This window comes from Phoxinus phoxinus, assembly GCF_949152265.1.
Source record: "Phoxinus phoxinus genome assembly, chromosome: 19".
In the NCBI taxonomy this organism is placed as follows: domain Eukaryota; kingdom Metazoa; phylum Chordata; class Actinopteri; order Cypriniformes; family Leuciscidae; genus Phoxinus; species Phoxinus phoxinus.
In genome coordinates this window covers 12,754,353-13,042,120 of record NC_136894.1, presented here as the reverse complement: position 1 = coordinate 13,042,120, position 287,768 = coordinate 12,754,353, and the positions used below count along the sequence as shown (strand labels likewise).

Sequence of the window (287,768 nt, the reverse complement as noted above, 5' to 3'; positions counted from 1 at the left end):
AATTTAATGTATTGAAAAATATATTGAGAGTGTAAACCATAATCATTAACAGTGCTGTTCAGATCAGTCCATAGTGAAAAATAAAATTAGGATAAGGTATATTTTCACAAGATATAATAAAGGCTATAGAAGTAGTGGAGGCGACCACACTCAAAGAAACATCAGTGTCACATTTCAGTGTCTTGTTCTTCCATTTACAACTGAGGTGGACAATGACATCACTGTTTTCTCCAGCTACATATATAAATTACCTATTAACAACTTTTTTACAAAAAAAAATTAACTTACTCACTGAACTTAAGCTGGACTATGACAGCTTAAGTACTCTAGATCAATATCTAGTCTAGTATTCTAGACTTCTAGATCTGCTATACAGATGAAATCAACTTTGTTGCACCATTTTCCTGTTGCCACTCTAAAGCTGCTTTGAAACTATCTGTATTGTAAAAATTGCTATATGAAGGTGACTTGACCCTGAGTCCCAGGGGGCTCTTGGACAGTTTCACCAAATCTTAAAATCTGTGCTTTGTGCATACCGTCTTGATGCATGTAAAGACTGGGTAGAGGTATAGCCATTGCTCATGTTTGTAATCAGAGAGACAGTTCAAGAATCACTGGTTTTCTGCCCTGAGGAACTTTGGTCATACACTTCAGGGACTTGGGAAGACCATTCACAAATATCTTTTTGGGAACGTCTGCACTGGGCATGCGAGGTTGCAAAAGCACATCTAGAATCCAGCCTAAAATGAAATTGCATTAACTTTCAGCAGGTGATAAGGTGCTTGCCCTCCTTCATGTTCATGGCTCAGCTTTACACATTTTCGAGTGGGCTCTAGCTCGTTACATTACTAAGCTCGATTTCTTATAGGGATATTGGCAGGTGCCTTTGAAATTACGGGCCTCTGAGATCTTTGCATTCATCACCCCTGACAACTTCCTGCAATATTCTGAGATGAGAAATGCACCTGCAACTTTCCAACATCTCATGCAGAGGGTTTTGTCAGGACTCAGGAGTGACCAATTGTGAGGTATATTTGGATGACTATGTCATGGCAGGATCACTTAAGTAGCTTGGAACTAGTTTTCAAAAGATTGGCTGAGTCATCATTGACTTAAAACTTAGCAAAGTGTGAATTTGCTAAAGCTATGGTCAGATACTCATTTGTAAATCACCAGTGCTGTCTGCTCTTAACTTTTCACTTCCTTTCAAGATACAAGTGGACGCCAGTGCTTGAGGAGCTGGATGGCTCTGGTGTTGAACACACCCTGTAGGGTTACTTTTCTAAAAAGTTTACAAAGAGTCAAAGACAATATAAAGATATACACATTGAAGTATATGTGGGGCAAAGCTGTAATCCTATTGCGGTGTATACAGACCACAATATTTATTTATTTTTTTGTCTCTGATGTCTTACTCAAACCAATGCTTGATGAGGTGGTCGCTCATTATGCAGGAGTTCAATCTAGACACATTCATTATAAGAAAGGTGCTGAGAATGTTATTGCAGACACCCTGTCTTGTTTATGATGGTGAAGTATTGGAGTACTGTGTTGTTTTGTATTGTATGGTATACCAACCTCTGGTTTGTAATTTAAGGTTGGGGTGTTACGTCCTAAAATGTAGTTTGTTTTTATTTTAAATTGTTGAAAGCGTCATGTCGTGTGCCAGTCCACTAGGTGGCAGTATTAACTTTAATGTTGCTTCCCCTAGACTGGTTGGAACGTAACACTTATGATATACAATAGGGTGTTCTGTGTTTACAGTGCTTTATTAGGATGTTTTGAGTGGTTTACAGTGCTTTATTAGGATGTTTTGAGTGGTTTACAGTGCTTTATTATGATGTTTTGAGTGGTTTACAGGGCTTTGTTAGGGAGTTTTGAGTGGTTTACAGTGCAATGCTTATGGGTGTTCTGGGTGATTAGCCTACAGTGTTTTGCACTCTAAAAAATGCTGGGTTTCAACCCTAATTTGAGTCAAAGATGGACAAACCCAGCCGTTGGGTTACATTTTTTATTATTATTTTTTAACCCAATGTTTGGTTTGTCCATATTTTGCCCCAATTTTTTTTTTAGAGTGAGGGTGTTTTGAGTGGTTTACAGTGCATTACAGGGTGTTCTGAGTGGTTTATAGTGTGTTGCTAGGAGTGCTCGTGAATGAATTGTTTACAATACCGCTAAAGAGCACATGGCATTGTTTACTGCTTGCTAACTTTAACGAAACAATTAATACTGTACGTATAATAAACCCTCACTAGGAGTCGACCAGAGATAGCTTTTTGCTGGCTTTGATATCGGGGGTAATTTTGTTCTTGAAATCTTATACTGTTTTTATCCACTCCATGCTGGGGCTTTTGTATTCCTTACCTACATTGCACACATTTAGGCTTACTCATTTTTAATTAGCCTACTTGTCAGGGTTCTGTCACTTCTGTCTAGTTTATTTCTTGGTTTTGTGACAGAACCCTGACACTCCTGTCTTGTCTTTGTCTGAGCGCACAGTTCAAGTGTTCCCGAGCCATGCGCTCTTGTCTGTGTGAGTGGAATTAGTGGCATTGCGCATGCGTTAAATTTAAACCATCATTTCAGCATACCAGATTACAAGCGGTAAGTGTTGGTGTATTATATCGCATATTATATACACATTACCTAATTGCATTTGTATTAAACCAGGGGCCATCAAAACAGCATACCCCTTTATAAACTGTATTTTTTATTAATATACCCCTTTATAAACTGTATTTGTATTAAGCCAGGGGCCATCAAAACAGCATACCCCTTTATAAACTGTATTTTTATTAATATACCCCTTTATAAACTGTATTATTATTAAACCAGGGGCCATCAAAGAAGCATACCCTTCACAAACACTGGTATGCAGTTTTGACAAAGTAGGCTAAATTGACAGACCCCGCTATAAAACTCAACTTCCGGTATGCTATGCTGACAAAGTATGCTACATTGACAGAACACCGGCATTTTGGTCTAGTTTGGCTTCAGTTCTGTGTCGGGATTCGGACATTCATGCTCCGTGTGTTTGTATTCTGTTGTGAGCGCACAGGATGAGCTTTCGCTCATTCTTGTGCGCTCTGTCTTCTCGTGTGAACGTGTTCGTTTTGTGTAATACGCTGTTCGTGTTTACATCGGCCGTGTGCTTTCACGAGCACAGTTTATGCTATCTGGATACTCAATTTTGATCGGGGGAATACAAGTTTTTAACAGTTTTTGTACAAGGAATTTGCTAAACTAACAAATTAAGGAAAGGTCTAAACTAACGCGCTTGTAGCTTAAACATATACAAACAGTTTTAACCCCATTTTATGTATATCGCACACACAGTCACTGTCCATAAGTATGGAAAAAAGAAAACTAAAATGAAGACAAATAAAAGGGGGAAAAAAGAACTTCTAAAAATGTTTTTATCATAAAACGTCTTTTCATGGCAAAAGTTTAGTGATCCTTTAGTGATTGTCGTACACAATTGAATAAATTCAGGTTGCACATTTTTACTATGCAAAGCTCTTTGTCTTTTAATAGTTATCTGGCTTGCCTTGTTCCTCATATTTGGTTGATATATAATCAAGAATATTGGAATGAAGTCCATGACAGCCTCATGTGTGCTGCCTGATTGAACTGACAGTGGTTCAGTTGTGGAATAGCTAGTTTACTGTTCCAACATGCTATAGCTTGTACACAAAACACATAATTATAGTAAGTCCAGTTATGCATATCATATATAATATATAATTTATTTGTATGTCACCATTACTGTTTTTTTCTGCTGGGCCCAATGAAAAGAGATCTACTGGATGCCTGGCGGATCACTGCCCTCAAATCTCTCTTGCTCGTACAGTCAAGGTACGAATTACTAAAGTATACTCCAGCACAACCAAAATACTTTCAATGAATTTAAGGTATGGACTAATTGGCATTTAATGGTGCCTATGAAGGTGCCAATTTATGTCTGAAAATTCTTCATCTTGCTCTCTCCCAACCATTCTTTCACAATTTGATTCTGATGAATCTTGACATTGTCATCCTGGAATATGGCCAGGATGTGTCTTCTTACATGATTGTTTAAGAAATGAAAACCTGCACAGTTCACACTCCATCAAGGTTAGAAGAACTGTTACCAAACATATAACATGCTAGAAACATAATAATCACTCCAACAATGATCCAATCATGGACTCTTAAGCATTTGTCTATTTAAATCCAAACAGCAAAGTTTTTTTTATTATTTTTTTTAAGAAAAATGTGTGGCTGTGTGGTGTATATTCATTGATTTGAATTGAGAAACACATTGAGAATCGAATAGAATTGAATTGAGATCTTGTGAATTGGAATCAAATTGAATCGGGATGTCTGTACCGATACCCATCCCTACTGCATCTGTCTCTGTTCACAGAGCATGCATGATTTACAGGAAATCATCAGATCCGTCTATTAAACACTGTGAAGTGCTAGAGCAACATGCTAAACAGGTTTCTCAGTGCGGATCTGTTGGCTTAAATGTAGTGTACACGCTAACATTGGCTAATTGTTCAGTTGTTTGTTCACAGGGGCAGATGTATGAATATTCTGGTCACCACCTCTCAGCTAGTTCCTGCTTTAGCTAAAGGGCTTCTCTATGGCCTGGGTGACGTCTTTCCCATCGAGAACTGCCATTAAAATAGGTAACAGGTTTGGTTTACCAAAATATTTGTATACAGACCCTCATGTAATTCCAAAGTAGGATTGCAAAGGGGCTGAACATTTCCAGTAAATTTCCAGAAACTTTCCAAAAGTATTTCCACATTTTCCATTTGACAAAAACCAACAAACAAAAAAAAAAATTCCCTGGAAAACATGGGTTTCAGCAATAATACATCACCGTCGACCATAAGATATCATATGTCCTCAGAAGACTTGGAATGTAGCACTTGGAATGAAGGCTTTCATTATTATATAGAAGAGTAGTCACAATATTCTTTGAAAATTCACCTTTTGTTTAAGGGTATTAAAAGTTATATGGTTGTGTACAAATGTGAGGCTTAATAAATGATTCCAGTATGTTCATTTTAAACATACTTTCCTTTTAAGACCATTGGTATCAAACTGAAACTGAACACAAGGGTAAATTTACACATAGTATATCGAACCTTTGTTAGAGTAACGCTGAATGCGTTTAAGTATATGCAGCCCATATTTAAGTATATGCTTATGTTAAATAACGCTATCATCAATATTAAACAGCATTTAACACAGGTCACTGCTAAACTCAGTTAGAGCCACTGCTAACTCTAAACTACAGTCTCTGAATATCAGAAGACAAATTTCACAACAGAGTTCAATCTAGAGCAGGGGTGAGGTGCGTCTCACTCTGCAAACACTGGACTGCACCCTAACTCTCTGTCTCAGGCACACTCACAAACGATTACAGGTGCTGATGATTAGGCCTGAGAGCGAGTAGAGAGAGAGAGAGAGAGAGAGAGAGAGAGAAAGAAAGAAAGAAAGAAAGAAAGAGAGACAGCAACCAAACAAAAACACATGCAGGGCACACAACCACGCCCAAACTTTCAGGAAAAAAAGTCAATCAAAGAGGTTCAGGAAAAAAATATATAATAATATAGCCTAATACATTAATTAATACGTCCTTGGACATAACAATAAATAAATAAATAGGCTACGTCCTTGGACGTAAACAACCATACATTTCTAATTTTTTGGTTAATAGTTTGCTCTCCAGTAGTCATCCAGAATCCGTTCAGTTTACCCGTCTTGCTCTAATAAACGTGTATGATTTGATCACATCTACATTTTAAAAGCTAACATGTTGCATGCAGTAATGGGTCAAAAAAAGGAAATCTATTATTCATTATTTATTATTCGTTCAAAGAAATTCTGAAAGATTAAATAAACGGTTTGGCAATTTTTTTTATTTTATTTTTTATTTTTTTACAAAACAAGGTATTCTGTGTATAAATACTTTTTTTTATAAATATCACTTAAATTAGGCTTTAATAATTTAGTTTTAGAAATTTGAACCAAGAACTAGTAGAAATAAGCAGCCATGTTCCTCCCCCTCTTCAGAACACCAGTGACCGGTTGAGCAAGAGTTGCAGCCACATCTTCAGGTGAGGATTCCATGGAGTCAGTCACCATCACCATTTTATAACATGCTGCTGGTTGTCTTATGTTCTGTTGTTCAATGGATTTAGCTATTTTCTGTTCATCACGGTTAGGATGAAACCATCTGTAGTATATAATTTTCAATAGAATTCCAACAACGTGCAAACCTAGTAGAGTCGGGATCACTATGAAAGGATTTAAGGAGCTCCAACAGCCTGTATACTCAAACACCTTCCAGCACCAGAAGCCCAGCAGCATCAATGTGTCCAACCCCATGACACCATAATAGAGAAAAGTCTTTAATTTTATGCTTCCTGTTGACACGTTAAACCAGCTGAAGTACCAGATTAGTCCAACAGTAGCTCTGAAGAGCCATTCCCAACCAGGACTTTCCATGTGATCTGTTTTCTGGCTCCAGACCCCTAAAACCAGCAGCATCCACAAAGACAGGAAGTGGGCTATGATGTAGCACGGCAATACGCTACAAAAGAGTGCCAGAGCGGTTACACGGGGAATGATCAGCAACAAGTTCCACAGAAAGTAGACGCCAGTGGAGATCCAGCTCATCTTGCGTTTTTCTGGAAGAAATGAACGCATGCTGCGGTGGTACAAGGCTACGGTACTGGCTATTGCAGCAGCTGATGAGAGGATTTTTAAACCTGAAATGAAAACCATTGCATATTAATAAACAATATCACACAAGCAAGTGTTCTTCTGAAGATGCAAGTGATGCATATAACCACAGCCATGCTGATGCTGAGACTCTGAGAAACACACATTGGCACTGCTGAATGAATCAATGTTTGGAATTGAATGTTTTTTTTTTTGCATATAATTGATCAGTGCACAGACATGGGTCCTGTCCTAAATGGCACCTTAGGTATTCGTACTCTTTCTACGAGTCGCACTTTCGTGACATAACGCCGCTTTGACATGTCGGGAAGAAGTCTGCTGCAGAGCTCACATCAGTGCGGGCTCGGCAAAAGTGTGCATCGAGGGCGCATATCGACCGCAAAGGGGGCCTTCTGAAATCTAAAATGACAAATGAGACACCCTACAGTCTCATGGACTTAATGGACACGTGCACGCAGTATCAGCCATTGTAAGTCTAGAATGAAAGTGCATATGAATTGTGCCATTTGGGACAGGGCCATAGAGGACATCAAATATGGTAAACATGCTTGACACAAGAACCAATAAGGTTTATTCTCACAGTTCTTAAAAATTAAAGTCACCATTAAATCAAAATTGACAATTCTGATTTGTTTTTTGGAATATTGCAGTGTTTTCTGTAAATTATTTATACGGCACATTATTATTATTATTTTTAATCATGTGCCCTCATAATCTTTAATAAAACAAACAGCAACCTGTCACTCACACAAGATGAAATCGACAATGATCCAACAATCTAATCAATTCCCAATGGACAATATCAAGTGCATTGTTTTGATATTGGTTTGTCTTATTTGAGAAGCCGTTTTACTCAGATATGTATCACAGTGGAGAAGAAAAGACTATCACAATTTCCGTTTCATGCATGCAACTTTAAAGGTACTTTTTGCTTCTTCTTTTTTGGTGCTTGATAGCATCAGTTACTATCCTCTTTCTTTATATAAAAAGAGGTAAAGATTTTAGATAAATATATTTTTTGCTAAAGATCTCCTTTTGTGTTCCATGTAAATAGAAAAAGCTGAACTACGAGGCTGGGTAAATGACAGAATTACATTTTTTGGGTTAATTATCACTACAAAGTCTGCATTAAATGGAAGTTGCAATCGTCTTTTCTTCCCTATTTTGACATATCAGAGTGAAATGGCTTCTCGGGCAAGAAAAAAATAAATAGGGCGGGACTTTATTGAACCGTTGAATCGTTGTGGTTTGCTATTGCTGTGATCTCATGTGATTGACAGGCTGTCCCACCCTTGAGCCAGTAAACGCAAGAAGAAGGGGAAGTGATTTTGATAAAAAATAAGGAGCATTATTATTTATAATAATAATATATTTTCCAAATTATATTAGCAAATTTGATTTGAAATTAGTGACTTTAAGTGGTTCAGAGACACATGAGAACTATTATCTGAAATCTGAAAGCAATAGAGATTCGAAGTGTTCTGGATTTGAGACAGACCTGTAATAAGCTCCAGCTCTCCTCTCTGTAAGATTCTACACATCATAAGTATGAGTTGTGGGGCACTTTCAGAAAATGCCTCAAATAAACGAAGCATCTGAAGGTCATGGTTCAGGTACACAGCCACACCCTCTGTGAAACTATTCGTTTTTTGAAGAAAACGCTTTGTGGAAATCTCTATCACCCCAGCATACCTGTGAACACAAGGTACATGCATTTACTTAAGCAATTCAACAAAACTTTACCACCCTTATGAAAAAGAAGTTTATTCAAGTGTGCTAATTAGTATGCTTCTTTTAAACTAAAAACAAAGTATACTTTCAGTCTACTTTTATGTACCTCTCAGACTTGTCTTGTATTATAATATATATATATTATATATATGTATTATAATATATATATATATATATATATATTATATATATATATATATATATATATATATATATATATATATAGTTTGACTATTGACTTGTGGTTGTGTTTACTCTTTTGATAGAGTAGGCTAATATTTGACATAGTTTTACACACTTAAAACTTACATTGTTTAAAACATATTGATTTATAAAGAAAACAGATATGTTCATAATTCTGAGTATCTGAATTTTTGTGTAGGCTAGTCTACTGTGTACATAGGAATTTACTTCAAATCTACTTCACTAATTCCCCACTACTGACTGAATTTTCCAAGTAGGTATAACTGCAGACCGGAGATCTCCAAAATGGGGCGTGAACTCCAAAAGTGGGCAGAACCTCCAAAATGGGGCGGGGTCTCCATGTGCAGAGACTTTCACCACTTTTAGGCTTTTAGGCTTCAAAAACGCTACTCAGAAACCTATGGGTGACGTCACAGACACTTTTTTTTTTACAGTCTATGGTTCTAACGCTACGGTCCCGGAACTCAAGATTCGCAGGGAAGGAGGGGTAATGACGCTGAGTGCAACCAAAAATGTCCAATTGTCCGGTGGGGTCCGGTTGTGGAGTTACTGATCTGCCTGGCTCTGCGATCTCATATCGCATAATTTTATTAACTGCCATGCAGTCTATTTCACTGGTTGAGGTTAGGGTCAGGTGTAGGGTAGGTTTAGGGGTTAGAATTTGTTGTAGCAAAGCATTGAGTAGGAAATCAGTACTGTAGAATCGATCGGATATGGGGCGGAGTTTCAAAACTGCCTAACGTTACCGATCTACTATCTGTGTTTTGATCATCGTTCTGAATCCGACCTGGATGAAGTCTTTGACAAAATGCGATTCTTTTTGTTTAAAATGTTGCTTTTTTTCAATGAAACTACCCAGATTCAAGTGTTGATAAAAAATTATGCATGATGATAGAATAAAATGTTTTTTTAAATGGAAAGAGTTAAAGTACAAAAATTAAGACCCAAATAGGAACATAGTACTCAAAATGCAAAAATAGCCTAATATATAAATAATAAAGCATGATGTTAAGTTAACTTAAAGACAACTTTCAAGTATACTTGCAGCATAAAACTACAAAACTTGTTAGTATACTTTTATAAACACAAAATGTGCTACATGTATTTGACTAATGAACTATCAGTATACCTATAAGTTCACTTGTAGTATAGTTGCAGTACAACCGCAAAAACTGTAAACTACTTAAAAGTATACTTTTATACACTCAAAAGTGGTCCAATTTAGATTGAAGCAGTACACTTACAAGTTTACTACTAGTACATTCATATATTAGTATACTTTAGAAATATACTTGAATTTGACTAAAGTATTCTTATAATAAAATGAGCTTGAAGTACACTTATTTTTTGTTAAAAAAAGACAAAAAAAATAATAATTATTATATACAAAGATACTGTATATTGCATTAGTCCTACTTAATGGGTCAAAAGACAAACTAATTGCATTTAACTAACTATAATGCATTTTCATTTAATTGCAATTAACATGCAGTGAAGAGTCTAAAAACATTACATTCAGTTCACACTTAAGTATTCTTTTAAAGTATATAAAATAACTATTTTTTAAATGTATGCTAAAGTGTAGGCTACTTTCCCCCCCACAAGACTATTCAAGGAAAATTGAGAAGCAAATCTGTCACTGACCTGAGGTAGACTCCAAGCTGAAGGAAGTGGAGTGGTTTGATCAGTTTATGCCTGTTTAAAAATTCCTCCACCTTAGTCTCAAGCACAGTGTCCTCCACCTTAGTCTCCAGGGAATCCGAGTACCAGAGCCAGCTGAACACCTGTAACAATACTGAAGAGCCCAGCAGCAGAAAGATCATCACCGCCATATACACATAGGCCCCATCCTGATAAAATGACACAACAGTCCAAATGTCCAGCGCTATATCCAGCAGGAAAAAAAACAATCCCACCCAAGTAAACAGATATTCCAGTAAAGAGTACTTGAAAGGGAAGCTTTCCTCCATGATTGCTTCAGTGTGAGAAACCTTTACAGCATGACAAAGTAAATACAACTACCTCATTTTTACGTATATATACACCGTTAAAAAATCTGAAAGAGAAAGCAAACTTTACACCCACACATAAACTCCTCCCATGTCATGTATTTGAATGATTAGTCATGTGTGAGATAGTGAATGAAGTCACTTAAGCATGTGAATCACACCACTAACCACTCGGTGAGTTTAACAGTTTTGTAAACGAACATTATTGGCTGTTTTAATGACATTTTCGGACATGACCATTGACTCCAATGTTAAATGGGTCCATGGCCAATTCTTATATAGTCAAAAACTCGAGAGAGGAACCATTGTCAAAAAAATGTTGTCCACCACTCTTGTTCATCCAAAACAAATTACAATATAGACTCAAGGTGTTAAATACCGGAATTATCCTTTAAGATCATCCAGATTAATTTAGGGGTCATATCTTCATTGATTGGTTGATCAGGGACCAATCAGTGACCAGTCATTACTCATATTATAAAAACATCAAATTTTATTTGAACAAAAAAATCATGTGATGTCCATTCCAATGAATGACCGCAGGGTCTTGAAAAGGTTAATCTTTGTGTGTGTTTTAAGAGGTTTATTTTTTTTATATATTTTTTCTCAATGAAGATATGACCCCTAAATTAATCTGGATGATTTTAAAGGATAATTCCGGTATTAATAATGATTTATTAATAACTGTTCATTGCACTCACAAACTCCCTGCCATTCAGTCACGAAATTCAATCTGGAAAACCCTGACAGTAATATTTTACCCATGTCATGTTGTTGATAAATGGAATATGTTTTCTTTCTTTTTGAATTTTTATACCAAAATGGTACAAGATTATCCTATTCAAATCAGTGATAAGGTCAAAAGTAACCTTAAGTAGTAGTCAGATTACTTAAAATGTCTAATGTAATGGATTACGTTACTAAGTACGATTTTTTTATTTTTTTTTGGAATCAGTAACGGACTACATTTTTACAGTGCATTGCTGGGTGTATTGGGTGGTGTGTTGCTAGGATGTTTTCAGTGGTTTGCAGTGTGTTGCTGAAATGTAACCCGAAAAATGCAACCGAACAAGCTAAGTTAATCGAAAACAAATGAATAAATACACAAGAATGCACAATAACCACGCATGAAAGACAGCCTGAATAGTCTGGCTGAGTTTATTTCATTCATAGACAAAATATTCAATGGAGACCAGTCAAAATAAAATGAAAACAGAACTGAGACATAATATCACAACCCATGACATATTGCATTCCACATGGCATGACAAAGAGAACACATGTTTGAAAGAGCTAACCAATATCTAAGCTTACAGGTTTGTCACGACATCCAATTCCATCGATACTACAGCCATAAAAAACAGGAACTCACAGTAGGGGTTTCACTATTGAATAATGTTACAATACTACAATAACTTCATTATGATATTCTACTGTCAGATATTTTTGCTGACAATAATGAGTAATTTACAGTATTGAAAAATATATTGGAAGTGTAGACCATACTCATTAACAGTGCTGTTCAGATCAGTCCATAGTGAAAAATAAGATATACAAGATATATTTTAACAAAATTTAATAAAATGAGACCAATAATAGAAGCTAGGAGGATTTACGTACCGGTACATTCAGATCCATGTCTCAGAGCATTTACAGTCAAGGTAAATAATTGTGTTTGGGTGTAGTCTTCAACAAGTACCAACATGCTATAACCAACAGCTATTATAATTGGAAATGCTATTAGTTTAGAAAATCAATAAGGGACCAAACCCAAGCCCTTTTAAAGGGGTAAGTTCACCCAAAAATGAAATTCTGACAATCTTCTCACCATAATGTCATTCCAAAACTATACGATAGAACACGAAAGATATGGAGTAGGGGGAGACTGGGGATGGTTGTAACACGTTTGATCTCTCTGTCTATATCTTGGAGTACTTCGTTTTAAGCCAGTGTGTTCAAAATGTGATTCAAACTAGATATAAGTGTCTGCTATCAAATTACATAGCTAATATCTTTGCAACACAAACAGAAAATGTATGGTTTAGTTTCAAACACGAGGAGTGAAATGTTACAATTTACCCCATAGTCTGGGTTAGTTGTAACATACACTCCCTGTAAAACATTTCTAACCTCCCAAACTCAAATTTTTCTACTAGATGTAACTGGTCACATCTAAATTTTTTAATTGGCACAAGTGAGGGTTATCACATGTGGAATAAGGACTAAACTGAGCATGTGTGAAGTGAATCAGGTGTTTTGTAACTAGTTCCTGATTGGACAGATTGGAATTGTTACAACTGACCCGTGTTACAACCATCCCCAGTCTCCCCTATATGCCGAACGTCACGACCAAACCGGAAAATTAAACTGGTCTCTTCACATCCACTTGTCGTAACAGCAGTAGCCTATGAACTGACTGCGATATCTATGGACTTTTAAGCCAAAGGATTCTTGTTTGATCCCATTGATTGATTCTTAATTATGAAAAAAAAAATGCCATTAGCATTCTGTAAACACTTTACAATTTTTGAAAACCTCAATAGATAACAAAACTTATTACAACTGTACACAAATATATACATGTACAAAAGATAGAAATAGTTTTGGCAAGATGACTAAGGATCAGTCTGTGCATATATTTCTATTCTACATCAAAGAAATGAACACATTCACTGAATCATTAGTTGTGCTTTATGTAACAACACTAGTATGTACAGAGAATTTACAAATATAATAAAAAGTGTGACAGTCAAACAAGCTACAAGCCATTCATTTTTACAGTACCAATCCATTATTTGCTTTACGTTCATTTGTTTTAATTGCAGAGGATGTGTTTGTTGTGTAAAAGTTAGCAGCATGTTGGCTCATCCTCTTGTTAAATCTATGAAAAGAAGCACCACTGGCCTGAACAACGCTGTGTGGCTTCACTCCATCGGAAGCACCATCAGCCTGAAGAACGCTGTCTGTCTCCCCTCCATCAGAAGCACAATCGGCCTGAACAAAGATGCGTGGCTCCCTTCCATCTGAACATCTCTCCAAATCCGCTGGCCGCCACAATTTGGGGTGAAAACAGCAATAGTAGATCACTTTTATCATTAAGCCCAAGACATAACAAAGTGGGATGGAGATAATCAGACTAATGGCGTACGACTGGGTCGTCTCTGCATCACGGTAAAACCACCATGTGGCCAACAGGATGCCAGTGTCTGTGATGATAAATGTGTGGTAGATGCTACTCCTACTCCTGGTGCGTCCTTCAGCCACATTAAACCAGCTGAAGTACCAGATGAGACCTATGGTGGCCCGGTAGAGCCATTCCCCGCCTATGCTGTCCATGAAATCGGTGCCCTGCCTCCAGGCCCATATCACAAAGCAAGGCCACAAAAACAGGAAGTGAGCAACAATGTAGCAGGGCAACACAGAGGCAAAGAGAGCAACTGCAGCTACGCGTGGGCCAATTAGAAAGAGGTTCCAGAAGAAGTAGACCAAAGAGGACAACCAACCCTGCTTGTCCTTGTCGGGCAGAAATGAACGAAGCGACCGATGATAGTCCACCACCATCCAGGCTATAGAAGTAGTGGAGGCGACCACACTCACACCTGTGAAACAGAAACATCAGTGTCTTGTTCTTCTGACTGTCTTGTTCTTGTTCTTACTGTAAAGCCGCTTTGAAACTATCTACATTGTTAAAAGCGCTATATAAATGAAGATGACTTGACATTTAATAAAATCGAAGTAATGTAAATGCATAATGTAATGCATAGAAGTTTATTATTATTAACTAAAACTATAAAAAATTATTTTCATTAACTGAACTAAACCTGAAATCAAATAAAAATATTAGATGGAAAAACTTTAACTTAAATGAAATTAGCAAATGCTGCCTTGGGAACTAACTTAACTAAATAGAAATATATATATATATATACAAATAAAGACAAAAGCACATATCAAAATGACTAAAAACCTAAACTAAAATTAAAAACTGAAAATAGAAAAAAATCAACATGCATAAATACTATAATAGTACATAAAAAATAAAAATAAAATAAGACTTGGAAAGAAACATAAATAAGCTCAATTTATTTTTAAGATATGGTATAACCAAGTAAAATGTATTTTATTTTATTATCTTTAATACACAAGTACACTTGAAAAAACAAAAAACAAACATTTAATATATAAATATATATTAAATGATATAATATTATATTATAATATATATCATATCTTAAATTTTAAGTTTTGGGGAGGTGCAATAAATACAATTTTACAACATGAAATAACCTTAACACTGTGTCTACAGCGACAGTTGTGTCGAACCGCACCATAAAACAGGCGTTACACTGGACGTGACAAAGCGACCATTGCAATTCCACTGGTTCTTCCAGTCAGAAGCAGCACGAGCGCTTGGAGTACGTCATAAGTAGAACGGGGTATCAGTTTACTGTCAGGGATTTGTCATTAGGGCTGCAACTAACGACTATTTTAATTTCTATTATCGATTTTTGTCGACAACGTCGACGAATCGTTGCAGCCCTATTTGTCATGTCGCACCGCACCACATCCAGTGTAGACCGCATCACTGATTATAATGGGTTCTATTTGCTTTTGTCGCATCGCGCCGCTCACATCTAGTGTAGACACAGTGTAATATATTAAGAGGTGACAACATACAGCCTTGAGGGTCAACATGAGTCCTCTCTAAGATTTACGGTTTTATGTTTTTTTTTCTGGTCACACCACATGACTGATTTGGTGGACAAAAAAAACCCAGCCCTAGAAACAGCTGACATATTTACCTGTTGTGCCTTATCCACATTGTGTGAACAAAATAGAAGCCGACACAGTCAAAATGCATCTGACAAGCGCTAATGAAACGTCACTGTTTCGGTCAATGATTTCTGCCCTCCAAAACCATTTCAGTCAAAACTAGAACGGAAAAATTGTGCCGAAATTTCAGTGCATCACTAATTAAAATCTTTTTTCTAAAAAATAATAATAAAATAATCTGTTAAACTATTTAATAATAATGTTTTCGTTCCAAAAATGTCATTCTTTTATTGAGGCTTTTTTCATTATGATATTAAGATATATTTTCACTGTGACATTTTTTATATTATGCACTCCCAACCCTACATACATAAGGAAGTTTGGTACTGTATTTAATGTCCATTGTAAAAGCAAAAACCTGTTGGACGATCAGATTTCTGCATTTCCTCTTTTAAGTCAATGCTCAAGAGGAAATTCTTTTTACCGCAAACTGACAAAGAGGAAATCGAGCATAAATTAGACAAAGTGTTGTTTGGAGGTTTTAATGTAAATTACAGTATTAACTAATAATGGATGAATCGGAATCATGCGGATGATCATCCCTCGAGCTGATTGGATGTCACAAGTTTTATAGTGAAGTGGTTAAGCATCAGAGCGGAAGTGAAATGGTTACCCACATTGTACCATCCTTGCGTGGTTGTTGCGTAGCATGATGTACATCATGAGGGTGAGCTGGGGAGCGCTCTCGCAGAACGTCTCAATGAGACGCAGCATGCTGAGGTCATGGGTCAGATAAACTGCAAACTCAGACCCACTGCCCCCTCGCCACCACACACGAAAGCCCTGCCAGATAGCTGATACGTGCCTATTGAAGAAAAAGAGAGCATATGAACTAAACATTATCAAAGTATCCTTAAAAAGGAGATTAACAACTTGTGATGACGGGTGCTAAGATGACGTCATCACTGCCAAAGTCATTACAAACAGCGTTATGAGTATGACACAACTTTTTGTACATGACCATGTTTTTTGGACCATACAGTAGTATTTTGTCTGACAAGTATCCAGCTGTCTATAATAGCTTGTACCTTATTTCCATTACTTCCAAAACACATTACAAAACTCTGAACATAAAGCATCAACTACACTCAAATCCACACACCATCGGGTGCTGAACTACTACCTAAGAAAACTGAATGGAAAACACATGAACAGTGAGTTATTAATCAGCAATTCTGTCACACTGTCTTAAATGAGATGATCTGTCAGTGTGACAGTTGCAACAGAGCAACACATGTATTAGGAAGTCAGAGAAAATGTCAACGTGACTCTGCAATCACTCGGTTCTGGGCGTGCTATGGTAATAGTTGTTTTCTTGTTTTTACACTGTCCGTTTTAATATCATGTGAAGGTTTATGGTTCTAACTATTCAGTTATCATCATGAGTCATGACATTATCATCTAAATACAGGGATTTGCAAACTAGGGTCTGGGGCACAAGGAGTGCAAGGTGTCTATGGAAATGTTTAGTGAAAAACTGTTAAAAAAATTAAATTAAATATGATAAATAAATAAGATTCAAATAAATATAAAACAGATTAGATTAGAAATGTGATATAAATGAATAAAAAAATTGAATAAAATAAATATTATTCATTTATTTATTCATTAATAAAAGAATAAATACACAGTACTATAGTGAGTAGAAAACATAAGCAGCTAAATATTTTCCAAATAATACTTTACACATTTATCTAATTTATTTTGCAGGGTTTATACATTAAAAATTCTACCTTGTTATAAAATTCTAACCCTGATCTAATCACTGGGATTTGGTAATGCCACAATGCTTTTTTTGTTAGCAGATCAAGATCTAAGGGTTTATGTAAGAATGTAAATCTTGGGTTTTTCATGTTTTGAGTAAAAACTGTATTCAAAGGAAAAAGTCGACTCACTGACTAGGTTAAGTTACACCACAAGCTGATGCATGCCGTTATCAAGATAGAAACGATTGCATGTCTACTACATAATCGGAATGTGACCGATTTAGCGATAGAAAATTTCACAAATTGTACATAATTACTTTAAATAAATATTAAATAAACATAAAAGCGTTTGCAAGGTTTTTATTAATAAGTCGATTTTTAAGATGTATTTGTTTTTAATTTACGTTTTATTTATTTTAAAAGACTTGAAATAAATCGAAATGTTGAGCATCTGTAAAAAGAAAATCTGCCATGTCCACACGCTCGTGATTGAAGTTGCAGTCTCACCTGACCAAGTAGCCCAGATGACACAAATGCAGGAGGAGCAACAATTTGACTCTTTTCGCTTCACCGAAGAGAACAGTGTTCCCAGAGGACGCTTGAGACTCAAAGTCCTTCAAATGACGATCATACTGAAGCCAAAACCAGCTAAACAGCTGAACTACGACAGATGACATGAGCATGAAGCCCACCAAGATCCCGAACCACATGAAATCTCCATGTTTGTAGAACTCCTTCGCCACCCACAGATCCGAGCCCACGTCAAACAGAAAAGTGCACACGCCGATCACAGTGAAAACTAAATCCAACCAGGAATACGTCGTGGGGAAAGTCGCGCTCTCCATGATGGGACGAGCTTCAAAACAGAAACAGCTGATTGAAGTTCAGCCACAACATGCATTTAGCCGTGAAGCGTTAGCATGTGTAGGGCTACAGGCAAAACACACAAACGAGCTTAAGAAGTTAAGTCTCATTATTCACGTAAACGAGAAATCGGCGCGCAAAGACGTCTCTTCAGAACTATTTCTGCAGCAGCAGATAGACGATGACATTTTTTAAAATATGAAAGCCAGTCACCCAAACTTGCACTGGCATAACTTAAGTCACGCCCACTTGACGTCACAATGCAACATACCATACGTGGTTAAAATGTCATTACAATGGTAAAATGTTCACATACACTTAGATCAAATGTTTTGGCACAGAATTGGGTTGGCTACATTTTAAGTAAATAAAATGTATGCAATGCTTGGAAATAATTATGTATCAATTTAATTCCATGACAGAAATGGTAAAGAAAAAATATTGAAAATGCAATAATTATTATTATTATAAAATTGAACATTACATTTATTCATTTAGCAGACGCTTTTATCCAAAGAGACTTACAAATGAGAACAATAGAAGCAATTAAACTAACAGTAGGACAACAGTATGTAAGTAAGTGCTAAGACCCAGTTTAATCTAACGCAGTATTTTTTTATTTATTTTTTTAAAGATAGAATAGAGGAGAAAGTGTTATTAAATACAAGTCTGGATGTAGCAATTATTGTAGTATTTACGTGAAACTAGTTTCAAATGTTTTAATTAAATGTATATTTCTTTTTGACCACCAGAGAGCAGTGTTGTACTGTAGCCCTTCATAATTGACTGATCAACAACACAACAATAAATAAGCAAGCGCATCATTAAATATTCATAAGTTAATATATGCGACAAACTTTTTTCAACATAAACATTTTAGGTTGCTATTTATGTTGATATATAAATGAAAGTGCACAGTACCGTCTCACAATTAATAGGAGGCAATACAAACTTTGTAAATTGTTATACTATAATGTATAACAATTTCTTGATATGTCATGTGATATATCATTATTTATACATATGGGTAAATGACAACTAAGATGATACAATTAAGAAATCCTTTAAAAAATCAAGTTTAAAACATCTAAGTAAAAAGTTCGTGTTCATGTTGCTGTCACACTTTTGAAAAATATTTAAACCATTTGCCACAAAATCTTAAAAAGTTTTAGCAATAATCAATTGAAAAGTAGTTTTGAATACAATGTATATATATATATATATATTTTTTTTTTACAGGCCTATCATTAGTGTTTGGGTTATGCATATAGGTTGAACTAATAATTAACACCATTTTTCTTTTGTAATTGATATCAACTTCAAACCGCAGCATTTGGGTGGAACTCTGAAGGTGGAAAACTGAAGGAGATGTGAATCTTTCAAATTTCAAGTAGCCTACAGCTACAAGATACAGTACGTAATTAATATGAGGAATTGAGCAAATGCACTTTTATTCTCATGTGATGAAATAGCCGGGTAAATTTAGACCTCATAAGACCAGAAACAAGCATGATTTTCAAATTCAGTTAAGAAAAAACATTTTACATTTGTAGGTTGTACACTTATTTGGACAAACTTTTTTGTGTATTGAAACAATAAACGGTTACACTTGGATGGTAGAACAAGTTCAGAATATTTTCTGTGGATGATGTCTTCAGGTAAGAAAAAGCAAAAAAAAAAAAAAAAAAACATTATACAGAAATAGCCGTTCCCTTTCGAGACCGGTCACTTCGTATTGCGTAGCTATACACAGTGGGGAAACTAATTTCCTCAGATTTCTTGAAGCTTAAAATGTAAAGCGCATTGCAGCTGCACAGCGAGCACAGTGAGAGACTAGCTCACTAATTGGCTGTGCCGCAGTAACTGCACATCCAATGGCGAAGGCACCTCTAACGTATGTGCCAATCAGCTAACAGCGCGCCGACATACGTCAGAGACCGCCAAATAGGGCGAGGCAGAGACTATAAATGAGCCTGCATTAAAGCAGATTTTCCCAATTTCAGCGACAAACTCCGTCTCTATGTCCTCCGGAAAACTTTGAAGCTATAGCCGTTTAAACAAGCCTTCTCTGCTAGAACGAGCATTTGCACAGCGGACTGCGCCCTTCTCTTCTGAAGCCGCTCTCTCCTGTCACCGTTCTCCAGTGGCCATCCGGCGATCAACTCCTTTCTGTCATATACTGTTACGTTCTACAGTCTGAAAAAGCTGAACGAGCGTTGTTTCAAATGCCTCAAATATACATTTTCGGAGAGGTTCACCGAAGCTCAGAAGTCGTCTCAGGCTATGAGACACTTTCTGCCGAAGCGCTCCAGCTCCGCGTCGAGTAGGCTTCTCCTCAACCCAAGAAGCCAGCGAAGCAGGTCCCTCAGCCCCGCCCTGCGGCTGATACCCACCGCCACTCGCGGCCAGCTAAGCGCTACCTTATCAATACACAGTTCTACCATTCGGCCTGTCCTTAGTACCCCGTACATTTACGAAGTGCATGGACGCGGTGCTTTCTCCCCTGTTTGTCCCTAACAGCATTTCTGTCGGACCTCAAAGGAGGTCTTAGTCCGCACGGGCAACACATCGGTGGTGTCATCAATCGCCAGGACGGTCTCAGGTCGGGCTACCTGTACTCCATGGCGAGAGACCTACTTCTGTGGGCACAAGCCAACTGGAGCTCTCTGAGAGCAGCACATACTGTATCCCGAGCATTCAGAATCTGGGTGCGGATATGCTTTCTCGAGACAACACTCCCCTAGACGAGTGGTCTCAACCCTCAGACGGTTCATCTGATTTGGAGTGTTTTAGGCGAGGCCAAAACACGCGGGTCGTTCCCCGTCCACGCTCAAAGTATATGTGGCAGCCATAGCAGCTCATCATGCTCCGGTGGCTGGCCAATCACTGGGAAGGAACGACTTGGTCATGCAGTTTCTGAAGGGAGCGATGAGGATGAATCCTTCCAGACCTCCTTCTATACCGTCTTGGGACCTCTCCACGGTCCTTAGGGCCCCGAGGGTCCCGCCATTTGAACCGCTTCAGTCGGTTGAGCTCAAACTGCTTTCGCTAAATACTGCTCTCCTGATGGCACTGGCATCTATCAAGCGAGTGGGAGATATGCAGGCGTTGTCTGTGAGCCCCTCTTGTTTGGAGTTTGGTATAGGTGACTCCAAAGTCACTCTGAAACCCAAGCACGGCTATGTGGCCAATGTCCTCTTTCCCCCTGTTTAGAGCACAAGTGATTACACTGTTGGCTCTTCCCCCTTCCGATGAGGATGGGGAGGCTAATTTACTTTCCCTCGTTAGGGCTCTAAAGGTCTATTTGGAGCTCTCCGCGTCCTATAGGCAGTCAGAACAGCTCTTTGTCTGCTTCAGTGGCCGATCCAAAGGGTCTCCTGTCACGAAGCAGAGGCTGTACAGATGGATAGTGGATGCCATCTCACTGGCATATGCCTCTGTGGGCCAGGATTGCCCTATAGGCAGAGCCCATTCTACTAGAGGTAGGGCCTTGTCATGAGTGTGGTCCTATGGGTTTCCCATTCAAGACATTTGTGCGGTGGCCTGTCTTATCAGTATATGTATGCATATATACATATATTTGTATTCTGGCTTGTTTCGTGAACTCAGGGGTCCTGGGTTTCATGTTCGACCAGTTACTTATGGTGCAGCGTTTTAGTGTCCCCACTGCGTATAGCTACACAATACGAAGTGACCGTTCTCGAAAGGAACCTCAGTATATATGTATGTGTATGTATATATATATATATATATATATATATATATATATATATATATATATATATATATATACACACATACATACACACACACATAGAAAAATTTTAATATCGTGCATAAGTTCATTTATTTCAGTAATTCAACTTAAAAATGTGAAATTAATATATTATATAGACTCATTGCATGCAAAGTGAGATATCTTTATTTGTTATAATTTGGATGATTATGGCTTTCAGCAATGAAAACCTTTTCACAATATTCTAATTTTGAATTTTCATAAGTTGTAAGCCATACTCATCAAAATTATAACAAATAAAGGCTTGAAATATCTCACCTTGCATGTAATGAGTCTAGATATAATATATTGATTTCACATTTTTAAGTTGAATTACTGAAATAAATGAACTTATGCACAATATTCAAATTTTTTGAGTTTCACCTATATATATTTGTTTATTTTTCTTCTGCTGAACACAAAAGAAGATATGTTGAAGAATGTTGGTTACCAGATAGTTACTGGCATTCGTCCAAATATCTTCTTTTGTGTTCAGCAGAGGAAAGAAACTCATGCAAGTTTGGAACAACTTGAGGGTGAGTAAATGATGACAGAATTTTCATTTCAGGTGAACTATCTGTGTAAGGTTAGGGGTTAGTATTTGATGTAGCATGCATTAGGCAATCAAGACTGTGACTGACATGACTAATGAAATCTTTAGAATCGGTATACTATAATTAACTTTGCAACTACATGTCTACTACTCTAATGAGAATTAGTTGACTGGTACACTGTTCAGTTAGGTGTTAGGGTTCAGGTTAGAATACGTTGACACGTAGTTGCAAGTTACTTATTGTGACTAGAATGTTGGAGGAGCATCAAAATAAAGTTAACAGATATTAAGCAGACAGTCTACTAATAGTCTGATGAGTTAGTTGACATGTAGTTGGAAAGTTACTCACAGAGTTAGTAGAATGTCCAAAGTGGACAATCAAAATAAAGTGTTACCCATCACTATTTAATCAAGAAGAATCTGAGTCTTTGCCCTGCAGAGGGCAGTATAGTTCTATTTTGACAGGCAGTGAACTTGTTACACATTATGAGGTCACCTCATGACAAAACACTCCCAGTCCTTATTCATGATTGCAACAGCCTTTATTTGTATTATGCAGCTGGAGGTGTGTTCTTAAAAAACAGAGAAAAACAACTTTAAACCACTGTCTTGTCTGGTAATTCATTTATATAGGGCCGTTTTTACCATCTGATCTCTGTTGAACTGAATGGACAAGTATCATAGACAGACCGCTTCCAGGGAGCCCTGAAGTCCTAACACAGTAAAATTACTCCAACAAACACAAGGTTTGATTTTAAGCACATAAACACACATAAGCATTTTCGCAGTTAAATTCATTAACCTTCGCATGTAGCTTTCAGAAACCTTTAAGTGTCTGGCACTGACCCTAATAGAAATCGCAAAGAGCTGCTTTATGAAACAGAAATATCTTTCACATAAGCCCTTCATTAGTCCACTTTAACCGTTGTCTGCTCAAAACAAAAGCATCATGGAAAAGGTCACCAGTAAAAAGATTTGTGCTGAAAACTGAAAGTGTTAAAGGAACCGTAGTCGTCTGAAAATTGGACTTCTGGCAGGGAAGAGAAGGAAAGCTGTAGAAATAATAATTAGTAGAGAGTAAGAAAGCACAAATTTTGTCCATGATTCACATTATCACACCGCCTGGCTCTTTCAGACAGTCACGATCACTTGAGGCATGATTAGGGTGTCAGTCCTGGTGCAGGGTCAAAGGTCAGAGGTTGCCTTTACCATATCTCATTAACCTCAGAGATGCGCAGCCTTTCAGACCTCTGAGGCGTAAGTCTCGGAAAAGCCATGGCAGTATCCACACCACAATCAGAGTGAGGAGGATTTTAGGCACCAGCGGGGTTTTCATCCAGACCGAATCGGTTCATTTTTTTTATAGCAAATCAGCAAAAGTGCATCAGTTGTGGCCCAGTCCATCAGGTTTAGCTCGGTTCAGACCAGTAGGGTGAGGGTGCAGTCACATGATGCAGCACTTGTTCTTGAAAATGTGCGGGTGCTTATAGCGCAGTCTCTGTTTGGGCCGATATTTCTCTAGATACGTCAACTGCTTGCTGTTTATTGCACCTCTGCGCTTCCTGTGAAGGCAAAAAACATCCATTAGCATGTTAATTTACAATTTCATCGCTTTACAATTAAATGACTTCTTTCAAGAAACACGGCAGATAAAAATGGCTTGCAAACTCATGTTTCACTCCAGCCCACATTGGACTGAAAATAGCATTGAAAACACAAGGAACAGTACCTGAGGGAGCGGAGCTTAAAAAAGGATCAATTGCGAATCTTTTGCGTATTGAAAGCTTTAAGCTTGGCCTTGCTATCAAAAGGCACTCTGGCAAGCGTAGCAACTAAGAAGTAGCTTTTATGATCCACTTGTATGTATATAGCAGTTGACGTCAAGAGCTCAAGGTCTGTTGTCCTTGAAAGAAGTCAAGAGAGAGATGTACGTACTGTCTGATGAACTGGATGGCATCTTCATACTTCATCCCACTTTCAATCAGTGCCACAGCCACAAGTACTGGAGCTCTAAAGAAACGCATTGAGAGAGGTGGGACATTGATTACTTTTTTCGCTTTTCAATGTTTACTTAAATACTGCAGAACTTCATGGACTGAATTCTTAATTTGTGTCTTTGTTCTATTGGTTTTATTTGTTATTTGTCTATCACTTGTAATTTGCTAAGCTTTTTGTTCTTTATTATATTACTGACATTTTACTTGAATAATCACTTGAAAACAACATACAACAAAACCTGCATTGTTTCACAGGTAGTAGATTTGAATGCTGAAATGTTGGTGTCGTAACCACTCTAACACACACAACTTTATTGGCTCATTAGAGCAGCTCAATTGTTCCATGAGCTGTTTCTTAGATCGAAACGACTGTAGCTGTACAGTGCAAAACAGATGGAGCAATGCCACATTAAATACAGTGGAAAATAGGCATTACAAGATAATTCATCATACATTAATTAATGTTTCACAATCCTCAAAGTCAAGATTCAGGCAAAGCAAGAAAAAACAACTTCCAGAAAAGGTGAGTGGTGGAAAACAAAGGTTAATGGTGTTGCTAGGTGTTCTGGATGGTTGCTAGGTGGATACCTAATGGCCCAAGTCATATGCAAAGACCAGAATATCATAGAGACTTGGGGGTGGGTTCTTTTTATATCACTCGGGTCCCCTCTTTAATGTCTATGCGATCTTTCCGCTCTCTTTATCGCCTGCCAGGCGGAAAATGTTAAATCTGATCTCTTTCAAAAGTAACAGCACACGCACACCTCTCCTTAACAAGCAGCGACTGGGGTATCATTCATGCCTGCAGGGACATCAAAGAAAAGTGTAATACTTAACCCTCAATGCTTCACTTTCAAACATACACTGTACAGTAAAGACAATTAAATCTTACGCCATAAACCCAAGTTCTAAACAGCGTCGCCATCTGAAAATAAACGAGTCAGGCCAAAAAAACATTGGCACTCTTTCAAGATTCGAGGCCGATTCCCTTTGGAAGTGGATGAAGTGCGTCAGAGATGGAGTTTTACCGCCCAAACGACGAGAGCAGCGAGGCCAGACTACCTCCTCCTCTTCTTTACGTCACTTGCTGTTTTATAGCCGTCGTTGGGGTGTTTTGTTGCACTGTACGTGTACCAACAGAGAGCATAAATACATCATCTATAGGAGATACTTATGAGACACATACTGTTCAATATTTATAATTGCAATAGTTTCACGGTAACAACATAATGCACTATGTACCTACAGTACACATATGTACCCATTAAACTTCTATTGTCAAAAACAGCTAAGGGAGTTCCCATTCATGAACAAAATCCAAAAGGTAACTGGGAGCATCATGTATAGCTAAAAACTCCCAGTCATGTGGGATAGACTGTCTGGCATAAAGGTCATGGACGGAGCACACATTTGAGGAGGACAGTAATAACAAATGGATAAAAAGCAACTTCCTGTTTTGTCTTCGGCCGTAACCCCAATGCCTCTTAAAACAGAGAGGGACTGCAGCAGAGTCAGTGCACTTTGGGGACTGTTGACTTTGGCGGAGCACTCTGTCCACTTTCAAGCCTCCGAAGAGGTACCTCTCACTCGCTATGTACGTAGTATGGTTTCAGTCCATTGGGGACTATCAACTTCATCTAGAGTTAATAGAGGAGACATATCTCCTGGGAGACCAGAGGTGCACAATGTTCTATAGGGCACACAGTACACATTCCTTTCCAGATTAAGGTCTAGAAGAGGGCACACAAGGTGGGCTTACTTATGGGACACCAGACGAGAAATGAACCCATTTGCCCCCAGAGTTCCCAGGCCTGAGCAAAACCCAGCCAGTCAGCAAGTTAAAAGTGTCATGAAGCCTCATTGCGTCGTTCCGTGCAGAAACATACACTTACGGCACGTGTCCAAACGCAAAACTGAACAGGCAGATGAGAATGAACAGAGCTGAAGTGGTCTTTTTTCGTGACATTTGAATTCTTGAATTAATGCGATCTCATGCGTCATAAATACAGCGCAGTGATTGGGTTAAAAGAGTTCATTCTCATGAATAATGTAGAGAAATGCTCAGAAACTGCTGACGTACTTTCGTATTGACCAGCCACAGCAGCCAATCACCACTGATACAAATTATATTCACTTTTTTGTGACGTTGGTTCAACTTTGCTTTTTACGAAATAGCTCAGAAGAACTAAAAAATGACCACTTTTGACTTCATAATAAACATAACGAGTGCTATTGTTGTTTTCAGTAACGTGTAACCTGTACATATTTTAATATAAAGGGTTTCATGACCCTTTAAAGATATGTTTAAATCTTTATTCGATTCTCTATCTGTAAGGACATTTACTGACCTTCCTAAACCGGCCACGCAGTGCACAGCCACGCAGCAACCGGGGTCATCTATGAAGCGTCTCTTCAGGAGACTCAACCAGTCCTCCACAACCTTAGTGGGAGGAGGAGCGCCGTCATCAAATGGCCAGTCCTAAGGAGAGAAGAACAAGCTACCCCTTAACATGAGCACATTATATGTCTGGTCACACTGAAAAACAAGCTTTGACTTTAAAACAATCCATTACTTCGGACTTCACGTGATAAACTATGTTCAAATTTGTTGCATCTAACTGTTGCGTTTAGTCATGTTGCCTCAAGTTGGTGATAATGAATAACATCCAGTCAGTTTGTAGCTCAAAAGGTCAAAAGTCTAAGGAGTCTACTTTTGTATTTTGTATTTGTAATTTGTATTTGAAAAAATGTAGTCCACACTTAAATGGATGGATGTTATTGCATTATACAACTAAATAATCAAACCAAGTGGCATTTATTTGAATAAATAAATCATTTGATAATAAATTTAATAATTATATTTAGCACAAACACTTCTAAAGCAAAATATTTTCCAAAAAGAACTTCAAAATGAAAGTTTTGAAACACTTTGTGGTTGGCCAACGGTAGTGTTTTGTTCAAAGTTAATGTGACGAACTATACCTGTGGTTACTGCGAGTGGACACCTGTGTGAATTGCAAAAATGGTTCAGAATGGCAAATTCTGAGAAGAGCTAGTGCAGCATTTGTTTATAGATGCCACCAGGTTTGCATTTAATGCAAATACTGTTTTTTTTTTATGTGACTTAAGTGTCCAAATAATGGTTGGGGCCACTGCATCAGTTTTCAGCTGCTTTTGCTAAATGTTTCTACACTTGGTTTATCTATGGGTTATCCAAATAGTGAAGGTGCTGGGGGAGGTTAGACCTGCAACAGTACTGGGTTACTGAGGATCATTCAGAAATAAACATCCATGGGTGCATATCCCATACAAAGACGTAACTGGCTGCTGAAGTAATTTAGTCACAACTGTTTTTCTGAAACCATAGTAACTTTTACGCACATCAGTTGTTCAAGCAAATTTGGTTCAATAATATAGAGCTATTTCTAATGATGTCTTTACGCAGGTGGAGTAATAACTTCTGCTAATTAATCGGTTCAAGATCAAATTAATGTCAGATTATTGCTCCGAGGACTACTTCGCTTTTTTGTTCTCTGTTGTTTTGTTGTATTTCCAGATGTTTGACTCAATCATGGGTTCCTTCTTATTTTAAAGGTATTAAAGCACATTCGAGACTTCAAAAATGGTGGTTTCGTGATCTTGACTAACTAAGCATATATAAAATCTAAGTATATGAAATATGCCTATATACAGTATATTTAAGTTTGTGAGACTGTCAGTGCAGATAGCCTCGTGGGCAGCGCACCGACATAGGCCTATAGCGCTGTTGCGCTTCGGGTGACCCAAGTTCGTGTCCCAGCTCGCAAACCATTCCCAATCCCGACCCCTTCTCTCTATCCCACTTCGCTTCCTGTATATCATAATAAAGAAAAAACGCCAAAAATAAATCTTAAAAAAACATTTGTGAAACTATTAGTGCCACAGTTCACTTCGACTTGCCAAAAAAAGTTGTGAGAAATTAAGATGAACAAAGACACAACATGAAATACAATCCATGTACCTTATTCTCTGAGTGAATATATCCATTGTGTTTGTCGTAATAAGAAGTTATCGCATTCACATCTGTCAACTGTTATTCAGACTGTCATTCTGGTGAACTATCCCTTTAAGTCCACATGTTGTTCGAACAAAAAAAAAATGCTTCTAAGTACAAGTCAAGAGCCATCATTTTTTAACCCCACAACATTGTGATGCTGTTTGCAAATGTTCATTTGAACAATATTATAGGAAACACCAAATTGTTTGGAATGTTGGAATATGTGAACAGTTGTCTAGCAATGCTTTTTGAAAACCAATTCCAGAACAAAAAATACAGAGTCTGAGATCACTGTTAAACGCATGTATGAAGCCAAGGAGTCTCCTATCAACTGAGATTGTTGGGTTTTTGGGACATGTACAATATGTTTTGAGACTTTCAGACACTGCAATAAACCCTTCAGCTTACTAACAAATGTGTAAGTTCAGGGGTTGATATAAACATTAGTGATGCCACTAAAGTGGTGATGTACTGTCATCTATCAATCCCTGCTACTGTTCAGGTGGTTTGTAAAAGCAGTGCATGTGTTATTAAGGCAAAGCGCGAGGCCCGAGAGGCATGTGGAACACGACATAAATTTAGCATACGCGTGTATCTTTCCTGTGCTCTTGTGACCTCAAGCTGAGAGGTGAATCACAATCATGCTTCACAGGAGATCGGGAAAATCCCACCCCTCCTCTTCCGTTTTCCCGCCTAAACCACCGCTGGGGGACTTTGATGTGGTTCAGCTGCTGAGGGACGTGGCTCACTTAGACCAGCACGCTAACTGGCATGTCTTCACAGGCGCAGATGCCCACACAAACACGTACTCATGTGATCCAGAGAGGCTTGGCAGGGCAGGCCTTAATTATAAAGAGCTTTCTCACAGTACAGACACATAAGTCGGCATTCAGATGCCTCAAAATATCGCTTATCACATGGGACCGACGAGTGATATGCAGTAACACAACAGCCCCAGGGACAGGACACTCAACACTAGCAGGTGCGAGTATTTTCAAGTAAACAAGTCAGACCAGCAAGGCCTTTAGGAGGCTGGCTTTACAGAAAAGCCTTTGAAGCATGAATGACGTGCGACAAACGCTTCCTCTACTTCCCTCCAGCCCATCCTATTGATTTCCTGGGCAAACACACCTCAGAAACCTTTCGGGAGCGGATGGAAGGCCACTGACGTGATGCAGGTTGGGTAAACAGTCGTGGCCTACTTTGGGAATCCAGAATTAGGTAGCGGGGTCACTTGCTCAAGCCTGCAGTCTCGCAGATCTCTTTACAGTTGTTCTGAGTGGGAAGGGTGCGGAATGGCACGTGTGTGCCTCCCGGGAGAACGCAGTTTACTCCCTTGTTGCAGGTGCTCACACAAATACATGAGGCGAACAACACAGTTGATTGTTCCCACTGGGGTTTTGTGCTTCGCAAAGTTTCTCAGCAACTTGTGCTGCGGACATAAACAACAAACAGACGTCTTAGACTGTGTATGACACCAACGCAAGCCACTAATGTCCAATGCGTCACATTTAGCAGGCTTTTCAATGCGTCTTGAAACAGAAGTCTTATTTCACTGCAGGTGATCAACCCTTTTGAAAGGACAAATTAAAAAAATTCATATTTGTGTGAATTTTCAGGTTTGGCTAATGTCTGCGGAAAGAAAGAGGAGTATCCAGCAGGCAGCATGTCCTTTATATTCACAGAAGTCAGTAAAAACAAGACTTATACAACAGTTTGCCTTGGGCTCTCTTTTCTTTACAGTTTTGCTGTGAGAAAGTCATGAAGAAAAAGTATAAAAGAAAGGTTGGGTGGTGGGGGAAGGTGGGCGGGGACCGATCGGAGGCCACACGGAGAGACCAGGCTCTGCCGCTACCATAGCAACAGTGAAACGTTGACGTCGGTAATAAGAAACACGTGTGGCTGCTTGGAAGAGAACATTCTCTATAATGAATTTAGTGTGTGTGTGTGTTAGAGAGAGCGAGAGCGAACGAGTATACGAGGGTCAAGGGGGTCTGTGGGGAGCTGTTTCACTTTTCACTTCTAACGCAGAACACTTTCAATAACTGCCTACGTGCACCAGAAGCTCTTACCTCTCCATTGTTTTTACCATCTGGCCCTTTAAATGTGAAATAAACTATTTATTTACACAGCTCTAGAATAGTTGTTTCTGATTGGGTGATGGTTGCATTCTGGGGTCAAATATTTTTTATATTGACCACTAAACTATATATCCGAATATTGTCCTGGATAATCCATATTTCGAAATAGCAGTTCTAGTTTCATGTCACTCTGCTGTCTTTTTTTTTTCATATTATAAAATGATTTCAAATTGAACCCATATTTTTTTATATCCATTCATGGACTATCTGGTAAGTAGCATACTCCAAAAATGTCTTCTTCATGAATTTATAATTACTCTATTGTTTATGGTTTTCCAGTTAAAATATCAAAAAAAAATCCTTGAAACAAAACAAATTTACTTGAGAAGCAACACTGCATACGATTTAAAGACAAAACATTTTGCATAATCTTTTTGTGTGTATTTCGCCTTATTGCACAGGCAGATTTGTTTTTTTCTTGTTTTAACCTAAAAAATCTGCCAGTGCAATATAACAAAATATACTTGTATTTAAGATTCTTTAACAAGAATGTCAAGAAGTCTTAATGTCTTATGCAGTTTCTCTTCTCAAGTATATGTATCTTGTTTTAAAGTCCGCGTGAACCGGAAGTTGCAAACGACTTTTCTCCAGTGTCGTGACGTATTTCCGAGTGAAACGGAATATTGAACAGAGGGCAGGGTGTTTAGCACTCCTCCTCTCCATCTCTCGCTCATAGCAGACTAACGGCTTGAGTGGAGTGGTTAAGCGTTTTCAACCCAAGCCGTCAAACTGACGTCATCAGAAAAGGAACGCCATTCCAGACCGGGAGTAACTTTTCAGACTTTGATTAAAGATTACCACGGCAAAAAAATGTTTTCTGTGTGTATTAACTTGCACAGATTAATTGTTCACCACAAGACTAGAAATATGCACATATGCAACAAAGTAAATAGGGTTAATTTTGATTTTAATGCCCACTTTACAGCTACAGTATGTAAGATTTTAAGCCACAAGAGGGCGCTGTTTCCAACAATAACATGAGATGGAGATGTCGTTTTCAAAATCCAGAGACGTATGGAATTAATGAATCATGATCACGGATGAGGTAATTTATTAGTTTTTGTATTACCTGTACATCTGAACGCGAAATTTTTTGTCATGATAATGAATTAACTACAAGGAACGCGAAATGTTATGCTATATTATCCTGTTACAGCTATTTGTCAAATGATTTGTTAGGTTAATGTAGATTGTAGATATAGGATGTTTATAGTTAATGAAGTGTTGTTTTACGTGTTCAAACCAATCGTAGTAAAATTAAATTTGAATGGACATTTGCAAGTAATGGCTTAATATTTTTTAACAACAGATATCCGATTGTATTTAATTGCACTGCCATAATCTCGGTCACGGACTTAAATATATTAAAATAATGACGGAAATCATAATAGGCTATTACGTGCGGGGACGCGGCCGACAATTTTGTATAATTTATCATGTTGATATATCGCATCACGATAGTGTCGTGGGTAAGTGTGCCTTCATATAACGTTGAAAACGCCACACCGATATTTATCCTTGTTTTATTCCTCCGTTTGTCACAAATTCTGCGTGTATCCCCATATGGACGCTTACGTTTTGTTGGCACTTCAATACTCGCCAAAGAGTAATCGTGATCCATGATGTACACAACAGCTATAACCACCACTTCCGCATTTGTCCACGTGATATTGCGGAAACCAAGGATAGAGCGGATATTGCGTCACTGACAGGCGACATTTTTTTCCGGGCAAACAATTATTTAAAATTGGAATTTCTCTGAAATAAAAAAATCTTTGGAGACTTTTGGGATATTGTAAGTACATAACTGCAGGAAATATATCACACTGTCCAAGTGATTTTTGGATCTTTTATTACAAAATTGTTACATATTGTATCTAAGGATTTTTAGATATTATAACAGGAAAATACTTAAGACAACACTTAAAAACACTTTTGCTGTGCATTAAGTGAGATATCCTATAGTCAGACGGTCAACATAGCAAAATAAACCCCTTCAGGATGACACAAGACCTTTCATGTCGGGTTTTTTTTATTTTTTATGTTCAGCTGATAGTACATTATGGTTTACAAGGGCATCAAGAAGATGTGCACTTACCACGACAGTTATCCCATCCTTCTCCAGTGGAGATTTGTCGTAGGTTATCTCACAAACTCTGACCACCGTTGTGGCACCATACTTCTTAAGATCCTAAAGTGTGATGGGAATAGAAATACAGATGATTAAAAAAAAACTAAATTCAGTAAAAAAGAAAGCTAAAAAAAATTACGAAAAAAAATGAATAAATAACCATTTGTTCTGACATAATTTTTCCACATTAAAATACAAACAATCATTTTAATGGCGTGAGAGGTAAGGTAAGCTGTCTATGAACACGCTCTGTTCCTCATCCCTGCCATGTGATGGAGCACTGGGATGGGTTTCCATGGAAACGGAGGCTTTGTGGATGTGCTGTTATCATTAGAGCCTCTATGGTTCATGCACACTTTCCCAGCAAGATAAGAATGAGTGGGCCATGTGACGGTGGAGTTGTCTTAAGATAGACCATGTGAGCCGAAACGGGACGTGTTGCTAAAATCAGTACGTGTTCAAGCGAGGGATAAAAGTAGAAGCGGAGGGTGGGAGGAAACAGACGACAAATACACGCAGAGAGGGGACACACGGGGTAAGACGTGTACAAATGCTCACCTCTATGAAGCTGCTCAGAGTGGAGTTTGTTGGGTTGTGTGTGATTAAGAACCTCATGTTCTTGTAGCACACCTCCACAGGGGCCGGCCGGTTCATCCGAGCCATTGTGCTTCCTCCAACTCAGTGTCCAAACCGTTCACAAGCAAATTCACCGTTTTGTTCAGCCTCTGATCTTTCTTCGTGAATAAAACACTGCAAACCTCCTCGATGTTGAAAGTTCCCAATATCTTGTATTCTCTCTCTAATGGCTTGCCGTAGCCAGAGAGGTAAGATCACCCCATTAGGTTTGAGAGGAGTTTTGGGTTGCAGGACCACAAGTAGTAGAGGGAAGAGCGTCTCAGTGCATCCAGAAATCAGTGAAAATAGCACAACACATTCTCCCCGGGTTTAGACGTGTAGATGTTGAGCGTGGCAGTAGTCTCCAGTCCTCTGCAAGAACGCCATGGACAAAGCCACTACTGAAGGACAGAGCTGTTGGAAAGATAATCGGAAAAAGAGATAAGTGAGTTTTCTTCTGTGACATAACCTAACACGCAGGACCAGGGCAGTCCGTTGAAGACAAACATGACGCACACATGACAGCGCAGCTCACGTTAACTATGAGTGTGTGACCGGAGATTACTTACATACAGTGTCCCCGAACCCACCCACACACAATCCCACTCACACACACACACACACTCAAACATTGCGCAACAGAGGCTGATAGGGACTTGAGGTTTTACAGAAAGCAGATAATAGGAGTAAATACTTTTCCCAGGCTTTTTCCTTTTTTTCCCCCAGACTTTTTTAGGTAGAAAACTTTTTTTGTTTACATTATTCCTTTTTGAAAAAGTGCTGAACTTTATTTTTTAATGCATTTAATGAATGCACTGTCTCTTTAAATGTTATATACATTTTTTATCTTAGTTAGCAACATTTTGTTACAAGCAATCACTCTAATTAGCATTGAAAAGTTTTTTTTAGAGCAGTGAAAGATTTTCACTGAAAAACAAATTTAAGGTATCGTACTTTACAGTGACATCCACAAAAATCACATCTAGCATTTCAGATTAAAAAGTGTTACTTACCTGCGCTATGTCTCTTAATAATATTTTTAGCGTTGATTACAATTCAAACTGGTCAGATGCACAGGTAATCTGTGAGAGATTCTGATGTATGAATGCTGCTCTCTTGCGCTCTACAGTTTTACTGAGCGCTCCCTGCAGACGCTACACGAGTGTCTTCAGCAGTGGCATCCACAGCAGTTAAAGGTACAGGGACAAGATTTGGCTAAAAATGGTTTGAAGTGCCGAAATCACTGACTGTTCAGACTAAAGCGGAAAAACTTCGTTTCTAACACCCATATGTCACAGAGAAAAACATTTAAGAAGTAAAGGCATTTAACAGCAAATCCTTAAATACTTTATTTATTTTGAAACATTTGTTTTCACTAACACCATTTTAGATTTTAGCCTGGACTAATACCAGTCTAGAAAATATATATATATTACGGTTTCTTAGTATATGTGTTGTTTTGCACTTTAATCTATTTTAAATGTTAGTTTATTTCATAACTTTTAAGTCTATCACTTTATTGTATTCAAATGTTTGTTATTTAAAAAGTGATTAAACTTACCATTAAAAGGACAATATTGAATACAATACTGTTATTAGGCTATTTATCTTTTAAACAAATTCAGCAGTGTGATATACTATGAAATTTAAATTGCATACACATGGCTACTTGTCACTGGGAAAAATTGTGAAGACTCAATGTTTCTTATGTGTTTGCGCGTGTGTTGATTTAGGCATTAAAGGATTAGTTCACTTTTAAAATAAAAATTCTGTCATCATATACTCACCCTTAAGTTGTTTCAAACCTGTATGAATTTCTTTCCTCTGCTGAACACAAAGGAAGATATTTAGAAGAATGTCAGTAACCAAACAGTTTTTGGTTCCCATTGACTTCCATAGTATATTTTTTTCCTACTATGGAAGTCAATGGGAACCAAAAACTGTTTGGTTACTGACATTCTTCTAAATATCTTCCTTTGTGTTCAGCAGAGGAAAGAAATTCATACAGGTTTGAACCAACTTAAGGGTGAGTATATGATGACAGAATTTTCACTTTAAAAGTGAACTAATCCTTTAAGCAGTATTCAATATTAAGCCATATCAATAGCAAAATTTTTGAACCTTTACTTAACATTTATTTAAAAGTACAATGGCAAAATTTGAATTAAAAAATAAAAATGATACAGTAAAAGATGGGCATCGGAGTTTTGTGCTCCAGCAGTATTGAGTACATGCTTTAAAATCAGGCACAAAGACTTCATTTGGAAAGTTGTATTAGGCCTATAATTGCAATTCTAATTCGCCGTTTACGGCTGGTAATTAATTAAAACTTTAATACTAAGGCTTAACCTAATTTGCCATTTCCTCTCCTAAAAATAAACACTTTTTCTAAACGTTATCCACACGTCCAAAATTAGTTGCTTAGACCCAAACTAGTCATTTCATTCACTAAGTGAAGCAACAAAAATACCGAAACAATAACAACCAAACAACAATGACCTACAGTATGTGGTTAATAAAAGCCTACTTTTGAACAACTTCACAGAGAAACAAAATGGAGGCTGTGATGGTTAATATACACTGGATTTTTTACTATATTCATTTGTCTTTGCAAAGGCAAGCAAGCGTTACACATTATTTTGCGCTTTTGTTAATATAACTTGTGGGTGGACTCTTTTGACTTTAATTTAGTACATAACTACCTAGCAATGACCCAAAACACCCTAGCAACCACATAGCAAAGACAGAAAACCACAACTCACATTTTTGTCATAAAAAGTACAAAATGCAATTATATATAATAATTGTATATCATAATATAACAATGAAATTATCAAATTGAAACTATAAAATGAATACAATAATTAAATTAAATAAATATTTTAAAAGTAACACCAGGTTACTTTTAACTTTTAAGCTCTCGGGGTCCCCCTAGAGTTGGGAAACAGTATTGTCCTCTACTACTGTCGTAAACCCTGTCATACATGCACGTGCATTTGTTGACAACCATGATATCCCAGAACACAGTAGGAGGAGTTCACATGCAGGTGTTCTGCTTGCGTCGCGTGTGAAATGTCTTCATCCAGGTACAGTGGCATATATTTCAGCATGTCATGATATGAATATAATTTCATGGGTTTTATTTTTTTTCCAACGACAAATGATCGCGATGCTCATGTTTACAAGCCAGCGTCATTATAGTAGCCTAGTCTATTGGTTACCGTTTTACTGAATCTATATGATACTTCAATGCAATGTGTGGAGTGGTAGATAATAACCATATATCGTCAATATTATAATATCAAGCTACCATAGATGAATCTGCAAATTTTACAAATCGATTTGTATTATAGCTTGAGGCAAGACAAATAAACAAATATCACAGACATGTTAGGTATCCTAAAATATGATTTTGTACATCTTATATATTTACTTGCAAGAATGTAGCCCCTACCAAACTTGTACACGCCCTTTAGACATAGGCTTTCATTTGATATTTGAAAGTCCGCATCGGTCGGGCATAGGGTTGCCACCTTTGATTTGTGAAAAACCGGGACACTCAGATTATTATTATTTTTTGGGGTCTGAGTTGTAGGTTGTAAATAGTATTTTCTTTGACACTGGTGGCTCATCCGATTTTGTTGTGTTATCCTCCTCGTCCGTGTCTCCCCTCATTTCACACAATAGTAAATAGACAGTTTTTAAAAAGCTAGCTAGCAACTAAACTCACACTGTATCATCTTGGATCATAGACTGTAAAAAAATAGGATGTGTGTTGATGCGCGCGCGCGACCGACAGCATAGGCAGTTGCTAGGCGATAAGTTGAGCTTCCAATCAAATAAAAGTAAACGCCTGGCATTGGCCAATACACTGTTTTACCCGTAAAACAAAACCTTTGCTTTCTTGCTTTTCTGTGCTGCTTCGGCCATGACTATAACATTTGGCAAACAAACGCTAGTCTGGCTCGCACGTCCGATTTTAAGGAAGTGGGGGTGGTGGTGGAAGTGACGTAAAGCAGTCGAATTTTGTAGTTCTCTTTGTTCGCCGGTTACTACCCGCAACCCGAAGTTTAAAAGTACGATTAAAAACGCTACAGACCCCGTCAGGCTATGGCAGACGTGTCATTCAACCTATTGCAAGTCGATGAACAATCACAAGAGACTTGGAAATATATTATGAAGGTTGAAATGTTACCTAGTGCTGCTTTTATACAAATGTTAATTTAGTTTGGAAAATGTCACTGTCATTATTTCTTGCTTTTAAAAATGTAATTTCATCTAATAAAATATGCTGATAGCCTATATTTTGACTGGTTGGTGTTGCCACGCCAGCTTCCTGGTAGGCTATATTTTAATGACGAGCAACAAATTACCTATATTATATTATATTATATTACAGGTACCTATAGAATCTTCATTTGATATTAAGAACTTTGTGTGTGTGTGTGTGTGTGTGTGTGTGTGTGTGTGTGTGTGTGTAATTCTGGAATGTCCTATTCAGCATAAATTGAAAATAAAGACAACTTTTACCCACAGTAGGGTTCATTTCATACAGTTTGTTGCATGTACACTGATCCTATTTATTTTCCCATTTAAAATTAAAGATTGGTTTCCTGGGATTCCACAGTGTCCAGGTACCCAACACAAATAGATAAAGTTCTGTGTAGTTCCGACCACATGGAAAAGATTTCTCTGAGCTGAATATAAATCTACATCTGTGTGAAGCAATGAGCTATGAACTTCAACTGTTGAACAACGATCAGCATGTAAAACAAACAGAGAGAAGAAAACTCCTGACACCAAGTCCACCGGGGGTCCGACCCTGAGGTACTGTACTCGTTTACTCCATGCAGAGTAAGGTTAATTGGGTGGTTCTGAGCTATGTCAATAGCACACAGGGGTCACACACATCAACCGATACACACAGAGAGAATTGTGAAGAACAGTAAACAATTGCTGTCGAGGTAACAGCACCACCAGCATTTAGTAAACCCGCAGAAGTACCATTAACTTCAGCTCTGAGGGTAACCATGACAGTGTTGTGCTTGTCTTCGCAGACCAATTACCAGCCCTTGTCCCTTAAGACTGCAAATAGTGGTTAAATATTTGTGCTGACAATTTAAAGTGCTGCTGTGGGCGTCTGGGACCTTTGTGTAGTGGCACTAACAAAATAATCTATGGCAAAACAGGACGGGGAAGAAAGGAGAAAGAAACTACACTTATGTTTGACAGCAAAAGAGGAAATTGTCGAGGATGAAAGGCTCCTAAAAGAGGCGACATGGGTTGGAAATAGATCACGGACACACTGGGCCTCTTTACACGTGGTCCTCGGTCACGTTGTTGACCCATAAGAAACAAAACACACAACAACTACTTAGATATTCATTTCTCCACACAAACTGATGTCATGATTCTTATATGTTACCCAAACTGGCCCCTCAGAAGTTTCTTGGACTTGAGTTACTATATGTGGCCTGTGCTGGCAAAATGAGGCGGAATGCGCACAGGCTAATATTTTGGTCTATTTTGAGGTTTCCACAAAAATGTGTTGATTAAGCCCTCTTCTAGCGATCCCAATGCTACAAATAGTGATTAAGCATCTAAAAGTATCTTTATTTGTGCGTTTTCTCACTTTTCTGAGAGGTGTACCTGTCTTTTGTCCATTAAAAATGCTGTTTTCTCTGCTCGCTTCTCGCGCTTCCTCTCAGCACAAGTTTGGTATCGTTGTAAAGCGCAGTATTCCAACTTTGTGAATAATCAGAGCAAATTCTCGATGGCATGAGTATGAACCGTGAAATGTGATTTTCAAACTCATGCTGACGTATGTAAACAAAACGATTTTACTCGCACTGACTGACAGAGCCGAAGCTAAGCGTGCGCACAAAGACGCCTCAGACAGCGTGCAATCCCGATATACACATACAGTACTGTACACATAATTACAGTATTTCAAAATATCTGTCGTGGTGAGTATTCACGCAAACATTATATGTTATGTCTTAAATAAATGGTTAACTTTCGGGGAAAATCATCTGATGTCTAACATTACATCCATGCGGTACAGTAGGTCTAAATATAGGCTGTACCACATTTGTGGTATCATGGGAAAAAAGTTTAATACTGTATATATTTTTCCTATAGATATTTGCCTTTGACTTGGTGTGTGTGCCAAATGGTGTTATTACCAGGGATTTTAAGGTATGGTTGCTAGTTGATTTGTTTTAAAATCTTGGGTTAGGTTTATTTTTCAAAATGTACTTTGCTGACTCTATCAACTTCAAACCGGTGTAGTTCAGTCATTTTTTGTCTGATACATTATTTTGAAGGTTTTAAAAAAAATAGAGAATGTGAAAATAACTAATTTCTTGAAAATTCTTGCTATATTATGGACTATTGCAACAAATTACCTCATAAAAACACAAATACATTGAATAAACAAACGTTTTGGTTAGATTTCGTTTTAAAAATAAAAACGCACATACTACTAGTACTGACTAGATTTTTGGTATAGTGACATCCCTAGTATAGTGTATAGAGTGATATTGGATATGGGTAACTTATAAAAGAAGATGGTCATCGGTCAAGCTGGTCATCGGATATAGTCAACAAATCGTAATTAAACATCAAGACCTCCAGTGTAAATTGGCCCAAAGAGCCAAAGCCTAAGGTCTGAATCTATAGACATGCAAGCCAGGCTAATAGTATCTCACAAACAACTCTGAGTGATGATCAGAGTGACTGGCCCATGTGCTGCATGTCACCTGCATGTTATAAATAGGCCCGGCAGCTGTTTTCTGATGCATTTAGCCCTGACTGGACTGGGCCATTGGATATGAGATAGCAGCAGTAGGGGGTTTATTTCCAACTCAGTCTAGCTTAGTGAACTTTGTTTGAGAGACCAACCTCTATCTTGAGCGATGGAAAATCTGTAATTAATTATGGATTCATTGGGCTGTTGAACTGGAAAAAACGGCATCATAAAGTTGTTGTGGTGGAAAGTACAAGATGAAGTTATCCAGGAAACATGAGACCAGAACAGAAACGCACAAGCTGACTTACTGAGATGTCAATTTTGCTGTGCTAATGAAATTGGTATCAAGAATCGTGAAATTTTCCTGGAATTCCCGGTTGATAAACAAATGAGATTTTGTTTTCAATGTTAAAAAGACATTGCGTACTTGTGTTGCAGCAGGTGATGGGCCCTTGGGGGCAAATCTGCACCTCTATGTACACACAACTGCTTCCCACAGGGATAGTGCAGTTGATCTCCAATAATCTCAGAAGCATTGATCACCATGGCAGGAATTTGTCCAGCTACTGTACGTGCGAGTCATGTTACACGAGTCAATTTCACAATTATCAATACTTAAGCAAAAACTAATGCTAGGTTAACTTAAGAAAAAGGTCCTTAAAATAATTACATAAGACAAGTAAACAGCCAGACATTCAATTAGAACAAAGAAACTAATTACAAACAAAACGGACAAAAAAAAAAACAAAAAACAGAACGAAAATACAAATTAAATAAATAGTGTATTTAAAAAATATATGTTTTACATACATACATTTTAACTGTGGCAATCGATAAACATTTTACAGGTAATGGTGGAGCTTAATTTGTATTGAACCCAGAATATTTCTGTAACCTAGTGACAATTAAAATTCTATTTTATTTAAAAATATATATATTTCAAATAATTGGGTTTATTAATATTAATCATATTTACATCATTCACTAGCGACCCCAGAGACAGGAAAAAAGCACAAAGTACTTCACATTTGAAAGATTTTAAAGGAATCTCAAGTTGTATTAACCCGAAACGGTCCTTTCAGATATCACTCCTGGCATTGTCCTGCTTCAAGGAAATGGACTCATTCAGACGTACCTCGTGGGTCTCGCTGCTAACAGTTTTTAAATGCAGCTGAAGTGTGCTTACAGGAAATCAGGAAGAGGCCAACAACCTCCAGGTGCCTTTGAGCAGAACCGCATGTGTATGAGATGGGTGAGTGGTTTCCTTATGAAAAGATACGTTATTTCAGAAATCAACAAGTTAAGAACAGCAGGTAACATGCTGCAAACACCTGCTGTAAGCAAGCTGGGCCATGTTAAGAAAACAAATTATACCGGATAATTTGAAGTACAAATTATATTATTAGCATAAAAAAACATTATATTTTCCAAACCAATTAGCCTATCTCCTTTAAAAATTTTGATGTTTTAGTAATAGTTCTGATGAAAAAAACATGTTTTTTACATTTACTAAATACAGGTGAAACTCGAAAAAATAGAATATCGTCCAAAAGTTAATTTCAGTAATTCAACTTAAAAGGTAAAACTAATATATTATATAGACTCATTACATGCAAAGTGAGATATTTCAAGCCTTTATTTGTTATAATTTTGATGATTTATGATTATGGCTTACAGCTATGAAAACCTTTTCACAATATTCTAATTATGAATTTGGGGTTTTCATAATCTATATAATATATTAGTTTCACCTTTTAAGTTGAATTACTGAAATAAGTGAAATTTTCCACAATATAAAAAAAAATTCAGCTGTATTTCATCACGTCATTAAGGGTGCTCCGATTGATCGGGCGCCAATTGTTAACGGTCGATAATAGCTTTATAAAGTTTGATCTGTGGTCTGGTCTCTATAAAAGCTGGTCAGAAAAGCCGATCAGATTATGCAAAACTGGCGAGACCATTTTATCCGCAGCTAAAACTTTCACTACAGTCACCAGTCAGGAAGTTCTACCAGGTGACTGAAGAACAATCAATTTTAAACGTATTTGCAGAGAGCAGAGAGATTGAAGCAACAGCAACCCTACAGCAATGACAGCAAGAATTGTGCGATTTTAGTGCATTTCTTTCCTTCATAGCAGTGTGCTATCATTCCTCCATAAAAGCCCAAACTTAACATCCAAATCAGCTAGATCAGTGAGTTAAAAAAAAGAGTTATTAAAACTGCATTAAGCCACAAAAGTGATCCTGTTTCCCAAGCAGCTTTCTGTGTGCGCGCTTCAAGACGGAGTTTGGCACGAACAAGCAAAGTAAACTTTGAGCCTAAGGGTGTATTCACACCAGGAAAGTCCGATAGTTCACTTGCTTTGGTCCGGACCAAATAAATGTTTTTGTTTTTTTGTTTGGTACGGTTCGCTTTCACACTGCTATTTTTGCAAGTGAACCAAAATGTGTCAACAAAACCACACGTGTGCTAAGGTCGTCCATTCATTGGACAAGGATTCTCAAGTAGAGAAATATATATATATAGTATTTTTTTTAAATGAACTAAGTTTACGTTCATTTGTTAAATTCTTTTAACAAAGATGTAGGCTATTATTAATAATAATGTTATTTCAACACAATATCTCGTTATTTCGAAATAATATGTGTGCGTGCATCTGTAAATCCGGTGACGCGTGTATTGATTTTTATTAATAAACAAGTGTTTTCTCTAAAAGTGTCGACTCGGCTGCAAAGATGAAGTTGACGATCGCCATCTCCGTGTGAACGCGCTTATAGAGAGAAATGCACATAAGCCTAATAATGGATTACATAATCAGAGAGTAGCCTTTTTCTTTTTTCGTTTTGAATTATTTCGTTTAAAGACATTTCAAGCTTTGTGTATTTGATGTATTTGTCATGTCTGTGTGAGGCATACACTGCGTTTCGTTAAGTTAGGATGTGCTGTAGTTCACGTGCGCAAGTGAGCGCGCGGGCGCCTCTGTTATATTTGTTTCGTCGGCCTATTCATTAAATACAGGCAATTGGTTGATGAAAAATTGATTAAAATTAAGATACAATTTATACAAAACGAAATTCACTTTAAAGAAAGGCTTTCTATAACAACTTCAACTTCAACGGTCAAAATCATGTCTGACCCGCTCCATGTCTCATATCGCGCATCCTATCTCGGTCGTGCTGTTCACTTTTCATAAATCAACATAAAAAAAACAACAACATTATAATATTTTAACAAATATGAAACGCGCTTTTTTTAATGGCTACAATAGTATAGTAGGCCTACATATCCTACTCTCTATTTGTACATATTTCTGCACATTTATTTATTTCCGAAGTTTGCACACACAAGTTGAAAGGCATTTGTTCAAATCAAGTTCACGGATAATTGTGCATGCATTTATTAGCCTAATTATGATACTAAAATCCTAACAAATAGGCTATGCTATGTACAAAAAATCAGATGAGTTCTCTCGAAAAATCTCTCGTTCACGTTCATTGTATGAAAAGTGATTCGTTCAGTTCAGCGTTCGGCGAAAATATGAACGCGTTCAGTGAACGTTCAGTGAACGCGTTCATGCACAACACTGCCAATGATGCACACACGACGCGCAGAAAGACGCGCAACAGTATCTTGTGGCCAGACAGCGCGCCGGAACGGAATTCTCTTTCGCACTTGAACCAACAATATTGGGTCGATATTGATATTGGGCCGATATTGGGTCGGTTCATGTTCACATCGTAAACGAACCGTACCAGAGTTCGTTTGGAACCGTACCGAGACCACCTCTTCAGCTGGGTCTCGGTTCGGTTGTTTGGTCCGCACCCGAGTTCGATTGCTGTATTCACACCTGCCCAAAAGGTCCGCACCAAGGGGGGAAACGAACTAGAGTTCGATTCAATCGAACCAAACAAGGCAGGTGTGAATACACCCTAAGGTTCGTGCCTAAATGGTTATATACACAGAAATATGCCAAAATGCTTGCCCTGGTGAGTATTCACTTAAACTTTGGAGTATTCGCTTTGGTTATGTCTTTAGTGAACATAAACAGTTGTGAAATAAGTTGTATATTGAATATCAGTATATTGGATCCGCATTACGTTTTCATCAACTTACAGGTTATAAAGTTTATTGTAGCTATGTGGGCGCTCAGTTTTTCTTGTTGTTGAATACATTTGAACAAAATCTCATGATATATAAAAGATGAAGCACTAGGCCTATGCGTTATGCACAGGATATTTAAAACAGCAGATTGGCTAACTAGATGGCAAATACCAGATTAAGACTCTCCACTCTTCAAATACAAAAAGAAAAAACATCCTTTTAGACTAAGTAAAGAGAACGCTGTACTTGTTCAAACATCAGTTCTTTATTTACATTTGCATTGCAAACATGCTGCAATCTCCAAACTGCGTGCAGCACTTTATTCACGATAGAGGTGGGTGGAGCTATGAGGTTTGACTGACAGTTTGAGGATCCAATGGAGTTATAAGGTTTAGTCACAAGTAGGGCTGCAACTAACAATTATTTTATAATCGATTAGTTGGCCGATTATTTATTCGATTAATCGCATAAAAATGTCAAGTTTCTTTATCTTTTTTTTGGTGACAAAACACACTATTCCACAATCTGGCCAATGCTGTCCTTCAAATAAACGTGCCAACTGAATTCTATGCAATATAAGAGCTATAAAGCAAAAGGACAGTTTAAATCCCTACATTAAAATTTATGATAATAATAAAGATAATAAAGAAAAATAAAACCACAAACTCGTTAACAGACGTTAACAGATACGAGGAATGTTCTTTAAAAGGTACACTGTGTAGGAATTTCTCCCATCTAGCGATGAAATTGTATTGTATTGTATTGTATGTTATATTGCTCCGACCATCCCTTTAAGACCTAATCATTAAAATATATATACAAATTTAAACCAAATTCGAATCAACAATTTCACTTCAAAGCTTCACGATCCTCTGGGGTCTTCTTTCCCAAGAAGGTGGACAATTTGGCCTTGAGACCACCAGTGGTCTAGTCTGGAGGTCTGTCTGAATGCAGGAATCCAAATTCTCACAGAACTCTGAAAGGTCAGGACTGCCAAAATTTGCCAGAGCAGGGAAGGAGATCACAACACAGGAAATCCCTCATCCTGTCTCGCAAGTATCAATGAAACAAACACACACACACACATGCATTGCACATTGCACACACACTTTAGTGTGCAATGAACACTAGTCAGCAAGAGGACAGCATGACCAATGTCAGTACATTTAAGCCCCTTTCACACAGCGCGTTGATCCCGGGAAATTGCCGTAAAATTGCTAGAGTGCCTTCTGTATGAACGCAAACATGCCGGGATGGGGACCTAGTAACATTGCTGGGATCAGTCCCGGAACGCGCCGTGTGAACAAAAGCCAGGATCACTGCCGTAAGGGGTGTGTCGTAGTGATGACGCACGTGCCATCGCGCGACTCTGTTGTTCTTAGAAGAAAGTTTGTGTTCGTCATCAACAAAGAAAGAACAAAAAGTCTGCAAACTGGAATGAAGCAGAGACCAGGGAGCTCCTTACTATCCGCACTGAAGCTGAGATCGTTCGCCAGCTTTGTGGAACGGCACACGATGCGTTTGTGTACATGTTTTCGACGTACGTTACACGTCTCATCCTAACGTCACATGTCTTTATGGAATCTTTATGGGACGTGTGTGAACGCACTTACAGATCCCGGAAAATCACTGGCAGTGTGAATGAACCAAAATCAAACCATCACGGGACAAATCCCAGGACACATTATCCGTGTCTTTTCCGAAATCTCTGTGTGAAAGGGGCTTAACACTCATACACATGCATTATCATAGTCTGTTTAACAAAGTTGTCTAGCAGTTTAAAAGCAGCAAGAAACTCAGAACACATCATCTAGTCCAGTGTTTTCCAACCACTGTAACGCAGCACACTAATGTGCCGTCAGAGGTTGTCAAATGACAAAACAATTTTTTAAAATACATAAATGCTACAAATAAGGATATATCGTCGCTGTCAGGCGGACACGTCATATCTCCATATTTCGTCATTTTTGTTTTATTTCATTTTATTATTGGTCACCATTTACACCTGTATGTGGGTTTTACAAATATTTAAAGGGGACCTATTATGCCCCTTTTCACAAGATGTAAAATAAGTCTCTGATGTCCCCAGAGTGTGTATGTGAAGTTTTAGGTCAAAATACCCAACAGATAATTTTTTACAGCATGTTTAAATTTTTTTAATTTTCACTTTTTGGGGCTCAGAAAAACACGTTGTTTTACTGTGTGCCCTTTAAATGCAAATGACCTGCTGCTGCACGGCACAGGGGGCGGAGCCTCACGAGCTCGCGCTCAGTGTCAGAACAATCTCATCTCTCGGAATGATGATAATATCAAGTCAGAAACTCTCAGTAACGGTGTTCATTTCGACCCGGAGTCGGACAATAATGCCTACAGAGTCAGAAAATATATGCTGTATGGAGATGGAACAGGTATAGTTTGGTTTAATTGCGGTTAACGTATTTGTCATCTGCTTGTATGTATCCACTATTAATACAAGGCTGCTGTAGCAGACCCCGTCTGAATGATGGCCAAAAATATACTGATGAGTTTAATAAAATTTATTGTACATCACACAAAATATGAAGCGTCAGTTTTACTCCAGAAAATCACAGTAAGAGCTGAGTAAACAGTATAAGAAGTGAGTAAGTACATAAACGAATTTCGGTAGAGTTAGGGAATTAATCCACATAGGAAATTAATCCACCTAGTCTTCAGCGGCTGGCTCAGATTTCTGGAGTAAATAGAGAGAGCTATGTGGATTAATACATCCAGCCACACAACTCCTACAACGCTTGGGAGACATTCTCGTCAGTGCAGCAATGGCGGATGTGTACAACTCGCTGTGAACTCGATCAGGGCGGGTCTATGTTAACTTAAAACGGCAGTGTCTGTCAACATTCGTGGGCGGGGCCTGTGGCTGTTGTGACATCACACCATGGCTGAAAACAGGTCGTTGGAAGACACTGCTTATGGATTATGGGGATAAAAAAAAAAAAGGAATGAGTGGATTTTTATCACTATTTGGTGGTTGTGTACACACACTGGCACTGCCAACACACATTTATGTCCAAACAGCATGCAAAAGTGAATTTTGCATAATAGGCCCCCTTTAAAAGAGCTTGTGACAAGGGCTGCAACAACTAATGAAAATCATCGACAACAAATGTCATTGTCGATTAGTCACGTCTGCCAACCGTGCACAGAAAACTACCGTTAGTAGCGTCAAATTACAGCAATGAATAACACATTTCTATGGACAAAATACATATAAAAATAGTGGAGAAAACAGAGTGAGCTGCTGCTGGAAAGGTACGTGATCCAAGCTGCCCAAAACATGATAATTCATTATATTAAGCTTCAAGCGAATGCATTAGCGTAATGTTTAACATGGCTTGCCCTGTCAAGCGTTTTGACAGATACGTGTGCCGTTTAATGTGTGACACGTTTCCTCAGCACACAACTTTTGTTTTACGGTTATGTCCTTATCTTTAAGTGTTACAAATCTACTTGAGCATTTCCATTTTGCATGAAGGCTCGTCCTGACAGTCTGCATTAAACTTCAAACTTTACTGAATGAGCGCCGGCGCCCGCATGCAAACAGACATTAGAGAGGGAGACAATTAAAATACAGCGGAACAATATTAATTTTGCTGAAATATCTGTTGTTGCCTTGGGCGTTAGATTTAGGTTTAGAAATGAACATGTAATTCAAGACGTTTCTTAAAGAACATTCCTCTTAGCCTATCTGTTAACAAGGAGTTTGTGGTTTTATTTTTCTTTATTATCTTTATTATTATCTTACATTATAATGTAGAGATTTAAACTTTCCTTTTGCTTTATAGCTCTTATATTGTATAGAATTCAGTTGGCACATTTATTTGAAGGACAGCATTGGCCAGATTGTGGAATAGTGTGTTTTGTCACAAAAAAAAAGATAATTAAAACTGGCCTTTTTATGCGATTAATCGAATAAATAAATAGCCAACTAATCGATTATCAAAATAAGTTAGTTGCAGCCCTACTTGTGACTAAACCTTGTAACTCCATTGGATCCTTAAACTGTCAGGTCAAACCTCATAGCTCCACCCACCTCTATCGTGAATGAAGTGCTGCACGCAGTTTGGAGATTGCAGCATGTTTGCAATGCAAATGTAAATAAAGAACTGATGTTTGAACAAGTACAGCGTTCTCTTTACTTAGTCTATAAAGGATGTTTTTTCTTTTTGTATTTGAAGAGTGGAGTGTCTTAATCTGGTATTTGTCATCTAGTTTTAAATATCCTGTGCATAGTGCATAGGCCTAGTGCTTCATCTTTTATATATATCATGAGATGTTGTTCAAATGTTCAACAACAAGAAAAACTGAGCGCCAAAATAGGTACAATAAACTTTCCAACTAAGTTGATGAAAATGTAATGCTGAGACCGTCACAGATGCGGCTGTTCCAGTGACGGACAAAACACACAACTCTGTCAATCACTGGTCAAAGACCTTAGAACTCCATTTGAGCTCGATTAATGACATGCATGACCATATAGAAAGCCACAATACCAACTTTGATGACATATTTAATTATTTAAAAAACAGATTTCCGCCTGTTTGCCGTTAGATATTTTTACTTATCAAAACTGTGCTGTGGCAAAAAGGTTGGGAAACACTGATCTAGTCAAAGTGGATGCTGATTTTTTTTCATGGGACATTCCCTGTGTCTGCAGCTGTGTGTTTTCAAACAACAGCAGACCTTATGCTGATGTCAGAGGGTTTCCTGTCTGAGAACTGCAGCTGGACCGTCAGTATTGTAAAAAAAAAAAAAAGACGACAAAGACAGGGGAGGCAAACACTTAAACCCTAAATAAAAACAACTTTGGAAACAATTTTGGCACTGCCCTACAAATTTTCACACTGAATATCCTGTTTGACTTGGAAATACGTCACATTACAGATGTAAAATGGGCTGTGAATGCCATTTCATGTTGACTTTAAAGCTGTAACTTTTGGCCCTCTAGCAGTTAATAAACAGAACTGCATGTGTCTTGCGGAAGAACATTGTAGCCAGAGCTACTTCTCTCTGTTTATGTCTATGACAAGTCACGCAGGTACTGAGTTACTCTGCAGGGGTACGACCTGTACCAGTCTAAGATAGTCTGAATATAAAAACGTATCATAGGTGTGTACCGTAGTGATTGAAGAGAAGACAAAAACACAGTTTGGAAAATGGATTCATGATGTAGGCTACTCGCTTATTATATAATTTTTTTACATTTTGAACACACAAAAAAGTTACGGACTGCAGCTTTAAAGACAAAATAACATTTAATTGATCTAAATTTAAATGGAAAATCCCAATGGAAAATTAATAATAATATTTTTTACTAATCTACACTTTCTGCACCTTTAAATGCAATGCAGCATGTGAGCTAGACTCTTCCATCATCCTCCATGAAGTAAAGGGGAAAAGGAAGTCTGTTCAGTTGGCCAAAGCACAAATCCTAAATCTCCTTGAAGGAGACTTATGCATCGCAGACGCATCACACAAATCATATGGTACAGGTCTTACAATTTAGTACCTGAATTTGACATTAACATTCAATTTTTTTCACCCCAAATTTATTTCAGTAGATATGTTTAATCACAAAACAAAACAAATTGATTGTGGACATATTATCGTCAGTCGGGGGAAAATTGAAAGTCTGATCAAAAGTTATGACACACTACCATTCAAAAGTTTAAGAAAAGACAGATGATTTGAGGTCTTATTCGTGTCTGTAGCACCAATGGTGTGGCATCAAACACAACTAAGGTCCAAATATGTTTCCCAAACACACTGCCCATAAAACTGGGATAAGATAAAGTATTTTGCCATTCACTAGTTCACTTCAACTTTAAACATGGGCCTCACATTTTACATTATTATATGGGATTAAATGCCGCCCAACGCCTATTTTATCTCGTAGCATGATGTGAATAGTTTCCTGACTGAACACCAGAAGTTTTGCCACTTTTAACAGCCTGACATGGGAGGAATGAGTTTTCCCTCTTTTCCCACCCCATCTTCTCGTGATTAAATCCCAGTCTTGCGTCACAGCAGGCTCAGGCAGCCACCCATGGCCCTCCACTGGATTAATTAAAAGCATTTCTATTATAACCACTTCATGGGATGAGAACAATAAGCCACTGTAAAAGAGCAATACAACATTGGGAGGTAGATCTGTGCAGAGTGATTGCTTTCACCGGTGTTTCAAGTTAATGGATGTAAGACAATAAAAAAACCACTGGTTACGTTCACTGTTGCATAACTTCCTGTTGAGATCACAGGCTTTTTAAATAATGTGCAAATATATATCACCAATTAAAGGTGATTTCATTTGGCATTTTGTATTCTATACTACTTGCATGTTACACTGTTGGTTAATAGTTTTAACGTGTCTTGCGTAGCCAGACCTTGCAAAAATCTGACTTGCAAAAAGATCAGATCTGACTTGCAAAAAAACAACAATTGACCACTGTTCGCCTTTTATGATTTTGTCTTTCATTTTTGCTTTTTATTTGATGTGATTCAGCGCTCAGGGCTCCAGACACTAGATTTTGTTGGAGCACGTTTCCCAACTGATAGAGCTGCCATTTCTGTTGCATATGAAACAGCATAAAGCAAACTAAATGAAAGCGGAACGAAACTGTGCTTCTTTTTTGAGCCGTGCAGAGTGGACCAATTATTAGCTCGGAGCAATATTAGACATTAGCATCCAAATTCAGCAAAGAATTCTCAGTCACCATAGATAATGTATCAGATCAAACAGCGCTGACGTGGAAACCAAGAGAAACATTGAGCCATGAACGAACAAGTTAAAGAAGGCTCTCCAGTCAGTTGTATAAGCAGTAGATGGCGGCAGAGGAGCACTCATTGGCTTATCAGCCATTTGCACTCCCTAATATATGGAAACATTGGAAAAGTCAAAGTCTTGTGAAAAACAAAAACTTTTCTTCAAATTGTGACTGAATTACACAAAAAACAAGTAAAAGGCCCTCCTTTTATAGCCTAATCCCTGAAGCTGTCGGTCAGTTTAGTGTGGTACATTTAGTAAGAGTAGAATTTGTAAATTTTCCCCAATACAAATGGGATTTTTGCAAGTTCCTGTTGTTAATAACAGTTAATTTTATCTGCACCTTGATTCAAACTCAGTGCTTTACTGTCAAATTTCCAATAAACATGTAATAGTATTAGTAACTGCACTTATTAAAGCAAACCGATTGCTTTAAAATTGCCTTTATGATTAAAAATCCCCCAAGCGCTACCAAGTCAGGTGCTGGTGTGTGCATCATCTGTAGAACTTAGTGCCTTTGATTCACTGTATTTTTGATTCACTGTATTTTTGATTCACTGTATTGATTGACTATATTTCCTGTGTCTTTCTTCCATTAACACTAATAATCAAATATGATTGATTATTATAGGACACAAGAGAGTGTCAATGCATTGATAATCTAGCTTCCCTCTGCTCTCTGGGGCAGAAGTTTCCATACTCATCCCTTCCAATCACCCTACTACCTGTCTGTATGATCATATCCCCCCACCCATCTCCTTTAGGCCATTTCTTCTTTAGTTGTTCATGCACTCACTCATATTATCAACACCTCTCTTCACACTGGTGAATTTCCCACAGCATTTAAGCAGGATTGGATAACCCCACTGCTTAAGAAACCCACTCTGAATCCAACACTTAGAAAACAACAGACCGGTATGCCTTCTTCCATTAATTTAATTAATTATCTACCTTTCTTACACAGAACAACCTGCTAGACAATAACCAGTCTGGCTTCAAGAGTGGCCACTCAACTAAGACTGCCCTGCTCATAGTTACTGAAGCTCTGAGAATGGCAAGAGCAGCTTCCAAATCATCAGTACTCATCTTGCTGGATCTGTCTGCTGTTTTTGACACAGTAAAACACCAGATCCTCCTATCAACCCTCATGACACAGGGCATCTTAGGATCTGCACTCCAGTGGTTCAGGTCTTACCACTCAGGTAGGTCCTTCAGGGTGTCGTGGAGGGGTGAAGTGCCTAAGCCGCAATCTTGCTATTGGGCCGGGGTACCTCAGGGCTCAGTGCTTGGACTAGTACTCTTCTCAATCTACATGTCATCACTGGGATCTGTCATTCGGAAACATGGATTTTCGACGACACATAGCACAGATCCTCTCATTCCGACCGGATGATCCGACGGTAGCCTGCCTGACAGACATTCCTGGCTGGATGAAGGACCACCACCTTCAAGTCAACCTTGCAGAGATGGAACTGCGTGTGGTCTCGACCAACCCAACACTTACAACCTCTCCATTCTGCCAGGACATCTTGGAGTTGTGATTGATGATCAGTTGAACTTCACAGACCATATTGCTCCAACAGCCCAGTCCTGCAGATTTGCCTTATACAACATTAGGAAGATTAGACCCTTCATATCGGAGCATGCTACACAACTCCTTGTCCAAGCTCTTGTTCTATCCAGACTGGACTATTGTAATGTTCTCTTGGCAGGCCGTCCATCATGCACTGTCAAGCCTCTGCAATTTTTTACATTTACATTTATTCATTTAGCAGATGCGGCAGCAATAGTGGTCTTTAACAAGCCAATGAGAGTGCACGTCACACCTCTCTTCATCTATTTACACTGGCTGCCAATCACATCAAATTTAAGGCTCAGGGGTCTCATTTATAAAGCGTGCGTACGCACAAAATGGGGCTGGAAACTAGGGGTGTGCCAAAAAAATCGATTCACAGAAGAATCTAGATTCTCATTTGCAACGATTCAGAATCGATCTGAAATGTCCAAGAATCGATTTAATAAATAAATAGGGGTGTCACGATTCTCCAAATCCTCGATTCGATTAAATTTTCGATTCTAAGGTCACAGTTCGATTCGATTCTCGGTTTAAAAAAAAAATTTTTTTCAAAGCACAGGTAGCTATGCCATTTTTAGACCAAATTTAAATTTAGACCAAATGTCAAATTTAAAACATTTATTAAGAACACAATGTAACAATAACTTATATCTTCAGTCAATTGGAAACTTAAGCAAAATAGCCTGCGATAGTTTCTCCTTTGTAACCCCTTCTTCACAGAAGATGACATTCAAGTTCACAACAAACAAACAAACAGTTTAACAGATAAATCTATGCGTCGCGCAGAGCCACGTCTTTCTAACACTTTATTCTCTGTGTACATACACACACACACACACACACACACACACACACACACATACCGGCGGCGCCATTCAGCGTCTCATAACATGGACATGATCTTAATTCCATAATGTCCATAAACATATTGCAGGTTATAAACTGAGAAAGTGCGCGCGTCTGGTGTGCGATACCTCGAGTTGTCATAGACGCGACGCGGCGCTTCTCGTCCGGTGTGTGCGATGCCTCGTGTTGTCAAAGACGCGGCGCTTCTCTTCCGGTGTGTGCGATGCCTCGAGTTGTCATAGACGCGGCGCTTCTCGTCGGGTGCGGACCCCAGAGGAGGTTGACTCGCAGCATTTCAACACGCGTGTTTTTTTCCGCTTGACAAGCCGACCGAACGTGACATGGGGGCGTGGCAGCATCGACGATTCCATTTTTTAATTCGATGATCGAGATTGTGACTTAATTTCGATCGATTTCGATTAAAAATCGAAATCGTGACACCCTTATAAATAAATAAAATCAGCTGGCTGTTCGCCTCCATTTTTTTAACTAGCCTATACGGGACGTGAGCGGCAAATCACTAAAACAAAAAGAAAGCAAATGGATGAGAGGGAGATCTTTCGTTCCTACCATTTGCATGTGTTTTAAGTCCTGTCAGTTTAACAGGGCGCGCTTGACATGGCATAAGAACGAGCAGAGAGAGAGAGCCGGCCGCGCGCGCGCACTCACCCGAGCGCTGTCTGCTCTCTCTCTCTCTCCGGCCGCGCATATTAATCAAAATCAATTAATACGATGGTGTCGGGAAAAAAACTCTCCAGTGATGAAACGTTTTCTGTGTTGACAAATCTTGTGCGATATCCTAAACTGCCGAATGCATTGCTTGTTTTTTCTGTTTACATTTCATTGTGAATGCTGCTACGTCAGAGCGGCCAAAGCGTCAACAAGATTCCCCGTACTTTTTGACAAGCGTCCTTGACAGGGCGGCTATAGCTTTTTTGCAGCTCAAGTCGGCGGCGGTGTGAACGTACAGTCAGCCGCCAGCTGCAGACCAACGCACACTGCAGTGCTTCACGAAACTCCCTGCCAACTCCGAGAGGGCAAAAAAAAAAAACTCGGTCTATCGCTGCTTCATCGCCAGGTAGCTTAGGGGTAGGACTATTATTCATTTTGAAAGAAGCACTTTATTTTCATAACTTGTTATTCTTTAAGTTACTGTGTCTGACTGAGAAATATAGATGTTTTTTTGTCTTCACCGGTTGTGTTCTACATGATAATCGAATCGAATCGTTTTGAATCAAAAAATCTTTTTGAATCGAAAATCGATTTTGAATCGAATCGTGGCCTCAAGAATCGGAATCGAATTGAATCGTGAGATGGTAAAAGATTCCCACCCCTACTGGAAACGTACGTACGCCAGTTCCCACGCAAAGGTTGTGATCTATAAAAAACTAACTTGACGGGAGAATGTGCGCACCTTTAAGCAAACTTTGAGCGGTGCGTACGCAGATTCTGGAGACAAAGGGAATTGGCGACACTGATGGTGAGCTGGAGTTAAATGTCTTTTTGGTCACTTTTAGACAGAAAATCGAAATAAAATTATACATATACAGAAATATAATTCAAATATAATTTCACTCACCAAGCCTATCACTTGAAGGAAATATCCACACCTTAAATGTCCGCGCCAGTGAGCGCGTTGGGCCGTTTACGCATATCTAACGGCAGATGAAGTAAAACTGTAAATCTTCATTATGAGTCCTAATCATAAATAGGCTACGGTGCATGTTCACAATAACAGTTTAAATAAAATAATGATTTAAACTACGTTTTACTTCTGATTACTAAACTATGTCATATTACATTTAGATTAAATATGACATTCTCATTAATGGAGTTAAACACTTAAACTAGCTACATGAAATTTACTGAAAAGTTAAAATAGCCTATATATATAAATAGCCTATAAATATTTGTTGTGGATGCAATGCTTTTAAACACTTTTCCTTTGGCATGCTGTGTTTTAATGTTTTAACTACAGAGATAATTGCTGCCTATGATAATAGCAGATTGTGCAAATATAATGCACAACAAGGTCGATCTGTTTCCATTAAAAATATAAATCAATTAAAAATACTATTTGGTCAGTGGAAAAGATTGAGAAAAACTTTCTCTGAAATGTATTTTACACTATTTGATTTATTTATTCAAAAACAAGGCAAGGATAGGCTACTAAATGATTTTTATTAATGTAATGTGACGGCACATCCGTATTTCATATTTTCCTAATGTCTTGTACCGTTAAACATGTTATCACGTGGATGAATAATCATATGCAAATGATATGCAGATGAGGATATGCATAGTAAAACTAGGCGTTGTAAGCTCCATATATGGTTATTTCGGGGAGGAGACGCATGTGCGCACAATCTTCCGCTGACTGGGATTTCTAAAGTGAATCCTGCGCAGTTTTTGGCGTACGCACGGTTTTATAAGTCTGAATATTTTTTTGCGTACGCCATTTTGGGCTTTCATTTTGGGCGCACGTACACTTTTAGTAAGGATCCTACGCACAGTTTTATAAATGAGACCCCTGATGTTTGCCAACAAGACAACCACTGCACCAAATCTAAACTCACGACATGAGCCATCCAGAAGCTTGCGTTCTGCAAATGAACGGCGCCTTGTGGTGCCATCCCAAAGAGGCACAACATTATTGGACATTTTCCTCATCTGTTCCCTGCTGGTGAAATGATCTGCCAATCTGAGCAGCTATGGCTAAAGTGTTTTGTGAACACTTGACCCATTAAAGGGGTGGTTTACTGCTTTTTTTCTTTGCATGATTGTATTTATGGGGTGCAATATAACATGTCTTCGTTTTTTTTTTTTTTTTTTTAGCCTTATTTTTCATAAATTTGACCTTTATTGTAAGCCGCTTTCTCCTCTGTCATTTGAACGACCGGTTGACTTCCTGATTCTATGAAACCACTCCCTCAGAAACAGGCATGGGCTCAGATTGGAAAGTTGGGCCGGTGCGTTGTAATTGGCAAAACTGCGCAGTACACGTTGTCCGGAAACTTCACGCCCATCACCTTTACGGGCGAAAGTTGCATGTGTTCTGGTCAAATGTAAATAATGGTGTCAATACTGTCGTCAGTTTGAGCCAGAATCAGACCCAGAAAGCGGCAATGAAGAGTCAAGCAGAACCTCCCCAAACACGGCTCTTACAAAACGTTTCTGAATGGTAAATTTTTTTTATTATTATTATTCTATTCTACTATTATTATATAATAATTTCGATACGCTGTTACTTGAAAATGCCACTGCTGACACTTGTTAGCTTTTGAGATACGGGTTTCTCCTGATTAAACATTTAATATAACTGAATAAATGACTGAGTAATACCGCAGCTGAAGTTTGCTGTTGCGATTACATTTTTTTTTTTTTTTTACTTTATACACGTTTGTCTTATAAAAATAGCATCGAACTACTGGCTACTATAAACAAACAGCTTTGGCATTGGTTTACGTTCATGATCAAATCGAAAAATTACTTCATAAAGTATACATGGAAAATACATTTACAAAATTAGTACATAATTACAAGTTGCAGGTTCAAAATGTTTACGCGTTTGTCATAGACACACGAAATAGCATAACTAAGTGGCTATAACGCGAGCGCTGGCATTTGTTTACGTCCCTGATAAAACTAAAACATTACGTCTGAAATTATACATGCAAACATTTAAAATTATTAAGTCTTACTTACAGGTTGTGGCCCAACAACGGCTGCCTCTGCGTTTAAAGTTGGAACTGCTTCATGTTTTAGAAACAGTTACTTGTTTAATCCGGCATTGAATTCGTGGAGATTCTGGAAGCTGTCTTCCGTAAAATGCGCAGCACAGAGAGCTACGATTGAAATTTTCAGGAACATAATAAAACAGAAATTGTAGCCATTGTTGACGAACTACAGCGTCCATAGGAAGCCCGAACACAGAAGACCTGACAGCTGGGTGAAAATAACACACTTTCGACGGCATGGCTACAGCTCTCCACTATAATTCTTCCTCTTCCACAACGCCGCAGAAATATGGCCACGTCCCCTTTTTTGCATATTCCGGAGGGAGGGTTGATGTAAATGTATGGGTTAGCTACGTATAAAACCCGGGAAGTATCTCGTTGTAGTTCCATTCGAGTCGTTTTTGTAGGCATTAAACTTCCTGATTTTTAAAAGACAATATATCTGCTTACGTTGAACTTTCAGCAATCAGCACAGCAACTTTGCAGATACTGTTCATGCACCAACAGCAACATTACACACTATTTAAAATGAAAAAAGTGAAATCGCAATCAACCACCCCTTTAATATTAGTACTTGTTCTGTTCTATTCTGTTTCTCTAATCATTAAAAAACTTACTACATACTGTTGCCCTCTTGTTGATTTGATTGATTCTATTGTTCTCATTTGTAAGTTGCTTTGGACAAAAGCGTCTGCTAAATGATTAAATGTAAATGATAAACTATTAATTAACTCCATCTCATCATCCTAACAAGCCTGAACCAGAAGAGCCTCTCGAGACATCTGTACAGTAACGCATTTGGTGCGAGTCAGAGGCTGTCATGAGAACTGTCATCTTGGATACTGAATCAAATGTATGGAACAATGCCTTCTGGAAGACTACAGTTTGATATCTAAAGTATGTTACATTTAGTACACCGCAGTCCACAACCAATGTACTGAGCTTAATTAAAAGCAGATACAAAATAAGATGAAAACCATCATTGTTTCCGGAGTCTCTGTTAAGTAAAGCCACTGCGCTTGAATCTGCAACACCAAGGCAATAAATTACATCAGGTTGAATCGGTCAGACAAACTCACTTCAAATTAGACGCTCGCTCACAATACCGCTATTAGTTAGCAACAGGGTTGCACAATATTGAAAATAAATATGATCTGTGATGACATGTTTATTAATGCGACGCGATAATGCTTTCAGTGTGTAAAATCTATTTAAGTGATATTTGAAAAATAAAATATCCAACAAAAATTTTCACAAGAAAGCATCACTGCAACTAGGGATGCACTGAAATAAAAATTCTGTGCCGAAACCGAAAATTCTGGATGCACTTGGCCGAAACCTGAAAATGACTTTGACATGCCACTTTTTCATGAAAGGGAGTCATACTCAAGCGGCAGCCTTACGGTCTGTCTCGTGAAACCAACACGGAAGTGACAAACTGCCTTTTCATCTACTGACCACTAGAGACAGGCTGCAAAAGAGAGTCGATCCTCCATGTTAAAGGGATGGTTTGGAGTAATTTCAACCTAGGGTCCTTTGCACCATGAACTTCCATGATTTGGGAAAAGCCCGTAAAAGTCCTGGCAGAAAGCGATGTGTATGTAGTGTAAACGACGCCCTGGTTTCAGGAATGCAGTAATATTTTGTTGGTAGTACCAGTTTGCAACAATTATAAGTTAACACTGAGTTGTCAACACCTCGGAAAAAAATTTGGATATGCCAAAAAACTTTTTCAGCAACACCGGGTGATCGCACAACTTTTACAGGCTTTTCCCAAATCACGGAAGTGACCTCGACGTCCGGGTTAGCGGTAGCATAAGCCATCAGGCAAGTGTTATTTAAATAAACTCCTGATTACAAACTTTCCAATGCCTTGTTTTATGAGTACAGAACCTATTTGTACTACTGTAGAAGTTTAGTACCATTCCGGGCATTATTAGTGGGGTAATTTACGAGATACAACATTCGGATCCATTAGCGCCTGCACTAATCCATACAGGTGATATCTCTAAATAAGCTCTAACTTTAATAATGTTCGACCAAGGAAAAAAAAAGTGTGGCTCGAGGTCATGGTGCAAAGGACCCTAGGTTGAAATTACTCCGAACCATCCCTTTAAAATGCCAACTTTACTTTATGTGTTTACAGCCTAGTACAAAAAGTGGTTTTGGTCTATATAGCTTATTTTGCCCTTCATGACAACTGTGAGGGGGTGAATTTTTTTTATACCTCATCCGTTTAAATTATATCTCACTCAAGTGGCCACGCCCTTAATTATGCAGAACTTTAAGGCTTAAGCCTTAATGGATTGCCGCTGCTGTCACTACTAGCCGTTTGTCTGCTGTCTGTTAGCGTCACGTTACTCAGCTAATTCTGCCTCTTTGTCTGTTTTCTGTTATTCAGGAGTGATGTGCGGTGACGTGCTACCAAGATGGCGACGGCCAGCTCCGCCCACTTTGGGCTTCAAAAATGCTCTTCAGAAACCTACGGGTGACATACTACATGACAGTTGGTCTTCTGCCGTCAGTCTGAAGGTCTGGCTACACGAGACTATGAATTAAGGAGTCAGCCTGACTCCTGTTTATTTTGAATGTCTACCAAGCTAGTGAAGCTATTTGGTTTATTTACAGTGGCTACACTGGTGCACAATTATTTAATAATAAAAATAATAATTACATAGCCTATGTAATTAAATAAATAAAAATAGATTACAATTTTCAAGTTGGTAAACAAATTAATAAGAGAAAAAGGTAGATCAAGAATCGTTTTTGAATCGGATCGGAACGTGAGGTGCCTAAAGATTCCCACCCCAAGTGAACAGTGTTTTTTTGTTGTCTATTCTCTGCTATTTGCGTCAACCTAAAACTTTGACTTGTTGTAACTTTTTTAAGTATTCATTCTGTTATCGCAAGCCATTGCGATATAAATTAGGGCTGCATAACGATTAATCGCAACTAATCGTTTGCAGAATAAAAGTTTTTGTTTACATCATATATGTGTGTGTACTGAGTCTAATAATTATGTATATATAAATACACAAACATGCATGCATCATTTTAAGAAAAAAATCTATTTATATATTAAGTACCGGTATTTATAATTATATATAATATAAATTTTATTTAAATATAAAAATGTATATAAACATGTACATATTTTTTAAAATATATACATGCATGTGTGTGTATTTATAAATACATAATTATTTTACACAGTACACACATATGATGTAAACAAAAACTTTTATTCTGCAAACGATTAGTTGCGATTAATCGTTATGCAGCCCTAATATTTACTGGCTGGTTAAATTACCGTACATTATGTCATAGAAAACCACATTGTGTTGTTTATTGAAATGGCAATTAAAAGTGTGTTTTATGTTTGTTTGTAAGCCAATTACTGGGGAGGAGGATCGTGTGGGAAACACTGACAAGAGCTACAAGTCACAAAGAGTTCTATTTCTCTGTGCGGACAGAACACAATTAAGGTAGGCAAGGAGTTGTCAGAGCAACACTTAACACTTCTAACACAAGTAAGAGCACATCAGTAGGAGCTCTGGAGCGTACGGCTTAATAACTCCCCTGCTGTGAAAAACGAAACCAAAGTTATGTTTACTTGGCAACAGCTGAAATGTTGTTGGCAGCTGCATGTTTGAGAGTTTATGGTTTAAGATGTTTGTTACGTAAAGGACATGGGAGGTTCTTACAATTGTCTAAGAAGAAACTGAATTGGGTTTGTGCACATTTTCACAATATATGGAAGACAATATAAAACAGGGCTGCATGAGTGGTCAAAAAATGATAATGAGATTTGAACTGCAATATGATCTTATTAAACAATGAATGAATAATTTAATAACTCATATTTCTGCTTTTCTTTAGGTCCTGGTGCTGCAATACTGAAGCCCTAACACAGGGTTCCTAAAATCCGGTCCTGGAGGGCCATTGACCTACAGGGTTTAGTTCCAACCCTAAACAAACACCGGAACAAGCTAATCAGGGTCTTCAGAGTTACTAGATAATTTCAGTTAAAGGGGTGATTGATTATGGTTTCACTTTTCTAACTTTAGTTAGTGCGTTATGTTGCTATTTGAGCATAAACAACATCTGCAAAGTTACAACGCTTAAAGTTCAAAGCAAAGGGACATATTTTCTTTTACAGAAATCGATTTTTAAGGACTACAACAAACGCCAAACTGACTGATAGGCACTACACAAGCTTCTTTTTGGGTTAGTGACATCACAAACCCAAAAATTGACATGAACCACGCCCCGGGAACGCATTTATAGATTATCATGACAGAATATGCTAATCGATGACTAGAAGATAGTTAACTCCATCAGTTACATAAATTCATCAACTAACCATTCAGACATGTCCTGTTGCATTCTACATGTTCACTTCTTCTTGAGTCTCTCCATCATTATCCGACTCCGGTTTGAACATAAAAGGCAGAACAGTTTCTGACATTTCAGTGCGTGTCTGCGTGAGGTAATCAGAACTGCTAACACACAAATTGTAGCTCCGCCCTCTTCTTGAAAGGGAGCAGCAGCTCATTTGCATTTAAATGGACACACAAAAGGACACGTTTTTTTGCTCACCTAAAAAGGGATAATTTTAACATGCTATAAAAATTATCTGTGTGGTATTTTGAGCTAAAACTTCACATACACACTCTGAGGACATCAGAGACTTATTTTACATCTTGTGAAAAGGAGCATTAGGCTATGCCACCCCTTCAGTTAAGCGAGTTTGATCAGGGTTGAGACAAACCAAAGACTCTAGATTTACAAAGACGGTGCACTCATATTACTATGAATGGGAAAGTGCAATGCGAAATATGGCGGAACAAGTCCCATCTTCTAAATAAAAGAGCCAAAGTCACTGCGTCACTGCAGCCGCCTTTAGAAGCTCTGGCAGCTATAGAAACAGTCAGTGTTCTGAGATGCACACACTGACTGGTCTAGCCTGAAAAATGCAGGTTTTTTGTCATGATCTGAGCTTTTAGAAACAAAAATTGATTATACAGTTGTTTTCAGACTTCACTGGTGATTTAATCATGTTGAAAAGCTTTGGAGAATTTGATGTTTCCCCATTCAACGAAATAGGAGCTGTGCTCGTACCTGATTTGAGGAACCCTGCCCTAAAATGTGGTCATTTATTAGAGATGTGCAAGACTAGTCGCCTAAACGGTACATCTGCTACTAGTCGACACTGGAAACAATAGTCGATTACACAGAAAAAAATACACAAGATTTTACTTTCAATTTCATTAAAAAAACTAATACTAAAAAACTCTGAAGCTTACGGAAGACAAATAAACAGTGATAAAGAAAGAGCAAATAAAACCAACTACAATAGAACAAAGACAAATGAAATGGACGTAGCTGAAAAGCCTCAAGCACTAGAAATAGCCTATACATAATATGTATAAAGTAATAATTAAATTATAATTAATCAATGAATGGGATTTACTGTGTAAATTAAATATAGCCTACATTTATTCGTATTAAAGTTACAAAAGCAGTGAGAATGTTTCTCTATTTTTTGTTGTTTACATTAGTACATGACAGCAGTCGGCAATGATAGCCTCGTGGGCAAGTGCGCTGACATGAAGCGCCATTACGCTTCGGGCGAGTCCCGGCTAGTGGACCTTTCCCGATTCTGTCCCCCCTCTCTCTCTCTCCCACCTCACTTCCTGTCTAGCTACTGTCCTATCCTAATAAAACGCAAAAAACGCCAAAAATAAAATCTTTAAAAAACAAATAATAACAGCAGGTAAATTTGGCACTTTAAGACCGACTGCACGGATCCATTATACTCGTCCTTTGTTATTTCTCAACTTCTTACGTTTACTTAAGACATACTTCACTTTGACACATATGTGTATTTAACCGTTCAAGCCCAATTAGGCGCTGAGTTCAGTTCTCACGCGCTCTATGAGCGACGGCTTCATGCCGTGCGTCTCGCGCACATATACTGAAATTAGTTGTCTTTAGCAGCTTATTGTGCTCCATCACAGTGCTTAAAAACGCATGAAAACGATAAGCTTTAGTGACTGTGCAGCACAGCAACGTCACATGAGCGTAACCGCGATAGAGACGATAGTCAAAAATCTCTACAGGTTGATACATTTCTACCGGTTAATCGTGTCTGCTGTATATCGCCCACCCCTATTTCCTGAATGATATTTTCTGAAACGGTTTAAGGAATGTTAGCAGAAATCAATTCACTTCCAATTAGGCACAAATTTTCCTAACTGGTTCTTTCTGGGTGGGCAGATGACCAATAATTCACATTAAGCGCCCAATGGAATTCCATCATTTGACATGATGAATAAGTTCCAGTCGGCTGGAGAGTGTTTTTAAATGATTTGCGTGATGTTATTTGTTTGTGTGAAATTGGATGTATCCACAGCCACAGTTCAATACACTGTGTGTGCTGCACTCATGTGCACCTGCAAGAATACTTGCATCATTGAACCAAGAGACTTCTCACACACAAATGAATAGCAGACAAACCACCTAGACCACCAAACCCACTTCAGCTTTGAGTCAGCAACTAAACCTGAGAAAAACACTGAAAACCTGTCAAATCGTGATCATTTTGAGTTGTGTGCCTAAGCAAATATGTTCTTGTGCACAAGAATGCATGCATGCATGCAATGACAATATGAGTTATTAATAATGAAATATTTCTAGTCTTTCCAATTTAAAAAAATATATTTATTATTATGCACGTTAAATGCTCTGCACTGAAATTCGCCCCACAAAGATGCACACGTCGCATCTAATAAGCACATAAATGAGTAACATCTGGAACATAAATTAGCCTAAATCACCTGCGGCTAAGTTCAAGTTGGCATACTCCCTGGCACACTGTGTGTGGCTAACAACTGTTTATCAAACAGATAATTGCATGACCCATATCCGGTTCGGGTCAAGTGCTGGCTGATCCTCACCAACTTTGGCACATACTTCAAAGCTGGAGATAGGAGCATGTTTATTCATTTTCATTCTGCAGGGGCAGGTAACTATCAAAGTCCTATACCTAGAGAATACACAACGATTTTTCGGATATGATTAGGCTAAAGAGCTCCGTGACCCCTACCATCGACAAACACCACCTCTGGCGCTTTAGGAAGGAGCTCCATGTGATTTTTCTTTCATGTAAGATGTTAGTGCCTGGTCATAGTCATCCAGCTGGGCAGATGAGATCTACATTTCCCTGCTGGCACCCTACAACCTCGCGATCAAGTTTTATAGACCACAGCTCAGGGCAAGTAAAATTCCCAAGGAATTGAACAAAAGAGGAGCTCCATATAGCTAAAACCGCACTGCAAAAAAAGAGCAGTCACTGACATCTCAAGGAATCCTGTACGTCACCGAGAGTGCAGAAACAGCTCTTTCTGGCACACGGACTGAAGGTCATGTGGAAGTATTTATTTGAGGATCGGGACCCTCTTGGGGAAAGCTCTGCAGAATTCTTGGTCCTGAGAATTTGCTGGTCTTTCTCTTACCACATAAGAAGTCCTATGTAGAGAATGAAAAACAATGTGCAAAGCAGACAAAAATACCACGGGCTTGGAGCGTAAATGTGATGCATTTCTGATGAAAACAGCTGACTTGCTCCGCTAAAACATTTTCTTCTGCAGAAAACAGCTTTGCCTCCAGTCTTTAAGCAGACATTAGTTAAAACATGTGAGAATGGGCAGTATGAATGAAAAACAACTCTACAAAAGCCACTTGTAATTGCAACACTATAGCAAACAAAGTTGACAACAAATAGGCCTATCTGAAATGAAAATGTAGCCAAAGTGCAACCATTGCAGTCAAATGTGTAAGATAACTTTAAAAGTCATCTGTAAATGTGAATTGTCAGTCTGAATTGTGAATGACCTGTTGGCTGGGTGAGTGTCTTAATTTCTGCTATTAATCATGACAGGTATACATACAGAACACAAACACAATGGCAATGCATACCACTACAATGTCATCACTCAATAATAGAAGAAATTGCCTTGTTCAGCATCCCTCTAAAGTCAAAAGACTTATGTAAAGTGGCACAAATCCTGACTAAAATATGAATCTGTGATGTGGGTGACCTGGCTGAATTACTCCGGTTTCTAACCAGATGCTGCAATGGTATGGGTAGAAAGACATGTTTACTCTCCTATTGACAATAATGCAAAAATACCTAAGGGTACTTATCATTGGGGGCGGGGGGGAGTTACACGACCAATTTGTTCAATCTTATATAGGCCTAGGTCTTTTTCCCCCTAACAGAAGTAACGTTAGCCTACTTCATACATAGCTTTCAATCTGGAGCTATAACGTTAACGACACAGAGACGTGGACATAAAAATTACAAGATGTCGCCCTAAACCGTTGAAAATGGCCTATAGACTGACAATACAAAATGATTAAACCTCATTTTATAACGAAAATCGTGTAGGCTAGTCTTTGTTATTTTACTAAAATCCTGTAACATTTAGTTTATGCTGGTCCCCCCGGACATTTGTCTGGACATATCCCACAAAACAGCATGTTAAGCACATTAACACAGCTTTTTATGCAACATGTTCTTTACAGCTACTATAATTTAGGAAAAATAACCGAAAACTACACTGATAACTCTGCCGACCATGATTTCCGACAGAAAGCCGGTATTTGGGCAACACCCTCCTCAGCCACACAATCCGCTTAAATGCTCATCATACACGGCGCTCTGGTCGCTCATCAAGTCTATTTTCAACAGTCAGTTTTTAACATCTAATACGCATTTATTAAGAAAGATTGCGAAAGATTGTGCCTTCATTCTACTTACCGAGAGGTTCCAGCAAATAATCTACAATGTCTGAGTGACTCAAGCCTCGCCATGCGATCGTAGTGATGTCCGATTCGCGAGCCAATCGTTCTTGTTGGAAGTTCTTTCTCGTGAATCAGACGAACCGATTCGCAAAACCAAATGGTTCAACCAGATCAATTTGCCGGAGTTCTAACAAGCCTTGATGACGTTATTTTTAAAGAAAAAAATGTTTTGTAAATTAGGACGAAAACAGCTACTGTTACTAATGGACGAACAGCATATACTTTCATTTGCTTGGAAAAATATCCAGACATGTCACTAAAGTTTGCATTTTTTTTTTTCAATTGATTTCATTTGAGACAAAAAAAAAAGACAAGTGAGTTTTCGAATTTGAAATGAATTGGCTGTCATGTGCAATATTAATTAAGCCTACAATTTTAGGTTTAAAAAGTGTTGTGTGTGGCTATAGACAGTGCAAATAAAAAAAACAATAATTATAATAATTATTATTAGAATATCACGTATTATTGTATATCACGTATAACAATCTAATTGGCTACTCCAAATTACCGTAATGGTAAACTGTGAATGTTGCACAATTAGTTTCAACACAAGCCATTGTTGGCCTAAATTACACCGCTAATCAACAGACCTGTGATAAAAAAATAAAAATAAAAATAAAAGCCTACCAGCATATTTTAAATAAATAATAGGCGGAACATTCAAAATACAACTTGTGGGGATTCCCTTTCCCTAACATGGATCAGTGTTCTCAGTGAATCTTGAATCGGTTGTTGGATATGACTTATTAAAATTATGTGTTCAAAGGAATCGATTCTGTAAAATGAATTGAACTACCTAGCACGTTCTCGATTATTTGGTCCTCCCACACTCTCCGTTGATTCTGCGTCACGACTAGCGACATGACGACAGCGCCAGATATAAATCTAAAGCGCAATTTCAAATCTTTATTATAGCCTATAGTCCATGTTTGTTTGGAATTTTTAAATATTCATGAATTTATAGCCGTGCTAGTGGTTTTACTATGCTAGATGTTTTATCTAAAAGTCTGAATTAAGAAAACTGGCCTTATTCCTGTTGGTGAATATGGTCGAAATTCAATTTAATAGCCTACAGCGTTGAGTAGGCTAACCCTTAATATAGCCTTTAAGCTGTTGATAGGCCTAGGCTAGGCTACTAATGGAATGTTGGGAATGCGAAGTTTTGATCCAGATTGAATCAAATTGGTTCAGATTCAAAGATTTTAGCCTCATAATAGGCCTAGGCCTATTAAAACAACCACCTAATTATTTAGTAAAATGTGTATTTGGGTGTGCTACTGTTAGCTATATGCCTATTTGGGAATTTTAAAATTCTCAATGTTCAAACTTAGGCTACGTTCTATACTGCCTATGTTACAATAGCCTACCTATTAAAATATCTACAGCAAATACAGCTGTGATGAGTATAATATAACGTTTCGTTTTTATTGTAGTGCTAGCCTACTTCTCGGCTTTATTTAGCCTAAGAATGTTTGTCCATTCGTATTTGCAAGTGCCTATAAATCCGGAGTTCCCAAATTTAAAGCGCAACTTTTGGAAAGTGGATGATAGTAAAATCACCCCAAAGATACTGCGACGACACTTCCGTGGTTTGTGTGACGTTTTTCCTGACCTTTATGGATGCGACTAAAAACAGGGCAACCTGCAAACGTCCTGAGGCAGAAAAGAAATTGACCAGCCCGTTTCCCATTGAGTCACTTTTGCAGCGGGAAAGCAGCGCCTCCGCGAGGCACAGGCCTGTAGGCTACTTTGTGCAACCACTAACTTAGAAAACGCGGTTCTCCTTATAAAGAACCTTTTCCCCATAAAGGGTTCTTTAAAACTGTCAATTAGCCTACCCTATAGGTTTTCTTGCCAGCATACTAAATTGCCTCTGTTTAGAGTTACAGCACAACATGGGCTTTTACACTCACCTGAATAAACAGACCATCATTCTGTTCTGTTTTACAAGAGAAAGTTGTATATTGTAATAAATGTAATATAAACGTTCTACTACCTACGATATCTATTCATATTAACCAAATAATAACTTTATAAATAAGTTAAGAAAACATTTATTGTATTATCTGTTCATTTGTTTTGCATTTTAAATCAGTTAAATTGACTAATTATTAATTAATAAGGCCACTTAATTATTTCATTTGCACACGAATGTCACGTGTGAATTAATGTCTATAAACATTGGAATGTTGGGAATTCACATTTCGAATTAAATCAATTGTTTACTTCTGTTACCGGTAATAAGCTTGTATTGCTCTGTGCACACAAAGCAACTTTTGATCTTCATTATTATTTAGTAAAAAACCTTGAGATCCAGAAAGGTGCTAAACATGGAACAGAGGAACAGGGCAGTGTGAAAACATACTGAACAACTTAAACAATCCCATCATATAACATTAGGTTTGTTTTTACTTTATTTAATCTAAAACAAATATTACAAATAATGACGTAGGCCTAATTATTTAATAAAATTAATTTGTTATTTTTACCCCAGGTGAATATAGCAGGGAAATTATATATAAACTAATACATATCAGCATGAAACTTCCCCAGTTGATTACTGTATGACATTAAGACAAATATATTTTGTATTACAAGTTTTTAGAATGTTTAAATAGGCTATGTAAATTAGGCATTATCTAATTATCTAAATATGCGCTCGTTTGCATATATTTCCAGAAGAGAAATCTGAACATTGGATAAAGCCAAATTCAAATTCTTGTTTCATTTTGTTGACATATTAGAGTCAATGGTTTTTTACAGAGGGGATTTTGGATATCTTTTTTTATCACTCCTTTAGAAAAAAACTGTCAACAGCCATAACAAAATACATTTTTGCCCCGTTTTTAGGTATAAAATGTTAGCCTATATAAATCAGAATCTAAATTAACAAACCCCTCTGTAAAAACCTTAAGAATATAGATATGAATACAACTGGAAAGTTAGGTGTAGTGCTGCTGAAGTGGAGATTTCTGGCTCAGAGTAGGCTATACGATAAAAACATTTTTTTTAGAAAATGGCCTTTAAAGATTGACATCAGCCAAATAGATTTCGCTTTTAGAGTTAAATGCCCCATTGTAATTTCACGATTGGTTTCTGATAAAAAAAAAGAAAAAAAAAGAAGGAATTGACCATATTTGGATCCGACAACATTGTAGGCTACAGGAGAGAGAGAGCTCTCCAACGGTGATGACAGGGTGCAGACAAGCGATCGCGGAGCAGCGGGATGATTTATAACGCCAACTTTTGTTGAATTTAGGAGACATCTACAGATGCAAATAGACAAAGTGTAGTAAAATAAAGACCTAAATGTGTATTTTGGACTTTTTTTACCCCAAGTCTGAAAGAAGACATGTTATTGAAGACAAATAGCCCAACATCTCAAAATTGACCAGTGGAAAAAAAGAAGATGTTTTTGCCTGCCGTATAGCCTAGGTCTCATAATAGGCTATTACGACAATTATACCCATACAACATAACTTTGAATACAATTTTTGTTTGTTTGATTATTATGATTTTGTCTCTAAATTTGAGTTTATGTTTGACATTAGGCTATATTTTCAAACTCTATTCCAGGTGTGTGCATGCATGTTACAATATTAAAACATAGCCAATAGACTGTGGTGGTCCAGGCATGCCCGCCCACGAATTAACACCTCCATCCATTATGTAAAGAGACATTAATGAGGAATGCACATCTACATTTAGCCGTCGTTCTACATATATATTGGCTGACAAACTCCACGACAGACACTCGTCATCACTAGCAGGTCTCTTCAGATGTTCTCGGACATGCAGCAAGAGCGCGCAGACATGCTGGTGGTCAGAAGAAAATACAAGAGATACTCCAAACAGAAAATGACGTACCTGGGTCTGATCGCTTATGTCATACAAAACGCACCTGAGAAAAGATTAACCTTTTACGAGGTAAGTTGTTGTACATATTCTGCGGCATCAATTAGGCATATGTTCATAAATTAAAAATGAAAAGTAGCCTATCTATTTATGCTTAGCTATTCAACAATGTGTATTTTTTTTGTAGGCCTAATTATAGGCTAATAGGCCTAAGCCACTTAACTTCTATATTTGATTTTACTGTTTCCCCCCATCAGTTAATGAATGCGGTGACGATATTTGTGGATGGGGATAGAAAAGGCATTGAGAATAATATCAGATTCTGTTTATCATCCAACAACTGTTTTGTAAAGGTAGGTATTTTTTTCTTATTAGGCTATTATTAGGCTTATTACTGGACTTTGATTAAGGATGTTTTCCCTTCACATTTTCAGGTGCCTATAAATCCGCAGTTCCCAAATGCAAAGCGCAACTTTTGGAAAGTGGATGATAGTAAAATCACCCCAAAGATACTGCGACGACACTTCCGTGGTTTGTGTGACGTTTTTCCTGACCTTTATGGAAACATAGAAATTCCCTCTAAGAATGCGACGGAAAACAGGGCAACCTGCAAACGTCCTGAGGCAGAAAATACATTTACCAGCCCGTTTTCCATTGAGTCACTTTTGCAGCGGGAAAACAGCGCCTCCGCGAGGCACAGACCTGTACTTTGTGCAACCAGGAACTTAGAAAACATGTTTCTGGTCCCAGCAAACAGAGACCATGGTTTGGCATGCAAGAGGAAGACATGGGACTGGCCCACTCAAACTGCGTATCCCAATTTCAGTGGATCGTATTCACACTTTTGTTTCCCTACTTACAGTTTGGGCCAAATGAATGATGCATGCAGTCCCTCTAGTGGACCCTCAAAGAGGATGCGCTCAGTTTCTGAACTGTCCTATAGTAGCCTACAGCAACTCAACAGTTTTAGACATTTCACTTCACATGCTGTGAGATGGGCCTACATGTAAAACTGCACTTAACAACTTTTAGGCCTACATAATCTTACTGATTTACTTTGTATTGCTGAAAATATCTGCCAGGTTCTCATTTGCCAAATAAAATGACAGTGTGTTTTTAAAATGCTGATGTTTTTTTATTTATTTTTTGCCAAGTAGTAGGCCCATAGTCCTATAGCTCTTTAAAATCAATTTAATGATAAAGACTTCAATTCAGACACACACAAAAATGGATGATTCAAATCAAATTTATTGACCTCCAGCTTCCAGCAGTCAATATGCATGCAGATACAGGCTTCAGTCAAAATTATATTTTTTTTCAAAGTTTCCCATCCTTTTTTTTTTTTTTTTACAAAACTGCGTGCACCTTAAATAATTCTGCAGCGTACAAACCACAAAAATACCAGTTTTACATTATCAAATACTGCACATAGAAAACATTTACAAAGCACAAGTATAAAATTACAGCTTCCCCATACAGCTCTTTACCATTCTGTTATTTCTAAACAGCAGTGCACTGTCAGCTCAAATAATTGTTGGGGTCTACTCGTCTCTGATAAATCTTTGACCGTGCTCTCCCAAAGTGCAAGACTTAAACCGTAGTGGGTTAAATATAGGATATGTATGGATGCAATGGGCATGGATTCCAAAGTAGCTACATTTCTCATGAAAGTTGAAAACCTCGCTCTGCGAAGGTGAGCATGTCCTAACAGCGTCCTGTGCTGTTAACAATCCCATGAATAATATGAATGGCTGGTTTATGGCAACAACAAAAGAGCTGCTAACAGCTTTGCTACATGAATGAGAAAACAGACTACAAATGACCATCTTCGCATTTGTAAAATAAATAAATTGCAAATGACAGTCTTTTAAGTCTGACCCAAGAGTACAATAAATGTAAGGTTGTAATCATATAATATAAATTAAATAATATATATATTTTTAATTCAATGTTTTAGTTAAGTGTGATCACAAACAAAAAGAGCCAATTTTTAAAGACACTGCATGGCTCTTTGAGAGAATACAATGCTCGGCTTTCTTCATTTTATTTTACAAATCTCAAAAAAGTAGGCCTAAATGTAAATGACTAAAAACACACATGCACTGAATGTTTCAACTGATATCTGATATCGATCTTATGTTTTTCCAAAAACCAAATAGGCCACTCAAAACAATTCTGATAGCAAATAGATTGAATTATATACCAGGGGCCTCATTTATATATATACAAGTCAAAGTGATATGAACTTTGGTGGGGATTTTAGTGTACACACACTCCAAGTTCAAATCTGTGCATGTGCTAAAATCCACGGCAATGTTCATATTTATAAAAAATGTATGTGGAAAATTGCTTAGCGCCGTCAGGATCTAAGCAGACATACACAATTTTCCTTGTGGTAGAGAGAAGGAGTAGGCCTACTGCAAGTATTTGGAAATCTTAATTCTTGCCTCTCGCCATTCATCTCAAGTAAAGGATTTGGACGATGACTGGTGCTCTTGTATGTTAATGACATTAATTAGTTGGCGTTTACAAGGTGGAGATCTGAAACCATTCAGCTGCACACAATTTGAAGATCATTTGCGATTTATAAATTTCACATCTGGAAGAGAGGCGTACAAAGTTTTTGGGCGTACAGTAGGCTACGTTCGTTCTCTGGATCACACGTAGGCCTATACGCACATTTTGAGAAATTATCATAAGATCAAATGTAGGATAAAAGAGCATTTTATAAGAGACCCCTGGGTTCTTGTGCTCATGTAAGCCTTTAAACATCAACACATACCGGGAAATGATGTGTCATTGATGTACTGTGTCATTCAGACACTGTAAAAGAAAAAGAAAAAAACCTGCAATACAATGAAATTAAATATATAATAGCCTATGTACATTCAAGTTAGAGATACTTTAGTATAGTGATATCGAAGCAAAACACCCAAGGCTTTCAGTAACACATCTAAGCCTTATAATAATAACTCACAAGTAAGGCAATAAACAAGCCATCACCTTTTATCCAGCAGACCACCCTTTAAAATAATTAATTTTACAAAAATAAGATACATATCGCCTCAATAATCCTTATATTTGTTCACAAACGGACAAAAAACAGGGTTTCATAAAAAGACTTCACAAGGGTTTAAATGGCCCAGATAGTTGTAAAGGGAGATTACATTCCTATTGGAAATGAAAGCAATCTCTCAACATATCACATTTATATAATTTATATACATCATACAGTATACCTGACGAAGCAACATTTCATAAAAATGTTCAAAGTCACACATCATTCTCAGTTTTACAATCTACTGTCCATTTCTGAATGCAAATAAGAAATGTAAGCATGAATACCAGGTAGACCTCTAACTGTATCGGCTTACATAACATAACATAACATAACATAACATAACATAACATAACATAACATAACATAACATAACATAACATAACATAACATAACATAACATAGATCTGTATTCAGTGTATTAAGATCATTCCCCAGTCAGGCTGGTGTCACCTACTTACACACACATATAAACTGTGTATGCCATAAAACTGCCAAAAAAATAATTGCCATGTATATGAACTGAAAAGAATGAAGTGGTCTCGCATAAAAAAAACATCATTCTGATACAACACCAAGCGTTTAAACGAACCAGATGCTAGTGACTTTTCTGGCATCTTATTCCGAAGTTACAACATCATACTCAAATATTTAAATTTAGATTATCAACAAACCACAGAAGCATTGGACAACTGTATCCTTTTACTGTCAGAACAAAACAGATCTGATCGTTCCCATTCCATGTTAAAATATCGAAACGCATCCAAACCACAGTCAATTTGAAGCGGCAAATCTAGATTTTTTTTTGTTTTGTCGATGTTGCATTTTGGTTTAGCTATGGATTGCAACAAACTATATCCATCCACTATACCTGGAAAAATAGAGCAGTACAGTACAAATATGCATGCATTCAGATTCATTTTGCAAAAATGCAAGGTTTGTAACTACTTCATTGTACAGTAAAGGGACACATATAATCCCATATTCCAATGTACGTAAAATCACATAGAAAAAATATCAATATCTAATAGTCATTTCATAGTGTTTACCAAGGACAAACATTCAGCTGTAAATACAATTTGTTTTTAGAACAGTAAAACAATTTAATTTCATCTTTAGTCAGTACCTAATTTAATGTACAGACATTTTGTCTGTTGGAAAAGAGAAATGTGCAACACAATCAAACTTGTGCAAATACATAAGAAGCAAGAAATGCATGTGAGAATTATAGCAGAGACTCATTTTGTATGTACAGGTTAAAGGCAAAACTTTTGATCTTGAAGAACAACGACGGGCTGGAAAGTAAAATATTCTAAAATGTCAAATCAGTCATGACTGGCATGGCTAAAAAAAGTTTCAATTTGAACGTAGCCTACTACATTTACAACTTATGATGATACTAAGAAAGAGCAGATTATTGTATCAAAGTTTCAGTAGAGAGCTGTGCAGCAAAGCAAAATCCTAAAATACTTCAAACGATTCAAAATGATAAATCAGATGAAACGGTTTGCAGATCTCATAATCTGCCTTTAGAAGCAGATCATATCATGATGCAAACCAGAAAATCAAACAACATTTAGACTTTGAACAGACTGAATTATATAAGCGTCTTTAATGATTTGGCTAATGATCCAAATGGGAACTTGGAAATGAATAATTTTTCTGGTTCTTATTCATACTGTCACATATTAATCATACGTGTTACCATCATCTCTACAGAAGATGTGACTGAAAAACTGAAATCTGATGCACTGGTAGAGATCCTATGATATGTAAGGTACCGATCTGATATATTCAGAAGAACTACGAAAACAAATCTAGATGTGCAGAGGAGGCTGACAGGAGTGCGATGAACACTTTGTAATTTACCTAGTGCCTCTTTCCTTCCAAATGTCTCCGTAACACCAACGACTGACTGAAGAAGCCATCTAGAGCCAGCCAGCTAAAGACGACTGCTGATTGGACAGGAATAGCCACAATGGCAAAGTTCATAGAGTAAAACAAAAGTGTCCAGGAGTTTACAGAATTCCGTTTGTTCTGGGCTTCAAGATCCTGTTGAGCGAGCGACTCCATCAACCAGTCCTCATATAGTCGTGTACTTGGTTTTTGTTCAGCGTGACCTCCTGAGTGTAACAGGAAACGGAAAAGACCTTTATCAGTTCAGATCCATATGCTGGTAGAACGAAACCCAAAACTACTTGAGGCGGTAAAGTATAACGCGGCTCCAACTTTCCAGAAATCTTCGCTATACTTGCTACAAGAAAAGTTTTCTCGCTTGCCAGCGGACAACGTTCGGCATATCCCACAATGCAGCAGCTGTGTATGAGGGTTGCTGGTTTAACAGGACAGTTGGTTCTCCTTCAGAGGGTTCGATTCCCTCTGACTGCGTCTGCAGCTCGGTGCAGATCGCGTTGTTCAGACAAAAAGTGAGATTAAAACATTAGCAAAATAAATAACCTACCATCTATAAGTCTACATCATTTTAAAGGCAAGCTTAAATAGCACTTTACATATTTCGCTGAACAAGGGTTGCGAGTTAACGTGCAGAATGCAGTCGATTAATACATAAACACAAATATCGATCTATATATTTATTTATTGAGCTCTCCGTAAAGGAAAAAAGAAGGTACGCTACTTTATGCGACATGACTCGTGTGCATTTCTAATAAATAACCTGACCTGTGGAGTAAAGCCCTGCCCTTTAAAAGTTTAATTGTGTATGTAGTCTAGTGAGTTTTTCTAACACGTCTCAGTTTTTTTTTTTTTGCATCTCATCTAAGTCATTGACTCTGCTACATATCCATACTCTATAATATAACACTACAGATAATAAGAATTGCTTTGGTTTTTAAAAAATAAAACTTCGGGTTTGGCATAGAGAAATGATTGACCCTTGAGGGTCTGGAACTGCTAGAACCCCTTCTGCTCCCTGTGTGACATGACGTCAACACAAATGCTACATTGTCAGGAACATTTCTCAGCAGATTTATTAAAATGCCCCTATTGTTTGACCTGCGAAAAATGGATCTGCATGTAACTAGCCATGACTGATTCCGGACACCCCTACAACCGCATGTTGCTGGTTACATCCATATCCATCTGTGTATGTGTTAAATGTGTCATGCCTGATTTGTATCCAACTCTTAAAATCTGTGTCGGTAAAGAGGAGCGTTACAGCTCCGGGGCGAGTTGGCTGTATCTATCAGAGTGTGTGTTCATGCTTTTTGGGGTCGGTGGCGGGGTATATTGAACGAAGATACACACGTAGAGATAGAGAACACAGGCATATTAAGACGGGACGTGGATGTGTCTAGGTGCACGAGGGGCTGGTGGCGCTCTCGAGCGAGGACTGGGAGAGTCGGCGTGTCAGAGGGCCGATGCTGGGGTCCGCCAGAGAGGAGGTGGGGAAGAGCTTGTACCAGCCGCCCACCATTGATGACAGATCGAGATCATCCAGGAGGATCTGAGCCATTCCCATGAAACACTTGCTGTCCATGCGGCCGTAATCTCCCCACACGATCACCTGGTGAGGATACATGGACACATTTAGTATGCAGCGGCCCCAAATATGGCATTTGCACTTGGGTGTGAAAGTTTCTTATGTAATGATGACATTTATACATTTTTAAGTGTGTCTTATGCTCTGGATGTTTAAGAGACGCTTTAAAATGTGAATGTCTTAATGTACTTTTTGTCTTAATTGTGAAGATATTATATACATAATACAGGTGAAACTCGAAAAATGTGATTATCGTGCCAAAGTTAATTTATTTCAGTAATTCAATAGCCTGGCTAACGCCAGACCCAATTCTCGTTGAGACTGGGGTCACATGTGCATTTTCTCGTATTTGAGGCGTGGTTTACGAATGCGCCGGCGCCGTTTATTGGGTGCTAAGAATGTCTATCAAATGCGCCTGTACGTAGCTCATAGCCAATCGTTTCCATTATACCAGATGACGTATGTAGAGAAATGGTTTAACGCCAAACGCTGCTCTTTTTTCTAAATAAAATTGCGATCTAAACTACTTAGAACAATATCTAAGGCTGCATCAAAAGGTAGCTTCGCGTCTGCTGCCATGTTGACTCCATAGATATAAACAAACTGCTTAGTTGTGTCGCAAAGATGTCGTCATCGTCTTGCTGCTCCCTCCCCTGGCTGCTGAAAAATTCATCTTTTTCCATCACAGGTGTCAAAGAGCAACTAGGGAGACCATCTAGAGTTCTTCAAATCAACACATGGAGGACGTTAAATGCCAGTTTTCAGTTTATTCTCCCAAGCCAGGAAAGTGCAAGGTGCTCACAGGTGCCAAAACATGAAACATCAAAAGGAAAAAATAAATAAATAAAAAGACTTCAATATACAAAAACAATCACCTTGGATCAGGTATCACAATTCAATCAGAGTACTCAGCAGATACTGCACTCACTACCACCAGTCATAGACTTCCTGACCACTTCCTCAGGTGAGCATTTATACACATGGGTACAACCATTTGTCAATCATAAAAATGGGGATGTATTAAATACCATAAACATGTATTAAAGATCAAATAACCCACTTTCCTTCAACACACAAATTTAAATAACACAGCACAAACTTCAGTTCAACAATAATTATAAATATAATTATATCAATAAACAATAATTATACATAAATAACTTCAGAACAATTCCACCCCTTACACACCATACTTGGTATCTCCCACTCCCATGATGCAACACAGCACAGGTACAAAAAGCACAACAGAAGTCCATTCCGGTCTTTTACTAAAATCAAGATGGCCGCCACCATGCATGCGTGCTCAGGTGGCCAGTCTGAGACACAACAGTCTCGTTGTAGGTGCATGTTTGTGTGGGTGTAATCCATCTCTCCCTTCGCTGGTACATCAAGGTAAATAAAGTGTCTTTTAAAAACCCAAGTATGTGTGCATGTGTTTTTAGCAAGGGTTAACAAGGAGAACAGAGGGCAGCTCTGTGACAACAGGAAAAAAATTATAGACAACTATTGTTTAAAATATAATAATATTTACTCTATTTTGATCAAATAAATGCAGCCTTGGTGAGCAAAAAAAAAACTACTTTCAAAAGCATAAAACAATCTTAGTGACCCCAAATATTTGAATTGTGTATGTCTTTAAAATAAATGCCCAAATCTAAGCCTTTTTAATTGCAAATATAAAATAATTTAATCATTTTCTAACCAAACTAAAAACTAAAAAAAAGAATTGATATTAAATAGCAAGGTTTCAACACCAAATCAATTACACTACATTCTGTGTAAATAGTAATTAGACTTAATTAGAATATATCAAATATAAAAATAAAGAATATAATTATGAATTATGACATTGTTATGATTATTAATTGATATATAACATGTTATTCGGTTAGCCACTGATGATATTCAATATTCTAAGATTTCTTAAAGGAGTGTTTAGCATTTAAATAATAATTATACTGCATAGACTGTACATAATATGAACAGTGTAAAAAAACACAAAATAAGCTCATTGAACTTTAAACAGCGCCTCCTGTCTTTCCATCAACAAATTTAAGACTGCAAGATTGTTTAAAAACGTTTTATTCCATTAAATGCTTTTTTTTGGGACCGCTGTATATTTAGATGTTATATGCTGTTTTCTGAAGAATGTGTTTGTGAAGGATAGCTGGAGTGATTTTGGATTTGTAATACCTGTAGCACTTTCCCCTGCGGGCTCTCGTCAAACATCAGGGATTGCTGGAAGGTTGGATCCAGGGTTTTCTTCACCACTTTGGTTTTCTTCTTAGCGAGACACATTCCATTCTCCAGAACATAAACCTTTATATATGTTGCTGAAAGAGAAGGAATCATCCAATTATGAAACTGTGTTCTTACCAAACAAATCATCTGGATAAAATGATTCAACACGGTCATTTTTAATCGTGGGTTACCTGAAATGGTCTTTGAGCCTGGTTTAGGGGTCAGACCTCGGGCCTGCGTGATCTCAACCTCTAACTGACCCCCTCTATCCATCACACCAATGTAAACATCACCTACACAGAGAAAACCATGGCTTGCCTTAAAATTACAATTTTAATTTATGTGCAGAAATCTTGCAATGGGATAATTCAACAGCAGGTGGAGACAAAGAATAACACATAACCTCCATTCCTGAGAGTTTCTGCCTTGATATTTGATTTGAAACGGAAATTAGATACATAGGCTATTATTAAATCTAACAAGCAACTAACTCCAGTCCAGTCAACATGGGCTCCTGCAAAGATTGATATTTATCAGATCTGCGTCAATTTGCAGACAATTAATTGAGCTGAGTTCCACAAAATGCTAAAGGATAGCTTAGTACCATTTCTACTGTATATTCTATGTGTACTATGCTCAGTTTGAAAATCTACTGTACATACAAAACACCCTGGTGACCTACTATACAACAGCACACAGCGTGAAAGACTGTTTTGCGTGAAAGACACATTGCAATATACTCGACTTTACCTTCTTTATCCATTGTGACGAATAAAGCTAACGTTTGCCACAATAACTCTTGACACATTAATTGATTGGACTGCCAAGAGTCAAGACGGTTTAATATGATATTAGCATAAAAATGCACATGAACTCTTTTTATTTACAAATTTGTAATTGCTGTATTCAGTGTATACTACCCAGTATGTAGCTGTCTTACCCATTGGTGGTGTGGCTAATGTCTGACGTCCCACTATCTGTGCGGGACCAAGGCCATCCAGGAAGTCACTGAATTGGCTCTCAGGGCCCAGGCGAGTGGTGGGGAAGATGAACCTGAAATACACCCGTTGAGATGTGTGAAATGTGTGATCTATCGAACTCATCAATACAAAACAAGGTTGTTTCCAAACAATGCAATACGTACTGTAGTACTGACATAGATGTATGAATTATCATATTTAGAGCTATTTTGATAACTGATTGATATGTTGAATTTATTTATTAATCAATTAATCAGATTAATTTTTTTATATTTGGTAATTATTAAAGTAATTAAAAATGTAATCCATTATTAAAAAAAAAAAAAACTTATTATACATTATCTACCAATTTTATAAATTATTGCAGCTCTAATCATATTACACCACATTTGAATTATTTTCATGACAATAAAGCACATTTCATCATCACAATTTCATTAACGTAATGTGAAATAAAAATGTATATTATTAAAATTGTAGAATACTGTTGTACTCCCTCTGCTTATTTTACATAAAATATTTTTTTTCTTTTCATATTGTTTTCATATTGTGAGATTCACTCACATATAAATGCATTCGGATGCAGTCATTTGTGATCTCCAGGTTAAATGTCTGTGATGAGGAGTCAACGGACTGTTGTTTAAATAGTGATTAATTAATAAATAAAAGCAAAATACAAATACAATGAGACACCATGTCACTCACGTTCCATCAGAGCTGTTGCTGTTGGTGCTGCCATCTGTTGAATCCTTACTGCCCTGCCGTGTGACACGGTTCCTCATCTCCACAGCGATACCCGTCTCTGTGCTCCGCCGGATGGTACTGCGTAGCTTCTTTGTTCCACCATCTACACAAAAAACACGCATATGTAACACAGGTCACTTTCAATGAATAGACCGCACGCACGCACACACACACACACACACACACACACACACACACACACGCACATGCACATGCACGCAGGCACGCACACACGCATATATTTATAAACTTATTTTTTCTATAAATAAATTGACAATTTTCCTAAAATAATGTGGGCAAAAGAGCAGGGTTAATATAAACTAGAACCATTTAAAACAATTGTTACTTGAAATAAACTGTAATCACTTAATTACCACATGGCACAAGCTGATTGGCCTCTGCTGATCCTGCAGTCAATGAGATTGCTTGCTCAACTTTACTTTTAAATGGTGTGGTTCATTGTCCACTGTAGGCTAGTCCTCCAGCACGTTATCAGAGTTCCTGTGAACCCCTCCACGTCCCCCAGCTCCACCTGCCTAGATCTGCTATAATATTTATGTATGTCTATTTATGTAGCAGCAGCAGATCTTACATGCTCACAGCAGCATGTCTGTGTATCTATTACCAGTAGCAAGTCCATACTTGCTCTGCAGCAGCAGCAGTGTAGCAGATCTAGTTGGCCAAGACCAAATACATTAGCATTGCCATATTCCATAACATCTCAGACAGCAACAGTGTTGGCCCAGATCCGGCCCACAACTGGGCTGTGTGAAATCCACGTGTACCAGATGTGTGCCGGATAGTGTCAACTATGTTGCTGTCTGGGATGCTAAAACTATTCAGAGTTGTCATGATTGAAATAAAATAAATTGACAAAAAGACACAACAAAATTACTAAAACTTTAACTAAAATGAAAATGAAAACAGAATATATATATATATATATATATATATATATATATATATATATATATATATATATATCTATATATATATATATATAATATATCAAAATATTAAAAAACTATATTTGTATTTGTATCTCAATTATACTAAAACAACAAAACAGTAACATATTATTTAATTTTCTTCATGTAACACTCTAGAAAGGGTCTAAATTATGTTAGATAATTGTGCAACAATTTAAGCAATGTTACATTTTTGGAATGACAGAAATAATATTGTAACCGGGTAGCTTGCAGAATGTGGGACACAAGTTGTTAGTTTAAATAAGTCACTAGCTTAAAATATTTTTTTAATACAACTGATAGAATGTTATTGCAGTCAATTATATCAAAATTATTACATTGCATGATTACAAGACTGTCAGGAAGTTCAAGACCTTTATATCTTTAATAGTTCAAAAAAGTCACAGGACATTGACGTGTAATGGAAAGTGGCACTGATATAAACTCCCCAAATGTAATGCCATGTAAAAACACAGCATGAACCGCTAAAGTGTTTATGAAAAAGAAAGCTGAGCTTATATAGTCCAGTCATATTTCATACCAGGAGTCATTTACTTGTAAACTCATCTGTACCCTTACTCTGCATGACTTCCAGCTGTTTACAACAGCTGCATTTAGCTGACATACTTTTCTGGCAAGCAATCAATCCAGGCATAGCAGAAGAGCTTGACAACTCAAATGCCTTTGCTTTTGTTCTGAAACACCAAATATGGAAATCAGATCAGTAAAACAACAAGAAAGTGGTGGTTTAAATTTGTAACAGGGCTTGAAAACACAGTAGGTTGTAATAAGCAATGCCAAATTATAACTTCCAAACTTGAAACTCTCATGTTTCATGAGCCCTGAGGCTACCGTCTGGAAGTCACCAAGGAGTTATAAAGTGCTACATCCATTAGCAAGTACACAGTGGTAAACCCCATGCTGTTGAGCTCCAAACAAGACAAAAAAGCAAAACCAACTGACCATCTGATGCATATTGCACACAAAACTGGGCAGTGCTTGTGATCACCATCTCCAATTAGCCCACTTAGAAAATCAGAAAATGTTTACAGGGTACCGCCGGGTTGATATTATGAGAGTTCAAGTTCTTGACTTCAAATCTTCCAAAAATATTCAGTTTTATTTGAGCAACTTAGTAACAAGTTTACATGTCAAAGTGGATAGTTCTTGGCCAGAATATAGGGTTACAACGGTGCATTTGATTTTATTAAACCTCTAGATGGCAAAACTCACATTAGCACTTTCCTAAACAGTCGCGTTTCTCTATGCACATAGAGAAGTTAATTCTGCGCTAGTTTGACCTACTGTTGGTGTTAAAGGCATTATTGACATGACAATAAATAGCTGGCTGATTTTTCCTTTTGTTGACATGGTTAGATTTAAATGATCAATATCATTTGTTAAGTTGGGTGTCAACCTTATGGCGGGTACACACTGCATGATTTTCAAAGTCATTGGATCGCTGTTCACCTCACACTGCACGACTGTCTCGGGTGCCATTTAGTTGCTGTTGTGTGCATATTACATGATGGATCGGTGACAGGGGGTCAAACATTACACAACATTTAATTAGAAGAATCGCTGACAACTCTGTCTTGTCTACAAACCACATTTCACACATCCAAACACGTAAGGATTGATAAAGCAAATAACGAACGATCACGAGTGAGTCAGGAGTTCTCACTTGAGACTGTATTTTTTTCTTGTTAACCTGATGCACGCAAGAAGCTTGTGATAAAAGTTGTCTGTGTGCCGATTTGCAGTGAAAAAGAAAAAGAGACAACAATATGAAGGACAGAATAGTTTCTTGCTGTGTTTTGTTGCAGGTCTATGACTCCTCCTCCTGAACTTTCCTTTTCCTGTATCTTGACCTCTCATTGGCTGTAGGTCGTTGCCGATGTAATGTCCAGTCAAAACGCATTTCACACTGCAGCACTCCCAGACATGCTAAATATTTAACGGGGATCTGAGAAACATATGCACTTCTCTCATGGTCTTTCATCCTCATGATTTTTGGTCATACACACTACACGATTTTCACCACGACTCAAATATTTTTGGTGTTACAGGGCTTTAATTTGGTGTGGGATTGCGCGTATTGAGCATAACTTTACTCATTCCCGCAGATTTTGTGCTCATACCCAAAGCGTGCAGCACATAAAGCTGCCTCTCAGTATTAAATAGTTTTTTTTTTGCTGCTTATTGCACTTAAACAGTCAAATACACACAAAATAATGTCAAAATGCCAGTCTTGGCAAGTATTCACATAAACAGTCATGTTTTAAGTGAACGTAAACAGTTGAGAAAAAGAATGCGTGCAACAGTATAATGGATCTCTGCGTCAACTCTTAAAGTGACAGCAGCCTATACTTGATGCCAAATTATGAGATATTAAAATTATGGCTAAATTTGGAAAACCACAAGCCACATTGGCTGGTGAGCAAAAATCAAGCCCTTATTGTCACTCATGTGAATGAGCACCGATTTGTCTCCATGGCGGTAATTTTCACAAAACTGTCGGCGAGTGAAAATTGGGGCTAAAATCGTGTACCAGGCATTAGAGATAATCACCATATTTATATTCAAAAAAACATATTCATAAATATGATATTGATCATATCATAAAATATAATTTATTCTAACCCTAACCCAAAGTACAGCCACATTAAATTATTATGGGAGCTCCTTCAAATCGTTTAAAATATTTGTTCTGTATTTTTAAAAAGACATTTTAATAACAGTATATTTATTATTAAGAAACAAATTATTTTATTTGTCAAAATAAACAGAAAATAATATAAACTTTTTTTTAATTAACTTACGCATTATGCAAAACATTTGTATCAACACTGGGTGATTTTTGCCCCATGCTGGTTAGCCTTTTCCCCCCCGAGTGTATGCCACCTAATACATTTATATAAAAAAAATATATAAAAAAAACCCTTTTATGATTTATTTTCTCACAGAACATGTTGATCCATCAATGTTCACAAAAAAAAAAGAACAAAGATTTCGGCAATCATACACTATGGGAGCAGTGAAAAGCACATTTCCCTTAGGGTGTGCTTATAGCCCTGTTGCACTCATAAATCAAAGTTCTGGCTAGATGAGACTCTGGGGTGTTTTTCTGTCGACTGTGCCTTTAATTCTTTCAGGTGTCCATGAGTTTGTAGAATGATGGCAGGCGACTCACAACCTGGAAGATGCACAAGACAAGTCACCCAGCAATCTGTTACAGCCAAGCATTGATGGCCAACCTGCTGACCTCACCATATAAAGTGAGAGAGGGGAAGGAAGAGAGGAAGAGAGAGAGAGAGAAATAGGCTGCTGCTCAGCTGATGTTGAGAAAGAGATAAAGAGAAAAACATGCCGCTCTATTCTGTGCCAAAAGATGACATCTCAAAGGTGTAGATTAGAACAACAGAGAGTGATGACTTCATAATTACCTCCTGGATCAGATACTATAGGAGTCGTCCCGATAAGACCATGAGCCAAGAACTAACACTCTGATATATGAATACTGTTCGTGTTTAAAGGGATAGTTCAACCAAAATTAAAATGATGTCATGGTAACACTATAATAACTTTCATTAATAAGTCATTAACAAACATTTTATAATGCTTAACGGACCATTAGTTAATATTTATTAAAATAGCTAGAAATATGGGATAATGTGCTTGTTAATGTTAACTAATGAACTTATTAAACATTTCATAATGATTAACAGATCATTATTTAATGTTGATATGCTTACAAATATCATTAATCTTTCAATTCATATGATCATGCAATTCTAAAAAAAATCTACAAATGATTTTAATCATTGTATAATATCTGTAAAAAAAAAAAGAAAAAAAAAAAAGATTAGATCATTAGATTTTTAAGTGCATGGCCATATTAATTGAAAGTTTAATGACATCGGTAAGCATATCAATTTGCATTAAATATCTGTTAATCATTATCTAATGTTTAATAATTTCAGTAGCCTAAACATAGTAAACATCAACAAGCACATATCCTATATTTCTAGCTATGTGAATATATATTAACTAATGGTCTGTTAAGCATAATCTTTGTTAATAATTTATTAATGAAAGTTATGTTACCGAACATGGATAAAAATAATGAATATTTCTAAAGCACCAAATCAGCATAATAGAATGATTTCTGAAGGATCATGTGACACTGACGACAGAAGTAATGAATACAATGGAAGAAAATGTATGTTTGTTATTTAAGATTGATCAAATAAATGCAGCCTTGGTTAGCATAAAGGACTTCTTTCAAAAACATAAAAAAAATAATACTTTGTATTTTAGACAAAATTAGAGCAGCCTCTTATTTGACATGATTAAGGTGTAATGTACAGTCAGCTGGTCATTATTGCCAAATATACTTTTATTGCTTCTAACAGCTTACAAAATAAATAAATATAAAGATGAATTGGAAATATCGATTAGGTGAATGTAAGAAGAGATACACTATGATACAAGAGATATTAATTGATTTGTCTTTTGTTTAGAGTCATTATATATAAATATTTGACTGCAGAATGTCACAATTGAGATCAAAGCCTCAAGAGTTCAAAAAAGTCTGAGAAAAAGAAACAGGGCATGTGTTACAGGTTAAAGAGCCCAGTTAATAATAATAAAAATAAAAATAAACCAATTGCACTGCAAATGACGCAATGACTCTATGTTCTAAACTTTTATGAATCACAATTATGTCGTTTCTGCAGAAGAATATGTACAGACAGGCTGCAGAACTGCAAGTATTGCATTCCCAGCAGACACTTGCTTACTGTCATGGTGCTCATAGTCTTTAAAATAAAAAAATAACTGCAAAAGCGAGTGCGAGACAGAGAGAACGAGAACAGCTTTCTAAAAATACTGACAGAACATGAACAGTGTGGGCCACAGGAACACCGAGCAAGAAGATCGCAGTCAGAAGCACACAATTCACTGAGGTGTTCATTTAAAAATGAACAACATCTGATGTGGATAGACAGTTGATGCTAAAATACCACAGACATAACGGCAAGCAAATGCTTGGGAAATAATATATGTGACATTTCAGAACAGTTACTTAGTTTGTGCAACAGAATAACTACATGTTGTCGTCTTATATACATGTATAAACATTTACAAGAATAACATCAGGCTGGCAGTGAGTGAAAGGGAACTGTACATGCAGTCTGTTTGGCAGGACTGTGACGTGTTGTATCTATGTTTGTAGTAGAATAAAGTGGCCACAGAGAACGGAGACATTTAAAGATGAAGTCATTAATTTCCACTGGTATGTCTAAATAATTTTTTCAGGTTCCCCAAATACTCCTGGTTTTGGTTATAATCTGCCATTGGTTGACCAAACAGTTACACCGTGTCCTAACCAGACAAATAATTTGTCTGTCCACACTAGACGCGACTGCGAGATGCGTACAAATCAATCAAAACTCACAGCCAATCAGAACAGCGTGCGGGTGGGCTCTCACGGCAAGAGTAATCTTGACGGCAATTGCAAGATAATGGATAAGTAGCCTAGGCTATAATCAAATTCACAAATATTACACCATTTAAACATAATTCAAATACACAGGCTATGAGTTACTAAAACAATCTTTGTCAAATAATACACTTGTTTCTTCACAGTTTGAACGTTCATGTTTCCATTTGTTTAATTTCAAGATCTGAGGTGAATTATCCATTGTTGCTTTTACAGCTACAAAGCTGGGAGCACTAAATGATATTCAAAGTCACATTACACGCTTTTAACATTAAATAAAGCACATAAACAGTACATGAGATTATCATTCGCACACTTTGTGTTTGTTGTTCCAGCGCGACGTCGCAGAAAAATAGAAACAGTTTCTAAAATAGAATTGTCACGTGTCGCGGCGGCTGGTTAGGACAGAATGAAACTCTGATTAACATCGAAAAGATACCTTTTGTTGCGGCGGCGCGTGTAGTTAGGACACAGTGTAAGTAACACCCTAAACTCACGCCATTGATTGGTTGCTGTGTCATTCTGCTCAGATTGTGTTTGTTTTATTCCTGCGAAGTAATTTTAGAAAATATAAACATTACAGGGTCTTTTAAAATGACAGATATGTCTCGTCACAGGCCCCTTGGACAGTGTCCAGAGTTCTGTATCTTTGACCTTGCTTAGTACTTAATTGGCCCAAAAAGACACTCGTCCATGAACTGCCTGTGAAATGTCCATTTAATAAGTTGCCAGAGGGACGTCCACAGTACAGGGGTCAAAAGGTTGCAGGGCCTCGAAATTCGGTACAGTCCACCGTCAAGGGCCCTCACGGCTCTAGATGCTTCCTGAGCCAATTAGCCCCTGGGAAAGTAACTCCTGCATGAGACCTTTATAGGCACATGTTCCCATAGAGATCTATGTAAGACATCTCTCGACCTTGCCCTGTCGGTATGTCATCGAGGGCCCTGTGATGCAACTTTCTGTGAAGTCTGGGGCTCCTCACAATCTTATATAAAATCTCACAATTTTGCCTTATATCCCATGACTGTGATTTTAATTTGACTTGCAATTGCAACTCAAAGGTAAGAATGTAATCTCACAATTGTGAATTTAAATCTTGTAATGCAACTTCATATCTCACATTTTAAATTGTATATCCCAATTGGGACTTTGGTTCTTGTAATCGTGACTTTCTATCTCAAAATTAGGATTTTAAATCTCAAAATGTGACTTTATATCTCACTATTTGACTTTGTTTCTTGCAATTGCAACTTTACATCTCACGAGTTAAAACTCATTCTAACAGTCTGATATTATTTTAACTTTTAAACTTGATTTCACATGACTTTTTTAAAATGTTTTACTCTGCGGATCTTCATTCACAATCAAACATACAGACCTCTGACTGAACCAACTAACTGAACCAAATAACATTATTTCGAAACCTTTATGGATATTATTCCTGGTCAATTTTCCTTTGCACTGAAAGCAACATGTTCAGGGGTAAAAGCTTTCTCCAAGATGCTTATAAAAACATTTATATCTTTCTATACAGGCTTTATCTCCAGTCTGTTTCTTCCCTTCTCAGTCCTTGTCATTCGACAGCTATTCCCTTGTATCCAAACGCCTACTCTGCCTGTTTCACCCAGGAGTATCTCGCTACTGATCCACAGTAAATACCAGAACAGCGGGAGAGTCTGTCCTTTGGGACACTTTGATGAAATATTAAACAGTGCAGCTCAGAGAGAGAGAGAGAGAGAGAGAGAGAGTGAGGGAGGGATGGGGTGGATAGAATCGGGGCTAAGGGCAAGAGGTGCTAAAAAGATTCATCCAAGTCCACGTGACACTTTCCCGAGAACAACAGCAAACCCTCACATGCAGCCCGGAGAGCAATCCACCTGTTTCTCAGAGTTAAATCAAAGCGCATGTGCATAGATGCACACAAACACGCCATTTTCACCTTCACACAAAACCTGTTTCCACCTGCGGCTACGCTAAACAGCTCATCAACGTTGTCATGCACGCCACGACTGCGTGTCTAAAAAAGGGAAGTGCCTTGTGTGCTGGAGACGCATCCTTCTGTCTGGTATCTGTGGCAACAGCCTGCTCTCTCCAGACAGATATCATGGGGCACAGACATTTTAGATTAACTCGAGCTAAAAATACTGCCTTATCGCCCAACAGGACACAACTAATCAATGGCTGATATTTCAGGAAGATCTGTGTGTGGGTGGTCTGTGAAGGAGAATCTAATTAGGGGGCTTCCACAAAATAAACAGTTTATTCACAGACTAAATATGTAACAGGAACTATTTGACAGAAGCTTTTTCATAAGGGTAGACTGCTGAGAGAGTTATAGGTAGACTGATGATTTGCTCATCTGAGGTATATTGGGTATGTTCAGAACTGCATATTACCACACTGCTCACACTTTTTTTATAGTGTGCGGTATAGGGGTAGGACTTATGACGTATACCACGGTTAAGCTGCAGTACTGCGTCAACAGGTAGAGATTTTGCTATGCTGTTTTTCGCATGATAGATAGTCGTGGACAGGACTGCTTTATGTGATTTACAAATAGAATGGTTTTAGCATGTAAGAAATGCTGCATGAATAGACATAAAAAAGTAGCAGATCTAGGCAGGTGGAGCTGGGGGAGGTGGAAGGTTCCAGAGTAAATCTGATACCGCGCTGCAGGACTAGCCTGCAACAAAGACTGAACCAGACTATTTTAATGTTGAGCAAGCAATCTCATTGGTTGGAGGATCGGCAGAGGCCAATCAGCTTGCGTCATGTGGTAATGTGACCGCTTGCAGATTGCATGTAAAGGGCCTATCAGCCTGCAGCCTCTAGAGTTTCATGACTGTACTAGATATTTATTTCCAACATTCATTGTTGCATAATGTGTACTGTTTAACATTCTTTATTTGCACTACACTGTATGTTTGTATGTTTGATGTGACAATACATTTTTCAAATAGTAGCTACACTGTCAGAAAACTACTTACTGCATCCTATTTTTTATAAAATAATATATGAAACGGTATACATTTCCACAGCATGCAGTAAGAAGTATATTGGAATTGTAATACAGTACAATTGTGTTCTACTGCGCAGTATGCAGTATGTTGGTTTCTTTTCTAACATCAATGTTTCACACAGTTTGAACGTGTAGCATACCATTTGAAACATTTTTTCATTGTATACCTATTACATAATATTTTGCGAGCTATTTATAAAAAAAAGTAGTAAACAGTATAATATACTTTACAGAATCCAGTAAGCAGTATGCTAGTGTTCCATTCAAACATATCTAAAAAAGATCTTATATTTTTACACAAACTGTACAAAAAAAGTGATAACTATTTGTGAGAAGATAACCGGATGCCACTCACTGAATTAAACATGCAAAAGTAAAGGTGTTATGTGCCAACAATGTAGCATAGGCCTACTATGTCTTGCATACTATAAACTAGCAAGGCAGTATGCGGTTAGCATTAAGCTAATATTCCATTCCATTCCAATCACAGCCATGGTCATTTGTCCATTTAATGACACTGTAGCGTTTTCCATCAGGACTTAATGCATGTTTCTCGACTGGCTTTGTGCCTCGTCGGCTTTCTTGACGCCTGCCTGAGAGACTCATTAGACGTCTCATCACAGAAGGAGGCACCCGTAACACATTATATACTCTTCCTCACATCTCCATGACGATGAGCAGCATCGCTGATGAGGGAGAGTGACTGATAAGAAGTGGATGACAGCGAGGGACAGGGAACAAGAGAGTAAATAGAGAGAACGAGAGATGGGGTGCAGAGGGTGCAAAGGATGAGTGGTAGGGTGGGGGTTCTATTTTTAAGTCTGTAGTCAGGAATATCTCTGCCGAGGGAAAGGGAACTGTGAAGCAGCAGACAACATGCTCAGGCAATAACCCACCACTGCCTCCTTGAAACTCAAAGCCTCACATAAATATCTTCAATCACGCTTAAATCTGATCATGTGAAACGCAAACCATCTCTGCACTTTGCTGTGCAGTTAAAGTTTTATGAATCTCTGATCAAACATCAAGCCTAGAGTATACTTAAGTTTTTATGTGTACACTAGGGAATGCGTAAAGTGCGTATGATGTAAATTTCATCATCAGAATGACATTTTTGTAGCCTGATTTTTCGAACCGTGCAAACTCTGTATCCATGCGGCACGTCATGATTCCAAGTTAGATGCGTTCCTGGATCAACGTATTTTGTTGCTCCTGGAACAACATTCTATCCAAAAATGTTATCATAACCATTTCCCTACCTCTAAACCTAGCCCAGTAATCCCTAAAATCAAATGGTAAATGGACTGCATTTATATAGCGCTTTCACAGACCCAATGGCCACCAAAGCGCTTTACAATATTGCCTCACATTCACCCATTCACTCACTCATTCATACACCGACGGCGGTGATAGCCATGCAAGGCGATCCAGCTCGTCTGGAGCAGCTGGGGTTAGGTGTCTTGCTCAAGGACACCTCGACACTTGGTCAGGTGGAACCGGGGATTGAACCACCAAACTTCCGGTTTGTAGACAATCTACATGAACCACTGAGCCACTGTCGCCCCACAAAGGGAAATGATAGGTGAATAACACTGACGTAGCAGCACCTAACCCTCATTTTAATCCTAAACTTGACATAAACTGTAAACTTGTCCCTTAAATTAAATCTGATTGGTTGAATGGAATGTTGTTCTAGGATCAACAAAGATGTTTATCCAGGAACATGTTGCACTTGGTTAAATCAGGTTTTGCATGTCTGCAGTACTTAGTTTGTCCACAAGGTGCCCAACTATTGTTTAACAGTTGAAAAAGAAACGCAGGAGAATGAACAACAACAAAATAAAAACAAAAACAATAGACGGCCACTTTGATGAGCCCTTGTGTGAGGGTGCTAGAGATTCCAGCTTAAACAAGTACAAAGACATTTGAATTGGTCATAACTTCTGGAGAGAAATAGAGCAGACACTGAAGAAGAATGAAACTATCTAGTGCGCATGTGCCGACTGCCATGTCAAATTTATCTTTACTGGGATTCCTGTGTCTATATTTATTCAGCAAGGAATGTTACATCTGGCTTTATATGTTTGTGACTGCAGTACGAATTAAACAAAATCAGTTACAGGACTTTGTCGCAATCACAACCAGTTTGCTGATTGTTGAGAGTGTTCATAGAGGCAGAGAATTTTCTTTTGGACAGAAGCTGATTTATGTCTGGTATTTAGCTGTGTTTTTTATCTATTACAATAAGGAATTATTGTATTAAAAAAATGGATGGAGCACAATGGAGTTGCCAGAGCTGGTTTTCCAAAGTTGGACTATCTTTAAATTCCCAAAGCATCGTAAAAAAATGCCAGGCCTGGATGCAGAATAAATAACAAGACGCAACGTTATGCAAGAACACAATCAAGTGTTTTCCAATAACAGAGGTCTTAAAGGAACAGTAAAAACAACAACAACGGACATTATTTGACTAGCTTTGCATTAATGCACTTTTTTTGTCCAAAACTATATACATGAAAGGGGATAAGCATGTGTCCAGGTAGAGTTAAAAAAGGGAAAGGTTGTGGTATATCCTCGTTGTGGGAAGTGAAGGTCAGCCTGTGCAGATGGCCGTGGGTCCAGAGGCTCAGGGCCAGGTGGTCATCATCTTGTCACGGACAGGCTACATCTCACCACTTCATCCGTTCACGGCCTATCTGATGCATATTGCACAATAAAAAAAAATCTGGGAGTCAAGTGTTATCAGTTATTCAAGTTTGGCAAAAAAAAAGTTTGACTTGCGAGAAAATTTTGACTGATTGGATGGCTGAGGTAATACAGATTTCAATCTAGAGTGGTATTAGGGCAAAACATATAATTTTTCCTGAACAAACCTATTCCTTTCAGCCTCAACAAGTAAGGTTCTTTGAGGGAGAAAACAGTCATGTACCATCTTTCACTAGGACTCACAGCCAGTTTACTCATTGATTTACACTCTTACTTGTTCTGTTTGTCTTCAGACACAAACATAGTGTATATATACAGTACAAAGGACAGAGAGTGCTAGCCAATTGCCCTCATTGGACGCAACACAAAATTTTGGCAGTGTACATTAGAGCTGATTTTTAACTGCCACTCAAACTGTTTAGTCTGTCCCTGCTGAAAATACCAGCTTAAACCAACCTAAGAAAGTTTGATGGTCTTAGTGGATTTAAGATGTTCTAACTCACCTCCCAGCTCGGTCAAACTGGCTAGCCTACTTAAGTGCCCAAAACCCATTTAAAACAAGCCAACAGACCAGCCTAAGATAAGATAAGATAAGACCAGTTTAGGTTGGTTTGAGTTCTTTTTTAGTTTGGCTAACAGGATCATGTTTAGCAGCTTTATTTTGTACACGGTCTGACGATGCAGCCATACAAATCTCCACCAGGAAGCTCCTCTAGTCTCCAGCTTTATCATATTAACCCCCAGCAGCCCAGTATGTACTAGCTTCACCCACTGCCTTCCTCTTCAAGCCAACACCTTCAGTCCATACACACCCACAACTGAGTACACAGGAAGCCTGGGAGCTCTGCAGTGACCCCATCCCTTCTTTTCTAATCCTCTAGCCTCTGATGCTCTCTTTCTCTCTCTCTCTCTCATACACACACTCTTTCTCTCTCTCTCCCCCACCCCGTTTCCATGGTAATGCTGTCTGCAATGCACCAAGATCCCATTGTGTCGGCCTCTCGCTCAGCTTGTTTGCTTCCGTTTCTACAATGTTCACCCATTAATCAGTTTTTTTTTCTTCTCTAACTCTACCTGACTTGCTGCCGGGATAACGGGATAACATTTATCGTTTATAAAACTTGAAGATGAATCCGTCATTCTTCTATAACTCGATTATACTCTGAATTACAATATCTATCTATTTGTCTATCTATCCATCCATCAAACCATCCATCCATCCATTTCTTTCTTGTTTCACCATCCAACTTGTCAACTTGTTTGGTGTCTCTCCAGTTCTTCTTGTATCTGCCACATAAGCACTTCTTGAATCTAGATTCACCAGAGCTTCTGTAATCTGCTATTTCATAAAGTAAAAGCTCAGAGGCATGCATGCTTTTGCAAAAAAGTAATCATGTAATTTTGAAACACTAAAACTCTTCTCAACTAGGGATTTATTTCTTTATTTTCTGTCCAAGATTTATGATAACTGTAAACTGTTTTATCTGCCAGCAATAATGTTCATTGTCCTTAGAGTTCCTCACAGGAAGTGCATGCGACTCAAAATTGAGAGTTGGATGTTAGCATGTTGCTAAGCTAACACGCTACTCCAATAAGCATCATAATACTGACTACTTTAAATTGATATTTCAAGTAGCCATCTTTGATTATTTTCTCTGAGCTTGTCACTATGTGAAGAGTTCAGATGCAAAAGCCGCTAAGCCGCCAAAATGATATAATGATATTGAGCCGAATGTTCTCCGCACATAGTAAATACCGCACATAACCATTAATTATCTCTTCACTTTGTCAGCAAAATCCTCTAAGTCCACAGAAACCAATCAGACGACACAAATTGAATCATATAACTTCAAGATGAATGACGGTGTGAGTATGAGACGGATTTCAATTGACGAGCTGCACGTTTTTATCACAATTTGTCCAATCGTTACAGTGACAATGACAGGATTTCGCAAATAGCAAGTAAACACAACAATGTTCCTTGTGCTGCTGTAAATGGACGTGACAGTCAATGAAAGCTTTAGCGCCAAGTTCTGCCAGGGAAACTCAATTGTTACGTCACTTATACCTTCACATCTAACCAATCGTGTTCTAATACCTGCAGTATAAAAGATCGGTACTTACACATGTCTGAGTTCGCAGATGCTGACGCCATCAATTACCTCCATCCTCCCCACCACCACCAGGATGGTCCCTGTCCATACCTCCCAGGGGTCGGCTGCGCCCCTGCCTTCGGTTTCTTCATTGTTACATTTTGATTTCTGGTTTCATCATTTGCAATGTTTCCAGCTGCATCTTTAGGGATTTAGCAACTGTATATTATGTATTTTTGTCCAAAGAGGTGGACTTTTGGAGATATACTGGTTTTTGCAGCAAAAGACAGTTAAATTTGTTAAATACCAATGAATTGACTAAAGTGACACTTTTGAAAATAAGGCATTTCCACAACTGACTAATAACCTTTCCATTGCCATTAAAGAGAAATTACTGAACCTAACCATAGGAGCCTGATAAAAAAAATGCAAATTTAAAGGGGTGGTTGATTATGATTTTACTTTTCTAACTTTAGTTAGTGTGTAATGTTGCTGTTTGAGCATAAACAACATCTGCAAAGTTACAACGCTCAAAGTTCAAAGCAAACAGCTGGTAGGGACTACATGAGCTTTCTTACTTTCCGGGTTAGTCTTATCAAGACAGAATATGCTAATCAATGACTAGAAAAAAACTACACAGAAGCTACATAAATTCATCAACTAATCATTCAGAAATGTAGTCTACATGTTGTCACTTCTTCTTGAGTCTCTCCATCTTTGTCTGACTGCTGATTTAAACATAAAAGGCTAAACGATTTAGAAAATTTCAGTGCATGTCTGTGTGAGTGCAAGCTGTTGTAGCTCCACCCTCTGTGCCGGAAGCAGCGTCTCATTTGCATTTAAAGGGACAGACACGAAAACGGTGCGTTTTTGCTCACCCTCAAAAAGTGACAATTTTAACATGCTATATAAAAATATCTGTGGTGTGTTTTGAGCTAAAACTTCACATACACACTCTGGGGACATCAAATACATTTTTTTTTTTTTTACATCTGGTGAAAACGGCATTAGCACACCTTTAAAAGAAAACATGTCAGAGGTTTTTGCATCTGAACTCTTCATGTATCCTTTATCAATATACTTGTACTGCTTTACAATACCTTTACATAATTTATTAATGAATTTTGCATTATAGCTTATGCATTATGTACAAACAAATTAACAATAAACAGTAGTAGATGCTGTAAAAATGGTTGTTCATTCCTTCGGCAAACAATTCATCACCATATGGTAAGACCTGTAAACCCGCATTTGGTTGATTATTATGGTTTTTCTAGACCACTGAATTGACACCATCTCCGTTGAAGCACGCACACAGCGGGGTACTGACTCTATGTTATTACAATCATGAAGTTGTGTGGGTAAAACATCAGTATTATGTAATAGGGATCAGAGAGAGGTGCCATACCAAGCAGTATGAGATAGTGGTTTCTTTTCGATGGCATTTAGAGAGTGTTAATTAAAGCAATCTATCCCTGATGCTCCACTGAGTAATAAAAGCCCTGGAGGACAGCAGAGAGGCTGAACAACGAGATATAGGGAGTGTGTATATTCAAGCCATTGACTCAATGCTGACACTCACTGCACTGGATCATAACACTGTGGGAGATATATCACCAGGATTAAATCCTGTATGCCTTTATATTTGTATGTCTGTGTGTGTAAAAAATACTCAGAGTAAATATGCACATAAATGCACAATAAATGCAATAATACTAACATACATAAGCATTTCTATGAGTGGATGTTCACATGAGAGCATACTGTACATGTGATAAAAATGAGAAAATGTGGTTGTGTTGAAGTATGATTGACTGTCTTTGTGTTCATTTCGTGGCATTGTGCATGCACATGCCTCTGAGAGATCTATACGTCATGGTATGCTGGAGTTATTTCAGGCATTTGCGCTGTTGGCTGGTTACATAAGACTCTGGGAGGTCTGATTCTTTCCACTTAAAATAAAGAATCTGCAAATGGTGAAGAGAGGGACAGAATGCAGACAGATACTGAGAGCGAATGAATGAGCTGGAAATAGAGACGTATAAGTGCATGCGCATTGATAGTGTAACCTTAAAGGTAGTGTAGGCATTTTTTTCATAAAACCTTTTTGTTATTCTAGTTGAAACTCTCTTCACATCCTGATAGGAGTCAAGATGTGGTCTAAATATATATAAAAAAATGTACATTTGTGGCTAAACGCCACCTCTGTCGAAAATGGCAACAATATTTAGGGAATGCTCTCCTCACGTACTGTAGTATACATTCATCATCACCTCAAACCCGCTAAATCCCAGCCTCAGCCCATTCAGAAATTCTGTTTCATTGGAAGAAACCTCTAAACGCCACTTCCCTTTGCCAGCAAAAGCCTCTAAGTTCACAGAACCAATCACAAGATGCAAATATGATGCAAATCATATGATTTGAAGATGAATGACAGTTTTAGAAATTGGCATTTTATGACAATGGATTGTTTAGATTTGACTAATATCAGTTTAATATTTACTGACTTAATGCACTTCTTAATGAACAACTTAGTACACTTTTTATAGCTATTTATTTATTATTTTATTTCTTTTTGATACATCATAACTTTATATAAATTTTTTAATACATATTTATTATTGTATATAGGTTGTATATAGGTATTTATAGGTATATAGGTTATTATATTTTAAGCATTGTCTAGTGTAGTATTTGAGAGTTGTGTATGGTGTAGTTATTGTATAAAGTCTTCTATTTGCCTTCTGTTTGTTGTTGTTATCCAGTAAAGTGTGATTGTGGTTATAATACTATATTTTTGAGCCTTTTCCTTTATTCAGAAAGGACAGTGAAGAGCGAGAGAGATAGGGGTGGGATCGGGAAACGACCGATGTTCACAATTGAACCTGGGTCCCCTGTGAGCATTACATTACATTAAATTACATTACATTAAATTTAAAGGGCCCCTATTATGGATTTTTTTTAAATGACCTTTCCTGTAGTGTGTAAAATAGCTCTAAGTGAATGAAAACATCCTGCAAAGTTTTAAATCTGAAAGTGCACCGTATATAAAGTTATTGTCTTTCAAAAGTAAGAGTCGACTCGGAGTCAATGAAATTAGTTATTTTTCAAACGAGTCATAAGCCGTTTCGTCGTGACGTCAAGACGAGACATTAGCATATTGCCCGCCCACTTATTGCGCACACAGACACCGGGGAAAACTTGAACCCCCAACACTGCAGCTGATTCCTGTGGATACTGGACAGCATCATGTCGAGAAGACGCTGTGCTCTACAATGTGAAGGTAAAGCCAGTTTTTTAACCGCCCAAGGACGAGCATGTGAAGAATCAGTGGTTAAAACGTCTCTTTACCACGATACCACAGCAGTATAATCCTAAAAGTTTGCTGTGTTCCCTTTATTTTCCTGACGACTGCTTCTCAAATCTCAGAGTTAAATGCAGGATTCGCAAACCGCTAGCTCTTGAAAGATTAACATTAAACAGCCCCGTAGTATAAAAATGAAATAAAAATCTGCATAATAGCTAGACCACAAAGCTGAATAAAATGTATTAAAACTAAAACTGAAAAGAAAAATAATAATAAAATAACACTGATATATTTATATAAATCTATAACAAATTTATTTACATATTATATTTAACATATAATATAAATACTTTGCTATATTTTGTGATTATATAGCTCCACATCAAATAAAATTACTCATAGTGTGATGCTATTCACCCATAACGTGTGCTATACATTGCAAAAGAGGTTTAAAATATAAATGTAACAATATAAAGAGCAAATATAGCTATGCTGCATATATAATTACGAGTCAACACAAGCAATATCCTTAAATAAGGCAAGCTTGACATTTGCTGAAGCGCATCTCTGTAGCCTTGGTATAGATTCCGGTTTTTAGAGTGTCTCTCTGACTCCCTTATTGGCTGTAGCTGCAACAGCAACATTGCACTATCCATAGCAACAGTATCCATTAAGTTGTTGATGGAGATCTCTTTACAACACTCACCCAGACTAAATTCAAAGAAAGGTGGAGAGATAAAAACATCTGTCGTTTCTAAGAGACCATTAATTAGAGGCAGTTGGTCTGAGCGGGAACCAGCTGTTATGGTGTGTGTGTGAGTGTATTTGTACGTATGTGTGTGTATGTTCCATGGGTAGCCGGCATATCGATTTATTCCCACTGAGCTTTTCATCATCAAAGATAAAGATGCAGTGAAGGTTTAGCTTTAGAAGGATTGGGTCTTGTGGCCATAAAGAACTAAAAATTCATTGTTTGCATTCTCAAGGGTATCATGCACCTATTTTTTATTTATTTTTTGAAAGAAAGAAAGAAAGAAAGAACAGAGACTAAACATGACTAAATATAAAATGTTTCTTAATTAACCAAAAAAACTGCATTTCCCAGCATGTGATCATCACATATTTGTGTTGAATGGAAAAAAGCAACTTTTTTTATTTTAGCGGGGCACATGCTTCATCAAGAAATGAAGCAAAATATGCAGTTTGTTGTTCCCAGTTCTGCGTGTTTGAAATCGAACAGCATGTTGAACAGTAAGCATCAGGAAACAGTTTCCTTGAACGTTGGGAAATCATCTGAACAAATACTAACACTGGATAAACAACTAATAGTAAGCATGGAGGATGACCTCTCTCTCCTTTCATACATGCTCACATGATACAATCCAAATCCCTTTTTGAATCCAATACACACACCAGGAGTATTCACCATTTGTCTTGGTTTTAACCTGTGAACGTATGTTCTGTACCGAATGCTGTGTTTTGACACCCCTCCAGCCTGGCACTGACCAGTCCACCCACTCAGCACCTCCTGTCCATCCGGGTAACGTAGCAGGGCTATTTTGTGGCAGTGTTGCACCATTACAGTACCATGGCAGGCCAGTTGACACTTGGTATTTTGAGTTAGTGCTGCATTGTCTCATATTTTATGTTTGTTGATTATGTACATGTGGCATTATGGCTCAAACATTTGGGGCCATATTTTCGAATAGCTTGCGCTACTGTCAGATATACTTAAACTCAGTATGTTCTCTGTAAAAGATAAGAGTCATTGCATTAGCAGTGAAAAATTAGCGCTGAAAATGCGTGCAAAGGGTTATTTTTTTGCGGCTGGTCTGCATTCGCATTTGTAGGAATTTCCCTTTCAGGTGCAAAATTCATGGGAGGAGAGTATTTAAATTCATCATGCAAGGTGATTTACTAAGGTTTACGCTCGTCAATTTACGGGTATTTGCGCCATTATTTACCACCCAAAAAAAGCATGCCCTAAACCAGACTCTAATTTGCGTTGCTCTTGGTAGATTGCTTATTAGGCTGCGTCTGTGTAGATCACGCGCAGAACTTTCCTCTCCCATCTGCGCTTTTTTGGATTTGCTCTCCCATGCTAATTTGCCCAGTTTAGTAAATCTGGGTCCAAGTGTTCTGTGATGCTCTGAAGTTATCTTGGGCTGACAGATTAGATTTTCTGGATTTTGCAAGGAAAACTTGTGAAGAATCAGTGGAGAATCAGAATGGGTTACTAATAATGAACAAATCAATCATGCTTTGCACAATTTTCACAACAGTATATAAACTTGCGACAACACCGTCATTACCGATAACACTCTTTTAAATGCACACTCACTTTTCACTTTCGCTTTTAAACTCGTAAGCATGCATACTCTAGTATATAGGCCTATAATTTGAAGGGAACAGGGAGCCACTATCAATATCAGGGTATTTAAATTGCTTTTTAAGTTTGCTCGCTTTCGAATTCGCGATCACATGTAGGCTAATCTGTGTAAAGGGAGCAGTGGTACTGACCATACATTTTATAAGATAAGATATTTGTCTTCTTTCTCAAAAGCAGGGCACAATTTGTTACCCACACCCAGACCTCTGGAACCTCCACGTCTGGCCCCTGGACGGTATCACCGATAAACACTTTCACTCAAGCCAAGGCCCCCTCTACCAGGTGGCTGTATGCTCTGAAGGGACGTCTGTTCACAAACATGATTGCCCACTGGATTACGGATGCCGTTTTCCTGGCACACCAAACCCAGGGTGTGCTATGTCTCCTGGGAGTGTGAGGACACTCCGCCAGGAGTGTTGCATCCTCCTGGGCACTTGCGAACGGCGAATCTCTGACAGACATATGTAGAGCAGTAGTTTGGTCTACACCCAATACCTTCACAAGATTTTACAATCTCTGGGTTGAGCTAGTTTCGTCCCAAGTATTATCAGGTACAAACAGGTAAACTTCGGCCAATTGGTTGGGTATATCGCTAACGTAACCTTCTTTTTTGTCCATGTGAGTTCCCCTTGTCCGTGAACCTTTATATATTATATAGATTTTGGATGAATGAGAGATTTCACTAGCTCTTAACGGATCAATCCTCACAGCTATTGGCCAATACCAATAATCTTAAAATACACCAATATTGGCCAATGTATCGATCTGATCACTAATGTTGACCAGACCTAAATTTAATAAATCAGACCATTAGATGGAATATTCTCTCTAAATAAGAAATATGTGTTGCATAATGTTAATAACTTTCAATCATCAAGCAACGTCCCCATTAGGAGCAACAGCTGATCTGGCATTTGGATAGTGTAAATCTTGTTGTTGCACTGATATAAAATGCACCATTGGGCAACCTTTTGTTGCGCAGTGGTCAGTAGCTAAATGTCAGCCGGTGTTTGGGTAACCTTTCGGGCGTGTGTGATGGAGTGCAGGTTGTGGGCGGGAAAGGGTGGAGATAGGGACTTCACAAGATATGACTGAGAAATAGAGGATAATTACTTTGGGGTTAATTAAAGAAGGGGGAGGGCGAATCATCCATCTGTGCACGTTGTAGAAACTGTAACCACAGCGCTAGTCATTAGTGCTGCGGGCGGTTCAACATTCAGTCATGTTTCTGGGCTACACCATCTCAACATAAGCCCAAGCAACATCCCCTGCCAACATATCTAATCACATCGATGTTTGCTGTAGAAACTAAATAATTCCGCATATCATTTTACCCCAAAGGATTCTTGTTCTGAACATGATACACTCCATGGATGAAAAAAGGTGTAGGATTTCAGGGAGTGAGCAATAATCATGTGAGATTTAGTTGGGAATGAGAAAGAAAGAGAGTGTGATGTGAAATGGATCTTCTTTTTTACAGCGTGATCTCTTGGCACATATGTCAACTGGCCATGGACATATTTGCCAGGATTTAGCATGTGAGCGCGTGTGTTTGTGCTGAAGGGTGTCTCACTATGGGAGTGAGCTGCTGTTCCCATTGTTTTTGAACATGTTCCAGGAGGATGCTTCATTTAAATTCGGCGAGTGTACATGTTGCATCTCTGCAGTGAGGAGTGTGTGCATGTGCCAGGCACATATCAGCCCCACGTGTCCCCTCGCACCAAACACACCACAGAGCTGCTGCTCTCATCAGTTTTATGAAGCTCATGGCATCGTAAGGAATTAGTTTATCAGCGATTCTTTCAGCATTTTAGAGGAAGAATTAAACATATTTGAAAAACAAAACAAAACATTTACCGTTCTCAACAGCCTTTTGTCAAATGATTTCAGATTTCAACAGTGCTAACAAATCAGAAATAAACTGTATTATATAACTAGATGTATATATTCTTTGAAAGAAATGAGAGTGGTGCTTGATCGTGCAAAACTCACCGTCACAGGGGTGTTGTGGTTTTTAGCGTGTTGGGATGTTGTGGGTGATTACTAGCAGTTGCTAAGAAAGATTACTATAATAATAACCATATTACAGACGAGAACTATAATGATAACTATATTAGCGTCCACAGCAATGGACGATAACTATAAATAAATTATATTTATCGATAATTATTTTAGCATACACACCACCAAACAATAATGAAAATTATATTATGTCCACACCAATGGACAATAATGTTAATGATAACTATATTAGTGTCCACACCAATGTATGATAACGATAACTATATTAGCGTACCCACCAAAAGATTATAATGATAAATATATTAGCATCCACACCAGCGGAAAATAACGATAAGCGTCCCTAATACCAAAAGACGATAGTTATAATGATAACTAAATTAGCGTCCCCAACAGTGACTGATAATGATAACTATATTAACATCCCCATCAAAAGACCATAACTATATTAGCATCCACACCAGCGGACGGTAACAATAACTATCAGCGTCCAGACCATCGGATATTACTTATAATGATAATATTAGCGTCCACACCAGTGGGTGATAACTATAATGATAGCTATATGATTCCAACAATGTAGTAAAAGCTGTGGTGTGGATGTTGTTATTCTCATAGAATTACAACAATTATTAAAACTTTGAACTTTAAAAAGTCATAGCTATAAAAGTAATTGTCTTTGGTGTGAACGGGCCTTAAATCAAAGGAATTTTTTTTGTTTTTTTTATCGTCCACCATTACCTGTTCACATTTCATTACATCAAGCAACAAGGCTGTCTTTCATATGTCTTACTACTTCTTCACAGTAGAACACATGTATTACATGTATTATATTTAAAGAAATTTTCACCTTTAGGTCTACATAATGGTGATCATTTCCATGTTTTTCCATCATTTCCAAAACAGGGCAATTGTTAAAAAATAAACTTCTAACTAGGATATGCAGAGCGGCACATGCCACACACAAGCAGAAACAGATCAAACCTTGGCAAACTTTCATCACATTTTATCTTTAGTTCTTCTGGTGTTGGGGAATAAAACTATCCATCTGGCTTTCTGCTCGCTACCTTACAGTGCTAACTCAATGAGGGTGCAGCTATTTTATAACAGTAGCTAATTTCTGCAAAGAATCATAGTGCTGCATCAGCGTTTAGCACTAGATATATCCGTTACTAATAAAGACAGTTATGCTGTCATTATCATTAAGGGCCCCATCTTGCACCCAGCGCAATTGACTTTGGACAACCCATTTTAGATTTGCATCGGGCGCAAGAGTCATTTATCCCACCGGTATAATAGCAACAGCGCCTGGGATCCGCCTACAAAGTTACTTGCGTTTCACGTTTGATTCTTGCGTTTCAGATTGTTAAAATAGACTAAAACAAAGACTAATTTGTTCATTTATTATTTACTTTCTCAGAGTGAAAAGTGAAAGCTGAATTAACCTACTGTAAGCATGAAATATAGAAAAGTTATAAACAAATATCTCTATAAATGTTTTAATTTACTATAAATTATTTTCAGAAACTCGTGAAGATTTGTAATGCAAGATGACTCTACTGGACATATTTCCAAATGTGGTTAGACAAATAGGGTGTTTTAAGAAAATGTCACAAATGGTTCAGCATCGTCTGAGTCACCAGCCTCTTGTGTGTAAAAGCACTGAGTACAGGATGTTATTTTTGAAACGAGGTCAAAGTCAATTTCAGGCGTATTTACATGTACTGTCAGCCGAAGAGATAATAAATAATTTTCTCCAACTCTGTGTCGGTTCATATCTCTGAAATCAATAGCCTATTATAACTCACATTTGTGGCATGACAACCCCTCATTGTGAGCTCAATTTCATCAGATCTTACACAAACCCACTTGTAAAAAAGTACACTTTAGCATACTTTTAAATCAAACACTTATGGAAATAATATACTAAATCACTTAAGTGAGATCTGTTGGGTCCTGTTTATACCTGGTATTAAGATGTGTTTTGGCTAAATACAGGTGCAAAGTCTAAAACGTTTTGAGGTTGTCCACTTTTGACCACTTCCAGAGGTAGTCGAAAATGCATTAGACCGGATTGCCTTCGTAGTGTAAACGCTCATGTGGTCAAATGCGTTCGGACATCCACAAAAGACCACCTATTCTCCGACTACTGACTTAATGCGTGAGCATTATGGGAAGCATACTAGCCAGAAGGGATTTAAACTTTGTCAACTGAAGACTTAAGTTAGGTTTGAAGATGAAAAACGTACCAAGAACAATGCTCTGTCACTATTCCTTATTTTCTATCACACAATCACCGCGGTCTTGCAGCTATGAGGGCAGAAACGAAAGCAGCTGCTCTGTGTGTTTTTCCACCATCTCCGGTCGTGTCCATATGTAAATTACGTGGGATCCTTTTGTCCATTAGAATGAAAGATCTGACATATCTGAAAAATGTATATACTGAACATTTGTATTGATACTCGTAAGCAATTACATGACTTCCTTAATGATGCATTGATGTCAGTGAGTAATATCTCGAGCCAGCAATATGTTTTCATTTGAGACAAAGAGGCGCGTTACACCAGTAGTATGACCGGTGGACCGTGACCAGCCAGTAAACATAAACTACAGCTGGCGACAAGTATGTGCATGATTTTATGATAAACAAGGAAGGTGCATTCACAACAAACTGTCTTCATTTCCTAAATCCAATCCATCAATTATTTTGCACGGTTACCTTGTAGGGGAAAGACAAAATAGGATGAAGGTGTTATTATGAGAGAAGGATGTACTAGATAAATTGATGAGAAATAAAACACAGAGACCATCAGTATTGAAGGAACTTTGGCAAAACAACTTCTACACATGTGTGATGCCTTGAGTATTCACAGATGCTACAATAAATTTGAATCTGGTTAAACAGTTTTCAAGTGCACAAGCTGTCCGGTGTTACCCTTCAATTGCGACAGAGCAAAAGGGCACAGTAGGACAACAAGACAATGGCAACTTGGTACTTGGTACAATGGTACAAAGTATATTTAAAAAAAAAAATGGACTTGCAGTCAGATAATATTATATGCACACCAGTAATTTTTTTGCTAGGTATGTACCAATGTACTAAGACAATATTAAAAGACCAAATTCAGTATACACCGTATTGATGATGCATAACAGGCAAGCAAATGCACCAGAATATGAATGCCGCATGCTAAATTGCACGTTAAGCATTTTCACAGGGATTAATTAAAAAATGTATTCAGTAACTCTTTATTTTAAAGTGACGTAATTACATGTATGTGCTTTACTCTATAGTAATCACAGTAAATTATGCATAATTACAACTAATCCTAAACCAAACCTAACGTAACTTTATAGTAAGTACATGTAGTTATTTACAAGTACATAGTACAGTTAAAATCATAATCTCAGTACTTGACGTTCTTTTGTCTGTTAGTCAACACACCAAGACAAGTGAATTTAAAGCACGGAAAAAGATAATGATTTAAAATGTACTAGTACAACTTTTCATTTGACATTAAAACTGCACTTTTTAAAAGTGTACTTAAGTGTGTTAAAAACAGGCATGAAAGTGTGCTCTCTGGAAGTACACTTAATATTATATTTTCGGCAAAAATAGATATTTGAAAAATATACTACAAGTGCCCATTCAGTACAGTACATCTTGCCTCTTTTTTACGAGGGACTGTTTTCAGATGTTGAGAAGAGTAATTGTGTATGTTGTCTGTGACTTAAAGTAAAAGAGCCCATTCATTTACATGATTGAGTAACACTCACAACGGCACCTACCGTGTTTACATGCCCCCTACAACCCTTGAAGTGAAGGAAAGGGGGTAGTTTAGCCACAACAGCAGCATAAAATGACTGAAAAGCCTGTTATTTTCCCCCATTAGAGCCCTCTCTCTTGCCTCACATATGGTCACTGCTGTACCTCTGAGATGACCAAGCAAAACAGGTAAGCACTGTTATTATTGAGCACACAAAGAGAGTCTCGAAAAATAGAAAACTGGGATTCAATAAAGAACAGCAAATATAATACGCAGTCAACAGGCAACACTGGTGGCATGCTGGGATTGGTCGGTGTATATCGTTTATCAGATAAAAAAAAAAAAAGTTTATACAACCCTCTTCTTCTATCTTTTTTTCTGGCTCTCAGCATTGCACTTTTTTCCAGCCATAGTTTCAATTTCTCATCATTAAAGAAAGAAATGATGCTTATCCTGTTATATTAGTCAGCGCCCTCAGTTGTCATAAGCAGATCTGCTAATGTGATCACAGTCGTATGGAGCCATTCCTGCCCGCCAGACAGACTGCTGGTTTGCAGTGATTCATTCTGTTTGGCGGATCTCTTGCTCGTTGTCACTTGTGTCGCTATATTTAGCACCTGCAAGCGCTTTTGTGTACGGTTGTGGCATTGTTCTTGAGTCAATTCCAGATCTCTGCTCCACTGTGTTAGAGAGCAGACTCAACCAGACACATTTTCTATTGGGCCTGCAATCATTTCTTTTTATTATTCTTAACACTAACACTTACTAGAAGTCGACATTAAATCAAAACGCCACCTTTCAAAAATTTGGGATGGGTAAGATTTTTAAATGCTTTTAAAAGAAGTCTCTTATGCTCACCAAGGCCATTCATTTGATCAAAATTACAATACAACAGTAATATTGTGAAATATTATTTCAAATTAAAATGTGTTATTTAAGGCGAGACACTACAGGTGAATAGGGTAACAATTTTAACTTACAGATATCACCATGAAACTTTACCAGTTGATTACTCACATGAATAGGATAAAAAAATGTATTGCAAGTTTTCTGTAGGCAGGCCGCTGTAGGCCCTCCGCCTGCTCGTCTCATGGAGCAGGCTGCAGGAAGGCGGCTCCACCCTAGAGCTTAGATTCTCTGCCCGAGCCCGAACTTGACCCGACCCGCGATATTTCCCGCCACTATCCTCGGGCCGGGCCCTTGATCAAGCAAGTCACGTGTCATGCGCAGCGTCTCCTCCACTCGCACGCATCACACCGGGACTGCTGTGCTGTATTGTGTAGCTCAAGTGCAACATGGAGCTTGAAGATGTAAAGAAAAATTCATAAAAACAGGAGAATTAACTTTGAGCAGGTTTGGAGGAAAGTCGGAGGTATGGAACCATTTAAACAAGTCGTGGGCAGTGACAACATATGTGTCGGCTTTGTCACGTGCATTGTGCGTGCGCTGCTCGCCTATGACAGCAGCGAGCGGGTGGTCAGCGCAGCTGGCCGAACGAGAGAGAGCAGAGGAGGACCGCTCTGAAACCAGCAACTGTGGACGCAATTTTGTTTAAAAAATATTCTATAATTCTAAAACCTTGTTGAATTATATTAGAGTAGTAGGTCCAAAGTTCATTCTTGTTAATTTTCTGTGTTCATCATTGTTCACGTTTTTTTTTTTACGTTTCTTCATTTGGATCCACTTGCGATCCATTCCATTCTGAATAAACAAACAACGCAGTTTACATGCTTCGTCCTTGTTGCATTATTCATTAAGATAATTCTAAACAGATTTCTGTAACGTTAGTTCAAACATCTCGGAATTGTAGTTGAGAACGTCAGTTATAACTTGAATAAGGTTTAAATCGGGCTCGGGCTCATAATTACAGTTAATGTGTCGGGCCGGGCCAGGCTCGTTTTTTGGGCTCGATCTAAGCTCTTCTCCACCCACCTCAGGCCCCGTCAGACCCTCCATGCGTCAGGCGAAGTGGCGTTCCTGAGACGGGCGACCCAAAGATGTGGAGACCTGGGGCCTCATTTATAAAACTTTGCGTAGGATTTGCGTCAGAAACCTATGAAACATAGGACGTGCATACGCACAGAAATATTCGGACTCATAAAACCGTGCGCACGCACATCCTACGCAGTTTTCCCTTAATAAATCACAATCAATTCTAAATGTAGCGCAGCTTTTGCGGCTTCATGTCACGCCCCTAGTTGCCCATAAATAGTCCGTGAAACGCCCACAAGTTAATATTTATCGATTGCGAAATCATGGCAAACACAGAGAGGAAATAATAAAAAAAGTAACTTCACTCAATGTGAAGTAGAAGTTATCGTTGGTGAGGTGGAAAAGAGGAGAAAATTTTGTTTTGAGGGAACATTAGCCTACTAATGCCAAAAAGGCACTTGAGTGGCAAAAGGTTGTAGACGCCGTTAATGCTGTAGCCTCACAACGGACCGTGGCCGAAACAAAAAAGAAATGGTCGGACAAGATCAGCCATTGTGCGTCATTACGCATTGTGATGGGGCATTTTATTTCCATCCATTTAATTGCATCTGACAAGCTACAGATGTTGGTTATAATCTACGTGGAAATGGGAAATAGTTCAGTGCAAATGTCATTTCTTGCAGCTTTCTGAATGGTTGAGACATACGTCATACGTTATTTTATCAAAAATAAAACAAACTAAAGGCATATGCATGAATAGGCTACTATGATTCCGTAGCAGATTAATTTTTTTTTACTATGAAAACAACTTTCCCCAGTGGACAATTAATAGTCTACATCTATCTATCTATCTATCTATCTATCTATCTATCTATCTATCTATCTATCTATCTATCTATCTATCTATCTATCTATCTATCTATCTATCTATCTATCTATCTATCTATCTATCTATCTATCTATCTATCTATCTATCTATCTATCTATCTATCTATCTGTCTATAATTGCATCTATATCTGCTCCGCCAGACGGACACATTGACGAGAATATCAGTTTTGTACATTATTTCGTTGTGTTTACCATATTATTTATGAGGATGAATTGCATAAAATGCCAATATTATTGCAGAACATATTTCACTTTTCTTTTTGCAAATATGTGTTAATTTGCATTTCTGTTGTAATTTCGTTTGATTTTGTTTGTTTTACACTACAGATCGATCAAACGGGTGTTCGTGTAGGCTGTTAATTGTAGGAATTGTGAAGTCTTCATGTTATTTATGAGAGGCAGCAGTAGGCCTATTCCCATTTCTTTTACACAACGGTCTACAGTTTCACACTTTCACGTGTTTCTTCCATCTGCCGACGGTGTCGCCCTTTCTCATTTCACCCGTTTTTGTGCGTACGCCTGGGTCAGAGCTTGCGTGAAGGACCGCACATTTTCCCGTGAAGTTTGCTTTTTATAAATACCAATTATTGCGTAGGGAGTGGCGTACGCCTTCTTTTGTGCGTACGCAACGTTTATAAATGAGGCCCCTGGTCTTTAAGAGACAGTGAAGGCACTGCTCCCTCCGTCGCCCGTATCTTTAACTTTGGGAGAGTGTGTAAGTGTTGTCTCCACCCTGGCTAGGTTGGATCCTCCCTACGGGCAGCATCTAGCGTCCCTTTCCGGTTGGAATAGGCACGCTTTCCCAGTATTATCCACTATTATTCTCACTGTATGGGTAAGTAGGAACAGCAGTGATCGACTTTCTCTGTGTAAGCCTGGACCAGGCGGCTTACACAGGGCACTGGAAAGTGAAGCGATTGTGGCGTTTTTCTTGGAAGGTGCAGCCTTTTTCATAGGGATCCCAATTCGTCAGTCACTGACATAACGCGTTGTGGATGACTGAATGGGAACGTTTAGGTCACCTATTGTAACCCCCGTTCCCTGAATGAGGGAACGGAGATGTTACGTCCAGTCACCACAATCCCTGGGCTCACCACTGAGCGACCGGGCACTGCTGGGCTCCTCAGCGAAAACTTAGTGAATGTTTCTCTGTACGCTCCTATATACCCGCAGCACGGGGCATGGTTTGTGATGCAAATCTCACTCACCAATGTCCATTGGCTGTTTCTGTTAACACTTGAAGGTGATATGGGCTCTCAGGCGTGATCCCAATTCGTCAGTCACTGACGTCTCCATTCCGTAACCTAGACGTTCTTTATCCTGTTTGCTACCTCAATTCAAATTGGAATTTAAAAGGCATTTTCAATCCAATTCCTACCCAACCCTATTTTGGAAAGAATCGCATCATTAGGTAACATCTAATGAAATCCGACTAGGTATCATCAAAGAAACACCCAGTAGAGTTGTATCTGCATAATCAATGTGTTTTCCAGAGCTTGTACTGTATGCTTGTGAACAAAAGCTTCTTTAGATCAAAGTGTGTATGTGTGTGTTCAGGATTAATGTGCAATGCATCTGCTTACTGTTTGTCAATATTAATTTGAGTGACACTTTTAAATGTACTTCCTGTGGCTAATCTACTCACTCAAGGCCGCCCATGGCACACGCCTTTCCAGGAATAGATGCGGCAAAACAAAAGAAGAGGAGTAAAGAATGCCAGAAGGGAGATGAAACATTACAACATGAGAGGACAAGAAGACCTATCTATAGTTTGGGAAAAGGAGTGCCAAGTACACAGCAAAGGGATAAAAAAGAAAGAGAAATCGATGATAGATGAGAGAGGAAGTGAAAGAGGCAGCGACAGGAAGCAAGAGCAGAACACTAAAGTCCACATCACCCTTGAGAAGATTAAAAAGCTAGAGCCGGACACAGATATTAAGTGTGTCGGGAACTCAGAAATGTATCATCTAGGGATTTCAAAAGCGCCAGTACTTCAGTAGTCGATACTAATATAACAAAAATGTACTGTAATATCAGTCTTCCAACAGTGTTGATAGCACTGTGTACTGACTCAAAATGCTACCGGAAAACACTTCTTGAACACTGTTCCATACGGTGTACTTGATGTGCACTTGTGATGTGGTAACACTTGTGATGTGTTACTTGTGATGTTATAGTACTAACTATACATTTAGCATAATTACATGCAAATGCAACTAACCCTAAACCAAACCCTAATCCTAACCCCGATCCTATAGTAAGTATATGTAGTCAATTATTATTACTCAGTACTTAAATTTATAATTACACTGTATAATACTACAAGGCTACATGACATTGTTCTAGTTTAATATGTTAATATTTAATCTTTTAAATAAAGAAGTGTGTTCATCAGCCTTTTTACTGTGGTGTTGAAGCTGGTATCAAGAAATGTGAAATTCCATTGGTATCAACTTCTGGAAATGCATCATCATGCCAAACCTTGTGTCAACATATATTGGGAACAGTAAAAGATGGAGAGTTAAAAGAGGATGGAGAGGAGAAGAATAATCGCTCCAGGACAGCTTCCAAGATCATCACAGCGATTCTGAGACTGCAGACAGAAAGAGATGCCAGTGAAAACAGCGCTCTCATCACGGGAGCCTCAAAAGGAGAGTGCAACTCATCAAGATGACAACTAAAAATATGTCGCAGAAAGCTAACCAACTTTCAAAGGGGAATGACACACATAATAGGACTGAATTCACCTCTTCAGACTGCAAACACTTCTAACAATGTGTTGAGCCCTGTGTCAAATGAATATGGAACAACGCGTAATGACTCTCTACAACAATAAACAATGATCCATTGATTGAACACGGCATGTTGCAGATGCATTGTGTAATCAGTTTACTGTAACACATTGCTTTTTTTTTTACAGAGCTTAAACTGTATTACAATGATCAATGTATGTAATTATTCTTTACCATTAGGCTAAAATAATACACCAAAGTAATCAAACCTTTGGTTATTGGTCAGCTAAATGTGAGCTTGCAGTTGATTTTAAGAAAGGGGACGGAGTGATTGGAGAAGACAGATAGATAGATAGATAGATAGATAGATAGATAGATAGATAGATAGATAGATAGATAGATAGATAGATAGATAGATAGATAGATAGATAGATAGATAGATAGATAGATAGATAGATAGATAGATAGATAGATAGATAGACAGATAGATAGATAGATACGTTGTTGTCATGTGTGTTTATTTTTTTTCATTGTGACCTTGTTTGTACAGGACTTTGGTTAGCACCAGTTGTTTTTTTAAATATGCTTTATAAATATATTTGAAATTGAATGTATTAATGCATTAGGTGCCATAAACTAACAACACTTGTTAATTTTAGAAAATTGAACCTTATTGGAAAACAACACCAGCAAGTCACACCCCAAGTGTGAACAATAGTAATTCCTGATTACTTGCTGTAGCAGCCACAGGTATAAACAAAATAAATAATAGTAACTTGATTGGTAACCAAACACACACATACACCTGCACAAGCCAGGGATTTGAGAGTGCTGTTTACAAACATATAAACAACCTAGATGTTGCCATTCTGATAAAAAGTACAAGAACCCTCTTTTGAAGAAGATTATTCTCCTGCCTGTGGTCTGCTGTGTTTGTTTGTATTTTCTAAGTGCATGACTTTTTAGTTAATGCACATTCATAGCAGGGCCGAAGACACTCTCCACTGAGTCTGTGTCTTGAGTTGTTTTTGGGAGTGCAGGGCATGCCAGGAGAGCAGGGTTAGAGCTGTGGAAGGATGACTCACAGCTCACCGGGTCGGATACGCTCTTTTCAACTCACTGTGCACACTTGCACCATCTTATACCTGCTAAGAATAGCCGTGAATAAAGGCGAGCTCCAAAAAGGAAATGTTACCCAACACCAATGCACCTGTTGCTGAAGTGGAAATAACAAAGTGCACAGAAATGAAATGAATAGTTAATCCAAAAATGAACCACTGTGCCTGTTTATCACGTCTGTTTTGGGTTTGAGTTTTATTTGAGTTATTCTTGTTTGATTTGCACAGTTTCGGTTGTTCCTTGTCAGATCTCACCATTGAAAAGTGCTTTTGTTCCCTGATATCCTGTGTAGCCTATATTCTGAGTTTAGTTTTTTTTTATTAAAACTGCTTGCCAATACATCCAGCTCTTTTATTTCCATCTTTGTTCAACCCCTTGCTGACACCGTTTTGTGTTCCACAAAAAAGTAATATGGGTTTGGAACAACATGATGGTGAGTAAATGATGACAGGATGACAGGGTGAACTATTATTCTTTGTCTTGCATGATATTCTGTGTCATTGTTATGCATCCCATTGTTAATCTGATGTTCTTGATCAGCCATTTTCAAAAGGAGGAAAGGAGCTATGAGAGCATTAAACATTCAATTCATGCTCCTAATGGATGCAGGCCAAGCACAATTACAAATCCAATGAATGAGAGTCCAAGAGCTGTTTAATGCCATTTTCTTAATGTCACTCTGCTGGCGGGAATGGAGGCTGTTCACCCCTGTGAAGTTGTGTCCTGCTGGGCTCATTGTGAAAGAGATGTCTATCAGGAGAGAAATGTAAGACACCACACGGAAAACAACACCTGCTTTCACCCTCTTGATCAATATATCGATCAGTGTGTCATCTGGAGCGTGCAACAGCAGTCCAAATTGATTTTAATGACACATCTTGACCGAAGGCCACGAAACCGAGCAGAACCGAGTGGGAGTTTTATTGCGCAAACACCTTAAGCCACAGAAATGAAACAAAACATGTTATTTGCTAATTTCAGCTTGATAATATAAAACAAAAAAACTACACGTCCACTGACCTAAAACGCTACGAGCTCTTCTCTAGCTTCCACTGCTGCAGTGAACCAATGCATTAGTTCAATTATGAATAAAACAAGACTGAGATAGAAATGGCGCAGGGCAACACAAGTGTAGGATGCATAAGTAGGGCATGTGAGGTGCAAAGTCTGCATACATTTCTACTGTGCAAACATTTACTTGGAATTAAATGAGCCGGGTGAATCTCAAGAAACCCAGAATGTTACAGCATTCAGAACTCAGAAACATTCAGAAATTCAAAATTATGAAATTATTACAGGACCAAAGGTAATAATTAGAGTACGGATGGACTGAGATTACCGGTATTTAATTCTAGCCAATACAATATTAATCATTATTTTAATGTTATGGCAGATAACTGATAAATGGCCCATATTAAAATGTTATATATTTTGTCTAAATCAATGACAAAAATGAAACGCTAAAAACTAAAATAAATTTTTAAATGCAACAAGTGAATTTAGGCATCACAATATTATAATTTACAGTGTGAAAAAAGGATATTGATTTTAAAATGTGCTATTTACCAGTTTTATTAATTATTCAAATGTAAGTGATTGTTAGATGACAAAATAAGAATACAAAATGGAAAAATTGACCATGTACAAAAACATCCAACATTAGGCGAAAACAGTGATAATAAGTGATAATAAAACTGGCTGATAATTGATATGTACTGATTTATTACAATGTTATAATTTTTTTATTTATTATTTGCTAAGGAAAACTATTTTATGCAGAGTAAATGTAACAATTTTAAATGTAATATCGAATAACACTATACAGTTAAACTATAATCATTTACTTAATCATTCAGCACATCAAAATAAATGTACTTTGAAAAAGATTAGGCCTATTAAAACAATGATTTATAATGTACTTTACAGTAAAACATTTATCTTGACATGATTAAAGTGCACTTTTTAAAATATTTTTTTAAAGAAACTACTCTAAGATCCCTCAATTGACCTTTTATTGTATGAATATTATCTGCAAGTACATTTTTTTTAAATATATGTTTATGATTTGAAGTACACAACAAGTGCACATTCAACACATTTCTTTTTCACAAGGAATGACACAGTCAAGTTTGTTGTTTGTTCTCGAGTTCCATCTGTGATATTTTCTTAATAGCTGGTCCATGTACACATGCAGACTGACCGGCGGAGAAAACCATGTATTTAAAATCCCTTAACTATCTAGGACAGAGTGAACTCTGAAGGCAGAGATCTTTGTATCTTTTCTTTCTCTCAGTGCTATATCTAAATATAGGTCCACTCTATTCATTAGCATGACCCTCAGTTCAAAGGCCCCACAGCAAATAGATTGACAGCTCATTTTGAAACAAGTGTTGTCAGATGTGCTTTAATAAAAACGAGCGCCGGTTGAGTGGCGTGAAGCTGCCTCACTGTCTCCATGGAGATGGAACGGCTGCCAGTGATGTCTGCCTGCCAGAGCCATTCACTACTGCTGGAAAGTGAAGGTGCCATGTTGTACCATGGCAGTAACTCACCCATATGGTCTAAATGAACCGTTTGCAAATACATGTCAGATAGAAATGACATAAGCTGCTCGCTTTCATTTCAAATCAACTCGCCTATGCTGAGGATTAGTATATTCAGCCTTGATCACATTCTTCATTCTTGGCCTACTTGGTTAGCAGGATAAGCTGTAGAATAACTTAATCTGGCATAAATCTATACGCAGTTCACCTATTGTTGCATGCATTTACAGTGCTATGCATAAGTTTAGACACCCATGCTAAAGTTGACTAAAAAGAGGAATAAAAAATCATATTTTGGAAATTGAACTTAATGCCTTAATTTAAAAAAATAGGAAAAATCCAACCTTTAAGGACACCAATTTTCTTTGTGAATGAATAATGTATCGTAAATAAATAAATGTTCTTCCTTAAAATACAGGGTGCATAAGTTTGGACACCCCTATGTTAAATTCCCATAGAGGCAGGCAGATTTTTATTTTTAAAGGCCAGTTACTTCATGGATCCAGGATACTCTGCATCCTGATAAAGTTCCCTTGGCCTTTGGGATTAAAATAGCCCCACATCATCACATAGCCTTCACCATACCTGGAGATTGGCATGGAGTACTTTCCATAAGATCATCTCTCAATGCAAATCAAACCAGCTGTTAGGCTAACTGAAATAAAACCATGCCAATCTCTAGGTATGGTGAAGGCTATGTGATGATGTGGGGCTATTTTAATCCCAAAGGCCAAGGGAACTTTATCAGGATGCAGAGTATCCTGGATCCATGAAGTAACTGGCCTTTAAAAATAAAAATCTGCCTGCCTCTATGGGAATTTAACATAGTGGTGTCCAAACTTATGCACCCTGTATTTTAAGGAAGAACATTTATTTATTTACGATACATTATTCATTCACAAAGAAAATTGGTGTCCTTAAAGGTTGGATTTTTCCTATTTTTTTAAATTAAGGCATTAAGTTTAATTTCCAAAATATGATTTTTTATTCCTCTTTTTAGTCAACTTTAGCATGGGTGTCTAAACTTATGCATAGCACTGTAAGCATGCTAAAGCACAGTATGCTATCAGCATGCTAAAACCTAAAACTGAAATAAATTGAGGAAAAAAGAGGTCTACTTTTAAGTTACTTGTCTAGTCAAACTAGTTTACTTGTTGTTAGATAAACTTACCAATTGACCGTTCGCAAAGACCCGCCCCCCTTAGTTACTGTCGCTATGTCCGACAAGCTACGCCGCTCTCACACACACACCATGTTCTCACGCAGTGAAAAATACATCGCGGAGCAGAGAGGACACCGACAACACACTGACAGACAGGACAGACCAGGTTACTTTTCGGTTACTTTTGATATTAAACATATTAAACAAAGTCTCACCTTTCAAATTTGGTCATTTTTTTAAATAAATTTAAACAATAAATACCGTTTTGTGGCTCTTTAATGTGTTGTGACAGATCGCTGTAGAGCATCAGTTAAAGCTGCTAATGAACCGATCATCTTTTCCTTCTAGTTCATTTATAGTATCAAATAAACATGAATGAACATAAGAAAGAATGTTGTTTTAACCGCGGAAAGACGTCAGTACACTCCGCTTTTCAAATTCAAATCCTCCCATGTTAATCAACTAACTCTCCTGACTGCTTTGTCGGACAAAATGGCGGATGGCGAAGTATGATTGGTCAGATCACCTGTCAATCAAGCTCCCTGCGAAGGGTCAATTGACTTGTTTGTTGGACGACCATAGTTGAACATCCTGATCTATCTCTAATTGCTGTGCTAACAGAGCTAAATACACTTTCAAAGATGTGAGGAATGGGAAATCTTGGTTCATGCCACTGTGAAAAAGTCAATTTTAGCTTATACTTCTAAAAAGAGCATTAGTTAACACTTTATACAGTCTCCTTGTTACATATGTTACATGTACTTACCATAGTAATACACGTAAATGATGCATAATTACATGCAACTAACCCTCAAGCTAATTCTAATCCTATCCTAACCCTATAAGTACGTTGTTAATTAATATCACTCAGTACTTAAAATACATAATTACACAGAAACAGTGACGCCTTTAAATAAAGTGTAACCTAGTAATATTACAGAAATAATTTACTTAAGAAAATACTTAAGTGTGAACAGAATAATGTTTTCAGACTCTTAAATTCATGTTAATTGCGATTAAATGAAAATGTATTAGATTAAATGTATATTAAAAGCAATTAGTATAATTAGAGTGCATTTGACCCACTTAGGAAGTAGGAATTAAGTAAATCTGTATATTTAAATTCATAATTACTTTTAATGTTTTTGAAATGCGGTTAAAGTGTACTGACATGTATTGCCATTAATTTATGGTAAACAAAAATATACTTTAATGTAATTTCTCTCTATATATATAAATTTTAACTGTAGATTATTATTCCATTTTATTTTTAAAGTGAATATATTTTAAATGTACTAAATTGCAACTTCATCATTACAAAAGTGAAATTACACACACACACGCACACACACACGCATGCACGCACACACACATTCACTTTAAATATAATATGCAATAATAAATACAGTTAAAATTATGATAAAGTGCTTTAGTGTGTCAACGCATCAAAATAAGTGCACAAAAGCACGACAAAATATTATTAATACAATTATTTATTATGTACTTTAAATTTAAAAGCTTTATTTTATATTATAAAAGTGCATTTAGAAACAGCCATTAAAGTGTACTTAAGTGGCTTTTAATTTCATTAATACAAATTATCTGCAAGTACCATTTAAAAAATAAATATATTTGACATATGTGCACATTCAATACAATTGCACTTTTTAATATCACAAGGGTAACCACATCTGCAGATCAGGACCCTGGCCTGTACTCGAGTATTGAAAAAAATAAGCACTTACACAGTAGGAATATTATCGTATTGTCTTCCCAGTCAATCACCCATTCGATTCTCCTTTATCACAAAATTTCTCTTTCGTCTCCCTGTGCTTGTGCACTCACATTTATTGCATCACTGACTCAGAGCTGAATGAGACCTACACCACAGTATCGCATGAAATTGCTTAGGGCTGGAATCTATGGTGCGTGGAAGTGGAAATGTGACAGAGCAAAGTAAAGGTGCTATCCAGGATAAGGGCAGACGGGTGCTGAGGTGCTGGCCCTGATGCCCCAGACAGGTGAACCCTGGAGCCAAACAGCCCCTCCCCCTTCAACACTCCCAGCCCTTGAGACTCATCAGCCCTGCTGGGAGAAGACAGCACGCTGAAAAGGTCATCCTTTATAAAGCACACCATACCTACCAACATAAGCTACTGAGAGAATAACAGAGAAAAACTCTTTGCTAAAGCCCCACCTTAAAAACTTTTCTGAACAACCCTATCAACTGTCCATAGTGACACAAAGTGGAACAGTTCACTACAAAATGTCATAATTTACTCCCTCATGTCATTTCAAACATTCACGACTTTTCTGAAGAATGTTGGTAACCAAACCGTTTCAGTGACCATTGACCAAAAAACCCTGAGACATATCTCATAATATTTTCTTTATGTTCCACAGAGTAAATGATGTCAGTGGTGTCAGGTGAGTAAATGATGACAGAATTTTTGGGAGAACAGTTTTTCCTTTTCCAAACATTTAAATTAATCTTGCAAAATATAATTGGTTAAACAGTTTGTCTTTCCGAAGTGACATGTTGAACATCAGTAAGAACACCTACATTTTCTACATTTGTAAAGGTCACTTAATTTATGTGTTGATTCGGGTAATCGTAGTTTCCCAAGGTGTATGCGTTGTAGAAAAGTTACTCTGATGTAATCATTTATACTTGCTTGTAAATGATCCTTTTCCCATTTCAGTGACTTTTTTTTTACTTGATTCTAATTCCATTTTACTGTGTAATTTAACAATTTCAAAAAGAAAAACAGTACTTTGCATTGTTCCAGTTCACATAAGAATAATATCCATTAGATTCTTACTACTTTATGTGCCTTCTTTTTAAGTTAATTTATATAAGATGGTTTTCACAAACTTTAGTTAACTTAAGTTCACTAAGCTTGAGTGCAATAGGGGGACAAACCGAATACTCAAATTCTCAGACATTCTCAAATTCATGTAATTTTTCCAGTTTAGCATTTTGCTTAAATATATATAAATAATTTTGCTGATAATATAATTTGTAATGAAAATGTTTTCACTGTAGACTTTATACATGCCCTGTTTATTTCATTATATGTAATTATATTAATGTAATTTACACTGAATACAATTTATATTAACAACCTATTGTTGCTCATGGTGGATGACAACTTCACTGTCCAGAATGCTCTAATATAGTAAAGGAAGTGTTTTGACAGTCCAGAATTTGGTTTAGGGAAAACATTTATAATCAGTTGTGAAAAATGTATTATTCATTTAAGCACATAACAGACATAATTATATCAATAAAAAAATTGTAATGTAATGTTTTGCATGTCACAAAACTTGTGTTGGACTAATGAAATTCCTCCCTTGTGGGACTGTGTCGTCATTGCAATTTAAATTCCCATTCAACATCCTGTAGTTCATGGCCAGTTCAATTCAAACTTAAACTCATAAATTGAAAATGAGCCAGTTCTTAAAATCAGATTTTTTGTGAACCCTGCAAAAGATGGTGTGCTCATTACAGTCATTACAAACTAGCAGTTTGATTTGTCTGACAGGTTGTTCTTTGTTTGCCAAGACCACTCACATGGCCACACTGCAGCTATCGCTTGTTGGACTGTGTTAACACTTGTGGGCCGCTGTTGACCCTTATAGAGAGAGAGAGTTACATGACAATTCCTCCTGGGCACAGAGTCTGTAATTACCCCACAGGGGTACAATTACACCGGAGGAGAGGAACAATAAGAAGGTATAAAAAGAAAGAAAGAAAGAGCAGTTGGCTGTGGACAACAGAAACAACGATTCTAATCTAGGTTGGTGAAATCCACAGCTTGACTCTTTTTCTAAAAAACAAACAAAACAAAAAAACAGAATTGAGATGAAGGTTTATTCCTGGGAGAAGCCAAGGCTATGCAGTATTACTCAGCCACACATCCAGTCATCTGTGAGTCACACAGGGTGATGGGAAGGTTAGTCTGTTCAGTGCTTGACTAAGAGCAGGGTATGATCTTCACATGCTTTGCTGACTAACACGTACAGTATGCTTTAATATACATCCGCAAATAAACACACACAAAGACCAGTTGAAGCGAAGCAAATGAAAGGGCTTCCCTGTATACCAGCAGCACCTATTAAAACAAATTGATGACTAAATTCATATACTTCCTGAAGAAAATGTGAATGAAGAGCATATACTATGCACTTGCTAGTGTATTCTGGATGTTTACTAGGGTGTTTCTAGTAGGGTTGCACCATTAATAAATAAACCTGAACTGTGATATGGCTTGGTGCGAACGCAATTTAATTAAATAAATGAGAAAGAGAAGCATTAAGTCAGCATGAAATCAAAAAGGACAAATCGTTTTCTTTCTTCTTTTTTTTTACAGAATGTTGCAGTGATTTTTATAGATGATTTATCCTTGCACATCATTATTTTTTATTTAAAAATGCATATGCCCTCGTAATGTTTAATCAAAAATGTTAACCTCCCCTTCCCTCTCCTTCAAAGCGACGTCTATTCTCTTCATGACGCATGTCTCGCCGTAGGCTGGGACTAAATATCCTTGAAAACTTACTTCAAACTGGCATTCAGATCTGCATCCATTTATTTAGCAACACCCAACTTTCTGTTCATCCAGTCAATTCCGAAAGACGAAATCAAATCCCACCCCTACATTTTTCTAATCACAGAAGCCGTTTTACTCGGATATACATCACAATAGAAAGAAAAGACTATCACAACTTCCGCTTAATGCCGACTTTAACTCTGCCCTCGCCATTGTCGGAATTTTCCGTCCTTTATGAAACAACGCTTTCTTGCCATTGACAGATTATTTCCATGTTTTCACTGTTATATGATAACACTGCTATTATGCTTCTTCTGAAAGAATACAGAATCTCTGGATCCAAAAACTATAGCGAAGAAAAAGAAGAGATAGAAGCATTGCTTATGCCCATGTAAGGTTACAACAGCACATAAATCAAAGCTGCCTAATGTTACTGAATGAAATGTAAACTCAGAGATAGAGGACTGGCAAGCTTTGGGGTGTTGATGGACTCGATCTACTCTGGCTATGTTTTGATTATTATATTATACAGCCATGTTGATATATTACCACAACATTTTGACCAAATTGTGCAGCCCTACAAACAAGCACGGGAAACATGGATTTGTTTTAGTCGATTTTTTAAATTATTATTATCATTTTAAATAAAATTTCCCCCAAATCGTACAGCTCTAGTTTCTAGTTGATTGTTTACTGGTTTAAGTCACAAAAGTCCAACCCCAAGTCTATATATTTAATTTTTTGTCTAAATATATTGATCTGGAAACAATTTTTTCCCCCCAAGTATCATTCTATATTATAATTAAATCACTGTGGAACACAATGAAGGTCCACTATGTTGTTAATGAAAATGGACATATGTAACACTGTGTATTAACAAGTCAGTTGAAACACACACAATGTGGCAGAAAGCAAAACCAGGTGACCAACATAACATCTTGCATAAAATAGGTAACATACAACAGAAAGAAGACTCCCACAGAGAAGTTTTGCAAGAACAGTTTGATCCAGCACACGTGAAGTCATGGTGACCAGAACATGAGAAAAGAATAAAAAAATAGGAAGAGATGTGCACAAAGATATATTGAGGACCGCAGGCACTGTTATGAAGGATGCAGAGTATGAAAGGCACATGGGCCCTTCAGGATGCTAAAGTTACCCAAATTACTATCGAAAATAAATTGAAATTTAGGTTTTTTTCTTGCTTTTTCAAAATACACAAACATACTATACACACTGCCTAGAAGTGTAAATGTGAAAAACATAAAAAGTAGGAATGAAGACCAAGTTCTTTTTTTGCCCTCCTGGTCTAGCAAAACACTGGTTAAAATAGCAGCTCTCCATCAATAAGTTTTCCATTTATGCGTTTAGAAGCTTGTTGTGGTGTTCAGTCGCTTTGATATGTTTAATATTTATTTATTTATACTTTATTCCTGAATGTAATGTCTTCCTGAAAATAGGAAGGACATTTTTAAGTACCGGTATACATTTTTTGTAATGGTTGGAACATTTACTTTTAATAAAAAGACAAGGAATGATACTGTTGTGTGCGACTCTCTATTTGCATCAATCCAATATCAAGTAGCCTATTGTTGTATAAGAGCAATGAATCTAATTTCACAAAATATATTATTTATTTTATTTTATTATAAAAATCTACAAATCTGAAAGTTTAGGGCCAGTAATTCCGCATCGCATACCCTTAAAACTATTGAGGACTGTGAGACTGACATGACTTGGTATGGTAACCATGTGAAACTGGAAAGTCAACTAAGGATAAGAAAGTTGTAGCGGATGTGAAGGAAAGCGGAAAGAAAAGAAATGAAGAGAGAAACAAAACTACACTCTATGCCGGAATGACAAACCATACCATGAAATTGCTCAGGCTGTGACATGAGAGCAAACAGAGGCAAAGGAAACAACAAGCATACTATATCTGACAGAGAACAGCAGGGAAGGTGGTGTATTCAAAGCTGCTCACCTTGCTGGTTAAGCTGCTGTGTGCTCTTGCTCCACTGGGACAGACCCACGATAGCTACCATCTTGGCTCCCAGGCTGGAGCGACGCTTCTTGTTTCCGACCAGGCCTGTGGCATCGGGCCCCGTGCTGCTTGGGCTTTTCTCCAAGCTGTACATGGCTCCACTGATGCTGGAACTGCGGATCACGTTCCGGGCCGCCACCGCGCTCATCCCTCCTGGGCTGGGTACATCCACTGAGCTGCTGAGCATCATGATCCCACACAAGCCTCTGGGCACAGGGCTGGACTGAGATCTGGGAGGAAGACAGAGGGAGAAAAGTTATCAGAACAATTCAATTAATAAACATTGTGTAAAAAAAGAAAAAATGGTTTGACATCAGTGACATCAAACATCAAATCTTAATATCAAAAATTACTCTGCCTATTTTCTGTGGCTGTGTACCATTCAAAAGTTTTCAAGTAGAATCTCCAATGCCACAACAACAGACATATTTTACCTGAGTTGTGAATATGAGTTTGTTGTCTGTCTTGAATGTAATTAAATAAATAAAAAGGAAATGTGCCGTTAAATAATGGCAAGAAACGTCTTTCTGTGGAGTTCACCTCATGAGCTGCATGCAAAAACAAACAGTGCAGTGTAGTCTAATTCATGCGTAAAAGTGGCTAGTGTAGCCCAATTCCTAAAACAATTGATTCTTATGAATCCCTTCTTTTCAATGAATCAAAAACAGAATACATTGTTTCCCTATTTCCTCAATAGTTGTTGTTTAGCTAAGTGCCCAAAAATTTAATTAAAATAAAAAAATACTGGCAAACCTTCACAATAAGGTCTCATTTATTACCATTAATGAATGTATTAATTAACATGAACTAACAATGAGCAATAGCCTACATTTGTTACAGTATTTATTAATCTTTGATAACATTAGTTAATAAAAATTGTTTGTTCATGTTAGTTCACAGTGTATATTAACAAATCCAATTTTTGTTTTTAAATATGTACTACAGTTAGCCTGGCTAACACCAGACCCAATTCTCGTTGAGACTTGGGTCTGGGAACCACATGTGCATTTTCTCGTATTTGAGGCGTGGTTTACGAATGCCTGGCGTCGTTTATTGGGTGCTAAGAATGTCTATCAAAAGCGCCTGTACGTAGCTCATAGCCAATCATTTCCATTATACCAGATGACGTATGTAGAGCGACAGAAATTAGACAAGAAAGAAGACGATGGGTATGATATTTTTGTGTAAACAATGACGTTCAGCGACTATTGCCGTTTGTGCAAGATAAACATGAGGGTCGAAGGTATGATATAAACAAACTGCTTAGTTGTGTCGCATTGATGTCGTCATCGTCTTGCTGCTCCCTCCCCGTTCTGTGATTGGTTCCCTAGATGAGGCGAAAATCTGGTCCATGGTATCCAGACTGCCTTTCAGCGTGAATAAAATCGCGCTGCGAAAAGGCAGTATGGGGAAACCCAGGCTATACTACAGTAGTAAATGTTGAAAATTAACATTAAAATGCTGTAGACATGTTGTTCATTCTTAGTTAATGTTAACTAATGTAGTTAACCAATGTTAACTAATGAAACCTTATTGTAAAGTGTTACCAAAATATAGTTCGTAACTACATCATTCTAAAGTGAGTAACTTAATAAATGAGTTTAAATCAACACTAAGATTTGCATTTTAAACAACAGAAATTATTAAAATTGGCACCCATATTTTTCTCATATGGATTGGCTCTTTATATAAGGGCATGGAAAGCTCTGACACACACTAGTAGAATGATGCTGGCCTGATAAATGATTTAGAACAAGGTCTGGGATGACATCTAAAAGAGTGAGTGAGCTGACAAATAAAATCAGTCTACTCAAGGAGAAAAGGCCATTCCCACAATGCAGTGCGACACAGGTTTTGGCCTTAAGTTGGCGAATTAGAGCTGTAAATGGAAAAAAAGTGCAGGCTAATTTATGTGCAATCTTCTCTGTGAACAGCCTGCATGTTTGTTTTCTGTGCTCCCATTCTCTTTCTCTCACTCCCCTTCCCCCTGTTCTCCACTCGCCGCTTTGATCTGTGCTTCCTCATATCAGCTGAAGTGTTTCTGGGTCTGTGGCAGTCGTCCCTCTTGGAAATGAATCAGCCTGCCTCCCTGAGTGATAATAATCATAATTTAGAGCTGGATCTGGACTAACACTCCTTTGAAATGAAAATGAAATGAAAAGAAAGCAGGGTAAGTCTTTATCATAGTAATCAGATTGATTTGGGTGTGTGTACATGGGGTCTGATTGGCTATGGGAGAGATGAGCGAAGAACAATGGTCTGAAATGTGGCAGCACAGCCGATCAAAGAGACCCGTGGTCCTTGTCCGTAATCGTGACCTGAGCTCTAAACTGTGGGCGCTGATAAGTACAGACAGATTAAGAAGGCACCTTTTATCAAACGTCTGACAGTAGCAAAACATCGCCCATGCCGACCTGCGGCCTTGCAGACAATGCATGACTCTTTTGGGGTCAACTAGAGGTGATTGAAGTGGGTCCCATTTATTTATATGTCCTGACAGGGCTTAATAGAGCAGGAACTTGTGGGTCGCTGTACTCTCTCAATCACATGTTTTTTTCAGAGACACACTGCCAATGCTGGTGCCAGACCCAATGGCTAATTTGGCCTAGTTCCATGTGTTGCCAACAAAGAAAAGGCAGAAAATAGCCCTTAAACTTGCTGGTTTTCAAGACGTCAGAGGTAAAAAGTGTTAAGTGTGAAGTCACAAAACAAAACTAGATCGCAAAAAGCTAGATTAATCCCATTAGAATCTACACTAGAAGTGTACAACAACCAGTTTCGATTTTTGTTGCGCTGCAAAGTTAGCTCTAAAGCTACCTTGCAAATAATATATGTATATATCAATTAATGGTAAGGAATTCAGTTGTTACATAGTTTATTTAACAGCCATAAAGTTTCTGGATTAAGACTTTAAAACAGGTTGTCAAAACTAGTAGTAAAACTTGTAAACACAGACCATGATGCACCATGTGTGTATATGTTTGGTAGCAGCCAAATCAATCATGTCATTGTATATGGCTCTCAAACGTGAGTTTAAAAACCTGAATGTAAAAACTGGGGCATCACTCAACCCTTTTTTACTGGGGTAAAAGAACACAGGTCTCATGATGCGCTTTTAAAGTTTAACTTCTTTTAAAGGGACGATATGTAAGATTTTTGCATTAAAATATCCAAAAACCACTAGCACAGTTTTATATATTTTGTTGTAATGTGTACTTAGATTAATATCAATTGTTTCCGACAATGTTTAAATCCAGAGAAATCAGCTTTTTTAACCAGTGTAATCACGTCGCCTGTCAAATACATAATATCCGCCAATGATATCATATCTGTCAAATAAAGCAACCTATATGAGTATTAATTCAGCATTTGGAGCTATTTCATTAGTAAAAAATTAAATAATGTGAATTAAAAGTCCTTATAAAGGCAATAAAAAAAAAAAATCTAAACACATTATAAATGTTAGAAATGTATTGCTAAAACATATTACAAAGACTGTGAACTGTGTGAAGTACTGAATTGTGGAGTTAGACCGTTAAACAGTTTTTCACCATTGCGGTGTTATGGATTATTTTGGCGGGGCTAAAACGGGGGCTCAATGGCGTACTGGAGCTCCTGGACACGCCCCTAATTGATGGCGCACTGGCCCCTCCCCTAACAATATAAATAGAGTACATTCACATCAGTTTGCCGCTCAATCGCAAGTTACTGTCAGTACTAAGAGTTATTACAGCCTACAGTTTGCTAGCTATGACTTCTATTGTGCTATTGTGAAAAGCGCTATACAAATATTCTTGACTTGACTTGACTTGACTTCGTCACGGAAATGCGTACTACCTGGATGCCATCACGTACAAAACAGATCGGTGTCCTTATTTAAGCCTCGGCCTTCATCCTCCCGTCGCGCTGACAACTGGTGCCATCATCGGCAGTGCGTGCCCACCAATGAGTGTAAGTTGCAGCGCAGCCAGCGGACACGCCCCCAACGTTTGAGATTTTAAAGATTTTGATAGCTTATTTGATGTACTTGCCGGCTTTTTTTATCATTCAAATTTGGCTGGGTGGCTAATAACACCTTTTTCTGTAGTGTGACAAACTCAGAACACATAGCCTACTTAATTTTGACTTTACAGGGACTTTAAGTGATCAAACGTTACTGTAACAGAGTTTAAGTTCAGGGAGGAAAGAGGCGGGAACCGGCAAATGTTAAATGTAACTTTAATCGTAATAGGCTTAAACAACAAAACAAGCAGCCAACTGTTGCATATTAGCATGATTAAAACAGCAAGGTAAAATACCCCAGGCCTGGGGTGTATTTCCTAAAAGCATAGTTAGCCAACTATGGACGCACGTTCTGTTAAATTGAGCTTGTAACAACAGAACTTGCGGCCATAGTTGGCTTCGGGAAACGCACCCCTGGTCCTTTCTCACTGTCGTCTTTCCATGGGACACCGGTGTTGTGTATCATGCACTCACAACCTATCACTCACTTCACCGACCTCATTCCGTTCCCACGGCTCTTGGCCCTGCCCTATTTCAGGCTACAGCCACTTTAATAAAACTTAAATACATTAGCTCATCCATGATTTGGTAAATGGTAAATGGTAAATGGACTGCATTTATATAGCGCTTTCATAGACCCATGGCCACCAAAGCGCTTTACAATTTGCCTCTCATTCACCCATTCACTCATACATTCATACACCGACAGCGGTGTCAGCCATGCAAGGCGCCACTCAGCTCGTCGGGAGCAGCTGGGGTTAGGTGTCTTGCTCATGGACACCTCGACACTTGGTCCAGTGGAACCGGGGATCGAACCACCAACCTTTCAGTTTGTAGACAACCTACATGATTTCTGCTGTGAGTCCCAATCGTGATTGCTTTCCATCGGCTGGCTGTGGAGGGGAAGACAACACCTCCCATGATTCCACGCTCATTCACAGCACACCTTTGTTATTGTTTTGAATAAGCAGCCTCTAGTGGTGAAACTTTCATCCTGTGCCTTTAACTTGACAGGGTGTCATGACCGCGGCGCTCAATTGTGTGAAAATGCACTCAGTTGTGATAAAGATGTCCGTCTAGCACAAGTTTGAAAAAGCAGCACAAGTAGAACATAAAAATATGTTCTGTATGAAGTCAGGGAAAATTTGAAATATGCAACAAATGACTCGTATGAACCTTAGTTTTAAAGAGTCAATTTGGAAAGCTTCACGAAACGGCCCCACTCTCTCTCATTTCTTGTGACTTTATCTGGGTGCAAACTGAATATTGACTGTCATACAGTCTGACATTAAAGACAACTGAGATCCCATGCACAGTGTGACGTGGCTTACAGCGGTGATCATGTCCGTACAGTCTGACAAGCAACAATCATAAAGGACTGTTATAAATCTTACAATGTGCACACGGCTTAGCGTGTTGAATCAGATTCAGTGAATTGTTCAGGTTTGTTACTTAACTGACTCCCTCACTGAACTGCTAAGTGATTTTTTGGCAAATTGTGAAGTGTAGACCAACACTAATCTGACACAAACCAACATGGAAATCCATGCCGGTGTCAGAGAATTTTTTCAAAAGAGTGTTTTCACAATTTTGTAGACTTCCGCAGTCCTTTAGAAGATTTAGAAGTAGTTCAAAGGTGAAGCTACTTTGGCTCACAAAAATGACCCTCTCCAGCAAAGCTCAATCATTCTCACCATTCTCACCATGAAGGAACCCAAATCTCAGAAAAGTGAAGAGGTTGTCATTAGTCACCGGGGAAAACGGGCCGGCCCATCCATCACTGGCCCGTTAACCCACTTCTCTATCCAGGAATTTCTTAATTTGGACCTGTGCTCAACACATTATATCCTTACCGTTCTTTTTATGGGTTGGATAGATAAGATGAATTATATGGGGTGACGTTGACACAAATCTCAGCCATCTGGGCTTCTCTTGATTTAAAACCAAGACACTTCTGTCTTCACTGGAGAAGCAAAGATCATGATTTCTTGAGATGTTTTAGCTAAAGCGTTGTTTGGTCATTGAGTCCTTACTGCATTTCACTGAGCCGCCAAGCTAAGCGTGGAACACATTAGTAACCAATTAATCAAATTACAGTTAATAGAGTCAAAATCATAATTGCTTTTGGCCTTGTCAATTTCTGGGCAATGGACACATGTAATTACTGTTATTAACCATTCCACTGGATGAGGGAAAATTTTACTTATTTTATTTAAAACAAAGGATACGTTTTAAGGTTTGACGGCACAGGGAATGGTCTTTGGAGCTGTCACGAAAACATTTCACCATTGATGTACACTAGAGCTGGCCGATATGATGGTATCATATCAAGAGACGGTAGATATGTGTCAATCAAGTTCAAGTTCACTTTATTTAGCACACCGACCAAACAGCCACCGACCAAAGTGCTTTACAGAACAACCAGATTAATAACAACACATAAAAACACAAATAAGAGCAGCAAAGCTAAGCGAAACCTTAAAACAGGAGTAGCAAAGCAGTATTAAAATCAAACATGGAATGTAAAATCAGTAGATTCTGCTATACCATTTATATGACATATATCAATTATAAGTGGGTAGACATTTTTTTCTTTTCAAATTATTTACACACGAGAGCAACAAAGAAAAACGGCGGGGTGTTAAAATACAGAAGCTGCGTCCGAACCCTTAGGCAGAAGACTTGTTGCCACGATGCCCAATTAGGCAATGACTTTGCAGGCAGTGTTTGTACACAAAAGTACCTAATGAAACTGATTTTGGATAGGTGCATGTACATCTGAAGCAGCATACAGGTTTAACAGTACAACTAAACAGAGAGGGCTTTGTTTAATTATTTAATTACTACACAATACAAAATATTTAAAAAAGTGGAAAAAGTTGTATTTACACACAAAAACAACCACAACCCTCAGACGCGATTTATTTTTTAGCTCAACTGTCATGGAATCGGTTGCACAGCCTGGATTGTGGAATATCATTGGCAGTGAAGGATGCTTCTATGCTGCCTTAAAAAAACAATCAGATGAAGGCAGCAAAGTATAGACAGGATGTTGCATGATCATTGGATTCGGACGTGCCTTGTTGCCTTCCTTTCCGCAGAGGCAGCATTTTCTCTGTTCATTATTTGTTCTCGTTTATGTTTATGTGGTTTGCTAGTTTCCTATTTTTTCCCTTATTGCCCCAGAGTGTTAAGAATCTTGAGTTTGCTTTATACATCATATTGTCATGCGTTCTGCAGACCATGCGTTACAATTTAATAATGTTATATAAGTAATAATATAAGTAATAATGTTATTGTACATTATTTTATAATTGTTTATAATGTTATTTCATTTTGTTATTAGTCTTTTGTTTTTGTTATCAAATGTGAGATACACAGAGATCACATTTTGCTTTTTGTCCATCAAGCAAAATGATCCAATATATAAAAATAAAAAAAATTGATAAAGTATTTAATTAATCTGATTATCCAAAAACAGTTTTTACAACATGGTCTTTGTCACACGGTTATTTACTATAATAAATATTGGATTTCATTTCCAGACAAAAATAACGTTATGTCTATAAGTAATGTTGCAACTACATGTCAACTAACTCTCATTAGAGTATTAGTACACTGTTGGGAGGGTTAGGCTTAGTAGATTAAGTTGACATACTTGTAAAGCTACTTACAGTAGAATGTCTGTTGGGGGGCATCATAATAAAGTGTTAGCAGATATTAAGCATACAGTCTAATACTCTTCTACTACTCTAATGAGAGTAAGTTGACATGTAGTTGCAACATTACTTATATTATAGTCAATAGAATGTCAAAAGGGGACCATCAAAATAAAGTGTTACCAAAATCATGCTGTGATTTTGTTTGAATCCACCACTAATGAGAGAGGCAGAGGATGTGTGAACACCAAATTCAAACACACAGTCCTCTACATGCTGTCTGTAGGGTTTATATCATTGCACTAGCTATGCTGTGTCACGGCGCGAGTAATGCTACAGTCATGCTGACTTACACACACACGCAAAGCCTGGACAGCAACAACCCTCAACACACTCCATTAACACACCATTAGTTGTGTGTGTGAGAGAGAATCAAAAAGAGTTATGACTACAAATCTAGATGGATGCTTGCTAATTCTGTACCAACATTTAAACATCTTAAATATAGTCACATAAAATATTACACACTCAGTTAAGGCTTTAATAGAGGACTAAGTCATTTTTCCCTTACTGTAAGTTTAAACTTTAAAGAAATTAATTTCGAAATAAATAATTTATTTTTAAATGGTACTGGTCATTGCATGGAGGCAATATATTGAAATCACGTGACAAGTCAAATATTACTTGCTTTATTTCGTCATCTCTCTGACCACTGAGTTCTTGGACACCTTTTCTCAATAAATTAAATATGATTATGAGCGAATAGTTCAGTGCTTCTTATTCTGTGTTCTATATTCCACTTGAAAAGTTCAAATGTTAAATTTCATACTATGGTCCAAGTGATATGTGAAAATGATGTTCACTTTTTCATAAAAGCATGAAACTTGGTACAACATTGCAAAAACGGCTTGTGGCGGCCATTTTGCTTTCCGCCATAACGGAATTATGTATTTTGTATGATATCTCCTGAACCAAACATGATAACATGTTTTGATTGTCAAGGATTACAACGATACCATATACCAACATCATAAACTGTTCAGGTGAATAGTTAATGATGAATTCAGTGACGTTGTGAGAAGGATTACAATGAATTTACAGTCTCTGAGAAGATGCAGAATGAAATGTCAAGCATATTTTATGTACCTTTTATTTTGCATTTACTCTCTGGGGCCAGAGTTGTCTATTATGATCCCTGTGTGAGGCTGACTTCAGTGTCTATGTGGATAGCATGACAAGGCTTGTCCAATGGTGCTTCAGCCTTGACCACACAAATTATAACCACGCTGGTTATGTTCATGTTAAAGACATGACAGGCCTTTCCAAACCCAATCCAGGTGTGACGAAGGAATTTCTGGCAGGGAAATTCATTGTCACAAAGAGTCAAAAAGTGTTTTCAGCAATGGCTATAGATGAAGCGGATGTGCAAAACAATGCAAGGATGAAAAGTGAAAGGATATGGGGGGAACAGTTGGTCTGATGCAAAAGCAGGATTTCCTCTGTTGCTGGACTAGAAGTGTCTTGTCTAATTGAAGTGTTTGAGAATACCATGGAGTTCAGCAGTAAGGGTGTCTCTGTAAACAGACATCATGAACAGGCCAAGAGTGTCCAGATGAAATTCAAAATACATGTGAGTGCATTGGTTCACGTGTGTGGCGAGCAGGACTAGGCATAGGGCCGTAAGAGAACGGCGCGAGGCCGGTGGTGTGATTACTGATGATTACTGGTCTCGTATCTCTCACAGAGGAGCTTCGGAAGCATAAAAACGACGACAGTGAAGGACGAGAGGACCAGGCCTGGATTTTTTGTTTCGTTTTGTTTATGTTTTGTTATGTGTGTTCGCGGCAGTTGTCCGCGAGGGGCTGGCGCCTTTATTTTCATTTTGTATTTTTTTTATTCAAGTTGTTAAATGTTCGCCGGTTCCCGCCTCCTAACGTTGCTACATTGGTGCCAAAGCCCGGGAGGAAGGAGGGACACGCTGTCCGAGAGCCCTCGCTGCTGAGGGGGATCGCAGTGCTGAGGAGGTCGGGCAGCAAAGGAGCGATGGCTGCCCGAGGCGGTGGGGCTGGAGTGATTGAACAGCAGGAGGGACGGAGAGCTCGCTGCTGAGCTCCTGGGTCAAAGAGGGGTGACTTCCGTCTAAGAGGGAGCGGAGGAGTCGTGATGGGGATGCGGGGGACTCACTGTCGGCTGCCCTCAACCGGAGGAGCCATCGCCATTCGTCAGGCGGAGGAGCGTCGAGCCGTCCCCCAACGGATGTCCAGTACCATCACATGGCACTGCGAGTGAGTCTCTCACCTTGTTGAGGACCAAGCGGCAACCTTCTGAAGCTGGACCTAAGATAATTAGCAGACCAAGCTGTTGTGGATGCTTTTCAGGTAGCAGAGAGGATGGGCCAAGTGCAGTACAAATGGATGACAACTGGATGTTGTATGAGACTCCTATGAAGTTAACAGCTTAAAGTCCCAGACAAGACAGAAGTGGGGAAAGGGAACAATAACTAGAGTGGATGGGAAAAAAACATGTTACCAACCAACTGGAAAGCCATCCCAAGAGTGGATGAAAACAAAACAAAGCTTTTTCACTTTCTGGACAGGAACCTTGTGGAAATGTTGACTACCAAACTATTTTTTTCCACTTACAAAGTTCGATCATGTCACCCACAAGAATCAGATCAGATTGCCCCTTGCACACATGAAGAGGCAGATACAAGGATGCTACTTTTTTAAAAAGGATTTAAAAAGATCACCCTCTGCACTGTGAACACAGATGTTGTGGTTCTAGCCATTGCACATGTGTCAGAGCTGGACATTGAGGAGTTGTGGGTGGCATTGGGACTGGCAAGAACTTCAGATACATACCTATCCATGAGATTGCCAAGTCTCTGGGTCCTGCAACCAGGAGCTAGAAGGCAGCATGGGATACCTGGAATGCAGATGACATGACAACAGAAGCTTTCATGGCTCTGCCAAAGGCTCCAAAAATTATTACAGAGGAGGTTATTTTGTCTAGTTCAACCAAAAATTATTTGTAGAGGCTGAGGGGTGGAGCGGTGTACACCTCATTATACGGTGCCCGCACCACTTCGTTGCCCTCAGGAGGCCGGTCTGCCAACCCTGCCACCCTTGGTGCCTCGGGGCACAGCCATTTCCAGTGAGCGCATGAATCAAGGTCTGCAAGACTTTGCATCAGGCTCGCGCCCTCTGAGGAGGGTAAAAGAGCAGTCAAATCGCATGCTTTCAGCCACCTTGCTTCAGGTCACTGAGGATAAAAGGTCACCCGTTTAGGATAAAAGAATGCCTCATCCCCGGTTAGAACTCAAGTGGAGGATATCTGTAGGAGCCATTTATGTTTATTGTTGGCATAATATTTAATTTTGTTTGGATATATTTATATGATTATTTTGGACACTAGGTGGCAGTGATTAGATGCACATGGTTGTATATAAGGGGCATAGGTTACAGGAAGTGGTAGGCACAGGTAGGGGGAGCACACACAGTTCTCACCAGGCCACAGACCACAGATCACATGCAAACTACTGGAAACAAGTTGGCAAAGGAACTGGTATGTTCATGTACTATTTACTGCAATAAACCACAAACCTCAACTGCAATAATCTCTGGAAAACATTTGTGTGTCTGCGTTGAAACTTCACTCCTACCTGTGTATAATGGCAAAGATAGGAACAAAAGGCTAGAGGTACAGCAAAACAAAGATTGCCATTATAATATCGATAAGGCTTGAAGATCTCCTACTCTTTTAAGAGAAGAAATGGCTAGAAAGGAAAACTGTTTTTAATGTCAGAAACTTCTCTAAAATCATTTTAAGGGGCTCAAAGGGAGCCACAGATAAGCCTTCTAAAACAATAGCCAGGTCCCAAGCCGTAACCCTGGTAAGAATTGCAGGCCTTAGCCTCAGAGTGCCACGAAGCTATCTCTTTTGCTTATGAGGTCTCTTGTCAGCCTTCACCGTTGGCTATTAGAGCTAAATCTATCAGAAGTATGGCGGCCTCCAAGGCCTTCATTTCGTGTGTATCCCTTCAAGAGGTTTGTGACGTGGCGGGTTGGTTTTCTTCACTCACATTTGTATGGCTGGCTGCCCAGGTTCTCAGGTGCTTATGTCTTAGCTGTGCCACAGTTTCACATGGACAGGCACTTGTAAATACGGCGTTTGGGCATTTTCGTTACCAAAGCGTCATCGACGCAGCGTGAGTTCCCTTGAAAGGGAACGTTTCAGGTTACGACTGTAACCATAGTTCCCTGAGAGGGGAACGAGAAGCTGCATCGCACTTTCATACTTCATCCCTGTGATTGATTTGCTTCGGTTAATTGAAGCTAGCGCTGGTCATTCCAGATGTGCTTTTATCCTTTCCTGGTTGTGACGTCACCCGCCCGTGACCTTCTGTCTTGCCATTGGACTTGTCTCCACGAGAGGGCAAGTCCGTTCTTTGCGTTCTAGGGATTGAGAAACAGCCTGTTTCTATTGCCATCTTGTTTGTTTTTTATAGCTACCCTTGTTAATCTCCATGACAACAAATCACCTTCACCTGTCCCTCATTAGCCCATTGGCATCTAGTGTATTTAAACCCTCAGTTATCTTCTGATAATTGTCTTGTGTTAACGTTTCATGATGGTGTTTATCTCTGACGATTCCTGGTGTTTATTAAATGTGAGTTCATTGTTCTTCTGTGTCAAGCCTCTCTGTTTGGATTATCACATTAAGTCAGGGTGTGACAATCACACTGTTTGGATAGTTTGATGGTTATATATGGAACTGTAGACTATATAGATCTGGCTATGTGAGACTACTTTGAATTAATCCCTTTTCTTTGCATGACACATTGACATTAGAGTACAGAATGGCTCTTTTATACTTATTGTATAAGTATTCATTATATGTGTCACTGAACAGAAGAAAGACTCTCGGGAGCGCACATAAACGTCACTCAGATTAGGGCTGCACGATTTTGAGAAACAACCTAATTGCGGTTTTTCTGACAAATATTGCGATTGCGGTGCGATTTTCGATTTTTGCGTTCGATACTTTTAAGTGCATAAAACCTAAAATTATGAATAAAATGTGTTGTTACTTCGAAACAGAGGGTTAAATAAACTACATACATAGTGATTGAGGTAATGAGATTGTTTGATGCTTCGTGATTATTAAATACCTGAACCAAAATACCAAAGAATAAGAAGACATAATGGAAATTAACTTAAACACTTGGTCATTTGTTTTTAAATTCTTTAACACTGAAAAATAGAAAATTAATTCTTATTAGATTTAGATTTACAATTAGAAAAACAAAATAATTCTGTAGTCCACTGCCATTTACTGAACATGAAACTGTTATATTGCACACATTTTAAAATAAGAGTAATAATATAATAAAATAAGTAATAAAATAATAGAATTACGGTGAAAAAACGAGACAACACGGACTCATATCAACAAAAATACTAGGCCATCTTGGTTAATGTTTCAGAAAAGTTAAAATGAGAAGAGTTACAGTGTTTCCTTTAGGATTTTTTTTAGCAGTGGGGAAAGGTCTGTCCAAACAACAAACACCCCTGATGCTGAGCGTAGCCTATGCTTGCTAAATGGTACCCCTGGAGCCTGTTCCTTAAATCTGTTTACACCTATAAAATAATTTTAAAAAATGAGTGATGTGAGGGATTATTGATTGTCAAACAATCTTTTGGGTGCCCGCAGCCCGCTCGCAGTGTGAAGCGCGTGTCTGCGCTATTCTCTGACATACCCGCTCGCAGTGTGAAGCGCGTGTCTGCGATATTTATACCCGCTCGCAGTGTGAAGCGCGTATCCGCGCTATTCTCCGACTCCGACATGCCCGCTCGCGGTGTGTTTTTACGCTTGTCCGCGCTATTCTCCGACATGCCCCCTCGCGGTGTTCTTTATCAATCAACCAAAGCCGGTCGCGGGGGCGCCGCCCTCGCCATCTTTCCATTCACTTCAATTTTGCTATTTAACCGAGATATATCCAGCTGCAGACCCGCAGCACCACCAGTTTCAGAACCCCAGCGCCAGAACCCCAGCGCCAGAACCGGAAGTGAGGGGCGGAGTTATTTACAATGAGACAAGCATGTAAACGATGACAGAATTTTCACTAATTTGAAGAATGTTAACCCTTTCACACGTAAGTTTAAAATATTCTAATTGACCCCCCAGCGTGAGTTTTTCAAGGCGACCGTTATTTCGAATCTGTCACTTTATGGTTTCCAAGGTGACGCGTCACTGCTTGTCACGTGACACAGCGCAACCACAACATAGCGCTGAATGAATGATGATCTGCTTTTATGTAATTTTTCCTTTTTTATTCTAAATATTCATTACTTTAACTTACATATTTGTTGAGTCTCTTTTCTGTCTCTGCTTACTGAAAAAGGTGTATACATTTTATAAGCTACCATTGACTAAGGGGATTAGTCTACAATAAGTACAAATTAATTTAATATATATTCCTTCTGGAGATTCCCGAATGTTTTGTTCAAATATTTGACTTGCTGTATCCACATTATAATATAGGATCTACAGATGTACACTACTCTGTATTGTGAAAAGCCAGTGTCAAGGTCCAGCACACTTCTGAATGATTGGTGACAGTTTTCATAATTACTTTAACAATGGTATGTGTCACTTTACAATTATTTGAAATACCTGATTGGTAAGTGTCAATTTGTGGTGCACAAACAACATAGCCTCCTGCTTGTAGTAGGCTACCACTTTAATAAGAACATTTTACTAAAATAGCTAAATAGTTTCTATATTCTTGTATAGTTACAAATGACAGCTTAACTGTCCTATATACAAATAGAAATAAATGTGTAATCATAACAACTGTATTTACAATGTAGGTAAATACATTGTAAAAATTATTATAAAAAAAGAACCATAGTAAATATAAATGCATACAACGGACCACGATATTAAAAATATGGTGAAGCCCAATGTTTCTGTACCTTAATGTATCATTATAACATACGTATTAAGTATGACGTTTCGTGTGTAATAAAAGTATACCGTTTTGTGTCTAAGCAAATTACGCTCCAAAACGCGTTACCCGGTTTAGAACGTAAGCTCCGCACCTCACTTCCGGTTCTGGCGCTGGTGTTAGAACGTAAGCTCCGCCCCTTACTTCCGGTTCTGGCGCTGGGGTTCTGAAACTGGTGGTGCTGCGGGTCTGCAGCTGGATACTATAGATTTAACCAGAGCGAATGAGACGAGTGCGTCACGTGTGGTGTTTGTCAACGCGCCTTTGGAGAGAAGTGAAAGTGACCGCTCGGCTGGTATCGATACTTCGGGAAATTAGTATTGGTACCGTTCAGATATTTCAGTATTTTTGACAACACTAGTGTTAGCTGCTTTGCTGCTGACAGAAAGCCGGAGCACTGCATACAACCTTGTTTCCATTGCCATTTCTAATTGGCCAGCAAGCCAGGAACGCGAGATTCGACCATTTTGATTGGCTAATAGGTTTGTCACTCAAATGTCAGAGGTGGGGGAAAAAACCTCAGACTCCTGAGGTTAGGTTATTGCGGGAGTTAAAACCTCAATATCGATGCGATAAAGGTTAATCGTGCAGCCCTAACTCAGATACTTTTGATTTTCCTGGCAAAAACTTCCTAAGTCCTTCACATAAAAGTCAGTCAACAGGCTTTCACAGACAACCTAGCAAGCTGTTCACACATAAAAAACGATTCATCTCACATATAGCCCCTTTAATAATGGTAAATGAATACCATAATAATTGATTCACTTTCCTCCCTCATCCTCTTCTTCATCTAATTTTCTTATTTTGCCTGTTTTTGCAGTGAGTGATGAAGTGAATTATCTTGGTGAGTGTGAACTCTTCTTTTGGGTGAGGGAACACTGATTCATGTAAGTGCACAACAGATTTACTCTGATTTACACTTGTCTATCTCTTACATTCTCACTTTCACACTCTCTTCTTGCTCTTCGTGTTTTATATAAGACATTTGTACGTCACTGATGATTAAATCCATCTAAATTCACCCTGAAAATGCATGAGTAAGGAAATGATAGCGGGATAGAGAGGGATGCAGACAAAAAAAAAGTGTGGCAGCACTCAGCATAAGGGTTGCAGTCGACCGCAGAGTAGCTGCATATTTAATGTGCCCTTTGGTTGTGAGTTTAATCCTACCGTTATAATTCTGCAATTATTAGAGAAAGATAGTTTACCTTTTACAGTAAGGAAACAAATACATGATTTGTATTCATTGTGCACCAAAGCCTTCTGCACTCTTAGAAATTAAGATTCTTCTATGGCATCGCTGTGAAAATCATTTTTGATTCCTCAAATAACCTTTCAGTTCTTAACTTCTTAAAAGAACCACTTTTTGTCTTAATGTGAAGAACATTTTTATAATCAAGAAACATTTTGAAATAAAGAACCACTTGTGGAATGAAAAGGTTCCATTGATGTTAACGGTTCTTCATGAAACCATCAATGCCATTAATGAACCTTAACTTTTAATAGCGTATGTCATTTATAAAAGATGTATTGCAATTATATAATCTCTATTCAATTGTCTCTATAACTACACTCATTGTTTAGTAACTAATAGTCTATGTCCAAACTATAGATGCATTGGTCACAATTGTCTATTGCCAAACATAGACAAGTGCACTCACAGAGAAGAGCAGAATTTAAACATCACGGCTCATTGACAAGAACAGAAAGACACTTAACGGGATGGTTACTAAACGCCACAGAAGTAGCCTACAGCCTCAAAAAATACCAAAGAATCTAATCAGCACCTCTTTGAACCAAGCTCAACAAAAACCATAAATCACAGATTTACTGCCATCAGGAAACCGCTTGTTTCCAGGCTCAGCACACAAATAAGTATAACCTGGTAAAGAAGCACGGAATCTGGGCCCAGGAGCACCGAACGAAAAAGAATGGTTTAGTTTTCACTCTATTTCATCCTAGAGGTTCAGAAAAGGCCATGGGTTCCTTCAACACTGAATGCTTTTAGCTAGCTGTTGTACATGATGCATTATTTATGAAGTTATTTTCACCCCCTGCACATAACAAAACATACGAAACATGTGCTCTACTTCAAAATATGGATTAGAATTACAAAAACTAACATCTCTGACTTCACAAAAAAATACCATAACGATTCCCAAATTCTTCACCCCTGGGTTCATACACTGTAAAAAAAATTACATGATCAATAATGACAACATATATTTTTACATTGCTTTAACTCAGGTTAAGCCATTTTCAATTTCTTTATAAGTTATACAAGATTCAAATAATTTTAAATCAGTTCAATGTAATTTAAGTTGAAATGACTTAAACATCCAAGTTGATTGTACTTAATAATTCAAGACAGCAACTTTTTTTTAGTTTACCTGCCTTTACCATAGAATTCGAATGGCACTTCTTAGTGTTTTGATATATTAGAACACCACGTAACCACTTGTTATCCCATTTACTGGGAAATGCCTCGCATTTCTTGATAGAGCCATGATAGAGCCATCCCATTAAACTCAACATCGCCTTTGACCTAACATCAGCATGCAGGCACCAAATAGTCTGGCAGCTGTGAACAAACCTATAAATCGGATACTTTTACTGCCCTCCCGCAGCTCTCTCAAATGGATGATGTACTTAAATCAGTGAAAGGTGTAATCGGCCCTTTTCCTGTCCTTACGGCTTTCAGACACTTTATAGATTTAACAGTATCGACTTAAACATATCTCACAGGGATCAATGCTCCAGTGATATACATATACATATAGATACAGACAGCTTAAACAACAACTTGAACTGATTCGCTGTCTATTGAGTTTTACGATCTGAACAATCAACAGATCCAGCGTAAATCAATCCCATTTATCAGTTATAAGCTGTGAATGATCGACCACTGAGGAAGAGATTTCTGTTGTTAAATGTCAATGCTGGAATTCTGTTGATCTTTCATAAAAGGAAGGTCATATTTGTACTGATTCAGTGTTGTAAATATTTATTTAGAGCATGCAACAATTCCAGTACCTCTTAAACTCTCAAGGATCCTGTCGTCTGTAAGCATCTATATAAACATTGAATTGTCTATTTATTAAATAATGTCTATAAAATATATCAATTTTACTTGCTTAATGAAGAATAAAAGGTTCGTGCAAGGTTTTCAATGCACCATTTTGACTGATATTGGACATATATTATATTTTGAAGGTAACATGCAATGTTTCTTCTATAAAGTATTATTATAAACAGTGGAGGGAAATACACGCATAGCCTCTTATAAAACTTAAATATATCTAATTCAAACTAAAAATATATGTGCTGCTTAATAATACCTTAAAATAAAAAGGCATGCAGCAAAGGCATAATATAAATAATAGACCCATAGTGGCCGGAGTGAAAATAAATGCAGCAAAAGAGGTTTTGCAATATTCATGCAATGCAAAGATTATCTCTGCTTCTCAAATTCAGTTTGCAATACAATTGTTCTAACAAATGCATTCAAACAAAACATAAACGATTCATGCATAATAGCTGCCAATGATGCACTCGTTGCCTTTGCAATGCAGCTTTACCCTTATAATAATAATTCAATGCATCATGGCATCTGCGCTCGCGCGAATATATTCAAACACTTACCGGTAAACAGCGAGCAGAAAGAGGCACGGGATCGTTTCGGGCAGTCAGATAATTATGTGTTTCTGTCGTGTCGTCGCAGATAATGTCATTGTTTAGTTTGTTTTATGTTCGCGTGCCAGTGTCTGGACGGTTCTTGCATCCACAGAAGAGCGTGACAGAGCAACTGACGAGCGAGCGGCGCGCTGCTGATCCAGCCTTCTCACAGCGAGCGCGTCTCCATGGTTACACACCTGATCCGCTGGTCCCTATTGGGGCAGGTGTGTAACCATGGAGACGCGCTAGCGGTGATGAGACTGGATAAAACTCTCATCCCCAGGCGCGAGTTACACAGCATAATCAGAAGCGGTTATTAGAATTTTTTAATGAACTTACTTCTCATCAACATCAGCCCATACATCCTGACCAGACACACACAATTCCAGTAGGCTACTCTAGTTTATCTTACTTATCTTTTTTTTCTGAAAAAGGGAAAAGGGGGGGGGGATTAACGATTTGGCCTGTCTCACCTCAGAGTCTTCTCTATGGCCCTGTCCCAAATGGCACACTTCATGTGTACGGTCGAGTTTTGTGAACTTACCCCGTCCACGTGCAGCCCAATTTTTGTGAGTTTACAACAGCGCATGTGCGAGTGACTTGAGCGCTTAAAAACAAAATAGTGCGCACGCGCCGAATGCGTCTTTCCACGCTCGGCCAAAGGTTTGCGGAAAATGATCACTGTTACCATGACTGTTACCCTCTTATATACTGTCTATGCTGTTACCACAGGCTTTTCCACATTAAAAATGTGACGAAGTGCCGTAATTTAAAAAAATTTATCTACAGCATGATAATGCTAAGACATTAGTCAATCGTATTCCATTTTTTACATTTGTATACAGTTTGTAGTCAAGCCAGGGTTATTATAGCCTAACTAAAACCATTAAAAAATATTTTAATTAAATAAATAGTCAACATTTATAATTTTTGTTTAGTTTAATTTGAAGTACTAAAATAACTAAACTAAAACTTTTAAAAAACTTTAAAAACTAAAACTAAAAACTTTACATATTTAAAATAGAAAACAATAAACCTTGCAAACAAAATTACCAAAACTTTAACTAAAAAACAGAAAATATGTTTTATAGTTAATTATAGGCTATTGAATAGGCTAATTAACAAAAATAATTAAAGATCAGCCATTCAACCATGTTACCCAAATTAGGCCTATTGTACAAATTTACAATGATTTTTCTTTAATTTATGGTATTGTTAATTTATGTGTTTAAGATCACAAGAAAAACACATTATTATTATTTACATTGAGTCCAATTATTATTTGGACTCCATTCTTATATGTACATGGAGTCTCCTTATCTGGAGTGTTCTCTCTGTGCACAATACAGTGTGGGATATGTCATGATGCTGCTACACAATTGGATTAAGAGGTTTATGGATTATAAAGATCTAAATGGGCTGACAAGGCAGTGATATAGTCACCTGGAAAGTGAGTACTATTGGATTAATGGTGGCCCAGACGCTAACCTGTCAGAGAGAATTAAAGCAACAGCCTCTCTGCAGAGGTTCAGCCATGTTTGTCTTTGCTCCTGGACATGAGGAATCGTTGCTGATGCTAGTGTTAACTCGTGGAGAGGGAACAATTCCTAATTTCAATCATGCCACTCATTTTCATTAGCCTATATATTATTTTTGCAAATGTCAGGAAAAACAATAAATCCAAATACCAGAAAGATTGATATAGAGTAAGAATTCCCAGTCCCGCACTTTCAGAGCAACCATCTTCTCAGCACAACTGATATCCAGGAATAAATGTTGCAAAATCCAGGGCAGAAGGGAAGACTTTGTGACCCTGAACATAAGAAATAGTTTAGGCATTAGACTATCAGCCTAATTGTTTTACCAACATTGAGGAACATAAGTATTTTAAAGGACATTAAGATGCATTTTTATGAAGCAGTTTAAGAATATTTTTTTTTTAAATCCACAAGCAAATGTTATGTTCAGTTCAAATAGAGTTCATGGAGATATTCAGATTTATTTTTCATGTTTAATATGAATAGAACATTGAGAATAATAGTTTTTATCGTGACTTTTTGCATGCTGTACTGAATTAATGATCCCCGATGTGGTTTTGCCAGAATACCCGTCGCAGATCTGTTTATGGAAATGGGATTAGGTAGGAAACAGTGGTCGTTTCCTTGTTGCAGGCCCTCTTTAAAAAGGGGCATCTGGTTGTATCATGATGAAATTCATGTTATAATTGTGCAGCTGTGAGGTTTTGCAATGTACTTGTAGTCATATTCATAATGGCTCTGTTTTGTTTTTGATAAATCAGAAAGCTGTGAACAAACGTTTTTGTTTGCTTTGTTTTTTGAGAAATCTGTCATGAAATCAGAATGATGTAAACAAAGTTCTTTGTTTTTGATAAATCAGATTTCTGTGAACAAAAGTTTTTGTTTTGCTTTTGATAAATCAATTGCTGTTGACATTTTTGTTTTGCTTGAATTGGCTTTGTTTTTTGTTTAGTTTTGTTTGTTGTTTTAGAAATCTGTTATGAGAAATCAGAATGATGTAAACAAAAGCATTTTTTGTTTGTTTTGCTTTGCTTTCTTTTGCTTTGATCTACTTTGCTTTTCTCTGCTTGGGTTTCTCTTCATTTTGTTTTTAAAAACTAACCAGAGCTAACTGGCATCAAAATCAGTTATGAGATAATGAAAAAAAAAAAATCCCTTGTGGCCTTGTTAGAGTCATATTTGCTCTTTAATAACAGAATCACAGCACACATGTGACAGCCTAATGTCTCATTAAGGTCATGTTTTTGAATCACAATGTTTTTATTTTTTTGCATGTTGAATGCACTCCATGTCGGATAAAGACTGCAATGCATCAAACAGTCAAATAAAACCTTCCAGGCAAAACTGTTTGGATATCTTGTAACATGATTCAAAATGAGGTCAAATGTCTGCAGTGACTGCATTCTGAAACTGTTTTGCACACTCATTAAATTAATATTAAATGCTATTTTTATACTGATGATTGACTATTCTGGAGGCAAACGCTTTAGAGAGACTTGCAGCGTTTGCTGGTAAGACTTATGACTATGTAGTTTGTTAGTGGTGAATGTTGCTGAATAGACCTGAATGTAGGATCTGCAGCATAAATGTTAGATCAGCTAAATTTCACCCACATTCAGCAGCAGTTCATCTTAAGCTGCTGTACGACAGTGAGAAATCTGAGCCAGACGCCACATATACCTCCTACACACAATCAATATAGCAATTATAAGATGACAGGACCAGATTCAATATACACTAACACAGCATCTTTGTTAACAATCCCCCTGAACTGATTCAGCACCCTGCTCATCACAGCCAAAGCATCTCTTTCATTGTGGTCCATCTGCTTTTCGTGAAATAGCGCCCTCAGCTGTCAATACACCATTATGAGTCAAGTTACCATTTTGTATTCAAATAATTGTTTGAAAAAAAGTTTCAATCGTTGACATTTCTATTATTCTTACAATTTTTTTTTGACATATCATCTCTCACAACCATATTTGGTTCATCCATTCAATTATTTTAATAATTTTGGCCATTCTACCTATATATTCTTACCAGTGTCAGTTTTAGCTTTTTACTTAAAACTCTGCCTAAAAGACCGGCATCTCAGAGTCTTCTCTTCACTGTTGTTGCGGATAAAGTTGTTGTTTATTATGTACTGTTTAATGCAATTAGAGACCCTAATCTTCTTGTCCTCAAGTTGTTTAGCATCTGTGCTGTCCTCTTTGTCTATCTATCCTGATGAGATTCTGTTGGCAGGTTTTTTTTTTTTTTTTTTTTTTTTTTTTTTGCCATTTTGAAACCAAAATGAATAAAATACACTGTAATATTGTACTGCAATTTTAGTAATACTAATACTAATACTACTACTAATAATAATGATGATAATAATAACAAAAGTGTCTTGTTTCAAATGTGCACACCAGAATGATGTCCTATAGTGGAAATGAGTCTCTTATGCTCATCAAAAATACAGTAAAACAGCAACATTGTGAAATATTATAACAATTTCTAAAAAGTTTTCTTAATTTTTTTATTTTATTTAGAAATTTAGAATTTTCAGCATCTATTAATTCATTTTAATATTTTAATTTTAATAATTTATTTATACATTCTTAATTTTTAATTTTAATATTTTTGTGGAAACTTATACTTTTTTAGGATTTTTTGATAAAGACAATGTTCAAAACAACAGCATATACAGTATTTAAAATAGAAGACTTTCGTAACATTATAAATGTCTTTTTTTCTGCTGTGGTGTAAAGTATTTGAGTAAATGTACTGTAACTATCTTTTTGGCTACTTTTTAGTTTTATTGAGTATCAAAGAGTAGCAACTTTTACTCTGTACCTGACTACATTTTTGAATAAGTATATGCACTCTTTAATACATTTGTAATTTACTTTAGTACATTTGTAATGCAATAACTCATTACATTTTTCATGACACCTTTTTCTGTAGCAGTTTATTTCTGCTACAAAAGAAGTGATAAGCCATACAGGGCATTGTCTTCTTGCTCTAAAGCACAAAGCACCCTTCTCCAACAGGTTTTGGACCTCCACTGATATAGCAAGGGCCTGACGAGGGTCCTGGACCATTTTAGGATGAACCTGGTGCTCACTGGGGGTCTTCTCGAGTCTGTCAAGAATCCACTGTCAAGACCCTGAATCCCAAGTGATGGCGTGAAGCGTTTCCATGATCTCTGGTTCTCTGATTTTGCACATCCTGGTTAGATGTGTTCATGGGTAAACATATTTTGTTGACATCCCAAAAATTTAGCCATATCCCTACCCCTAAACTAATCCTATACCCATAAGTTATTCCTAATATCAGAGAGAAATGATAGATGAATAACACTGTTGTAGAGCACCTAACCCTTATTTGTTGTTGACTAATGTTGACATAAACTGTAAACTTGGTTGATTGGAATGCTGTTCAAGGATCAACAAAGATGTTGAACATTTTTCACATTGGGAATCAGGTTCTCCTGTGCAGTCAGTGCAGGGTAGTTCACACTGCTCCCAATATGTTGAGATCGGGATTCTACTGCCCGTGCCCTGCGTTCGAGAGCCTCCTGAGCAGCTGGACCAAAAACCTGACCGAGCACTAGAGGTAATTGATGAAGGTTGTTACGGCATGCAGCTTTGACTCAGCTAGCCGTCTGGCCTACGCAATAATCCCAAGAGCCTTTCCACTGGAGAAAGCAACCGATCCCAAGGCCTGTAGAGAAGCATCAAGTTCTGATGCAGGATTCTTTGATGCTGTTGTAGACATGTAGAATGTAGTGCCAGCAGCTGATGAGCCATTGAGATGATTCAACCCTGACACAGAGTTATAAATATGAACCTATAAAGTCATCAGTACACCTGCATAATGGGGCAGCAGAGCTCCTGTTTCAGGGCTTCATCTGAAGATACTACTAGGGAAGAAATACATGGATCTACAGGAGGCATACTGAGCCCATTCTCCTTGGCTTCAGCCATTGCCGCTAGTGTAACGAAACGTGGAGAAGACCATTTCGCTAAAGTCAGGATATCTAGCAATGGCCATTTTGATTGTGTCCCGCAGTGAGAACACTACTGAAGACCCAGCACATTGAAGACCTGAGCCCTCATCCCTAAGAGTGTTGAGTCTGAGAAAACAAACATGAAGTCTCCTCCAAAGGTGTAAAATGACCCTGCTCACGAGCAATTAATGAATCCGATGTTGCTAGAGACAGCGTGTCCAGTTCCTCCCTGGAACATTCAGTTGCTGGTTCAAACCAGAGGAATGAGGAGGTAGATACGGATCCCCTCATTTCTTCATTTAAGTTCTGAGTGGCAGAAGGAAATTATATTGCCAACAGAGATTGAATGCCCAGCACAGCATTAGATAGTTCCGCCACCTGGTGCGATAGTGTTGTAGAGGTGGTCCGTTTCTTCCTTATAATGTAAAATTATCATTCAATCTCCAACAATGTATCTGATCAGTTTGTTCTCATTACAGACTGTGACCTTCACGCAGTCGGCAAGAGCTTCTGTCATGCGGAGTTATGTCTTTAAGTGTCTTCTAAAGTCAAACAGGCCCAGAAGCTGTGAATAATTTGTCTTGCAGAGAAGGTGAGACGTGTGCCTTTGAAAGCCCTCAGGGCTTGTATACTGAATCCTGACAGCTGAACTTCCTCAACCCTCTTCATAAGTCCTGACATGTGACACCCACAGTTTTACCGTTCAAGACCTGTAAACAGTTCAGAGCTCGATAAAACATAAAGGGATAGTTAACCCAAAAATTAAAGTTCTGTCATCATTTACTGACCCTCATGTCGCTCCAAGCCTCAATATTTATAGAACCTTTCAATCACACAAAACCTTTCCATTGCCCATATTCTTTATAGTGGAACATGTTTTCTTAGATTATTAAAATGTTCTTCACACACACAATGGCAATGCTGTGAAAAGCCCCTGTGTTTCTTTTTAAGAGTGTAGAGTGCACAATTCATATGAACCACCTGTACATTTGCTGCTTTTTTGTGTGTCAATTTTGGTGCTTACAAGCCTCTGGTCACTAACATGCTTTCAGTGCATGGAAAATATTTGCATGAACATTCTTCAAACTTTCTCCTGTTTTGTTTCACAGAAGAAAGTAAGGTTTTGTAATGACATGAAGACATATTCAAATATTGATTTAAAGATTTTTAATATGTATATAGAAACAACATGTTATGTTTATTGCATAATATGCATATATAAACATTTAGAGGGAGACTTACTCTTTTACATGATTTATGATGCTTAATTGGTGTGGGAAATACAGTTATAGCTCCCCGCAACTCTGATTGGCCACAATTTCTTTACAGCATCATGGGTGTAGTTTTTCCACTAGGAATTCTGGTATTAAATTATTATTTTAAAAATTAAGTTTAAATAATGCTCACAACAGGTCTGTCTTTAAAGTGTTAAGTTATTAGTTAAATATCTAATTTCCTTTTTTTTTTTACTTCCAGAACCAACCGGTATTTTTTTTGGATATTTCAAAAGGTCTCAAAAACGATTGTGCTTCATATTAAATGTACTTTTAACCCATGAAAGGAAGAATAAACTAGAAGCATTAACTTATCTAAGGAAAAATAGAGAGGAGACTGGGTTTTAATTCTGATTATTTTATTTAATTAAGACACAAGATTCCTATTATTGAAATAAAGAAATAATTAGCCACTTAAGGCTAAAAGTCGAAGAAAGTGTGGTTTTTGATACTATCATTTGTTTACAGACACAGACAACGGGCATACTGTATAACCTTATGCAAGCTCAGCCGCCTGTGCCAAGCACTTTGGCAAGACCACAGGAAAACAATCAAAAGCTACAAGGCTTTCAAAATCATTTTCTTGACATTAGAATTGGTGATAGGCAAAAAGTAATTGCCATGTGGGTGAAGTGCTTCCAAAACAGTTGTTGAATAGAAACAGTTTTCTTCCTTTGTCCTCAGTCAATATTTCCCCCCTTCAAAACAAATGATGCCCTCCATCCACATCCATTCACACACATATCTGGTTTGTACAGTCACAACAACAAAATAGTTTATTGCCATTGTGTGTAAACAGACAGCAGGTCAGCCTGACATATTGACCTGAAAACACATCTCCCAGGCCAGCAATGTGCTCTTAAACTGCCAGTGCTGGTTTTAATAGCAGTCGATGGCTTTATCAACAGGCTGTGCTAATTTGGCTTCAGATTTAGGGGCCGTTCACACAGAACGCCTTTTTCCATTCCACTGCGCTACCTTTTTCTTTTCTTTTCTTCAATGTGCGCTAGGCGGACGTATTGAACCGTTGCGCTCATGTCTCTTGCATGACACAGCATTCTAAAAACATGGCGCTCAAGTTAAAATAAGTTAAGTTTTTAAAAAACGTGTATTGCACTGTTTCTCGTTCTGCTTTCTGTGTGAACCGGCCCTTAGTCATGTATGGAATCGAGATGAAATGGTGCACTATTCAAGCATTTAAAAACAAAACTGCATTATTGCAAACCCTTCACTTACCAAACTTGAGTTTAATCATTTTATAAACTACTTGGTCTATTGATATAAGGTGCAGCATAAAAGGTTGCATTGATACTTTTAAAGCCTTTTGTATTGATCATGTAATATTATGTGGGCTGTCAATGGTTGGTCTTATGAGTTGGATAAATTAATTTGATTCTATTGATTGCAACCGCACAATACAATATTGTTTGACCTTGGTTCATATCAAAATTCTGCTTTAAGACAAGAAAACTAATTTCTGACAAACCATGCATGTGTTTTTGCCTGTCACTTGTTCCTGGACAAAAAGCTGATTATTATTCACAATCGGTGAAAATCATATGGGCATTTAAAATATTTGCGGCTTGGTATTCTATCACTGAAATCTATCCTGCTTGTATAAAGCCAAGCTTTTAAGTGAATCTCATAAAATCAGTAAATTTCATGAAATCAAAAGAAAAAAAAAATGCTTAAATAAAATTGGTTTTAGGTCCATTATGATATTTTGCAGTGTGACATTTTTTGAGAATTAAGCTCATTTATCTTCAAATTTTCATTACCCTGGTGTGATATATGTTTTTTAAATTTTCATAAAAGTATTAATACATTGTTTAGTTAGTGCATTTGTTGTAATTATTTAAAATTATGCTTATTTTAATTAAATGGGTGAATTTAATAAAATTATGATCATGAAATATTTTTTTTTTCATTAAAAAATGTCACAATGCCAAAAGAAGTCAATGGTCCTAAAGTAGTAATATATGTATTATAGCCAGAATTTTTGTGTGTGAGATTCACCTTTTTATTTTAGACTAATTATCAGCAGCATGTCCTAGTGGCATGTTAAAATTGTAAAAAATTGAGAAGATTTTGAGAATAAAGTTGTAAAAGTTACAAGATGTTATGACCAATGTTGTAATGTTACATTAATAAAGTATAAAAATTCAAAAATGAAGTGTAAGGGTAACAGGTGTAAAGTAACAGGATTTACCAACTAAGAAATTCTTGCTCTTTTGGTGCAATTTAATCTCTTAACTATACAATTTATTCTTGAAATGTATTGTCCTTATTCATGTAAAAGGCTTATTATGATATCCCCCCAATTTTATTATCAAAACCTGTTTTTTTTTCAACGTGCCACTTAAACGGTATTATAATAGACAGAAAAAGTTCTTCTACATCTCAGTAGTTTGTCTTACTAAATGATAATATATGTCATATAGTGACTGTGAGGGTGTGTGAGTCTGATCCATGAGGGGTTGTACGATCTGTCTAATGGTTTTAACACACAGTATGTCCGACCCGATCAAATTCTCTCCGCCGCGTCATCCTGACAGCACCTCCCAACATGGAATGTCATGGAATGCAAAGAATGATGAGACGGATCTGAATGTGAATTTTTACCTGAGTTTAAACAGCAAGTGACGCACCTGAAGCGAGGATGCAGGCGGACACTGTGCAACAAAGTGTGAAAACAAGATCCTTAATTCTGTGTTTTTCTCTTTCTGCAATTTCATCAGAAGGTAGGAAACCTGGATAGTCGTCAACCCGTGGAGTACAGCTCATTTCCCATTATGTACATAACACAGCGATACACGGTTTTAAATTCAAACAAGCTTTTTTCTTTATATATAGATTTTCTCATATATAGATATATTGATAGAGAGAGAGAGCTTATTCATACTGTGGATGTTGAAAGAGAACACGACACATAATTTAATGTTAAACATACGATCAGTTTCAAATGCATGCCCCTGACACTATTAAGACCTTGCTGAAAGCTTCAGTCGTCTTTCTCCTCATAAATCGGTGGTGAATTTGAAGGCGACACCTCGCTGTGCGCTGTCTGATTATAGTGCTCATACAAAAGCCACTTTGCTTAAATTTTAAGCACACACGAAAGCAAAGCTGCGTTTGAAAACAGCTGTGCAGTTGCTCGAGATGAATGCGGAATCAAATCAGATCGACAAGTACCTGTGAACGCATCCACATCCGTATATGACACAAAAAAAAGAAAGAAAGCAAAACGGGAATATCTGGAATGTGATTGAACTAATCAATAAGCTAATTTAATAAATTAGATTTCCGTATGAGACTCTCACTCGTTTATCAAGATTAACAGTGAAGCCATTAGAATTTTTGATTTGCATATTCTAAGGTCCTTTTCCCAAAACGCATCCTTCCGTCCAGCTCTTCAGACGCCGTTCCTGTCCAGACACGAAAGCGTGGCATTGCCACATACTCAAAACCCTTCGGCTGCGTTTACATTTGCGATTCTCGTTCGGGCCACAGTTGCGATGCCATGCAGATAGTAAAGATTCAGCACAAAGGTGGGGTCCATCAGAGAGAGAAGAGGAAGTTTGGGGTGGGGCGAAACGTGTGTGGCGGGGGCGCGACGGAGACCGGCTCTGCGCGCGTTTAGCTGACTTCAAAGTTCTGAGGCTGCGAGGCTGATTCCGAGGGCGCCTCCTGCTGCTGGGAGGGAGGGTCGTCTGTGCTCGTGCTGGTGGACACCTGAGTGGGCATGTGATGGTGTTGGGTGAAGGGGCATGACCCGCTGGGCCCGGCCTGTGTTTCCTCTTTCTCCTCGTCCTCCTGCTGGGAGCTGGAGTGCTGGAGCAGGGATCCCGGGAGCTTGACGGGGCAGAACGCAGAGCCGGTGGAGATGAAGTTGACCTTGTTTTTGTCAGGGCAGGAGAAAAGGGGGACGGTGGCTGACTGTCTGGACCTGAGAAAGAGAGGAAACCGATTTAAGAGAATGTTCCAAATGGAATACTAATGTATCGCCAACTAAATACTACACATGCAAGGTTTTCCCCCCACAATTTCTGTCACCTGATAGGACTTTGGGTTCCTTTGCAACTGTCACCTGTCTTGCTTAGTTCGGGACAGTTAATGTTCAGTAATAATATTGTTTTGACTGCACTGACAGTATTGGATGAGAACAAAACTGAATTGATTTGGATGATGATATCACTGATTTCTGCAGAGCTGCTTTATAACTGATTGAACTTTGTTATTGAACTGAATGGAATCAAAAGAACCGAAGCAAAATTAAAAACGACACTGCTGTCTTCTGTGGAGCTGCTTAGAGCTGAATTGAACTAATTTCATAATTGATGAACTTTACACAGAACTGAACTGAATCAACACTGAACTCAGTTTTTTAGTCCTTCATTGCTGAGTGCTTTTTTTTCCTGCATCATGATTGATTTGTAGATTTAAAAAAATAAATAAAAAATCATTTATTAATTTTCCCATAGCACTAGTGTAACTACCGGTATGTAAAATGTAAATTGTTATGTGTGTGCAGGGGCGGACTGGCCATCGGGAGCACCGGGACATTTCCCGGTGGCCTGACGGTCGTTCTGGCCTGCCGGCTGCCAATAAAAATAAAAAAAAGGCCTGCCGGCTGCCGCTGTGCAGACGATCAGCCCGATCTCATCCCCAGGCGTCATATACTGACGCTTTGACAAATCGTTTACATCCAACGCACATGGCACCCTTTAGCGTCAATATGAGACGCAGATATTTGTCAAAAGTGTCAGTATATGACGCCCTAGGATGAGAATGCGTTGGATAGGCTGGTGTGGAACTATGAATTAATTGACGGAACTCTCAATCGACGAATCATAATGGCGGAGTGAAAATGACAATCCCACCCAACGTCACGAAGCACTGCCTAATATCTGACTAAATAGTTAAAAAATGGAGCGTAAACACAAAGGAGGAGCAGAGAGGGAGCGTTTAAAAAGGGAAAAAGCCCTGGCCACAGACGCAGCAAGCTTCTGCAAAATCTCAGCCATGTTCGCCAGTAAGGGAACAGGTCGGTCAAGATTACATTTACATTATATTTGTAATAATTTGGCAGACAAACGCTTTCATCCAAATAGTGTTAATTTCGTCAGACGAGACGAGACTAAAAATGTTCGTCAACGACCTTTTTTTCCATGACTAAGACGAGACGATGACGAGACTGCACCAATGTCCAAAAACGCTGACTAAGACTAAATTAACATGCATTATTGTTGACGAAAAAAGACGAGAATGTTTTGCATAAAATAAAAACTAAGATAAAATCTCTCTTCATTTTCGTCTCCAATCGTCTCTACTTGCCATCATCAGGAGATAGAATATTCATCTGTTATGAACAGATTAATGTTAAAAACTAGTTGCATTAAAAAAATCTATTACATTTTTTTCAGGTAATTATGACATTAAACCAATATTTGAGATGTGTGAAACACTATTTGACTGAAATGGTTATCAGAAATAATCTCAGAAATAATTTGTTATTTTAAAAAAAAGACTAAAATGTTTTAACTAAAACTTAGAAATATTGAGTTTCTTTTGACTAAAATTAGACGACTAATTAAAATTTGACTAAAATAACGAGACTTTTAGTTGACTAAAACTTGACTAAGATACCTTGAGTTTCTTTTGACTAAAACTAGACTAAAATGACGAGACTTTTAGTTGACTAAAACTAAGACTAACTAAGACATTTGGCACAAGACTAAGACTAAATTAAAAATAGGTGACAAAATTAACACTACATACAAATCACTTAGATAATCACAATAGATAAAATTAAACCAACAAACGAGCAACAATATGTAAGTGGTGCTGTGTCAAGTCTCGTTTCGTCTACATGTAGCATATTTTTTATATAATAAATAAAAATGTATAAAAAGTAGACAGAATAGTGTTAGTGGGTCAAATTGTTTAAATAATAAATAAATCAAGTAGATGGTATGGAAAAGAATACAGTGTTAGTTATTTAGATTTTTCATTTCTAGTCTACAATATGTAGCCTACAATGTTTGTTTGTTTATTTATTTATTTTGCCAATTTAAGGCAATTTTCTATTTGTCATTGGTTTGGTAGTATAAATGGTGTATTCCTAGTGAGTTTGTAAGGGTTATTTTTTTATATATTATTGCATCTGGTAGTCTACCTGTTACATTAATAGGGTTAGCCTACAAGTTTATCAGTCCAGTAGATTACGTGACTGCAGCAGCAGAGGTGGCCTGGCAGTGGAGTCAAATTCCCGGCCTGAATTATTGTCCCAGTCCGCCACTGTGTGTGTGTGTTCACATAGCTACAAAAGTGCCACAAAAGTCACATTTTGCAACATTCCGATAAAGTAAAATCATTAAAAAAAAAAATGTTTTGTCAAAAGTGGCTAAGGAACACCTGATAATATGATTTAAATTGAACATGAATGTAATATGAGTGTATTATGTATGTGTGTGTATGATAACGAAATGCAAAAGCTAGCTGAATCGTTGTCATTTAGGTTGGCAGAGCATGTAAAGAGCTAAACAACTGATGGTGTCAATAAAATAAAATAAATGCATTTTTGTTGAGCCCTGCATGCTATTTCTAAACAAATAGTCTGTGAAACCATATGCAACAATAAACATGCTTCACTAATGTTTTACATTAGCATGTCCAATTTAATTACATTTCAGAAATAAATAAGTTATTATAAAATGGATGATCAAAATGAATGCATTGTATTGTAAGACACTATGTACTATACTCTGGTTGGATGCATAAGGAGCATTTGCATGCTGTGTACATGATACATAATGCATGCTAGTATGCTATTTTAGGCTCACTACAGAAAAAACTCTACTCACGTCATTTCCTCAAACACTTTGATCTTTTCACAGCCCTCTGGAGGCTCCCGTTTGAACATGTAGCTGTTGTTGGGTTTTGGAGACGAAGTGAACTTAGGCAGAGGAGAACTGCTGCCGCTGTCTGCAGGAAGACATTACAAATCTCAAATTACTCTCTGGATTATTATCAGAGCTGAGAAGAATCTGTCCAACTCTTATGATATAATGCTCATCCGCCAGAGGAGAACTGGCCCCCGACTGAGCCTGGGTTCTCCCAAGGTTTTTTTTTCTCCATTAGGTCACCTGATGGAGTTTTTCGTTTCCTTGCCACTGTTGCCTTTGGCTTGCTCAGTTGGGGATATTCAATTTAATGAATCAATCAATATTACTATTGATTAGCATTACCAAACATGGACGTTTTATTATTATTTTAATTAATACTGTGAAGCTGCTTTGATACAATCTGTATTGTGAAAAGCGCTATACAAATATTCTTGACTTGACTTGACTTAATGCAGCAAACTATCAATGTCATATGAACTTGATTTAGCTCATTGACCAACAATCTGGCTTGATCATTAAGTCTGTAGGTTTGACCTTTGTCTCTGTCGTCCAGCATCTCGTCAGTGGAGTATGGGCTGCCGTCATGTGAGCGGGGTGGGCATGCGGGAGAGGGGCAGGGCGACAGGCTAGAGCAGCTACTGGAGCGTCCAGGCCCTGATGACGTCTGAGTGTCTATACCACGACTACTGCTTCTGCGCTGCTGGGGAGGAAACGGAGCCCTCCGTCCATCAGGAACCTCCAGCGCCTGAGTGCCAGTCAAAGAGAGTCTTTTAACAATTGTGATCTGTGATTACTCTACTGTACAACAGTAAAATAAAACAGAGCAGATTTGTCCCATTTGTTAATGTTAGGTCATGGTGCATTAACTAATGTTAACAGATATAACATTTGATTTAAATATATGTATTAGTAAAGGTAGAAATTAACATTAACTAAGATTAATAAAGTAGAATAGAACAGAAGTATTTTTTTTTTAAATAAATACTTTTATTGAGCAGGTACGCATTGTGACTCTAAAGACATTTATAACATTACAAAATATTTATATTCATATTATATATTTTTTACTTTCAAAGAATCCTGAAAAAATGTATCACAGTTTCTGCAAAAATATTAGGCAGCATAACTATTTTCAAAATTTATAATACTATGAAATGTTTCTTGAACACCAAATCAGCATATTAGAATGATTTCTGAAGGATCATGCGACACTGAAGACTTGATGAAACAGCTTCACAAACAGTCTTTTCAAGCACACACTATCATTATTTCTGACTTACAATAATTCAAATTACTGTATCACAGGAGTACTGGAATACAAGTTTATAGTTTGGTTATAAACACTGGTATCTATAGTAGTTATCAAAACAGAGCAAAAACACCTTTTGAAAGTAACTGGAAGCTTAAAATAAAGATTGTATAAATTACATTGTTACACAAGTTAAAAAAAAGTGTCATTGAATCATTAAATTCAAGAAATTTGTTTAATAAAGCTGATTCATCCAGTAATGAAACAAGTCTTTATGAGTGAGTTATTGAATCATTAATTCAATTCGATTAAACAAATTAAATATATAATTCAAATGAATTAAATATGTTTAAAAAGACTGCAGCAATTAACACTTTGTCATAACCTCTAGAAAATTAGGCTACATGTTATGGTTATTGGTTTAGTTGTCTATTTAGAATCATGGGAGAATCGTGAACTCTAAAGAAACCAAATCATGATTCTCAATTTATCCAGAATCATGCAGCTTTATGAGAACGGTCATTCAAAATTGTAATACTATTTCAAAATGTTATAAATTAAAAAAAAAAAAACGTACAGACCCCAAACTGGGTTTGAATGATATTGTATGTTGATTATGATCAAAATATATCATTAAATACTTTAAACAGTTTTTAGACAAAAATACATTTTACAGTTACTGTATACTGTAGGACAACATATTCACACTATTTGATAGTACTCCTCAATGACATACATTTTTATTCATGCTAAACATTTGTTCTTAGTGAGTATGCCTTCAGGAGTATGTGTGTGTGTGTGTGTGTGTACCTTTAGCTCCTCTTTCTCTCCGTTGTCTTTGATGAAGACTTTCTCCAGCTCATGGTTGATGCCTTCCATGCTGCTGGGAACCCTGGAGATGGAGGGCTTTGGCACTGTGATGTTGGCCAGTGGCATTTGTGCTGACTTCGACATGGACGACTGTACAGTGAGATGGTACAAATGTGCATTTCACAAACCATTCAGAAATTGCTGGATGTATAATACACAGTAATATTACAGTATGTGTGTGAGCGTGTGCGGACCGTAGCTAGGCTGGCTGTGCTGATAGTGGTGGTGGTGGTGCTGGTACAGCAGTGGAGGGGGGAAAGACGCTCTTTACTGTCTTTACACTGCCGGCCTCCGCCCGGTTTACTGCGCTGCAGCTGGAGCCTGAGCTTAGCAATCTGAAAGTCACAAAAAAAAGAAATAAATTATAAGGACAGAGGAGACAACAAAGTTATTTTATCATCTACAAGGCTGGTAAATAAAAAAATACATAAAAGCTGGGACTCGAACTCTGGCCACCTGAGGCGCAGTTTTGCTAAATGTGAGAGTGCTGCCCATAAGGCTATGGTTCTGATAAAATACCTTAAATTGACCTGAGTGCTTGCTATAACTCAGCATGGCCACAAGAGGTCAATACAAAACAGGCATTATGTGACAAGGCTCACCCTTTAAATCCTTTACCAAAACACACACACACAAAAAAGGCAAATGTCTTTCCTGGCCTATAAAGAATTGCTACCCGTAGTAGGAAGAACAACAACAAATGAATGATATTGTAGACAATATTCAAGATACGACTGAAAAACTCTTTTGTGAAACCTTAACTGCATCCTACATATTCTCTACTTTTACCATTTCTTAATCCTCCCTGTTCTAGCTCATACTATTCTGAACAATGTCTGACATTTTGTAGGGATAGCACATATTGTGTTATTGCCTCCTTAATATTGCTTGTTATATTACTCATTTGTTACTTTAGATGGAAGCGTCTACTAAATTAATCAATTGTAAATATTGTAAATAATGAATTTACAACAAAAATTGGAAATTTATATTTGACCCTCATGGCCCAGGTCTCGATGTGACCCGCTCCACCTTCTCAAACTGGCGTGATCACTCATATTTACTTTTGAGATTTATCTGCAGTAAATTACAGCTTTTATTGTCTATATGTCCTGAGACAACAGAACAAGTCTAGACTTGTGCGTTCCTACTGAAAATACAATTGGCTTCCTGTACATGGATGTTTGTCTTGATAATGTTACAGAATATTAAAGTCACAATGAAATCAAAATTGACAGCTCTATTTATGGAATATTTCAGTACTTATTTGTGAATGCATGTGCTCTTGTAATCTTTAAATCAAAATAACTTTCCCTTCCTCTTGCAACAACATTCTCTTCTCCGATTACATGTTTACCGGCTTGAGGACGACAGAACCTGTCAATCACATGACATCACAGCCAGAGCAAACCACAATGATTTAAACAATTCCCAATGGACACAAGTCCCACCCTACATTTTTTCTGGTTCGAGAAGCCGTTTCACTAGGATATCTAGGATATATGTCATAATAGGGAAGAAAAAACGATTGTAACTTCCGTTTTGTGCTGACTTTAAACTACAGTCAGTACCACACCTCAACAAAAGGAGGCAGCATTTCAATCCACCTGTTTGTTCTACATTAGAGATGCCAATCTAGAAAATACATGAAAATGTATTACAAATGACATGTACTTCAAAAATGCTGTTTGAAAATGACAGTGAAAAATGTTTACTAGAGGTGCTGGGCATTGCATTACCTGAAATTACACAGTATGTGTTCAGTTGTAACAAGGGGAAATCCTGAATGTGCTCTCTTATAAAGCCCTGCTAAGTATGTCAATATACACAGCCTAAATCCACTTAAGAGGTGTAAGGGGTTATAAGCTACTAAGTGAAAGCACTTGACATGAACCTGGATAGAAATGTGGATAATGAGGACATGAACTTTCCATATGCAGGGAAGGAAAGAAGGCCTAAACAGCCTTTTCTTGGAAAATCTCCCAAATGGGAAACAGTGAGATTATTCAGGCCTTGCAGAACGAGCTCGCTGTGATGAACTCCTAAGAAGCCTCTATTACTTCTGTGTTCATGAATATGAATATGGACACAATCCTGTGGCTGGAAATACAGCAGGAATTGTGTGTAAGCAGCCAAAATGACAGATTCACATACAATTTAGAAAAGAAAGAAAAGACAAGGCTGAAAATACCACAAAATGGTTACTTTGGTGTCTCAAAAATCTAAGTATTAGATGTACAAATCTCATGCTTTTTGTTGTGATACCTATTAAATATGTTTAACGCATATATTTTTTTAACATAAAATTAAGTTATTAAAATCAAAGGTTGTATTTGTTAACATTAGTTAGTTAATGCACTGTGAACTAACATGAACAAACAACGAACAGCTGTATTTGTATTAACTAATGTTGTCAAAGATTAATAAATACTATAAAAAATGCATTGCTCTTTGTTAGTTCATGTTAGTTAATACATTAACTAATGTTAACTAATGAACCTTATTGTAAAGTGTTACCGAGTGTTTCCGCTTGATTACAAAAAAAATGCAACTCCTACATTCCTCAGAATTGTGACAACCACAATACAGAATTATTCGGATGTTTTCTACTGCATGACAGGAAGTAAATGTTCTCATTCTGTTTTCTAAATGTTTATGCAAAATGTAGTTTTGACTGCGTTAATCAAGCTCAATCATTCAACCCTGTCACCCAAGGTATTGTAAGAAAACGATCAAACAAATATCCGTCTTTAATTTATGGGAAATATAAGTTACAAAACCAACCAACAAAGTAACCCAAAAAGAGCCCCTTTTGGGTGACAGCTTAAACTAGGCTAAATTTGCAGCTCTATTACCCATTCTGACATATTAAAAATCATTTTGATGTCTATTCAATGTTTATGGCTATAAAAAGTTTAGGTTGAAAATTTCAAACCATATTTGACAGCTCATAACTTTTGGTAACGGGGTTAAAAAAGAAAAGAAAAAGGCAAAGCCCATAGAAAATGACCTGCGATTAAAGCGGCTCATTTTCTGAGGGTTAAGCCCAGTGTCATCAGTTATTTTTCCCAGCAAAAAAATAACTAATACTAATAATACTAATTCTGAGCAGACACTTGTTTGAGGGTTTGCACAGGAAATGAATTACTTTTGCACCTGCACGTTGCAAGAGAGGAGTATAAGGCCTTTGTAAATTAGACAGGTTTGTGCACATCAACGATTAGGGCTTTTCATCAACACAATGTCTAATTGATAAAAATGTGACTTGAGTGCGAAAGGACACACGACATGACTTATGCACATATTACTTGCTCTAAAACCCACACGCCCGTATTGTTCCAAAAGCTTGGAGGTGATGGGAAAGCCATAAATTGGCAGAAGGGGGATAATGGTTGTTGCAGAGAGGGGAAGTTGATTGTTAAAGGGGAGATAGTCTTATCTCACTGTACCCTGAATCGTCAGGGTGGGGCTGAGCGCTCGTGATAAGGCTGACTTTGCTGCGGCTAGCGCTAGCAATAACACGACGTGCAGCGCCGGAAGTCTGAAGCCACACAGGAAGTTATATATAGCAGCGGGTGCAGGAGGAGACGGATGGGTCGTCGTGACTGGCAGTCTTGTAGAGAGCTGTGTAACGGGGGTTTTATTTCCACCGCCTGGCTGCTTCGCTGGCCACACAGGATGAGATCATCGCAAATGCAGAAGTGCAATGCTCATCAGTTTCAGGACAGTGAGAGCTCTGTTAATAGCTGTTAGTGTGATTGCACTTTCTTGTTCTCCAAACCCAAGGGGAAAAAACTACACAGCTGCGTGTGCAAGACGCACATAGTATTTCACTGTTAAAAGGGAGTGTGTTTTGCGCTACTGGTGTAAGTGCATGTGTGTGTGTACCTCTTTAAGATGGTCAGAGCTGCCCCAGGATGCTGAGCGCTGGTGTGTGCTCTTTTTCTCTTCGGTCTCGTCACTCCAACATCCAGGAGTCTGAAACACAAAATGCACTTTTGACTATGGTGAGGATTTTATATTGTTTTTATCTAAAGCTAGTTCTAATTAATACAGACTAACTTCATATTTTTATAATATATATATATATATATCTTATAAATGCATATTGATATAAATATACACAATCATTCAAAAGTTTGGTGTAAGTATTTATTATTTTTTGAAAGTCTCCTGTGCACCCCAAGGCTGCATTAAAAAAAGAAAATTACCCCATTACTCCAGTGTCACATGATTCTTCAAAAATCATTCTAATATGCTGCTTTGGCTTCTCAAGAAACATTTCTTACTTACTATTATCAATGTTGACAAAACAGTTGTGCTGCTTTAATTTTTTTCAGGGTTCTTTGAAGAACAGAAAGTTCAAAAGAACAGCATTTATTTTAAATAGAAATATTTTGTAAATGTATAAATGTGTTTGATGTCCCCTTTGACCAATTATTAAATGCTGTTTTTGTTTCTTTCAAAACATAAATAAAATCTTGACTTTTGAGCGACAGCGTACACTTTACTTACTTTCTTTATACATAATTTTTACCTTTGGCGGTCCCATAGAGAAGTTTAGAAAGATTTAGTTAACTTCTGGGGACAATTTCCCCCCCAAATTGTAGCCAAGTAAACACACTCGCACACCGATAAATCACATGCCCATGCTTCATCCTCCTGACCCACTATTTCACACCAAAATCACAAAGGCAGCATTGTTCCTGCAAACGGTTCCTCAATAAATGGTCACCTACATTCCTTTCAAAAACAACATTCTCTGTTACTATAGGAAAGTCTGCAGGCACACGTGGTGTGATGTGATGTGTGCACTCAGGTATGTTATTTGTTTAGTCAGCCCACCATGCAGCACACACACTGTAAAATGTGAAGAGCACATAAATGAGACCCTGAAGTGTCAATCCAGTGTGATTAGCAGCATATTATGCAAAAAAAGTATATCATAAGCTGATGTCCACCGATATCTTCCTATTTTATACCTCAAATGGTGACTGTACAATTGAACTTTTTGTTCATCGGCCGTCGGTGAGAGAGGGAACTCTGATTGGCTGTTCAGTTTAGCGAACGAGTCAGTGCATGAGAATAAGAGCAAAAGTGACAAAAGCAAGCACAGAAGTCATGACGGCACAGACAGAAGGCTATTCTAATTTTACTTGAGCATTCCACTGCGCACATATTTTAATAATAACATGAGGGGAGTGGAATAAAGAACGTGATCAGCGTGATTGATATTCAAAACTGTAAGCACGCGCCGCTTTGTTTGTGGTTTGTGTACCTGCAGTCTTAATTTCGCTTTCCCTTTTTGAATGACGAATAAAGACAAATACAGCTGTTTAAATACAGTTATCTCCTTTACACGCTAGCTGACAGTCGCCTATCGTCCTTTCGGTGTGTTCAAGCACCGATTTTTTTCCCCAACGCAAGCAACGGGAGGCGACAACACAGTCGGCTTTCATCAGAGCTAGTTCCTTGGCGTCGGTTTGGTGTGTCCCTACCTTAATGCGCATACTCGACGACTATTCATTTAGTTGCACTTGCACATAGCACTGAATAACTTCCTGTCTTTGTCACTGGAGAAAAAGATAAAGAAACACAAAATTGGCCAACATGTAGATTTTACATGTAGAAAGTAGGCTACTTTATGTGGCCATACCAATGTAAATGTGACTTTCAAACTATTTATAAACAGAGATTTTTCCAGAGGAACTGGAGACAACAATAAATACAAGAGGTAAACACAAACCACAATTTTGAATACACTACTATACACTACTAGTTTTCAAATACACTACTATTCACAATTTTGTGGTCAGCAAGATTTTTTCCATCAAACTTTTAAATGGTAGTATATACAGAATATCAATCACCATTCATTATGCCATGGAGTCATCGCTGTCAGTTACAACATGCTTTAAAAAAAAGAAAAAGAGAAGCTAAACAAGATTAAAAATCTCAATAGCTCAGTTAAACAGCACAACTATCTTCATGATACTTTTGGTTTTTTTTAAGGGCTTCCTGTAGACCAATAGATGTGGTGGAAATGTGTATGTGTACCTTGTGAAAAACAGAGGAAATATATTTTCTAGTGAAAGATGAAAATGGCTCTCTTGAGCATACATTGCCTCTATGGGACTGCCTGGAGCTGCTGCTGTGGAGAGAGGAAGATTCATGCCCAGTAAAACCCCTGCGTTCATCAGCCAAACAGACGTCACACTTCAAAGCCTGGCCTTTGGAAACAGATCGACACTAGAAGGCCTGAAGGAAAAGAGGCTTTGAAAGCCTCGGTTTTTTCTTTCTGTTATTCAAATTCTTTTAAAGGATATACATTAATTATTATTTTTTTCTTTTGTTTGTGAAACACAAAATGGTTTTGTGCACACATAATTTTTTACATACTTTACATTATTGCAGCACCTCTATTCCTAGTCTGTCTGAAATGTTCTGATTGTCCAGCTGACCCTGTGGGATGTGATTGGCCAAACACCTCAAGCGTGTGTCGGAAATGTAACAACCCTTCCCAATATCATGAGTTTCAGATTCCAAGGCTTCTAAAGCAATTGCAAACACAAAAAATATGAGAAAAATGGGAACTGCCCCATTTTTCTCAAGAGTAGTCTTTGTATATAGATGGCATTGTACTCTCCCAGTTTCAGGAAGCTGTTCTCCGTAAAATGCAGTGACAAGCAATTTTTTAGGTTGTATTGATCAGGAACAGCATTATAAAGAAATCTTACCCATGACTCCTAATTTCATCCATTTTTGGAAGGCCAAACAAAGGGGTTTTGCTTTTGCATTGAAACAAATAGCGTCTCCACGACATGGAAACAACAATACAATTCACTGAAGCGTCGCCTTCTTTCTTTGTGTATGCCTTTGGATGGGCATTATGCTAATATTTCTAATTGTGGCATACATGTTTACATGTTTGCAGAAGTAATATCGGGACTTCGATCGAGGAGTTTTAGGCAGAGCAATGATCTCTGTTAGAATAAATCCCTTTTGTGGGAGACTATGGGTTTTGTAACTTTGCAGATCTTATACATGCACAAACCGATATTTAATTGTATGTAACTTTTTAATTGTATGGAAAAGAACCGTGTAAATATGCAACAAAACCTCTCCTTGTTTCATGATAGAAAGAAAGTCATATTTGGAGTAACATGATGGTGATTACATTTTTTGGGGTGAACTATCCCTTTAAGAAAAGGGATGCAGGCTTTTGGTTATTCCGAGAGTAGAACATCCCAAAGTCACCGCTGTTCACCTGATCTGACTGTGTTACTGCAGAGGAAAGCAGCACTGAATCACTGTAACAAAGGGGACGAGGGGTTAAACCCAAGACACGGTTCAATAATGAAGTGGAAAAAAATCTGAATCCCAACAGAGCTGCCGCACTAATCTATAAAGCTTTTGTCATTGCATCAAACTTTAAAGACAAGCTAACATGAGAGTTGTTTGTAGTTCTTTGACACCAGTGAGTAATAAAGGGTGAGACTTGAGATGGCCTGTCCTGGTAACACCCAGGCTTTGGCAAGTGAACATAATTATTGCACGTTTTTAAACCAACTTGTTATACAAAGAATATATAAAGAACTTCTTGCATGAAATTTCACACCAAGGAAATATAGTAAGCACAAAAATAATTCAGTATCTCGGTGTCAGTAAGCAGAGCAGAGCCGCAGAGAGTGTGTGGCCTCCGTTGCCATGCAGCAGTGAAAACAGGATGCGGGGGTCATGTGACGCGCTGCAACTCCTCCGCTGCTCTCACAAGTCCAAATGGACCACAACACCTGACCTCTGACCCTTCATTCACTCACTGCATGTGTAAAAGGGGCCATATTTTGATCTTTTGTAGCATTATAGTGCTCTTATAATGTCACTCAAGGCTTGCACAAGAAAGAGTCGTAATAGTTTACATTACATCATTTTCCACCCTTTGATACTTTTTTAGAGTTAGGAGACTGAAGGCTAAACAAGAAGTTTTTGCTTGTGTATCTTTAAGCTCCTATTTGTAAATGACCTCTGTTATGATTGGCTAACCTCTGTGAAATGAATATCAGCACTCTGTCACTCATGTTGCATTCAAATTGCCAATTCTCATTAAAAATGAATGCATTCTGGTCAATTTGTTGCTGTAAATTGTTATCAGCATGAATGTCCTTTAAAGTTACATCACAGCTGTGTTATTTTAGGATTATTTACATTACTATACTATATTTATAATTAGCTTTTATTTTTATGTTTCCAGCTTTCATTTTAATTTTAGTAATTTTGCTATGTGCTTTTTGTAATTTATTTAATTATTTTTAGATACATTTTTATTTAAGTTTTAGTCATTTATTACTTTAACCTATTTTATTTCAGTTAGTTGCGAAGACAACATTTAAAATATTTAATCTATTTATATTTTATTTTACTTCAGCTTTTTTTTATTAACTAAATATTTGTAATAGTTTTAGTTAACGGTACAATATGTAAGAATTTTGTAATAAAATATCCAAAAATCACTTGCACAGTGTGATATATTTCCTGCAGTTGTGTACTTACAATATCCCAAAAGTTCCCAAAGATTTTTAATTTCAGAGAAATTCCAATTTTAAATAATTGTCCGTCCCAGAATCCCTGTTCACTTGTCGCCTGTCAATGACGTTATATCCGCATTATCTCTGGTTTCAGCTCGTAGTACTGCCATAGTAACCATGGCGACAGAGGTGGACAACTGCGTAGTGCGTAACGTCTAGCTGCACGCTGTTGTTGTTTCGTTCAAACATTATGGACCATGGCAAGCAGACTTTGTGACAAAAGGAGAACTAAAACGAGGATCAATATCAGCGTGGCGTTTTCGAGTTCCCGAGACCTCCACGTCCGTGACATACTTCGACTTGACAGAGCTCTTATAAGTACTTTATTAGACAGGTGAGCAAATGTACATAAAACTAATCAATGTTATATAGTTCTACATGATGAAATGTAATATGATCTGTATGTTATTCTAATATTGATCTAGCTTACTGCTAGTCTCATACAGCCAACAAACTAACACATAGAATAACATTCTAACTTTCAACACATCCAAATGCAGTTTAGTGTGATAGTGTAGAGCAAGTGAAACAGCGCTGCGTCACCTCAAGTTTAATTCGTCTAATAAACTGACCTGTGTGAGTAGTAATTCAGCACTTGCTGGTAGTTCGGTAGAATGACATTTCCTTATTCCTTTATATCCGCGGGATTCGCGTGTGGCGCTGATATCTGTCTCTTATTAGCAATCTTTAACAATAACAACACAGCATCACAGCAATGTCTTAAAGAGATAAAAATTAATTTCTGTCATTTAAATCACCCACATGTTGTTCTTTCCGTCTGCTGGAGATCACAAATCTCATTTGAGCTTGTGTTCAATGTACAAGTGGATGCGCCTTATTTGGCGTCACTGACTGCAAATGCTATTGGTTCTTATGGGTCATGTGACCAACCACAGCATGACATGTTTAAAAATGCAAATACAAATTACATTTGAGAGTTATAGCAAAGTGGAGGTTTGTGAATAATTACTTACATTTTGGTTGGTCACTAACAAAAAAACTATCATGTGACTTCAAAAGAGTCAAAATATTGTGTATGAGACACTTCGTGAACACTATGGTGTTCTTTTTAAAGCTGAGTAGTACATGAGAACTACATGGAACTACATGAGATTGAACGTTCACCCAAAAATGAAATTTACTCAAACCACAAATAAAGTTCCAACAGAATTACAGAATAGCGTCTGGTTTACAAAGAACGTGTGTTTTTTACTTTTAACAAGATGCGGGTAGTGGAATGGATAAAAACTGCATGGTCTCAAGACGCGTTTTTTAAAAGTTGAACTTCTTTTAACTTGAGTTAAAGCTACACTGTGTAACTTTTTTAGTTTATTCTTAGCTAAAAACACTTAGTTCTTTCAAAAATATATGTGCTCATTAATGTATATTTACTTCGTTCAAGTAATAAAGTATTCTCGTGAGTGTATAATATGCCATTGAAAATACATACGGGTGAGGCGTTCGAATGTCGGCCGCCATGTTGCCCCTCCATCTTAAAAGTACATTAGCCAAAGAGGGACATACCCATTAATTCAAGCTTCGCCAAGTTTCGCGTCTCCGCAATTCACTGGCACCGGCCCTGTTTTTATTTTTCCCTTTCCCTCTACCTCTACCTCGCCCCTCCGTCACATCAGCTGCTGATCTCTGCTCACGGAGAAAATGATATAGCCTACAATGTAAATGTTGCCTTACGCTAGTGATGTCGTACAATATACAGAATAACGATAGCACTGATAAAAGTTACTTTACTAAGATTAGCTTGCATTCGTCTGGGAACCTGATAGCTGATGTTAGCAATGAAATGGTAAAACAATAACTAAAACATAAAACTATTATTCATTTTACATAGATGTCATAACTTATATGTTAACTGACAAATTAAATTACTGCAAATTATAATAGTTTTCTAAAGTAACCTCATCACTTGAAGGAATACTCATGGACGAGGTCGAACTGGAAGCCATGTTAATCTTGGACTACATTGGCCACCGTAGGAGTTAAAACTAAATCGGAATTGAGAGGAACAGAAACTAATATTCACTGGATGGTCATATACCTTTTCACCGCTAGATGGGGGTAAAAAAATCACACAGTGTAGCTTTAACTTTAACTTTTAACTTTCTTTTAACTTTAACTTAACTTTTAACTCGCCACGTTTTTAGAATGCTGTGTCACGCACGAGCTTCTGCAAAATACGCGAGACATGAGCGCAATGGATAAAGATGTCCATCTATTGCGTGTTTACATTGAAAATCAGTCAAAAAGTAGTGCAGTGAAAAAAAACTTAAAAACATTCTGTGTGAACATATTGAACAAATGCACACTGTAGTCGTCTTTCAAACACTAGGGGTTAACAGTGGAGGCCGTTAACACGGGGAACGGCATTCTTGTGGCATCTCGTCTTTCTGAGCGGATATATGACACTCGGTGCATGCTGAAGCACACAATAAGAGGCACGGCAGAGTCATTACCTTTAGACACACTGCACTCCTGGAGGTGCCAAATCTCACCTTCAGTGTAGCAGCAGATGGTGGGTGGAACTGTGGGATTGTGGTGATTGTGTTCCGCCTGATACACCTGCTGACATTTGAGGGCAAATCAGCACCTGACCATAGGACAGGTGTGCGTGAGGTACGTTGTGTTCTCTGTAGGGACATGCCATAGTAATCGACTAGTCAAAGAGGCTACTTGCTCTGTAACTAACACCTCAAATTGACTGATTACGCTTGACCTGCAACTAACCTCATCCACGTATGCACACAGGGCTTGACTATAAGGGCTGTATGATGACAGTGTGAAAGACACTCAGGACAGTTGACGAAATGGTTGAACAGTCAACGCTGCTTCGTCACAATTTTTTTTTCATTTGCACGTTTTAGGTCTAGTCAATTTTAAAAAAGTGATTTTAAACCATTAAAGTCCAAGAAGTTACAAGTCAGAATTCAGTTCACTATTCTTTTAGCGCACATGAAACGCTAATACTGAATTGAGTTCTTTGAAAAATTATGTCAAAATGCGTGCCTTAAGTAAATGTAAACAATTGAGAAAGAAAATGTATGTGTCAGTATATTGGATTCATGCATTAGATCTGTGACAGCGGCCTAATATTCCTGCTGCTGACTGTCATTAATGCTAATCAAAGAACAAAAGAAAAAGCGAAATCACTCATTTCTATTGACTGAATAACTTTAATAAATGATTAATCTATATTTCATTTATACAGAATGATGCAGTGCTTTCTTATATTTGATTATTCAAAATCTATACCTGAATGCCACTGATAGACCTACCTGAAAAACTTAAAGCACTGTTTATTTCATTTGTATCACTGTTCTATTTTATTTATTTGTGCTATTGCTTGTAATGTGTTTATTTGTTCTTAATTTATTCTGACTGTTTGCTTATTTGTTAGGCTAGTAGTTTTTGTTGTTGAATCGAGCATTTCTAAATATCTGTTATCATAACCTTATTTATTAGAATACAAGGTTGTACAAATGAAAGCAATAACTGCTTTATTTTACTGCTTTATTTATTTTTAGTGAAAATTTTGACAGGGCGAGTACAAATGTGAACCCCTGGCCTGACCGGGCCAGTCGAAAAAAAATCTTAGCGTTGAGCCCTGGCACATTAGAAAAACGGAGAAGATGTGTTTCCAAACCTAGTAAGTGAACTACTCGGATGTAAAAGCTGATTCTGTCCACTTAAAAAACTTGTTCTAAGGCAGCATTGAATGTATCCTTGCATGCAATCCCAGAATGCATAGTAATGAGCTGGGTGAAAAGGTATCACTAAAAACTACTTAAATTTAGTAAAAAAACTAAAGTTTATTAGATTATCATGTTGTTAGCTTGGCAATAGGGTTGCCCCATGCACCGGTTTCCTGTGGAATCGGGCTGCTTTTAAAGTGTGCCACTGGTAGATTTTTTTTTTCCCCCAGCAGGTTTTTTGACATTGCTCTGACAAAATGCTTGTATCAAATGATTTCACTCTACCTAATTAATCTTCTAATAATTATAGAACTGTGCTAGATAATGAGAGAGAGAGTAAGGAGATTTTTGTGAACGAGGGCACCGGCATGTGTGTCCGGCTATTTTCACTTCCAAGCTAACAGATTGGTGTGCGTTCCTATTCTATGGCACATGATACATCAAAACCTGTCAATCTGAGCGATCAAACCAATCCAAGCTTGCTCCAGCTGTACAACAGTGTCCAATTGGTCTCTACACATCGTCCCTACCCACTAAACCAACCCATCACACCGGAGATCCAGTTTCCATTGGTTGAACTTTCAAATGACGTTGGAAAACACTGCGTCATGACCGCATTCTTTGCCAAGCGATCGGATTCCTAAACTTACAGCTTTAGCCAAGCAGCATGTCATGTCACTGTGATCTACGCATTGACTTATGTTGTGTTTGGGCTCGTTCGAGGCCACCTGCTCTAAATAAAGATATGTGATCTACTATGGTTTACTAATGTATTGCGAAGTTACAAACAACAACGCGCCGCAAAAGCATCATGAGTAGCTATACGGTTTACATGTGGGTCGGTGGTGCTTTTTCATACAAATACTTGGTATAGTTTGGTAGTTGAGACCTTTTCAATGATTTATGACAAGTCTATCTGTAAAATAACTGCTTTTCATGAAAATGAGATCTGTAAAATCATCGAACATATGATGATTTTACAGATCTCATTTTCATGTAAAGCAGTTATTTTTACATAGCTAATGTCATTTTTACATTACTACTGAAACAAATATGCTTGTATTTTGCTAGTTGAGACCTTTTCAACGATTTATGACAAGTCTATCTGTTATGTTTGATGATTTTACAGATCTTATTTTCATGTAAAACAGTTATTTTTTCATGTTATGAAAATAGATCACTTCTAATATGTCAGCAAATTTAAAAGCAATTGTTAAGTGATGGTCATATATCATATATTCACTGTAAAGCCAAGCTTCTAAGCTTTAAAACAACACTTATTTTGTGTTGGTTAAGCAAGTGGTTGTTAAGTAAAGTAATAACTTAGTAGCACTCGCTGTTTCGGATTAATGAGGTTACGGTTGACGATTAATCGATCGTTCATTTAAACAGTGATCGATTATGGGAATTTATGTAAATGAGTCTGACATCCCAAGTAGGTAGTAGATGGCAAGGCAGCCCATGTCCATTAATAAACCACTGAATACTCAAACTCCACTACAGTCACAACTGGCGATCATTACAGCCTCTGATAAAGTATTACAGTCTCTGAGTGATTTCTGCAATTCAGCTGTGGGTCAAATACCAGACCCAATGTGTAAGCTGCGAAAGTCTTGGTTCCCAGTCTGTGGTTAATGGTTTATTTAATGCCAATAACAGTTTCATGCCAAATGCTAAAGATAACTACAGTTTACAACCCTGCAGTTCTTTTAAAGTTTCCACGCATTTTGACCGATGAATGATTTAAAAATAATGTATAGCCTAATGTTAAAATTACGTTAAAAAACAGTTAGTGTTTAAACTTATTGAGAATCATCAGTTGGTTACAGCTCACAGAAATCCCAGAAAATGGTCCAAAGTAACACAGCAAACATGCGAAAACCCAGAATAACGATGTATCTGTAAAAGCGGTCAACCTAACGTTTGCAAACACACCTGAACACACAGGTTTTGAAGCCAGAGTTAGATTTGGAGCACAGTGGGTGAAAGTGCCTACCTGCGTGGACTTGTCTTTCATGCAAGAGGGGTTGTGCAGGTGGGATTCACGTGGCCACTGCCCTATCAGGTAGGGCCCGGTGATAGCACCCAAAGAGGAAGTCCGTCTGATAGAACCTGAGCTCCACACCTGTTGCGACTTTGACCTCTCAACTGCCATAAGGAACAAACAGAAAGAGAAACAGATGGGTGATGAGCAGACGGACTGGGGATGCAGCAGCCCTAAAGTTATTACCCTACAAACTGCTGCCTGTTTACTAGGGCTGCAACTAATGATTATTTTGATAATCGATTAATCTGATGGAGAAAAAAAAAAACAATTTAAAATATTTTACATTAAAAAAATATCTTAATTAAAATGAATTTTTTTTATTAAATATTTGAATTCATTATTTTAAACAATATAATTCCACATCCTACCCAATTCTGTTTTCAAAACTATGTGTAATATTAAGCCTATTAAAACAAATATAGTGAATATATTTATGTAGGCTATGCTGTACATTATAAGCAAAAAAGGGTTAATATACAATCTAAACCTAAAAACAACTGATTGCTTACTATCTTAAATCAGAAAATAAAACAACTACCGGTAAATAAAAAAAACTATAATAAACAAAAACAAAAGTACAAAATGTTAATATACGAGGCAAGAAAAACACATTCATAAATCACTCGTATGAACAGACATAGTATTTATATTACATTAATGGACTATTCCAACAAAAGTGCCATAGAAAAAACATTTTCGGGTGAACTATCCCTTTACAAAGCTGCATAATTGACCATTCGCAGGGAGCTTGATTGACAGGTGATCTGACCAATCATACTTCGCCCGACAAAGCAGTCAGGAGAGTTAGTAGATTACCGGTAACATGGGAGGATTTGAACATGAAAAACGGAGTGTAATGACGCCTTTCCGGGGTTAAAACAACATTCCTTCTTGTGTTCATTCATGTTGATACTATAAATTAACTAGAACTAGAGCTTTAACTGATGCTCTACAGCGATCTGTCAGACACATTAAAGAGCCACAAAACGGTATTTATTGTTTACATTTCTTTTAAAAAATGAACAAATTAGAAAGGTGAGACTTTGTTTAATATCAAAAGTAACCTGGTCTGTCCTGTCTGTCAGTGTCTTGGTCAGTGTCCTCTCTGCTCCGCAATGTATTTTTCACTGCGTGAGAACATGGTGGGGCGTGAGAGTGGCGTAGCTTGTCGGACATAGCAACAGTAACTAAAGGGGGCGGGTCTTTGCGAACGGTCAATTATACTACCTAGATTTCGGAAAAATATCTCATCAGTCCATTCTGCTCATATTCCATCTACCGTAGATGTAGACTGGTGCTCAGAAGCAGGTTAACTTGTTTGCACTTTGCATTTAAGCAGAACATCACTCCTTAATGCATTTGATAAAAAAAAAAACTCATACAAATCCCTCATCCCACAAAGATGGAGGGGAACTGGGTCAAGGGCACATGAACTTTTCTAATCAGCGATAGTCAGAGCGTGACATCTTCCTACAGCAGAGATGACAATATTTACTCCTCTCTGTGGCACTATGAATACATCATCAGATCCATGGATCATCTTTATGGCTTTCAGAAGACTAACTCCGGTATCTGTGTATACAAGGCAGTTGTAGGCAAACTGCTCTCATGTCTTTATGAAAAGCAGAGCCATGGGAAGTAAATGCAATGCCCTGGTGTTGAGTTCAGGTCAAGATTATTAACATTCACCAATAAACTCTACATCTACATTTGTGACCTGTTGATCAGAAACTTCCAGGCTAGTCCTCCATTTTGCAATTTCGAATTTTATCACGTTTATGTGCAACTGTGCAAAGTGTGCACCCTCACCCCGCACATCAAAAGTGACTTTTGACAGAAGTCAAGTTTAAGAGAGAACTCAACACATTAAATGTGAGAAAACACTGTGACCCAAGCCGACGTGTGCTTATTTTACAGCTACAGTATCGGTTCACGCAATAGGCTGTTTTAAGCCTGATGACATCTCACTTGGTTGCAGGTTGCCAAAAGCTGTTCACACCTCCCTCAATTATATTATCATCACTCCTGTGTTTGCACGGTGTGAAGCCCACATCAGACGAGCAAAGCGAGCATCAAGTGAAACCAACAGAGAGAGTAGCGATACAAACTCAAAGGAGATGAGAGATCCATTGTTAGTAGATGAGCGAATGTCAGAGCAAGTTTGCAAAATGTAAACCACGTGTTTTCAGATATGCGGTGTAAATAATTAGATCTAAGGTACTAAGCAGGATTCAGAGAATGGGATTAGGACTTAAAGACAAACGTGTGTGTATACGAGAGACGCTGTGGACACGGATAGTGTACTGTTGCTATGGTGATGAACAGGGTCGTTCAAAGAAAAGCTTATGGATTATACAGTCCATTAGAAGACCATATTTAGACTGGGCCCTTATCTCACTGTGTGCTTTTTAGGAAGTGCCTAAATAGAGACTGACTCACTGTAAAATGTAGGTTAAATCATCTCAAACTACAATATAAAAGGGTTTTATTAAACAGCAATCATACAGAATTTTGTTTTAGTATCATATTTGTAATTGTTGCAAAGTGCACTGCTATAAAGATGACATTCATTGAGAAAAATCATATGGGTTACACTTTTTTACATCTTTAATTAGTAATAGTAACTCACAATATCATGATTTAGCAAATCATATGCATATTATATTGGATTTTCATGACATGCATGTGAATGCACATTAAAGGAAATCAGGTTGCCATGAAGAAATATTAACCTGAATAAACAAAAGAGTGCACTGACAATTATGCATTTACAGTAGGACAAATGTTGATTTTAAATGCACATTTTGTTTGCTTTTAGACTCTTTGGCAATTGACAGCATGTTGACAGCTTAATTTGCCTTTAACTAATGTCATGTAATAATGTTTGTTTGTTCTTAATTTAAGGTATTATAAAGTTGTATCAATCATTTTAGTATTGAATACATATGAAGGGAGGAAAGCTCTCTCTATTCAGATAGATGGGAAAAGCTAAAGAGAGGGAGTGCATGACAAATATCAGGTTAAGTACGATGTTGTAAAACAAGCTTATGCTGAGTTCCAATATCAAAGTTTGGCTCTGACATCTGGACTCAGGCCAGATATACCAGTGCAGTGCATTCACAAGTTCTTTTATAGATATAAAAACAACCTTGCTGAGATCCGTGTTAACAAAGGAACAGACCTGTCACCAGTCCTAAACACTTGATTCATCGAGTTGAAATGACAAAATACTATGATGTTCAAAATATATACAGCAGTACGACATTGATGTTTGAGCACTGAAGACTGAAAGATTCAAAACTACTACGGTGGTTAAAAGTTCTACAACAAACACAGCTTTTATTGAAACAGTAAGTTGGGGTGAGACATATGAAGAGGTTTGTCATTTTGTAGCAATTTTAGTTTGTCATAGCCTGGCAAAACCTTGACTTGCTAGGCTAGTAAGAGGCAGTTGGCACCTTTGTATTTTTGTTATACAAAAAATGCATAGAATTGGTTTTATCTGCATTTAAAATATTATTTTACCAACATTTAGGAGTTTTCTAGTGTTTAAGAAAATGTTCAAGCTTATTTTAAAAGGGATAGTTCACTCAAAAATGAACATTATGTCATGATTTACTCAACCTTATGTCATTCCAAATCGGTGTGATTTTAGATTAGTCCTCAACAACCCAAAAAGGCTCATTCACACACTACATATTAAGCTATGCTTCTTTACAGGTGCCATAGTTCAACATGTTTTAGCATGTGTGCTAACTGTCAGACCACAGCTCCAACCTGAAAGTGTATTTTTAGCCAAACTGTGCAGTGCATTTAGAAATGCACACACTACAAAAACCTAAAGCTTAGTTATGGCCTGGCATTAATTTACTAAAAGAAATGCTTCTCACACATGTGCTTTGTGGCAATAACAGCTATGCTTATTTGCACGTCAAGTTGGTATTGTTAAACATGAGGGGGCCGAGGTTGACTTGGTGCGCAGTTTGACTTGCCCAAATGTTGCTCAGTGAGTGTGGAAGGCATTTGCTCATGGAGCCCTGGCATTGGAATGCTTCCTCTCAGCCTGTTTTGCAGTTTCCTGAGAGCAGATGGAAAGGCAGGGCAGGTTTATGCCAAGAACCGTTTCAGGAGAGCACACTGACACCCCCACAGCAGGGCAGGGCGGACAGATTGAGAGATTGAAAGAGAGATTTCTTCATGTCATCCTTCCCTTTAACCACTTTAGAGCTGCAACTAACAACCATTTTGTTAACCTATGTTAATTATTTATATTATTTATTTGATTAATCAATTAATTAGGTATTTCAGGTGCTGGTCATATAATTAGAATATCATCAAAAAATTGATTTATTTCAAGAATTCTAATATAGAATTCAAATTCTATTAAACTAATATATTAGATAGACTCATTACATGCAAAGTGCTATTTCAAGCCTTTATTTGTTAGAATTTTGATGATTATGGCTTACAGCTTATGAAACCCACAAAATCAAAATCCCAGAAAATTAGAATATTACATGAAATCACACAGTAATTACACAGTAATACCATGGTCATTGAACCAGGTTTTGGTTATGTTGGCAGTGTGGGCAGGTGCAAATCCTGCTGGAAAATGAAGGAAGCATGAAGTGCTCTGAAAATGTCCTGGTAGACGGCTGCGTTGACTCTGGATTTAATAAAGCACAATGGACCAAAGTCCTCTTTTCTGATGAGAGCAAATTGTGCATCTCATTTGGAAATCGCGGTCCCAGAGTCTGGAGGAAGAGAAAGGGGAGGCACAGAATCCACGTTGCTTGAAGTCCAGTGTGAAGTTTCCACAGTCAGTGATGGTTTGGGGTGCCATGTCATCTGCTGGTGTTGGTCCACTGTGTTTTCTGAGGTCCAAGGTCAACGCAGCCATCTACCAGGAAGTTTTAGAGCACTTCATGCTTCCTGCTGCTGACCAACTTTATGGAGATGCAGATTTCATTTTCCAACAGGACTTGGCACCTGCACACAGTGCCAAAGCTACCAGTACCTGGTTTAAGGACCATGGTATCCCTGTTCTTAATTGTCCAGCAAACTCGCCTGACCTTAACCCTATAGAAAATCTATAGGGTATTGTGAAGAGGAAGATGTGATACGCCAGACCCAACAATGCAGAAGAGCTGAAGGCCACTATCAGAGCAACCTGGGCTTTTCACTTGGCCAGCATTTCTAAAAATCCTTTTTTTGTATTGGTCTTAAGTAATATTCTAATTTTCTGAGATACTGAATTTGAGATTTTCATTAGTTTTCAGTTATAATCATCAAAATTAAAATAAATAAACATTTGAAATATATCAGTCTGTGTGTAATGAATGAATATAATATACAAGTTTCATTTTTTGAATGGGAATTACGGTACTGAATTAAATAAACTTTTTCATGATATTCTAATATATTCTAAATATGACCAGCACCTGTATATATATATATATCACCTGTATATCATTATAAATGTTCACATTACAAGAATAAAAAAGTAAAAAGTAAGTAAATGTGTTTTTTTCCTTAGAGTACGAGCGCCATATTCTCACTATATTATACTATAAACCACAAAAGCCTGATAAATCAAATATGATACTCAACAAAAAACACTTGCAAATGCAAACCTTTTAAAAATATAATTCGTCTAAAGTTCCGACTATTAAGTCATGCTTTACAGGGTTAAAATGATGACACAGCACAAAAAAATAACTATCGTGCATACATTTTGTTTTATTATATTTTTATCAATTGTATCTATTAGCCGTGCTGTATGTAAGCTTTGAGCGTGGTAAACGGAGCGGCACTATGTATGAATGCCGTTAGTAAATGCGTGAGAGGTGACATTCAGTAAAATACTGCGCTTGCAAACAGAGAGAGAGTGCGTGGGTGGACGAAACACTGAGACCTTCTGTTGTCATTCACACAATCACATTTTGACAAACATCATCGCAACACCCCGTTTGGCTTCAAGCAGTGAATTAGGTCATATTAGACGAGGGACAGGTGGTTTTGCTTGCTGCACGGTGGGGAAATAAAACAGAGTAATTGCTCCGCTGCAGAATTGCAGCCTGCAGGTTAGGATGTCTTCACATGTTTGGAATTCTTTTATGGCATTAATATGATTTAATTGGAATGGATGATCACTGCTCCTGGCGTTCGTTCTTGATTCAGTTACTGTGGGTAAAGTGGGGTGAGCAAACTTTATTTAGTGGGATATAACGCATTAGTGTGACAGCCAAGGTAAAGGAAGTGCAAGCCAATAACATCATGAACACTGAATATGTGGAAGTTTAAGGCTTTCAGAAGTAAATACAGTCCCTGTTGGGAGTCGATTTGCATTGCAGTAAACACAGGCGCTATTGTACGACATCCATCAGCACAGTCGGAGTGCTGTTGGGCCGAGCGAAGCGTTTCGCGCAAGGAAACAAAAACGAACTGCGAGGCAGGGGGACATGCAAATGTGAACTTTTCCCCTGCAAACGCATCAGTGTTCACCGCTCTTCAACGAACTCAACCGCGCACGTCACATTTTGAATCACAACATCACCACAGTATTCAGACAATCCTCTTTCACTTTTGGACGCCACACATCACATTAAAAAGCTGGGGTCATACATTTAATGGTAGCACTTTACAACAAGAGCTCATTTGTTAACATGAGTTAATGTATTAATAATATGAACTATTCATGAGCAATACATTTGTTACTGTATTTGTTAATCTTTTTTAATGTTAGTTAATAAAAATACAGCTGTTCATTGTTTGTTACTTCACAGTGCATTAACTAATGTTAAAAAATACAACTTTTGATTTTAATAATGTATTAGTAAATGTTGAAATTAATATTAACAAAGATTAATAAATGCTGTAGAAGTGCAGTTCATATTAGTTTATGTTAACTAATGTACTTAACTAATGAAACCTTATAGTAAAGTGTGTTAACCTCTTAAGTGAGTAAGTAATATTTAGGATTCTGCACTATTTCTTGGTGACTAATCAAATTTGTGGCATTGACCATTCAAATTTTTTACAGACAGTCAGATGTTATACTTCCATTGAAGCGTAATGCTCTTTGGATTATCCCAAATCATGCTTGAGAACATGATCATCAGATTTTACACAAACTTGTGGAGTTCGTTCAGCTCAACTGCTGATAACATAATTTGCAATTTAAAAAGTATTTTAAAAAATGTGCATAGTCAAAACTGTGCAATAGAAACATTGCATTTCAAATGTATCGATTTGATTGCAAAATATCACTTTTTTACATTATTATATGATACATATTGTGGGTATTCAGTAACCTCTGAATATGCATAATGTAAGGTCAACAATAAACAGAGGTTTTTGCAATGCTTTTTTGGGTGGATTTGCTATAAAAGCAAAAGAAACCAAATCTGCAATAGTGTTTCCACAACTTTCCAAAGATAGATTGATTACAGCTGTCAGAAGAGAGAAAGATGTCAATTTTGTCACTCCCTTAGCCATAGTATTATAAACAGCAGTATTAATTAGTTTTGTCATTTACTGCCAAGGTAATAACACAAAGCATAGCATTATAAATGTGCATTAAATTTTTTTTTTCATCACAGTCTGTGAAAAGGGTAAATTAAAGCATTGGAACAAATGATGTGTGGTACTGCATATATGCAAAAAACAAGATTAGTCATTAGCAAAACTGGAGTCAATAGTTAATAGCTGTCAAGGTCTATTAATAAAAACAAAACCGAGAATACAAGTTGCAAGTATAAAGAGAAAAACAACTGCAGCTAGGCCTATATCTGTACAACATGGTAGAAATGTGGTTGAAAGCCACTGTAATAGTGTGTGTGCTAAAAGTAGGAACAGTCTTCTCTGATGATGCTGCAAAATTCTCTATGGTGCAAAATCACTTGTATTCCAGAAATAGCCCTTATTTAATAATTAATGCAAATAAGAACTGAAGTCAGGCCAAGAAGCAAGTCAGTCTCCATTTTAATGTTGAAACACCCAAAGCCAGAGATATTTTCATATTGAACTATATATGGCAGATTGAAAAACATAATCAGATATTGATCTACTAGGCCTATCTACAGTATTACCATTAGGCTATATTACTGATCATTGTTTGGTACCTTAACGCTCAAAAATTTAGGCTAAAATAAACACACCAAACCAGCCTGTGTAAAAACATGCATTGGGCGATATTCCTTATAGTAAAATCGTCCTATCATCAACGTGTGAGATCGCTGATACATTAATTTACTCCTTCGTTTAATTATTTACCTACTTTTATTATCGCAAGAAAATGACGTGAACAAAATGTGAATTGTTGTCCATCATTTTGCAAGCCGAGAAGAAGTAGTTGGTGATAGAGAAAAAATGTCACGTCGCAATATTGGAAACATTTCAGTTTCTACACCATGAAGGTGAGTCAGTGTAGCCTGGCTCCGCCCTCCTACGTACTTCCGCTCAATTTTAATTTTCCTTCAGTACTATGTCTGGGATTGTGGTGTATTCTTTGGTTTTCTGAAATCAAAATTTCACCGGTCCAATCAGCGAACAGAGGGAGTGGCTGAGAACGATGACGTTGATGTCGTGTGTTAGTTTGAGTTGTAGTTCAGTAATGGCAGCGGAGAAAGATGGGGGCGATCACTGATCACTACACAGCATTTGCGGCAGATCCGAACCGAGCGCAGCGGCGTATTGTTAATGATTAGACCCAGATTCGACAGTTGACTGAATACATTATCACTGTCCTTAGTGTCAAATATATTTAGAATTTGTAATTGTTCCGTGAATTCTTAAATTCGAAGAACAAAACCTGCAGCTCTCGTTGACAGACATATTACCGGTATTCTAAACACAATCCTCTGATCATTCGGATACGTGTTTACGGCCGGTTCCGGCGCATGACATACGTCACGACCAAACGTTAGCGATTGGTTATGGCAGATCCTGAGTGGCTCTGGGCAGATCCAATAGTTTTAAACTTCAACAGAGTACCCGCCTACAAGGAAGTTAACGCTTGTCAATGGAGAGAGGCCAGACTCTCTGTACAAATGAAATGTACGAGAGTCTGGTAGAACCAGGCTAGAGTCAGTGGATATCACACAAGCAATGTGCAAACTTTGTGTAAGAGATAAGTCGGCGAAGGAGTCCCAAACCCCAATTATTCACTAAAGAAAATGAAATAAAAATAGACAAAGCTTTCTTCATCTGACTCAGAGATGACATATGCTGATAAGATAACGGTATATAATGGTCTTGCGTTATTTTCTTAATATTTCTCTTGTGGCACATACGTTAGTGAAAAAATTAGAAGAGAATTATTTAGTTTTTAACAGTTTGTGTTTGAAATAAAGCTGCTCTTAATTTTCATTGATGACTAATTATTGCAGTGTTCGGACACATTATAATTATAATAATTCTAATTATATAACTAATTGTATAATAGACCTACATGTTTTTAAATCCTTTTCAATGAGGAGTAAGCTCATTTATCTAAGCTTTTATTATCACATAGCATCGGTGTGACTCGCTATGGAATTATGGCGGAGCAAATGAATTGTAATATTAATTAAAAATAAAAGTAGCCTAAAAAAATAATAATCATAATAATAATTTTGGTACATTAATTGGAAATGCCAAAACCTCTTGGTATCGTCGATAGCAGATGCTTTCGACGATATCTCTGGCTTTCTTTGATACAAGATATCAACATCTATCTGCACAACCCGACATTGGTGTTACATTTGTAAACTACTGTGAACAAGTCATGCAGTTCATACAACAATTTCACACCACAACACTCACTATAGAGCAAAACAAAATTGTAAACATCCCTGAATTGCTGTGGGGTTTCTTTTGATTTAATATGTCCTGTCACACTTAAAATAAACAAGAAAACATTGCATTGCATTTTGCTATAAATAATGTTATACATGATTATTAGCCTTTCAGGACATTACAATTACGAGCTAGTTCTTTTTGGTACAGATACATTACAAAGGTCAACATGGGAACTAATAAATAGATAGTATATCCTTCATCTTTTGCTATTTTCATGTACTGTAATCAATTTCAAATAAGTCTATCATATGTTGTTGTAGAGAAGAGAAGTGAGAGAACGTGTGTTTTTTGTGATTATGTCATAATGCTGCTCTCAGGCCTGTTATCACACATCCACCCAGAAGCTGCACTTCAACAGCACTCACATATGAACACAAAGTCACGGCCAAAAATACTGCTGTCTTCGAGAACAAGACAAAAACTTACTAAGAAGTAATGTATTTCTCCGATAAATTAGCCTAACTCCAGTGTTTCCCATTAATTATGTAGATTCTGGCAGCCCGACATAGTCTAATCTGTCCTGCCACATTTCCATAATGAACCAAACATATTTTTAAACTTAATCTAATATCATATAAGGTCTCCAACAATGTGTTTTGTGCCATTGCTTTGGCAAAGTATCTGTTATTCCACATCTAAACAATGTGTAATATAAAGCCTAAAAACAAACATAGTGAATGTATCTACTGGTATGTAGCCTATGCTGTAAAAAAGGGTGAAAATAAAAACATTGCATTAAACCAAAACCAACTGATTGCCTACTATTTTTAAAGCAGAAATTAAAAAGACTAAATGGAAAACTATGAACAAAAACAAAAGCACAAAATGTTGTTAACTTGTACGAGGTATGAAGAACACACACTTACTCGTCTGAACATAATTATATTACATTAATGGACTAATCCAACAATAGTGACTTTACTCTCATAAATATGACTGCTTGTGTTACATGTAGAATTTTAAACTTACACTTAATATCTAAAAATATATTTTAGCAAAATGTGTATTTTAGTCCGAATCATTGTCTGTTTGACGGGCTCGTTCATTTCATGTCGGTGAGGTTTAACAAGACTAACTTGTCAGAATATGCAAAATGGAGGTGCTTGTGGGACTTTTACAGATGAGAATATAACCCTAAAATGTAAGTTATGCGCTGAGGAAAACACTTGTCAGAGGCATTAAAAAGCACATGCATCTGTCAAAGCAGCACGACAGGCCAAAACGCGGTAATAGCTTCCATTTTTGAAGCTCTTATAAATATAAAGCATTCTTATGTTTTGGACAACTTGGATCATGTACCTTTCCCGCAGCTTACTTTGCGTCTTCCGCTATTTTCCATATGCGTTTTGTCCATTCGAAATTTGCAAATGTAAAGCGACGTGACTGGCTTATGGTTTCCGAGCACAGCGCGAAGAAATGATAATCACATTCGTTGTTGATTATCTTCATTATCAATAATAATCTATTTTAGCAATTAGTATTTGCAGCCCTAGTGTGTTGCAATCCGTGTTTAAAGCAAAGCGCACACTTTTCTCACGTGATGAAAACTCAGTTCATCCACTCAGTTGCGAACTACATCTATGCATGTACTGAGAGTTTAACACGCATTTGGGAACAGTTAGGCTAGTTCCAAAAACCAAAAATGAAAATTATCCCACAATTTACTCACCCTCAAGCCATCCTAGGTGTATATGACATTTGTTTTTTCAGCCATACCAATTTAGAGTTATATTAAAAAATATTATTACTTTTATATGGGAGTGAATGGTACCTTCAATTTTGAAGCCCAAAAAGCACATCCATCCATCATAATAAAATTAATCCATATACGACTCCAGGGTGTTCATAAAGGCATTCTGAAGAGAAGCGATGCATTTTAGTAAGAAAAATATCCATATTTATAACTTTATAAACTATAATCACTGGCTTCCGGTAACAGTCATACACCAGTCGAGTTTCACTATTTGTAATTAGAGGCAATTCAATTGTAAACGTGTTTTCACAGAAACTCCAGTTTTTCACTAAAATAAAAGCTAAATAATAATTGATGCATTTAACATTAAAATGTACAAAAATGTCAATGGATGGGGGAAGGGGTCCGTCCCCTATAGTCTCATAAAATCCTGTGGGAAACACTGAACTCAGTCTACACTCGCAGTCCATCATATGAATAGTGCTTAACATGACACTGAATTATGAGAGCTCAGAGAGACAGCATGTCTGAAACAAGAGTTACACTTCTAAAAATATCTGACTTTTCATTTAACTCATGATAAAACGCTCAAGAATTCAAGGCCACAGAATCTTTGATGATTTCTGTAATTACAAGAAACTACTGTAAATTAAAAGCCCATTTCTGTCAGTAGGTAGTTGATATGACATCAGGCAGTGTCAGCAGTGTGACGCGATATACTTCATTACATCTATTTTAACTAAAAAGATTTTGAAATTCTTATTGAACATGCAACTTTAGATCAAGGAATGGGTCCCACTTTTTGACTAGTTGCTTAAAATACTGTGTAATGTCCTGATCTGCAAGAGTGTTTAAGCTTTTAGGGAAATCAATCTGATTATTTGGCTGTATATTAAGCTAGATTATGATACAGTGTTTTAACATTAACAATCACACACGTTTAAATTAAATACACTTTCCTTTAAATATATACAATATTAACTTAAAATCCGGATGCAGAATATTACAAATTAATAATAATATCCATATGATGTCCAACTTTGTGCAGTTATGCACATTACAAATTGCTTACTATAATATATTATATAATAATAATAATAATAATTAAGTTCCTTAATATGTGTAATATTTTTGTTACTTAAAAATATATTTAATAAGCAAATATAGCCTGTGTTTTTTGCACACTGCAGAAAAATACAGTGAGAACTTCAAACTTCAAATGGCAGAAGATATAAGATTTTTTCCAATGCTTGTTCAATGTCTAAACCAAAGGAACTTGAAAGAGAAAGTTGTCTTTCTTGGCTAAAACAAACATTTAAAAAGACTTTAGAGCTCCTTCTAGAGATGGGTCATCCATGAACGATTCGCCCATTGCGTCTGTCACGTGACAAATGAATGAAGGACTTGGAAGGTAGCCTAAAGTAATTGTTTGTTCCTCATAAATGATATTTGGCTGCATTATAATGATTTCCTAATTCGGAATATGATCAAGATTGTGTAGGTGGACGTGTTCAGGGATTTTGTCTGTTGAAAATATAAATGAACAAAATGACTTCAAGAAAGATCCGTTCATTTTGATGAACGAGAGATTCGGTAAAATGATCCGATCCTCCCATTACTAGCTCCTTCCTAAATTTAACATATTTCCATATGATAACAGACAGATAACCTGTCAATCTTTAAGATTCTCCTTACAATATAATAAAAAAAAGGTAGACATTACATTAACATGTATCTCTGATTCAAAGCCTCAGCAGGATTGCCTTACCACAAACACCAACTCATAATCAATGATCAAACTAATGTCAAGGGATTCATGACGATTAATGTCAACACAAATGACTGCATACTTAAACCACAATCTCCATTCATAAACATAAGACTCAGAAAGTATTTTGACTCACTTACTCTCTGAATGTGATATCACTGCAAGCAGAAGTGCCTAAATATGAAGACTGAAAATGCAGTAGGGCCTTACTGGGAATGAATGAACATTTTACATGTTATTTATCCTAAATATACAGGCAACACGTCAAGTCGTTAAATACGGTTTTATGTGCTCAATTTGCAACATTTAGGTTCCATAATAATGTGTTATGAAGCAGAACAGCAGGGTTGAGGTTGTGAGGTTGTGACGAGGCCCCCTGTGTGGCCTACACACACACACACACACCCTCCAATTACCCACGTAATTCTTTCCATCCCTGCCCGATAAACAACAGCGAATTAACTACAACCATGATAAAGACATGCAAGCTCATTCAGGACTGGAGACATAGAAAGAACGCAATATTGGTAGTTATGAGTGTGTTTATGAAGCACCAGATCGCTAGCTTTAGCAGGAGCTGAACCAGCGCGGGCCGTGTCTCAAAAACTAGCGAGCTCACTACTACATAGACGGCTTTTCTGGGCATCACAGGGGGCGTGTACACGGGACGCATTCACACAGAGACAGAATGGAACCGAACGCAAGCGTTTCAAAAAACGTTATGACACAACGGGAAAAACGTTCGTGTTCGGGATATACGCTGACTGTCTAGGCAACTCACTAACGTTAGGTTTTAAAATCACAGCCATGATCATGAACTCATGATGCATAAACACCCTGCTTATGTTCATTAATCATAAGTATATATTAACGCTTTAAACGCATTTGGTTTCGATCTGAAATAAGCAAGCAGATTTAGTTAATAGGGTCAACTGCATTTTAAATAACGTTATGTATTCACTGTAATATATATAACACTCTTATTAAAGCTGTTATATATGTCATGCATATGCGTTTCTGGTTTATAGTGCTATAGTAACAGTTTTATAGAAAGAATGGATGTTGTTTTCATATACAGTAACGTTACATGACAAACACCCTGACCCAATTAAACGACTCCAGCAGCAGCGTATGTTAAGATGCTTAAATGAATGGCAGTAAATGAAGCAGGATTTGGGCCTGTTGTTTACCTCTAAGGACAGGTGAATGAGGGCAGCGCTCGGGTGAGCTCCTGTGGTCCGGAGGAGAGCGCCTCTGCCGCGGGATCAGCCGACCGTCCAGCGAGCCGTTTCCTGCCGGACTGGCGAGCGTCGGGCTGTCGGAACTGGAGCTGCTGTGCTGGGCTGCTGCGGTCGGTTCGGTGTTGCTTCCGACTGAGATGGAGGAGGAGGAGGAGAAGGAGGACGCGGGAGGGCGGGTCGGGCTGTGCTGCTGATTTCCACGCAGGAGCTGGTAGGGCACCGTGGCGCGAATGGGCTGCAACCGGCTCGTGTTGCCGGTGGAGGATGATGATGATGATGCTGCTGAGGAAGAGGAGGAGGAGGTGTTGATGGGGGACCCGTCATTGCCGCGCTTGACCCGAGCCGAGTGCACAGGTGATGCTGACATGACTGAACCTAACTATGTGGTAGTTTTACAAAAAAAAAAAAACGCTATTATATTCCTTCCCAAGCCTTCATTAACTAAACTCACGTCATTAATTAAACTTCTTATTAAACGTCTTTCAACAGTTAAAAAAGCAGAAGCTTATTTTAATGTTGGTGTAATGCGCAGCCTCAGCTTGTCGGTTAGTGTGCTGAAATTGTAGCAATGTAACTTAGCTTCCCTGAACGAAGTTTTTCTCCTTTAGTCATGCAGATGATTGGATGACGCTAACTTGTCCTTAAAATGTGTCAGGGGTTCATCTTAGTCTGGAAACCTAAAAAAAGTTGACGCTGAAGAAATGTTATCCCGACTGTCGTGTGTCTCTGCACCCCTCTTTGCCTTGTGTTACTCCAATGACAGGCACTTCAGCGGCACAGTCACCAAGAAGTGTGGGCGGGAGCGTCCGGCGCTCTTACGACCTCTGATTGGTGCATTGCAAGATCAAAATAAAATATGATTGGTTTGGCGAAAATGATGGACTCAGAAGGAGCCAATGGACTATTGTGATTAAGAACGTTTGGGATACTGTCTTGCTATTGGTTGAGACTGTAAACTGACAGACTAATCTAATGGTACAAAGTACAAACATGAATACTAGATAACACAGATGGTGTAACGGACTTAACGGGTAGCAATGTAAAGAGCATTAGAAGACATACGAGAGACCGGGGCTCTAAATGTCATATATTCAATTTATTAATTACAATTTTAGCTCGAAGGTTGAGCAATATTCTCAGGATAAGTTTTACCCAATAAATGTCAAATTGGGGCAAGTTGACACATTTTATATGTCATTTATTAAATTTGTTCATTTAAAGGTAATTTATTCAATTCAGTAATTTAAAAGGTTTTGGACAAAACAGTGATGTGACTTTTGTTAACATTTAAATGTTTTGCCTTTTCTGATTATATATATATATGTGCTAAATAATATTTGCAAAATATGTACATACAAAACAAATGGCAACAAAACAATGTAATCAAATACGATTTTAATTAAACATCGTCATTACATTCTGCTCATGCTCATAATTTAGCATAAACATCATGTGGGATCAGAATCAATGAGCAATTCTGTTCCAGATATGAATCAATAAGGAATCCATAGTTAAGGTGACATTAAAGTGACAGAGTAGTTTACAAACATTTTAAACAGCAAAGACAGCACAATGCAAACTTTGATAACTTCAGTACAGTGTTTTGAATATGACTGGTCAGTGAATGAGAAATTAGGAGGAACCTTAGATGAAAAACTGCATCTGACTAATCAAAACAAAGACCAATAAAATGTATGTATATATATATATATATATATAATAAACAAAAGTGAGATTTGATGTGATATCAAGCAAATAAACTATCAAGTAAAGTACAGAGGATGTAAAGGAGACACAGCTAAACCTGAGTGCATTGTGTACATAGCAGCACGCACTATAAAACCCCTTCATTAAATGAAATTCAGATGAAAGAGGGAAAAAAACAGAACAACAACCATGTGGCCTGTTCAAACAGAACAGTAAATCCTATTAAAATCCATGTTCATGTTTTTGCAATCAAACAATGTTCAGAATACATATCTACCTCCCAAAATGTAGCATTATCTAAGCAGAACTTAAAATCTTCATGCATTAAAACCAAACAACAACAGTAGACGTATGCAATGTTCACACCAAAAAAAAAAAAAGAAGAAGATATATTTAAGCATACATTTACAAACAAAGAGATCTAATATTGGCCTATTTATGAGCACTGCAATGTCCGTCTCTCAATTTTAAGTGCAATTCTTTCACTTAAGGTGACGTGTGTAATTTTTGTGTTGTAAAAATACTTCATATCCCAACTTAAGTTATTATGCAGACACAACTACAAGTAAGCAAACTTTTAATTATAAAGACAAAATACTCCAAGGCACTCACGTGGTGAAAGTAAAGAGCCAAAACGAGTAGTTCTAGACTTTTATTTGAAGGTTTCTAATGATTAAGCCTAGTTAATTTAAGGGTTTTTACTTTTACCATGTGAGTACCTTGGAGTATTTCATCTTTATAGTTTGATCCAATGAGCACCAGTGGCTACGTAAAGACTACCGTGTAACACTCTCTGTTTTTGTTGTTTTATAAGCTTTATTCTATACCTATTCCCCTGAAAAGTGTAAACGCTATCAAAACATTGTTTGCATCCCGAACAGCCCGGCACAGCAACACTGACTCAACCAATGGCGTCAGTTAACGGCGGGACTGTCTGTCTGGTTGACCAGTAGCAGACAGAGGAGTGTTTTTGCTACAGCTTTAAGGTTTACAGGTAATCACTGTACAGTCACAGCAAATATAGTGGACTAGCCAAAAGGCCATTATGATTGTCATTTTTCATATTTATATATATTTTCTAAAAATAATTTATCTTTGAATTAAATACTTATATCTGTTATCCAATTATTTATTTTAGATATGTTTAAAGAACTGCATTGCTGAGTGACAGGTTACTATAAAATCCTTCTTTCTATGTATCATGACTGGTGAACGATCTGCAAGCAAACTTCTTGAAACCGGTTCCATAAATTACAGTAAGTCTTTGCAGAACTAAGAAAAAACTGAGGAAGGCCAATGCAGACTGCGATGTCTGAAACATCAAACAACTGAATGCAACTACTGAGAAACAGTTTCGAAACAATTTCAGCATATCGTCTTATGCTACAGGACCCCACAGAGTCAAAATGCTAAATTGCACAGAATTTACACCCGTATAAATTTAAACAAACTACATTTGAAAAATGTAAAGCCATAGGTCATCTTATAAATACTCATCTACTGTTCTTAAATGAGGCGGTAACACTCATCTCGCACAATCAAGTGTAAGATCCTGAGAGACTGTAAACCATCTTGATGCGAACTTCACTAACTTATTTAAACTAAATGGACAATATGTTCGTTTGAGCCCTATAGTCAGTGACCGATTTTTGTCAGCTAACTGGAACTAGATCTTCATTTATTTAAGAGGCAAGCGGTTAAGGAGAATCTCGACAACCAAAGGCTAATAGTTCATCACGTGTTAGTGATATGACTGATGGGCTGAGAGTCACGGCTCACAAAGCACAGAGTTCTCCAAGGAGAAGTCATAACGAAAGTTGGCTAGTTTGTCATTTATGTCGTGAGGCAAGGTGATATCTGATACAAAGGGCAGGCCTGCCTGCATGGCAAGGATGTGTGGTGCTAAAGTGAATGGTATATCGCCTAGAAGTTCAGGGAGAGCAGGGGTGGCGTCTACACCGTGCGTTTCTGAGGACATCTTAGCAGATGTGGGCTGAGAGGAAGGCTGAGCAGTCTCTGCAAATCCTCTGTTCCCGGCGCTGGATGGCTGAACAAAAAGAAAGAAAATCCACAGTGAAAACTGATCTGTTGAAGAGCAGTACTGTTATTATGTTCACCACAGCATGTGTGACTCAACTATATAGTACCATTTACCAAACTGTGAGCTGTGCCACTGTGAGCAGGTGTTTAGCTCTTTAAATCCTCATCAATGCTGAATAAGTTTATTCGTTATCATCACCATCAAGGTCAGGTATTATATGTCAGATATCAGTTCCTTTAGCATTTGTTATTAGTAAGACTGACGGCAATGAGTCAAAAAAATTTGCCTCTCATAATCCCCCCCCCCCAAAAGAGAAAGCCTGCAACCACATAGCTGAGAAATCTGGTCTCACATGAGGTGGATGAGGATTCATTACAGCCCTGAAACACGATGAAGGAAGTCACATGTTGTACCACAACTAGAGCTGAACTTCACAGTCTGACACAACTAATGATAAACAGATGTGCAACACAGATGTAAAACTGTTTGTATATAGAAGTGAATTATTTTCATCAAGACAATAAACAATTCTACTACACTACTGTGTAAAAGTTTTGGGCCTGTGCGATTTTTCATTTTATGAAAGAAATTAAAACTGTTATTCAGCAAGGACACATTAAATGAATCAAAACAAGTGCCAGTAAACACTTTTATATTGTTACACAAGATATCAATTTCTAAATGCTAGTCTTTTGAACTTTCTATTCATCAAAGAATCCAAAAAAAAAAAAAATGATGCTGAAAATTCAACTTTGCCATAATAAGACTACATTTGAAAATATATTCAAATACCGGTAGATAACAGATATTTTATATTTTACTGTATTTTTGATCAAATAAATGCAGCCTTGGTGAGCATAAATGACTTCTTTCAAAAACATCAGAAAAATAATATAGACCCAAAACCTTTGTATGGCAAAGAAAATTCAGAAATATATAATAGTTTGGGTGTAGTGGTGTATTATAACATTATTCGCTCTAATACACCAGTAAGAGACACTGTCAATCCTGTGCATTATCAATTAAGGTCAAATGTGAAACTAAATGTGAAACAATATGTTAATTTGTCAGTGATTAAATGAACAAAGCTCTCTTAGGCTGCAGGTGCAAGCTGTTTGTAAATGAGGAGATGTTCTCAAACAGTTTACCTGGATAAATAAAGGTTAAAAGGCTGAAGGTGGTTTCTTACTTTTCCTGTTTGTCTTATATGAGTGCCAAACACATGTCAGACAGAGAATGATGATCTATTAATGTCAGTTCTTTACTGTAACATGAGACTGGAACAAAACAGTGAGGGAGAAGCAAAAACACTGAACAACTAACTGAACTAAATAAGGTGGAAATCTTCACTTCCATACGAATGAAAGTGGATGGTGATCGAAAGCTGTCCAGCCCCAACAAACACTAAAAAGCACAATAAAAGCAGTCCATATGATTCGCACTAAAATCCAAGTCTCCTAAAACCACAGCTCTGCGAGAAACAGACTACAATTAGTTTCACTCAAAATTGAATCTTCTCTTTGGAAATATTGGTCTCTATTCATACTCATTGTAAGAAAAAGAGTAGCTTGGATATTCTTTCAATGAAAAAGAAAAAAGAAAAATCATACCAGTTTTGATAGACAAGGTAAGTAACTGATTAGAATTCTCAGCTTGTCTCAGCTAATCATCTGAATCAGGTTTCTGAATAGCAGCTTTGTGTAGCTCATAACACACGGCTTGTGGTCCGACTGAGTCGCAGAACTGCTAATTCAACTCTCTGGTCATTTCTGAGGATGTGCTTCCGTGGCATTTAACAGCTTTCCTATGAAGTGTCATTCTGTTCCTGTCAATGTTTCGCATGTAGTGTCAATTAATTTCCCCCTAAAAGTCTGCATCAAGCGTGAAAAGCATTCCCTATTGTGGCGTATATCCGAGTGAAAAAAGAATGTAGGGCTGGTCCTTTTGGATTTTGTCCATCGGGAACTGATTGGATCCTTGTTAATTGCTGCGATCTCATGGTAGCAACAGGTTGCTGGAGAAGAGGGATTATTTTCCCAGTGCACACGTCATCCGAGATGAGATGAAGAGGGTTCATGTTTTTATTAAAGATTTTTAAAAAATGATGATGTGCAGTTGTGCACAGATAAATCATTTAAAACAAACACTGATCCATTCCATAAAAAAATAAGAATTTTCTATTTTGATTTCATTGTGACTAAGTTCACCCAAAAAAAAAAAAAAATTCTGTCAACAATTATTACAAACTCTCATGTCATTCCAAACACAATTTAACAAGACTTTCGTTCATCTGCGGTGCACAAATGAAGACATTATGAATGAAATCTGAGAATCTAGAGTCCATTCACCCAAAACTCGGACGGTTCAAATTATTAATTAAAGAGCTTATAAAAGTAATCCATATTTAATTGATCAGCGAACTTTCACAGAGCACTCAAATACAATAAACGGAAGCTCAAGTCTACTTTCTTGACGCATGAGAACACACCTCTGTTCTCTTAAATTTCATTCAAAATATCTTCATTTCAGTCTTATGGGATTGTAACGATATGAGAGTGAGTAAATAATGACAGAATTTTCATCTCTGGGTGAACTAAACCTTTAAAGCAGGGGTCCTGGAGGGCCACTGTCCCGCAGAGTTTGCCTGGAAGTTTCTAGCATGCCTAGTAAGACCTTGATTATCAGGTTCAGGTGTGTTTAATTGGGGTTGGGGAAGAACTAAACTCTACTTTAAATCATTGTGCTGTTTTTGTGATCATGTGACCTCTTTGGAACTTATGCAAATAATTCTTTGGAAACTCACGGCTGATGTTTTTCCCATTATTTTGTCCACGTGACTCTAAAACGCACTTATCCTGTCCAAAAGTCAACTCCAATAACTGACTCTAGGCTTTGGGATTTTGTGAAAGCCTCTCATATTCATTGAGAAAGAGTGAGACTGAGCGTCTTTCATTAGCCACATGTCTCCAGGTGGCGCTGGAACAGATTGCTGAATGGCAGCGGCACATGTTGGCGCTGTTCAGTCCTGCCACCTGGCACCTGTCACACACCCGCTCGGCCAGCGCAGCTCAAGGGGCTCTTTCTCTCTTCAGTGCTGTTGCGCGCCCAGCACACAGCATATGGAAAATCACGCCGGCCCACTAACACAGACGACTCTATGAGTGATCCTTAAGATTCAATTAGGATCATACTGAAAACGTAGCATACTCTGTGTTTACTGATACTCAGCTCTAAGCAAAGAATGTTTTGATGTTTCATCATCCGCCAGGTCTAAACTCGTAAGTTTTATTGCTTAAAAAAAAAAAAGTAACAGCACACCTTTCCTCGACAAGCATGTACATCGAGTCTTTATACAGCTGTTTTCCAAATAATCACATTTATTGAAATTTTGCCAGCAAAGAAGTCCAATGTGTATCGATCGAAGTGACACAGAAGTCACTTTAAAAATGAGCAGCTTTCTGTTGTTTAACTAAATTAAACCTGTTGCAAATCGTTCTGTGGAAATTCCAGGATTCCTAATGAAATGACTCAATTTTGTCCATGTAAATAACGATAAATGTGACTGCACCTTGAATGTTGTCTATATGATTCTGACTTGTGCGCTAAATTTACAGTCTTCTGCTATGTGATAAATTTGAGTCCATTCTTCTCATAAATCTAACTGTACGTTCACACTGCCGGCGGCGAGAGCGTCAAATTGGCCGGAAGCCATTCATTTTCAATGAGAGCCGGCGGCGAGCTCTGGCGAGGGCGGCGCGGCGCGTCTTGGACGGCGAGAAGAGTTGAAATTTGTCAACTTTATGATAATAAGCTATGACGCGGTTCGGCGGCAACCAATCGGAATGTAGAAGTCCTCCGCCTGAGAGGATACCAGAGAACACAATCCTGTAAACTTTGGTTCCGACCACATTAGTTCCTAAGCAAAATGGAGGAAAAGTTAATTATTTCTGTTGCGGGTTTCCCGTTATTGTACGACGTGTCCCTGTTTACATACAGGGACATTAATAAAAAGAACGACGAATGGAAAAAGGTGTCTGAAATTGTTGGTGTTTTGTTACTTTCACATTTAAAATATTTTAATAGGTTAACTTATACCCTACGTTTGGCCAGTATACACAAAATATGATACTGATTTATGTTCAGTTCTTATTTGCTTTGCGGCTCCTTTAAATAAAGTTTTTAAAAAATCACGTCAGAGCGCCAGAGAGTCCCCGAATCTCACGGCGTCGATGGCAGGGCGGTGTGAACGTACAGTAAGTTGTTAAATCACTGATAATCTTGCCCTCCAGTGACCTCTTAACCAGTGAACCTCTGGGACTGGACCAATGAGTCAGTGAGTAGTTAAATCTTTTGAGCCTATACTTTCAATGGACCCGCTGATCCAGTTCATATCAGTTTTTAACACACTTACAACAGCAATTTGTAACTGTTTTGTTTTGGAAAATTGGTGGGTTATTCAAATTGATTTCTACATGTTTGTATTATCTACTTACGGCCTACTAATGGTTAGGTTCAGGGGTGGACCTTCATGCTTTTCCATACGAATCACATCGTACAAATTCATACAAAGTTTCAGTCTCACATTAACAGCTCACTGGATGGGAAGATAATAAGTGAATGATGACTTACATTTTGTTTGAAGTTTGTTGCCATACCATCATTAAGTATTTGTAATTATGGATTACTCTACTAAGTGAAACAAAACACACCTTAGATGGTTGTACTATTACATTTGTCGCAGGATGCTCAATGTTCATGGATTGAATCTTCCGTCGCTGGTCCTCGACAGTTTCACCTGAAAGGCAAAGAATAAAAACAATGAATACTTTTAAAATCAATCAGAGAAGAAAGGCATATCATTTCCCAATGCCAGTCATAGACGGTTTACGGCAACGGCTTGATTTTCAAAAATAATAATAACTTTTCCCTCCACGGCCAGGATAATAATGTGGATTAACTACATTTAACAAGGTAGATTACTTTCTTAGATTACTATCGTAGAAATATTATATTACAAAGCATTCCTTCTACGTACTTACAGCCACAATCAACGGTGTTACTTAAGAGTAACCTGCAACACCTTGAAACCATAACTAGACCGAATGCTGTGTATCATAAAATGGCATTCTCCATGCAAGACCCGTTCGCATCATTACATCTTTTTACTGTCTGAAGTTGCAGATGGTGTAATTCCTGCTTGAAAATGAAACCCAGCCTTTTCCTGTTGCTCCTGAAAATCACACAGCTGAATGTCTTGGTGATCGTCTGCTCACCTCTGGGGCCTTCACACACACCACAGCTCCTCCCTGTGTTATTAACACCTTCACAACACCTCCACAAATAACTCCCTCTGAGATGGTGTCCATTGTTTATGTTCAGGGAAAAGGCTTGTATGACTTGCGTTTAAAGGGGCGTTCACACTGACAGCAATATAATCACCAGAGGTCACCAGGTCTGGGTGTTAGTTTGCAAGTCACTGTTCCTCCTGGACTGCAGTTTCCAACTGCATTATGATGTGGGTCACATTCTCTGCTTTCATTTTTTTTTTGCATGGGCAATGCTCTCTGTTCCTCATGTAGTCTCAAACTGCCATCTCCAAATGACAATTAATTATTTGCTGCAAAACACTGTAAGAGTGAATTTCTTATAAGACCTTCCCAATACCAACGATGAGTATTGCACCGAAATATATATATTTTTTAACCAAAACCACAATTCAAGTTTCATTTCCCTAATGTTTTAGCTGAAAATCAAAACTGAAAGTAAAGTTTTGTAAATTGAACTCTGGTTTGATTGATGTTATGGTGTTCTGAACATTCTGTTGTGTTCTCAGATAATAAATTATGATGTAGAAAAGGTTTTCCACAGTGAGCTGATTCTTGATATTTCAGCCAGAGACATTTTACATATTGCAACCTGACGCTGAAGACTGAAAGAGTCAAAACATAAATTGTCTATCACTGTATTAAAATAGAGTTTGAGAGCATTGTGACAGTCTGCTTTCCTTTTGTTCTTTTTTTTAAATGGTAAATGGACTGCATTTATATAGCGCTTTCACAGACCCAATGGCCACCAAAGCGCTTTACAATATTGCCTCACATTCACCCATTCACTCACTCATTCATACACCGACGGCGGTGTCAGCCATGCAAGGCGATCCAGCTCGTCGGGAGCAGCTGGGGTTAGGTGTCTTGCTCAAGGACACCTCGACACTTGGTCAGGTGGAACCGGGGATTGAACCACCAACCTTTCAGTTTGTAGACAATCTACATGAACCACTGAGCCACTGTCACCACTGTCTTTAAGGCCTTCTTGTGTGTTTTTGGTCATGCACCTGCTCTAAAGTTTTTTCTTGTTTTTTTTCAATGCTTGAAACAGCATTGTTTCAATAAATTATTTTGTCCGAAACCGAAAAAGTGCATATTTTTGGTTGGCAAAATTTTGGTGCGTCACTAACAGACCTGATCGGACAAAATGGCTCTTTATGTTGGCCAAATTTGGCATATGTTAAACACATGCTCTTCTGGAATGTATAAAGTCCCAAATCAATTTTATTCAGCTTTAAAAGCTAGGAAAAACTAAATTTAGCACAAGGACACATTTAGTGTGAAAGAGCACAATTATTTCATTCATTCATTCACTGGAAGCCTTTACATTACACAAGCATCTACATTTTTTTTAAATAAAATAAATAAAAATTAAGAAAAGTAGAAAACTATTGGCTGGATAACTTCAACTGTAATATGCTACAAGTCAGTCGCTTACAGCAGTGAATCAATATTAACACGCCACACCAATAGCACAAATAGCACTCACACCACAACTGTAACAATAACAACGATCTCGTTGGAATCACTTTCAGATCTATTTTTTTTCAGGCTGGTCACCAATAAAAACATTGACAGCCAATCAAATCCATTTGACTTTAAAGCGTGTGTTCTGGGTGTAGCGTTCTCAGGTGCTTAGAATAAACAGAATGTTATTGTCTCTTGGTGTGGATTGTGGAGGCCAAGATGTTTATCGCATTTGTTCTTGCTGTGAATGAGCATTTAATATTATATTAAATAATTCAGTGGGAAACAATTACAAAACTCAACATTTTGCTTGTACTGTCCTTGTTCCAAAAATCAAGGCGACAGACGGATATAGGTTTACGTTTCACGCAGCCACCGCACTACTAGCCATTAATTTTAAACGAAGGAGACGTAGGCATGTTATCCAAGCATTAATGGCAAGGAAAACCCCTTATACTGAGAGCGGCCACATATGAGGTGTTTCTGGGAGGTTATAGTACGCGTAATTCTTTTGTCTTTTATGAGTTTAATAAAGAACTTGTCTTTTGTCCAAACATACCGCGCCATCTTTAAAGAATGATGTGACTTTTACGGACGCCAGGTGACCTGTAAATGCATATATATATATATATATATATATATATATATATATATATATATATATATATATATATATATATATATATATATATATATATGTTTCCATTGCAGTTTTGCAAAATATTCCTTTTTCGAATTGCCTGAAAAACCACCTCATACGAACACAAAAACGTTTTTTTTTTTTTGCAATATATGGGAGTTTTTGCGAAATTTTGCAGCCAAAGCGGATTTGAAACAATCTGAATTGTATAAAGCACTATATAAATAAAGGCAAGTTGGAACATAAACTGATCCTTTGCTAAGCTCCTACTATTTGCCATTTTACAAATCATATATGGCCTCGTTTGCACTTAAGTCAAAGCAAGGAATTTCTTTCCCCAAGAGAAGTGGATCTGTGGCACAGATAAATAATGCAATGTAAAGTAAGCCTATATCGTGTCCCTTATGTGCTGTAGCATGTTACCGCAGCCGCAGCCGCATACGCAAGTTCCTTGAGTCTGTTCTAGTGTGCTGGAGGTGAACCGAATGAGAGGCTGCTCACTGCAGAGCCAATGAATGGAGCATGACGTACAGATCCCCTTCCATGTAATCTGGGCGTAATGAGTGGAGCTAGAAGGTCCAACCACACCCTAACCCTACCCATAACTATATCCCTTCATCCATTAGCTCCTCCCATGACATCCAGAGAGGGGGAGCTGGACGTCATTTGGCTCTGCAGTGAGCACTACTTCATAACCGCTCACACTCAGCAGGAGTTATGTGCAGTGCTACATATATCAATGACATGATAGACTGACTGTCAATTGCGATTCCATTCATACAGGAAAAATTATCCGAAATTTCAGGTAGTCAATTTGCAATGTGAACAGAACTGTATTTAGCGCTCCAAACCAAATCGACAAGTGTGCCCTGCTGCTGTGTGAAGGTAGCGGTCATGTGTTTGTCCCGTCAGCCTGGAGAACCCCTTTGGTCTAGTTCCAGGTTGAGCCAGAGCACTTTAATGTAGTCCAGGAATCATGCTTGAGTTGAGTTAATCTACAGTTCTACCGTAAAGTACTAAGACTGGGTCACATGAAGCAAGCTGCACTCTGGACTGGTTTAATTTCATAATGTTACATCACGTAACGTTTGGGTTCCAGTTGCCAAGCACACTCCTTAAACCCATATGCTAACGAAGAGTGAATAAAACAGGTTTCAAAAATCAAAATAGACATTGGGTAATGCACTTTGTTTCAAATTTAACCTAAAATGCTGCTGAGACAGTCCTGCTGAAGATTATGACTCAGAAATCAATAGAACAATAATAGATTTATAATCAGTTTGTAATAAACAGAGACTTTGCATTAAACATTATAATAATTTATACATCCCAGAACCAAATACGGTCAATACGAAATCAAAAACTGAGCCTATTTACTTTTATTTTTCTGTAGGCCATGCGGCCTTGCCAATAGTGCACATTGTATAATTTAATGCCAGTTAACATTATTTTCAAAAGAGTTAAGCGACAGGCTTCATATAAATGTTAACTTCAAATAGCATCAAAGCATCACTCTCCTATAGTGAAATTATCTGTTTATTTCCAAAACATTCTCACAGCATGGTTAGCCTAAAATTGGAGAACAAGCATAGTTTGCCAAACATCCATCTTATCTATCCTCAAATATTCAGCAGTAATGTTGTTCCATTCCCTGGTTACCAATGTTTCCTCAAACTACATGAGCATGTGGTGTGAGCTATTCAAATCTGGCTCAAGCCCTCAGTAAACATATCCTGCTTTTTATGAAGCAAGGGATCTCTCTTTCCCTTTGACCTACATTCCCTCTAATATAGTCAAATGTAGGCTGGGAGGCATAAAAACATAAAACCTTATTACTGCAACTAGCACAACAAAAGGTAGGCTATGTAATATCATTGTATAAACTGTCAAGGTTGTGGCATTTAACCAACACTGACCCATAGGCCATCTGTATCCACTCCACATACAGGAAATGGGGGTCCACACAGAGGTACAGAGAACCCCAAATACATGTCCTGATTGATTGCTACTTCATATTAAGGAAAGAGACGTCCATGAGACTAGATAAAATTGTATTAACTCTAACTATTACTATTAATGAACTACATTCACACTGAATGTGTGAGGATTGAACTATACTGCCCTCTTGTGGTGGATAGGAATTAACCAAACAATGTTTGGATTTATAGTTTACTATTAACATTATTAATTTGGATGGATGGTCACACGAAAAGGCAGATAGATAGATAAACAGACAGAAAGATAGATAGACCGATATGCCTAGATAGATAGGTTTCACTTTCTTATTCCACTAAAAAAAAAAAAATAATAATCTAGACAATGGGGAAGGTGCTTCTAAAATAAAATGATCAAATTGCTTACCAATGATGACAAATCCATCAGTTTCTCTCTCAGAAGATTTTTTGGCTCCGTCATTCTTGAATCCGAAAAACTTGAACATCTTGTAAGTCTGTGTTGAAAATCAGTCACTCCTCAACACACGTGATGATATGCTGATATGAAGCAGATTTCGAAATCAATCGAGTGTAACAAGTGTAATTTTCTTTTTCTGTATGCATCAAAATCAATGTGATCTATATAAAGTCATAACATGAAGTCAATGAAAACTGTGCTGTTGCTTTGTTTTTTTCCTAGATAGCTTAAGAAACAAGCAAGTTAGCACACGTTGCTATATAACATTTCTGCTGAAATACAGTGAACAATAAAAATAACAATATTTTTGAGATTTGAGTGAAATAATGTCTTACTTAAAATCATAGGAGTATAATATTTCAGTTTTGTTGTGGTAAAAGCGAGATACTCGACTGAAGTTTTGTTTACGAGTCGAGTCCTTCCCACGTCATGTCCATCTGCTTTTTCACTCCGTGTGAAAACCAAAAGAAGCTTTTGCCTTTCACTCTTACAATGCCTTTCCAATAAACATAAAAAAAAAAATCCGACAGTACTTCAAACTCACGTAGTAAAGCATCAACAATATATCTGTAAATATTTACTTGCATGTCCCCTACTAACAACTGTGATTATACGCGTATGATGTACATGTGCTAATGAACCCCCCCCCCCCCCTTTTTTTTTTTTTCTTCTTGTTTTTCCTCAAACTGTTACACTGTATTTTGATATGTAAATTATTATTGTCATGTTTATTGAGGTAATTTGACCGGCAATAAATAAATAATAATAATCGGAAATTATTCGGATTTACCACAACTAGGAACTATAGTTAACAGGCCATTTGTTTCGAGCGTTTTTCTCTGACGCACTGGACACGTGGTTCCCGGGGGAAAAAATACGTCACTTGCTCCGAGTTTTCCCGCGATTCTGTTTGACTCGACTGTCATTTTTGGGTTTTATTTCTTGTGTGGTTTGTCGTAAACATTCGCAATGTCAGGCGTTTATGAGTCCCCGAAGCACAGAATCAATACGTCGATGTTATCTCAATACATCAATCGACCAGTCTGCTTCATTGGACGCTTGGAAAAGGTATTGACCGATTAACTTATTCACTTCTATTCATGTTCTGAATAATGAACATTTGTTCATTTATTTACTCCGTAATGAGCCATCTAACGTTAGCTGTTTAATGGAAATCAAGTGCGAATGATCAATGATGAGTGTTATGAATTATGATACGGTTTAATGTATTTGAGTAGTTTTCAGTATCACAACTGCAAGACGAGCCTATTAGGGCGAATTATTATACGCAATGCGAAATAAAAACGTACTGGGAGAATGTGAGTTCTGTCTGGCGTGTGAACATGACAGTATGGTTGTGTATTGACAGGTCCATCCATCAGGAAAGACTCTTACGCTTACAGATGGAGAAGGAAAGACAGCATCAGTGGAGCTCAATGATCCTGTGAGTGATCAGTTCAGCAGCATATGATGCACTTCTGTGTATGGTGTTGGTATTTATTAAAAAAGTAATATTTCCCCCTGTCCTGTTTAGCTGGATGAAGAGCTGAGTGGGATTGTAGAGGTTATTGGAATGGTGTCTAACAAAGGAACAATCATGGCTGTTTCACATACCCAGTATCGCGAGGACAAAGCCTCTTTTGGTATTATTTGTTATATTGATTATGATAGTTTTATTGTCAGTGTCATTTGGACTGGGATGTAAAAGTTTTCCCGTTTGCTTTGCAGATATGGAGCTGTACAACGAAAGCCTGAAAGTTCTTCATGACTTCCCCCAGTATTACCCGTTTGAGGTGTCATTAAGCGGTTAAACAGCACTTTTATTTTCATTTTACATTTTTTTGTATAATTGGATATTTACTGTTTGTCCAGTTTTTGTTACTTAAAATAAAACTTATATAAAACTTTTGTTCATATTATTTAATTAATGAAGTACTATGGATATCTACGGAAGAGGATTAGGGCCAGGCAATAATAAAAAAATAAAACCATCTCGAGATTAAAGTCATTATAATGCGAGATTAAACTCGTTAAATTTCGAGAAAAAAAGTCGAAATACAATCTCGAGAATAAACTCATTAAATATCGAGAATTAAGTCGTTGTGTTGCGAGAAAAAACTCGTTAAATTTCGAGAAAAAAACTCGAAATACAATCTTAAGAATAAACTCATTAAATTTCGAGAATAGTCATTGTTTTTCGAAAAAAAAAGTCGAAATGAAATGTAGAGAATAACGCATTCAATCAGTGTTCATTGCATACTGATATCAACCTCATCGAGGTTTCGTGGTTTCCCAGGATACCATAAGACGCATTATTAATCGTTGTTGGTTGTGTACGCCTCCATCCACAGAATGTAACGACTGTAACCATATACAGCTAATAGCAATGCTGTACGGTTTTCTGTCCATATGCCAGAGTGCATTTGGGCCAGCGCAAGTGGCGTCTTCTCAAGCGTCTCCTTCGTCGTAATTCCACACCTTGAGCATCAACAAATAATGCGTCTTATGGTATCCTGGGAAACCACGAAACCTCGATGAATTTCATGTTGGACAAAAGCGAGTACATCGCGCAAATTGGACTGATTTTTTTCTTCTAAAAACACCTAGCCGACCTAGACCATGTTCTGTACGGAAGAGGATTAGGGCCAGGCAATAATAAAAATAATAAAACCATCTCGAGATTAAAGTCATTATAATGCGAGATTAAACTCGTTAAATTTCGAGAAAAAAAGTCTAAATACAATCTCGAGAATAAACTCATTAAATATTTTTATTATGGCCTGGCCCTAATCCTCTTCCGTAGATATCAATGGTGTCCCACAACTGATATTCTTCAAAATATCTTCTTTTGTGTTTAGCAAGAGAAAGGTACTCATTCAGGTTTGGACAGCGTGAGGGTGAGTAAATGATGATAGAATTTTCATTTTTGGGTGAACTCTCCCTTCAAGGTGAATTACTATGCACATTGCAAGTAAAAACATACTGGTAAAGACTGGTCAACACTTGATGAATGAGGGGATATGTGAGGCTGGTCTACACTCTACATTCAAAAGATAATGAATTATTAATCTTTTCAGGTTATTTTCTTCAATGCTTGTCTCCCAGCAATTCCTAAAAGTGGACACCAAGATTATTAATTTTGGCCTTTTTTTAAAATACAATACTGGGTTCAATAAACTTGTTTTTATTCTACCACTAGATGGCAATGAAGTGAAAAACTAAACAGGAAGGCCATGAGTTGGAATCTGACTAAAAATCAAAAATCACTTTTTTCTCTCAAATTAATTTTTATTGTTATTCTTTTATTGTTAACATAAGACCTAAAATGCAAGAAGTGAGTAAACTTTTATAGTATAAAGAAAAAAGACTGGTTTTGGTTTAATTGTATGAATTTTGATTATGTAGTTAACTAACATTATTTTTAATATAATATAAGACTATAATATAATAAGACTATGGTATTATATTTACTATGTATACTTATATTCACTATGTACTCCAGACCAGTGAGCAGAGGAGACTGACACTCTTTGGAAATTAAAACCAGAATATTGGAATTTTCTTCTTTAATCATGCGAGGGAGGCTAGTATTTCTATGGAAAAAACTTGTACCATTACAAAATTCATCAATCAGTAAATGACAACGTGTCAGGAGGGGGCGAATGAGCCAAATACCTTGAGCAATCACTTCAATATAGCTGTCATGTTGAGTAACTCCCCTATTTTTGACAGGACAAACCTTCATCAGGATAAAAGGCATTAGGTTAATAGATGCATTCTGCATGTAGTATTTAATACAATGAGCAATAGGTGGCCTGCCTCTGTAGTGCTCAATGGTGTGGTGAGGAGTTGCCCGAGGTCAAGCAGCTGCCATATTGTTGCAAGTTCTGACAAAGTGCTGTTTGTACCACTTGCACGGGAGTGTGGAAAAAAGTTATGTACATAAAAATTCACATTTTATTATTGGAAAAGACTACAACACTCTCTTTTTAAAATATTGAAAATGTAAATAAAACAGCAGGAACCAAAAGACAAATTAGATTTTATTTGTATTTTGAAATTAGTAACATCCTCTTCTCATTTACTACAACACATCTATACCAGCTTTAAGAAACATTTACCTGTACGTATAATTATATATATATATATATATATTTTTTTTTTATACAAGCGTGTATCGAAAGCCTGGCGTGTAAAAGTGAAATAAATGATCCTAATCAAATAAATGATCAACGAGTTAGGTCAAAAATGAATGTAAAAGTAATTCAAAATAGTCTGATTATATTCCCTAAAATGTGTAATGTACTATATTATTGCTAACTTTATTGTCTTCAAGTAATTAGTATCAATGGACTACAATTTGTAAGTATCTACTCGGTGATAATTAACTTTCTAAATGGGTTTAGCTTCTAGGTCAGAAATGGAATGCCGATTTTATCAGATGTAAAATATAGAGTCAAGCTTTTCACCTCTGACTGCTAGGAGAACAGCTAGGCTACTTTAAGAATATATAAATAAATACATTAAATATTATTATAATAGACAGCCTATAGCCTTTTTAGAAAAATCAATTTATTAGCTGAAGTGGAACCATGTGGTCACCCAAGTGCTATGATCAAATCATTATTCTGTTTCTAAAGATTAAACATTCAGTCATAATTTAAAAAAAAAGTATTATTTCAGTAGCCTATAACAAATGCCCCGACCAAATGTGCAAACCAACCTGATCTCTAGGGGTGTGTCACTGTCGCACGACACTTGGCAGATCAGCTTCCAAGCGAACTCTGGTGCGGTTCAAGAACGCAACACGGACCAAAGTCATGTACATTAACCAAAATGGGACAAGGTGCAACCCTAAAAATGACAAAATGTCAAACATAATCGCGATGTCCATCACAGTTCCGTTCAAATTAGAACCGCGTCTCCTCGCAGCAGATCCTCACTTGTGTGTGTGTGACGGAGGGATTCCGACACATTTTATAATCTCTTCACGAGTTCTCAGCTGGTCAAAATACCACCGTATGCAGGTTACCCACATACAACGAGCGCATTTAGCCCAGCACACAGCATTGTTTTGGATGTTCGGTAAGTTCCGTCAAAAGCTGACTAATCAGGTTGTCAACGTGTCTTTAGGTTCCATTTGTGCCATTGTGAACGCTTATTGGAACAGGGCTATTTTTATTTATTTTTGTCCGGAGCAAACGAACCGACCTACAAAATGTGAACACAACACACCCAAGTAAAAAAGGAACTATTTTACGAGGTGCCGATTTTGTATAAATTCCTCAAATGTGAATCATTCAAACAAAGAGCGTGAAGGTCCACGCTAAACATAGGCCTACCCGTGACTGGGGTGTAAACCAATTCTAAAATGTTGGCTATGGTTGATACAAATTCATAGATATTAGCCACCAATTTGCCAAAATAGTTACAAATGGCATTTGCCATTAGATTGTTGGCAAACCCCTAGAAGTTCATGACGACAAGAAGTAACCCACTGCCATGCCATTAAGTTGACATCACCTTGACCTTTCCTCTCAACTAAAGGGTAACTGTTGCCAAAATTGAACCTAGGCTCTTTTTTTGAATACCCGAGTTAAACTTTCGTGTAAAAGCATAATTAGAATTTTAAGATTGACCGTATTTTTGGTTTAGGTCAAAATGCCTTTTGAATGGGAGTGCATGGGGGCACTTCTATGATAGCATCAAAATGCATCGCTGTTTTTAAAACACTAAGAAGGCTCAACACAACATAAAACTGTGCTCGAAGTATCACCAGAGCCTCTACACATGAACTTGAGCATTGAATTCATTGTTTTTGTACACAAAGTTTACTAAAAAGAAAGGTTTTGTACAACTCACTTATCAGTTAGTGTTTCCGGTGGCTGGAATTTTGTCAGTCAAAAGTAGTCGATCTCTGAATGCAACGTAATAGGGAGGAGAGTGAAGATGGAAAGCTCCTAAAGCTTAGCTCCATATAAATTCACGGTTCATTTGTTGTTTTGTTGTTAGTGAAAATCAATATTGACCTTGTATTTGAAAAAGGATCCTTATATAATAATGAAATGATTCAATGATACAGATCGACTATTTTTGACTGACAAAATGCCGGCGGCCGGGAAGAACAACAGCTACAGTGAGTTGTTCAAAACCTTTCTTTTTTAGTAAACTTTGTGTACACAAAAAATGTTGTCAATGCTCGAGTTCATGTAGAGCCCCTGGTGATACTTCGAGCACAGTTTTATGTTGTGTCGAGGCTTATTAGTGTTTTAAAAATAGCGATTTTGATGCTATCATAGAAGTGCCCCATGCACTCCCATTCAAAAGGCATTTGACCTAAAACGAAAATACGGTCAATCTTAAAAGTGGCGTTTCCATTCTAACTAATCAATTTTGGTAACAGTTTAAGATGATACAACTTTATACTGTATTTTTCTACTAAAACAGCCTTTTCTGATTCATCTGCGTTTAGGGTTTGCACTAAGAGATTTCCCGCAGCATCAGATCTACAGTATCTGCTCCACGGATGTGCTCACTGCCTCAGGAAGGTTTCTCCATATCATCTTCTGACATGTTTAACAAATCACCCAAGCACAAGTGGTTCAAGAAAACGTTCGTACCCTGTGGTCATGCATGTAAGTTCCCAGGGCCGTTAAACTGTCTTTTAGTGCCATGCAACAGCAAATCTCTGCAGCACTTTAAATTTGCATCTATTCGTTTATATCTACTATATCTATTCTAGCAATTTATCCAACGAAAGGGTAAGAACAGAAGCACATATTATACATATTTTGGCCATACTGAACACCTAAAGTTCACAAGTTAAGTCAAAGCTCATTCTGCAGTTGGTTCTGCAAATGCTTAAAGGCACAGAATGATTAAAACATCAGTTTTTCCTTGTCATGACTCCCTTTGATGCGCCCCGGGCAGCAGATTTGGAATTTACTTCAATTTGGTGACTTCATAAAAGTACTAAAATCATTAAAAAAGAAAAGTGGGATTTAAAGTGGAGCTGCAGAGAGGAAATCAACTTGACAAACTCCACCAGAAACAATTTTTCATACTGTCGATAGAAACCGCAAAAATTGGCATATCACATAATATTTGGTGGAAATCTGTAAATGGCTGTCAGTTCTGGATAGCAACTGACAATATGTAATGTGGATCACCTAGTTTCTTCCTGAAGCCTACTTCGGGAAATCCTGGCATAATATGTTTTATGCACTTCATGTTGTTGATAACAAAAGAGTAATTTTTTTTTAAATCAATTTGGTACAAGATTATCATATTCAAATCACTGTGATAAACAAGTTATCTCAAACGTAATCTAAAAGTAAACTACAATGTTCATCGTGTAATGGACTATAATTTAATTTGTAAGGTCTCAGGTCAGAAGAAAGGGGATATACTGTAGGGATATCAGATGTAAAAATACATTGTTTCAGAGTCAAACTTTTCACCTTTGACTCAAAAATTTAATGTAGAACAGCCACTTTAAAATATTGAGGATGTAAATATAGCAGACATGCTTCATATCTCTTGCATAAAGTGTCAACTTTTCTCTTATGACTTGTTGCTGCAAGTGACATATTAAGTGCTGTTGAAAAATATGGCTCATGATGACATCACCTTGTCATAATATGTGTACTCTGTGATCTGAGCTTTTACATCTGTGGCATGGCTTACTTGTAATTACTGTACAACAGCTCAGCAAGCATTTCTAAACAGATTTATGATTTTTACATTAGATGAAGCATATTTGACTTTCAGAGGCAGACAAATTAAATCCTACCATTAGTATCAGTAATAACTTATTGACGGCTGTTGCTGTATTTGCTGTGGTTCTCCACTGATGTTCTCCGACGACGACTTCCTGCAAGTTATTTTGAGTGCCTCGTTGTCCTGTCACATTTTTAGTAGCTTGTCAAGTGGAGAGGTATTTCATTCACATCAAGAGGGTTTGATCGTTTCAACATTTTTCAAAGAAAGACAAGGTTGGGAAATAGGGTATGTGATGCGACCCTTGTCTGAACTACCGGTATGTAGTTCAAGGAAACATTCAGGAAAACAAGTAGATGTGATCAAAAGTTTCAACACACTTACTTTTTTTTTTTTTTACATGATTATTTCTACATTGGAGAATATACATGCAATATACAAACTAGTAATGGAATGGTGTAGTGACCAAACAATTCCCAAATGATTTTATATTTGATGTTCTTCAAAGTCGACAGCCTATTCCAATCCTGTTCATTCTGGACCTGCTTAATGAGGTGCATTCTGGGAAGCTGTAATAGTTTTTCCTGCACTCACTGGTCCAACCCATCCATTGAAAAAAATGCATATACAGTATATATATATATTAGTATATGTAGGCTAAAACAATTTTATCTACTAAATAAATTTCAAGCATTTCAGCACAAGTCAATATTTACTGATATGATAGATATTTGCTGGACAAAGTTTTTTCTCCACTATTTCTTGTATTGAAATAATATACAATTTGAAACCTTTCACTAGCAGTTTATACATCATGCCTTCTATTTGTAAAACCCAACCTAAAAATTCCTTTAGAAATAATACAAATCTTTTTTTTAAAAAATCGTAGAAATCGGTGACGTCCTTGTGTGTGTATATGAATACAGATTAAATGAAATAAATTACATTAAAAGTGTATGTTTTTTGTGGTGAGACAGGGTTTCAGTTCCTAAAAGAGACATTTTTTTAGCTTGAGGATACTGATAGAAATCCAGTTTAGACCTGCATAGTTCTCAAAGGATTTTCCTCTGCCATCTGCCCATGATCTAGTTGTATTAAAGTTAGAGCGCAAGCAATTGTCATATTACTATAATATAATTTATCTAAAGACAGTGTTTATTTTTCCAGTGACTTTTTACACTACGTCTGTGAGCTAATGGCTAATAAAGACATGCATAAAAAATCCAGGAATCAAGCCTGCAGAATAATCGCCCTCCCAATCCACTGACAAAAGGGGGTTTAACTCTATGAGTCCCAGAGCAGTGAGCCAGTTACTGTTAGGATACTGGCACACTGAGCACAGAGTGAGTACAGAGAGGGTATTACTGCATTATCCACAGAATATATGCAACTTTGCCTGTTCTGCCTCTAGCTCTTTCATACGGAGATCACACACGATGAGGATGTAACTGGACATGAATGATTAACTGGATTATTAAGGAAACAGTAAATATTTAGGTAAGGAACCACCGTAATTGATTCCTACTGTACATTTTCATACTATATTTGTTATTTTGTTGGACACAAGAAAGTAGAGAGTCTACATATTTCCTTTTATGTGTTACGGCAATTGATATGAAGAAGTACAGATCTTCATGATACAGAGTAAAATAATGTACGTGTTAAATGTTATATTATTTTTAATATTATATGTATTATTTGTAGCAGCACAGAAGGGATTTAAAAAAAAAATCACCTAAAAAAGGGATAAAACGTGCATTTACTTGTGAAAAAAAGAACATCGTCATCAAATCAAATAAAATTGAAAGTTTTCTCAGTAAACACTCAGCAGCTTGTGTCACACTGTACCGCAGTGAAGTGATTTTGTAGCACCTTCAGGGCTAAAATGGACAGGCCACGTGCATGACTGCCATAGGGTAGTTCATAGGATATTGCTCTTCCTGACCCTCATAATTTCTTGTCAAGATTCAGACGCAGAACGTTGGGCCAGGTGTAAAAGTGTTGTAATGATCAGTTTAATTGTTTGACTTAAAATATAATTACACTGCAGTAAACTGCTTAAATTGGAGTGGAGATGGCTTGAAAACATGCAGGAATAAAGAAACATTGATTATTAAAGCAAAAATCTAATTAGTGCTATTCATTACAGGGATTTTTACCACAGATAAAGATTGCTCATTGCCTAAAAAAAACTTTACTGTGGTAAAAAATAAATAAATACTGTAATGCACAGCCTGAACCGGGTAACTGTTTTTATGAAAGTTTTATTTTTCATTTATTACTTAATGGATATACTGCTCTCCCACAGTTGGTTGCCAAACACAATTGTATTAACATAATGTTTTTACAATGTTTCTGCAATGCTGTTTTTAAGGATCTGTTAGGATGTACTTAGGATGTCAAAAATGAATGCATTATTTTATAGGCATGTTTTCAAAACTGAATATGAAATGTATAATATGATTCATTTGTAGTGTGACGGCGTGAATAAGCAGGAAGGATGCAGTGTGTTGTGATGTTGTGTCTCCTGCTGCTGATACTGTCCTGTAGTGCTAGTAGCAAGAACAGAAGAAAGAACAGACAGAAGCCTGACAACACTGTCATCCAAAATGAAGTCAAAAGTAAGTGATCTGTCTGCCTGTCTGTCTGTCTACCCAAACCTCTCTAATGTTTTTCAGTTTTTTTGTTTGTTTGTTTTTTTTACAATTACTTGAACCAATTTCTCAATACTTTGGTTACTTTTTTCAAAACTCTTCACACCGTGAGCACAACAGAAGTCTATGTGGGCTAAACTGGATCATTTTCCGTTGCTTTGGCACAAAAGGCATTCAATGACTACATCTTTCAAATCACATTCATTCTTTTCTCACTTTCTTACTCAGAGACACCACCGCCAAAATGTACCTACAGGCCAATTTGCACATTTACATATTTTTTCAAAACTGTTAAAGGTATGATGAAAACCTAGCACAATACAAAACTGAATAAAAGAATAAAATGAAAATACTATCAAAATAATTAGATGTAGTTGAACACAGTTATTACCATATACAAAAGGGGATAGGAATAATTTGTACTGTAATGTAAACATGGACCATGTAACATAGACTGGAGTGAATTTTAAACAGCAGAGAGCTGTTATTCTTGTTTTGAAAAACATTGCACAAGGCTACCTGTTTTTACAGTTTATCTCAGTCGGTTTGGTGCATATCTCAAATCATGCAAACCATCATTTGCAAACCAGTCAGTACATTTCTCGAAATAATTTGTACAAACAGCTCTACAGTACTGCAGTTCATCTCTCAAAAGTAAGTATTATGCCAATGAATGTATCAGTGCCATCAGAATGACAAGTCCTTGTGTCATTGTTCACAAACGTCAAAATGCTTAGCCATGCTGTCAATAAAATGTAGATGGTCTTTGGGGGCGTTTTTGTGAATACATTGAGTGGGTGTTATTCCACTCTGGTTCCTCCTGGACAGTGGTTGAGGAGGGAGTAGTAAACGCTCCAGATCCCATTCACCCCCTTGTCAAGCCTAACACTGACCCTGAGCCAGAGCCTGGTGCCACTTCCATCCCGGCGCTGGAGCCTGGCCTAAAGTCTGACCAGGGGCGAGAGAAGGCACCAAAATCCATCACAGAAGGTGTTTTAGTGGAGTTCGAGGGCATGTACTTGAGCCCTGCCCATACTTCTGCCACTGAGGGTGATCTGAGCCCAGACCTTCCTAAATGGTATGGTGATCTGGATGATGTCTGTGTCCCCTAATCCTATCCAGTTTCCAGTCTCCTTTGTCACTGCTGGTCCTGCCCAGCTCCAAGTCTTTTTTGTCACCACTGGTTCTGCCCAGCTCCAAATCTCCTTCGTCGCAGCTAGTTAGACCCAGCTCCAAGTCTCCTCTTTAGATCCTGCCTCAACTTCTCTTCATTTCTGCAACCAGCTGTGACAGAAGGTTGCACTTTTTTGTATGACAAATATTACTTTCAACAGTACAAATGCATTACTGTATGTGGTACAGTGACAGTATGCAGTTACTATTTTCAGTTGATCTGACAACAAATTATCGTCTCCAAACCCTTTCACCATGCATCCTTACTCATGTTCTTCCTGGCTGTTGACTCTGTTCGTTTCCTTTTTGTTGTTGTTGGTTTATTATTTTCATTGTCAGAAATTGTAACACTGTTGTGCTTTATAATATTCTTGCCAATGGAAGGTTCATGCACCTCTGAGCTGTTGATCATTGGTTGATTTAATGCTTTACATTCCCCATTTATAGTGAGATTTAAGATTTACCTGCACAATTTATCAATACAGGACACGTTTACAGAGAAGTGTAATAGAAATGTAGAAAATAGAAAATATGCTTGACAGATTATGACAAGTTCAACCAATTGGCTTTTTATGATTTATGCAGTGAACTAATGCCTAGAGGTTTTGGGGGTAAAACTATGCAACAGAGAGCCAGAATAGTATATTCTGATCAACATGAGCAATTGATAATGAAAACAGCAGTACATGATCAATTGCATGAATGTACTAAAGCATTTACAACTTGATCAAAAGAATGAAAAATTGCTTTTATGATTTGCAAAAGTGACTAGATGATGTGGGGGTTGAACAGGTGTGATCTGAGAAATGCACCAAAGCATCTCAGAAAAAAACTACTGTGTTTTTAAGGTCATTGTGTTTTTTTTTTTTTTTTGACAAAGTGTGTTTGTTGCGTGAAAACTACTTGCTATGAGTTGATTTAAGACATGTATGAAGTGTTTTGGAAGTTTTGGTGCATTTTGGATGTAAAACTAACTGCTTTACAAAACTAAAAGTTGGTTAGGAGAACTGTGTGATTCATTTTGAAAGTGTAATTTTGAGAAAGACCTAGATATTGAGAAATATGTCCTAGCAATTGCACACAAAAAAAACCCTGTTGTTTAATTTTTTTTTGCAGCTCTGTTCTGTCCAGTGGAGTTGGCTTTTTTGGTGGACAGTTCAGAGAAAGCTACAATGCTTCTGTTTGAGAGGCAGAGGGATTTGGTGTTGCGCTTCAGCACCAGGCTGATGCAGATGCAGGTGCCCGGCTGGCATATGCGGGTGAGAATCGCCGTCCTGCAGTACAGCAGCAACGTCTCAGTGGAGCACAACTTCCGGGACTGGCAGGACATTGATGTGCTCCAAAGCCGAGTAGATGCTATGACCTACATCGGCCAAGGCACCTTCTCAGCTTATGCCATCTCAAACGCCACTCAGCTCTTCGTCCGAGAGACAGCGGCCAGCAGCTTAAGAGCAATACTTCTGTTGACGAATGGGATTGACCACCCGCGCAGCCCCAGTGCTGTGACTGCAGCTGGAGATGCAAAGAGCAACAACATCCGTATGTTTGTCATTGGGCTGTCGGGATCCACACGAGACGAGCAAGACAACGGTAGACTGAGGTCCATCGCCAGCGCGCCGCCTCAGCAGCACCTCTTCAGCCTCACTGACCCACAGCTAGATGAAAATCTCTTCAGGGAACTGGTGAGTGTTTGGAGTAGGATATGTTTTCACTTCGAAGGCATAAGAGATGGTTATGCATTTCCTCCCAGCTAACAGGAAATATTCTCAGAACTTTGACTGACAACATTCTGGCAAGGTTCTTTCAAAGTTATTAACAAACGTTCTTCCAGTAACATTGATAGAACATTCATTCAGCGTATTTTGGTCTTCTATAATGTTCTCAGACATTAGTAGAAACCATTATTGGTCCTAACCACTCATTTTGAAACAAAATTTCATATATAACCAATAACTCAAGTCCATCAAGATATGTATGTATCTGTCAATGTTTTTGTGTATCAGTCTTTAATGCTCTCTTTTCTCTTTTACAGAGTGAACTTGCAAACACAGTTGTAAGTACAGTTATCTCATAAAAATAATTAAATACTCAAAGTTTTTCAACAGTTTCTCTGTTTTTCAAAATGAATATGAGCAGCTATAACTGTACTATATCTGACCAGCTAACTGTACATTATCTTACTTATTACATAAATGTTGTGGATAAATGAAAGTATTTATAAATGTCTGCAAAATTACAAAGCACAAAGTCCACTTCAAAGGGAGTTTTTTCTTTCTAGAATGTACACTTTTGTTTTATTTACACAATTTTCCTCATTTTAAATAATTCCTGCCAAAGGCGTAAAATAGGGCAATTCCGAAAAAATGTTCGAAGAATATGTTTCGGAAAATAATGTTTTCACGTATTTTACATTCTGCTCTATGAAGCCCCTTCTTTTTTGAACATTATACCATGAAATCCTATTCGAGACCCCAAAAACAAAACCAGGACCTTGTAAAAGGACATAAAATGCCCTATTTAAAATAAAATTAAATAGTTATGGTTATGTTTGGTTCTATGGACTCTTATTTTGATATTCTGTTTTGTTTCACTTGGTTTCTGTTTCCCTGCTGTGTTTAGTTTCAATTTCCTAGGCTTCTGATTAAATCCTTGTTTGTTTCTATAGTTACGTATCCCCAGCCTTGTTATATTCCCTGTTTGGTTATACCCTTAGTCGTGTAGCCTATATTTCGTGTTCATTAAAGACTTTGTTATTTCTGTGTCAGTGTTTGGATCACGACAATCATACACATGACAAAAATAAAAAGTAGTAAATGGCAATTCCACATAATATGGCATGCTGACTGTATAATTGATCTCTAATGGCTTATTTCTCTGTTACAGTGTCCTCAGCCCAAATCCTGTCTGTGTGAGAAAGGCGAGAGAGGTCCTCCTGGAAAACCAGTGAGTTCATATCTAAATCAGTTTGATAGCCCAGTCAATTCTCATCATATCCAGCTTTCTCTGCAGATTGATAAAATAGGATATCATTGTAGATGTTCATAATCACAAAAGTATCAACATGATTAATCTGTCATTGGCTCTTAAACAGTACAGACAAAACCATAAAAAATGTTTGTTCTTGAAATAAAGGTTACACTTTATTTTGATGGTCTCTTTTGAAAATTCTGTCAACTAAGTAACTTTGCAACTACATGTCAACTAACTCTCATTAGAGTATTATTAGACTGTATGCTTAATATCTGCTAACACTTTATTGTGATGGTCCTCTCCAACAGATATTCTACTAACTATAAGAAACTTTGCAACTACATGTCAACTTATTCTAACCCTAACCCGACCAGTCTACAAATAATCTAATGAGAGTTATTAGACATGTACAGTAGGTGCAGCGTTACTTGTAGTCACACGAATGTCTTAAAGTGACCATCAAAATAAAGTAAAACCGAAATAAATACTGAAATAAACTGAAATCAAATAAAATATCAAAACTATTTTATTTCAGCTAGTTGCAACTACAGAATTTCTCATTTCCATTTCGTTTTTCTTGAAGTACAAAAAACTAAAAATGTATAAAAACTGTATAGACATACTTTAAAAAAAGAACAAAAACATAACAAAATGACTAAAAAAGTAACTAAAATTCAAGTGAAAGCAGGAAGAAAAAAACTAGTTAATAATATTAACATCAATTACAACAGCCTCTCCATACTACTAAAATATATATTTTTTTTTTTGTCTAATCAGTCTCTGAATACTCTGAATGGAGACATCAGACCTATGATGTGGAAGACGGTTTCAAACACTACAGTAGATCCTGGCTTGATCTGTGCACATGAACAAACAAAGTTAGAATTGTTTGAGGAAGAATTGTTAAACAGCAGTAATCCTCTCTCTGAGCTGTGTTTGATCTAACAATGTGAAGCGGTTAACTCCATCGCTCTGAGTCTGAAAGCCCTGGTTTACAGCCAGAGCAGAGCAGGTGGATTCAGGGCGATCAGAGTGGCGGTACATGAAAGCGTAGGAAGTGTTTCCCACACTGCAAGTGTAGCAGGTGCTGGAGCATTCAAGAGGACCCCTCTGTGCTTTCAAATATGTGTACGCTTCACAGGGGGGGGTTAGGATCAAGACCAGGGACCAGTTGTCCAAAGGTAATCTAATCAGATTTCGGCTATTGGATTGGATCAAACCTTGAAAATGGGTCGTTCAAAAGAAAAAAGGATTCTGAAATTGGATTCGATCACATAATCAATCTTGGTTTTGATCTGGAGAAAATTGTCAGTTTGTGTTGTTTAAAACTTTTTAATAAGATTGTGTTAAGAAAAATGTTTTGCTTTTCCCCAAGACACTTTGCATTCACTTCACTCTCAAAACTTGAGTTCTTTGCGAATTAACACAAAGTTTATTGGAAGAGTGCAAAACTCAAATGCATTAAAATATATAATTTTTCACCCATTGTACATTTTTTTTCCCATCACCGTGTCCCTTAAGTGCCACAGTAAAGGTCTTATTGTTTAAAGGAAATCGAAAATGAAAGGGGATGATTGTTTGTTGATTACTTTCTCTTCGAATAAAACACTTTAAGTGACCCGACATCGACTCTTCTACCTTTTGATTTCCAAATCTAGATACATCTGATCTGAGAAATTTTGAACGACAGCGCCCATGGGATTATGCAGAGATAAACAAACAAAAAGTTTTGCACCAACACTTGACACACTTCCACCTGTGTATATTTTCTACGGGGGTTAATTCATGTGTTACATGTGCAGCAGCAGCAGCATGTCTTACATGCTCACAGCAATGTCTGTGAACGGATTGGTAGTAGCCAGTCTCGGTACTTGCTCTGCAGAAGCAGCGTAGCAGATCTATTCCGCCAAGACCAAATACAGTAGCCTTGCCATATCCATTACCATGCCAATCTCTATTACCACACCACTCTCCCGAGAGTTGTCATGACAGAAATATTGTTCAATTACACAAAGGAAATTTTATCCAACCATGTTATTTAAAATGTATGATTTGAAGTTATTTTTCCTGCTCATTCTATAACTTCTTGTAAATTTTAGGGTAAACCAGGCGATCCAGGAGTTGATGGGCCTCCTGGTCCTAAAGGATTTAGAGTAAGTCTCATTTTATTTTTTGTTTGCTAAGATGATCAGAGTTGTGATTTTTGATTGGAAAATGATTTTATATATAAATGTATTACATTAAAAGATAGAGCTGACACGTACAGTATGTACAGACCAGAATCAAGTATGGTCTGAGCTAGTAAACTACCGCCTAGCAACCAGCCAGAACATAGCAACACCCTGGCGACCACCCACTACACCCTAGAATTGTAGAAGCGAGTTGTGCACAGGCAAAAAACACTTGTATTTTCTTCAGAACATGTAAAGAATTGTTCCCAAATCTGATTTTAAGGTTTTCTCTTTTTATTCATAGGGAGAAGGAGGTTTAAATGGACGTCCAGGATTAGAGGGTATAAGGGTACTATATCCTCATATATTATTATGTATATATTTGTATTATTATATTATTATTATTTTTTTTTTGCATGTTCATTGGTTGGTTTCTAAGAGCGATCAAGTCTCTTCTTTTGTTACAGGGAAGACCAGGACCAAGAGGAGAAAAGGCTAGTATATTTGACTTAATGACAGTGAATTTTACTGTACAACATGAAGCTATTCTGCTTGTCAGGAAATGATTAAAGCTGTTTAATCCTGACTGATGCTTTCAAAACATCAGGAGACTACGTCACAGAAGACAGCCTGAGGATGAAGCGTTATAGATGATATTAGACACAGGACAATGAAATTAACTTTCACTCTCTCTCCGTATAGGGGGGTAAAGGAGAATGTGGCACTCCAGGGGTGAAAGGAGATCAAGTACGTTTTAGTAAATGATTCTCTTGATCTGTGGTCTGCGCCCCACAATCAGTCATGATGATCCTGTCATTCATCCCCACAGGGCCAGGACGGACCTCCTGGACCACGTGGACAAAGAGGAGATCAGGTTGCCTTTTTTATCCTCTTTTTTTATAGTGTTAAAAATGTTGGAATTTGTAAGATTTAACTTTTTTTTTTTTTTAAATAAGTCATTTATTGCATTTTTTAAATAAAAAATGCAGTCAAATCTGAAATATTATTACTGTTCAACTGTATTACTGTTTTCTATTTGAACACCTTATAAAATGTATTCCTGTGATGGCAAAAGTTCAGCATCATTAATCCAATCTTCAGTGTCACATGATCCTTCAGAAATCATTCTAGTATGCTGAAGAAACATTTATTATTAGTATTATCAATGTTGAAAACAGTTGTGTACAATCCTCTTTCAGGATTCTTTGATAAATTAAAAGTTCAAAAGAACAGCATTTATCTGAAATAGAAATATTTGTAAAATAATCATTGTTTGTACTTTTTTTAAAAATCAATTTAAATGCATCCTTGCTGAATAAAAGTATTAATTTCTTTTAAAAAAATAAAATAATTCTAACTAACCCCAAACTTTTGAATGGTACTGTATAATGTTACAAAAAGCTTTCTATTTCAGATAAATGCTGTTATTTTAAACTTACTATTAATCAAAGAATCCAGAAAAATTTGTACACAACTGTTTTCAACATTGATAATAATAATAATAATAATAATACATGTTTCTTGTAAATCAGAATATTAGAATGTTTTCTAAATGATCATGTGAAGATTGGAGTAATGATGCTGAAAATCAATCAGCTTTGACATCACAGGAATAAATTACATTTGAAAATATATTCAAATAGAAAATTAAATTGTAATATTTTTTCACACTATTCCTGTTTTTACTGTAGTTTTGATTAAATAAACTCAGCCTTGGTGAGCCTAAGAGACTTCTTTTAGAACTGTTAGAAAATCTTACGTGTGTGCGTGTGCGTGTGTGCGTGTGTACGTGTGTGTGTGTGTCCATGTATGCATGGATTTACCCTGATTTATTATTAAAATGTGTTGCATTTTACATTTTCATAAAACGTAATTCTACTGTGCCTAATGCAAAAAAGGTACCATTTGCTACTTTATCAAATATTTAAAAAAATAAATACAGCATTAATGCATAAATAAACAGCACAAATATTACCACATTTTTCTTTGATTCAAATATGCTGTTTTTATTGAATTTAATTATTATTATTATTCAATTAAATTATTAAATTAAATTATTAATTATTAATTATTGTATTTAATTACAGTAATGAATGAAGAGTAACATACCTCCCAAGTTCAGTGAGGAAATGATCCCGCTCACACAGCCAGATAGCCTCTCCTCTCCCTGCACTTATGGAATGTGATTGAGGGATTAAGTGCTGTTCTTACACTAATGTAACATAGCTAAAGCAGTGAATCCAGGCCTACATGCCATTGTTCCTCCCTGACGGCTTTCTTTGTTCTTCTGGATTAGCATGGGGACAGGGGTTACTATCTCCTGCCCTCCTACTTCAATCTCTGTCCTTGTGGTTTTGGTTTGATGACAGTAGCCTCCGTTTTTTGACCCGATTCAGATTTAGAGAGCTTCATTTTCCCACACAGTCTATTCTCTGGTGTGTCTGGCTGTCATGTGTCCAGTTAAAACACATTATAATTGATGGCATAGCTTTGGTAGAGGTCCAGTACACTGTAAACGTCCTTCCATATTTAAATAGACACACTCTTTTAGTACAACTATAGCTCATAGATCATAGATGTGATTGTGTGAAGTAAAATATATAATAATAGACTAATAAATGAATGTCTACCTGTTTCAGGGACTGAGCGGCAACCCTGGTGACTCGGGTCCTGAGGGCCCTATCGGACCTAAAGTAAGAATATTGCATCCCACCATTATGATGTGATATTATGAATGATAACATGAAAATGGAATGACAGTGCCATCTTTCCCAGGGTGAGCGAGGCCCTAGCGGACCCACCGGACCTCCAGGGGACCCAGGGGTCGGGTTTCCTGGTGCAAAGGTAATGGCTTCAGATTAGTTCATTAGTTTTGATTTCAAGATAATGCCAAACCTATTTTAATATCTGGCTAGACAACAGTTGTTTCACAACATTTCAAGCAGTGTTCTGCAGTGACATGCTACATTTTTATTTATAATTGTCATGCATGCAGTTTATGTATTTTATGAATAATTGAGATAACAAGACAATAGTCACACCACAGAAATGTTTTCTTTTATATACACTTCCATTCATAAGTTTTGTTTCAGTACTTTTTTTTTTTCCAGCAAGGATGCATTCATTTTATCAAATGTGACAGCAAATAGTTTTACGTGGTCACAAAAATATAAAATTTCAAATAAATTATATTCTTTGAACTTTCTATTTGTCAAATAATCCTAAAAAAAATGTATCATGGCTTCCACAAAAAAAAATTTAAGCAGCACAACTGATGTCTTGATAATAATAAGAAATGTTTCTTGAGTTTTAAACCAGCATATTAAAATGATTTCTGAAGGATCATGTGATGCTGAAGACTGATGCTGAAAATTATATATAGTTATTTTATATTTTAATAATATTTACAATATTACTGTTTTTACTGTACAGCTATGGTGAGCTTTAGAGACTTTAACATTAAAGAAGCGTACGGAACTCACATTTTTGAACAGTAGTGTATCAGTATGCAGTTTTTATTATACTAATAATGGAATCATATCCATGTAAACTCTTTGTGTTTTGTAAGGGGGAGAAAGGTGGCCAAGGCAGACCTGGGCCCACCGGGCCTGTTGGTATAGGGGAGCCAGGAATGCCTGTAAGTGAAGTGATTCGGCAGTAACACCACTAGAGGGAGATATGTAACGGGCAACTATCGGGCATCTTATCCACTGGGTATGTATAGTATGATGTACTAATATTTAATATCTGTTTGTTAGGGCCAATCAGGACCTCAAGGAGTTCAAGGCAACCAAGGGTTTCCAGGAGAAGGTTTACAAGGGCCAAAGGCAAGAGTTAACAATGAAAACCTCCATCTTCCTCCCCTTGTGAAAAAGAAGTGTGCTTAATTGTTTTTTAATGTGCACTTGTAGTGTACTTTAAATCTTAAAATTACATTTATAAAAAAAACTGGCAAGCCATTTAAGTGTACTAAAGAGAGTATACACTTTCATGACTGTTTCTTAAAACATTTAAGTGCACTTTTTAAAAATGGATTAAAAAGTGAATAATGTAAAAAACTATTTTTAAGTTTAATTTTAAATTAGAATTTTGTGCTTTAAAGAAGTACACTTATTTTGAAGTGTTGACTAACATATTAAAGCACATGTGAAGTATTTGATAATAATTTAGTTAAGTTTGTTATTTGATATTTCGTTTAAAGTTAAGACTAAATTGCAACTTCATTTATACTTACATTTAAAGTATGTACTAAACATTATAAGTGTGTAATTAAGAATATATTTTAGTTTACCATAATATTTTAGCATATTTAATTAGCTTGTCAGTACATTCCGTACACCATATTTCAATAACAATAGAAATAAATATGAAATTACATTTAAATATGAATTTAAGTCATACTTAAGTGGGTCAAAAAAGCAGCCTAAAGTTCTGCTAATTGCATTTATTAAAAATATAAACTACCGATAATATAATTCATGTTCATTTAATTTTAAAATAACATGTAATTAATGTCTGAAAACATTACATACATTAACACACTTAAAGTGTATAATTTCCTTAGTACTCTTTTAGCTATGTAAAAATGCTAGTATGCTAAAGTGCACTGCTCATGTGATTGACATCTAATTATGTACTGAATAATGTTATGATGCTTTCAGGGTGACCGGGGATTTGAGGGTCCTAAAGGTGTACGTGGACCTCCTGGGTTTAGCATCAAGGGTGATAAGGTAGAATACATTATCAAAAATAAAAATGAAATGACATGCTGTTGTGGAGTGTAATCAGATCCAACAGTAAGGCGTTGCTCTAAGTACTTATTTCTCTCTTCTGTAGGGTAACACAGGGGAACTGGGTTTACCTGGACTGATGGGATTTCCAGGAGTAGGGATCCAGGGTGAAAAGGTAAAGAAAAGTTATTATCTATCCATAGGCTGCACTCAAATGCTTACAATGTTTTATAGGAAATCATAGTACAGCATTAAATTTGAAAATACTTTTTGATGTGGCATCTCTGGCTGCAGGGAGACCTGGGACCCATTGGACCAACTGGACCAAGAGGCCCCACTGGAGTGGGCATGGTTGGCCCTAAGGTGCTGTGTGTGTGTGTGTGTGTGTGTGTGTGTGTGTGTGTGTCTGTGTGTGTGTGTGTGTGTGTGTGTGTGTGTGTGTGTGTGTGTGTGTGTGTGTGTGTGTGTGTGTGTGTGTGTGTGTGTGTGTGTGTGTGTGTGTGTGTGTGTGTGTGTGTGTGTGTGTGTGTGTGTGTGTGTGTGTGTGTGTGTCTGTGTGTCTGTGTGTCTGTGTGTCTGTGTCTGTGTGTCTGTGTCTGTCTGTGTGTGTATGTGGTTCCGGTAAACCCTACATTATGGGGACAAAACTATGGAAATCCTTGTCCGTGTGGGGTAATTTTTTGGTCCCCGTGAGGAAAACAGCTTATAAATCATAGAAAATAGTGTTTTTTGAAAGTTAGTTTTTCAGATTGTTTTCTGTGATGCGAAGGTTTAGGGATATAATATACAGTTTGTACAGTATAAAGTTATTATGTCTATGGAAAGTCCCCACAAAACATGAAAACGCAATGCGTGCACGCTGTTATTGAATGCAAGACATCTTTAGATTTCTATGATCATAAATATTGCATAGACTTTTAAAGGGATAGTTCACTCTCAAAAAAAACTCACCGTCATATGTTTTCAAATCAGTGTATTTATTGTTAAATAAAACAAATACAAATCATTTTAATAATTTAAATAAATATGAAATAAAACAAAATATTAAAATATTAAATAAATATTAGATATAAAAACAAACTTAAAAATAGGAAGTTATAAATGTCACTTTGGCAACTAACTGAAATACTGTACATTTGTTGTAAATACGTTACTGTAAATATGTCACTGTAAATACTAAAATGACTAAAGCTGAAATGAGTATTCAATAAAGCTATATAGAAGTATAAAAAATTATATTCAAATAAAACAATAGTATATAAATAATACTAAAATAACACTGTTTAAAACATTTGGGATTCCATTAATGGTTTGTGTGATTATCAGTGTTTGTGATTTGTATAAATTTGTTCTCAGGGAGATCAAGGCTTTCCAGGAGAATCTGGGCCACAAGGTGAGAGAGGAATAGGAGAACCAGGACCAAAAGTTTGTACAATTTTAAAGTCCTCACAAACCAAATTAAATATGATCTCCATGACCATATATTTCATATACTATATGTTTTATGTAATAGTGATCTAGTTGTTTCATGATTTTAGGGTGAACTAGGACCAGATGGAGCTTCTGGTATTCCCGGCATCCCAGGTGAAGATGGCTCTGTGGGTCCAAAGGTACAGTGAAACACAACATCCTGGGTCACAGGTTTCTTGTGGTTACTATTTAATTTAAAAATGAACCAATGGATCGTCACTTAAGCTACCCTTAACAATTAATGAATGTCATATAAAGTCATAAGTTTTAAGGTGTGGCTTAAATGTCTACATATTTCTGGGGCCACTTTGACTATAACACATTCTTATTTTTTTGATAGCAAATACAGGAAAGCTTCAATAAAGCACACATGCATTGCTTTCCTATATTGTTTCCTCACCCGGGCATTTCTGTCTTTTCTTTATTATGTTAGGGTGAGATGGGTTTGCCTGGTGTACGAGGTCCAGAGGGATCACCTGGGAAAGGAATTCCCGGTGAGAAGGTACAATGACGTTTCTTTCTTAAAATGTTTCTTACTTGCCACAATTATACGGATTAAGTTATATCTGAAAAGCATCTCTCATGGTTAAACAGTGAGTTATACATTCAGTGAGTCCAGGAGTCAATATTTGCCCTTTTAGGAGACAATGTAATATATGTTCTGCCATTTGCAAACATTGTCTCATTCTCTGCGAACAATAAAGTAGTTTAACACAGGTTGTAACCATTTCAAATGGTGGAAAGATATCCGTCACCGGATGTTTTATATAATTTAGATTAGGGCCGAACCCAGATTGAATATCACATTGTTATCAAAATAAAGTACTCTACTATTCAAAAGTTTGGGGTTAGTAAGATTTTTCTTTTTCTTTTTTTCTTGTCCTTGTTAAATGTAACTACACATTTAAACTTTTTTAAGCATTAAATCATATTAATTAACGACATGCACTTACTTTTTAATAAGGGCTAGAAATAAGGTTTGGTTTAAGGTTAGTTGCATGTAATTATGCATATTTTTACTACAGTAAGTACATGACTGTAAAATAAAGTGTTAATGAAATTTATACTTTTATTCAGAAGGAATGTATTCAATAGATCAAAAGTGAGAGTAAAAACATTTATAATGCTATAAAATATTTTTGTTTCAAATTAATGCTGTTCTTTTGACACTTCTATTAATCAAAGAATCATGATTTTTTTTTATCACAGTTTCCACAAAAATATTAAAAACCACAACTTTTTTCAATATTGATTAGGCCTATTATAATAAATGTTTCTGGAGCAGCAAATCAGCATATTCAGATGATTTCTGAAGGATCATGTGACACTGAAGATTGAAGTAATGATGCTGAACTTATTTCAGAATATGACAGTTTTTGCTGTATTTTGGATCAAATAAATACAACATTTGTGAGCATAAGTCATCTTTCAAAAACATAATTTTTTTTATTTTATTTTACATTTTCCTTAATTTTTTAGTATGGTAATATTTGTTCTACTGCATTTTTGCATATTTTAATAAAAAACACTGTATTCAATTTTTCTTTTTTTACTGTCACAGCAATAATGATGCGAATCAACATTGTCTTAACATCAACCTTGAATAATGAGAATTACAAAAAAAACAAAAAAGTAAATGTCTTAAAATATGCTGCAGTCCTAAAAATAGCCTTCATTTTCTTGCAAAATATAACATCTTAATATCTTACATGTGTATTCATGAGGCTTGAGTCTGAAATAAAATACTGCATAACATCATGCCACTTAACTCCATTTCAAAGTTAGTCCATGATCAAAAAGTTGAATAATCTCAAATACTGTCTTTGAATGTACTGAAGTGGAAACTGTCACATAATCACACTAAATAGTGTTTATGAATCTCTCCACAGGGTGACAGAGGTGACAGAGGATCTCGAGGTCTCCCAGGAAGCTCTGGAGCAGTGGGACCCCCAGGGGCCAAGGTGGGTGGGACAGTGGCAGCACTTACACACAAAATCTTTTTTTTTTTTTGCAATGTGGAGGTTAATGTCCAGGTTGTTATGTTTCGAGGTCTGGAATGTCATATTTCATGATCAGATGACTTTTAAGGAGTTCATAAACGGTCTTTAGGGTTTAGTTGTACACTTTTATGGTTGCTCATAATCAATCCTTTAACAGTCGGCCATGGATAAAATACATTGCAAATCTAAAATGTATTTCCTGGACTTGTTGTTGGAAATAGGCACAAAGCAACAACTCTCATATAGGACATGCTGGATTCAATATATTATCTTATCAGTCTAAATTCATTTATTATTTCAAAACCTACGTAATATATTTTTACAATCATAAGGACATATTTCTCAAAACTTAGGTCACCTTTTCAAAACTCTTCACACAGTGAGCACAACAGCAGTCTATGCGGGAAAAGCATTCAATGTCTACTAGTGTTATGGAAGAATTGGTTGATTTGAGACATGAATAAAGTGTTTTTGTAGTTTTAGTGCATTTTGAATGTCAAATTAGCTGCTGTGACATGTTGAAAGTTGAGTTTTGCAAAGAGTTTTGAAAAAGTATTGAGAAATTTGTCCTAGCTATTGTTAATACAACTCTTTTTTTCTTCGTCAAAAGTATCTATATTAATTTAAACTATAATTATATTCCATCAATGCTTTCTTGATATTCTTGATATTCAATATTGCAGTAACACTACAGCTCTTTATAAATTATACACAACTAATATGATCACTCACTGATCACATTGCCTTATATACAGTACACTATTACCATTTTTAAAAATGATCGCTATTAATCAAATATTTTCTTTCATTTATAGGGAGAACCAGGGAGTTTAGGTATGATGGGGTTACCTGGACCTCCGGGTCGAGGATTGCCTGGTTCAAAGGTACGTATATGTCTCACAAAGTGCAAATAGAGAGATGCTATTCACACAAGGTGTAAAAAGAAGTAATATCCTGTTTGTACTAAAGGTAAATAGCTGAGAAATGGTGGGCGGAGCTAGTGAAAATAGCTTTTGCCAACAAGGTTGGCTATTTGCATTCTTTCCTAATGTTATACATTATTGTATGTACTGTACATGCTCTTCATCATTATGTTGGTTGCATGTGTATTGTCAGGGTGAGCCAGGATCTGCAGGCCCCTCCGGTCCTGTTGGAGAGCCAGGTGTTGGGACTACAGGCCCTAAGGTTATAGACACAAATACATATTACATATGTAGTAGTAGTTTACATGTTTACGTAGTATAATAGGAGTTTTTTTTTTTTACTCTAATAAAATATGCATTGGGGTGTTTCAGGGTGACAGAGGAAGTCCAGGACCAGTGGGGCCACTAGGAATGAAGGGGGAGGGTTACCCCGGACCACGGGTGCGTAAAGGAGACAAAGACTTGATACGAACAACACAGTAACAAAATACTTTGATACGAACAACACAAAAAACAAAAGCAGTAATATCTATACATGTGATATATTCTCAGGGGTTTCCAGGGTTGCCTGGGCTGCCGGGTGAAGTTGGACCTGAAGGACAAGGAATTCCTGGCCCAAAGGTATTGGTCATTGTTAAATTTGAAAATAAACTGACTTTCTATCTTTCAGAAAGTGAGGAAAGTAAGCATTTTTGCTCAATTGATGTTGTTTTCAGGGAGACAGGGGCTCACCCGGAGCTAATGGCCCTTCAGGGCCTCCAGGAATTGGACTGCTTGGATCAAAGGTTCAACATCACTACTTAGAACATACTGTATGTAGAGCCAGCACACATTTTATGTTGATTAATTCTTATGAGATCTTTATAGGGTGCAGTTGGCCAGCCTGGCGCTCCAGGTCTTCCAGGCCCTCCGGGAGAGGGAATTCAGGGTCCCAAGGTAAGGCTCCAAGGCCTGCAGGCCTCATTATGGTAGCTCTATCAACTAGGACATAAAGCAAAACATAACTTTATCATACAAAAGCTTAGAACTCTAAATGAACATTTTGCCATCACAGGGAAACTCAGGGTTTCAAGGGCTCCCTGGTCCAAGAGGGCCTCCAGGTGATGGCCTGCCAGGAGAGAAGGTACTAGAAAGGCAAACACTGACTGATTGTGTTATATGTCAGTACTGTTCAAAAGACAATGTAACAAAGTCTGATGGTTTTAGGGTGACAGAGGCCTAGTGGGTGAGCGTGGGAGAAAAGGAGAGAGAGGAGAACATGGAGTGCCTGGACAATCAGGAACCAAGGTAATATCCAGGTATCAGTTAGCAAAGGCTCATATCTTGGTTTTCTGGGCAGCCTTGTAGTTGAGACCGGCTAATTTGAGACCTGTGAAGGTTGAGTCAGAATCAAGGTTGAGGCCTGAACAGACCACAAAACATATCTATAGTGTTGTAGTATTCAAGACTGGACTTGGGCTCGAGTCAAGAACATGTCCAAATGCTCCCAAGTCCATAACAAGACCATACAGAGTCTAGTCGAGTTCTACAACACTGTTTCAAAATTTCAATTCTAGTCCTGGAGGCATTACAAGTACAAAAAACAGTGATCAACTAATCAAGACAGTTTGTCTTCGGCTTGCAGCTATATTTCATCTCTTAGTTATTCACTATCATGACTTAAAGTGCAGTCACATTAGCAAAAAAGTCCATATTGTAGCGATGTATTAAGCACTACTCACACAGATGTCACTTTCAAACCAAGAAGCTTTTTGTTGCGAATCTGCGTGAAGAACTTGAATCCGTTGCCAAGTTTGCATGGGGAATTATTTTACCATCACATAAAATTTAATCCGTTAAAATTCGCCAAACAACTTTAAACGTGACCGAACATTTACTCTAATGTAACCGCAACAGATTGTAGGCCACCTTTAATTCAGTTCCTATTTACCTAAAGCAGATGTTTCAAGATAATGTAGGATATACGTAAATGACCCTGTTACTAATAAAATTCAACTTAAATTGTATAGGGAAAACCAGGAGAGAAGGGAGATCCTGGCCTATCTGTGAGTCAAAACATTTTTCATTTAAAACGTTCTCATCAGATACTCACAAATATTGTATAAATAACATGCATTGAACTTCACCCCGCAGAGAGAAGAGGTGATCAGAATAATCCGGGAAATATGTGGTAAATAACCATCCCTACCACTTATACTGCAGAACTATATATAGGTTGTTTAATCTGTGTTAGGTGGAGGCTCTAACTTTTTTTGCGTTTGCTCTCAGGATGTGGTGTGAAATGCCGGAAGAGTCCTCTGGAGCTGGTCTTTGTCATCGACAGCTCAGAGAGTGTGGGTCCGGAGAACTTTGAGGTCGTGAAGGACTTTGTGAACGCTCTGATCGATCGCGTGTCAGTGAGCCGAGAAGCTACACGCGTTGGGGTGGTGCAGTACAGTCATGTTGACGTGGTGGTGGCGAGCCTACAACAGCTGCCTGACCAGGCTGGCATCAAAACCGCTGTGCGCAGGATGCTGTACCTAGGCGAGGGCACCTTCACGGGCAGCGCCATCCACCGGGCCACTCAGCTCTTTCAAGCAGCTCGGCCCGGCGTTAGAAAGGTTGCAGTCGTGTTGACGGACGGTAGGGCCGACAAGCGTGATGCAGTGAGGCTGAAAGACGCTGCAGAAGAGGCTCACGATGCTGGGATTGAAATCCTCGTGATTGGTATAGTGAACGGAAAGGACTCCCAGTATGCAGAGTTTAAGAAGGAGATGAACATTTTGGCATCTGATCCTGATGAAGAGCATGTCTACTTAATTGATGACTTCATGAGACTGCACAGTACGTACTCCTATATCTGTTTTAAATATGGTGTACTTAGCTAAAAACATTTATGCTGACGTTTTGCGATTTTTCAGCACTGGAGATTAAACTGCTAAATCAGATCTGCGAGCGTGAAGATGGAACGCCAAACGGCAAAACATTCCTTCCATTTGGACCTGATCAACTTCCAGACGGAACTGAAGCTTCCACCAGTGATTATTTCATCACAGTGGGCAAAGAGGTCATTTTTCATACTACAGAAATACACAGTAATAAATTAAAAAGAAGACACCTTTCAGTAAAATTAAAATGGTAGAGCCCATTGTGGAGAATTTTTTTTTTTAAACTAATGAAAGATTTCCCATATTTTAGGTAAATCATGGCCACGATTTCCATGATTCCATGAAGAAATCAAATGTGGCCATGAATTAAGTCATGGTAACAACTTCTATGTTCATGGCCATGGTATCTTTTTTTTTTTTTTCATGATGTGTGGGCTTTGTAAAAAATAGAGTTAAAATATGTACTTTAAAAAAAAGAAAAATGTCACGTTGATTTCGTGGTGTAACCATCAAGTAAAAAAGTAATAACATAATTTTCTTACACTTAATCATTATTTTCAAACACGTTTATAAATTGATTTTTCAAAATAAAAAAGGAACAACTTTTTTTTTCAAATATCTAATCAGTGTGAATATGAATATTAAGAAATTAAAACCCTGCTTATCACTAAAGTCATTTATAAAATGTCATTATATTTATATGCATTTCTGAATAAATGAATGGTCTGGACACAAAATTCTGTTAATATCATAAAATATGAACAGAAATTACATAAACATTAATATGGAGAAAAAGTAGCACATAAAATGATCAATAATCATAATGTAAACACCAACTGAAGGTGATATTTTGCTTCTGTTTGTGCCACGTGCCATACAGTCTGAAAAATTCTCTTTATCACAGGCTGAACTTCCAACAGAGTTTGAGACCACCCTTTCTCCTGAACAACCAGATGAATATTATGACACGAATATTGACACAAACTGGAATACCTTTGACGAATCTGTCAATGAGCTCCCTAAGTTGACCGAGGCCGCAGCTGGAGATAAGATGAGTGACCAGTCCTCCATCTCAGTAGTAGGACCCCAGACGCCTATAAACTGGCGGCATGTTCCAGAAATCAGCCCTCCTCCACGAAATCTACCTGCACCGCCCCCTCAGCCTGATGCCTTCGTGAAAGGTAAATGCACTGGCTTACACCACAATTATCTATCATCTCGGGTCACTTCTTGAGCATTCACATTTAAATTACATTTAGTTTGAATCCAGATTTTGTTCAAGTACCTCAGATCTATGTTGTTGTTGTTTTTCAGATGTAGACTGTAGGCAGGGATTGGACCCTGGGCCATGTAGAGAGTACAGGGTGATGTGGTACTATGACCCGGAGGCCAACGCGTGCGCACAATTCTGGTATGGTGGTTGCCAAGGCAACAACAACCGCTTTGAGACAGAAGACATTTGTATAAGTGATTGTGTGCAGACATAACACACCTTCACAATAAAGCACAGGGCTTCATTCATTCAGTTTTTTTTTTTTTTTTTTTTTGTATAAGCGGTCAAGTTTGCAGTCATGCACTATGCATTTTCATTGTAGTACATGTTTTTATGAGAACAGTAAGGAATCCTACACTGACTGTAGATCAGATTGTGGACCAACACTACTTTAATTATTTTTTACTAGACTTACTGTAGTGCAGTGCTGCTCCATTTCCATTATATTCTTCCTAGTCGCACTGAAAGTATCATTCATTTCTTCATTTTAAATAATCCTTTTCTGTATGTTGCATCCTTAAAAATACAGCATTGTAAATATTTCTGTTAATTGTGATTTCCGTCAACTTACTAGTGAATTACAACTTTTTTCCACAAAGTGGGAAAAAAAAGAGGTGCTGGTAATCCCCTTTGTTTGAAAAAAATGACTAAATATGCTTTTATACATAATTTGGGGTCATCATATGTGGTCATCACCGGGCAATGCTGCAGAAAGTCCGCCAATTATTGTTTAACTGCAAAGTATTTTTGTAAAAAAAAAAAAAAAACCCATTAAATAATACATTACGCTAACTTCAAATCTAATTTCAAGAAGCTAAAGTTCTGCTAAAGTGACCCTCCCTCATTAAACTGTATAAAATAAAATTTAAATGTATTGTACAAGTGTATGCCACTCTAAATCCATGATTATTTTAATGGTTTTGCAATGTAAGCATCATAAAGTATGTACATACACTAAGATGATTCTATAGGCCAATATATTATGCAACAGAAAAGCATTGCACAAAATTACTAATACTATGTACCGGGAAGTACTTGTATTATATTAAAGTTGTAGTTGTATTATATTGTGTGATTAACAGCATTTGCATTTCAAGGATGTTTAACCATATATCCGTTTTCATGTTTCCTTAGCAGTGAGCATGACTCATAATAAATTAAAATCAAACATCCAGAAGTCCTTTCCGATATAAATGAATGACATTTAAAATTAGGATTAACTTGTTTTACATTTGACAGATTTTAACAAATATTCTCAACTTGAATTTTTTTACGTTCGGTCTGTGATGAAGCGAATCATTGTGTTTCCGAAGCTAATGTTATTAATGTTTTGGACAAAAAACTTCTTAGTCTGTAACTGTGTAAAACCTGTTTTAATATGTATTATAGAACAATAAATATAACATTATTTACATGTAATGGTCTTACTGTGAAGTAATGTAAACATGTATTAATAAATTTCACGTTAAAAGATGACATTTTGAATGCTGTCTTATTTTTAGATTTGCTGATGTTTCTATTATTTGTTATCTGGGTTAAATCTGTACTTATATCCATATGGGCGTAAGTGGTAGGTGTAGTACTCTAGTGTGTGCATTCCCACTGCGTCTATGTAGTGGAAAGAGATGGCTAAATCCGAACAGCATCCAGGGCCCTAAAAACACAAGAACAGAACAATATTAACATAAAGAACATATTTTTTTTTACTGTAGTCATACATCTTGCTTCTCTCGTTAAGGCCTACCTAAATCATCCCTGAATATAAATTGAATTTTTATTTACTATGTCCTAGTTATATCTGCATATGACTGATTGATCATAAGCCAGGAAATGTGAAAAAGGCCTAGAGGTATTTTATTTTCATTCCAAGGGGGTTTAACAGTGAAATCATCAATATCATCATTATTATTATCATCATAATAATTATTATTATATTGTTATGGATGTAGCTCTCATGCAAAAGATGCCATTGTAGAATTACCCTATGTCACTAATGAAATGTTCCTGGATCAACATCCTGAACACACCTCTTAACTGGAAACTTCTCAATCAAATATAATTACAGAGTTGTTCCTGGACTAACAAGGATGCAGAAATTGTCTGACTTGATGGTTCCGTTTTCATCTGCCACGACTGGGTAGGAATACGGTTAGAGCAATACTTTTGGATAGTAATGTAATGTTGTTCCAGGATCAACAAAAGATGTCTATCCAAGATTATGTCTAACTTGTAAAACTCACAGCCACCAGTATTTAGCTGGAACTCTATTTAGCTGGAATAAAGGGGCACTACATATTCATGTAACAGTGATCCGGTGGCATAGTTCTCGAGTCAACAGGACACGGACTCTGTGATGACAGTTCTCGAATCTAGAGCTGGTTACTAGAACACTAAACTGAGACCAGTTTTGGACTTGGACGTGTCCATGTTGCTGAGAGCCAATGGGCTGCTGACAGTATGAGCGTGTGAACCAAGGAATTGAATGAGGGGAGGGGGTGAATTTTATATTTTTAAGATTTCCAATAAACTCCAATAAACTTAAGATTTATTGAGTCCACATGTCATGCAAACAAGAAACTATGCTTCTAACCACAGGTCGAGAGCTGTCATTCCAAACACACAACTTTGTGATGCTGTTTGCGAATGTTCGTTAGAACCGTGAAGAACCATGTTTTCGGGAAACACAGACTCGTTGAACTATGCTGAAAACGACGGAACTTGCGACCATAGTTGGCTAACGATGTTTTCGGGAAACCCACCCCTGGTTGTTGCTGTGGGCCCCAGCTATGGCACTGGACACAGGACAACTGAAAACAAAACGTTCTAAAATCGGCTCAAAATATCAAACATGTTTAATCTCCTTTGACTGGAAAGAATTACAGTCTTGAAGATAAAAAAAATCTGAATCTGTGCCCATCATACTCTACATCAGGGATAGGCAACTCCGGTCCTGGAGGGCCACTGTGCTGCAGAGTTTAGCTCCAACCCTAATTAAACACACCTGAACAAGGCAATCAATGTTTTCAGGATTACTAGATAGATACAGGCAGGTGAGTTGTTATCAGGGCTGAAGCTAAACTCTGCAGGACAGTGGCCCTCCAGGACCGGAGTTGCCTATCCCTGCTCTACATGATTTTCTGTGAAATCTGTCAACTGCCCAAACTCTTTAACTTTCTGACTTTTGACTCCTCCGGACTGTAAATTGGGGCAAAAATCAGGGCAAAAGTTGTGTAGTGTATTCCAGCCTTGATTCACCCTAAAACAAGGGTTCCCAATCCTGCTCCTGCCGATCGACTGTTCTGCACAGATCATCTCCAACCCCAATCAAACACAGCTGCCTTTAATTTTCAAGTGATCCTATAGACCTTAATTGGTTGCTTCAGGTGTGTTTGATTAGGGTTGGAGATGAACTGTGCAGGACAGTCAATCGGCAGGAGCAGGATTGGGCACCCCTGCCCTAAAACATCTCCTTCTTACCTCAACAGGGTCATAATGCTCATAGAGGAGGTACCAGGGTCGTGGTCTGGGTAGCTGTCTGGGCAGGTAATAGTATGGAGGGTAAGGGTGAAAGGTTTGTCTCCTCAACACGTCTCTGGAATCACCTGTCCTAACTCTCATTGTCTCCATGCATTGTCCCAATCCAGTATCCTCAAGTTCTGTGTTGTGTGTGCAAAGTCCATCAGCAAAACCTTTCACGAATCTCCTCAACGCTTCCTTACTGAGGACGTAACCAGCCCCTCCGCTCATGTAGCCCTGTTTAACGAATGGTGTGAACCTACGTCCAAAATACAGCGGCTCCTCTGTGTTGTGCTTGGACAGGCCGTAGCGCAAATTCTCAAGGACAACAAACGTGTCGTCATCTGCTTTGAGGAACCAATCAGCATCGTCCAGATGGTGCTTGTGAATGTGCTGGAAGGCCCGTATGGTCTTCCAGTAGAGTTGACTGCGTCCTTCTGACACGTTGAGCCCTACCGTGGGGAAGTCGGACTCCTTCGAGCTCATGTACAGAATGATGTTGCAGCGTTTGCCCCATGTGTCACGCACATGTTGGGTTCTAGATTCCAGGTGTGGAGGCTGCGTCATTACCCAGCATAACACTCTGACCTTCTGGCTAAGGTCTAGTGCGGCTCTTCTGCTCTCGGCTATAAGAATATAGAGTTTAGCTTAGTTTGGTTCCTTTTACATGTATTAATTTAGCAGATTACAATATTACAATCGAGGAATACAACAAGTTATTCATCTTAAAGAGGCAATAGACATGAGAAGCTAGTAAAGTTTCAGCCATTGTTAAGGATAGTACAAGCCAAGTTTACAACAAGGACGGTATCTACAACAATAAAGTCATTCTAAGAAAAGCAGTCCACACCACAACTAAAGCGATAACAATGACATCATTGGAATCAATTAAAAAATATATATTTTTGTTTGTTTTCAGCTGATGAACGATAAAAACATTGATAAAAACAGCCAATCAGAATCCTCCCCACTTTAAAATTTAAAAGTGTGCACTTATAACAAACAGGATGTTATCGTGCATTGCTGTGGATACTAATAATAGTTTTACCGTTATAGTTAACGTTTTTGTTGTGAACAGGCCTATAGCTAGGTTTAGCTTATAGAAACAGAAAGAGACTGAGAATCAGTGGCTATGTAGTAGAGAATGTACTGTACCATACTACTCTCAATTTGTTTTGCAGTATGTATACTGAGCTTAGTATGCAAATGTTATGCAGGCAAGGAAAACAAGGGGGATCTATTACATTTGTCAAAGTGTGCACTATACATAACTACATTATATATACAAATTGGATCAAAAATGCTAATTAATAATGGCAATAGCCCTTGTGAAAAAGAAGTGCACTTAATTGTATTGAATGTACACTTGTAGTGTAATTCAAATCTTAAAAGTATATATTTTAAACAAAAACTCTTGCAGATAATATAATATTAATGAAATAAAAGTGTACGTAAACATGACGACCCTGGCAACACTGTTTTTTTTGACACACTCAAGTACACTTTTACTTTAATACATTTTAAATGATTGTTTTAATCTTTTGTCATGCAGTTTAAACAAGTACACTTACATTAATGTGTTGACTAACATACTAAAGTACATGTAAATTACTTTAGTGCATTTTAAATGTGCTACATTGCAAACGTCATAATTACTAATATGTTTAAAAAAGGACAAGTTAAAATAGAAATTACATTAAAGTCTATTTCAGTTTACTATAAATGTTGTCTGTACATTCAGCAGTTCACTTTAACCATATTTCAAAGACAATAGAATTAATCATGAAATTACATATAAAGTTGTACTTAAGTCCTTCTTAAATCACTGCACTGGGTCAAAGTTAAGGTAATTTCATTTCATATAATACATTTCCATTTAATTTGAAATGTCTGAAAACAGTGCAAGTACAGTATTTCTGCAATAAGTCTATATACTTTTATGTATGCCAAAATTAACTTTTTTTTCTTTTTCTTTTTTTAACAAAGTAATTAAGTTATTTCAAAGATGATAATGGGTGTCATTGTTGATGTGAAGAGGTCGTATGACAACAATTGAACACATGTCCAGAATTGCATACAACACACTTTATTAACGGTAAATTCTTCAACAAATGTATACAGTATTTAAATTTATATGCAGCAGACACAAGTAAGCTATCCATTCCAATTGTATGTATATTTTGTTTGTTTGTTTTTGCGTAAATGTAGTAGGTCATCTGGGTATTCTTTTCTATACAGAAAATGTTCATACTGTGTATATACATGCAGCAATAGTAAGAGTAGCCTACAGTATATTATTTCCTACAGCTTCTGCTTCTTTTTTATTTGCTGTGGTTGTGTCTGATTACAGAGGATACATGTAAGAGTAGAGAAAAGCCTTTGTCTTACCTGTATGCCATACAGTATTCCTTGCATGCATGGCAAATGTAGGTGTCAGAGTCCTTAGAACACGTGAATAAGTTATTGAGAGAAGGACACTCACTGCTACGCCACTTAAAAACAAAATGTAGTGCTTAAATATTCTCATGTCTACGATATGTATGATGAAACCTCAGTTAAACTCATTTAAACATAGACAGCATCTCTTCAATGCTCTGAACGTTAACGTCTGCCCTTAAACACACAGATGAATTTACCGGTTGTGCAACAAAGTTCTACAGGTTGCATCATAGACATCAGTGGAGGGAAAGTGGATGGCATTTTTTTTCTCTCATGTTGTTTTTTTTTTTTCCTGCTAATATTATATTTTATTATATAATATATTATATTATATTATATTATATTATATTAACATATTGGAAAATGTCTTAACATATTTGAAAGGAAAAATATATTGCATGTTTTTTTTAATATATATATATATCTGTTTCTTATTTTTCTTACTTTAACATCTATATATAATTCAGTACTGCAATAATAATATAAAGTGTCTGTTCAATGTTGTAAAATGGTCATATAAAACATGCAATGAGACAGGCTATTATTACCTGTCCCAAATAACAACAAAAACCTCTCATGCTTGTTACGATTAAGTTATTGATTTGTAAACATTAACTTAGCAAAAAATAATAATAAAATGGAAAATGAAAAAACGGAAAAATAGAAAAATTACCTTTTAATAGGTTGGGTCTTGGGTGACATACGTATTTGAATGAGAAAGTGATTGGCGCCCATTTTCTTAGTTGCACTACATTCCAATCTGCACCAGAGGGCAGCAGCGGCTGTAATAACTCTCATAGCGGTGCCGTGAAGAAGACTGCATGTAAGGTTGGATAATCAACAGTGTTATGTACATAATGACCTTTTATAATAAATAATATCAGATCAGTTCGTCTTTCTCATGAGCTATGGTTTTTAGGCTGGTGCACTAACACTTCGTTGCTGTGTTCAAACAGGACGCACTTGTCGCTGTATAATATCTAGAGATCACTGTCCGTCAGATTGTGAAGTTATGGCACATCCAGCACATGTATCAGTGGTTCGGTCTTTGTATAAGAGAATCCTGATATTGCACCGCTTCCTGCCCATAGACCTGCGGGCTCTGGGCGATCAGTATGTGAAAGATGAATTCAGAAGAAACAAGTCTGCATCAGGTGAAGATGCCACACGCTTCATGACAGAATGGCAGGTAAGAGCAGCCGTGAGCTTCTATTACTTGACTGCAGAGAAAAAAACTACATTTAAATCACTTAATTAAATGACAGTGCTTGAATGGAATCAAGTCTTATAATAAGGGTCCCCCACAATAATTTATTTAATTTTTTTGGTGGTGTGGCTGTAGTACTACTGTGCTTTTTGTCACTGTACATCATCATTCTCACATGTAAATTCCCCTTATTATTTTTCATCCTCATCCTATTTGTATGCTGTCAGTGCATTGTAAGTGTTGTTGTAAAATGGAAACAAATGTATATTTACAAGAGATGTTACCAAGTCTTAAGTTCTTTAAAGGGATAGTTCACCCAAAAAGGAAAATGTTGTCATCATTTACTCATCCTCAAGTTGTTCCAAACCTGCATGAGTTTCTTTCTTCTGTTGAATACAAAATAAGATATTTTGAGGAATGTTGGTAATCAAATATTTGACGGTAGCCATTGACGCGTCCATAGTAGGACAAAAATGGGAAGTCAGTAGCTACCGTCAATTGTTTGATTACCAATATTCTTCAAAATATCTTTTTTTGTGTTCAACAGAAGAAACTCATGCAGGTTTAGAACAACTTGAGGGTGAGTAATGACAACATTTTCTTTTTTTGGGGGGGTGAACTATCCCTTTAATGAGTCAGGCTTTGCCTTTGCTAAAACATTCCACATGATGGCAGCACCTTCCTGGAGTTTCTATCATCATGAAAACATAATGGAATTCATCCATAACCCCTAACTAACAAATCCTTTTCTCCCACGGAGCACAGCTGTTTCCTGACACCATCTGTGGACATTAATTACACTTTAATCCAGCATCACTTTGATGAGACCTAATTCTTTAATTTCAGTTATGTGGTTACAGAATCGTGCCACTTATGAGAGCTCTGACGCCATGCTCGTATGAAATGTTCCATGACAAATCCAAAGATCGAATTCGACGCATGAACTCCATTTAAACATGCAGAGGTATGCATTCGAGGAGCAATAATCCAGATCTTCTTTTACTCTAAGCCTGGATATTGGAGTTGACTTTTGAGCCGTCAAACTTCACGAGATGTATTAGACTTATAGTATGGTTCTGGTAGCTCATGGTTGTTGTGGACAAAGCTCTTATTGCATTTTCAGTCATGCGGTATGATTTCAGAGGACTCGATGTTCTGGGCTGGCTTTGACAGAAACGGATATTCTTTAAGAGGGTAAAAATCTCACTTGCAGGTAATGAGAGTCACTCTGTCCTTGTACAGAAGGACACGTACACATCCTTCCAAAATGGCCAGCTGACTGTCCTGAAAAAAAATAGCCCTTTGCAACATTTCACTTATTCACATACAAAGTTACACAATAAATATGGTAAACATAGAAAATGTCATAAAATACAGAGTAAACCTTAAAGGGATAGTTCACCCCAAAAAGAAAATGCTGTCATTTACTCATCCTCATGTCATTCCAAACCTGCATTACTTTCTTTCTTTTGTGGAACATTTAATGCCATACATCAGCTTTGTTTGGGAAAGGACTGAAATTTAAGTCATTGTTCACTGATAATCTTCCCCTCCAGTGAACTGGTAGCAGTTTGTGACTGAATCATTGAGTGAGTTAAACTCGAGTACAGATAATTCAGACCATTTTTGTGAACTGGATAACACAATTGAAACCATTTGACTCAAAAGAACAATTTATTCTTAAGTAAGACTTCACAAATGATTTCATGAACAGATCAAAGACAGCTACAACTTAACAGTTTTGATATTTTTCTTACACAAAGCTGTCGTATGACTTTAGAACCATCGTTCGGACCACTTTTATGACACTTTTACAGTAAGTGGCTTCTTTGTCATTTTGACAGCCTGTTCACTTTTAGTATAATGATAAGATTGCCAGTATATTTCTCAGAAATTCACTGTTTGTTTGTGTTGCATGGATAAAAGTGAATTATACAGGTTTGGAATACCATGAGGCTGAGAATACCAACTCAACTCACAAGTGATTCCATGTAGAGTTTGATATTAGCATGTTACTAAGCAAACCATGTGATGTGATAATTGTAAAAAGGAATAATAATGGGTAAAAGTAATCACTTTTTTATTAGATTGAACTCTTTTGGTATTGAGTTCCCTTGCAGCGAGTAAAAACAGTTTGTGCCGATCACAATGTGCTTTTGAGGTTGCATTGAGCATGAAACTCTTAAATTCAATTTACAGTTTATGAAATACAATTACAGTACTACACCACTATGTCCACTGTAAAACCTGGGTCCAGAATCAAAAACAGCGTGAGCCTTTTTCTGTTACAGTAGGCCTAGGCTGTATCATGAACATGTCTATGTTGCCTGAAAGGGATAATTCATCCAAAAATGAAAATTCTGTCATTATTACTCACCCATATGTTGTTCTAAACCTGCATGAGTTTCTTTCTTCTGTTGAACACAAAAGATTATATTTTAAAGAATAAAAGCCTAAATTCAATCTATTCATCATAAAAAGCATTTTAATCTCTTCAGAAAATTTGGACTTGACTGGACTAGTTTTATGATCTCTCTATGAACTTTTTGAAGCGTCAAAGTCATAGGCGTAATTTGCGGGTGGGACATGTCCCCACCGCTTTTTGCCAGGGTCGATATTGTCCCCACCCGACCCCACCACTTTTTGAAACATCTCGCAGCACGGATGTACCTAATACAGATAAATAAAACATCTCCGGTTAACTAGTAGGGCATTAATTTAGGGCGTTAATTGGTTAAATAAGAGACAATCTAGTGCAGAAATGTGTTGTTTTTCAAGATCAAGCTGAGTGCTCGTTGCCGTTTGCTATCAGTGGCGCAGATACAGTGTCCTCTTGTGGCTCCCGTACAGTCTTAACACGGACGCGCGCTTTAATCTATCGTTTAATGCAGTTGCACAGACTCTCTATTCGTTCCGGTGAAATTACAAAAACAAATTGCACACAAACGTGTCCCTGCTTAATATACTACCACTGATGAACATATTCGCGTTTGATGAGGAAAACAAAAACAAAAAAACAATACGAGTGCGGATTACAATCCAAAACCTCTGACATGCTTGGCAAAAGTTCTATCACTTGACCAATAAAGTATGCACTACGCAAGCAAAATTTGCAGATCTATGCATTTATTCACGTGAAAATTCTAGACACTAACAATATTAGTAGATCTCATTAAACATCAAATTTAACCCAATGAATGTTTTTGAAATTTAAATTGGTTTCTGGACATCGTAATCTTATTTTTTCCTGAAAAAATGTATTGTACACATACAGTATCTTACACCCTTTCACCCCCCACACCCACACACATCTGTCCCACCCACTGTCCCACAAAGTTACGCCACTGGACAAAGTGTCAGTTGCGTAGCTGTCTATGGAGGAATAGAAAGCTCTCAGATTTAATCAAAAAGATCTTAATTTGTGTTCCGAAAATGAACACAATGACAGAATTTTCATTTTTGGGTTAACTAACCCCTTAAAGGTAATCTCCACCCAAAAATGAATGTTCTGTCATCATTTACTCATGACATTCTAAACTTATGTAACTTGCTTTCTTCTTGGGAACATATAGAAACATTTTCTTTTGGCTACAATAGACGCCAATGGGCTTCAATGCTGTTTGGTTCCCAATGGTCTTCCAAATATCTTAAGTGTTCGCTAGAAGAAAGTAAGTCATACTGGTCTAGGTAGGCAGCTCACTATTTTACAACAGAGCTGTAGTGCTTCACACTCGCTCACAATACAGCTGTGAATGGAGGAGTCCACTCTAACATTAGTTCTGGGAAGGAGTCTGTGTGTGCTTGAGAACCCCCTCCCCACTCCTTCATTAGGAGGTGAGTGAATTACTGTAGGGTCTCAGTTTTCAAAGCACCGCTGGAATAAAAAAACAACAATGAGGAAGGGTGGCGGAGCCAGGAACAGACGTAGAGCGAGCCTCCAAATGTGATTAGGAGCACTGAGTGTTCACTTTAATCCAGTTACACCAGAGGGCCCAGGGGGCTTCTCATCGCCTAATAAATCGACCGCATTGCAACAGACAAGCTTTCCCTAAGGAATGAAAGAAAAGGAGAATGTGAAGGAGTGAAAAGTGTGTGCATTGTTGTTTTTATATATGGGTTTGCCATTTCCGCCAGGTAGATAAATCTAGCGAAGACATTTTATAGACTTATTTTGATGGAAGGGTCAGAAGATATTGGGAAGCCTTGGGACAACCCAGAACACCATATTAGTCATCGCCATCTAGTTACCTCATGTTACTGTGTTAAAAACAACTCAGAACATCCACCCAGAGCACCCTTGTATCTTTTCAATGTGCAAACACCACACCATTTTTCTTCATAAAAATGTAAATATGTAACTAGGTCTGGGTGACAAAATGTGGATATCAAAGTAGAACCTCAGGAGCACCAGCATGTGCCAGTAGCAAGTGCATTAACACTAAGCTTATATTAAAGGTGATGTGAGATACAAAATAATAAGGGGTGAAGGGGAAATTAATTATTGTTTATTTTTTAAATGTTGCACATAGCAATGAAAACAGATGTGACAAAGTACTGGTTATTTAGTTTTTCTGCGATAATTGCAATATTGAAACAGTTTCACCAGATGAATAGCTCTATTTAGAAATAATTAATCATCCTAGAATGATTGGGATCATTTTGTAGGGGAGTGAATATGCATGGTAAACAATGTACAAATTACAAGCATAGGCTAGATAAATACAATAGAACGAAGATACAAATAAATGTTTTAGTTTAACAGTATTCAGGTATGGAAATTGAATAATCAAATGTAAAATAACACTGTAGTCTTCACTGTATTTATTAAATATAATTAATCTTTATTAAAGCTACAAAAGTGATTGTTTTTTGTTGTTTGATTAACATTAATGACAGATTCAGTATAATGATTCACATCCATTCTGTGCGCGCACAGAAAACAGCACGAGATCAGAATTGAGTTGTCTTTCCCATCATCTTGCGCTTGAATGGTTTAAAATCGCTTGAATGTTTAAACTGGTGCCTGGTCTGTACGGATCACACATCAACTACGATCCCTATACTTGGCATCCCGATATTGATGCTAGAACGATTTATCGTGCAGCCCTAAGTTGGATCCAAGTTTTCCGGAAACTTCAGAAAACACTTACATTTGAGATTTTGTTCGAGATTTTGCTTGATGTAAATTAGAGCCTTGAACCATCTCCATTAACCCCAGGTTGCTTCCAGGGGATTGTCTCTGTAATTATTATACTATGTCACTTTGGATAAAAGCATCTCTTAAATGACTACTGACTTAACTGTGAATCCATTGGTATTTCAGCGGCACGTTTCGAAGCTGTACTGTGCATACAAAGTAGCCTAGTGGTCATAGACCTAATCTATTTATCAGTATAGATCTGTAAAGTTCTGTGCCCTTGGGAAAGTCAGGCTATTCCAGACAAACATAAAACGGGTTGCCTGATTACGTCAATGCGATGGGATGTGAGGTGTTTATATTCAGAAGGTGAGCTTCACCAAAAAGCTTGCCATTCAGTATGCCCACATCCCTTCCATTCTTAAAATATTACTCTTTGGCAAATGTTCAATCTAATTACATTATGTAGAGGAGGAAGCTTCTCAGACAAATGGCCTTTTGCTTCCAAAATTGAATTGCGTCCAAATTCCAAAACGTTAGGAGAGTGAATGAGAGTTCTTAATGGTTTTGTTTTCAGTGTATTTTTTTCTGAATGAGTCTGCCCGTAATGTCTTGTAGGTTTGATCGTAAGCAGTCATGACAGACGTGACGAACAAGTTTCAATTAAGACAGAAGCTCATATGACAGAATCATCTGGTGTAAATATGTTTAGTTCTACTCTGGGACTTTGTGTACTAGTGCTAGGATTGTGGAGGATAATCATATTTAACGATTATGGTTCTGATTCCAATTAATCATTATCTTAGTACTTTTGTGGATGACCAACCAACAATAATTGATCCTATATACTACTAAAATAATGTTTTTAGGAACAATAATAATAAAAATACTTAAAGACAGACACTCACAATAGATTGTGCACTATATGGACAATCAGTCATTATTTTCAGATATCTTAGTATCATGAGTACACACAACACACTTTATTTATTTACTTAATTTAGAATCAGACACGTCTTGAAGGTGATTTGCTGTTCAGCGAGTGAGGTAAACGCTAAGACTGAATCAAATCAAGCATTTTTGAGCTACTTCTTTCAACAGTGTATTGTATTACATGTATTGTACTACACTGGTCATGCTGTATGTTTGTTTCTTTCTTTGTGGTTCTGTACATTCAGTAAGAAACTTTCAGTGTTTTGTACATGGCAGCAGAAGAATGTAGACCTTGAAGAACATTGATACAAATGAAAATAGTTTGGTTGCAGTATTTTTTTTAAAAATGGAATTGATTATGAAAAATAACTATGGAAGTAAAATAATGCCAAATGTTTTTGAAATAAAAAAAGCCTGTTGAATTGCACTACTTGAAAAAAATATCATTGCAAGCAAATATCATGCTTGCATTTTAATGCATTGTATTTTTATGGTTGTATATTTAAGCTGTGAATATTTCAATTCAAAACATTTCAAACACATTTTCATTAATAATACAAATTCATTAATCTATATTCACCTTTCATATTTCACTTTCAAAATATTCAAACTGTTTAAAAATACAACCTATAATATTCAATAGGCAATTTTCGGTCCATTTTGTTTCGCTTTACAAATTTGCTTCCACAAATTCAGTGGTTCAAATTCAACAGTAAATTCATCATTGACATCCAGGAACTGCAGGAAAAGCAGTAGATTACCGACCAAAATCAGAAAAAATCTGCACCTCAGATATGTTGTAAGGCCAATTTTACTAGCAAGTTGAAGAACATTGGCTTTGTAAAACTTGTAGGGACTTTGGACCTTCGTACAGGTGGTAATCACTGATATAGAGGTAGTGATTTAAGTGGGCTTAGAGAGAGCAGAAGGCATTGACCTCCATTAGACCTTTGTGGATTCCATGATACTTCGCAACCCCTGTGACCCGCATTTCATCTTGTGAATTGCAATCAATGAATCTTCAACAAAGAGAAATAAATAATTCTGTCACAGTCTGTTATAGTAAATCAATAGTGCTCTATAAAATGAATTTCTTAATTGTGTCTGTGTCAAATCAATACAAGCAATATCAGGCACACAAGTGTTAAGGTTTTAGTTATCTCAGAAAAGTTCTAAAGTAGCTAAAAAATATATATATATATATATTTTTTAATGTATCCATCTTATTTTCTGTGCAGAACTACAAAGACACCCTACAGACGCAGGTGCTGGAAGCGGCGGGAAACAAGAAGTTGGTATTTGGCGCTGATTTATTGGAAGATAAACTCAAAGACTTTCAAGAAGAGCAGATGGGGCAGCTTTACGAGCTTATGCTTGAGTCCACAAAACCCAACCGGCAGTTTGATATTCAAGAGGAGGGAACGCCAAAGTAACACCCTCTGAAGGGAAAAGAAGGGGAACCCACCTGACGGGTCATAGTTTGACTTATTATAAAATACTGTTGTACATAGCCAAGTCTGATGATTACATTAAACTGCTACAAAAAGCTACTAATACGCGTCTCATATTTTTAAGAGCAAAACTGCATTCTGTGTGATAATCCACTTACGCCTGTCACTCAGAAGTAAAAAAAAAATGTAGTGAAATACATTTGATACTGATGTGTGAATGATATCTTACCGTTAAAAAGAGGGAATGCTGTTGTTTTGTATTTACTAATTTTTTGGTAATTTACCAGAATTACTTTGTGAAAGGTGCTATTGTCATTGCCATCACGTGCACACATAAAAAGTTTGCAGACACGATAAAAAGTCATTCTCCAGACACTTTTTTCCTTCATTACAGATGAAAAAGGCCCAAATCAATAATGCTTCTCTCACTCTCTGAATCATTAGATTGTCTGAAAAATAATACCTCATTAGCCTTAGACAGTATCTGTGTATACACTTTCACCGTAGAGCTGCACAAAAAGCTTCGGCACTGTCAGCTAGCATCAGCTGATTGGTTCTGAGATATTTTCCCCCATGTTGAACTGAATACTGCTCTAGAAGACAAGCATCTTTAGTCAAGTAAGAAAACCAATTTAGTCGACACTGAACACTAAAATCAATGGTTTGTGAAGAAATCAGTATTCATGTGAGAGGATACAGTCTCAATACAAATAATGGCAAGGAATGGTCCAAAGTGTTTTGAATAGAGGCGTTTAGGCGGAGGTGGTTTGTTTTGTTGCACTTCAGTATGGCTCCCTTAACACGCAGATTCATTTCTGAATGCCACTTCAATCATAAAACAAACTGTAATGACACAATACAGCTCCTATAAGTGTGCACGAGCCATAAACTGATCTCTCACAACAAAAATGTTGCGCAATGACAGTCACGCCACATAAATCTTTTTTTTTTTTTGCTATTTCTTATTATAGTCATGATAATTTAAGTGTTTTTCTTTATTTTAATGCTGACTTCAAGTTAGTGTCAGGGTGGAATAAAACATGCTAACCGCAACACATTCGCTCCATGAAGACGTACACCCTAGGTCCTTTGTGCTGTCATGTTAGAAGGGCATGACTCTGGATCGGATGGATTCTGACAGGAGAGAAAGTGAATGCGTATCCTCAGGGATTATGAGAAGACTTGGAGGTAATCTCTATTCTTTTCGTCTCAGAACACAGAGAGAAAGTGATAAAACGGCAAATCACGCACGGCAACCTTTTGCTCGAGCTTCTAGAGTAAAAAAAACTGAACAAAAGATGGGAAAGGCCAGAAATCAATGGCGGAGACAATCCAACTCTTCTTCAGCTGGTGTGCAGATTGTAGTTGGAGGACACTTCGAAATGACAGGCCATTGGAAAACACTTTACACTGTAAAAAAAACACTATTATTAGAGTATGTGTTACATGAAAATAGTATTTCAGTATATCTCCTTCAATTCAATGTTACTTGCCATTTCTCTTTCATCTCTGAGTAAAAAGTGTTTTAAAATAAATTCTGTAACAATTTAGTTTCAGTGCAGTGTTTTACTTGAGGCACATAGTACATATTTTGTGTTTCTGAAGTTAAATATCAGGAAAGATTACCCAAAAGTCCTTGTTTTAGCTTTGAAGACAAGGGTAGTAATTACTTCTTGTGCAACGTATCATCATTGGCTTAAGTGACAAGTAGCCTATTGTGTTCTGAACTAACGCTTATACAGTGTGTAATTAGCATAAAACCTTGATTGAGGCCAAACCTTACAGGGAGGAATCGTAGACATTATGGGCATGACTCTCATACATGACTATAAATGTATGTGTGTGGTTTAAACGAGTCAACAAAACTATAAAATGAAGCAGCAGAAAGGATATACGCAGAGCCAATAGAAAGTTTCCAGGTTATCATCAGCGTGCTGAAATGAAGACATCAGACTGTGTACCTCAGACAAATCAATTTCATGTGTTGACACATTGCATTATTCATAACATATAAAACACCCATATAACAAACCCAGCCCATCGCAAACAATAGATGCAGATGATTTTGTAGACTGACACGCAGATATAATGGAATTGAAAATATATATTTTTTCTTAAATAAAGGATAAATAACATGAGGAAAGTCCCAGATGTCTAAATATAACTTCAGCTAAATGTTAAATTATGAAATCTCATAAGTCAAGTCACCTTCATTCATACAGCGCTTTTAACAATACAGACTGTTTCAAAGAGGCTTTACAGTGATTATATGAAATTAAAGTCACCGAGATTGTTTTGGCTTTACAGCAGCTCTAGAATAATGTTATTTTCCAGCTAAAGCTAGTTTTGATTGATTCACTTCCATTGCAAAGATAGCTAACACAACACCGTTCTAACAGAAAACCCCTAACGCGCTCCGACCCGCTCATTCGCACAACAACAGTGTCTGGCGGCTTGAGAACCCAAACCTTGAAATAGGTTCCAAGGTGCAAGCGTTAAATTTTTTTGAAAAACGGTATCATCTCCGTGAATCTGTGAAAACGCTGACGGCATGCTCATGCGTATTACGTGTTTAGTCTATAGCAGGGATAGGCAACTCCGGTCCTGGAGGGCCACTGTTCTGCAGAGTTTAGCTCCAACCCTAAATAAACACACCTGAACAAGGCAATCAATGTTTTCAGGATTACTAGATAGTTACAGGCAGGTGAGTTGTTATCAGGGCTGAAACTAAACTGTGCAGGACAGTGGCCCTCCAGGACCGGAGTTGCCTATCCCTGGTCTATAGGTATGAGCGTTTGAATATATATGTGCGCAGGCATTTAGTCCTTCTTTACAAATTGACCTCAACAAATTACTTGTCTGGCCTTAAAAATGTATAATACAGAATTTTTTGTATCTATGTGAACTGGAATCATTTTGACCCCGTTTTATCTGTACAGAGGTAAAGGGAAGGGAGGGAGGCCTTCACAGGGTTAGTTGACACTTCAGGACTGCATTGTCGCCGTGTCCACGTCGTGCTGCCTTTATCAGATCTGGCGGACTGCGGTAAACTTCGGGATAAACAAATAGACTAATATTAGCGTAGACGCCATTCTTCTTATGATGCAACGAGTACATCAGGATTTATGGGAAGTATTCCCGGTTCTGGCTGACCTAATCTATGCAGCCTAACATTGAATTATAGAAGTTCATAATGTGTGATGTGTATGCTAGGTCAAAGAGATGTGTTTTTAGTCTAGATTTAAACTGACAGAGTGTGTCTGCTTCCTGGACAATTTTGTTGATTATGGCCATAGACAATTTATATAAGAGACATACCACTTCCTCAATCCTCAATACAACTATATAAGGAAAACCCGTAACGGCAAAGATGGCGGTTGTATGCACATGTCCCGCCCCTCCCGCTGGAAAGCCAATCATCTGCTTTTAACAGTCAAGCCGGGAAACATTTAAGCCTATCGTCTGGTTCCACTGATGCATGTGCACAGTTGAGGTTTTGCCTGTTGGTGTCGTGAACCCTTGCGCATGCGTTGTAAACGTATAACCTGTGGGGAAAATTTTGGGGCAAAGTCATCAAACTTTTTCAGCGATTTTTATCATTTTTTACTGCTGTTTCTATACATGCAGTTTTTATGTCCTGGTGACCAGTGAAAGTGCAGTTCTGACTCTCTGCCCATTCATTTAGATAGGAGCCTGGTCTTGTTAGTCCGAAATAGCTGCCTGGAGACTTTGCCAAGATGGCGGCCAAGTGGCACGACTTGCCTAAAAGGACTTTGTTATGGCTTACAGCTTATTAAAACCCCAAATTCAAAATTAGAATATTGTGAAAAGGTTTTCATAGCTGTAAGCCATAATCATCAAAATGATAACAAATAAAGACTTGAAATATCTGAAAGTGTTGGGGCTAATGGCATCTGCGTCCTATGTAATACCTTTTGGCCACATAAATTGGCTGGAGATGATGGCTGTGCTCCTGGCTCTGAGGCACTTCCTCGCAGACCTCAGGGGCCATTATGTTCTAGTACAAACAGACAATATGTTGGTGGTCTACTACATAAATCATCAGAGGTCACACCCTCTGTTCAGACTGGCGCATCAGGTCTGTGAGGAAGTGCCTCAGAGCCAGGAGCACAGCCATCATCTCCAGCCAATTTATGTGGCCAAAAGGTATTACATAGGACGCAGATGCCATTAGCCCCAACACTTTCAGATATTTCAAGTCTTTACTTACAAGAAGTCTGCTCCCAAATTTGGTCGCCAGATAAATACATTGCTCTGAGTGAGAGCAACTTGCCCTGGGACCAAATTTGGGAGCAGACTTCTTGTCGAGGCAGGGGCTGAGGCCTGGGAAATGGAGATTCTACCCAAATCTGTTGGCATCACAAGAGATGACCCATTGTCTGCTCTGGTTCTCCATTACGCATCCAGCCCTGCGGGGTCGGGTGCCATGGTGCAGACTTAGCTGAGGCTTTGCCTGTACGCATTTCCCCCGAATACTCTGCTCCCAGGAGTTCTAGAGAGAGGGGGGCTGACCTTTGAGGGGGATCAGATCCTGAATACAGGTCTCTCAACTGAGGTTGTGGAGACCAACCTTAACTCTAGAGTTCCTCCCACAAGGAATCTTTTTACCATAAGCGAAAGTTTACTTTTGCTGTTAGTTGGACCCATTTGACTGTCCTGTGGCTTCAGTGCTGAAGTTCCTTCAAGACCGTCTCTCTGCCGGTCCTTCCCCATCCACACTTAAGGTATGTGTGAAGACCAGTCGCCTTCCATGCATCACTAAGTGGCGGAAGCATTACTTGGTCATTTGATTCCTTCTTGTTATTATGAGGGTGAGGCCTGCAGCTCAGGTTAGAGTCCCGACAGGGGGATCTAGGCGTGACTTTAGAAGAGTTGCCACTGGCTCTCTTTAGACCTTGGTCTTAGCGTATAGTCCTGGTCCCGAGGGGCGCTGTCTGCCTTTGCCTCTGCCAGTAAGCCCATTCCACCCAAAGTATGGCATTAAGTATGGCATCAAGACCTTTTTTGTAAAGTCTTATAGCCTGGACCTGCTGGCTACGCCGGGGTCTTAAAGGGATAGTTCACCCAAAAATTAAAATAAGAAGTTGTTCCCTTTGGAGGGAATTTCTTTACGACTGTTTGTTAAAGCAGGCCTTTGAACATGTAATTTGATTGGGTGTTTAACAAAAGAATCTTCAAGATTCGTATAACAAATGAGGGACAAAGATTGGAGTTTATAGAGACTAAACATGCTACAAATATGATTTTAAATAACCATAGTATGCAAATCTTAAACATTAATCAAAAGAGTTTAAATGAGAGAATGAAAACCCTCTCGCGGTTCAAACAAACAGGGCTGGGCAACAAACTCAAGCTCCTTCGACATTTCTCTTTAAAAATGGTCATTTTAGACTTCTAATTTGTGACTGGCGTTTTGTTTTTCTCTATCCTCTGCGCTTCCGCGTTCATCGTTGCGTTGTGACTCAGGTCGAGGATTACTCTTTACATAAATCGATGCGTACGGCCGTCTACCGGAAGCTAGTTATTTTAGTCGATAAAGTTTTGAATATGGATAGTTTTTAATATAACTCCGATTGTATTCATCTGAAAGAAGAATGTCATATACACCTAGGATGACTTGAGGGTGAGTAAATCATGGGGTAATTTTCATTTTTGGGTGAACTATCCCTTTAAGCGTTCTCATCCTGAACTGTGCCTGAACAGTTTCACACCAGGACAGGCATTTGTCAGTATGGCAGTGTGGGTATTTCTTTCCCCAAAGTGTCGTCATATGACGCATCACAAGCTCCCTCGAAAAGGGGGACGTCTCTGCTTATGACTGTAGCCCTTGTTCCCTGAGAAGGGAGCGAGACGCTGCGTCCCTTTGCCATACTTCCTGCATACCTGGGCAATACCTTGCTTCAGCCTATCAAAGCTGACGTTACTGTGTTGCCGGCTTCTCTATGTACAGTAGCTTCCACGTTACACCGTCACATGTCACGAAATGACGCAGCACGAATCAGGATTGGACTAGTTGCACATGTGCTTCAGATGCTTTCACGCTGAAGGCGTTGCCCAAAATGTCGTCATATGACACAGTGTCTCGTTCCCTTCTCAGGGAACAAGGGTTCCAGACGTATAAGACGTTTTCCTGTATTTTTTTAGTAAAACCTGGGAGTTTTAACACAGATAATACCAATATGTATAAATGCTTTACAATTTAAATAATATATAACTGTATTTAATTAATGTATCCATTACAATTATGAGTAATTATGAGTTACGATAATACCATATAATAATTATCTTGAAAATAATGTCAAAAAAAAAAAGAGAGAGTCCTAGATAGACTTTTAAAGATAATTAAAAAGAAAATGCTTTTGGAATGGAATGGAATGGAATGGAATGTGACCTTGACATGTGTGTGGGCAGGCTTTATGAGATTCACCTATTAATTTCATGATGAATAAATACTGTATATACCTCACAACATATTAGTGCTTTTTTTTTTTTTCAACCCGGCATTTCAGCAGAGTCGACATGTAAAGGAAATTCAGCAATTGCTTTACTACTTTAAGTGCTTTTGAGACATATCTTGTTTCTATTGAGAACTTGAATCCACTCGTACATTTCCAGTGAACAGTGAGAGCTGAGATCCGTGACTTTGAAGAGTACATTCAGGAGGTGACTCATCGCCTCATTCAGGGATGGCTCTTTAAATCTGAAGAGCTTTTTCTAAACGATCTACTTATGTTTCAAATATCTTCTGCAAACCACCTCCCTTTTCAGAGATGTTTATGCAGCACATTGTTACTGAAATAAACCAGAGTTTTTGTTTTTTTATTGAAATTATATCTGAAGTATATTTTACAATGTAGCTAAATGAAACATTAAAACACTGCGTGGTGAGAAAAGCACTTGTGACAACATTTTTAATTATGGTTTAAAAGAGCACTCAGCTGATTTCAAGTGTATGTTTTTAAAGATGAAAATGTATTAACATTTACTCATCCTCATGTCTTTCATATGACTTCCCTTCATCACTGGAACACAAGTGGAGTTTGCCAATTGTCCAACATTGTTTCAAAGTAGATCCTACACCATTTGTTTTGTTCAGTTTTCACTCAGAACTTACTAGTAAATTTCACAAATAATTACAAAGAAAAAGCAGGCAACACATTTAATGAAACGTGACATTTTGAAGTGTACTCCAGTATTATGTTTTATTTATATAATCTATACAGTATGACTTGAAATATAGTGCGAATGGAGTCTATCTTTGAACTTTTAGGTCATTTTTGGAGCTTGACAACACCTGCTCCCCACCCACTTTCATGGAAGAGACAAACATTCGGCTAAATTTCTTCTTTTGTGTTTCACGTATGAAAGGGAGTCATACAGGTGAGTAAATTATCAACATTCATTTTTGAGTGAAACAAAACAATTTCCCATAGCCTACTACTCCACATTCTCAATTTGCTTCTCTAATTCTCAGTAATGAACACGATATATGTGTTGAAAGTGATCGATCTGAGGTTGTTTGTAGCGCTGGTGTCGCATCGCTTATGAGACGTGACAACAGTAACATTTATGTGTTTTGCACTCCTAAAGGTCACCCTGGTGAAATTCATTCACTGCCTTTTGTATCATTATGATTCAGCTCTCTGCACTGATTACAGCTTTTACATTTTTGATGCAGCAAATCTTCACAGCTATTTCTATCCTTTCTTTTTATTCTACTCCCAAATCTGCAACATCAGTTCCAAACGGCTGAGCAATGATCATTCATTTTCCCCCTCTTCAGCTTTGCTCTAGTGAAGGGAATTAATATAGGTGGGCAAAACATGAATTATTAAAAGTCAATTATTTAAAAGAGATTCTGGGGAGCTGCTGTTCAAATGTGACCTCAACTCACAGTCCTTCATCTATTATATACAGAATATTCTACTTTATAATGATTTCTGAGGATTGTGAACAATATATGTAGGGGAAGTTGATTTTGAAATATGAAATTAGTATCCAATTACCTTTTCCTTCAATAATATAGGAATTTCATTTAAGAATAGGCTATATTAGCATTCCTCTGTTGAGGTTTCAGTCGGACAATTCAAAGGATATTTTTAGAGCCAATAGTCAAACATAATTTTAAACTTAAATGTCTAAGTTAATTTTGTCAATGTTTATGAGTGCCCTCGCACATAGATGATCTCAGAGTTAACAGACATGGATTAAAAGTCTTGTCAGGTAGTTTTCTCGCTCCCTTTTTACTGCAAAGGCAGTCAGGTTTTATTGAAAGCCCATTTCAAAATGTGAATTACCCCTTTAAGTCTCCAAAAAACATTACAGTGTACCTTTAAGTATATTTTTCCATGATAAAGTATTTGTGGTTGGTGTACAATCTTCTTAAATTGGTGATATGTTATAATATAGGCTATATATATATGTGTGTATATGTACTGTAGCGCAAGAAAGAGAGGGAGAAATGATGATTATAACACCACAGTATTAATGAATCATGTCACCCTACACTAATCTGTCCTCCTGAGAATGGAAACTATCCAGTTGTTTGCTTTCATTGAGGGATATGATTCTAATCACAGCTGTTTGACAGACAGGCGCTGCTTTCCTCACAGGTCACTGAGGAGGGTGACCACACCGAGAGACACTCACGATCAATCACGGCTCTGCTAATAAGGAGTTTAATGCAAGGAGGCAGTGTGGAGAATAGAGTCACCTACCAGATTGACACGCCGATGAATGGCCGTGACATCCCATCTGCCTGCGTCTGCGCACCCCTACCGCACTGACAGATCAATATATTCCTCATCTGAATCAAGTGCCCCGTGGAGACCACAGGCATACGGATAAAGCCAGAGGCTACTGTAAAACTGATCGTTGAAGTGAGATATATTCCCTGTGTGAAATGAAACTAACAGGTTGACCCCTTACAGGTTGACCACTGCTTTGCCTTTCGAAAAATGTCTTGCCTTCATGCAAAGTAGTTATATGGGATGACATGGAATATTTTTAGGAAGTTGATGTCCTGCAGTATGATGTGCTAAACTCTCCAATCCCTGCTAAAAACATTTTTATAATTCCTTTATAATTATTAGCTATTATTCATGCATATTTTATGACCTTATTAATTAAGGAACTATGTGGAATATTTGTTCTTTTTCTAAATTAATTCACCTCACAGCAGGAGTATCTGAGTAAAGGTGATTAAAAATGACTAATAAATTACTATGAATAATGAATAATAAAGAAATGTTGATCAGCACCTAAAAATATACTTGAAGCTGAATGAATCTGAATCATAGTGAAAACTACAGCAGCAGCATCAAAATTGGACTTGCAAAACCATTTATTTGTAATTATGTTTTTTTTTTTTTTTTTTTAATTAGATGACTAAATTGTCCATTAGGGAAAGATCTTTGCAACTTCCGTTTTCACACAGATGTGGGACCAAAACCCACCTGATCCTTCCCTACCTTCACTTTCGGACCCCTTATGGGATTGAGGCAATCTGTGTAAAATGCCTCTCCATTTTAAATGAAATGTTGATAGACCTTTAATGAGAGGCTATTTTAAAGCATGAAAACATTACTCCTGCTTTAATGTATGGAAATGCACACATGATTGATGAATATTCATTAGCATATAATCAATTTGTTATATAGACTATGTAAAATGTGCCATTTAGCAGCTGTCATCTACACCCCTGTGCTTCTTGCAATGAGGCTCTGATTTATAAGATCCCAATACATACACAATATAACACATTTACATTTAAGTGCATCTAATGGGAATAATGATGATTTACTGAGAAAAAGCTAATAGTCACATTTTAAAATATATTGGATATACCCATTATACATGACTTTTGTTAGCTATGCTGCTCGCTTGAATCTTTTTGCATTCAAATTGGTCAAATTGGCATTCAAATGTGCACACACAGATTCCACAGACTTTTGTAGTATTCACATGGACTTCATGAATGGGTGGCAATGGGAGACTTAGCATAGGCTGCTCTAGCATTAGCATTTATTCAATAGCACTGTGCATTGGATTTTTCCATGGCCCAGTGACCCTGATCTAATCTGCAACAACAGTGCTGGCGGAGCTTAAATTAAGTGTTACTGATACACACCTCGGCAGGAAGTACAAGGTTATCAATCAAAACTTCGTTTTAAAAATCCCCAGTCCTGTTCTCTGAGTTTCATGAGGACATTCGCACACCCACAATGACACTGCAACAAGGACACAAAAAGAGAACGAACACAATTAAATAAGAGTCGAAAATCCAACAAAAGGATCACATCAGAAAAAAAACAACCCCATAATAAATAGGGAACGAAGGCCTCTCTCTCTCTCTCTCTCTCTCTCTCTCTCTCTCTCTCTCTCTCTCTCTCTCTCTCTCAGGCCTGTAAATGAACACAGGCTTGATGTATTACAATTTTCTGTGAATAGAATATCGAAGTGGAGATCGTTAAACTACAAGCTTACCGGTGTTTTCAGAAAGCCAGCTCTTTTTTATCCACAGTGAAGGAAGAAAGAGCAAGTGCAAATGGTTGCCAGGTTGAGAAAATAAGTAAAACACTTAGCAGATATTTGCCGTATTCTGCCTGTGTGAAGCTCTGATTGGGGAATTATGTCTTTTGATATCAGGCATCCACAGTTATGTTTATCTGCGGGTCAGATTAAACCTTATAGCCTATATATTCAATTAATTCATTTCAGCACATTTCCACTCCGTTATAAATGCTGTTCTTGTATTCAAATTTAAAAGCAGCTGTATCGATACTATGTGACGATACATAGTCTTATAAATGTCTAAAAACACAGCCCTATATTGCACATCACCTAATTTCTCGATATGTTCAAAGATTCAGTCTCTCTACACCCCTCCTTTCCGCGAGCCTACACTGCTTTTATTGGTCAGATGGCCCAGTCTTTTGTGATTGGTCTACTGCTTACAGCAGGTGTTGGAAACAAAACACCTATTACCATTTCTGAATTTCACCTCCGGAGGCTTCCTCAGCGCTTGGTGCACAGTTTTCCCATATCAATTCCAGTGCGAGCCCTCATTCTTTTGAAGTGCATGCAAAGTGGATTCACAACGCTGAAAACAGCATCTTTGCGACAACAACAAGAGCCAAACTCTACCAGGACTTTAGCTACAACTACACTGTTAGAGAGCAGGTCAAAGTAGACGTTGTTCGCCGACAGCCAATGAAGACCATAGGCTGGCATTATGCAAATTTGTTATATAGGTATGTAAACAGGGAGTGAGACTGAAATTGCTGACTTGTTTCAGCAGGTCAGCATCTATTGTTTCTTTTAAGAGACAATAACTATAATTGTCGTGCACTTTGATTTTTAAAACCTTCCCAAACATCTATATTACACACTGCATGAAAGGGAATATTCGCAAAATCATAATAGGGGTACTTAAGTAGCCATTAAGTTTAGTTCTTAAACTTTTGTCTTTATGTCCAATTTTGAAATACTTATTGCTTCAAATCAAAGTTTGTAACGTTGCCATATCTGGCTGGTTTGCTTCGGCTTAGCACTCTTTAACGAAGACTTTTAAAAAATCCCTATGGGAAAAATAAGAACCAATCTGCAGTAAAGTCGACAACCACAATGCACTCTATAGACAGAAATGCAGAGAGCAAGCAATGGGTACTTGTGTTAAATGATGTATTGGATCACAACAACACTTGCAATTGAGCTAGAAATGTTTACTTGAATTTCAGGCCTTAGTCCTATGTTATATTAGATCTTTAATGAAGGGTTAAGTGAAGGCTCTCTTAGTGACAGGAACAGCCATATGCCCTTGCTGCTACAAATTACCAAGGCATTTAGCCTGTTATTGACACTTGAGCAAACCATAACCCTGCTCCATGGGAGGTCACATTTACAAGTGATCAGAATATCGATCTACTTGTTTGAGACGTTATCCCAAAAGAAATCACAAAGCAAACACTATCCTGACACAGGGTAAATAACAATGACCCTTCCTTTCTCAATTCAAAAAATCACAAAAGTGCCTCTGTGAATCTGATAGATTTTTGCAAAGGTCAAAACATTTGAAAATCCCTTGTCTTGTCTACCAAATGACTAGCCTGGCCAGCCAGACTTACATCAAGATGTTTAGTCTGGACACTCTCCATAGACTAGGCTTACTCCGAGCGGCGGGATAAACGGCTGTCTCTCAAAATCCCTCTGCACGCAATAGGATAGCGCTACAACCAATCAGAGCAACGAAGAAGGTGACGTTTTCCCACCAGCGGAGCTAATTGGTATATTAAACTTTTTCCGTATCCAGTCGGCAAAACTCCGAACACATCTTCCTTTTTTAAAAATGATTTAAGTGCAGTTTTTTGCTCTTTTCTTAAAGAGAAACTTAACTCCAAGTCCTCCAGAGTCGCGGCCAAATGCTGTTCGACAGCTGCTGCCGCCATTCTTTGTTTACAAGTGCCTATGCCAGCCGTCGCAACTCTGTCGTCATATGTTAAGCCCGCCCCGCATGCTCTATACACGACGTGATTGGCCTGACCCAATCTGGGTTTTTGCTGCTAGAATGTGTATTGAGAGTTGCTAGACTGGCCCTGGCTGCAAAATACATTTTGCTGCCGCTAGGGGCGTCTAGATTTCTAGGCTACCAAATGACAATACTTGACAATGGAGAGAGGCCAAGTGAGCTTGGGACAGACACAACTGTAAAGCTTGGCTCCCTGGTTAATGTGCAAGCATGCACAATATGATTAAAGATCTGCTGCGAACATTAAGGTTACAGGTTCAGCCCTTACAAAGGTTGAGTCCAGCAGTGATGGTTTACTGGATCGATATCACTTGAGAGAGACGCCCGAGGTTGCTCTACGGTGACTGAGTCTTCAATTACTGTTCTACAAGTTGTTTCGGATACAAAGTGCTAGATAAATGGCGAGCGGCAGCATTCCCCTTCTGTAAGTAGTGTTTACTTAATAATCAATTAGGCTTTACCGTTACTTTACACTCTAAATAAAGAAAGATATATAACCTCCCCAGACACCTACTGTAGCAAAAGTTCACATTTTCAGATTAGAGTTTGATAAATGTTGTGACATTTAATGGGCTGAGAGATTTACAAGTAGCACCTCTGATTCCTATTGATTTTTCCCGCACTAACAGGTGATTAACCACTAGGGCGATTTCAGCCCTTTAACAATTCCTGAAAATAATGTCTTGCAAAATTGATGTTCTGTTGAGAAAAAAAATATATATAAATGTGTTTTTTTTCCCAACAGAACTTATATACACAAAGACATTTTTAAAAAGGACTGTTTTTAAGGGAACACTTTTTTTTTAAAAACACACCCTTGTGAAAAAGTACACTAGCATTGTAACGTTTTGGTTTTGTTTCACTGTGTTCTGTACCTGTTTTACCTGCCTAAGTTCCCAGTTAGTTTCCTTGATTGTTAATTAGTTTCCTCACACCTTTTCCCGTTCTCCCTGATTACGTTCCCTGAGTATTTAAGCCTCGAGTTATTTCAGTTCATTTGTCCGGTATCGTCAATGTTAATGTGGTTGTGTTAAGTTATTCTCCTCCTGTTTTGGGTTTATTAAAGACTGTACTACTTCTTTGTACGCTTTATTACAGACAGCATGCAAAGCATACTTTTAAAAAGATTACAGAAATAATATAATTTAAAGTTCCCCTGTAGTAAAAATCAAAGTTTTAATGTGGTGTTTTTAATATGATTTAAGACAAACCATGTGTAAATTCATAAGTCAGCACCATTGTTGAATATCTTCTCCTTAAAACTGCAGTGAACCAAAAACCAAAACCAAAACCAAAAAAAAAAAACAGAACTAAAAAACAAAAATGTGACAGTCTCAAAAACGCGGTTTGAATTAGCTGTTGTTTCTGACGTCACAAACTACCTTGTTAGTTACCAATCACGTCAATGTGTGATCATCAACGATTGGATGAGCTGGTGTGAGTGAGTGGATGCAGGGCTAATTTGCATATTCATAGAACAGCGTATACTAAATGAGGTAAGGGTGAGTTACATTCAAGCTATTTTAAGGCATGAAGAAATTATTTTCAAGGAAAAAAAACACTTAAATAAATTCTAATATGACAATAATTGAAAATGTACTCTCTTTTTTAGGAGAATGTGACCCTAATCTAAATTTGTGTGACCATTATAATTGAGATTTAAAGTACACTACATGTGCACATTCAATACATTTAAGTACAGTTCAGGTATGCTATATCATAGAATATGTGATTTTAACAGCAACAGTTACTGTAACAGTTACATTCGTGTCCTATAGTGTTTGTAAATAAAGTTAAAACAAATTTACCGGTACTAGATATCCAGGTTGTCCCTTCTTTCGCCGTTTGCTAAATACATTGCAAACTATTGCATTTTTCCTGTTGTGTTCCATGTATTTTACCTTTTTGGGGTGACCTTGTCATTCTGTGAAAGATTTTATGATGTGTCCAATATATTTTCAGAGGGTGTATTAGGGTGAAGTGCCCCTGGTGGGCTGAGACCAGACACATGGTTATTAAAGAACGGCACAGGCAGTGTGAGAGTAGGTGGCCTGGGTCAACATCACCCATAGTGCTCCACTTCAGAAACCTGATTAAAGCAGCACACAGAATTCAAAACAGCATCTCTCCATTGATCTGCTACATGGGGAATTTTCTCCCAGAGCTGTCTAGCATGAAATAGTGCAACAGGATAACAGCAGATAACGGATTAGATCTCTATCATACACAAAGACACAGGGTACAAAGATGGTGTCATCAGATAAATGTCACATGTACATTCTGTTTTGGTTTGGTTCTGTTCTGCTCCAGCTATTTCCCCGTTTCTCCCATCCTCACTGGTTCTATCAGAAAGACTCAGAAGGCAAGTGGACGTTTATATGGTATTTATTCCATAAAGTATTAAGAGATGATAGTGAGCTACAATGGTTCATTTTTAGTTGTATAGAAAAGTTATTTGGCGTAGGCCCCGTCCTTAGTCCAAATCCTAGGGATGCAGATTTGGCTTATGATGAAGGCAGGGGCATAGCCCACCCCCGATGGATGGAAAGGAACAACCTGGTGGTGGTAGGAAGGATGGAGGGGAATGTCAGCGTCATAAAATGCGAACGTGAAACAGATAATTCAGTGCTTATATACTCCAGGTGTCAAGCAGTGATTAGCCAGACCTATTATTATGAATGAATGACATGGCATTGGAGTCTTCCCACCCAGCCTCTCTCTCCCGCCTCCTCTTCCAAAAACAGCCAGTTCCTCAGCCCAGCCTCAGCTGGTTTCCCTCAGCCCCTCGGTTCCTCCTCTGACACCTCTCAACTGTGTGGAATTACCGAACTGACACCTCTCAACTGTGTGGAATTACCGAACTGACACCTCTCAACTGTGTGGAATTACCGAAGGTCTTCAGGTCTCCAGCTTTGCCCAGGCAAGTGGATCCTCCAGCCGCTGATCTCTTCACTCCACCGCGGCCTATCGGCTACGCCTTAGCTCCTCCCTCCCTTGGTTCCACCAGATACCATCATCCTTGTGGCTCCTTCGGGCTCCACCTTGGTCCTCAGTCCCATAGCTCCACCTCGGTCCTCAGTCCCTCCAGCTGCACCTCGGTCCTCAGTCCCACCAGCTCCACCTTGGTCCTCAGTCCCATAGCTCCACCTCGGTCCTCAGTCCCTCCAGCTGCACCTCGGTCCTCAGTCCCACCAGCTCCACCTTGGTCCTCAGTCCCATAGCTCCACCTCGGTCCTCAGTCCCACCAGCTCCACCTTGGTCCTCAGTCCCATAGCTCCACCTCAGTCCTCAGTCCCACCAGCTCCACCTTGGTCCTCAGTCCCATAGCTCCACCTCGGTCCTCAGTCCCTCCAGCTCCACCCTGGTCCTCAGTCCCATAGCTCCACCTCGGTCCTCAGTCCCACCAGCTCCACCTTGGTCCTCAGTCCCATAGCTCCACCTCGGTCCTCAGTCCCTCCAGCTCCACCCTGGTCCTCAGTCCCATAGCTCCACCTCGGTCCTCAGTCCCATAGCTCCACCTCGGTCCTCAGTCCCACCAGCTCCACCTCGGTCCTCAGTCCCACCAGCTCCACCTTGGTCCTCAGTCCCATAGCTCCACCTCGGTCCTCAGTCCCACCAGCTCCACCTCGGCCCTCAGTCCCACCAGCTCCACATCGTTCCTCAGTCCCACCAGCTCCACCTCGGTCCTCAGTCCCATAGCTCCACCTCGTTCCTCAGTCCCACCAGCTCCACCTCGTTCCTCAGTCCCACCAGCTCCACGTCGTTCCTCAGTCCCACCAGCTCCACCTTGGTCCTCAGTCCCACCAGCTCCACCTCGGTCCTCAGTCCCACCAGCTCCACCTCGTTCCTCAGTCCCACCAGCTCCACCTCGGTCCTCAGTCCCACCAGCTCCACCTCGGTCCTCAGTCCCTCCAGCTCCACCTCGGTCCTCAGTCCCACCAGCTCCACGTCGTTCCTCAGTCCCACCAGCTCCACCTCGGTCCTCAGTCCCATAGCTCCACCTCGGTCCTCAGTCCCACCAGCTCCACCTCGTTCCTCAGTCCCACCAGCTCCACCTCGGTCCTCAGTCCCTCCAGCTCCACCTCGTTCCTCAGTCCCACCAGCTCCACCTCGGTCCTCAGTCCCACCAGCTCCACGTCGTTCCTCAGTCCCACCAGCTCCACCTCGGTCCTCAGTCCCATAGCTCCACCTCCGTCCTCAGTCCCACCAGCTCCACCTCGTTCCTCAGTCCCACCAGCTCCACCTCGGTCCTCAGTCCCACCAGCTCCACCTCGGTCCTCAGTCCCATAGCTCCATCTCGGTCCTCAGTCCCTCAAGCTGCACCTCGGTCCTCAGTCCCATAGCTCCACCTCGGTCCTCAGTCCCTCCAGCTCCACCTCGGTCCTCAGTCCCATAGCTCCACCTCGGTCCTCAGTCCCTCAAGCTGCACCTCGGTCCTCAGTCCCATAGCTACACCTCGGTCCTCAGTCCCACCAGCTCCACCTCGGTTCTCAGTCCCACCAGCTCCACCTCGGTCCTCAGTCCCATAGCTCCACCTCGGTCCTCAGTCCCACCAGCTCCACCTCAGTCCTCGGGCACCATGGCTCAACTGTTTTGGTTTGGTTCTGTTTCTGTTTACATGTGTTCCTTGTCATTGTAAGTTGACTTAGTTTCCTCTTGTGTGCCATTTAATCACTAAGTTCACCTGTTGTTCATTTAGTTCCCTCGTTTGCCTCTGTGTATTTATAGCGCTCAATTTATTCATTTCTTTGTCTTGTGTTTCACTGACACGTGTTTCTTCTGTGACTTATTCTTCATTGTGAATAGTCATCGTTGTTTTTGTTTATTAAAGTGCTGCAATTAGATCTTTATCCTTTTGCTTGACCATACTGACAATATGAAAATAGTAACTTAGTTGACTGAAAAGATTCAACTGTACATTTATAAGGGAAGCAGGTGATTTTATTTTCATATTTGCATTTTCTGATTATTTAAAAAAAATACTTTTAAAATTAGATTTGTTTAGCAAGAACAAAAATATTTGCAGTGAAGTAAGACAAATAAACAAAATAAATAAATTATTTATATTCTCTGAATATATCTTGTGCATTTTAGCTTTGTGTCACGGTGTGGGTTTTGTGTCTTGTTCTTGTCTGTTATGTGATTCACTGTTTGCCATGTGTCTTGTTAATTGTCTGATCATAGTTTCCCCAGGTGTTTCAGATTAGCCACGCCCCCTTGTTATCTTGTCTAGCTCGTTTATCCCTTGTATTTAAGCCTTGTGTTTCAGCCCTGTCTTTGTGAGTTCTTGTTTGATTGTTTATGTGTATGTTTCTGGTCTTGTAATCTTGTTCCTGAGTACCGTTCGTTAAGTTTTGTGTCTATTTAATAAAGTGTGCTGCGTATGGATCCTGCTTCATCCTTGCTTCAACCGCTACATGTAACACTTTGCAAGTAAAAGTATCATGTTTTATGCATTTTTATATTTACAGATATTTTTATGTTAAGGCAAAAAACTTTCATACACTATACTACAAAAATTTTGTTCATTAATTTAAGTTAATCAAAACAAATTAGTATTTTTTCTAATAAATAAATTAATGTTGAACTGTTTAAATATATCAGTTCATGAATACATTATTTAAAATTACTCATACTGGTCTGTACATTTATTTTTAATACATACACGCAAGTGCAAAACCTATACAAAATTGTATACATATCTTTTTTTTTAGTTCTTCTATATTATATCAGGCTATGCTGTTTTGTCAGTGTTTTTTATCTGCCCATCTTTTCTTGATTTCTTATCCTGTGATAAATTCAATATGTATCCATCTCATCTATTGATTTTTTTTTCTCAGTCTGTTTCCTGTGGTAATATTGGCTTTAACCAATTTTTAAGTGAGGGTTAATGATTGTGGGAATCTATTTCATTTTTATTTCATCTTGCTGTTGTACAAGTTATATATGGCTTGTCATCATAGAAACCCTAGTTAGATTGATCTACAGTGAGTTATATACACCCATTCTAAGTTATACACCCATAATAACCCAGCCAACATTTTGTATGTGGGACGCATGTGGGTATGAAATGGACCCGATATAGGATTTTCCGTGGGTTCCATAATGGCCCCATGCCAATTGCCCACATTACATGCTGGATTGCACGTGCCACTATAGGTGGGTCCCAACTGGGATTCGTTCTTTGTACCTCGTTTAATATATCTGAGATTATTTGACAGATGCCATATCTTCTAATTGAGATAACTGATCTCTGGCTAATTTGGTTCTTCAAACGAATTTGGTGTTATTTAGGCTAAAATATTTAGACTAGAGATTACTGCGCGTTCTTTGTGTTCTTTGGAAAGGGGAGTTATATCGATACTCGAAACCATGATAAGCAATGCAGCGATTGGTATGACATCATATTAACAGAACATCACACACCAGACAAAAAACATGAATTTCTGGACCTTTATAAGTAAACAGCCAAGCGATCAAAATGACATACAAGTTCAAATCGATAAATTAAATGTCTAGGCTATGTTTGTTACATGATTCCCAATCATTTCAGGATTTCTAGTATTTGTACAGACTTTACATTTTTATTTCAATTCGTTTAACTTTACCTGTCAAGCTAATTTGTTACATGACAGCATAATTAAAATGCCACTCCCATAATAGCTGTCACAATTGAAATTAATGCATAGCTCAAACCACATTGTGTGTGTAAAATTACAATAAAATGATCAGGTAATTATTCTCTACATTCACCAATAAATCTCTCAATGAGTAAAACTGTCTGTGTCTATATGTTATGATAGACTACACAACATTATAATATTAGCCTACTTGCAAATGAAGTAAGAAAGTAAGAAAGTAGCAGTGACTGGAACAGACTTTAAGTATCTCCTCCGCTTAAAAAAGATGCAATCTAATCCTGCTTACATGAAATACGCCTGATCCAGAGCAGGTTTGAGCATGACAGAAAATCCGGGATGATCGAAGAACCTAACAATCCTGGATCATGTCAAATCGTCAACAATGAAATCCTGCTAATTGAGTAATCACGTACGAAGAACGGACCCCTAGGCAACATGTGCAAGACCCAACTCAATCTCAGCTTTAATGATATGTTGGTTACACTATAATTTAAGGTGTCATTGGTACAGTGTAATTATATTTTTAAGTACTGAGTAATATTAAGCAACTATGTACTTACTTAGGGTTAGGGTAGGTTTAGGATTTGGTTGAGGGTTAGTTGCATGCAATTATGCATAATTTATTTATGTGTAACAAGGACACAGCAAAATAAAGTGTTACCAATAATATGTTTAATGCATGGGGTGTCCTAGCAGAGTTTGGCTACAGCACACCAGCCTGGAAGTTTCTAATATGAGAATATTTAATACTAAACTTTGACACCCCTAATTTAATATTAATTGCTGTACATAATGGTGATACACAACACAGTGCTCTTTTTCTGTTTTCAACAATTCTTTATTCAGAATTTAAAACATTTTGATGTAAAATGCAGCTCAAGCAACACAGGAAACAAAAGAATTAGGGGGAAACGAATGGGTGTAACTTAGAAATCCTCTATAAAGAGTTTAATTGGCCAAACGTTCCTATTATCACAGCTGCAAGAATAGCAGCAACAGACAGGGACACATCATTCTCAGAGAGGAGCAGCCCATTTCACGTTGAATCTTAAAGACATATTCATTCCATCCCACTAATTCTTTTGTATTTTGTCTCAGTACTTCAGGAGTTGACAGTGAGCTGAGTCACATGGTCATGAGAATGTCTGTTCAATTGCATGAGTAATATGTGTAATAGCATGTGTGTGTGTTTGCTCACAGGGAAACCTACTCATTATTGCTCTGAAAAAAGCCCTGCTGGATTCAACAGCTCAGACGGAGAACTAGAAGGGGGTAAATTAATATCCTCGTTCCAAAAAAGGCGGCCACTGCAATTTTCCAGTCAAGTTTCCAGCTGGCAGTTACGGGACCGATATATGGGATGTTACAGAGAGACGAACCACAGTGGAATGTGTCAGATACAAGAGGTCACTGCATAATGCAATGGAAACATCAACCGCATAGGGATTCATACATTTTTTAAAAGTTCCTCCAAAAAAGTACTTGTACATACAATTCATTACAGTTGAAATTAACGGTAGTGACAGTTCACAGAAAATATGATCACAGAGAGGGATTATCGATGAATAAAGACTTTTTGGTTTCACTTTGGTCCCTTAAACACATTCTGTCGACTATAAGTAACGTTGCACCTACATGTCTTTTTGTAATGTAAAATGCACTCACTGTAAAGCATATTTATCTGTTGCATTTGCTCACCATACTGTTGTTATTTTTTGGAAATAACAGAAGGACAAATAGTAAAAACATGACACGTTGTAGATTCAAATATTAGGAATTTATCTCTGCAGAGCAAGTAAAAGCAAAACGGTCCTTTCCCCATGCGTTTCTGCAGGTAACTGTGCTCCTGGAGTCAAAGGGACGGCAGGGTCGGGAACACATTGGTTTTACTGCAGTGCATGGATTGAATAGAAGAAAAAAGCTCTTAGAGGAGTTTTTCATTACCAGGAAGTATGGAGCTGTGACATGATGCATTGGTTTAAAAAACTTAATTAGTATATTTTTTTCTTTTAGTTTTCTGATCATCAGTTGTATGATGGCTTGTCAATCTAATTTAATTCTCTTTATGAGGATGTCTTTTAAATTACATCATGAAGCACAATTTGAAAATCATCTAGCAGAAAGAAAACCATCTAACTGCTTTAGGTGAAGTTTCATTTTCATGTCATTTTCAGTATGAATTAACAATAAATGATCATAAACAAAACATATGGGGAATTTCCAGAAACATTAGATGATATTAAAAATCAATGTTTGAACGTCGTCTGTATTTATATATTTTATTGTATTTCAAATAAAATGTTAGGCCTACTTTATGGACCAATGTGTACTGTACATTCACTATTGCATGCCAGTAATCATTTATAGACTAATCCCTTTTCAGTGATACATATGTGAATATATTCATTACAACATCTACAATTACATAAGAATTTTATTTATTGAAAGAAAATAAAGGTTTCGGGTTTGAGGGAAGCATATGCAATATAGCAAAATCCTTCTTAAAATAAAGCTATACAATCAACAAGTTGATTTATATAACATTTCATCCACAAAGCTGCTTAATAAGCATTCAAAAGAAAGGAATTCTTTCACCATTTACTCACCTTCATATCATTCATAAGAAGTTTATTCTAAAATGGATTAGAAGTTAAATGGTTAATGAATTTACATTATATATATACATAAAATGCTCTATTGAAATAAGCAGTACAGTGCTTAGTCAGAGAATGCACAGAATACAATGTGTGACGGTATCAGAGCCATAACTCTCCTCTCTGACAGTGCATCAAATGTTTGTATGACTCATTTCTCAGCAGGAAAGCCAGAATAAACCACTTAATCGCACAGGAAGCCTTTCATATTTTGTCATTTTATGCTCTGTGTGTGCATCTGCTGAACAGAATACGTAAATCTCATGTTCTGCTTCCACGCTGAGTAACTCTGCGAGTTTTGGCACTACAGTACATTTTTTTTAAGCCCATACATGTATTATCTCTAAATTAAGCAATAACCTGCTAATTCTGATGGAGTGGTTGGTGTTTTGGGAGATAACTGTCATAGCTGAGAGTTTTCTTGAGGATTATTATTGAGCAACTAACAAATGACTTACGTATGTCTGCCTCCAAAAAGACTATTCTTTCTTTCCTTCTAGTGTGAAAGATGCTTGCAAAACCTGAACCCTTGAGGAGAGGCATATCAATGTCATGTCACAACTCGTGGTAGACAAAGGCACAGAGATGATGATGGTTAACAAGGGTTTACTATAAAACTCTTGGCAATCCAAACACAAGGATAACATCCACACATGTCCTAACGAGACTAGACAAACTGAACTGAAAACAATGGGGAACTTAAATACACAGAGCAAACAAGGTCATTAACGAAGCACACCTGAACAGAATGATACACTCTACTCACTATAAATCAACAAACTAAGTCCATGACAATGAAACTAAGACAAAAAAACAACAACTGATATTTGTGATGTCATGGGTATACATTTCATATGGCTTATCTTTAAAGCCATGAAAAACATGACATCCAGATTGATCTGTGATACAGTTTTTGGCATCAAAGTAACATCAGTTACTTTGATCCCATCAAGTGCTCCCATCAATTCAGTGATGTTGTTGTGCATTTTATCTCGGTTTGAACTGAAAACATATTTTTTTCTTATTAAAGGTGTCATGAACTGGATTGTTAATGTTGCCTTATAATGTTAGTATGATATTTACATCAAAATTTGTCATAATTTAGAAATAAAAGGCATTTTTCTAAGCCTGATTTTAGCCTCTGATTTGAACGCTCTGTTTTAAGGGCCGTGTCTGCAGAGACCCACTGCTGTGATTGGCTCACATGCTTGCATATGATAGTTAGCATTACACGTGGAACTCTCTCGAAAACTTTTACTACGTTTTAACTATTTATACAGCTATCGAGATTAACACATCGTGAAAGTATTGTTTAAAGCATTACATTTAAATCTATTCCATCACATGAAAGGTTGCAGCTGATGAGCACAGAGCAGATTACAGACAGTCTGTTGATCGAGTGAATGAAAAGATCTTATCATTGCTACGCAATTTCTGCACTCTCACAAATGCTTTCACCAGATAACAATGCAAACGATATGTGTCGTAAAAGTCTGTTTGCGAAGCCTGTGTCGAAATTGTGACTGATTTACTGTTGATTTAAGTTTAACCACGCATCCCTAATATTGAAATCCGAAGGAAGCTTATGTAGCGACTGTCTTCTTCCACAAACAGGCACTGCACAATATTTTGTAAACGGCATGTTCATTGCTTGATAGCTCGATCCGGTTTAGCAAATATCACCTCGTAGGCCTATGTTAGCTATTGCATGTAATGCGTGCATCGGTGGGCGGGGCTAAACAGGCAGTGTTGAAGTAGGCGTTGATCTTCTTCTGCGGAGGCAGTGTTTGATACCCTTTGACGTCATAGATCCCCACTTTGAAAAACCTGTCGTTTGCTGTGCCTGGTGTCAATAAAAGATTTTATTGGTCTAACAAGGAAGTTTTCAGTTCTGAAACTTTCAGGATAATCTTATAGTATGATGACCTCTTATATTGATTTCTCAGTTCATCACCCCTTTAAGAATTATAGGCCTACAACAGAGGATTTAGTGTCAGGGTCCTGTCACTTAGGTTGATCTGGTTCTTAGTTTAGTGATAGGATCCTGACACTAATGTGTTGTTTGTCTTGTCCTTGTGTGAGCGTATGGCTTTGAGGTCCGTGCACTCTTACTCCTGTTTCACATTGGATGCGTATACAGAGCGGAAGAAGCACATGCCCATTGATTTCATACTGGCAGCATTTGTAGCACGCAGCTGAAACAGGGCTTGTGTAGCCTACTACAAATACATGCCCAACAATGGCTTGAAGCAACTCATGGTTTATGCATAAAGCACTTTGTGTTTTTCGACCTTAGTAATAAGACAAGTATCGCCCATTTTTTCAGGAGTCCTATGCCTAATGTTATTTTCATGTAATGTCTATTTTGAGCAACAAACTAATGCACTGTGGCTTTAATACACTGTGAGCAGCACAGCAAAAAAAATAACAAATATCGGCACCGAAACAATCGTGACAATGTTGCTTCTGCTCCTGCTGTGCGCTGCCATGCCGCCTTTTAACAACTTTTTACACTTTTGATATCATTTCTAGGGAGAAATTTGTATTGTAGTAATTAAATATTCGCTTATCTCTCTATTTTGTTGTAGATCATCAATCCATTTTCTGGATGAAACCTTCCTGTGCAAACACTGCCTGCAAAGTCATTGCGTGATAGAGCAGCGAGGCAACAAGTCAGCTTCCTAAGCTTTCGGATGCAGTCTGTGTGTCATGTGGGCTGCATACTTCCCCACTATAAAAACAGTATGTGAAAAAAGTACTGTAAACCCTAACGACAAATTTTTTTTTAATTGGTTTGAGTAGGACAAACTTAAATTAACTTTTATGAGTATTTAGCACTTTCTTTTTCTTTCAAGTTCACTGAACTGATACATTTTAGGTAAACTGAACTGTTTCATTGTTTTGAGTTTTATGAAATAATTTAGACAAACTTAAGTTTAACTGAAACGGCTGGGATGTCTATTTTCCAGCATGCTTTGCCGATGGCACTCGAAAGGGAGAGTAAATGCTAAAATGAAGTGTAATATAATGTTTTTTTTTTTTTTTTTTGTGCAATATTAATGTTAAGTGGGAGATTTAGTAGTGATTAATGTTTTGTTATGCTAATTTAGAAGAATTTCTGTTAATGTTGGTTTTAGGGTATAGTTACCATTATGGTGACAAGTGGTGCATGCAGCTTGATTTGAAAGCAAATAATACCATTATATTATAGCACTCAAGTGCTTCTGTATGACATACTATTGCTGACAATTAAAATGTATAAGTACAAAATAAAAATCTGCTAGTTCTGCTTACTTAAAGTTTGTTTTGAGTTTTGCCAACTTATTCGGGTTTACAATGTATGTATGAATTTACAGTACTCATAAAAGAGTGAGCAAAAAGTACCCGGATGACATACTTCTGTTTAGATTTTGAAGCGTGAATACGATGGACACTTTACTATCCCATGAGGCCACAGGAGAGGACCTACCTGATGCTGTTAGGTCATGTGATAATGACAACATGGCGAATGTAGTACGTCCGGATTACATTCATACTATCTAGAACTTACATTTTTAGCAGTCGAAAGGCAAGTAGCCTACTTACTCAAACACCTACTCAAGAGAGCGATTTCTGATGTGTCTCAATGTCCATACTATCCATCCTAAACATAATGTGAGATTAAAATAAGTGTGTCCCAAAGCATGTTGAAAATAGTATGCCAAATGGTCTACTATTTCCGGTGGATTTTAGTAAGTGTGGATCCGGGCTCACTATAACAGCTAATATTGCCCACAACCCATTGCACTTTGGAGGAGGATCCAGTTCAGAAGTACAGAAACGAGTAAAAAGTGTTCAGAAAACTACAAAACATGGCAGATGTGCGCAACCGACGGTTAGAGGTTTGGATAAAAGGGTTTGAGTGACTAATAATCAACATTTAAGCTGATAAAAAATATTTATGTAATGACTTATATTTCATCTGCAACAACAACGTGAACTTTTATAAAGATCCGTTATTTATTTATTCATGAATATTAGGAGTAAACCTTGTAACTAAACAACAGAGAGCAACCATTAAAGACGCTATTTTATGACGTGATAGTATGTCCCAAAGCTTGTCTACTCTTCTGCTAGACTGCTACACACTCAAAAGTATGTACTTTTTCTTCACAAAAAGAGTATACTTTTAGGGCGTAGTATAAGTAGGCGAATTGAGACGCAGCATCAGTCTCTCATCTTGGCCCCGCCCCCTTGTTATTGTTATATGCCTTCCCTCATTAACCTCCTAATTTCCTTCCCTAGGTATTCTAACTTTGTGCTCTGTCTTGTGCTTGATCATTGTAGTTTGTTAACCCTGTTTGTAGGTCTGCCTGCCTGTCGGTCCTGTTCCTTTTAGTCCTGCCAGCTCCTGCCCAAGTTGTTCCTTGTTTGTCGGCTGCCCTAGACTATGTTTTTCTAACACAGTCTCACCCCAAAACGTCACATACTGACGGGTCTTGACCATACGGCAACATACGACGAAAAGGGTACCCTTTAACGTCCATGTGTGACGATTCGGGTATGGTTGGGTTTAGGTATGCGTTAGGGTAACGCTAGGAGGCGCTGCTGGTGCGCTTATGTCTGCGTCTCATATTGACGTTATAGGGGTACCCTTTTCGTCGTATGTTGACGTATGGTCAAGACCCGTCAGTATATGACGTTTTGGGGTGAGACAAATATTGCTGTAATTATCCCTGCCCTGCTAATTAAAAAAAAACTATTTAGTTTAACAAAAATGTAGAGGACCTCTTCTTCCTAATTTATATTTGGTTGCTAAATTATTTTAAGCTAATTAATAAGTCAAAATAATTACTGTAAAACGGGTATGCGTTTATAGTAGAATATTTAAAAAATAGGGAACCATTTGAGTTGCCAATCTTTCTGATGCATTCCTTTCACTGTGATTAGCACTTAAAGAAAGACTTCTCTATTTCTCTCATGTTGCTCTTTTAGAAATTACTGTTTTTAAACATAGAAATTCCCTGCTTTAACCTAAAAGTTGAGTTCTGAGAATTCTGAAGAGGGACTATTATAGTTCAAGTTCAGTAATGGATCTGGCCTGCTGCATCAGTCTGTTTTGGAAATGTCTGAGCTGGTGTTCTGAGCTTGGTGTTCTCCCTGAGCAAATTACTGTATAGTGTACAATATGGTGCCAGAGTATTTAGTGGGGAATCAGCATCAGCCAGACCTGTGTGCTTGAAGGAGGATTTTTCCACCATATAACCCACCCAAGGTTTGCGCATTATTTTCTTATTCCCACAGATTTTGTGCTCACACCCAAAGTGCGCACACATAAAGCCGACTCTCATTACTAAATGTACCTCTTTTCCGCCTTTTTTTTAGCTTAAACAGTCAAATACACACAACATAATGTCAAAATGCCGGTCTTGGCAAATATTCACGTAAACACAGTCAGTTATATTTAAAGTGAACGTAAACAGTTGAGAAAGAAAACGCATGTGTAACAGTTTAAGGGTAGGTCTTAAAGTGACAGCAGCCTAATATGGCTGCTGTCAAATTATGAGATAATATTAAAACTATGTGGAAGTTTTTTCCCCATGGTATTAATGTCAAAATTGTGGCCAGTGAAAATGCTGAGTGGCTAGTAACTAGCAAAATAGTGCTGTATAGCCCTTGTCTTTATTTGTTCTTCATATGTTATCATCAATGGTTGTTCTGTTCACGTTTTGGAAATTCTGAGAAACCTGAATATTTTTTTATTTTGTTGTTAATAAAGAGTGCTATGCCTAGATCCTGCTTTAACTCATTCTGCAACCATGCGGTGACAACATTCAATTCACACTTTATGATGTTTTATTAACAAAGTTCGGGAGGAGCACGTTCAGATAATTAACGCAAGAGCACTCAGCAATCAATGATAACAGGTATATATACACTCAGCTGTCTCACCTCATCCCATTGACAGTTTTGCAGCACCCCTTATCCACGCTTCTAGTCCTAAACACTTACATAGGGGGGAGTACTCTGGGTTCGGGCCGAACTCCGAGCTCGGAGCCCTCCCCCCGGACAGCACGCCAAATACACATTCAACTTTACCCCCTCAAATTATATGTAGTGTGAACTCGTGAAATATATTAAGTGTGTTATGTATTTCCTTTGTTAAAAACACCTTTTAAAAGTATGTTAAAATCTATTTCGTTTTCACAAGGGCAGCCTTTCAGATCACGTTTGCCAGACCAAGAAAAAGTTAAATGTTGAAAATGTTGTTTTCTTTATTAAATTCATCTGTTTATTAAGAGGAAACAAGAGAAAAAGCACTCCTCTCAAAATTGTATTTACTCAAAGGCCATTTTCAAAGTGCAGTCTGAGTGCTTGTTGTACATATCAGTCAAACTCTTTTTAAACTCTCATAACCATGAATATTCTGTTAAATTCATTAGCTTGATGCAGCAAACCATGTTAAGCAATATGTTATGTACTTGCATTTAATGCTCAGTGATATGCCTTCTGAACATGCTCTGCTGAACAGATAAGCTTAGACCAACTCACTTACATACTTCAAAGTTATGAACAAAAAACAATATGTATATTTTAAGTGTTTATCAAGGCCTAATAGTTGTAAAGGATGGTGTCAATATTTATGAAAAAAGTACAACTTTTACTACCCATTTTCTTTAAAACTGTACCTGCCTTATTTTGAATAAAAAATTCAACCAATGCACATTGGACCCAAATAGTTAAGTTATTTAATTGTGCTTTAGTGCTTTTTGTGTTTTGTTTGTGTGATTAGAGACAGGGCAGTACAAAGAAAGTATTATTATCAAGTATTTCTATAAGAAGTGCTTTCATCTGGCGTCTTTGAACAAAGAAAGCAAGCAGCGTCAACTATACAAGTGACATGTTAACAGTTTAAAAGCTTCTTATTTCTTGAGGAGCTGTAAACACTTTGTGTGCACGCAAAAAGAATGTCTGCAGAGAAAATGAATAACATCATTTAACGTAATTATCATACACTGGAGGGAAACGATATTACACGCTAATGGAACCATCAGGTCTACAGGCTTTGAACAAAAAGCATCAGCTCTCTGCATAATCTCTCTAATATCTGCAATCGGATATTGTAAATGACTGTCTGCTTAGCATGCCCAAATAAATTCATGAGTTTTTTTTATAGTTTGGACCAAACTATATTACAATTTGTATTCTATTGGGTTTGGAAGCACGGAAATGCGTGTCGCTGCAAACATCTGTTTTCATAAAGTCGGCTGACTTCCTTTGTACAAACATGAAAGCCATACGGCTGCAGTTTCCTATGTGAATAAATGACAAATGGCATGCGCGGATCTGTGTAACCAGCCCTCAATCAGAGATTTATCATCTGCTTTGTAGTCGTGTACTAGAGAGTTGTAATGAGTCTCTACAGTGAATGTGTAATGCTTTAAGTCATTCTCCAGGTATGTGCACCTTATCCATCTAACCACAGACCGCCATTGTGATTTATGCTGCGCAAATCAAATGAAGAGATGGCTGCACAAGCACTCACCATGTGTTACAGGTTTTCTAAAGTGCATGAGAGAATTCAATTACGCAGAAGCTCACAAAGCAGCAGTGTTCTATGACTGAAGCCGGGTGCACACTGTACGATTTAGAACAGTCCTTTACGATTGTTGCTTGTCAAACTACGAGCATGAGCCTCGCTGTAAGCCATGTCACTGTTGGATCTCAGTTGTCATTAATGTCAGACTGTCCGGCAGTCAAGACGCATTAAAAACGGACGCACACAAGAAGACTCGTCCGGAGTTTTACACCATCAATCCGTGACACGTTCAGTGACTGTGAACTGCATACAAGCAGGTTAGAAATTGTGGCTAGTTAACAAAAACTATCTCTAGCGTTCATTTTGTTCATGGCTTCTCTTGAAAAGAAAACTAAAAAACGAAGAAGATGTGTGTGGAGCAACTGGTGGTTTGTTGTTGTCTTGCCAATTGTAGGTTCTGTGCCCCTATTGGTTTTTGATTTGACAATTTTTGACTGGTATAATTTGGTCGCAAGGGTCATTAATCGGCTGTCGGTGTACTTGTCAAACTAACGATCATTTACTTCAGATTTTGGCCCAGGATCTGAGGAATCTTAAGATTCACAAAATTAGTCTCAGACGACTGAATTGTGGCCAAAATCGTACAGTGTGAACACAGCTTAAGTCACAGTGCTTAGACTTAAAGGGACTGTGTGTAGTTTTTTAAGTATTTTATTAGCTAAAATCAAGTGTAGTTTTTAAAGTATTTTATTAGCTAAAATCAATGTCTATATTCATAAATGTGTCCTCAGTGGCGTACAATTACCTCTCCCAATGATCCGACTTATCCTCGTACGTGAAGAATTTCTTATCTTTATTTACATGGGACAGGTAACTCCACGGAGGCTTCCATGTCGTTCCGCCATCTTCAAAAACTATAATAGCAGAGAGGGACAAAAAGCACTAGGCTAACTCAACACGTTTCCACAACGCATTTTCGTTCAGAGCCAGCGTCACAACAAGGAGAGAGATGTTACTGCCCCAGTAAATTTGAAAGGCTGCACTGCACGGTACTTCATAATTCAGGATCATACTTATGCCGAGCCACAGGAGAAATGCCAAAATTGAATTTAAAAGGAAACGTGACCAGCGAATTAAAAAAAACGAGGGTAAATAACGGGATAGCTTTACCCAGTTGGAAAGAGCTAATGAAGGAGAAAGACTTTGAAAGCTTTCTTCTCGACAGGTAAGTCAATGTTACGGTCTAAATTACAAGCTTTTTTTCATTGCTTGGTTGTGTATTCATTATATAGGCAGCATAACAGTAGAACATGTAACGTATAGTTAAACTCGACGAAGGGCTATTGTTGTCACAGCTTCTTGGTACATAACGGCTACCGTAGTTGCAACACACATTTGAAAAAGCGAGGAGCTAGAGAGCACTATTCTTTTGAATGCAAAATACAATTTCACCGCTAGATGGGAGAAATTCTTACACACTGTCCCTTTAATAAATACAGTATAACCTGTATGAGTAGAATAACCAGTAGGCCTATCTGAGGTAAAAGCAATACACATTCAGTGAATACAGTGCCCTTTTTAAAGCACCAGTCCAACATTCTTTCTTGTGAGGATTAGATATGTTTGAAAAATAAAAACTATTATCTAACATAAAACTGACCTAGTTTTAAAAATAGCTTGCTTTAATCACATAAAATGTCTGTATCTTTTCTACCTGAAATATAAAATTCAGACTGTAGTTCATAGTAAATAACTATTTAATGATAAACACACCGGGCAATCAAAGGAAACTAGACAAGGTACAGCTGGAACTAATCAGTAACTAAAGGAACTATTGAGTAATTAGGAACGTCTAGATTACTATTGTAACCTCGGTCCCTGAAGGAGGGAACAGAGACGTTATGTCAGAACAGACTGAGGAAATGGGATCTCGCCTGAGAGCCCAAACACAGTTGAATGGAAACAAAACAAGCCAATGGACATTGGTGAGTGAGATTTGTATAACGTCTCCATTCCCTTCTTCAGGGAACGGGGGCTACATTAGTAATTTAGACTTTCCCAATCAGTCAGTCTGTTCTACGTCAGAACAGACTGACGAATTGGGATCCCTAAGAAAAAAGCTGATTCCTCAGCGCCTGGTGAGGTGGAAAGGCCATGACTTTTCAAGGAGGATGTTGATCGCTGATGTTCCATTCTCATACCATCTACATCCATGACTAGTTGGATAACACTGGGAAAGCGTGCCTATTCCAAACGGAAATGGAGGCTACGAAGACCACATCCTGCCCGCCAGGAGGTAACGTGATACACATATGAACTGACCCTTGGAAGATCTCTGCGGTAGATCCTGCCTTGTCAGCCTGCAGCTCTGCATATGTCTGCCAGAGAGGCGCTGTGAGCAAATGCCCAGGAGGAGGCCACACTCCAAGTGGAGTGAGCCCTCACCCCAAGAGGGCATGGCTCGCCTTGGGACTGGTACGCCAAGACGATGTCATCCACTATGCAGTGGGCCAACTTCTGTTTGTAGACAGCCTTTTCCTTCTGCTGGCCTCCAAAGCAGACAAAGAGCTGTTCTGAGTTCCTGAAGCTTTGCGTGCGGTCCACGTATATATGCAGGGCGCGAACGGAACACAGCAAGGGCTGGGTCTGCCTCCTCGATGGGCAGCACTTGCAAGATGCACCTGGTCCCTGAAGGGAGTGGTTGGAACTTTGGGTACATATCAAGCCTAGGGTCTCAGGATTACATGAGAGTCGGGCGGCCCAAATTACAGGCATTCCATTGCCTGTATGTCCCTCACCCTCTTGATGGATGTGTCAGGAGCACTGTCTTAAGAAGAGAGAGAATCTTAATCTCAACTGAATGCAAAGGCTCAAAGGGTGCTCTCTGTAGGGCTGTTAAAGCCACGGAGAGGTCCCAAGGGGGATGATGTGTGTTCGAGGAGGATTCAACCTCCTCACACCTCTCAGGAAGCTGATGACCAGGTTGTGCTTACCTATGGCCGGTGGTAGTCAATTTAAATCCTCCATGTCCCATCCAGAGACCACACGTGGAGTTTCCAGAGGTCTGGACGTGGGTGCCATATGTTGCCCCGTCCCTGAGAAAGCAGGTCCTTCCTCAGGGGAATCTGCCAGGGAGGAGCTTTTTTGAGAAACATCAGGTCTGAAAACCAGGTCCGGGTGGGACAGTAAGGCGGAACCTCCTCTCTGACCTTGCACAGTGTCTGTGCGAGCAGGCTCATTGGGGGAAACGCATACTTACACTTAACAGAAATGTATTTTCATATCAGATTGCAGAGGCTTAGTTTCAATTTACTGCACAGTTGTGTTTTCTGGAGGTGCAGGAATTTTTATTTTCTATGACATTGCAGTAGTTTATTTTTTATTTTATATCAAGTGTAGTTTATTTTTTTGCATCTTGAAATAAATATGTATATGTTCTGTATCACTCTGTGTTGTGTTTGTTTCCTTTTTCTGTTTAGAAGATCAGAGCCTATAAATATCCCATGTAAAAGCATTACGAGGCATAAATAGTCACAAAAATAGCTAACTGACAACTACTAAATGTTTTAGAACTACCTGAATTAATCATGAATTACAGTCGGAAAATGTGTTAATAAAGCATTTATTAACACACAGATAACTATTACTATGTCAAAATAATAAGATGTATAAAAGTGCCTTTAAATAGTTTAATAATTATTTACTTACACTTTAATAATGTAATACTCAATTTATAAATGATAAATTGATCATTAATAAATAATTATTAAACACAATATAGATATGCTTATAAATCAAGAATGAAGCATAGTTGTATTTATAAACTGTTTACTAATGTCTATTAATGTAGGGACAATGCTTTATAAATGATGAATTAACTATTTATTAATGCTTAATGATTCATAGCATGCAGTTCTTATAAAGTGTTACCCATAACTCTTACAGCAACCCTGTTACATTTATTTTACTTACATTTTACATTTCAATTACAATTACATTTTTAATTATTGCTAGAAAACAACAAAATCAGGATTTTATACTGTATTTAAACTGTATTATTCGGACCATTTTTACATGCTAATCTCGTAAAAATTGCTCAGTTTTTACACAAATTGTGGGAATCATTTGAATTAATATTTGTATAAAAAAACATATCAATAACTATACAAGCAAACCTTTGGTCAAAAAAATTAACTACTGTGACAACCTCAATTTCAGCTTTGCAACCCCTTTAACCGTGTTACAGTTTTTTTTTTTTTTTTTTTCTATTTTAGGGTAAAGTAAAACATTCAATATAAAGAAAATTAAACACGCACTTTACTTACAATGTGAAAAAATTAAATAAATTTAGGCCTTATTTGTACACTATTAATAGAAAGTGCCTTTATAGTACCCTTATTAGTACCTATGCTAATTAATAGTCCATTTCACCAGAGAACATTGATCTCAAAGCTGAATCAAAGTTAAAAATCTCTTGAGAAGGATGATATTTTAAAGTAGGCCTACATGAAAAGCTTTCCCAGTTCCTGTCCAATCTATCACTGTCATACATACTTCTGCATCTCTCTTCTAAAGCATAAGCCAAAGAAAATAGTGATTTACAACTGTGATTCATCGGAGTAGCCTCTTTAATTAACAAACAAGGATATGTCTGGTCAAGGGCATGATCAACAGAATATACATCTGGAATTATCTTAATATATTGATGATTAATTCTTGCAAGAGTAATGTGACAAAGATTAATCTTTTAGCAGATTTTAATATCCATAACAAACTAGGTGTCAAAAAGGAGTCTGTTCTGCATCTTTGTAAACATAAGCTTGTACATTAAAAATATATAACTAATAATTAAATATACAATGGGCATGAAGAAGTATTCTACAGCCACTTAAATGCAGTAGCCTTTCACATCCCTCAGCTCAATCAGGAACATGATGGTGGCATTGGTCCACTGTCATTTTATTATATTATTAATAGCTGTACGAGTGCATTGTTTAATGCCGGATTCATGCAGAGTGTTACGGTGTTGCAGGGTAGAGGAGAGGCAAGGATCTAATAGCTAGCAGTCTTTATTCCAAAACCAAACAAACTAATATTATCCAAACTGAAGGCCAGAAGGAAATAATCCAAACATGAAGATTTAAATCCACACAGGAAGACAATAAAAATCCAAAAAGGAAACAAAATTAAGTTAAGAGTCTTATTGGCCTGTTTAGCTGAGCCATTCATATAACAAACAAACTAAACCCTGACAATTGATAAGATAACATTATATTTACACACTTGATAATCTTATAAAATGATTAGATAATTCCAATTGAAAGATTTACATGTTTGCAATAGATTTGTAAAAATGTGTTTTTGTGCATGTTTGGCCTGTTAAAAAAAAAAAAAATTATTTACACTGTTCTGACCACTAGGGGTCAACGTGGAGACGGGTGTCAGATTGTTTCGAAGCCTTGACACTCAACGGCACATTTGCTTCAACTGTTTCACGAAGACTCGATCTACCCATCCCTACATAAGGCAACCACATAGGAAACACCGGAACAAAGGGAACAGATTATACAGGTCAGCTCCATAAAACCAAAGTAGGCCTACTCAAAACTAGTGAAAATGTAACAGAGTCATTGAATCAACCTTATGTCCCACTATATTTCTCAGAATCATCTGAGAGCACATCTAGTTCCCTTTGGCTAATATGTCCATTTTAACAGACAAGTATAACAAAAGCTGTGGCTTTTACTTTAGTAGTAAGCACACAACAAAAGGAGTAAGAACAAAAATAGTCTTTAAGACAATCTAAAATAAACATTAAGGCGATCGCAGGAGAATAACATTACCATCCAATACACTGACAATATAGAACAATGAAATAGGAAACTGAGGGATTGGAAGCTAATTAACAGAAACAGAATCAGGTGTGTTACTCATCAGTAACCATAGAAACAAACTAGTGGTGGGAAAATGAGTATAAAGGAAACAGGTGCAGGAACTAGAACTAAACCAAAACAAAGCATGCATGTTAAAACAAGAAAGATTGCAGCACCTTGGACAAATAGATAATTTTAACATTTAGAACCTTTTTTTTTCATAAACAAAGGGCTTCAGCTGTTTAGAGGTTCATTGTCAGCATATGTCTTGAGTTGACTTCATCATATTTGCACATGGTCATCACCATTTAAAAAAAACGGACAATATCTGATCAGTGTCATTTGAATGTTTGAGAGTGAGACAACCAGTTAATACCAGAAAACATCACATTCATATAATCACTTATTGAAGTCGGCATGAAACGGAGGTTGTGATAGTCTATTCTTCCTTATTGTGACATATTTCTGAGTGAAAAGGCTTCTCGAACAAGAAAACATTTTTAGGGCAGGACTTGATTTTGTCTATCAGAAATTGATTGGAACATTAAGGCCCTGTTTACACGAGAACGTACTCGGTTACTTACGTAACCTCGGTTCTCTCTAGAAGAGGGAACGAGTACTGCGTACTGAAAGTACGCACCGGGTAAAGTCTCTTTGCTCGAGATATTGAAGCCAAAATTTATCCTTAAATTTCCATATCTTGTAAACGCAGTGCAGCAGCAGTCAGACCTAGAGCGGGCAATCTAGCGCGCTCATTGGCTGCTCCGCGGCAACTGCTGCAGCCTACCACTGAGCCCCTGGCGTGACGTCACGCCCAATGAGGACGCTTCGCGCCCTCACGCGGCCAAGCCCGCCAAAATGGGAGTGGCTTAGCGTATATAAGGGGCAGTTCAGGCTGCTAACACTCGATTTTGATCGCTGAAGCGAAATGAGCTCGAAGCGCGACACGGCAGGGAACGCAGTACTCGTTCCCTCTTCTAGAGAGAACCGAGGTTACGTAAGTAACCGAGTACGTTCTCTTACGAGAGGTTCTCTCGTACTGCGTACTGAAAGTACGCACCGGGAACCCCTTGTAAACGCCGTGTGCGCTTAAGCAGTCACTATATGAATCCCAGGGGGGAACGCCCCGGGGGACATGGATAAGTGAAATTAGGTGGCCAACAGAGTGGGCTCGCACCTGTACATAAGCACTATATGAGGGGATATACATACAGAGCGGTGCTGCCGGTCTTATATTTGAACACATCTACCCTTGTAGCGCAGTTCACAAGTGAGTCGCTAGGACTTTTTTTTTTTTTTTTTCAGACTGAAAGGAGTCTAGCCTGCAAGGCGGGGACTTCTAGGTTGTAGAACCTAACAAATGTAGACGGGGAGGCCCAGCCTGCCGCCGTACAAATGTCATGAATAGAAATCCCGCTGGACCAAGCCCACGACGAGGCCATGCCTCTGGTGGAATGAGCCCTAACGCCCAAGGGGCATTGCAGGTCTTTTGACGCGTAAGCCGCAGCAATAGCGTCCACTATCCATCTGGATAGGCTGTGTTTCGAGGCGGCGAGACCTTTGGTGCGCCCACCGAACGAAACAAAAAGCTGCTCCGAGCGCCTGAAGGCGGCGGAGCGCGTGACGTAAATTCTCAGTCCTCTGACAGGACAAAGGAGGTTCGTATCGACCTCGTTGTCTGATGCCGGCAAAGCTGAGAGCGAAATGATCTGTGCTCTGAACGGGGTACCGATCGCTTTGGGGACATAACCATGTCTCGGTTTAAGGATGACTTTAGAGTCACTAGGTCCAAACTCGAGGCACGTAGCACTCACAGAGAGCGCGTGCAAGTCACCCACACGTTTAACTGATGCAAGAGCGATCAGAAACACGGTTTTGAGCGCGAGGTACTTCAAATCCACAGAGTGAAGCGGTTCGAAGGGATGTGCTTTCAGGGCCTCTAGGACCAGGGAAAGATCCCAGAAAGGAACCGAGGGGGGCCGTGGGGGATTCATCCTCCTGGCTCCTCTAAGGAAGCGGATGATGAGCTCATTCCTTCCTATCGCCTGGCCGAGCGTCGACTCGGCGAACGCTGCGATGGCCGCGACATATACTTTGAGCGTGGAAGGGGACCTGCCCCTTTCCAACATCTCTTGAAGGAAGCAAAGCACCCACGAGACTCCGCACGTTTGAGGCTGTAAGCCCTTGTCCGTGCACCATTTAGTAAACACCGACCATTTAGACGCATAAAGCCGCCTGGTAGAGGGAGCTCTAGATTGCGTGATCGTGTTCACGACCCCTTCTGGCAAAACAACGGGTACCCATTGATTATCCATGCATGCAGAGACCATAGCTCTGGATGAGGATGCCAAATCGATCCGCCGGCTTGGGAAAGGAGGTCTTTCCTCACCGGGATCGGCCATGGGGCTGAGTCTGACAGCCGCACCAACTCCGAGAACCATATCTGGTTCTCCCATCGGGGGGCTATGAGGAGCACCGAGTGACGCATTACCCTGATTCTCTTGATTACTTGTGGTAACAATGAGACCGGAGGGAACGCGTATAACGGGCATCTGGGCCATGTCTGGGCCAGAGCGTCCTCGTTCTTCGAAAAGAACCTTAGGCAATGGGCGTTGTCTGTCGACGCGAATAGGTCGACTTCCGCCTTGCCGAAGCGGTGCCACAATAACTGGACTGACTGAGGGTGCAGGGACCATTCCCCGAGGGGAACGTTGTTCCTGGACAGTCTGTCCGGTCCGTCGTTCAGGCGTCCTGGCACATGCGTGGCTCTGAGCGAGCGCACGTGGTGCTGAGCCCAGACGAGGAGGCGTTCCGCCAGATCGCAGAGTGCCCTGGATCTGACACCACCCTGGCGGTTCACGTACGATACCACAGACATGTTGTCCGTTCGAACCAGTACGTGGTGGCCCCGCAGAAAAGGGAGGAAGTGTTTCACAGTGTACTCGACCGCTATCATCTCCAGACAGTTTATATGGAGGAGCTTCTCCGTGTCTGACCATAGGCCAAAGACCGGTCTGCCCTCGAATATCCCGCCCCAACCGAGGTTGGAAGCGTCCGTCGAGATAACTTTTCGGTACGAGACAGTTCCCATCATAACTCCCCGCTGATACCAGTCGGTCACAAGCCAGGGCTGCAGAGCTGAAACACAGCTCTGAGTCACTCTGATTCGGTAACCGCCGGAAGCCCACGCTCGGTGGTGTACACGAGCGTTGAGCCATCGTTGCAGGGGGCGCATACGCAATAGACCTAGCCGGAGCACTGCTGCGGCTGAGGCCATAAAGCCCAGCAATCTCTGAAACGTTTTCAGGGGAAACACTTTGTCTTTCTGGAAAAATGCGGCCAAACGCTGAACACGGCGCGCGCGCTGTGTTGACAAGCGAGCCGTCATTGCCACTGAGTCGAGCTGTATTCCCAGAAAGGAAGCTGACTGACGGGGCAGCAGTGAGCTCTTGGTCCAATTGACCGTGAGACCCAGGTTTTCCAGATGACTGAGTAGCACAGCTCTGTGAGACACAAGTTCCGCCTCTGATTGTGCTAAAATCAGCCAATCGTCCAGATAGTTCAATATTCGCATCCCCTGACGCCTCAGGGGAGCGAGCGCCGCGTCCATGCACTTCGTAAATGTACGGGGTGCTAAAGACAGGCCGAACGGCAGGACGGTGTACTGATATACCTGACCGTCGAAGGCGAATCTCAAGAATGGCCTGTGACGGGGTATGATCTGAATCTGAAAGTACGCGTCTTTCAGATCGAGAGAAATGAACCAGTCCCTCGGGCGAATTTGCGCGAGGATTTGTCTGGTCGTGATCATTTTGAACGGTCTTTTCATAAGAGCTTTGTTCAAATGTCTCAGATCTAATATAGGTCTGAGCGCTCCGTCCTTCTTGGGCACGAGAAAATAACGGCTGTAAAAGCCTGACTCGCTCATAGAAGGACGTACCGGCTCTATCGACCCCTTTGCATAACAGTTTTGCTATTTCTGCGCGAAGTAGGTGTGCTACTTCTGGGTTCACGCTCGTCACTGTACGGGCTCGGAAGCGCGGGGGACGGCGAGCGAACTGCAGTGTATAGCCTTGTCTTACAACCTTCAGCACCCATTCTGACACGCCCGGGATAGCTTCCCATGCTTTCGCACGCATAGCTAGGGGCAGAATGGTCTCCGCGTCCTGAGCGCCGCACTGCGCGGGCTCGAGGAACTGAAACGGAGGTATCAGCGCGGCGCGCGCGCCCTCGTTTGCTGAGTAATGCTGCTCGCTGGTTACAGCAGCCTGCCGTTTCGCATTCAGTAACTCGGTCGCTAGGGACGGAGAATAGTCTGTGGCGCGAACAGCGGTGCTTGTGAGCGATATGGGGGGAACAGTGTTCGTCAGTGAGCGCGCGTGCTCGTGAGCACGTGCGGCGCTTATATCTGAAACACGGCCTATTGGCTTTATTAGTTTCGCCCCCCGTGATAACTGTACAGCAGAGCGGACATTTTGTAGGTGTGGGCACTGGGACGTGGGCACAAATCCTACATTTAACACTCGAGCGGCGCGTGCCCGCTTTATATGAGTGGGCTCTGTGACAAACCTGGGGGGCGTGCTTGTGTGTAGGGGTGAACACATTGGAGTGGGCACATTTTCTACACATAGAACACAATCGGCGTGAGCCGTATATACAGACATTACACTCTTTTTGTGATTTATCTGGGTCGCCGTGAAAACGGCGTTTGTGTGCAGGCGAGCGTGTACTGTGAGTGGCTCGTTGGCTGCTAAATACACAACTGCAGTAGCCTTGTTTAAGGGGACTGACAGAGCGGCTAACTTTGATGGCGGTCCGGCGGCGGCGGCGGGACTCGCGCATCTTTTCCTCTTCGCGGTGGCTAGGAGGATTTCGCGGCTTCAGGCTTCAGCACGATCTTCTGTCGCGGTCCCCGGGGGGGAGGCGGTCTGTGACGGCTGTTTGAGCGCGATCGAGGGCGGCCGCCCTGTCGCTGCTGCGAAGCTGATGGAGGCTGCGATGGGCGTTGTTGCGATGAGCTTCGTGCAGGAGGCTGCTGGGAGCGGCCTGCAGCGGAGCTAACGCGTCGTGGGAGGAACAGCTTCATGGCTTGAGACGTTTTCTGTACCTCAGAAAACCTTTCCACGATCCCGGTCACCGCGGGGCCGAAGAGGCCGGCGGGGGAGAGCGGGGCGTTGAGGAACACGGCGCGCTCAGACTCACTCATCTCGGCGAGCGTCAGCCAAAGGTGCCTCTCCGTTACCGTGAGTGAAGCCATGCATCGTCCCATCGCCTGTGCTGCGGATTTCGTGGCGCGGAGGGAAAGATCCGTCGCGCTGCGCAGATCCGTCACGATGTCCTGAACCGGGCGTTTCTCGTCCAAACGGCGGAGGAGTTCAGCCTGGAGGATCTGGAGGACAGCCATAGAATGCAGGGCGGAAGCGGCTTGTCCGGCGGCGGCGAAAGCGCGGCCGACAAGGGCTGAAGTGGTCCTGCAGGCTTTCGACGGGAGGGCAGACTTTGAGCGCCATTTTGGTGATGGCGGGCAAAGATGCACTGCGACCGCCTCTTCCACTGGGGGAATCCGGCTGTAGCCTTTCTCGACGGCTCCGTCCACTTGGGAGAGAGTCGAGGAAGCAGGGGAGCGGAGTCTCGCGGAGAATGGAGCATTCCACGATTTAGAGAGCTCGCTGTGGAGCTCCGGCAGGAAGGGTGCTGACCTAGAGGCAGGCGCTAGGCGGCGGCTAGGTAAAAAGCACCCATCGAGCCTGTTGGGCGCGGGCGCCTCCGGTGGAGACCAGTCCAGGCCCAGTTGGTCGACGGCCATGGTGAGGAGGCGGATGAGTTCGGCGTCCACATTAGACCGGGCCTTGCCAGGTTCCTGCGTCGAAGAGGAGGTGGAGTGTGTAGATCCAGACCACTCTTCACTGTCCGACGCCAGGAGAGAACAGCTGTCGATGGCGTCGTCCCCCGCCTCGTCCCCTGTGTCGACGGCAGTGAGGGCCGAAGCCGTCATCTGCGCGTCGGGAAGGGGGGGCGGTGAAGGGGAACGCGAAGCTCGAGGGGAAGGTTCCGGCGAGCGTTCGCGAGCGACGGGCTCCGGGAGTCTCTGGGCACGGCGCTTCTTCTTCCGCGGGCCACTGGAGAGAGGCGGAGCGACAGCTTCGACGTTGAAGAGGGCGAGTCGAGCCCGCAGGGTCGAAATCGCCATCTCGTCGCACTCGATGCAGCCACCCGTCGAGAGAGCGATGGCTGCGTGGTCTCGGCCCAGGCAGAGAGCGCAGATCACGTGGCGGTCTCCGTCGCTGAGCGCGGTTCGGCACGAACCGCAGGAAAGACGAGGCATTTTTGTACAAACGCCTTTGCTCTTTTAGGACGTGAGTCGCGGCGGCGAGCTCACGGAGAGGTTTAGGAAAAAGGATACTTTGTCGCCGGATAGCGTAGCTGGCACGGACGGCTGAAGGTGGCGAAGACGGCCGGCTTCCTCAGGCGCTGTCCTAAGCTGGCTGGTCGCTGGATTCGACGGCGGCGGCTTCTCTCGGAGGTCAGCGAAGCGTAGAGCGTCGCTGAAGAGATTAAAATCGAGTGTTAGCAGCCTGAACTGCCCCTTATATACGCTAAGCCACTCCCATTTTGGCGGGCTTGGCCGCGTGAGGGCGCGAAGCGTCCTCATTGGGCGTGACGTCACGCCAGGGGCTCAGTGGTAGGCTGCAGCAGTTGCCGCGGAGCAGCCAATGAGCGCGCTAGATTGCCCGCTCTAGGTCTGACTGCTGCTGCACTGCGTTTACAAGATATGGAAATTTAAGGATAAATTTTGGCTTCAATATCTCGAGCAAAGAGACTTTACCCGGTGCGTACTTTCAGTACGCAGTACGAGAGAACCTCTCGTAAGAGAACACGCTCGCGGGTGAAAACGTAAAAATATTTTATCGGATGTGTCTTTCGTTTACACGGCGACGGCATTTTTGGGGCTTAAAAACGCAAAAAAGTGAAACCACCCTCCAGAGTGGAAATCTTAAAAATGCTCCACGTTCCCGTCTAAAGGGTAAAAGCAGTAAAAACGCAAAAGTCTGCTAGACAGTGAAGGCGTCGCGTACGCATTTACGTCACAGGCATGCGCCAGTTCAGGCCCTGTTTACACGAGAACGCTCGCGGGTGAAAACGTAAAATTTTTTTAGCGGATGTGCCTTTCGTTTACACGCCGACGGCATTTTTGGGGCTTAAAAACGCAAAAAAGTGAAACCACCCTCCAGAGTGGAAATCTTAAAAATGCTCCACGTTCCCGTCTAAAGGGTAAAAGCGTTAAAAACGCAAAAGTCTGCTAGACAGTGAAGGCGTCGCGTACGCATTTACGTCACAGGCATGCGCCAGTTCAGGAAAATAACAAAACATTATCAAACTAAAATATAGCATTAATTTCATTGAAAAAAATTAAAATTAAAAATCATTTTTGAGCGACACGCGAAGAGCACCGAGGGTTAAAGCAGCAACTTTACCGTATTAAACATGAAAAACTGTGTCTGCGTCTCTTTCACTTTCAGTGCTTCACATTGCCACCTAGCCGCCTGGAGTGCACACTACATCCAATTTCACACACTTTTGCGTCACCATATGCACGCAGATTTCCCCCCCCATAACGCTCATCTAAACGCAGAATAAAAAGTGATAACGCAATGCCACTTTTGCGTTTTCTCTTCAGATCGTTTCCGTGTAAACATAGCCTAAGCCGTTGTGGTTTGATATTTCTGTGATGTCATGTGATTGACAGGTTGTCCCGCCCTCGTGCCAGTAAACACATCATCAGAGAAGAGATGTCGCTGCAAGATGCAGGGAAGTTATTTTGATAAAAGGGCACATGAATTAAAAATAATAATAATGATGTGAAAAAAATTGTAGTTTGTAAAAATTTGTATTACAAAAAAAAGAAGTTGGTAATGTATAACATTATTGTCATTACAATGTCTTTGACATTGATCAATAGTCTTTTTGTAGTGCACGTATTGTTAGTGAGCCTGAGGCCCAATGACTGTCCAATAACAATTCAGACATTTGTCATGCTCTGGCTTCATCTATCAGAAGATACATTTCAAGGACTTGTCAAAATGTCAATCATTGTTATCATAACATTACTGCACAGCGCT

General features: G+C 38.1%; 10 protein-coding genes and 1 long non-coding RNA gene across 22 annotated transcripts; 4 read left to right on the top strand and 7 right to left on the bottom strand.

Moving 5' to 3' along the window:
- Positions 1-5,936: 5,936 nt before the first annotated feature.
- Positions 5,937-10,763, bottom strand: LOC306986713 (XK-related protein 8-like). The gene is made up of 3 exons (XM_079590213.1): positions 10,321-10,763; positions 8,240-8,433; positions 5,937-6,767 (listed from the first exon to the last, which is right to left on the bottom strand). Exons 1-3 carry the CDS (start codon positions 10,644-10,646, stop codon positions 6,031-6,033), a joined length of 1,257 nt encoding a protein of 418 aa, XP_079446339.1. The 5' UTR covers positions 10,647-10,763; the 3' UTR covers positions 5,937-6,030.
- A 1,064-nt stretch (positions 10,764-11,827) lies between these two features.
- Positions 11,828-18,381, bottom strand: xkr8.3 (XK related 8, tandem duplicate 3). 3 transcript variants are annotated; one of them, XR_013795069.1, is made up of 4 exons: positions 17,732-18,381; positions 16,136-16,323; positions 13,054-14,284; positions 11,828-12,570 (listed from the first exon to the last, which is right to left on the bottom strand). XR_013795069.1 is itself a non-coding variant. In XM_079590874.1 (3 exons), the coding sequence occupies exons 1-3, from the start codon at positions 18,067-18,069 to the stop codon at positions 13,461-13,463; spliced, it is 1,350 nt and encodes a 449-aa protein (XP_079447000.1). In that variant the 5' UTR covers positions 18,070-18,381; the 3' UTR covers positions 11,828-13,460. The 3 variants fall into 3 exon arrangements, 1 of the variants encoding a protein (XP_079447000.1); XR_013795070.1 differs by having other exon boundaries at positions 13,103-14,284; XM_079590874.1 differs by having other exon boundaries at positions 11,828-14,284.
- Positions 18,382-22,791: 4,410 nt separating this feature from the next.
- ptp4a3a (protein tyrosine phosphatase 4A3a) lies at positions 22,792-66,143 on the bottom strand. 2 transcript variants are annotated; one of them, XM_079591514.1, is made up of 6 exons: positions 65,972-66,143; positions 33,280-33,750; positions 32,689-32,781; positions 26,762-26,892; positions 24,352-24,426; positions 22,792-23,978 (listed from the first exon to the last, which is right to left on the bottom strand). In XM_079591514.1, exons 2-6 carry the CDS (start codon positions 33,382-33,384, stop codon positions 23,861-23,863), a joined length of 522 nt encoding a protein of 173 aa, XP_079447640.1. In that variant the 5' UTR covers positions 33,385-33,750; positions 65,972-66,143; the 3' UTR covers positions 22,792-23,860. The 2 variants fall into 2 exon arrangements, with proteins under 2 accessions (XP_079447640.1, XP_079447641.1); XM_079591515.1 differs by lacking the exon at positions 65,972-66,143 and adding an exon at positions 34,350-34,476.
- Positions 66,144-69,866: 3,723 nt separating this feature from the next.
- On the top strand, positions 69,867-70,726 carry LOC306986963. The gene is made up of 3 exons (XR_013795062.1): positions 69,867-69,942; positions 70,128-70,223; positions 70,305-70,726. It is a non-coding gene; the product is annotated as an uncharacterized lncRNA (long non-coding RNA).
- A 5,194-nt stretch (positions 70,727-75,920) lies between these two features.
- Positions 75,921-142,035, bottom strand: rims3 (regulating synaptic membrane exocytosis 3). Of its 2 annotated transcripts, none has more exons than XM_079591453.1 (7): positions 141,953-142,035; positions 123,075-123,364; positions 80,354-80,495; positions 79,609-79,721; positions 78,860-78,961; positions 78,621-78,760; positions 75,921-76,451 (listed from the first exon to the last, which is right to left on the bottom strand). In XM_079591453.1, exons 1-7 carry the CDS (start codon positions 141,994-141,996, stop codon positions 76,239-76,241), a joined length of 1,044 nt encoding a protein of 347 aa, XP_079447579.1. In that variant the 5' UTR covers positions 141,997-142,035; the 3' UTR covers positions 75,921-76,238. The 2 variants fall into 2 exon arrangements, with proteins under 2 accessions (XP_079447579.1, XP_079447580.1); XM_079591454.1 differs by lacking the exon at positions 141,953-142,035 and adding an exon at positions 141,447-141,885.
- A 9,064-nt stretch (positions 142,036-151,099) lies between these two features.
- On the bottom strand, positions 151,100-187,000 carry glcci1a (glucocorticoid induced 1a). Its single transcript, XM_079590417.1, has 8 exons — positions 186,137-187,000; positions 171,595-171,746; positions 161,195-161,284; positions 157,501-157,641; positions 157,247-157,396; positions 155,722-155,932; positions 155,146-155,266; positions 151,100-152,228 (listed from the first exon to the last, which is right to left on the bottom strand). Exons 1-8 carry the CDS (start codon positions 186,552-186,554, stop codon positions 151,919-151,921), a joined length of 1,593 nt encoding a protein of 530 aa, XP_079446543.1. The 5' UTR covers positions 186,555-187,000; the 3' UTR covers positions 151,100-151,918.
- Positions 187,001-187,567: 567 nt separating this feature from the next.
- On the bottom strand, positions 187,568-200,399 carry umad1 (UBAP1-MVB12-associated (UMA) domain containing 1). The gene is made up of 4 exons (XM_079590418.1): positions 200,117-200,399; positions 199,731-199,861; positions 194,645-194,730; positions 187,568-189,941 (listed from the first exon to the last, which is right to left on the bottom strand). Exons 2-4 carry the CDS (start codon positions 199,807-199,809, stop codon positions 189,663-189,665), a joined length of 444 nt encoding a protein of 147 aa, XP_079446544.1. The 5' UTR covers positions 199,810-199,861; positions 200,117-200,399; the 3' UTR covers positions 187,568-189,662.
- Positions 200,400-200,625: 226 nt separating this feature from the next.
- On the top strand, positions 200,626-201,677 carry rpa3 (replication protein A3). Its single transcript, XM_079591376.1, has 4 exons — positions 200,626-200,849; positions 201,151-201,225; positions 201,316-201,424; positions 201,510-201,677. Exons 1-4 carry the CDS (start codon positions 200,751-200,753, stop codon positions 201,590-201,592), a joined length of 366 nt encoding a protein of 121 aa, XP_079447502.1. The 5' UTR covers positions 200,626-200,750; the 3' UTR covers positions 201,593-201,677.
- Positions 201,678-204,556: 2,879 nt separating this feature from the next.
- col28a1a (collagen, type XXVIII, alpha 1a) lies at positions 204,557-231,192 on the top strand. Of its 3 annotated transcripts, XM_079591796.1 has the most exons (37): positions 204,557-204,866; positions 206,254-206,416; positions 208,912-208,997; positions 209,975-210,121; positions 212,444-213,009; positions 213,360-213,380; positions 214,211-214,270; positions 216,397-216,450; positions 216,773-216,817; positions 216,936-216,962; positions 217,171-217,215; positions 217,298-217,342; positions 219,108-219,161; positions 219,244-219,312; positions 220,037-220,105; positions 220,227-220,295; positions 221,130-221,198; positions 221,305-221,373; positions 221,493-221,561; positions 222,555-222,623; positions 222,737-222,808; positions 223,102-223,170; positions 224,558-224,629; positions 225,484-225,552; positions 225,785-225,853; positions 225,964-226,032; positions 226,144-226,212; positions 226,308-226,376; positions 226,459-226,527; positions 226,646-226,714; positions 226,798-226,878; positions 227,601-227,636; positions 227,725-227,761; positions 227,860-228,414; positions 228,492-228,637; positions 229,363-229,639; positions 229,773-231,192. In XM_079591796.1, exons 4-37 carry the CDS (start codon positions 210,001-210,003, stop codon positions 229,943-229,945), a joined length of 3,522 nt encoding a protein of 1,173 aa, XP_079447922.1. In that variant the 5' UTR covers positions 204,557-204,866; positions 206,254-206,416; positions 208,912-208,997; positions 209,975-210,000; the 3' UTR covers positions 229,946-231,192. The 3 variants fall into 3 exon arrangements, with proteins under 3 accessions (XP_079447922.1, XP_079447923.1, XP_079447924.1); XM_079591797.1 differs by lacking the exon at positions 208,912-208,997 and having other exon boundaries at positions 204,568-204,866; XM_079591798.1 differs by lacking the exons at positions 204,557-204,866; positions 206,254-206,416 and adding an exon at positions 208,788-208,843.
- c1galt1a (core 1 synthase, glycoprotein-N-acetylgalactosamine 3-beta-galactosyltransferase 1a) lies at positions 231,118-235,868 on the bottom strand. The gene is made up of 3 exons (XM_079591803.1): positions 235,636-235,868; positions 233,209-233,873; positions 231,118-231,385 (listed from the first exon to the last, which is right to left on the bottom strand). The coding sequence occupies exons 1-3, from the start codon at positions 235,772-235,774 to the stop codon at positions 231,251-231,253; spliced, it is 939 nt and encodes a 312-aa protein (XP_079447929.1). The 5' UTR covers positions 235,775-235,868; the 3' UTR covers positions 231,118-231,250.
- A 495-nt stretch (positions 235,869-236,363) lies between these two features.
- On the top strand, positions 236,364-244,768 carry sdhaf3 (succinate dehydrogenase complex assembly factor 3). 6 transcript variants are annotated; one of them, XM_079590922.1, is made up of 3 exons: positions 236,456-236,514; positions 236,643-236,875; positions 244,202-244,768. In XM_079590922.1, exons 2-3 carry the CDS (start codon positions 236,699-236,701, stop codon positions 244,394-244,396), a joined length of 372 nt encoding a protein of 123 aa, XP_079447048.1. In that variant the 5' UTR covers positions 236,456-236,514; positions 236,643-236,698; the 3' UTR covers positions 244,397-244,768. The 6 variants fall into 6 exon arrangements, with proteins under 6 accessions (XP_079447045.1, XP_079447048.1, XP_079447049.1 ...); XM_079590923.1 differs by having other exon boundaries at positions 236,462-236,509; positions 244,202-244,588; XM_079590924.1 differs by having other exon boundaries at positions 236,470-236,536; positions 244,202-244,589.
- Positions 244,769-287,768: the final 43,000 nt, after the last annotated feature.

Excerpts from the sequence above, each read along its gene's own strand:
- LOC306986713 (XM_079590213.1), bottom strand. The coding sequence starts at position 10,646 with ATGGAGGAAAGCTTCCCTTTCAAGTACTCTTTACTGGAATATCTGTTT. Across the intron at positions 8,434-10,320 it reads CAGCTTGGAGTCTACCTCAG|GTATGCTGGGGTGATAGAGA; the intron begins GTCAGTGACAGA and ends TTGTGTTCACAG. Across the intron at positions 6,768-8,239 it reads AGAGCTGGAGCTTATTACAG|GTTTAAAAATCCTCTCATCA; the intron begins GTCTGTCTCAAA and ends TTTTCATTTCAG.
- xkr8.3 (XM_079590874.1), bottom strand. The coding sequence starts at position 18,069 with ATGGAGAGCGCGACTTTCCCCACGACGTATTCCTGGTTGGATTTAGTT. Across the intron at positions 16,324-17,731 it reads CATCTGGGCTACTTGGTCAG|GCACGTATCAGCTATCTGGC; the intron begins GTGAGACTGCAA and ends TTTCTTCAATAG. Across the intron at positions 14,285-16,135 it reads CCACGCAAGGATGGTACAAT|GTGTGAGTGTGGTCGCCTCC; the intron begins GTGGGTAACCAT and ends TCTGTTTCACAG.
- ptp4a3a (XM_079591514.1), bottom strand. The coding sequence starts at position 33,384 with ATGGCTCGGATGAACCGGCCGGCCCCTGTGGAGGTGTGCTACAAGAAC. Across the intron at positions 32,782-33,279 it reads CTCTGAGCAGCTTCATAGAG|GATCTTAAGAAGTATGGTGC; the intron begins GTGAGCATTTGT and ends ATCACACTTTAG. Across the intron at positions 24,427-26,761 it reads TGCGTGGCCGGTTTAGGAAG|AGCTCCAGTACTTGTGGCTG; the intron begins GTCAGTAAATGT and ends GCGTTTCTTTAG.
- rims3 (XM_079591453.1), bottom strand. The coding sequence starts at position 141,996 with ATGAAGTGTGCCATTTGGGACAGGGCCATAGAGAAGACTCTGAG. Across the intron at positions 123,365-141,952 it reads GCCATAGAGAAGACTCTGAG|ATCTCAGTCCAGCCCTGTGC; the intron begins GTGAGACAGGCC and ends TCTTCCTCCCAG. Across the intron at positions 80,496-123,074 it reads ACAGCAGCTTAACCAGCAAG|ATGGTGGAACAAAGAAGCTA; the intron begins GTGAGCAGCTTT and ends TTTTTTGTGTAG.
- glcci1a (XM_079590417.1), bottom strand. The coding sequence starts at position 186,554 with ATGTCAGCATCACCTGTGCACTCGGCTCGGGTCAAGCGCGGCAATGAC. Across the intron at positions 157,642-161,194 it reads GCTCTGACCATCTTAAAGAG|ATTGCTAAGCTCAGGCTCCA; the intron begins GTACACACACAC and ends TGTGACTTTCAG. Across the intron at positions 152,229-155,145 it reads AAAGTGTTTGAGGAAATGAC|GTCCAGACAGTCAGCCACCG; the intron begins GTGAGTAGAGTT and ends TCTCTTTCTCAG.
- umad1 (XM_079590418.1), bottom strand. The coding sequence starts at position 199,809 with ATGTTCAAGTTTTTCGGATTCAAGAATGACGGAGCCAAAAAATCTTCT. Across the intron at positions 194,731-199,730 it reads TGATGGATTTGTCATCATTG|GTGAAACTGTCGAGGACCAG; the intron begins GTAAGCAATTTG and ends TTTGCCTTTCAG. Across the intron at positions 189,942-194,644 it reads TAATAGTACAACCATCTAAG|CCATCCAGCGCCGGGAACAG; the intron begins GTGTGTTTTGTT and ends CTTTTTGTTCAG.
- rpa3 (XM_079591376.1), top strand. The coding sequence starts at position 200,751 with ATGTCAGGCGTTTATGAGTCCCCGAAGCACAGAATCAATACGTCGATG. Across the intron at positions 201,226-201,315 it reads CAGTGGAGCTCAATGATCCT|CTGGATGAAGAGCTGAGTGG; the intron begins GTGAGTGATCAG and ends TGTCCTGTTTAG. Across the intron at positions 201,425-201,509 it reads CGAGGACAAAGCCTCTTTTG|ATATGGAGCTGTACAACGAA; the intron begins GTATTATTTGTT and ends TTTGCTTTGCAG.
- col28a1a (XM_079591796.1), top strand. The coding sequence starts at position 210,001 with ATGCAGTGTGTTGTGATGTTGTGTCTCCTGCTGCTGATACTGTCCTGT. Across the intron at positions 214,271-216,396 it reads GAGGTCCTCCTGGAAAACCA|GGTAAACCAGGCGATCCAGG; the intron begins GTGAGTTCATAT and ends TGTAAATTTTAG. Across the intron at positions 219,313-220,036 it reads TCGGGTTTCCTGGTGCAAAG|GGGGAGAAAGGTGGCCAAGG; the intron begins GTAATGGCTTCA and ends GTGTTTTGTAAG.
- c1galt1a (XM_079591803.1), bottom strand. The coding sequence starts at position 235,774 with ATGAGAATATTTAAGCACTACATTTTGTTTTTAAGTGGCGTAGCAGTG. Across the intron at positions 233,874-235,635 it reads GAATACTGTATGGCATACAG|CCGAGAGCAGAAGAGCCGCA; the intron begins GTAAGACAAAGG and ends ATATTCTTATAG. Across the intron at positions 231,386-233,208 it reads AGCATTATGACCCTGTTGAG|GGCCCTGGATGCTGTTCGGA; the intron begins GTAAGAAGGAGA and ends TTGTGTTTTTAG.
- sdhaf3 (XM_079590922.1), top strand. The coding sequence starts at position 236,699 with ATGGCACATCCAGCACATGTATCAGTGGTTCGGTCTTTGTATAAGAGA. Across the intron at positions 236,876-244,201 it reads GCTTCATGACAGAATGGCAG|AACTACAAAGACACCCTACA; the intron begins GTAAGAGCAGCC and ends TTTTCTGTGCAG.